This window comes from Taurulus bubalis (assembly GCF_910589615.1).
Source record: "Taurulus bubalis genome assembly, chromosome: 2".
In the NCBI taxonomy this organism is placed as follows: Eukaryota; Metazoa; Chordata; class Actinopteri; order Perciformes; family Cottidae; genus Taurulus; species Taurulus bubalis.
This window is the reverse complement of record NC_136590.1, coordinates 8,392,802-8,630,950: the sequence shown is the minus strand read 5'-3', so window position 1 is coordinate 8,630,950 and position 238,149 is coordinate 8,392,802. Positions and strand designations below refer to the sequence as shown.

The 238,149-nt window shown below is 43.1% G+C and overlaps 5 protein-coding genes across 17 annotated transcripts in view; 3 read left to right on the top strand and 2 right to left on the bottom strand.

Moving 5' to 3' along the window:
• The first annotated feature begins 10,262 nt into the window (after positions 1 to 10,262).
• On the top strand, positions 10,263 to 173,264 carry dock1 (dedicator of cytokinesis 1). Of its 13 annotated transcripts, none has more exons than XM_079213912.1 (52): positions 10,263 to 10,432; positions 28,650 to 28,733; positions 29,036 to 29,076; positions 29,186 to 29,241; positions 29,891 to 29,987; positions 30,691 to 30,839; positions 31,138 to 31,273; positions 32,721 to 32,878; positions 33,903 to 33,984; positions 34,533 to 34,668; positions 36,480 to 36,552; positions 38,546 to 38,625; positions 41,202 to 41,327; positions 41,638 to 41,762; positions 45,416 to 45,514; positions 46,320 to 46,392; positions 49,238 to 49,341; positions 49,805 to 49,988; positions 54,730 to 54,827; positions 56,425 to 56,514; positions 57,641 to 57,741; positions 57,837 to 57,965; positions 59,949 to 60,057; positions 62,858 to 62,928; positions 65,679 to 65,785; positions 73,817 to 73,944; positions 76,147 to 76,242; positions 118,828 to 118,929; positions 120,943 to 121,037; positions 132,503 to 132,581; positions 133,496 to 133,596; positions 139,167 to 139,225; positions 139,827 to 139,975; positions 141,056 to 141,141; positions 141,469 to 141,625; positions 142,377 to 142,417; positions 142,802 to 142,892; positions 145,014 to 145,133; positions 146,340 to 146,429; positions 146,928 to 147,032; positions 151,864 to 152,005; positions 152,404 to 152,485; positions 154,483 to 154,567; positions 155,747 to 155,833; positions 157,552 to 157,728; positions 158,992 to 159,075; positions 165,022 to 165,159; positions 166,958 to 167,100; positions 167,473 to 167,671; positions 169,906 to 170,086; positions 171,435 to 171,586; positions 172,418 to 173,264. In XM_079213912.1, the coding sequence occupies exons 1-52, from the start codon at positions 10,390 to 10,392 to the stop codon at positions 172,511 to 172,513; spliced, it is 5,616 nt and encodes a 1,871-aa protein (XP_079070038.1). In that variant the 5' UTR covers positions 10,263 to 10,389; the 3' UTR covers positions 172,514 to 173,264. The 13 variants fall into 13 exon arrangements, with proteins under 13 accessions (XP_079070038.1, XP_079070031.1, XP_079070036.1 ...); XM_079213905.1 differs by having other exon boundaries at positions 38,486 to 38,625; XM_079213910.1 differs by having other exon boundaries at positions 38,486 to 38,625; positions 165,022 to 165,175; positions 166,965 to 167,100.
• Positions 82,738 to 98,181, bottom strand: insyn2a (inhibitory synaptic factor 2A; the record flags this gene model as incomplete). Its single annotated transcript, XM_079213919.1, has 3 exons — positions 82,738 to 82,921; positions 90,997 to 91,068; positions 96,947 to 98,181. The coding sequence occupies 3 exons, from the start codon at positions 98,179 to 98,181 to the stop codon at positions 82,738 to 82,740; spliced, it is 1,491 nt and encodes a 496-aa protein (XP_079070045.1).
• A 12,289-nt stretch (positions 173,265 to 185,553) lies between the features above and the next one.
• Positions 185,554 to 187,299, top strand: foxi1 (forkhead box i1; the record flags this gene model as incomplete). Its single annotated transcript, XM_079214230.1, has 2 exons — positions 185,554 to 186,151; positions 186,436 to 187,299. The coding sequence occupies 2 exons, from the start codon at positions 185,554 to 185,556 to the stop codon at positions 186,972 to 186,974; spliced, it is 1,137 nt and encodes a 378-aa protein (XP_079070356.1). The 3' UTR covers positions 186,975 to 187,299.
• Positions 187,300 to 207,852: 20,553 nt separating this feature from the next.
• Positions 207,853 to 209,554, bottom strand: clrn3 (clarin 3; the record flags this gene model as incomplete). The annotated part of the gene is made up of 3 exons (XM_079238120.1): positions 207,853 to 208,130; positions 208,257 to 208,442; positions 209,323 to 209,554. The coding sequence occupies 3 exons, from the start codon at positions 209,552 to 209,554 to the stop codon at positions 207,853 to 207,855; spliced, it is 696 nt and encodes a 231-aa protein (XP_079094246.1).
• Positions 209,555 to 233,033: 23,479 nt separating this feature from the next.
• LOC306732910 (receptor-type tyrosine-protein phosphatase epsilon-like) overlaps positions 233,034 to 238,149 on the top strand; it is a 23,832-nt gene continuing 18,716 nt past the window's right edge. The window contains exon 1 of the mRNA XM_079214085.1: positions 233,034 to 233,169. The gene's annotated coding sequence lies outside the window, so the exon portion shown is untranslated. The remainder of the gene's footprint in view (positions 233,170 to 238,149) is intronic.

Below are 238,149 nucleotides of genomic sequence, written 5' to 3'. Positions count from 1 at the left end.
ATGAGGGCGTGAGACTTGACAGCCGAAAGACTCGACTTCAGACTTGAAGTTAAAACATTCAAGTGTTCCTCGCATGGCCCCATATAGTTATTTGATTATTTATCCAAAGCATTGTTGCATCTTGACGACATGAGATAAGACTGGAACATGCCCCAAAACACTTAAAAACAGCTCTGCATTCAAATCATGGAGGCTTCCCTCAACAGTAGATAAATAAGATTCCACATGTTGGGTAATATGTCCATTCACTTTCTTGCCAAGAGTTAGATCAATACCACTTTTGGATATGAGAGAGGTATTGATCCTCTAATCTAATTCTCGATAGCAAAGCAAATAAGTCTATTTACCAAAATGTTGAACCCAATTATTTAACCTTTATCTTTCTTTGCTATTTCAAACCATAACCAAAAACCAAGCAGGTGGTAGAAGTCGACCTATTAGGACGCTATCGGTCGACATCTAATAGGTCGATTTGGATCTTGGGCCCCAGGTACCTGAGGAGTCCCCACAATGGGACTTTGTGAACAGATCTCTGTCCACATAAGTTGATTACAACGAAAAAAGACAATGTAACAGCTACATTGCAGGATCTGGATGCCCAAATGTATTCTAACACATCGTAATACTTTATTTTCACCATGTTCAGCAGCTTGTGATTTCTCTTCCTCTAATGTGCTTTTGGTGAGAAGAGAGACGAGAATAGATTATACATGCAAAGAGGATGCGTGGAAAAATGAAGGAAGGGGAAAACAACAAAGCGTCTGTAGGTACCAACGGGCCGCTGAGTCCGGGCTATGCCATCAGACATCGGCACAGAGAGGCATGAATACAGTCTTATAGCGCCTATCAATAAGACATTTTAGTGGAAGGACATTATCAAACCTGAGAGTAACGCTGCTCTGTGTGTCATAACTTCAAGCTAGAACACGCAAATGGCACAAAGGAGGTGTATATTTAGACATCGCCATCCTTTGAAAACGAAGATCAGAGACAAAGAGAGCCTGTGTGCTGTCAGAGCGGGACAGAGAAACCTACCCGGGGCCTTGATGAGGGTGAGACAGGGGGACGCTCTCCTCGCTGCATTCTCTGGCGGCAACCTTTCCTGCTGGCCTCCGTTTGGCTTCAGGGTGTCTGCCGCTGGCTGACCTGCTTCTTTCGCCGCTGTTTGATGGCTGACGAAACTACTGTTGGAGTTCGCGGGGTTGATATTGGCCCCTTTCGGGAGCCCAAAGCTCCATTTCCTGGCCGCTGGTTGTGTCACATTCTCCCTGCTTGGCTCTGTGTGTCCAAACATATTGCCGTAGCAGCTCAGTGGTCTGTGCGGCCTGTCCGATCTCTGTCCAACCGCCCTCGGAGAAACCTCAGAGGGTTTGGGTGCTGCTATAGCGAGACTCAGCGTGGATCTGTGCAGCGTGCCCCCCTTCTCCCCTGGATCCAAAGGGGATGTATGTGGTGCTCCAGCAGAGTTTGGCCTCTTTGTGGAATCGTTGTGGTGGTGATGCGAAGGTGCTGCACTGTGTTGTGAATGTTTCCCCTGACTCCACGTGCTGTCTTCTTTGTACACCCCCTCTGTGTAGCTGTGTCTGTACTCCGAGGGCCTCGTCACAGACACGGCCTTGGCTGGACTGTAGCGTTCCGTGTGCTCTGTCACTTTGATGATGGTCGCCTTTCGTCTGTGGACTACTGTGTCCAAAGCGTGGCTGGCCGGCGGGGTCCCGGCGCTTTCGGTGCTCGAGAAAGGACTGGACATCGTCCTTTGCTCTGTCACTTTGACTATAGTGGCCTTCCTCTGCACCGTGACCTGCCTGGAGTTTGAGTCCATGGACGGAGAAGCAGATTCACTGGAGCGGTTGTAGGCGCCGGCGCCAGGCAAACTGGCCGACCTGCTCACTTTCCTGGAGGAGATGGTGATGGAGGAGAAGTGGGCTTTGTTCTGAGGGATGAGTGTCGTCACCGCGGAGTTCGTCTGTATGTGTGAAGGATGTGAGCTGCTGTTTGTCCTGCACAGCGGGACTGTTGCCCTTATAGGCTGCACACCGCCTGTCCTATGCAAAGGCGTGTGCGACTTGTCGGTATCTGTGCTGTTTGTCCCGCGCAGCAGAGCGTGTGGTTTGCAGGGATCAGCAAAGGTTGCTTGATGTGCAGGAGCTTGCTTGAGGCTCCCTGAGCTGGTTGTTTTCATCAGAAAGGACCTTTTGGGGACTGAGCTGGTCCCTGTGGGGAGCTCATTGGACTGACTGCCTCCAGGTAAAGCTGACACCCTGTTGGTATTCCATGCTCTCCTCAGAGCTTGAAAGCCTCCAGGTCTGTCCCCTTTGTTTGCGGGAAAGCTCCGCTTTTCTGTCACCTACAGCATGCGGATGAAAGAGATTCTCTGTGATAAAGAACCATAATTACGCATGGAAACCCCATCCCACCCTTCTGTTGTCACTAATGTCTCTTGCTAAATGTGTTGTCATTAATCAACACAATAAAACATATGCTGTCGGTTCATCTTGCCAATTTTGAGCCCCCTGTGTTCAAGTGGCAAATACAGAAGATGAAGCATAACACATATATTAACACTAGGACATCTCTCTAACACAATATTTCAACAGCGGGTCAGCTGTCTTGTATTTCTTCAGGGCTTTGCTGTTTTGTTATTTAGTCAGATGACTCTCTGCATGCTTTGACACAGGCCCAGCAGCAATGGAAGCCACAGCAGGAAGAGCCGGCACATAGCGTGACTTATCCCTCACAGAATCACAATGAGACTCTATCCTCAACAGAAACTGAGAGAGGCAAGAGTCTGGTCCTTGGCCCAGAGGAGTCTGATGGTGTTTTATGGAGCATAGAGGAACGCTGTTGTTGTACTCCCCAGCAGGGTTCATGATGGGACATAGCGCCCTGATCCCTCATTTGTTAATGTTGCATAAACTTAATTTCAAAACAAAATATGTGATATCTTTCTCATGGCGTGATACAATATACATGACACAACGTCAGATCATGGCAATTAGACAGGGTTAATTATGGCTGCAGACAATCTGGTCCACTTAAATCCTGAATCAGGCAAAAACATTTAGACATTTTGTCAATTTGGCAGTGCTTTGGATAAATGCTGCAGCAGCAGACAGCACACAGACACTGACAGCTGTGCTGATAATGCTCCATAAAGCAAAGAAGTCATCAGCAAGTTGCCTCTGTTTTGATCATAAGTCATTTTGTTTTTGTTTTTTCATTTCAGTGACTGTGCTGCATTCTGATGATGCTGCTATTTCTTTTGCGTGATACGTTGAGCCGCTTTTTAAACTTCCACGGAGGATCTTTGATTTTGTTTTCACAACTTAAATTCCACAAGAAGGTTTGCAATCTTTAAACCAATGAACTGCGCATGATTATCTTAAATGAGTTTTGTTTTCTCTCCGCTTTTAAAGCTCCACATTCATCATGTTTAGGAATAAGCGACAGCGGCCTTAGCACACATAACAGTAGCATAACTATATATATATAGCTTTATATATATATATAACTATATATAGCTATAGGAGACATAGTATTCACACAAAGACCCACTGATATCCATCATCTCCTAAGAAGAAGTGAAAAACAATGCCTCCAAGAGGTGTTATCAGTTACCTGTTTAAAATTGGTCGAGTCTTGATCAGGTGTCTGCCACGTCTTCACACACAAAGCATCCGGACTGGTGTGACCTTTCTCCACCTCTCTATCTATGTGTAAAGACAAAACAAATGATCCTCTGTTACACTCCTCCCAAGACATGCTCTCACTCTTTCTCTTTTACACACACACACACACACACAGACACACACACACACAACTCAGGCGTTCCTCTGACTGTGTGGCAATGTTGACACTTTCAATAATGGACGCTGGCACAGTAAAGTAAATCGAGCACCACCCCGGAGCCACTTCCTCAGGAGACGTAGAGCAGCTTGACTGGTCGGCCTCTCGGCCCTGACTGATACTCTACCGCCAACCCGACCGCCTGCCTGGCTGCATTTACACCTGCTGCTGTTACCATGGTGACTGGCTCACACGTTGGGATAACCCCTTGAATGCTGTGTGGATAATCCGTGGTGTTTTCTCTTTTTTGTCTCCTCCCTTTCAGGGAGAAAGCAAGAGACAAGGTGAAAATTGCACCACTTTTTAAATGTGATTACACCGGGGGAAAAAACGAAGAATTGTCTTTCGAGGTGCTATAAAGGCTGTTTATGACACCTGCTGCCATCACTATATGTGGCGTTTATTTCGCTGTAAAAGGCCCCACACCACCTTGAGGCCCCCGCTGAAAGAGCTTCTCTCATTACTACCTCCACTACCTCAGCTCAAATGACCATTTTGTTCTGATTCAACAGCAGCTTAATATCCCAGAGGAAAATAAAGAAGCGAGGCCATATGGCAAGTGCACTCTGAAGTCCCCCCCTTCTCCAATTCATTCCTCATCCTCATGAGTTTCATCTCAATAGTAGTAGTGTGAGCCGGCTGGAAAGTGGCCAGTCTGTCGAAAAAAAAAGGCCCTTGGAGCACAAGATCCAATTTTATTATCATTTGCTCGTTAACATCAGGCCATTTTAACTTTGCTAAATGTGACGTGTGTGGTGGGAGAAGGCACCAAGTGTCTGCAATGAGATTCAAAGGTCAGATTCAAAGTACTTCTGCGAGGCTTGTCAGCAACAACCAGAAACAGGAGAGAAAAGGAATGAGGAAGAGGCGGGATCGTTTGCCAGCCGAAGTGTAGCCGAGTCAGTTCTTGTTGGAATAATTGCAGATGGAATCTCTGATAGTTTCATTCGGTTTTGGATGTTGGAATCGTGGATTTAAACATGCTGACAGCTGAGCAAAAGCAACCGGCATCGAAACGAGACCCATTTGGACGCAGTCCTGCATAAAGATTCTTGTTTCTAGTTCATCTTTCTTCACCTCTTCTGCAGCCGTGGCCAATTTGTTGGTTACATGCACCTGCATAGAAATATTATTCACTGTGAAGTAACTGAAAATATTTATATTTATGGCCTATTTAATTGACTATTAACCTATTTATAATCAAAGAGCATCACTGGAAATATATTCCTCATGTCAACCCAGCCTGTGCATGTGGCTTTTAACTAACTGTGTGAGATGTTAATACGCTGTACGGTGCTTAAAACCCTTTCTGTCAAAGTTCCCTGCTGCCATGGATGGATTGCTTTGATATCTACGAGCAGCCCGAGCCGTGTCAATATAATCTATGTCTAAACAAGGACGGGGCTGAAAGATCAACCCTCAGATCAAACCCAGGGAGTGTGGGGCTGCCATGTTCAAAGATTACCAGAGCTGCTTCTCAAATCAGTCTGCATCTCTCCTTATCACTCTGCCTCCTCCTCGTCTTCTCTTTTCATCACTTTTTTTTTAAATAGAGCCTATTTCCTCTCCTTCCAATCCTGCCAGGGCACTGTGGCACAGCAGCCAGGACCAGTTGTACATGAAATTGACTTTGTTTTGGGGGGTCTGGAGTGTTCGTACAGACACTCGGTGCAGAGCGTTTGAAAGAGGACAAGGGCCACACTGCTGCAAGGAGCTGATTAGAGGCAGGTAAACTGTGTGGCAAGTCAGCCCTGAAATAAGCTTTTGTTCTCTTTCCGGCTAACCCGGCCCCTGCAGTTACCCCGTGGCCATATTTGTTCTGGCAGTGATCAGGCACTAAACATCACTTGAAACGGAACCTTTGTTTGTTTCAGGGAATTTTCGGATGTGCAAGAGAGTTACTTCTTGTTTTGAAATGTGGTTTGGTATTGCTTTAAGCTGAAACTCTCAGGTATTTTGAAGTTAGCGATGTTTGTGACGGGTTATTTTTTTTATGAGACAAAGCCCAGTTGAACACGTGTTGAAGGCTACATACCCTGGTGCCTGTTGACTGTTGCTCGAGTCATCTGAAATGTTGGAGTGATGGCTTGTTTCAATTTCACCTGTGAAAAAAAAAACTCATTATAGAAGACTTGAGTTGATGAATTACATTAACATTACATGTTTTCTTTCCACTCATCTGAAAGAACACATATTATGGAAGTTAATGCAGAAGTGCATGAAAAAGAAAAAATGTCTCCCCCTTAAACCTAGCATACTAGCCGTTTCCCTTGTTTACACTGTTTGGGCTAAACTAAGCTAACCTAGCGTACAGCCATGCGTGGTGTCTATCATCTACCTCTCGGTACAGAAAGCAAAAATATTCCTTTCGGCATAATCCCTCAGAACTAGGGCGCATTAAACATCCATAACATTTATTCAAGCTACTGTAGTGAAAATACAACAAAAAACTCAACACTGACACAAATATTCTAAGAGTCACAAGGGAAGGGATGTGCTTTGTGCATCAGTTCAGTCAAATCTCTGGTACAGCACAGCAACTTATCGATTTTGAAGTCAAATCATAAGTTCTGTTGGTAATACTCCCATTGAATTTTCTCTGCACATTGACTTGCATCCTCTCAGGGCACAATGCTCAATCTCTGCCGTCACAGCTCCAAATTAGTCGTAAACCTTTTGAGTATGCGTGGAGTTCCTGCTGAGTAAGCTATTTTCAAAGGATGCCGTAGCTCTGCCTTCTCCCTGAGTAACTGAGACTCGACTGCAAATGGCTCTCTGTGGCCCGATGCGTTTCAGTCTGCCTTGCCTTGCCTGGCACTACGCACCATCACCTCCATTACACAGCACTTTACCTTCAGACTCGCAGGGCTTACACTGTCTCACTAACGTGTCAGAATCACAGCCTGAGAGGCAGGCGGTGCTAAATCCAGGGTAAATCAGCCCAGCGTTTTTCCAAAGGCCTGTTTTCAAACGTAGGCACCCTAAAGCACAGACACGAATGCTTTTCTATGAGGTTTCTGTGAGAGGAGAATTCTCAACGCTCCAAAGTAAATCTCCTTTAAGTGTAGGGCGGCCTGCCTAAATGAACTGGGTAGCTTTGTTTCTGCAGGTAAAGAATATAACTCTTCAATGATTCTTCAAATCTTGCTCATCTAAATGGAGAGAAATCCAGAAATGTCTTAAGCATCAGAAAACTCTCTGTTGGAAAACTTTCTGTTTCAGGCTTTTTCGAGGTGTTATGTGCTTTACCTGGCCTGCAGCGTGGTCCAAAGATGGGTTTTGGTTACCAGCATCCCCCACCACCATCACTCTTCTTTGGATTGGCAGCCAGCCGATTTTGACTGGGGCAAGACGACTGAGTTGAGCCTGCTCCTTTCTTGGGGCCTGCATCACGTGAGCTCTCTCCCAGCTTCCTCTGCGCTCCGGCGGAGAAAAGAATCCCGTTTGGAGGGACTCCTGGCTGCCCAGCGAGCTCTCATACAGGCTGGGACTCCCACATGAAGACGAGGCCCTGCGGTAGGAGGAGATCTCCGGCTGTCTCCAGGCAGGTCCGGCTGGCTCTCTGTCGAGAGCAGGCATGGATGTTGTCCAATCACTGAAAGCCGGAGCCTGATCGTGAACTGGGGCAAGGAGAAGTTCACTCTCTATCCTCTGCAGGTGCTCCAGCCATCCGTCCAGCTGGCGGCCTCCTTCGATGGCACTCTGGGGCCGAGGTGCACGTTGAGGGCGAGAAACACGGGGCAAGACCTCACCTTCTGGTATCAAGCTCCCCCAGTGGGACTCATCTCCCGATCTCCTCCAGCTCGGAGCTCTTCGCAGGTGGGCAGCTGGCGTGCGGAGAGTCATCCCTCCGGAGCTCAGGTTACCGCTCGCTGCTCTCAGGTTACAGGCCACAATACAAGCGGTTTACAGTGGAGGTATTAATGAGACTCCCCCGGCTCATCTGGACTTCTCACCACGAGGCATGCCAGAAATGCGCTGCAAGGAATTAGTAGCTCCAAGAATGCTGGAGGCTGTTGATGTCACAGATCTGTTATGAGGAGGTATTTAGAATACAGACGAAAATGAGGAATAGGTGCAAATTATTCCAGATTATAAATACATCATTTAAATTCCCTGCTTTTATTACACCAATCCACAGAGCTGCTGGTACTATAGTACTTACCAAAACACCCCTTCTCACTTGCATCCAGCTCCTCACTCCTTGGAAGTAAACACTGTCTTGATAAAGGCCCTGGTGAGTGCCGTCTCCAGTAAGGCCTGTCGCAGTGTGAGGGATGCTTTGGCGTACAAAAGAGTTACTGAGCACAAGAGCTGAACATCCAATGCAGAGAGAGAGATGGAAAGAGACAGAGGGGTGGGTGGGCTGAAAGAGAAAAACTAAACAAACACTTGTTGATGCAATGCTTGACGTATCAGGATCCTCCTTTAAACAAAGAGAGCCATTAACAAGTAGCATCTTAATATAATAAAATGTCTAATTTCGGGTTCATGCGAGTCAGACACACCACCCGATGTTTAAAATGGCAAATGAAACTTCCTGACATTCAGACGTCCTCACAAATGATAGAGCATCACCAATGAGCAGATTATCCACGTTATTCCAAGAGTCACTTACTGCTTCAGAAATCCTCCTCTGTGAATTCCCCCTGAATTCTGCTCTTCCCTGTGATCTCGTGGTTGGCGGCTGATGATGAGGCGCCGCTGTCCTCAAGCCTCTAACCGAGCCATGTGACATTTGCAAGGCTGTCTTGAAAATGGGCCAGTGTCCTCTTGGATAAGTAGCCGCGACCAATGTGATGTCAATGCATGGGTGAAGGGTTTTTCCAAGGCGAGCTTTTATTTAGAGGCAGTTGAACACGGATGCTTTTTTTTTAGAATTGCCAGTTGCTTGGCTGTTTAATACATTTCAGGGTTTCTCAGTGGATTAGCGGTCCCCAAATGTCCTTCAAAGCAACTGTAGTCCCTCTAAGTGGTAGAACATTTTTCAATTGTCTTTCAAGAGAGAGATAAGACAGCGATATCTTACTACGACCTGCTTTAAGACACCTTTTCAAGCTGAGAAGCTAGACGCAGAAGGAATATGCAATGGTGTGAAGCAATTTGCACAGTTTTGTCTGATAACATCAAATCAAGAACCCAATTGAGTTAGGACAGATTTAAACAAGGTTCAAGAGATGTATGGTTATTGGACGTGAGCATAAGTTTGAAAGCGACACCGCCCTCTGCTGGCTATACTCCAACATGGCAAGTGGAGAAAGTGAGAGAGCGAAGGAGAGAGAGAGGTCATGGGTTTGAGAGACTTCTCTAAAAGATGGGACGCAACCAGAAAGGCTGCAATATATGTGCAAACAAGATGAAATAAGATGAGCGGCTTCAAGTGTGTGCACCTGTCTTTTATTTAGCACCTGCAGCTCTGAGGAAGCACTCGTATTAGTTCAACACATAAGCAGGCTCACATTGGCTGCTGTAGCTTCACCATTAAGCACAAAGAAGACAAATGATGGACAAAAGATGAATACATTCTCATTCTGTGGTTCAACCAATCAGAGGAACAATCTCTGTGTGTTTTATCATCATATCAAAGGTCACAGTAGGAATACTGTAATACGCTTTTTTAATGATAGGATTGAAATAAGTTAAAACTGCGTGTGAGTGGTTAGTTACTATTTATGTATTTATGAGTAAAGCAGAGAGATTATATCATTGACAACCCCAACAGTTGCCTTTGAATAAATACAAAGTAAAACAACTAATTAAAGGCGAACTCAATGCACCACATTCAAACACCACTTTGCTTTTTTACTCATTTTACTGTCTCTTATTTGTGTGTGTTTAGCATTGCTATAGTAGTAGTAGTAGTAGTAGTAGTAGTAGTGTGTATTTTTTTATTTTATTTCTTTTTTGATCATCAAATATATGAATCCCACACACTCTTACATCTGTGTTCTTTGTTTTGTGTGTATCTTCTTGCAAGGATTATATAGCAAAACAGATTAAAATCAAAGCAAACAATTAGTTTTTTCTTTTTCTTTTCAAAAGTAACCTAAAACCTTTAGTAAGCTTATTCTAAAAGTCACGTATATGAATAAAATAAAAAGCAACAACATATAAAAGCACAAACTATTCTCTGGGAATAGTGGATAAGGACACTAGCGAAGGTCTCAAAGTGTATCCACCGTTTCATTTTTCACCATTTACTATTTTATTTTATTTTTTACGAGGATATACCACTAATTTGAAACTTTCCAACAGTGATGTGGCAGCTTCCGCCTCCGCGCACACAGCAGGGAAAGTTCAGCGGGACGACGACGCACGCCTCCCGGGTGAACTAGTTGCGTTCCCCTTCCTCCCCCTTGCGGAGCGTCCTGTCACTGGTGGAAAATGGCTGCTCGGAGTGGCTCCCCAAACCTCAGAGCAAACTGAAGGGAGGCAGGAAAAAAAGAAAAAAAAGTCCGCGTTAACTACAAGAGGTCACAAGTGGACCCCCCGTTGTCCTCCACCCCCCACGCGACCACTCGGGGACGCGTCCACACGGAGAGAATGTCTCGCTGGGTGCCCACGAAACGGGAAAAGTACGCCGTCGGTACGTAAACAAGAAGAAGTTGCACGCTCCATCGCTAGCTCTTCCTAGCTCTCTCTCTCTCTCTCTGCTCTCACTCACTGCACAAGTTTGGGACGTGCTTGTGACTAGAAAAAGAAAAAGAACAAAGCTACCGCGCTGTGTTGTTTCTCGCGTGGTTACTTTTGTTGCTTCGAAGTCGCCTTGTTTGCTGCGCGAATGCAAAAATCTCACGCTAGTTTGTGTGTGTGTGTGCATGAAACGCCAAAACAAGGAATGTCTGTCTATTGTGAGGAGAAGGACACTGTGTGTGTGTGAGTGTGTGTGTGTGTGTGTGTGTGTGTGTGTGTGAATCGTCAGAGGCGCGCCTAGTTGCAGCGCTGCCTGTTTCCTGTGTTACGGGGCCTCCGCTGCTGCCTCTTTAAAGACTACTACTATGCTTAAAGTGTAACTGTTTAGTTGTTTGTTGTTTACTCCTCCATCTTTATTATTATTTTTTTTTATTATTGTAATTTATGTGTCACTTCCTGAACTGCTTTGAAACCAGGAACCGTGTCTCTGTGTGGCTTCCACTGTCTTGAGTAAACCATCACAGTATCTGTGGCGTTATGGCTTCAATTAGAAAGCATTACCTTCGGGGGCCAACGTTTGCTCCGTCTGCCACTGCTAAACAGACATGCATATTTATTATGTTTTAATCACTCATCTTGTTCAATACAGTTGTAAGCGTGCATCTTACGTTTCGGCAGATGCTGGCAAATCATTATATCCCGAGGACTTGATGTAAATTGACATCAAACCACAGGGTTTACTTTCTCTAAATCAAAGCCTGCGAAGTCTGTTGGTTCACTTGGTTGACATTTTTGAATACATTTCCATAACTGTTTAACACAGCAGATAACACACATGTCGGTGATTGAGGGAGTTGAGGATTGATGGATCGTCCATAAAGGAACTGCAAACTACCTCATAAACCACTCTGGTGAAAGCAAGATAGTTGAAAACCCTGTTTTGTTTTTTTTAAAGCATGGCATATTGGATGGAGAGCAAAGTTGATTTGCTTAACTTTACTGGATTGAAATGTGTCGTACGAAAATAGGAGAGTGCATGCGCTGTGCTGGAGTGCCTGAAATAATGGTCGGATGTTTTTTTTTTTCTTCTTTTTTTCGGGGATCCCCTAAAACAGTTCAGTCAGCACTTTAGCGAATCACACGTTTTTCCTTCTTCTGCTCTCTCCAGAAAAAATCTGGTTTTACTGCAGTGGATTGTTATTTTTATTGTGTGCAAAATGTACCCCGCTGCATACACACTGATCCCATTAGTGGCACCGACGGTTGCATCTGTATGACGGATGCTGATGCTGATTGATGGACGAGTTCAGCAGGTTACACCAAAGCCCCGATTTGTGTCATCCCAGACTATACAGCGTCCAAAATGAGCGCTGCTGTTTGCAGTCCAGTCCGCGCTCTATGAGCCGAGGGGGGTCTTTTGAGCAGATATGGTCGGCTGGAGTTTACATTAGTGTGTGGTGTGTGTGTGTGTGGGAGAAAAGTGTGCTGCTCTGATGCTAATGATTGTCTGGGTATATTCTCAAAAAATCCATGAGATTTTCAGAAAGTGGAAGGTTTTCAAGAATTCTGCAGAGGACTGATGGTGTGCACAGCCATTGCACTTTTAATACTGTATGTTTTGACCAAGTAGCACTAATGAGCACTCTGTGAGACCTCTTATGCTCACTGTGGACCAATTCCTGTTTCAGCAAAACCTTTGTCATACCATTTACTGCTCTCATAATGGCCCCATGGCTTTATTAGTATTTGTAAGAAAAGCATCTCCTTTAGTCTTTTCACAGCAGTGTTAATAATAAATGTCTTCTTACATTGAGCAAAGCCGTGATAATATAAGGCTTTGTTATCATACTGGCAATGGATGATTGTGGAAACAAGGGTTTGCACAGTATTGCTTGCTACAACAACCGATATTGGAAATTGAACCATATTAGATTTGTGTCGCAGTGATAACTGCAAAAAAACAACAACGCAAATCCATGAAATATTCATGGTTTTGTGTTGTCTCCTTTCTTTTTCTTTGCTGCTTTTTGTAGTTTTGCTGGCTGGTATGATGCCCTGTGTGGCAACCGAAGGCCTCACCAGCTCATTAGCTTCAGCGCTATCAGATGAGCTCTTCAGAGAACTTAAATGGCTTGCTGTAGTTCCAGCTGGGTAATGTTTTATATCAAAGTTGTGACATAAGACGATATTATCATCTTTGATTTCACCGTGACATCATGATTATGGCTGTAACTACAGATCATTTTGTATTATTGAATAACCAGTCTGTTTTTGTTGTTGTTATTACTTACTTATTTAGTCTATACCTTGTTGTAAAATAGCGTCAAAGGCATAGAAGTTTTGAACAATTATCAAAATGGTTGAAAATAGTAAATCTTTTGAGCACTAGTCATGATGTAACTGAAATGTAGATTTCCCTCTTCTTAAAAGCTGTACTACACTGTAGTTGTTTGGCACAATTTGACACAATTATTGAGCTCTTCTACCCGGGCGGAATGAACGCTGAAGACCTATGTTGCCATCGTATCCACGATGGAATTGATTTAGTTTTTAAAGGCACTAAATTCAAAATTGGAGCATTAAAATTATCGGCAAACAACTATTTGTTATGTAAAGATATCGAGAAGTAACGTCTTCCTGAGCTGTGTGTGTCTGTGTCTGTGTCTGTGTCACACACGGCGGTTGAAATCTCATAACACCAATAGTTAAATAAAAAAGCATTATGATGTTTGATTTCATCAATAGTGCAGCCTTGTGAGAGATGACGACCTGCACACTTGTACTCAGGACACTTTGCTGATACGTCTGCCCTTCTACTTAAACTAACTTCTCCTCTCAGTTGGTTTTATTGCTATTTTTACTTACGTAAAAAAGATTCTGAATAATTCTTCCACCACTGGTTTGCAAACATCAGTTGGTGTTATCAGACTTCTCCCCGCTGAACACGGTCTGGTATGTGAGCGAGCACCTTGACTTGATTTAGTAAACTCATGTTTCTAATGCATCTAGAATCCTCCTTATCCCACCAGGCAACACACTTTATTGCTTTTTTTTTGTTTACATTGTTTCTCAGGATGATTGTTACCCCGAGGCTGTAGCGCCACTTCCTTCTCCAAACAATGTCTTCACTTCCACTGGCATGTTCAGAATGCTGTCCATCAGCCCGGATTTAAATCTGCTGATCTGTTGGATTGACATTCAACGTCATTCAATGAGGCGGTCGCACACAGAAATAATTATTGACTAGCTTTGAATGGGAGTTCGAGGTTTGGGGCTCGGGGCACAACTTCATGCTTTGACACGTAGCATAAAAGAGCAAAGCGATCCATTTGTGTGTTGAATACTGAATAAATAAACCATATCTCTCTCGACCTTGAGTTAATTTTATCACACAGCTCTTCTACTTGTCAAATGCCAACAAGCGCGGCACGTTTGAAGCCCAGTTATTCTTGTGGCATCTGGAAAGTGATTTAACAGGGCCTCCGGGAAATGTTTCCTAGCTGTCTCTCGGTTCAGTGATGAATTAACCAGAAATACTTTTTGATGCAAATTTCAAGTGTTGTCTCATTAATTCTGTTTCATCAGGATGTTGCTGTTCCTTAAGAGAGACTTCAGAGGGTCGTGGTTCTGGAAAGAAAACCAGGGAACACTAAGCAACAGGACTATTTACTACTATCTACACGTCGCTGTTGAGACTTGACAATTACCCTCGTGAGCGTGTGCCGTCAGAAGATATGCGCTCCACCTCCTGAATGCGTTTCCCTTTTTGTAATTTAGCTTTTAAGTAATGCACCACCGCTGCAGTTTCAGTTTATGGAAATGCTGTTTCCTGTGGGTCAGATCACAGACTGGCAGCTTATCGAAGAGGACAATTGGACACGCAGGCATATACACACTGAGCCCTGAACATTACACGGCGGGGCTATGATTCATATTTCCTAAGCTGGTGTGTGGCAGACCCCAGACAGCTCTCATGTGGGATAGGTGAGCGGTGAGTGACACATTGGGAGCAGAAAATAGAGACGCGGTGACTTCGTCTCTTGACTGAAGCCGTCGGTACTTTGTGAAGCCCCCCGCCCTGCACCCGAGAAAACCATCTCCCACCATCAAGTGCAGCGAGCTCACATACATGGTTTTAATTAAAACACAGGCTTGGGTACTACATAAACTCCCTGTCTCGTATTTAACACTTCTTTACGCGGGGCTGAAGCTATTTGGTGTAAAATATGGGAGAGTGAAATTAATGTTTTTTTTTATCAGTTTACTTCTTGGGTTTAATACGCAGGGAGTTATTTTCATTACCTTTTCATTCAGCAAAAGCCGTGTGTGTGTGTGTGTGTGTGTATATGAAAAGCAGGGGAAAAAGTGTGTCTCTTGTCATCGCTGGCAGATATTGCAGCTATTAATTCTGACTTAACAAGACGTTCAATATTACCTACACAGTCGTAGAAGGAGCCACCTGATTTGTCTCTCCCGACACTTAAACTTTGTCCAAGGAAAGAAGAAGAAAAAAAAGCTGAGCTGACAGAAGTCAGACGGAGTGCTTTTGACTGGAGTGAAATAAAGCAGCTGATTAATAGGAAGGAGCCGGGAGAAGGGAGGAGATGCCACCGAGACAATCAGAAGGGGTGATTTTGTCTTGTCAGGAGGGAAACAAACCGTTTCATCTTTGTTTGGTGTGTGTTGCAAGCCAGGTGGTGTTTATGATCAGCAACCTTTGCTCATAAATAAAACTGCACAAACAGAAATTGCTTGTCTTTTGCAGCAGAGGGAGGCGATACAATTATAGGATGCCCAAAGCCACAATGTGATATTTTGTCTCGCACGTCCTTCGTTTTGGTGCGGCGACCAAAATGTTGCGTGTTTGGCAACGAGAACGTATCTTTATTAATATGTGTGCGAACCCCTTGAGCGATCTCCTGGAGCCTTAAAGCTAAGCTAACAACATTACTTTCCAATTTTCTGAGTTTGTGCATCATGGCGTTGGATTATTAGTTTTTGCCGGCGTGCAGAATGCTGCCCTCCACCTGGGAACTAGCCCTGCTCTACTTTTCCTCCCCCGTTTAATCCAACTGTGCTGCACTTATCGAGCTGATCTGTAAACAAAACATCTTCCTCTTTCTGTTTACCAACCCTGCATAAACATCTGTAAAACATGACTTGGTTATATGCACAGTCACATATCTGGTGCCAATTAGATCACAATTTGAGCTAGCTCAGTGCTAAAACCTTGTGATTCATATCTAGTTTGGGTAAAACATTTCCCTCGTGGGTTACGTTTGGTATTTAATGTGATGAGTATATAAAATACTAATCTGTCTTGGACCATTGGCCATCATCATCATCATCATACTCATCCTCCTCTTCTCTCTTTGGAGGTCGGTATGACTTTGCTATTATTCATTCTGAAAGGGAATCATATATTAGCTATGGGCCACACTGCGTGGTGAGGCACTTCTAATAGTACAGCTCCCAATGGCTTGCTGTGAGACGGTGGCTAAGACAAATGACAGCTGGCCTATTTAATCAGCGCATAGCTAAGTGGTTCCACACTTTTCCTTATTGGCTCACCACTCAGGCAAAGCAGGAACACTTCTACATCTTGTTTTTAGTGTCTTTTTTGAGGTGAGAGGGGAAAAAAAAGAGAATGAAGCGATTGTGAAGAATTTAACCTTGGATTTACACAGGTGACGATGTGATTTGTTTCTCTTGACACCTCATTATGAATGCAGTTCAACCAGTATTTGTAACCACAGCTTTTAAAAAGCGAGGCTGTTTAACCGTTTGACAACAAAATGTGCAGCTGCTTTGGTGACGAACAATTAAACCTGAAGAGTGTCGGAAATTCAATGCCATGAATTCGAAATGAGACCTTTCTGAGGACGTCTTGTCCTCGTTCGTGATCTCAGTTTTTTGTTTGTTTTTATTGTAACTTCTGGAAAGGCTGGTTGGTGCTGACAAATATCATCAGTATGTAGCTCAGATGTGTTTTAGAGGATGTTAGTGTACATCATAGGATGCAGAAATATGTTGTTGAGACTAGAGCTTTGATTCTCTGCCCTAACCCATTGGTCCCGACTCGTCAGGGTCGGGCTGTCATTTAAAAAAATTCCCCTTTTTAGACTTGAATCAGACCAACCGTGACGATGTCGGAGGTATTAACCGCTTCGACTGCTTTGTCAAACAAGGACAGGATGAAAGACATGTCCTGCTTCAACACGTGGTATCTTGCGGTGTCGTCCGAGGTCGGTTTCATAACGGTAACTCTGGCTTTATCTATTGGAGACATGTTTTTCAGCAACTTCTTAAAAGTGATTGTCAATTTGGTCAAGGGCTCAGTTGCGTTTGCATTATACAGCTCTTTCCTGAAAAGCCTTGGGTCCGGATTGGTGGTGCTAGCAGGTAAGGCAGTCATAACTACCTGGAAACCACCATCCACATATCCAAAGGTGTGACCAACTGCGGAGTGCCCTTTCACCAGCGTGGCTGTAAACGCTAAGATCCACATGTTTCTTCAAAAAGTGATAATGAGGCGATATCCCGTTTGGGAAAAGGCATAGGAGGGATAGGTAGTGGAGGCCCGCTAGCAATCCTTGCAGTTTGTGAAACTCTACTACCACACCGTCAATATCAAACAGACATTTCAGAAAATGATGTGGGTATGATGCATTCGGGCAGTGCACTTTAAGTGTTTTACGAGCCGACGTCAAATTGCTCATCCTCGACGTCTGCCATGTCTTTTTTAACAGGAGCCTTAAAACTATACTAAAGGAAGGAGCTAGAGGCACCAAACTTGCTACATAATAACATAAGACAAACACACTCAGGCAATTTTGTGATTCTAGCACTTACCTTTCAAAAGTTAGTAATTTCCTGAGGTTATTACACCTGAATAACATGGATCATGGCACGGATTTGCACTTCCCAAGGTCCTAGATCCTCAGGGATGGTACCATCGAACCGCATCTACGACTTCTAGGTGGAGTAGAGCGCTACGACCTTCATGAGGAAAGTTATTCAAGATTGACGTTTGGTTAATTACCTTGTAACAACATTATGGAGCATTGTGTGAAAAGTGCATAACTCCACTCTGCTTGGTCCAAATGACCTGCAATTCGGTGCGGGGACTTGTTGGCCTTCCCTCTACACACCCCGAAATGCCAATTGGGGTTAGGGGCAAAGTTCTGTGACTACACAAGTCTAGGAAAATGGGTCAATATTCATAACTTCGCCCCGCTTGCTCCAAATCCGCTCAAAATTAGTGTGGGTTAGGGTCAGGGTTAATTACAAGTATCTAACACCATCCCAGTGGAAGTTTACTAAAGATAACCAATTTGGAGGGCGCAAAAAAACAACATACAAGTTTTGCCACAAATTAGTATACACAGTATAGTATACATGTCTACAAGAGTCACAAATAAAGTTGTTCAATAAAAGGCCCATTTCAATGTGATTGCTATATACAGGTTTCAATCGCGTTTCTATGGGAACTATACCACAGGAATGAGCTAGAGGCACCCAACTTGGTACACATTTACACTGGCACAAGACAAACAACACAATACATTTAGTGATTCTGGCACTTTCCCTTCAAAGGGTTTTGAAGGTTTTTGTTCTTCATGCCGCCTTTGGTGACGGCGGCATGCAGCGACACAATTTGACCTAAAAGAGCAAACTGACTTTGCAGTAAAAGGTGACACATCGAAGGGAGGGGTGGGAAACCAAACCTCCTTGACAACTACAATGTACAGCGACGGTTCTTCTTGGCAATTTGTCAAAGTCGGCGAGTCACGAAGAAGAAAGGACACACAAACAAACACATCTGGGTGGATCATGAATGATGAGAGCGAGTGACTGGTGAGGGTCTTTCCTAGTGCTCGGCTCCACAGGCAGGCGGTCTCCCGTACTCCGGGTATTAATCGTGGACATGCCAAGCAGCTTGTGCATTGTCTGAAAAGAGTCCTGCTGTGCTGCTTTTGCTCGCTTGACAGATGGCTAATGGTGTGTAACACGTCAATGTGAAACAAAGGTCACCGATGTAGACTTTTGCTGTTGCATAATTTATTATTCTGCTGGATGAAATTAATATATAGGAACTGCCAACTGCCATATATTATATCAGGCAGCTACTTAACAGGGTTGTATAAAGTTGATGGTTCATATTCATGAACTTCAGCTTAGTTTAGCGTCTGAAGACATTCATCGAAAATAATAGCCAGTAGAACTTCCCTGTAGGTTATTAAGACAAAGCCCTTTTTCCTCTGACAAAGTTGGAAGAAAATATGGCATAGGAGCCATGACATATTTTTTAACCACAGTAATTTGAGTGTCTTTATTATAATCTAATATAAAGCAGTAAGTGGGGTGATCAGTCCATTAGGGTCGCCAACGGGTGTGAAAGGAGTTACCGGGACAAGTCTTCTGATAAGTTTAATTATTAGATGACCAATAGCCAATGCTAAAAATAATTGATTCTAATGTATTCTCCCTATTAAACTATTATACTGTGTTTGTCCCTTAGCGATCAATATCTATTTTTAAATGCGAGTGACTTTTAAGATATTTTTTTTCTTTTTATTTAGAAAATAAGCCAAAACAAAATACATCAAATGAACGGTAAGCAAATGACATACTCTTAATAGACAAATGATCATAAACAATAGATATGAGCAAAAGTAAATGAATATTACTTGTCACACATTTATTAAGCTACATTTTTTCCTTGTAGGACACTAAATCTTCAGAGAATTGCTTGACGGAGACAAAGTTTAATGTCTCGGAATAAAAAACGAGAGGAAAGAATTGGCAGTGAGTGCGAGGCTGTAAACTCCGCCTGCATTTAGTATTCTAAACACCGAGCCGACCGCTCTGGCCGAGGCTTTATTCGTCCAGAGCGATGAGCCTGCAGCTGAGCCGAGGCTGTGCCAGGCTGCCGGTGGGTGAGCCGACACCGGGCGACCTGTCCGCTTCTGCTGGTCAAGCGTGAGCTAAACGGGCCGACTCCCTGGGAAAACTCGCTTCACGAGTATCTCAGGAGTCGGAGTGTCGCCGACTCGGGGTGTATGCGTAGCGTAATGATGAGTGCAGGCGGCATCAACATGCAAGCTGTTGTTAAAGTCCCTTAAGCTGGAAGACGTTCTCATTTGAATGCATTTATTTTGCCTCAGTAAACTTCCCCGGAGTTGTGTTTTCCCGGTATTATACGAGATTGGTTTTGAGTCTCGTAAATCCCACAGGCTAAGACTGAAATTCAGGAATAGCAGAAATCATTGGGCTCAACAACTATGAGGCTATTCAGGTAATAACAAAACATGGAACATTCATATCAGCTGCTGTCCATATTAATGTTGCATTTGTCACCTTTAAAATGTCTCGTGTTTTTTTTTCTTTTTGGGGGACTTGTAAAGGAGATGTCAGTCATTGATTGTTGCTGCAGACTGGCCGGGGATTGCCACGTGCAGCTAGAGTCAGCCTTTCAGTTCGGTTGGCATTTGATGAAATGGCCTTTTGTGTGTGTGTGTGTGTGTGTGTGTCTGTGTGCTTGTGTGTCTGGCTAAATACTTGATAAAGTCAGAGCGCTGCAGCTCCGATGTTGCTGGGCCCATGGAGGCAGTTTTATATTTCATTGAGTGGCAGCGCTACTCTGTGATCAAGCTTTAGGGATTTAGATGAAGTCGTCTCACTGCGGTAGCTGACACCTCAGTCTGCCTTTTGTTAAAAAAGAAGAAGACAAAGACAAGATTCTGCAGACATGAAATGAATTTCCATCTGGCCATCACATTATCTCCGTGAACTTTAAAACTTAAACCCTCTTCTGTAGTTGCATAAAACTACGTAAATTAAAGTAATACACAAATCCAGCTAATTTTATTCTCTTTATCGATCAGTCAATCACTTTCTCGATTTTAATTTTGATCTGTAAAACATCTGAAAATAGTGCAAAATGGCCAGTCTGTGCACATTTAAGCATTTTTTGTTTCTACAGTCAAGTATACAGTTCATCTCATGAAGACCAATAAGTGTTCATTACAGTAGTAATGTTTGTGATTTGCAGACTTGCTTTGAGCTTCATGCAAATTGATGGTGATCAATATGTAAGGCTCTTCAAGTACACTTGAAGTACTTGACATGTTCTCAAAGGATGTTGAATGTGGAGCTGGCTGTAAATGATACGAGTGGGTCAGTAAAAATGTATTCGCAATGCTGTATTTCGGTGTATTCTCTATATTCCATGGATGACAATTAGTTTTTCTTTTTGTACATTATCATCATCCTTTACACATTTCAGAACAGTCATTTGTGAAGCCACAAGCGCCACATTGCCATGTAACCTATGAGACACTGAAAGTAAACAAATAAAGAAGGCTCTCTACAGAAGACCCGAGCCTATAAATACATCATTAGATGCATACTGGGTGGTTTTTCTGCAGGCTGCAAATTGTTTTCCAGAGCGCACGTCTGGTGCGAGTGCTCCTCTAATTAAGTTAGGCTATTAAATTAAACGATTGATGGGGGTAGTACTAATTTTTTATTTAATTAGCAAATTATTATTCCACAAATGCATGTCTGTGCTTCTGCAGATGTAACGACATCTAAACTGAGCAAACTGTTGCTTTGCTTGAGAAGTGATGTCGGCGGTTAGAGGCCATGCATGACTGCAGGCACCTATTGCTGATCGTCCCCCCGCCTTCTTTTATTTCTGCAGGACATTTTAAAGTTTTGGTGTCATCACTGCTTTTTTTTTCAAAGTGCCACCGTAGATGTTTCAAAGTAAACTTGCTTAGTCAATTGCAGAGTTTCTTTAAATTCTTGAAGGTAATTATGCTCTCATTAGGATGTAAGGCAGGGCAGGAAATAATTAGCTACTTCTTGCTGCGCAAAAGGCTAATCTGTGTGGATTCTGCCAAATTACTTCTCCGTGCTGTGTGTCGGGAACAGGAGGAATAAATACAACCTTGTGATCTGTTCCCATTGCTTACCAAAAGTAAAATATCTTGAATGCAATTTTCAAGATGATTTTTAAATGATTTGCCTGTTGAATGGATGAGTCTATGAAGGTGTTTCAAATACATCACAAAGTTAATGAGCTGTTTGTGCAAAGAGCCAGCGCAGACACTCGGGTACATAAATAACACCAGAGAATCTCTGTGTGAAAAATGCATCGTAATGAGCTATGTTCGTCTCTCTCTCTCTCTCTCTCTCTGTGTTGCATTCGGGGGGATGATTTTTTTGTTTTCAATTAAAGGCTCTGCAGAAGCGGAGTTATCGGCCCTGCGTTAGATTGTGTCCCGCCCGAGGCCGCTGTGTTGGAACTGGGCACATGGCGGCAAGTTCTGCCAAAAGGTATTAATGCTGTTGGAATCCAGATTTGGCACGTAGTTTTCTCCACCTGCTCCTCCCTGGATGCTATTATATTTTTTTACACCCTTCCGTTTCTCTGTGTACGCTATCCTCTTCTTCTTCTTCTAAACGCAGTATTGTTAATCTTCCTGTTGCCATAAAAAGCTTCAGGATTTCCTTCTGGCCTCCTGGAAAGGCCCCATCTATTGTGATACAGTAATCTCAAGTGGCATTTCGTGCTGGTTTCCAGGCAGAGGGAGGAGAAATCAGAGAGAGAGAGAGAGAGAGAGACCTGGGGCTTTCCTCTCTACCAGCTCAGCTGCCGTCGTATTCATTTCAGGTTAATTACAATAGCATTATATGTACTTTCCAACTGAAGATAACGCTAACAGGGTGTTGTATGTAATTAGTTTAAGAAGAAATGTGGTGATTTTGTTGGTATTTCACAATCTCGGGTTCACTGTCTGTATTTGCAACACGATTAGAACCATCAGGCTTCAGTCTGGACGCCTAAACCTCTTATTAAACCCTATTAGAGGGCAGGCTTGAAATTAATTATCATTTTTCCCTGCCTTGTAGGTCACTGAGAAAGCTCCTTCTTCATCTGAGAGCTTAATCGCTGACAGAGAATGTCTCTCAGCTGACCCCCAGTGGATCTACATCGCTTTGTATTTCAACAATATACTTGGAGGTTTTTATTTTTTACTGTATTTTGAGATGATCTCCTTAAGAAGTTAAGAAAATAATTTAACAATCCTTGTTACATCCTTATGCTGTGTTCACACCAAACGCGGCGCAATAATTCGTGCCGCGTTTGGTGTGAACGCAGCATACGACTCCATTAAACAATCAGATTGATATGAGGGGGGACAATGTTTTTTATAAAGCCTTTATTATAGTGTTGACAATAGGAAGAATGATGTTCTAACAAAAAGGCCACGGCTAGACTCGTACTGAAGGCCTTAAGGTTTCTGGCCGGTGCCTTGACCTTCAGGCCATCAGGTTGCCGCCTGCTTCCTTTTTTTACGAGTAATGTGCAAATGTTGTACGGTGTCCCTCCCGGTAGCCATAGCAAGCACTCGGCAGATCTCTGAAGAATACCTGTCAGCGCTGCAGCCGAGCTGCTCCGTCTCACCACCAGCAGGGCTCATCAGGGAAACACGCTTAACACCTGCAGCGGCACCTCACTCGGCTCCCATTTGTCCCACACAAATGACTTCACCAGGTTGATGTCAGACAAGGGTTATGTTTGTTTTCTTCTGCAGGCTCATTTAAAAAAAAAAAAATAACATCCTGCCTGTAAATGTTTTGACACAAAGCCAAACCCAGCCCCATAGAGAAAGTCATAACATCTAGATAATTGTGACATGAAAGAAAAAAAAAAAAAAAAAGGGTAAGTCCTCCATAATGTGCCGTCTGTATATTACCATCTTCCTGCTAGAAAGTCGAATTGAATCACCTTTTTCCTCCAGTGAGGGGATACTTTCAAATGAATGAGCTCTCTGTTGAATCCATTAAGACAGCTGCATTCGAGTCATATGGTCAGCTGTGTAATATAGTCATGTAGTCTCATTCTCTTGAGAGGGATGTCATTTTACATCTCTTCAGTCAGCCAGATATGTCCTTCAGAGAATACTGTGTGTGAGTGTGTGTGAAACCCCTCTCTGCTGACTCCTGTCTTGCCTCGGAGACCCTGAGTGCAGCTGGAGTGTAATGATCATCCTCTATTTAGTCGTGCTGCCAGGAGAAGCTCCTTCTCAGTCCGGTGTGTGCTGATCAAACTCCTCCTCGCTCAAGTTAAGCACTGTATTAAATTCATATTCCCCTGCTCTTCATTACTGCGTATTACTGTTTTTCTCACAGCCCTCCGTTCCCTCTCCCCGTCTCATACGTGATCGGGCTGCCTGGGCCGTTGTTCTGTCCACGGTCTCTTTGTGCCTTTGCTCAAAACGAGGCAGAACCAAGAGGCATGATCGGGACGCAGTTTCGCCGCCATAAACGCACAACGGACACAAGAAATGAAATAGGACAGAATCCGCTCCACTGTTTTCAATTTTGCTCACAGTATAGATAGGACAACAACATTTCCCCCCAAAAAACAGAATGTTGTTGAGCTGCAATTAACGATTACATTCTTTACAGATCAGAGGTATTTCTTCAAGTAATCAATTGTCTATATAATGACTTGTCGGACCAAACTTAAAATCTAAAATATTCAGTTTACTGATCACGAGACAAAAAAGCAGGAGTGCTTTTGGTATCCTGCATGCCGGCTCACCGCCTCTCTCTGGAACACTTGAACAGAAGTGGAGCCTTTTGTTAGTGTTTTTAGTAGTACATGTGCTTTTCCTACAACAACCAGTCAACATGTCAGTTGTAAAAGAAGGTCTGTTAAGGAGCTGCAAGGAGGGAATGTTTGGTATTTCCGCTTCATTGACTCGCGCTATCAAAATAGTTGCTGATGATTCTTGAAAAAGGGAGTAACGCTGTTCAGTGCCATAGACTAGTAGGACACTTTTTTTCAATGTGATGGAGACAACACATGTCAGTGTGTCACTCACCAGTTTGAGAACTCTGTTTTGGCCAACTAGCCACATTTTTTCCTGTTTCTTGTTGATGCTCGTCATGTAGCAATCCTGTCATTCATTCCGTATTTGCTCAGGCTGTTTCGAAATGAATGCACAAAACTGGGGATCTTGGAGAATCTTGTAGAGTCACTTCAGAGATGTGATGCCCCAACCCCGTCGTCATCTCAGCCCGTTCGGCTCTTCAAAAGGCCCGACCCGACGGAGAGTTGCTCCGCTCTGCCTTTTCCTCCTGGAGAATCCTCTTGTCTGGGATTTCCTGGCTGGCTCCCTCTGTGGGCTCACAGCCCCAGGGGACTCTTTTTACAAAACATCAAGAGGCTCAGTCTCTTTCCAAAGAGCATTTTCTACGCACTTCTCTTTCCTCCCTTTTTCCCACCCCTCCTTCATGAGAACTGTATTTTCATCTGAGTGTAATGATATGTTACACTCTGCATGAATTAGTGCAGGTTATTAGTGAGCACAAAGTGTAGAATTACAATCAGTCCGGTGTTTATGTGAGTCTTTTTATAATTGTGCAGAGGGCGTAGACGTGTGCTGGCTAAGTGGATAGGTCTGTAATCTGATTCCTCACTCGTTTCCTCTGATGATCATTTTTTGCACAACCTCATGCGATGGGTTATGTATGGTAATGAGTCCCCGGCAAATTATGCCGCTGTTTATCACGTACCAAAAAGAATCATTTGCATGGCGTACTCCGGGGACGAATATGGTCCACTTCCTCTTCCTTTTCGTCTTTTTCCTCTGATGGATTTTCTCTTCTTCACTGCCTCCAAATTGACATCAGTTTACTCTTGGGTATGCAAATACAGGTTTATGAGTAATCAGAGCTGTCATTCAACCCCCACGCGACAAGACTCACTTTGGTGCCTGCGTTAAAATGCACCGCCGCTGCCTCGCATGTCAGGATTGTGTTTGATGGTTGTCATTTACGCAGCATCTTCCCAGGGTGTCATTTGTGATCATTTTGTGATTGCACCTCTTGCCCACTGAGAATCTCCGGAGTTCTGTGAGCTCCCATTTGTTTGATACAAGAGCGCGTCTCATTTGCGGTGATCACAGTGGCAGTTTTTCATTCTCTGATGAAATATGACGCCTCGCGTCTCCATATCGGAGCTGTTTGTTTTCGGGCTGCTCCCTCTCTCGGCACAACATGCTGCATCAGCTGGACCCGTGACCCGCTTCCAAACAAATGCACACATGCAGCAGTTGATGGCTTTACAGGCTTTTCTGGCCACTCTTAATGCCAGTTTAAGTCACGAGGCCGCTCTCTGATGGCTGCTCACAGATTAATCCCACCTCTCTTTTGATTGTGTTGTTGCCCCGCCTCCCCTGGAGGTACCTTTTTGTATCCCAGCGTGGTGCCGCTGAATTCATTTCCTGCAGGTCTTTGTTCCATTGTCAGCCCACGGCTCGTGTTCTGGTGGATTCGCTGGGCTCGTTGGACTGTTGTGGACATACACGTGTATACGCACATACACTTTGATAACTGAACAACACAGCCGGGGCCGAATGAAACGGGCGTCACGTGGCATTTTATGCCCTCCACTTAACGGCTGCCTGACTGATGCTACAGACATCAGATATAAGCTGTCAGAGGTATTATGCAACCACACTTCTTTAATGTGTGAGGCAACATCAGGCTTAACTTAAAACATTGATTTCCGAACTTTCTAAAACAAAATGCTGCAAATAAATACATCGGTAAATATACTGACTTGTTATTTATTATTGAAATAATCAACATTGTATGCTAGTGTAAACCTTTTTAATACAAATAACACAAACGGGGATCAAAATTCCAGTATACAATGTATAGTATGTAAACATAGACTTTAATTGAATAGATCGGGGCCCGTCGTCACCGATTCACAAATCCAGCTCTGGGTCAGTATCATAGGATCAGTGACTATAACATGTAGCTCCGGACAAAAGGCAATATATTTGGACCAACATGTCAAATCAGTTGAGCCGACTTATCGTATACTTTCAGGCTATAGGGTGCAAATGAGGAGTCATCAGTGATTGTCCCTTAATTCATTCATTAACAATTTTGTATTACACATTCAAATATTAAACATGACCGTAGTACAACTTAGAATTTTTAACAACAACAAATTATGCATGATATAATTTTTATGATTTTGATTTTCTTTTTAAATTCTCTTGTGTGTGTGTTTCAGTGGGCCTAATAGACCCCGATTTAAAATAATAATAAAAAAAAAACGTCATTGTCATTGTTTGAGCCTCAACTATATTTGGAAGGGTCTTTTTCTCCCATCTCCCGTTGCAGCTTTAGGTGCTGTTCATTGATGATGTACGTCTGCTGCTCAAGGCCCCTCTGAGCGTTCTGCAGCTTGGTGTTGGTCTTTTCAAGATTTTACAAACTCTGTTACCTTGGATGGAGATTGGCTCTGTTTAGCTTCATACAGCTGGGCTTCAGGTCCACAAATCTCCTTCTGCATATCTCCTTCGTTCTTTTCTTGGAGATGTTCCAGGAAATACTGCAGCGAGTCCTCATAGATATCTACGAGGACTCTCCCCTTAGATTTAGTCGGGGTGAGCGTCGAGGTTCAACCTGTTGCTGCTGATTTGAGATGCAAACAAACACCTCTGACCCCTAACATAACTCCGCTAGCTGCCACAACCTACGAAGCTCACTGTTAACTGTTCATCCAAACCACATTGGCCTGGATAAAATGTATGTAAATACACCCAACTTCAGGATGAGTCATGAGCTACATTTTATTAATTAAAAGTGTTGTTATAGCTTACGTTTTCTCACCAGGAGTTAAAAGACAATTACAATTATTTACACTTATTTGCCACTCTGATATAGAAATGACTTGTAATCAGCTCTTCTGACCGGTCAATTCCCTTGATGTACCATTAGCAAGCTGGGAAGGCTCCAGTGCCTTCAGGGTGGGTCTCTTTTAATGAAGTCGTCGCTCACCTCTGGAAACCTCTGTTGACGTGGCCCTGCATGCGCTCCCTCAACAGGACATGTGCACACACTGTGTCATTACTCACTTCAGGTGTCCTCTCAAAAAGAGCACTGCCATGATCCGCACAGGCATCTGTCATGCTGGTGTGTGTGTGTGTGTGTGTGTGTGTGTGTGTGTGTCTGTGGGCGGCGAGCTTGTAGGATTTCACAAAGACATGTGTTGGTCATAGCCAGTTTGACAGCGACATGTTGTTAAGTACCAGTCAGGATCTTATCCTCAATATTACGCGACCTTGACATGTTGATGCAGCTCTGACCGTAGATGGAGAATAGCCTGCATTGTATTGATAAATGTATCCACAGAAGTCTTTATTGAGTGTGAAATAAATGCACTTTTTATGCGGCATTGACTACTGATTGAAGTTTTTTTTTTTTTTTTTTGCGTTTGCTAGGGAGATATTTTCTGCCCCATTTCTTTTTTTTTCAGTTTCTGTGTCAATAGAGTTTTATTACATTTAAAAATGAAGCACAAGGAATGAGAATTTGTTTTTGGTGCAGATCCAGGAATGCAAAAGAGAGATTTCTTTTAGCATTTTTCTCTTGGAGAAAAAAGATTTATCTCCAGGTATCCACATTTCTCCACTTATATTACGTATTATATAGACATACATCCTTTCAGGTGGGGCTCTGGTCTTGAGGTGAGTTGCATTCAATCATTACACTTAAATTAATTGGCATTCTGGAGATGTCGACACACTTTTCCTTTTGGCTACTTCGTTTAACTTTGCCAGAACATGTTGTCGATTTACCGACGTTAGGGAGCAGCCTGTGATGTGCTCTATTGATTCCTGTTCATTTAGCAAACAAACGGCACAGACAAAAATATGTGTTTTGTTGTGTTTACTAGAGAGCATCTTCATGTCACCTGTTTTTTCTTTTGTCTGTAAACACCAACGGCAATCAGGAACACTGCAGTATTTTATTATCCTCTTGTAATCCGGAGCGAAATCTGTTTTCCACCGGCATTATTGTTGTTTTGGCGCTCTCCATCATTATTGGTTTCTTTGCAGTGGGCGGTAGTAGTTTGTTGATATTGCAGCATTGATGGTGCCAGCCCCAGCCACCACTGTGTCAGAATGTGTGGGTGGACATCCTGTGGATGTGTGAGGCCTCTACTACACATTGAAATGGCACACAATTAACGCCACAAGGGAGCTGGGCGCTTTATTGCCTTTCTTTCCTCTTCCCTCCTCCTGTAATATCTCCTCCTCTTTATATTGTCCTCTCACATCTTTCTCCAGCAATCTATAACTACGATGCCCGGGGAGAAGAGGAGCTGTCGCTGCAGATCGGAGACACGGTGCACATACTTGAGACACATGAAGGTGAGAGCAGGCCTACTGATGATACGCGTGATCAGAACTGACACGCCAATGTCGGACATTATTTTCCTGTCATCTCCAGTACCTCTTTTGTTTTGTCCAAATGTTTCTACATGTGTTCAAAAAGGCAAATATATATGTATATATCAATGATTATGATGGTGTGCTCCTGTAAATGAACACAGCAACTGTAATGTCATTGTATAATTATAAATGGATTAATACGAGTTTACTTTAGTGCTGCTTTTATTGAGTTATTCCTCAATGAAGCAGCGTACATGTAACACAACTCTGTTCTCCATTAGACTGGTACAGAGGGCATAGGCTGAGGAGAAAATCCAAAAAGGTGAGTGGCCAGCAAACAAAGGTTTCACATCCGTTTGCACTTCCCAGCTTCCACTTCTGTCCCGGTTCTACTTTGACGCCGTTTGCGTTGCGATCTCTTCCTCTTCTAGGGCATATTTCCTGCTTGTTACGTCCACCTGAAAGAGGCCACAGTCGAGGGCAATGGGTTAGTGCTTCTACACTTTCACTTTTGAATGACATGGTTTCTTTTATTTTTTTTAAATGGATTGCTTCTACTTTTGTCGCATGGGCAATATGACCCAAGTCTTTAATCACATCATATGCAATTTCATATCAGGGTATAACGTTATACATCACAGCACAGTAGCTGTTCTCTAAGTTCAATAAAGAGATGGTAATAAAGTAACTGCTGCACGTCATCACATTTGATAATTGTTTCCTTTTAACGGAAGCTTCCATACAAACAAAACAACTGCCAATCACACGAGACAACGCTTAAATTAAAAACAAAAGACGGAAATTCTTTCAAAATTGCAGCTGTATTGTTCGCGAGAACAATTTAACGTGTTGCAGATTTGAAAGTTAACAGGTGAAAAGAAATAGCTGCCTGACTTCAATGTGATTTCAAAATCACAAACAGAATTGCCAAATCTCTACTGGCAGACACATTTGTAGCGTCTCACAGTGTAAACTGTCATAATGCCCGACCATATGTGTGAGGGTAACTAAACTAATTCTAATTGTTTTGGCTAAAGATGTATTGAGTTGAAGACGGAGAAGTTTGTTCTCCCAACTTATTCTGAAAACCTTATTCAGAAAGGTCACTGTTTGAAATGTATTCACTGCCACCGCAGGCACAAGGAGACGGTCATTCCCACCGAGCTGCCCCTGGTTCAGGAGGTCACCACCACACTGCGGGAGTGGGCGACAATATGGAGGGACTTGTATGTGGTGAGCATGGCTGTCCACGCCCAGGTGGAAACGCACACTCACTGTGATAAGGCAACGTAAAGATGGGAGAGGCTAAATAAACACTCTGGCTTTTAGGTGCTGCAGCTTACAAATATATCAGTATTTGCTTTTGTGTTTATGTGCTATTTAAAAAGAATACATGTACCTTTTAAAAAAAAAATAAAGGTGTATATTAATGCTTAGAGGATGAAGTGCTATTTATTTGAATCTTGTTTTTCCTAATTTTAGTTAATTGAATTATTTTATTTAAAGTGGTTATTTGTGAGGATATATTTTATTTAGAGTTATCTATAATGGTTTACTTTATTTAAAGTAGTTTTTTTGTGATAGAATTATTAGTATTTCAAAGTTTTTGGGGGATTATTTAGTTTGTCTTTTAAGCTTAATCTTAACACAACAACGCTAAAAATGATTGTGTAAGCGCTTTCACACATTAGATCGTAAAGTATTTGCCTTTAAAAATTGCAGTATTGGTCAGGTTCTGATCGGCAAATAATTTTGGTTGAATTTGACCCAAGGTAATTCCACCGGCTCTTAATAATTAAGACCTTTGATTGGCCTGTACCTGCTGCTCATGAGATGTCTGACTTACAGCGTGATCATGTCCTCTTACCCGTCAACAGTTCACACACAAGGATATTCAAAGCTGCGCACATGTTCATCCGTCTGTTTCCGCTTTCAGGGCGACAAACGGGAGATGTTCAACTCTGTCCGGGACATGATCTACCACCTCATCGAATGGCGTTCCCAGATCCTGTCCGGCACCCTGCCGCAGGACGAGCTCACCGAGCTCAAACAGAGAGTCACCTCCAAGATCGACTACGGCAACAAGTGAGCATCCAGTCCTCCCGTCCCCACAGCGTATATATATATATATATATATGTATATGTATATATATCCCCTTTATCCTCGCATCCATCCAGGAAAATTACTCTTGTTGGAATAGGTCAGCGGTGAATTATATTGACTGGGTGTTGGCAGCATGCTTTTGTCTGTGTTTACATCCTCCATAGAAGAAAGAGTTGAACAAAGCAAGCGACATTCGCCTTGTGTTTTACGCTATTCTACTGTATCTTTTCACATTGGCGGGTTCTGGCGCTCGTTAACCCTCCGCCATTTTTATGCTAGGTACTTGGATCTGGATCTGGTGGTCAGAGACGACGATGGAAACATACTGGACCCAGAGATCACCAGCACAGTCAGCCTGTTCAGAGCTCACGAGGCGGCCTCCAAACAAATCGAGGACCGGATTCAAGAAGAGCAGGTAACGACCTGGTCCTGCCTCTCGGGCGCCATTTGTACACCTATAACACCGGTCTTTATTCAGCTATGCAGTGGAATGAAGAGGAGTAAAAGCACATTTGCACAGAGTGTGAATGGACTTGATACGTGGTGTGATTCTAATGTGGTCACTCCTTAATCTTGTTCTTTCTGCCGCATTGAATCTGTCAGAATCAGACATGTAGTCACAATGTTTGCATTAGGAAAAAGAGCCGTTAGAAGGCGTGTTACTGCGCTTCGTAAAAGATGATTGTTTGAGATAACATGATTTCCTCTGCCGCCATCCCCATGCACAATGATGGCAAACATTTAGCCATGCTAGAGGTGTGGTGGCTCTAGGGATGTTAAAGTAGGTTGCTTGGTCCATCACTGTGTCTAGAATGAAACATCAGAAACTTTTGAATGGATTTCTGTAAAATGTAGTACAGACCCTCAGGGTCCCCAGTGGATAAATTCTACTAACTTTGGAGATCCCTTAAAGTGTCATTTAGAACCATCATCAGGTCAAACTTTGAATGTCTCCAAAATGACTAAACACCTGCAAAACCAGCACGACATTAGCTGTTACGTTCATTCAGATCGAGTTGCTCACATGTGACAATAATCCCACTGCTTCATAAACCGTGAATGAAGATCGTTTGCCTCAGCCAGTTCATGATTATTGAAGTATTGTGCTGCTTTGCTACTGTCAAGTAGCAACTGCACAGGCTAGTACAACATCAAACAAACGGACAAAGTTTGTTTCAAGGTGAGACGAATGCACAGAAAGTACCACTGCAGTTCAATCTAAAATGGAGTTTTGGCCCAACTTCAGTATGAAAGTGGGGAAATGGGGCCGCTGCTGTTACACAGAGACGCTTGACTGCTTCTTCAGAAAGTCCGGAGCTCAGCCAGACTCCCGGTCTATTTTCCTTGGCTTATCAGCGGCATCCCTCACCTTATTGTCAGTTGGCAGTATGTGGGAGTGTCAGACGCCAAGTGCCTTGCAGTTATGTGGTCTCATCTTATGTGACCTTCTCATTCAGAGGTCCTTATTGCATATGCATGAGCAATAAGAGAGTGTCCAGGTCAACGCGATAAATATTAATGATGAGGCCCCAGCTTATTTTTGAAGGGCGTCCGAGGAATCGCGCAACGAGTTCACCTTTTTTACAAGATCAAGATCAAACGTGTTTTTTTTATGCCAGCGACATAGTTAAATCGTTCTTTTTGAAATTTCGGGAAAGCACAGAGGCCGTGGCTGACGTTGAATTATTCGGTGTGCAGAATCTCCTTCTTTTATACGCTGATGTTGTCCCAGGGATCTTTGGATCTTTCCCCCTGGGCTCATTGTTTAAACGCCACAAGCCTGAAGTCTACCTGCATGTGACAGACCGCTATGGGAGAATGCCCGATATTGAATGCAATATTTTCGTTTTTACCCCCGACAGTCTCAGAAGCAGAATATTGATCTGACCAGGCAAGCAAAGTTTGCCTCCACACCATCGTTTGCCCTCTTCGTGACTCTAAAGAACGTGGTGTGTAAGATCGGCGAGGACGCAGAGGTGCTCATGTCACTCTACGACCCAGTGGACTCCAAGTTCATCAGGTAAACACATTATTCACTTACCGCTCTCTCTTTTTTTTCTCCTCTTTCACAAACAAAGTTCTTTCTAAGAATTTGGGTTTTTAGGGCACGTGCTATATTTCAGTTTGACCTTTTACCTCTAGTGTTGCACTAACAATTGATTTCCAGGTTTCTGTGTGTTGCCAGTGAAACGTTTGAAAGATGATGCCTTGTGCCTTGAACCGCTGTCTGAACTACACACCCATGTTCTGTATTCGACTGTTGTGGATCTATTCATAGCAATCGTGACAGTTGGTATTTTTAAATTGAGTGATGATGGGTTTAGATGTTCCCTTCAAGACAGAAACTAATGTCCTGTATGCACCAGATCATGTCTGGATTGTGTTTGATGTACTTACTCTATACAAACCAGGGCTGTATTTTTACATTCATAGCCTCTATTGAGATTTTTGTGAAGTCATTTTATGATCACCTCATCCGACAATACTGTGTTATTCATGGTGCTGTCTTAACAACTCCTTGAAGTTATTGAAAATGTTTGGATCACACAATCCTACCCAGCCTCCGCTGGATTGGAATCCTAAAATAGCATTCTATACTTATAATATATTATTGATAATATTAGTTGAACCTAATCTTTAACTGCAACTGTGCTGGGTTTAAAATTAATGAATAGACATGCAAAAAACAAAAAAGAAGAAGCTGTGAAGGATTCGATACAGCTCTAGTACACACACACACACACACACACACACACACACACACACACACACACACACACGCACACGCACGGCCAGCAGTCTGCTTCACAGGGATTTTCTATTGTTTATAGGATTGTGTCAGCAAATTATCACAAGTAGAGCAGCTCGGTTGCAGAATTTTTCTCTGTCCGGATTAAAATTCAAGCTTCTGCAGCTTTGAGGGAAATTATAGTTGTTAATGCAACCTAACTAATGCTCTAATTCACTGTATCATAGCTGTTTTCAATGCTGGGAGAGATTGTAATGATATTTCATGCTTCTCCCCTGTGATCTCTCCCTCACAGTGAAAACTACCTGGTGAAATGGTCAAGTTCGGGTCTGGTGAAAGACATAGACCAGCTTCATAACCTGCGGGCCGTCTTCACGGTATGTATGTGTGTGTGTGTGTGTGTGTGTGTGTGTGTGTGTGCACTCTCCTGTGGTAGTCCAATGTTTATTCAGCCATGTTGTGAGGCATGTGGGAGCCTGTTTGCAGAGCCTGTATTTGTTAAGCTCTCTCAGAAAGAGCTTGGCTCGCTGTATGTATTTACGAAAGCAGTCACCTCTATCTAATGGAAGGCCAAGGGCAGGAGGTTCAGCGTGCACCCACTGGGAGCACTTTACACATTTTTGAATGCATTGCCCACAGGAAATGAATCTATGGACACAATCCCAGATGTTTCTGAAGCAATTTCTAGTGAAAAGCTTCCTCATTTTATACAAACTCATCTTCACCCAAGAAGGTGCCATTGATCGATGAGTTTTAGTTGTGCACCCTAGCGTTGCTGTGGCCTGAAAAAAGGGGCAAATATACGGCCTGATTGTAATAGTTTTTGATTTGTCTTCCTCCTGTAAAAGTCAATGTTATTGACTCTTAAGGCGTTAACAGCATTCAGCAGTATTTTACTAACTTTTGTTCCGTTTCCCCTCTCCAGGACTTGGGCAGTGAGGATCTGAAGAGAGAGAAGATCAGCTTTGTGTGCCAGATTGTCAGAGTGGGGCGCATGGAGCTGAGAGACAACAACACCAAGAAGCTGACGGCAGGTCTGAGAAGACCCTTTGGCGTGGCAGGTAAAGCACACAGTGATTATTCCCCAAAAAAGCTGCAAAGTACAAGTTGCGTTGCTGTTGTCGGGGGTTACCTTTTAAAAACGCTGATTATCTCTGAACTTCGTAGCTTTGGCTCTGCACAAATATCCCTTCTGTGCATGAGATCAAATCAGAGAGATGCTTGGATACTTCAAAGCTTTGTAAGTCTTTTCCCAGATGAGTAAATGTATTTGGGCAAAAAAATCATAGATATCGAGCTCAAGTGGAAAGAAGAATTAGTTTGATTTATCTCCTGCTGGCAAGCTGCTAGGTGTAAACTAATTAGATTGGCGTCTTGCCCGCAGTGCTACAGCAAGGAAATGATACCCCTCTTTCAGTGTCTTTTTCCCACTGCCACTTGAAGAGAAGGTAAATGACAGCCTGAATTATGACGGCTTATCTTTAGACATCATCATCATTGCCGCGATACACACTACGACGGAAAGACAGATTTTTGAGATTTACTCTTTTTAAGACATCGCTATAACGGGCTTTTTATGGCTGACATGTGGCCTGTTGGGGAATAAAAAGAGTAAAGGTGCTGTCAAATTAGCTCCAGTCCCTGTGAGTATTTCCTCTGTCTCTCAGCCAATTCAGCTGGAGCCAATTCAAGAATGGGTTTCCTGTTGTGGTGTCCGGCTCCGCTGGTCGAAGTTCATTTTTGGTTAAATTCAACCCCCTTGAATTTGCATGCTCTGCAAACATCAAAAGTGTTCATGCATCTTGTGTTTAGAAACACTGGATTCATTTTCCCCAGAGGTGTTGCATCACCTCACTAAACTGGGAATAGCTGGTCCACTCTGAATGTCTGCTCACCTTAAATGAACCTGGGCCAAAGTTGTTGCGACACCTTTTTAGGGCTAAACTTGGTTTGGGCCTTGTGGATTTCTAGCATTTCATTCACAGACAAATAAACTGCACACACGCTGTACTGCTACAATCACCGCTATAACGTAACCCTTTATTTAATTTATGATTTATACTCCTGCATTCTGTGCGGGTTGGCGCCACACCAAGCATACATAGTACTGCGGTGGATTGCTTGTAGCATGTAATTTCTTTGCGATTCGGACTTGTGGTCTTTGATTTATTTGATAGGTGTGATTCAGTAGTTCCATGTGAATTTGTCTCAGCACAATTTCCATGGCTGGAAAATAAATTATGGAAGAGCTTGGTCAAGAGGAGGAGTTCATGTGCCCAGAATGAATAAGCCTGTTCTTGTTGTAACGGTATGTGAGGTACTCGTCTCTCGGCTTTCATGTCCAATCAAACCTCTGCGAGCTCTGCAAACCATCTCGCCGGCTCAGCGGGAGCTTTTCTGCAGAAGAATTAATAAATATATATATATATATATAAATTGCCATCCCTACTTATCACCAGACTGAAAAGAAGCGTTTGGCTGCCCTCTCCGGTTTAGCGTTTCAAGCCTGGTTCAGACAGCCAGCAGTGGTCGGGTGTGGTCACAAGTGTAACCACGCCCAACAGTGATGTCACCAGGTCCTGGAGTACGCATGTACTGCAGCGAGGTGAGATGTTAAAACACTTGCAGGTCAACAAAACAAGATTTTATGGGCGCTTTAAGTTGCTCTTTAAACTGTTATTCACATTTGCACATTAAGTGTCTCGTAGCCCTGCATCTGCCTTAATTAGTGCTCATGAAGAAGAGCCAGCATTGGCTGCTCTCACCCCCCCGATGCGTCCTTGCCGTGCAGTCATCTGAAGCGCTTTCACAGCCACGCTATACTCTGCAGCTCTGAAGAATGTTTTAACCCTCTCTCCTTGTCTTTCCACAGTAATGGATGTCACTGACATCATAACGGGCAAAATGGACGATGAAGACAAGCAGCACTTTATCCCATTTCAGCCGTAAGTGGATTGTTCAGCAGCAACACATAAATCACATTCACACTTCAGGGAGCATAAAGTTCCTTTTGAGCTTGGGATAATGTTGCATAAAGTAGCAAAGTGGATGTAGTTCTGCTTTTACACTTATTTACACTGTTTTGAGTGTCTACAGTATGTCAAGAGGTGCAGCAGTTGCAGTTAATTTCACTTTTTTTAAGTCTTTAATTCTTGACACCTGATTAGCAAAGGTTTTAAGTGCACGCTCCCCCTATTCCCCGCTGACTCAATTAAGGCAATCTCATTAACTGCTGCCATTCTCGTAGGACTGCGTACAGAGGCAGAGTAACCTTTTCCTTAACGTGATTTCCTGCATAATTGGAAAGGCTTCAGATTCAGGCAGTTTAGCTGGCAGATCACCTCACTTAACAGTTTTATCTTTGAGCATAAATCATGGAAATTAGAGCCTTCCAGCGTGAGAAGAACAGATTCTACAAGGCCACGTCCAAGTGTGAATATACGCCACGAAATCTTGACTAATGAAGTTTTGAAATGGCAGTTCCAACACCATTACTGTGTGTGTTTTCAGGGCCAGCAGAGCCATTTAGGGTTGGTATGACTTAGTGATGTAATTTGGATAGACTCCTGGCATCCAAACAGAAATGGAAATGGCTTCCGGGTATTAGATCCAAAATGTGCTGAAATAGTTTGTTGCTCTCATTTGTCCCAGACGCTCCTTCACATTAAGTTGGAGACTGAGTTGAGCTATTCTCTGGCCAAGCAACCTGCGTTTAGATAATGTATTTGTAGCAAAAGTTCTCATTGTGCTGAAATGATCAATTAGTTGATTGACAGAAATCAATTGCCTAACAATTGGCTAATCCATTCAGCCATTTAATGCAAACATTCTTTGATTAAAGCTTCTCAAATGTGAGGGATTTTCTCCGTCACCTTGCTTTATATCGTTTTTGTTAATTAGATATCTTCATCTTGGACTCTGGGAAAATCTAATGCACAGCTTTCTCTATTTTCTAAAATGTTTTAATCCAGTAAAAATAATCAAGACAGTTGAGTGATCACAAAACCCCATGCGAGTCCCCCACGCCCTGCATACCCCATCAATGTCCCACTGTGTCCAACTCTTTTGTTAACATCAGATCCAAATTCATTGTTGCAAATTTGAGGGAGAACCGGCCTTGTTCCCGCTGTCTTACGATGTTTCGTCCCGTGAAAACCTCTCCTGTCCGTCATCGGTTTAGGATTCAAGTTTGGAGGCACATAAAACAGCCGGATTGACTGCAATCCGTTACGGCTTCCTCCATGCTGCCGTCACCGCTGTCGTCTCCTCCATGCTCGGCTTCTGCTTGTTCAGAGTCCTCTCTACTGCAGATGGCCTCCCCGCCCACTGCACACAGTCCTCCCACAGCTGCCACACATGTGTTCCCAGATCACACCTGCTCCTTTCTTATGCTCTGTGCGTCACTCTGCTCAATCAGTCTGGCGTCGTCTACTCCTGAAGCCCCGTGGAGAACAAAACATGATGTTATATTTTACATTTGCTCTCTCGGTTAAGCCGAGTGGGAACGTTGTTTTCGGGTGACGTAAAGTCTGGAGCGGCTTTGGGTATTAAGTTTCCCTTATTTGAAAACATTTAAAGGTCAAGCGTCCCACTGCTTCAGTGGCACTATATATGCTGACGGGGCATCATTTCCTAAACGATGATTTCTCTGTGTGTTTCCTCCATTACCCATCCTGCCTCCCTGCTAACTGCTAACAAGCGGCTTTGTGTCTGTCACGGCATTCGCATCACTCTTCGGTGTGTCTCTCTCTCTCCGTCTCCCCGTCTCTCTTTCATCCCACTCCCTCTCCTCACAACCATCACTTTGTGGCTCCTCCTCCTCCTCTTTCTTCCTCTCCTTCTCCTCTGTGGTGTTTGCCTGTCGTGTGCATACTGCAGGCTAGCGTTGGATGACGCCATTCGCCACAAGCAGCTGAACATCTCCCGTTTTTCACCCAGGGTGGCCGGGGAGAACGACTTCCTCCAGACCGTCATCAACAAAGTCATCACCGCCAAGGAAGTCAATCACAAGGGCCAAGGTACAGTGCAAGGTTCAGACACAAGCGCCGGGGCCAAGGAGGAAACTGTTCCCACTATCAGACTTTTCTCAATAAAATGTGTGTCTTACTCATGCCTGATATTTATTATAGGTGTCTGACAACATTATGGGAAGAATCTGAGAATTAGTTTTTCCCTTTTCGCTGAATCCGGTCCGTTTCTGATTGTGTCCAAACAAGTCTTGCATCCACATTGTTAAAATCAGCTAAATATCAATCACAGCATTGGATATATTTTTAGATAAACTAAACTATGCTTTCTGTACTCAAACATAAGAAACTCTGACAACACCGATGCTCCTCCCCCCCCAACTCCCACTCACTTTTCCACTGTTGTCTTCCGGCAATAAGTCACATGACACAATAACCAACAGACCGGATCAAGCGAAAGTTAAAGAAAAAAATCTTGTTATCGTTGTAATAACAATCTGAGCTTGTCAGAGGCAGAAACACGCACTTTTAGTTGATGTATATTGATGGTGAAGAGTTGCCCAGAGTGATTATAATGCAGCCTGTTTAGCAGCCTTGAGTACTGGACCAATTTTGATAATTGTTGCCCCCATTAGTCACTTAGGGTCCAGGTTGAAGAATACCGAAGATTCCCTTTAAGAAGGAGGAAGCCATAACTGATGGAAGCTCCTTGTTTTTAATTCTATGAATCTGTATTTTGGCATATTTTGCCTTTTACAGGAAACTGAGCAATGTAACATTGACCAATTTGTTATTATTATAATTAGAAAACACTGTTGTAGTTGCAGAGTGCGCTCTCTTCCCTCCGGCTTTTCTCCGGTTACTTGACATTGGTTTTTAACGGCATTGCACCTATTGTGAAGTGCTATTATCTATGGAGAAAAAAAGTGAATTATTTATCTTTCATCTCTACTGAATGTTTAAATATATCCCTACAAGGAGGGATTCTAATTACAGTTAGAAGTTAATATTATATTTAATCTTAAAAACAGCTTACTTTGCTGCTGTCATCCTCTTTAATACTTCTCTTTTTAGATGTGTTCATAGAAAGTACCACTAACCCCAATCTACTGGCAGGGAGTTGAAACTGTTCGTCTCACTAATAAGAACATAGTTCTTTGTTGAGAGCCCGCACTATACATCACTGCTCCTCCTATAAATAGTTGCCCCCATCACCATGACTACAGGATGTAAGTAATCCAGCTGTTAATTAAGCTGGTGAGTCTTCTGCAATGACTGGATCTTATCAGTGATTTGACATCTGTGGTTAGAAGAACACCATTAGCCGTCTAAGGGATTTGAGCTGGGAGACAACGTGACGGCCTCCATGGTATTGTCATGCCCTATGAAGATGTACTTGGATAAATGTCAGATCTGCTCCGACCCACTCCGGGCGGAGCAGCTGTTTCGGTCACACTCGCATATCAAAAGGCTTCTAGCTCGGCTCGTGAGGGATGTGTCACTCATAACAATCCTGTGAAAGTGAATAAAGCCTCGGGGTTCACAGACCGCTCACTTTGGTGGCCTGTGAAGGGGCACGCTACAGGATGACTTCTTTAATTGGGACCCCCCACCCCCTCTTGTTTTGTGTGTGTGTGTGTGTGGTCATTTTCAGTCTTGTTAAGAGGTGTGTGCCTACGCCGCTTTTGTTTATCCTGGGAGAATATTTAGAGTGAGTGTGGTTACAGAGCTGAAGCTGGCACGCCGTGCAGTGTCTGCAGAAAAGAAGCTTTCCTCCCAACCGGGAGAAAGCGGCGCTGTCACTGGTGTTAAATTGTTAGGAAATATGACCCATGAAAGTCCCCCGAAGGCCCTTTGTTTCAGAATTATTCAGAGCCACAGAGGTTTCCTCTCCAGCTTCGCACGCTCAGGTCTTTCCAAGACCAATTATATAAGTCTGGGAATAACGGCACAATTTAAATATTCAGCAAGAAATGTCATTTATTCTCATATTAAAATATAAAGTGCCTAAAGTTATCAGGAATTTGGCAGTAGACCAGATTTTTTAAAATTCTTTTTAATTAGGGCACACGTCTCAGTTTGTTTGTTTTTGGAAAGACATTTCCCTTTTTTTTTTTTTTTTTTTTTTTTCTTTGAGTATTGGTGCTCATAATTTGATTTGAGCTCACAGATTTATTGTGTGACTTTTTGTGCGGCTATTTTTGCAATTAGTGTACCAATAAAAAAAAAAAAAAAAAGTCGAGACTGATGAGAACACAGAGAGTCCTCCACAAAGAGATCAAATGGGCTCTTATACATGTTGGTATTGTAGATGTCAAACCAGCATCAACCATCAAGGCTCAACACATGAATTAAATATTTTGTTGTGATTTCTTTTTATTTATACAAAACATACCTCCTTGATGTCACCAGGTATATATTCTGTAGTTGTGGCCATGCTTTCCTCAGCACATCCCTGAGGCTAGCTTTTATTTAGTGTCTTGCCTCGGAGCTGTTAGATGACACTGACGGTGGGAAGCACCAGAATAAATCTCTCCTCAGTGTTTTCCCGGGGCAGGTTGCTCTCACACTGTCTTCTCCTGACGTTATCTCGGTCCCTCACCGCTTTACCGTGAATCCATCACCAGGTCTGTGGGTGACTCTGAAGCTGCTTCCTGGAGACATCCACCAGATAAGGAAGGACTTCCCCCACCTGGTGGACCGATCGACGGCCGTGGCTCGCAAGATGGGCTTTCCTGAGATCATCATGCCAGGTGTTTTAAAAAGCTTTACCTGTCTCTGAACGTGTTGTATTACTTATTTGATTTGAATCAATTAGAATTAAGAGCGACTATTTTATAAAATGTGCGTTGGGTGAGTAAAGGACATATCACACTCAAGACATTAGTTATTTAATGGACTGAAGTCATCCAAGAAGTATATGGTGCCAGATATGCACTTATGCCACCGAAGATGTAATGAGTTATGCAGTAATGGTATTATCAGATATTCAGAAGGTCTGGAAAACCTTTTAAAAAGTGAGGATGTCCTCCCATCTGACCAGCTTGTTTCTGTTTCCTCAAGGCGATGTGCGAAACGACATCTACGTGACTCTGGCGTTCGGGGACTTTGACAAGGGGAGCAAGACCAAGCCCAAAAACGTTGAAGTGATCATGTCCGTTTACGACGAGGAAGGCAAGAAACTGGAGGTACGGCGGAGGAATGTTAGCTTCCCTTATTTGGTATTTCACACGGGTTCAGCTCATTCTCAGCATTCTGGACACAAAGCGCTGCAGCCGATCGGCATCTTAGACAGTCTGCGATATAGAGGGCTTTCTTTAATCTCACACAGCTCAACACGCCGCCTAACTGACCAGGACTCCTATAAAACAGTGTGATGCACGGGCCAGACTGGACGCCTTTGCCACCCGTTAAAAATGACAGAATGCAATATTGGTGCTTTGTGGTTGATTGACTGGCATTGCATTTGGCTCACCACCGCAGGAATCAACTTATTTCATTGAGTGGGTTACAGACTCAAGCATGTGGACAGGAGATATAGGCAGTATAGTTTTAAACTTTAAGGTGAGGAGAGAAGAGAAATCAGCTTTTTCCCTTCTGCTGAAATAACGACCATTGCTAATGAAGGTGGAAAGATCAATTTCTCCCCACGTCTATTTGTTTGTTACATAATTGTAATGTTGTTCCTAAAATAATGGCCTACGTCATTTTTTGACAGCAATTATTTTCTTGCCTAAATCATCACCTCATGATACTGTCCTACATCCTCAGTTGAACAGATCATGTGATTCTACCCCTGTAGTATAACGGCCTATGTCAAGGGTGTGACTTAGGCCGTTTTATTTTACCTAAGTCAAAAGACAATGTGACTTAGGCAATTTTACAAGCTTTTCAAGATGGCATTTTGAAGCTAGCATTTTTGTCAATGAAAATCTCACTCGAACATAATATTAGTAATCATAACATAATTTGACCGGTATTACAGTATGCCTGTTGTGCAGTGTCTAGAGGCAGCTTGTGCACCCCTATTACATTTGGCCAAGTTTTTTGTGTTTTCTGAAAAAATGACTTATTATTTTAGGAAGGTGACGATATTTATTTGGATGAAAGTCCGTAATTATTAAAATGTCAGTCACACCTTTTCTGCATTTATGGGAAAGTCGTGCGTCTAGTTTTGCATCTTAATGCCCATTAATTGCATTTAACTTTTCTAGAAAATCCACAAAACCTAACTCCTTTTTTAACTTTGAATCCCTTTGTGCCAACCCATCCGTGTCATAATGTACTAATAAAGCCTTTGTTTTATCAGTCTCGAACCAGTGACCCCTTCCTCTGATGTTTGATTCTAATCACCCCCTGCTTGACTTTCACTCTTGTTCTGCAGAGGCCATCAGTTAATGAGAGATATGAGAGGTTTAGAGTTGGACATGAGGATCGCGGGCGGGAGGCGTGTTTCTGTGGGAGTGGGTGCTCACGTGTCTGTGAATGACCTGTTTATGATTTAGAGACTTTTGAATGAACTCTTTCTTGATTTTTGGGGCCGCAGTTCTTGAAATAGTTTGCATTAAGTTAAAGTTACTGCGAGGAACTTTTTAAAATGAGAGGTTTCCTCAAGGGAGTCTGGCATCTTGGAAACGCTACTGCTTTTTCCTACAAAATTGACATGACATGAAAGCTCCTCGTAGTTGCTTTAAGGTATATCTGGTATTTTCTTGAAAGTCTACGGGTGTTATTGTTGTTCTGGGCTGTGTACGTGGAGTGAGAGTACGTTACAAGGGCTGATGATGGAGAGGTGAATTGAGATGAGACATTGGTGGTCCTGGGGAGACCTCCCCAATATAGCCAATTGGAAGAGAGGGCTATTACCCTTAGCTGCCTCAATTATACACATTAGTCTTAAATTGAGAGGCTGCGTCAGTGATTTGGCTCGGCAGGCATAGGAAGTGTAAGGATCAGTGGTGATTATACTGTAAATATAGTTCCCGAGTAGCAAATGGCAGTGATGATCCTGGCTTCTGTCAGACGGTACAGGAACCAAATGACAATACAGACATTGCCTGGTCACATAGGGTTTTTTTTTTGGATGTTAAATTTGTGGTATAATTTGTAATGCATTATTACATGGACAAATCTTTTAGACACAAATAGTGTTTCTTAATATTCAAGTGCACGTCTCCTGGGTGTTGTTACATGTATATACGCTGTACTGTGTTTATTATGGTAGACATGTTGTGTACGTTGCACTGACAGTACAGTAAACGGGTGTGACTTGCTCTCTCAGTCTGGTGCCAGCATGATACACAAGCTTTGGTACTGATATCAAAATGATGAGTCACCTACATGTCGTAAATCTCCAGAATAACAACATTTCCAAAGAGGACCATCTCAGCGCTACTGCAGTAGCTAAGATTTTAAACAAAATAGTATTTGATACTCAGGGGTTAACACAGTTCGGGTTCACTGCCCGGCTCTTTTCAGTCGGTGTCAATGGAACATTTAACTGCGTATTTAAAGACTGTTAAAGATTTGAGTTGGTGATCAGTGATCAAGGGACATTGATCACATCTACGGGTATCATGGCCATGTGTCCCAGCAGCTCCCTTCAGCATCTTGTCTTGCAGATGCTCAGTCTCATCGGATTTGTTCTCCAGGGATCAGGGCTGATTGGTCAAAGTCTTCCTCTTCCTTCCTGGATTGAATGTCTGAAACTGTTTCAGTCTGAACTTTGATAATATAAACCTTCTCTTGAATTCGACCTAACCTTCGGTCGGTTTTTGAGTTCATCGAGCCATTTATGTAATGTAAAAAAGACTCCTCCATGCACGAGGCATTTAAAAATAGCCAGATTAAATTGCTCACATTGATGCAAGGTTTATATTAGGTTAAACTGCTTGTGTATTTTTCTCTGGATGTTTCTGTCTCGGTCTCAGACGCCTTATCTCCTCCATTCTTCCGTGGTCTCTTTCTGCCTCTTTAGTCATCCTTCCTCGGTCTCAAAAAGGATTTGTGATGCTGGACAGGGACTTATCACCCCGACATATCAGCACCCCCCTACAAAACCTGCGGCTAGACCTCGACCACTTTTCCTGGCCTTTTAGTGAAGGGGGCCGGGTTACTAGAGCTAGCACCCGCCCCCCAGATCTGCTCAGCGGGGCTGGGAGAGACAGGGGCCTGTTATTCCTCATAATTGCTGGTTGTCAGTAGCCATTAGTGTTGGAGTATTTTAGCAGCACCGTGGCCACGGAGTCAGCTGGAATAGTGGGAGGAAAGAGGTAGGCTGGCTGAGTGCGGATTGATAGAAACTAAGGTGTGCGCGCCATCCGCTGTCACTGCAGCCCTCCTGCCAAATCCCCCAGGGGGGTGCGTAGTATTTTACATACACACCCTGACCCGTTGTCGAAACTCAGGGGACCCGCTAGGAAGAACACGGCTGGTTCCATCAGCACCAGCTGGTGTGCTTCCCTGCGCCTGGCTTCCCTCCACTTCTCACTGCGTGGGAGCCACAGCGCCTCCTTAAATAATGTATTTCTAATTCATTTCTTATTTCCACAATGCTGTCATGAGATTGGCAGCCAACCGGCAGGTGTGCATGCATTAACTGCATCCAGGCTTTTAAAGGCCAATACTAGATAAGCTTTGTGTCCCAGGGGACTACATTTGATGAAATAAATGCAAGTCAATTTTCCACATGCCGCAGGTGTGCTGATGGTTTGACAGTTCTAATAACCCAACCACCATCATTTTGCCATTTAGGACACGCTTGCTGCTATGCCAGTATAACCATATATCCAGTCGTATCGTTTGATAACTTGATTTGTGTATTTTCTTTCTCGTTATCTAGAATGTGATCTTCCCTGGAGCTGGAGACGAGGGGATCAATGAGTACAAGTCTGTCATCTACTATCAAGTGAAGCAGTCCCGCTGGTTTGAAACGATAAAGGTGTGTCCCTCTCCTTACCTCGGCAGTGGTGAATATTCATCGATTTGTGATGGCAAAAAGAAATGTATATGAGGCGTTTCATTTTTTAGCTAATTTACTACAAATCCCACATTCTTTACATCATAAGTAAGATTAACTTTAACTTTTTACCACAGACCCAGATGCGTCCTGAAAAACCATGTTAACCGTCCAAATCAGAATGTTGTTTCTTTACTTTGTCGTTTTCATCTATCTAAACAACATTAACATGTTGAGGAAAGAAATAATTAAATTTTTCTTTGCCAGTGCTAGATAAAAAAAAAGGCACGCTGAAAGATGCAGGATTAACAGGACGGGTTTAAAAATAATCCAAATGATATCTGAGTGAAATGCTGTTTTATCATTCTAGAGAGCACTTTGTAATCAATAACGGCCACATAAACCTTTTGTTACCAAAGTACAAATAGCTCAGCAGTGTATTTCATTACAGAACATAACATAACAGGAGTAAATGCTCCTCTGAACAGAAACTCTCGGCCCTGCTGTGTGTTTAGCTCCATTAGCGGTTAGCTCCCTTTTGTCCCAGAGGCGTCACAGGGGGGAAGATCTCAGTTTGTCCCGTATACATTTTCTATCAACGGGACGACGTTAGTCTCACTCTGTTGCAAACCATTCTACTTGTCATTAGTTTCAAATCATTTCTAGAGAGTATGAAAATCTTGAATTTGGGGCCTTTTCTGCTCCCGGCGTGGCCTGAAAAAAAATGTGCATTGCAAGTTCTGGTTCGCGGGTGTAGATGTCTCACACTTTCTGTCCTTCAACTCAGGTCGCTATCCCGATCGAGGACGTGAACCGGAGCCACTTGCGGTTCACCTTTCGCCACCGCTCATCGCAGGACTGTGAGTACAAATGCCTGCGCTTTGAATAATTAGATTTGCCGACGAACAGCTGCACAATTGGCTGCTAATCTATCCGCAGCAAAAATAATGGAAGATATCCAATCGGAGCAGATGTGCTGCTCAGTGATAAATACTTTGAAGCTCACCCTTTGTCACATTCATCAGAGGTATTAGCTCGCCCATGCACACAGCAGCATCACAAAGTGGCTTGTCAGAGATTATAGCTGGAACGTGAAACTTGCCTGAGGAGACCCAGTTGTTTATTGGGACCAGTGTCGGGCTGAATCTAGCCAGTGTTGTAGCTCCTTCTGTTTTTAACACCCTTTCTAGTTTTGATGGCGTAGAGGGCACGGAAGCCTGGTATTGGCAGCCCTGCCGTCCCATCTGCCCGCCACATGGCGAAGCCATCCCTCCAGCAGCAGGAGTGGTGCAGACTAAAATAATGTTGGTTGGGTACCGGGAGCCACGGCCGCTGTATACTACGACATACGCATTGAACAATCAGGTCATAGTGCATGGAAGGCGAAGCAGAATTGGGAGGATGTCAGCGGTGGGTAGTATACCGTTCCCTTAGTAAAGCAATCAGCAGCTGCCGTCATCCTCCGGTTCCAAAATCCTTCAGCTCCGTTTGCCTCGCAGGTGGTTTGGAGGGAACGGCCAGGTCTCCGAGCTCACTGCTGGTTTATAATCCACTTGGAGAGCCTTCTTGTCATGCTTGGCACCTTGCTTCTGCGGGGACTAATGCTGTTACGAGGCATGCCTTTGAAACTCTGTGACTTGCTGTTATCGTGCTGTAATGGTTGATTTAGAAACTGGCTCACCTCAAGTGACTCTGGGACTGCAGGGGCATGCTGATGCTGCCAAAACTTTGACTTGCAATTGACAATAGAGGGATATGTTGGAAACGCGTATTGGCTGGATTATATATATTTGTAGTTGGCGTATGCCTTTTATTTCCCTGTCAGTTACAGTTAGTGTGTTGTATCCCATCACAGAGACACCTGGACATTCATATCCCTGGACACATTAATCTAACTTCCAAGTTTCTGATTGGCTGCGTCTGTGCAGGCGTCAAGCCACTTGGTCTTTCCTGCACGGAATTGCCTTTTTGGATTTCTTGTTGCCTGTAAATACACTCAAATCTGTTGCATATACCACTTATATACTGCTGGATTTTAGCTTCTCCATTTTGATCACAAGTAATGGCAGACAGCTGATGCAATGCATCATCTCCATCACCATGTGTCAGACTTTCATATCGACGTGTAAAATGGTTCTTACCAAAACCAGAATAATAAGTTATATGTAGGTTTCTGAAACGAGGATGTTTACATGCCCCAAAACCCTGACTCATTACCTATTGTGGAATCAGTTCCTCCGCGATATTAATCTTTGAATGCAGATATCACAGTACCTCAAAGGATAATGTCTGCATTCTCCCAGAAAAGCTTTTGTTCCAGGAAATATGGAGAAGTTGGAGAAAGGCAGAGCAGAGACGGTCTGTCAAAGAAGAGTGACAGAGGTGCTCATCAAGGCCACAACTGGAGCTCATGTGCTCAGTTTTTTTAATTTTTACACCGTGCACAAGACTACGCTCCTGCATCAGACTGATTTCACAGATGCCGTCGTGGCTGTAAGAGATCGCCGCCATCGTCTCATTTCTGTTTCATTGTGCTACGACCTGGGGAGTCGGGTGGAGGGTAGTCTTTCAAATGTGGCACAGTACACACAACATGAATCTGAACTGACAGGCCACCTTAGAGGTGAAAGTCTGTGGAACTTCCAAACAAACTTGCTGGAAAAAAAGGCATTGTAAGAGAAATGCAGGGTTTCTTCTCTCTGTAGGAAGCCACTAATAAATAGTTCTCAACTGGGTGGCATGCATACAGTGTTTTCCCTCCACTGGTTCCTCTCAAGCCAGCCCAGCAATTATTCACCGGCGAGGCTGCAGGCAGCAAACCAATGAGGTGATTTATGCAGATAGAATGCGTGAGATACTTCGATGAATCACGTCTCCCTGCAAATAAATTTGAGCTTGTTGATCCATGATGATATATGTTGGCCTCTCCAGACGCTGCTTGGTTACAGGACAAAGTCATAACTCTCGTGTCTTGTTTATGCTGCGCTTCCCCCTCAACGAACCCAAACACCGTCGTGTGTGTGTGTGTGTGTGTGTGTGTGTGTGTGTCTGTGTGAGCGTGTGCAATGAGCATCCTTTCTTCGCCTAGAGGGACTACACAAACTGTTCACCGCTGCATCCCTGAGATCAAGTGCAAGTGTTTATTCATATGCTTACAGGAAGTGGACACGCGGGAGATGTTAATCCAAACCGTGTGGCTTCAATATGATTAATAGGCTATTTAGAGAGAAGTGTTCCTTTCTTTTAAAATAAGCAAATGTGATTTTTTTTTTTTTATCTCGTGTTTATGATCAAATCAATCGCTATTATAATCGCTCCAATGCTGCATTTACCGGCTTGTACTTTAACAATTTCTTTCATTCCACTTTTCCCACAATTCATTCACAGCCATGTTTATTTGCTCCTAATGCAGTCAACATAGTCACAGTGTTAAAAGAGACATCAGAAGGGAACAATAGTTTGCTGATCTGATTCAGAGCCTGTTATGATGAGATTGACATTTGTGATTATTTGTTTTTATTTGTCTGCTAGCTTGTTCATGATTTATTGTAAAGTCAGCCTCGCAGCATTGTTTACTGCAATAAGACGCACACTTTGCATGTGAACAAACATGACATGATTTGGACTATTAGTTTTGCAAATCTTCACAATTAATAAACAGGAAAGTAATGTATATGTCGCTGTTTTTACTTCTTCTTCCCACAGCCAAAGACAAATCGGAGAAGATATTCGCTCTGTCTTTCGTGAAGTTGATGAGGTACGATGGGACGACTCTGAGGGACGGCGAGCACGATCTCATCGTGTACAAGGTAAATGAGAAGTAGCCCATATTACAGTGTTCTGCTATGTCTGTTACTGGCTGCCTGCTGGCCACGTGACCACAGTCCAAGTTGAAGAATTGTCTCCTTAGTAGTTGCCGTAATAATAGCTTCTCTGCCTTCGATGGAGAATTACATGGTTGGTACGCATCCACCCCCGCAATGAAATTACTTTCCAATTAAAATCCCTTGTATAATGATGCCTTTATCTTAATTTAAAAGGTGATGTGGGAAAAATTCACCCAATTAGATTTTTCTTTATGTTTTGCATTGCCATTGTCAGTCAAAGTTACTGTTTGGCAAATAACTCTCACATGCAACAGCTAGCAGTACAACATAATTGAAAGCATATAAAAAAAAAACATTCAAAACATTCCACAGTAATAGAACATATCACTTCATGACAACATAAAGAGCAGCTATGGATTTCACTTGTCTTTTCCTGGAAAACCAGGCAGAAGCAAAGAAGTTGGAGGACTCTTCTCTGTACTTGAGCCTTCCGGCCACCAAGCTGGAGCTGGAGGAGAAGGGCTACTCCACCACGGGGAAAAACTCCCAGAACCTGGGCAACTGCTCCATCAGCAAGGACTCCTTCCAGATCTGCACCCTGGTCTGCTCCACCAAGCTCACACAGAACGGTAACAGCTTCCGCGCTTCACACTTGCTTTTGCGACATTTTCTCTCTATTGTCGTTGATTTCTGAATACAAACTCCTAATCTGTAGAGGTATGAAAGAAACACAAAAGAATAAGCTTTTTTTCAATATATGTTAGCCAAGTAGACCCTGGATTTTGAAAGCATATCTCTTAGAGTAGGACTAAGAGACCCCTGCCGTCTGTAGCTCCGTCCACCTGGTCTTTACACGTGTTGGACGGTTGTCCTTCATCTTTATCGTCTTCTGACCTACTTTCTCCTCCTCAACCTCCTTCTGCCAGTGGGTGTCAGTCAGTCCACCGATGCTCTGCTTACTGTTCTCAGTCTAGCAGAGTAATTTCCCAGGGTGCTGCGAAGATCTACGTTTAATAAGCTAAAGAAATCCCCATCTCTGCCCTGTGGCTAATGGATGAGGGGGTTTGGGCCTCTTTTGTTCCCCCCAGCCTTTACACATGTTTGTACATATATATGTTGGTATTTCCAAGCAGTGTTAACATTGTGGGAGGGAAAAGCTGGTCCGCGGCGTGTAAGCGGTCAAATGCTTCTCGCTCTGATTTCACAGTCACCCTAAACAGACCCATCCTAAATGTCTGCGTGGTTTTTCTCTGCGCTTGCTCCTTTGTTCTTGTTTCTGGTATGCAGGGCTGAGTCACCACTTTAATTAGAGCCTAAACGAAAGCTTCCTCATTCCTCTCGGTGTTGTTTGGCCACGGCCTGAAAGAGAAAGAGAGAACGAAGAAGGGGCCGATTCACCGCAGGCTAGCTTTGACTCAAATTGAAATTAATTGTTTTGCTACAACCTGTTTGAATATGGAGTTCATCGTGCCCTTATGTTTTTATTCATGGTAACACAAAGATCATTTTAAATAGTCAGACGAGGGTAACGTCAAAGGATACGCTCGGAGTGAGCTGTTGTTTTGTGTAGCCGAGCACTTTGTGTGTAATCCTTATGTATTCTTGTAAAAAAAAAAAAGAAGCACTACAAACCTGTTAATTTTATTCGTGTGCGAAATATGATATAATCCTTTTGAATATTTAAATCCTCCCTTCAGGAACAGGTGATATTGCAAAAGTAAAGTCAGGCCAGGGAAGATCAGCGACTTGTGGTCTATTAAATACAACAAAGTCCTCTCTTAAAGTTTTACATCTTATTAAAGGATAATTGCACCTCTTTACAACTTGCCGCCGCCCACCAAAGTGAACGAGGAACATGGAAACATGTCTTTGATGTTTAGCCAGACTGTCCAAACCACTTTATCTGAAAGCAAGCCCACCAACCCGAATTTTGGTGATAATCCCTCGCTGCGCGGAAAACTATGCATGCTCATTACGGGAAATACAACGGGTCAGGGTTAATCCAGTAGTTTAATCTGTTCGCCACAATGGATGTTTACAACAGTGTTCCAGATGAGTTTGGCTCACCTGCAGGCTTGTTTAAGAGCTCTGTGATCGTGTGTGACAGCTTGTGTTTCTTGCTCCTTTTTACTTTTAGCAATGCGTTAGCTGCTTTTCCATACATCTAAGCAATTAACTGCCATACATCCTCTTGTAATATTAAAATACTTAAGCGGTTGTTGGATCAGATATTCTGGAAACACTTGCTTTTCACCCGACTGGCTTTGAGCCAGAGGAACAGCTGTCTGCATCAATCTTCTTCAGTAAAAGATCGTGCTTCTACCAGCCACATACTAATGCGGAGCCCTCGTGTGACCTCGTGGAAAATGTTGTTGCCGTCCATTAGAGACTAGAATGGGAGAAAAAGTAGATTTTTCTTTGTTGCATTCCTAGATGTGGCCCAGATAACATGCACAACAAATACTCATAGAGCCACAGAAATGAGGTCACTGCAGAACCCAGAACGTGTTAGATCTACTTTAGTTGCTGCGTACATTATATTGTGTGAAAGAAGGGGGCATTGTGTGTGGTTACGGTTCCCTTTGAGTGTTGTTAAGTTTAGTCTGCGGTATAAGTCGTCATTTAAATACAGGGGTGTGTGTGTGTGTGTGTGTGTGTGTGTGTGTGTGTGTGTGTGTGTGTGTGTGTGTGTGTGCGCGCTCCTCCTTGGCTCGGTGGGTGAGGATGTCAGCAGCCTCAGTTTCAGAAGCAGAACCCGCCCACTCCGATTACAGTCGATAGGGAAGTCATGTCGGCAGCTCAAACCCTAGCCTCGACTGCAGATGTCCAGTATTTAACATGAAGATGAAGAAGAAGACATTCATCACCATTTCCTCTCTACACTTTTCCCCCTGGCAGCAGCGTGCGTCCTGGTGAGAAGATTCAGGCCGGTAGAGCGGCTCCTCTGCTCATATTTACCTGGCACTTTGTGGCACTAATTTGCAAGGCAGCAGTAGGTGCTTGGGGATCAGGACGCCTCGTCGGCACTGCACACTGAGTTTGATTAAACAGAGAGGCGTGTGTGTGTGTATCTCCCACGGGATGTCATCCCACGCCAAAACTCGAGGAAAAGGTTTGAGCTCTTTTAATAAATCAATGCAGAGCCAATTTCTCTCTCCGACTGTCTGCCTGCTTTATTAAAGCCCAGAGCTTCTTCTTTAAACTCCCACCATTTCCTTCTATTCTGATTCATCATCTTCAATTTTAGACGCCTCTTCTTGGCGATCGGAGCGCATATCGACGATCGAAGGGAGGATCGTCGTTTGATATAAAGGCACTTTTTTATAACTTTAACAGACTTGGGAATATAAAATCCTTAATTACAAGCCAGTTTGCTCTCTGTTCTTCATGAGCCTGTTGCTCAGAGCTGGTCGGAGTAGTTAATGTTACTATGGCTTTTGATTTGTGATATTAAAGACACGATAACAACCATAAAGGGAACATGATGCTGTGAGGAGTTTTAAATGCTGTTTAGAGGAGAATAGAATAGAGGAGACATTGCTTTTAATTATTTTTTTTACGTTTAGATATTTTGAATCGACTGTTCACACATTTATCTTTGATAACTCTATTGCTTGCAACCGGCACCTAGTTGGTAGTTAACAAATAGTTGATAGACACTTCTAAACCGACACATCCTTATTGTAATAGCCTAATTCATCAAGCAACAATGTTCAACAGTCATGTTATTGTGCAGTAAATGAAGCAAGATTTTTGAGGTGTTGACCAGACAATGATAAATGGACTGACGTTCTAGAGGCCCGACCAAAGCGCCTAGCTATTAGTTTGACAGCCCCGTCTTCCTCCTGAGGCCCTGCCGCCCGGGGACAGCACTTTGAATGCCCCTTGCAACAGACTGCTTGCTTCATACACATGACACCTCATCCCTGATCCCCACATCTGAGATGAAACACTCTTTTTTTAATTAAGCTAGATTTATGCATGCGGTCTCCCAGCGCTGGGAGCTCCTGTGAAGTGGCTGCTGGCTCGTCGCTGGGTGTTTGCAGTGCGGAGGAGAAGCAGAGATCTAATAGCAGCAGGGCTGGGACTGGACGGTGCCTGCTGAAAGACAAATTAGCATCCCGTTCCCACCTTAGCTGGAAGGAGAAAAATATTGAATTATGATTTAAGTTAAGTTTTAAGTAGTAGAAGTAATATGTATACAGCTTAAAGCTGCTCTTACATCACTGTGTTTAAAAACCCTGCACTTTTAAACTCATTACCAAATACAAGGCGATAACTGTTCATGTAAAAATGAACAAGCTATTAAGACTTCATGCTCTTGTCAGGCAAGTTGTATCGCAAACAAACATTTGAATGGCAAGTGGAAGTCATTTGCATTTCAGTTGTTCAGTGACAATGCAACCTATTCTCCCAGAATTGATTATTCCACCACTCTCCGTCTGCCACTTTTGCAGCTTTTATATTCGGCTGGCTACAAAGACATCCATTCTCAAGCAAGATATTGTTTGTGGCAGGCACTTCCATGCAAACCACATCTCCCACACACACACCCTGCCTCCCTGTCCCATGTGCTACAGACGCCGTGGACTCTACCAGCGATGATTTATTCTCATTTCATTACATGTGTCTCTCTGAGTGGCTGAACCTGTAGTTTTTAAACGTATAACTCCTTGGGGAGGGGGATCCCTGGTTATTGTAGATGGGGTGTTGTGACTGGATGCTAGTAGGTTGTCAGGTTTGCAGATGACGGGCATACATCACTTTCTCGCCATGTTTGATTGGCTCTCCCGGAGCCGATCGGGCATGGCGAGCAGAGGGAGGGAGAAGCTGCTGTTCTATGCAGGCGTGGCTAATAAAACATAATGAATCTGCTACATGGTGTTCCTGGACTATAACTGCGGCGATTAGTCATGATCATTTATGAATCCAATATCTTTTAACTTTAGAAAAGATCTGACTGGGTTTCACGGGCTGGCGCTTACTAACCCTTAACAAATGGACATTTTGAGGCTCCCAATTTGATAATCTGCCAAAGGTGGACTGAACGAGCGCTCCCTCGAGCGTGATTAATCGCATCATGACTCATCCTCTTGTGACTAAATTAATTTTCCATGATTAAAGTAAGAGATCTAATAGAATGACTTATGTCACGTTTAGGAAATTCACTAACTGACTTGTGTGAAGGGTGGGGGAAACATCTCAAACAAATGGCCCCACAACACTCATTACATTAAAATGTTCAACCTTAATTGTCATTTCTCGCTGCCTCTCTCTCCCTCTTCACGGCGCGTTACCGTTGGCAGGATGAACATCACGCTGCGCTTTGTGGTAATGGCTTTTTTGTTTGCTTGTTTGCTTTTGTTTCAGTGGACTTGCTCGGCCTGCTGAAGTGGCGCTCCAACACCAGCCTGCTGCAGCAGAACCTCCGTCAGCTGATGAAGGTGGACGGCGGCGAGGTCGTCAAGGTCAGACGGCGAAAGTCACTCTTGCAATGTGCTGACGACTTTGTTTTAACGATCTTAACGGTCTTAACTCACCGTCTTTGTTGCATCCTTGAAAATGTCGCTCCTCCGAGCAGATTGACAACAAATACAAATACAACAAATACAAAATATATACCTCAACAGCTGGCGACATAAACAAGGCAGTCCCAATCCTCGGCGTTCCTGAAGGTTACCGCTTCTTGGCAGCAGTTTCACAAAGGTTTTCACTGCCTGTCGGAGGGAGCAGGTTGCTAAGGAGGGAAGCGCACAGTGTAGCGAAGGGTGGGAGATGACCTGCTGTCAGAAGTATACGCAGGCCCTTAAAGTGCTCAGCGTGGGGCAGGAGAATAAATCAGTCTCTAGATAAAGTTTAGCTCGGGCTGGTAGGGGGGGGCTTGGCAGACTGCGGCGTATCTGAGGAAGTCCTTCACCCAGACAGTTTTGATCAGAGGTGTCAACCACAGCTGGACCAGTTCATTAAACCACAGGGGTGTGATTATTATTACCAGACAATTCATCATCAAGGTATCCACATTGCTACGGGCGTTTAAGGATACGACGCACAAAGAGTAGATCATAGATGGATCACGCGAGGTTAAGAGGGTGACCAGTTGTGGGGTTTTTTTAATCGTAATATCATTATTATTTTTATCACCCTGATGTGCTATTGAGTGAACAGGTCACTACTCCCTAGTCGTCTCTGTCTGGCCTTCATGAGATTACATCGTGCGTGTTTGGTTCTCGCTGACAGCGCGATGAATCTCATCCGGATGACGGAGCGTCTGTTTCTGACACTTTTACATCTGTTTTCACATTGCCTCAAAATTGGCTAAGTAAATGGAGCATGTTTCCCCCGGAGAAGGAGGGTGTGTGTGTTTTAGTTAGTAGTGCCGACAAGGGACATTATTACTGTCTTTGTAGAACTTATATTGGCTCATTTTAACAAATGTTCACCGGCCGTATAGTTATAGTTGGGTTGTATGGGCTTGTTTGCATTTATGATATTTGGGATTAGAATTTGAGATTAATTTAATGATTGTTTACCATCTTTCAAAGGTTAGATAAGAAAAAAAAAAAATAAATTAGTTAAGTTTTTGTTTTACAAACCAATTGATTGCACTGAACATCCGTTTTATTATACCTTTATGTGATTTAGCATATTTCTTGCCATGTACAGTGTATTTGAACTGAATGGCCCAGCTCTATAATTATGTATTTCCCCCCCAAAATAGCATAAAAGCCCCTGCTGCTGATTTTCTGCTTCAACTCTCTGTCTAAAATAGTGTAAACATCCCTCATAGGTCCTCGCTTTGACTGTTATCGTGTATTTCCGTGCCTCTTACTCTGTTATTTGGGTTCTTATGTTTTGTTCCTCTCGATACGACAGGTAATTCACCGGGCCTGAGGTCATTCATCACTTTAAATGTACTCCCTAAAAGAGAGAAGCGATTTTCAATTTGACTCTGTTTGATTCGTGAGAGCAGTGAAGGCAGCACTTTGCAGCGAGTCTGCGACTTCCATGGCCACGTCTTATTGTTTGCGGCTGCCATAACATGCTTTGTTCCTCTTGTCATTCTAGTTCCTGCAAGACACTCTGGATGCTCTCTTCAATATCATGATGGAGAACTCCGACAGTGACACTTTTGATACTTTGGTGTTCGATGCCTTGGTAAGCGAAGCAGCAGACAGAAATCATAGCATGAGAGGTTCTTGACAGTGGGAATAAACACGTCGACGCGTTCGCAGCTCAGATGCAAATATAATATGTTGTCAAATCTTTCATATGCTAAACTCCTCTCTTGACAGGCGCCTTTGCTCTGTGTGTGTTGGCCCTTTTTGATTTCCCAACGAACTTGTTTGCATGCAACTGTCTCTTTCCCGTTCTATGCTGTAGCTCCAAACGGGAGAGAACAGGAAAACAAAGTATGATCTGAACAATTTAATAAAGAATAAATCTTGTGTGGTCAAAGAGTCATCTTTGACCACACGAGATTTAAATGTGCAAAAAAACCTGCAGCTCTGTTTACACAACATGGCAGTGCAGTCTACAAGTATTTGTACATTCACATACTTTTGTTGTTCTGGCTCTTTACCTCACTACCCTCGGTTTGAAATAAAACAATGAATCTGGGATTTGATTGTTCAATTAAGTATAATGATATGCTGTAATATAGTTGCAGTTCCTACAGTTTTAAGTGAACTTTCTCTAACACCAAAATCGGTACTTTAACCTCAGCCATGGTCTCGTTTTACATCTCATGTGCGAGATTACAGAGCTAAAAAAAATATAGAAAAATGTGTATATTGTAGCTCATAAATTGTTCCCTATTAAATAAATGAGTGCCGGGCTGCACAGATGCACTGCATGTTATGTGGCTTCACTGCTCCATTAATCTGCATGACTTTGTAGGACCAGCGTCGCATTTTGTTCATGTTTGTCAAACATTGAAGGTCTCATTTTACTGCAGAATCAAGCACGAAATAAATTTGCCATGGCCATTTATGGAATCAAGTGTTTGTGGCCAAAGTCTCTGACAGAATTCCATCTGCAATGCTATCGTCTAACATTGTGCTTTACAGCTCAAACAGTTTAGTCTGTCCGAGAAAAGAGGTGGAGATTGTGTTTGGGGTCCTAGATTATCTGCAGGCTCATGAATTGAGAGAAAATGTCTTTCTGCTCAAACACAATCTTGTTTAATTTCCCAATCTCTGCATATTGAGTAAGACGGGCGGTTCCTCTCCATTAAGAGCGATGCGGTTTACATCCTAATGGATACGTCTCTGTTCTCTGACAGGTGTTCATAATTGGGCTCATAGCTGACAGAAAGTTCCAACACTTCAACCCGGTGCTGGAGACCTACATTCGAAAGCATTTCAGTGCCACGCTGGCATACACGTGAGTTCTTTACCCGCTGCAAGACATGCACAGTCATACATTCTGTCCCATCCTGTGAATAGCAGATTTAACGATCGCTTTTCTTGTGTTTGAAGGAAGTTGACCAAAGTTCTGAAGAACTATGTGGACAACGCTGAAAAGCTGACGGAGCAGCTCTTGAAGGCCATGAAGGCTCTGGAGTACATCTTCAAGTTTATCGTCCGCTCCAGAGTCCTCTTCAACCAGTACGTCCTGATGCACTGTGTGTGTGTGTGTGTGTGTGTGTGTGTGTGTGTTATGCACACATACATGCAGACATATTGTCTTTGGCCAGACCTTATGTTTTATAATAATAAACACATTTAAAATACAAAGAGAGTGAAATTAACCAAAAGCCTAAAACAAAGTAAAATATCATACATGTTTTTAAATAAAAACACAGAAAAGCAATTCTAAAAAAGTGGGTTGTTTTAAAAAAAGACTAAAAAGTGATTTAACGTTATTGTCAAGTGATGAAGACGTGGGTAATTTCCCGATGTTGGGGACGGGGGGAATGGTCTAAACAAATAATTATACGTATGACTTGTTGGCTTATTGCTAATACTTTTAATTGATATACTCCTGGAGTAGTTTCAGTGTTATTTCATATTACCTAATTCGTATTGTGTGCAGCATTGATTGTGCTCTGCAGAGTGCGTCACCGCAGTGGGATGAAGTTGCAACAGGTAAAAGTGAATGGTTGTAATGGCAAAGCGTTGGTTCATAATGGATGCGTTTATAATCGGCTGTGGAGATGTTAAATGGATGATAATGTTGTCGAGCCACTGAATGAGGCTGAGGGGCTGATGTATGATCCTGCTCTAATTGAGTGTGCAGAGTTTGATTGGTTTTTCTGTCTGATGTCTAGAGGACGCCTCGTCCTTTGCCTCACGTATCAGACTCCAGCAACGCCGCTCTCTCGTCTTGTCCATGCTCACAGCGTGTGGACTACCAACGGCAACCTCTGAGAGGACCTCCTGTCCGCGTGTTGCCGTCCAAGCGCCTCCTTTGGTGGGTTGCCAGTATCGGCTCTGTCGGGCCATTGTTATCAAGTTAGAAATTCTTCCTAAGTCCAAAGCTGTGTTTGTCAAGGCCCGTCGTGCAGCTCTGACATCGGCAGCTTTTCCCCCCGTTGATCATTTCTATGAAATGGCAGAGGAGAAACTCTAATCACACACTTTTCTCCCCCTGCGACTTGTGAGTGGTGTGGCTGTCAGGAGCTCAACTCTGCTCCTCGGTGCTGCAGGTGAGAGGCAGCTTCAAGTAATTGTTGTTGTGGGAGCCCAAGACGGATGCCTCTAATCCTATGATTTCTGTAAGCCCTCAACAGTGACTATCATGGGCCATGTAATACCTGCAGCCCCATGAGGGATTGTGGCTACACAAAACCCACCTCGCTGGACGCAAGCCAGGGAAATCCGGTGCTGTGGAGCAATCCAAACGCTTCACACCTCTTTGACCTGCCTCCCTCTGCTTCTGTGTGTGTGTGTGTGTGTTGAAAAGCATTTCAATTTCTCTCACAACGTTTTTAATTTATTAAATCTGAGCGGTTGATGCAGTAAATTACCTCGCAATGAGCACCACGTGGCTCATTTACAGTTAATACCCAGTTTGGGGAGATTTATGGGCTCTGCAAGTGGGATAAAAAAGCATTTGCATTTTTGGGGGGGATTATGGAGGAAGCCCTGCTTTGTGTCCCCATGCACTATTTTCCAGCAATTGTTCTGTCATCATTGGCTTTTTGGTGGCAATCTCTGGGCAGCGTTTGCTCCACATAACCAAACTAGCAGTCGATTTGCTCCACATGTTGAGACAGTAACGTCGCAGAAACCTCACATCGCATTTGCGTTCTGTTCCTCGAATAGTACTCGAGGAGAGTCATTAGCATAGGTCATTAATGTTTCCGATTTCAGTTTCCACATGACAGCAGGCAGGTGCTTCAGGGTCTTGTCATGTTGTTTTAAATGCTAATCTGCCCGGAAGAAAGAGTTATGTCTGTGGCTCTGATCCAATAATATTAGCATTGATGATACACACGGGCCATTCTGCTCGCTGCTTTTAATGATTTAACATTGAAGCGTGAAACTCTTGTTGTTTCCACTGCGGGCGGGGCTGTTTACACAGGGATGAAACAAACGACAGCCTTGTGATCATCTGCCAGTGTAATTCTCTACTTCGTCTCCTCCTAGGCTCTACGAGAACAAAGGAGAGGCCGACTTCACGGAGTCCTTGAGGAACCTTTTCACATCCTTCAATGACATGATGAACAGTAATTCAGAGAACACTGGCATGGTGAAGGTAGGCCCACTGTCACGTCCAACTGCACGCGATCGCTCCAACTGTTTGCCAAGAAATAGCTGCTGCTGCTGCGTGAATAGTAAATAACTGCTGCGGAGTGAATAATAATTATAATAATAAATCTGCTCTGATTTGCCTCGGATGGCATGCTCTGTAATTGGAGATGCATCTGTCTTGTTAGATATGAACTAATACAGCAGCTTATGAAACATTAATGTGAGGCTTCTGCTCATTGATGATTCTGCATTATCTGTTTTCTTCACCTTTTGTCATGTCTCTTTGTGCAGATTTTCCTGATCTTTACTCTAATTTTCTCTCTGTAACAATGTTAGGCCTGCACATAAAATAAAACAACATATATTAAAGAGCGTCTATAATATGTGCTGAAATGAATCATTCAATAATTTGGGAAATGCACTCATTCACCTCCGGGTTAGAGTAGACCGGCACCACTTCCATGAATGCAAGATATATAGATATATATAAAGATATATATATATATAAAGATGGAGCCAGCTCGCTTAGCTTACCTGTCCAAAGGTAGCACAATCTGTCCCCCAGCGACCCTGAAGCTCACTATTTTTTTCACATGATGTCCTTGGCCAGGAAAGCTGTTTCCAGTCTTTATGCTAAGCTAAGCTAACGGTCTACTTTTCTGTAGGTTCTTCCAATATTTACCTGTCGTAAGACGTGAGAGTGGTATTGATCTGCTCATCCTGTGTATTTCCCAAAATATTTAGCCACACCTAAACGATTAGGGGCTCAGTCTGCAACCTCAGTATGTTTTAAGGTATGGACCAAAATGCATCTGCTGCAAGAAAAATGAAAAGCTGATAAACTCGATGCTTTTTGATGCAGCCCTAATCGTTCACATGTTTCTTGCAGCCACACATTATATATGTTTGTTCTGTGTGTTTTTTCCTCTTCTCTTTCTGTACGTCTGTATGTGTGTGTGTTTGTCCTCCCTCTGACCTTCACTGTCCTGTGGTCTGGGGCTCCTCTGGCCTTCTGCTCTTTAGCTGCTCCTTAAGGTATTTATTTCACTGCCTTGCTCCTTGAGCCTTTCAGCTCTTTCCATTGTTCTGGGATCCCATTGTCTTTGACCTCAAACTCAGTGACTTCAGATTTGAAACAAACCTACAAGCGTCTACATTTTTAAAGGTGCACTTAAAAACTGCTCACACACACACACCTATGTGTTTAGAGATAACATAATCACAGTGTACATGCTTATTGGCACACCTACAGTAGATCCATGTGCACCTTCAACCATGGGCGAAGCTCAGGAGTCAATTAGGAGTCAGTTGCTGTGTAATTGGGTGAGATATTAGCTTTACTGTCAGTAAATTAAAAACTGATCTTGAGGAACGGGCACAAAAGCGAGGAATGCTGGTTTCTTCCCAAGTCCGCCCTTGTGAAAGCACTGTGACAGGTGGAAGCTAATGAGCAGTCCCATCATACCTCCAGTCTGAATCCTGATGAACATCTGGACAGAGCGACACACACTCAGGCGAAAACTTTGAGACACACACACACACACACACACACACACTAATGCGTGCTCACAGGGAGAGGAGCAGGAGACACACAACTCCTCTGAGAATTGCTGTGACACTTCACACAACACATCGCTGCACAACAGGTGGGAGTTAAGTTGTTGCTGAGAACAAAGTAAAAAAAAAAAAAAGAAGATAACAAAAGAGACTTTCCGTTGAAGTGGCTTCTTCAAGGTGTAAACAGATGCAGTTGAGCAGAGTCGGGGTTGTTAACGGAATCAAAGTTAAGCAGCACCGTTTGAAATCCCAAGTTTCAGACTCCCAAACTCTTTCCGTCTGCAGAGAGAGGTGGAGGTGTTGATGTGCACACGCACTAAAAATATCTATTTAGATGAGATTAGATTAAAGCGGCCTTTTTTCTTTTTTGGGGCGCGAGGTCGTGACTATATCCACGTTTTGAAAAATGTAGCATGAGATACTGCACAGTGTTGCTCTGCCCCTGCCTGCAGAAATGATCAGATATGCTCTTCAAAACAAACCTCTGCTAGGAATCCTGCCTGGAGTCAGTAACGAAGACTGTTTGCTCTCTTTTCCAACTTCCTTTGAACTTCGCTAATCACCTTTCACACATTTTCAGAAATAAGCCGTGCTCAATAACAGACGGGATTGTGTCGGGTGAAGTCCGGTGTGCTACGTCTGTGTAGCTAATCAACCTCTGCTGCTGCTCATTTGTCTAAAACACCCCAACCCACCTTGGCCGGCATTGAGCAGCCGGCCATTAGAGAAGGAAGTTTCAACTCGCTTAATCATTCCCATCATTAGTGGACGCTTGCGGGCACAGACTTGATGTTTTTATTGTGGTATTGATGGGAAAATGTAGATCATATCTGGCTGTATCTATCAAGGTATCATTGCAGAGATATTAGATATGAATCCCAGTTCATGTATTAGAAGTCATAACACCACCCACTGCTACTTTTTTTAATAAAGTAAGATGCAGTAGGAAGGAGCTGATGAACTCACAGCCGCTCATGGTTTTGTACAAACACCTGGTGGAAGTATTCCATTTTATTGCTCATTAAATCTAATATTATTCTTGGTCATCAACAAAGCAATTGTTCTAGTTTATGGCCGTCAGGAGGAGAAATGTGTACTACAGCATGCTACTGAGGGGCACACTGAGGACACAGAATCGTACTATGGATAATACTATATATCATAATGTAGCCGACAAAATGTAAATCTAAACTAATGACCTTACAGCTGGACATTATTGAAATGTTTCTTTTATTTTTCTGGCTCAGGGTGCTGCACTGAGGTACATTCCCACCATCGTCAATGACGTCAAGCTGGTCTTTGATCCAAAGGAACTCAGGTAATTTCATGTGATCCATCACATTTTCTAACAACCGCAGTACACCATTCTCCTTTTAAACTCGATGGGGAACGTAGGTATTCATTGGTAGCTGTGAACTGTGATATTTATGTGCTTTTTCTTTTGGTAATGCCTGGCTGTAATTTAAATCTTTCCATGTGTTTCTCAAACTGACGGGTTGTTGCACATAAAACGTTAAATGACTGAAATGTTATTTTGCTGGAGAATGGAAGGAGAAATCTTTATTGCTTGTGTTCTTGGAACTGCCCCGGGAATTAAAATTTCATGTTGAGATGAATCCCGAACGAGCTCATGGGAGGTTTTGTCGATGTAAAGCCTGAGCAGCACCATTTATTTTCTCTCTTTATTCAACGAGCCAGCCCTCTATTGCTGCACAGCATGGGCAGCGACGACAATGCTCAGGTTGACTTGGAAACCCACCGACAGCTCCACTGCGACATACAAAATATGAAATATGAAAAGCACTGTGATATTAAAAATAACGGATAAAAACTGAAAATAAAACAATCAATAATCCGTCAGTATCACCTGACCATTTTCTTACATTATTTAAATGAATGGACTGTACATTTAAAATGGCCAAACTCAAAAGTTTCATTTTATTTATTTATTTTCCAAAAATGAGAGGACGTTGCATTTGTGATGAACGCCTCATGGGTGTGTCCTCGATTTTCTACCCAATTTGAATGTCTTTGATCTGTTATGCTATAAGGACACAGCTCAAAGCCAAAATAGAATAGCCTCATTTATGGAGCGTCATATTTACAAATATTGTGAGGAAAGCTGTTCTAATAATGTATTCGGCGAAAACCTTCAACTGCAAATGAGTCTTTAATAACACATATTTCGGTTTGGTCAATTTGCTAATTGTAAATATTTAGTCAAGACTAATTTGTTCATATTTAGTTCTGATTGTCTCATTAGGAAGGACACGTTTGGAAAATCAGCAGGTTGCTTTTGACCAGACTGAGTCTGTCTGTGAAAACTAAACTACTCTTTTAAAGTTCTAGTTGCTCTGCTGGACGTAAGGACATAAGCTTCATTCATATGAAGGCACATTTTCTGTTCTTTCATTGAAATAATATCATCAAAAGTTGTAAATGTTAAATAAGAAGAGTAGGGAGCAAACAATAGGAGAAATTCACCATCTGAAACCATCTCTATTTTTTAAGTAGTGTCACACTGTATGTAGGTATTTTCCCAGACCTTGGGATGTGCTTTTGCCCGTTCATCTGCGAGCACTCAGCGAGGAGCCCCTTTCGTTCGCCCACATCCAGCAACCTGGACAGCGGCCATTCTCCCTGCAGACTCTGGGCCGCATAGGAGTGCCAATCCACTGCTATCACAGGCCACAGTGAAGCGGGGTCCTTTGTCAAAAGGTGGAAGATAGTCTTCCAGGCCAATCCATTCTGTCAAGCAAGCAACCGACCTCCATTCAGCTTTCACACAGTGAAATTCAGGATGTCCTTCTCAGAGTCTGACACTGATTTCAGGCCAACACATGGTGTTCACTCCTTATTGTGTCTTTTCATGATGAGGCACACACAGATTTGTACTGCAATCAGGAAATGTTGACGTTGAATTATTGGGTCACTCCTGTCCTGGTTGTACGGCTGCACAATTAATTGAATATTAATTGCGATCACGATTTTTGGCTCGATTTTTGGCATGCTCTGCCATCTTTTCTGTAGTTTTAGAGGAAATAACATGAATAAAGGTTTTCTGTGGCAACTAAATAGAAACCGTGGGGGCGTTTCATCTCCTGCCAGAACCTTTTCTTTCCTCCTTGAGCCTCAGCTTGCCGGCATCACAAGTACCTAGCCTCTTCATTGAAGAGAACATGTCAGCTTTATGTGTCTGCCTGAATACAGACTTATCGCTCAGGCTCTGAATAGTTGAATGCCCATCGTGTGTGATCTGGCTGAGCTACGCTGTTCATTGTCTTTTAAAAAAAAAATATTCAGTTGAATAAATATTGTTTACAAGGCTGTATCAAACTAGAAATCCTTCAGGACAGCAACTTAAAAAAAAGAAGAAGCACCTGCAAAATTCCAAAAAATACCTCCGGTAGCAAGCTGTTCTCAGGTCAGTTCCTCTGGGTCAGTTGATGAATCTCTATTGCAGGGGTGGCCGACCAGTCAGAGACTAAGAGCCACATTTTTTACTGTGTTACCGCAAATAGCCACATCATTTTCAACTTCTCAATTTGATTTAATGAAAATATGGCGCCGTTTGAAAGTGAGATAGTGTCACAGTATGTGGACAGAAGAATAGATGTCATGTGACCAGAATGAATAACGTAACATAGTTACAACACATTACATCAATATGACTGAAATTGAATAAATTGCACTCTGTCGCATTAAAAAATCCCTTCAAAATAAAAGCACAGGATTTTTTTTTTTTTTCATGTAAAATGACCGTACTGACAGACTGAAAACGGGTCCGCGAAAAATTCTACATGAACGCAGGAGCCGCATGACACCAGGCAAAGAGCCGCATGCGGCTCGGGAGCCACGGGTTGGCCAGGCCTGCTCTATTGTCTCACACTATATATTGTTCAAGCCTCCAACCCAAGCCAGAATATCTGAAAAGTACCTCTGTGGATGGGCAGGGCTTTTTTAATTGTGTTTTTTGGGTGATTGCTCGTGATGCGAAGCAGTCAGCCAGCTCAAGATGTCTGATCAGTCTGACCTTTTGTCTTCATTGTCCTCCTTCTGTCTCCGTAGCAAGCTGTTCACCGAATTCATCCTCAAGGTTCCTCTTGGTCGCCTGGTGAAACAGAAGCTAGACTGTCTGATTGACATTGTCCACAGCGATCTCTTTACCCATCACGGTGAGTGCGCACACACACACACACACACACACACACAGACTGTACTCACAGTTCTTCAGTGCATGCACCTTCGCTCACAGAGCAGTAATATAGGCAATCACAAACACCACCTGCCTCCTCTTGCCGGCTCTGTGTGAGCCCCGAGTAAAGATCATTGGTAAGGCGTTGTGGAAATCCCTCTTGTCATCAGAGAGAGCTGAGTGATCTCATTGCTAAAATCAACGGGACTTGTCTTTCTCAGAAAGTCAGCATTTACATCGACCTGGTCTCAGCCCCTCTCCTCTGTTTTACCATTTGATAAGAGATGTCCTGGTACCTTTTTTTCTCCTTCCCAATAACTTGATAACTGAACTTAAGGAAAACCGATCCGGTATTGTATTGGTGCATAGACTTGGGTACTCGCTGATATCCAATCCAGTGTTTTAGGCTTTACAGGAGGCATTTCTGATACTAATATATATATATAGCATCCCAACAACACGTACATCATACACATTCACACTTTTATAGCCCATGTGAGCGCCATACTATTCTGGCCATGTTGCGGTGATGTCAAATAAGACAGGCAGGGATGTAGAGATGGTTAATGAGCATCTCATCCGGTCTCTGCAGCCGGGCTAGCCTGCTGCGTCCTGCAGACTGGGTCCTCCTGCAGTGACGGTCGAGGGCCAATCATTTTGCTCCAGGCAGCGGTCCTCTGAGGCCATGTTAGGTCAGAGAGAGAGAGAGAGAGAGAGAGAGTTAAATGCAACGGTTTTAACCCAATGAAATAGCAACAGTGATTTAATGTGGCTGCCGGCCACTGCACGTGTCTCAGAGCGGTCGGCTAACGTAAAAGAAGAGAACAACAATTATCCACTTGCATCAGTTCAGCACGGATGTGCCGAAGAGAAGTTCTGAATCGGCATTTGGACCGGGTGTGATGGGGCATTTGTCCTTGTAAATAATCTAGTTTGATGTTGAATATAACAGTGTGAATGTCTCCACCTTAAAAACTCTGTTTTTTTTTCATATTGTCTGATTTGGTGATAAATTATTGAAGGGAAGTAATAATAATTTGTATTTTTTTTTTTAGCACTTTTCAAGCTGCTCAGTCTGTCACGCTCGGGTTATTACTATTGATCTGTTGCTGGTGTAACTGGAAAGGCAAGCCTCCCTGATGCTAGTGAACGGGTTAGGACTGCGCTGCCGCTCGGCTCTCACAGCAGCTTCACGCGCTCGTGCTTTTGAACATCTCCAGCAGTCTATTAAGCGTATACACGTTTTTAAAGCAGCGATTGAGAAGGCTTAACTGCCAAGTAAAATTGTCAAGCTGAGCTCCACTTTGGAGATGTTTTATTACCGATAAATGACCAGGGCGATGAGCAAATGGGTTAGCCAGACAGTTTTTTTTTTTTTTAAAAGTGGCCTAATCAGCGGTGGTTGTTGGATGCGTCCTGATCCCCTGAAAGGTTCCCTTGCCAGCCAATCCCCTCTCCCCCCTCGTTGGCTGCTCAGTGATTAACATATTAACTGTTTCTGAGTAAAAGCGCGTTCTAAATGAGTATTTTTCAGTCCCTGATGGCCCTTTCTCCAAGGGCTTTTCATGTATACGTTTTGAAATTGAAATGCTCTGTGTCGGATGTGATTGGTATTCATACGCAGCTCACTGCTGCAGATGCAAACTTAATGAACTCAGAAAAAAGAGGGACGTTTTTTTTTTTTTTTTTTTGGAGGCACAACGTCGTGTCACCTTCACCGTTTATGATGTAAAAGGGGAGAGCGGGACGGGCGCATAAATCACTCGCAAATGGGCTCATTGGAAGAGAACAAATATGTCGGCTGCTCGTCTGGTCTGTGTTGAAGGGGGAAATCACTGTAGCGTCTAAAATCTGTTTGCGCTGGAAGTTTGAGGAGTGCGCTCATGGCCTAGCTTGATAGTTCCACTCTGCTTGTCCCGCTCTCGCCCTGCTGCTAGTGTGTGTGTGTATTGTGTATGCTCACATGTGTCCATGTAGGTGTCTGTGTGAGTTACTACCTTTGCATTTTGAGTTTAAAGGAGGCCTAAAGGGAAGGAGAGTCCTGTTTAAAAACAAGGTATTAAACTCTACACAATGTCAGGACGTCCTCAGATTGGAAACTTGCTTTTGAGATTACGAAGCACACTACGCACACACGCATAGAAACACAGTGTTTTAGGAGAACAGCTCTGTTCCACAGCACCAACAATATGTCAGTGCAGAGTAGACGTAGGTTGTCACTTTGTGTCGGGGCGAGCTAGCGCTTGAAAGCTAAACATCCACAGCGTTCCTCTTCATGTATTTACCGGTGGAAGCTTTACGTGAATTATAGCAGCCTATCCAGTGCCGTAACGGAAACACATGAGGCCCCCCTGCAGAATAACCCTGAGAGGCTCCCCCCCATATGTAAGGGATAATGTATTGTCCTGCGGTCATTATCCAAAGATAAACAAACAGGACCCAAGCTTTTCTTTTGAGGGAAATTTATTCAATCAGAAAAACAGCTCAAACAGAGAACAAATGTATTCCAACAGAAAAAAAAAACATATGCTAGGGCCTATCGAACAGCTCAAAGTGAACATATGTTACAAAAACATAACAAATATGCGTACATATAGTCGATACACCGGTAGGCTACTTTGTACAGGTTTGCATTTGAATACACATGTGCGCGTCTTTTAGCAAATCTGTGTGCAAAGTCTTTAACCACGCTCTTTACATCTAAACTGCACGTTTTATTCTCTATGCGAAGGATGGCCAGACCTGACAGCCTCTCTCTTGTGACATGGAGCTTCCGAGATATGTTTTGATCAGTTTTAGCTTGGAAAATGACCTTTCAGCGCTTTCGACAGTCACGGGTATTGTCAGAAATAATTTGATGGCCGTGGCTACATCAGGCACACTTGATAGTATGGAGTTGTTTTATTATTAGCGTGTTTGCTAAACCATAAATTGAGCCATTTTTTATTTCCCTGATGGCGAACTCTAACGCCTGTCTTAAGGCGAGCACCTGGTCTGGGAAGTCCGCGGATACGTCGTCAGAGTATTCAGCAAGGGCACTCGCTGACTGGTGCATATCATTGTCTGACTTTGACAGGAGTTTTCGTGGGCGTAGGAACCCAAACCTCCTTCCCACCTTTTGCATTCCACTGAACCTACGGTGACCTGTGTAATGGCTACGTCTACAATCTGGTAAAACACTGACACTTTAAAGTGTTCCTCGGGATCCAGCAGCCTCTCATCCTCGCATAACTCATCGAAATGCCTCTTGGTGCGCCTGGCGCGTTTTTGAAGAAATGTGGGAGAAATGCCCCTGGACTGGGCAAGATCTTGGGCACTTTCTTTAAGGCTTTGAAACTCCCCTCTGAGTGCAGCAAGGCTCTGTGATACACCGGCTAGATATTCGCTTGCCTGCAAAATATCCACATTCTGTTTCTGGCGGCTCTGTGAAACAACATTTACAGTTTTGAGAAGTTTACCCTGTATAACTGTTTGGAGGACAAACTCGAAATTCTCCATGCTGTGTTTGAGTCCCTCGGCCTCAGCACACTCTTCCTTTTTGTTGGACAATAGACATATTTTTCGTCAGTGCTTTCATCACGTCTTTAAAGCGAAAGCGGAGAGAGCGCACAGCATCATGCCGGGATGCCCAACGCGTCGGGCATAGCCGTTTAAGTGTAGGCCCTGCTTTGAACTCTGTCTCCAGGAGTTCCCATCTTTTGATGCTACCACTGAAAAAAACATGTAGTTTTTGTACACAATCATAGAAATATTTTACCTTTGTTACATTTTGGCACGCATCGTTCAGGACAAGGTTTAAATTGTGAGAAGCGCAGTGAATATAGATGGCGTTACGTTCTCTGTCTGAGATGCGTTTTTGTAGCCCGTAGTACGCCCCACTCATTGTGGCTGCACCATCATATCCCTGTCCTTGACATTTATTGACAGAAATACCCTTCTTCTCTAAAAGGTCAACTATGTCTTTCTCCAAAACAGATACGCTTTGATCATGCACTGCATGGAAATTGTTGCATGCACCTGGCTGAGTTGATCTACTTTGGAAATCTTTCACTATCTCGTTTTGAACCTTCTGTGCCATAATATAAATAATTTCATTTTGAATTTGTGGGCTTAAGTATTTCGTTTTACTTTCGCTGGAAATTAACCTCTGTAATATAGGGTCATATCTGCCGAGAACTTCCATAACGGATAAAAAGTTTCAGTTATTGATTTCTCCTAGTTTCTCCTAGTATCAACAATTCTTGTTAATACCCCTGACCAAAAGTTTACTTTCTTTTGCAGCGGAAATCTGCTCATCAATACTTTGATGTCCTTGCCATGTGTCATACACTACACAAGCTGCCATATGTGAGCGAGTGTGTTCGTGCTCTTTTATTTTTCTAGACAGTCCTTGCCAATCATTTATTCCCGTAGTCCAGGCACTGTTATGGCATGCAGATCTTCTCTCACCAAAAAGCCAATAAATTTGATTTAAATGTCAACGGTGAATGGGACTTTTATTTTGACGGCCACAGAGATCGGGAAGCAGAGGAAGTTTGGAACGTACACAAACCAGGCATCGTTCACATAGCAACAGTCAACTGTCAAATAGCAAACTGTGAAGACCCATTCCCCCGGTACTGGGGGAGCGTCTCAAGATTAAGTTTTCAAATAGTCGTATGAACCACAAATGAGTTCTAATACTTGTATTATTTTATATCATTTTTTCAGAATTTTCTTGTGAAGAAAATGTATATTTAAAAAAAAAAAATGTCATAACATATTTTGATCATAACTATGAACATCCAGCATGATCTAATTAAGAATGGCAGAAAAATGCTTTTCGAGCGGTTTCCGACATGTTCAAAATGTGTGCTTCAGACCCTTACCAAGGTCTCACATACTAATAACACCTCTTGTTAGAAAGAACAGAGCCTAAAGAACACGAATATGCAATGAAAAACCACAGAAAAACAAAGTATTGGGGTCATTTGAAGGCTTTTCAGGGGGAAAACTGTGTAAATCGGTTCAAAAATGAAAAACGTCAAAGTTCTATAAGAAAACTACATTTCCCAGAAGCCAGCCCGGGTGCATTCTCTTCAGTAGACTGCGCATGTGCCGTCTGAGGTCCATTTGACAGGGGAAATGCTGGACCCAGAAATGTAAAATAAAACAATCTCCGACGGTTGACGGAATTTAAAGTTACTTATAGGTGGCTGGTAAGGATCTAGATGGCGCCGTTCGACTCCTACATGCCCGCACGGTCACGGAGATGTGTTTATTATTGAAATTTGATTTAGGTGTCGGCTCAACCCGTTCATCTTGTGCCACCCCTTTGCCATTGTGTAGACATGTAACTGGTGTATTGCTGCTTCATTGAGAGAGCAATTTAATCATCTTCAGTGGGAACACTTTATGTATTTTGGTCACTGCTGCCTTAATCATTGCACCAGCCTTTGGTTAAAAAATTACGAAACATTGCAAATGTTGGTCACTTTTAATGCTCATTGGAGGATAGAGGACTTTGCCCTGGTGCCACCTTCAGCTCAAACTTGACATGTTTTTCCACATTAAATTTAAAGGATTGACAAATTGCGGTTTTCTATAATTTTTTCCCGGCACGTTATGATCACCAAACCCTAGCTAGACTGCATCATAGCTGCTCCATAAACAATAACATTTCCGCTTGTTATTGAGGTCTTGTGAGTGCATTCTTTATTTTTCATTTTTTATAAAAACAAACTGATCAACTCACAAAGTTACGGTGTAGTTTTTTTTGCATAATTGCAAAATGATGGTTTATCATTTGGACCCCATATTTAGTTCACATAGTGTCTTCATGTAGCTTCCCTGTAATTATTTTTGAATAAGGATTATACAAAAGCATTCAGTGTGCAAGATTTCCGTTAGTGAGTTTGATTACTACAAGATAATCTTTTTGTAATGAATGCAATAATCAATTCCTGAGTCATTAAAGTGCAATTTTAACTTCTGCAGAATCTTTTATTTGTTAAATTGCTAATTACAACGTTATGCATTGTCACTGTGTGGAGCCTCTGAAGACATGAAGACATTCACCTCAGTCGAAGAAGCTGCTCTGCTTATCTTTTCTTTTCGTTTGTTCATTCTTTCTTCATCCATCTCTATTGAGTCAATCCATACTGTTACATTTGACATGCAGTTCCTTTAGAAAGGGGTCAGAGAATATAAAACACTGAATGGATTAATGTGTAATACCTCTGGGTATTGTTTATGAAGAGGCCGCCATGGTTCACGCTGTTTATTATGCGTTACACAGTGTGAGGATCGTTGTCCCTGTAGTCGGCCACTGCATGGGGGAGGATTTCACAACGTGTACTGCTTTTTAAAACCTTTCTCCTAGGTAATTTAAAGTTGTATTGAATTTTTATTAAAATAATATCCAACACCAAAAAACACTGGCAGGTAACCAAACAGACATTGATATAAAGGTAGTTATTTGGTTACAATAATGTGGGGGACAGTAGTCCCATTATTCTTTAACCATATAATTTTTCCAGTTTCATCTTTGTTTATGTAACAATTCCCCTATTTTGTCCAACATATTTTCAGTGGAGGAGTTTTAGGTTCTACAACACCCTCGTATAGGGCTCTGTTTATTAAACTGCATCGCGGCAGTTTTTTGTCCCCAGCTAAACATAACTTTAGGTGACCTGGGCAGTTCACATCCAAACCATTCACCCATGTGTCCCAGAACATTTCTCCACAAGGGAGAACCGTTTTATTGAGTCTAGCCGGGGTGAATTATTTGATTGAAAACATTTGCCTCTGGCTTATCGGGGTGTTTTTCCCATACCGTCCTACGGTTTTACTAGCATCGTTATTTACCCAACGCAGGTCTCATACCACTTTGATGCTTTATGAAACATTGTTCAAGGTAGTATTCTATTGGGTTTATTCCTTGATGTTTATTCCTCCCAACGTTTCATTTAAAATGTTCTTGCAGAGGGGTTATCAATTCATATTCTCTCCACGAATCCCAAAAACTGTTCACTTAACCCCCTGGTACTCTGAATATTCTTTCATTGAACCAACTTAGCTCCAGTATTTGTGCCAAGGCCCACACACATACACAAATGCCACTAAGATTGAAATCAGAAGGTTTAATAACAAATATGATAATTTTGTGGCTGACTGCCGTCGGTCCACGTCCCATGAGAATCCTCTATGGCTTATCTCTGCTGTCTTCCGTGCCAACCAAACACTTTTCACACTGATTAGGTTCAGAAGGTGTTTGTTTTTTTTAAACTTTTATTTTTATTTTGCAGTACCGACAAATTGCCTTTTAAGACTATTTTAGTCCACTGATTTTAATAATGTAATTGCATAATAATGCAAGCACATCCCTCCGAAGAGCAATGTACTTTTAGTTTTCACAAATATTCAGACAAATTGGAATGTGAGAAATAAATGAAGCTGAAATAATTTAAAACCACAAAACCAAAACAATAAATAAAATGGTCTCTCAAGCTCTGTTAAGAAACATGTGCAATGTCTATGCAAAGTCTCATTTTGGAAGTGACAACTCCTGTTTTTTCTGGCATCATGTTGGCCTAATTGTTGGTAAAATTGTTATGTCAATTATGTATAAACAATTGGCAATATTGTTTACATAAGTCAGCAAAAATTATCCCGTTAATGTCCGTTTATCGTACGATAAGTAAATAAAGTAATTATTGTGGCAAGACTAATTGGCTCTGCTCTGAAAATATTGCTGGCTCTGATTGCCGTTTATTCTGACGTTCATGCTGTTGCACTGCAACGATTCCAAAGAATTTTCTGAGATTTCTGCCACATTCAGTTTAATTAATAAATAAACTCTGGCCATCTTTTTAATTTAGGCCCCTGAGCTGCGAGGAAGCCATTAACAAGCTGCGTGCGTCTTCCTCGAGAGTGTGTCTACGGCATATGCCGCACTGCCTCGTGCGATCCATCAGCTGCTCCATGTGTCGAGCGGCGCTGTAAATGTGTGTGTTTGTTGGCGTCCCTGCAGATTGCCGAGAGATCCTCCTGCCGCTGATGACGGACCAGCTGAAGTTCCACCTGGAGAAGCGCGAGGAGCCGAAGGCTTGCTGCCAGCTGCTCAGTGACATCCTGGAGGTGCTCTGCAGGAAGGATGTGGTGAGGAACACCGCTTTCTAGTGTTACTTCCTCCTATCTCCCTCTGGGACAGATAGTAGCATATCAAGGGGTTTCAGGAGCTCCTCCATACACAAGAAGCACGTTTCGACTCTGGCTGTTTGAAAGAATAGCTACTAATCAATGTGCTGTTGCTTGCACATTTTACGGCGTTGTTGAATTTTTGATTTACTTACTTGTAGAGTTGGTGATGGGCTCTGCTGGCCAATCCATCACAGACCCAGTTATGTAGCCAGTCTAAGGCATTAAGGGTGAATCAATTAATTGTTCTTCCAGTTAATCATGTAATGGTTTATTGACATAAAATAACTTACCATTATACCATTACAAGCTTGTTATTGCTTGTTTGGTCCTAACCCCAGAACATTCAATTTGCAATTACTTACAACAGAGGAAAACACATCTGATTATGTCTTCAACTTTCTGAAGCTCAATTATTGGATTAATTAACTACTTGTTTGTTACTGAACTGTATCTTTCTTTGAAGTCCACATTCCTCACACTTGCACGCACTTTTTTGTAGGACGTAGGCCTGGGCGGGGATTCAATATGACAGTTTATCATCTTTCAATGGAATCGTATGGTGATGAAACACATGATACACAATCACGTAATCTTTATTTAAAATCTGTTGATGGAATAACTTGATAATTTTTCCGGTTTTGTTTTTTCGTCACACTTCACCACCTAGTTCAATGCGATTAACGAACTGGACTCAAACTGGCAACCTTCCAGTCACAAGCCTCTCCGACCTTTAAGCTCCATTAACCCCAGAATACAAGAGTGCATCCAGCTCAGGACCGGCTTCTCTCTGCTTAATAATGGTGGAGAATAACGTGGAAAGGTCCACAAAGAATTTTAAATGTTGGTGAAAATAAATTGTGAGAAGCTTTTTCCAACAGCAGTGTGCAACGTTTTCTTCAGTCAACCATTCATTCATTAATTGTTCAACTCCTGCCTACACCTAAGAATTTAACTTAAAATTGTTAATTTCTTTAATTCTGCACTTACGTTCTTGATTAAATCAGAACATATTCTATACTTCTTATTTGTCAAGTATTAAATTCACACCCTAGTATACAAAAGTAGGCTTTACCATGTGATTATTTCATGGAGACTTTTTATTTATTGATTCCAGAAAACGTTCATATTGAATAGCCCTAGATATCTGAAACTCCCCCCTCAGATAGTTCATTCTCCCCCATCGCTCCTCTGTGATTGTGTGAATGTTTGTGTGCACCGACCTGCGGACGAGCTGTGTAAATTATTGAAAGTGAAGGTTGACGCTGCACAGCTCGGTCTGCTTGGAAGATTCCCCCCAAAAGACGGTGAGAAGCCCTGTGCTCACTCAAACTCACTAACGAGCAAGTCCACGGAAAAACCATCCCACTTATGATAACGCTACAGCTGCTGCGTTTCCCTCTCCAAAAAGCCTGGGATTCAAAACATATACATCATTTTGGCTGCAAGCCAAGTTGAGCCATGGACCAAGAAACAGGCAGTTTGAGTTGTGAGCCCAGAAGTCAACGCTGATTTATTTGTTGTGTAACTTCCGTACTCAAAGGTCTTGTGTGTAAGGCGTGGCGCCATCTAGCTGTGAAGTTGCAGATAGCAAGCAATTGAAACTTTTCCCGCATCCCAAGCTTGAAGTAGATCTACGGCGTCCGATGCGAAAAGCTGGAAAAAAAAGCTGTGTGAAATAAACTGCTCAATCTAAGGTATTAAAAACGTAACGACTCTAAAGTAGTTTTGTTGCACAAAGTATTTGAAAAGTAGTTATTGTAACCCAAGCCATAATCTTAAAAAAAATAAATCGAATCAAGTACTTTCCCGTGAAGACAGAAGTATATTTTGAAAAAGACTGCATGCATTCAACAAAGAGAGATTGACTCGTGTGGCTGGACAGTCCTAAGAGATGATATCAAACGAACAGTTGTTTGAAGATACCTTGTCCGTTGCGACGTATTCTTCTGACAAATCTACAAGACAAGCTTCTCGTCCATCTGAATCCCCAACAGCCTCAGAATCAAGGTTTTGGGTTCTTCCAAGACTCGTAAATTTGCAGCAGCATTCAACATCTAATATAAGAAAAAGATGGAGCCACCAATTTGGAAATTAGAAGACATGTTTGTAGCCCTTGTGGCAAATGTAAGAAATTAATGACAATGGATATTTATTTTGCAGGGTCCCACCCAGTGGCACGTGCAGATCGTCATGGAGAAGCTGCTGAGGACGGTTAACAGGACGGTGATTTCGATGGGCCGCGAGTCCCCTCACATTGTAAGTTTGTCTGAATTATTTGTTGCTGTTACAACTATTAGCTGTGTACCTATCACTCGCTCTCTGTTTTCGTCTGGTTGTCACACACACACACACACACACACACACACATGCTCGCAGGTCCAATTTTGTTCGTGTGTGGCTTTGAACATATCTCATTCTCTGTGCCGAGCTGTAATCTAGAAACACCAACCGGGCTTCCCTCCCACCGCCGTGAGCATTATTCTCCCAATCACTCTCTCAGCTGGAGCTCGGAGGCAATTAAAGCACTTATCAGTCATGGTATAAATATGCTGTCTGCTTTATTTCCGTTGGCAAAGCCTTCATCCATTTTCATGAGTCCAAAGAGTCCAATGAATGTCAACTTCTGTATTCGTTGAGTCATGAATATCAAGTTAGGTATTCTCTGGCTCATTGTATTGCATCCTGTTGAGGCTTGTATTAATCAGAGCTGCATCTAGCTGGTGATGCGACTTTGCATGAGACTCAGGCAATAAACATATGTAGTTTTTATTTTTTTACTGCTCACTTAAATGCAACGGAGTGATGAGAGAGTCATTTTCTCCGGACTTCAAGCTTGTATTGGAAAATGGGGAGACGTACAATACCGACTCATTATATTAATGCTATTACTGGCTGGCGTAGCGTCCTTTCTTCCTCCTGTCTGGGTTATTTATCGTGTGTGTGGGCACAGCATCCTCTCCATATGGGGAGCAGCAGGAAACAGCATCACCTGTTTAAATGGAAGCTTATTTGCTTTTATTACCAGTTACTGAGCCACACCAGCAGAGAGTGATTTAAAAAAGAAAAGGTACCCATAGTTATCACACAATAATTATCCAGCGTGTGTTTGTGTGTTATGTCACCATTCTTCTCAGAGCAGGGATTCTCTAGCTGTTTTTTAATTCAATCTCTCCCTCCGTCCGAAGGTATCTCAGCAGTGCACCAAGCGAATCACGTGAACGTGCCCCTTCTCTCCCAGACAGCTGCCTGGAGGGGGTCCAGGACTCCCACGAACTCGCCTTTTCTCGCTCTCTAGTCTTTATCATTGCTGTGCCGGGGGTTACGGGCTCAGGTGGGATGGTGCCGAGAGTCAGAAAAGTAGGCATTTGGAAAAGAGGTTGCTTGCAGGTAGATGTTTTCCTTTTGATCGTGTACATTTCCAATATGGAACTTACCCACCGCACTTTGTGTTAAGGGCTATCAACGCTCATGAAGGCAGCGCACGCAGGCCTCCTCTCTGCTGTATTATACTAAGTGCATCCCCCACCCCCCCCACGTGGTGCAGATAAAATGGCATTCTGTGCTTCCAGCACCGCCTGCTGAATTGCACAAAAGCAGACCGGCCTCCTTTCTGGTTAATCAAACTGCTATACCCATGACCTCAAGTGGCCCTTATTGAAACTATCCACTGTGTACACCGCACTTGCGCTGCAGCTGCTCTCTCCCATACTTCTCTCATCTATTGACAGCATCTTTTATCGTCCCCGCTGAGCCCTCGCCTTTGTCAGCGCCTTTAGCCACTGAACTCAATTGCCTTGACATTTCTAAGTTACCTGCATAATATTTAGCATCAGTGTACAGAGTGTCCTTCTACCCGGTGGGAGTTTGAGGTCTCGTCAAAGTCTTGCCCTTTTGCTTTCGCTCAAACACTGTACATTATATAGTGCTTGGGGACGGAAGCTGCATTTTGAAGCAGCTCCCCACATCACTACTTCATGATCAATAAGGTTGCCGAGAATTTGAACAGCTTTGAGCGCCGGTTAGTGCTGCTGGAAGTGTCACAGCTTTCTAATCAGAGGACTTTTGCCGCCGCTGCCGAGTCTGCAGGCAGATTGCTCCGACAACACCGCAGCCGACTACCGACCTTGTTCCTCTTCGTGGCAGCCTCTCGCATTTAGATTTATGCATTAATGTTCTACTCCCGTCTCCCGCCTCTCTCGCTCCTTTCTCCTCTCTCCTGGGGGTGGTCGACGCAAGAATGTTGATGAGAATGATCACAATGACAGCTCGGGGGCGTCGGTTTTGTTGTGTGTTTGTCACCGTAGCGCTGCGCCTGTTAGCGGCTCACGCGGCATCGCCGCACATTTGCATCGTCGGACATCCCAGCAGGCAGCATCTTTTATATTCATGTCCACCCTCACACAGGAGATGAGTCCTTGTGAATACATTTACATTAGGATAGTAGCAGAAACAGTTTTGTCTGTCCCTGCTGAAATGACCGAGTTCTACCTTGTTAATGCCCTTGAATTACATTTCCCTCTGGATGAGCCATGCAGATACACATGGTGAGTAAGATGCTGCTGGGGAAATCCTCTGCTGTTAAAGTTCCAACCAAACCAATGAAACAAACCTTTGTGTTGTTCTTATTCTGTCATCTTAGCCTTATTGACCTTTTTAAAGTTTTCTTTTGTATGGTCAGCAAACACCTACATGTCCAAATGAATAATACATATACCGAACAGACCGTAGCGTTGCCTGAGTATTGTTTTTTTCATAGCTGCAGTTTTGATCGTTGTGGTGATAGTTGGCCGCAGTGCTTCATGGCTATCCTGCCGATTTACCTGCAGTGTGCAGAAGTAATGGAGAGGAAAGCTGCATGGGAAGGACCTGTGCGATTGATTGACAGTAAGGAACTCAAGGACCATCGGGGCCGGAGCGCGTTCTTCGCTGCATGCACTCGCTGACCAAATACCTTGCAACAAAGCCATCTCAATGACATCTATTCAGATCAGTATCCGGCTCCTTTATCCTTAGCTCTCTCTGTGTATCACTCACTCTCTTTATCTTTGTCTTTCATATCTGTTTCTGTCCACATATTTCTCTCTCTGTGCCTCCCTCCCTCCCTGCCTCTCTCACTCCTGCTGGCCCGACTGCTGCAGAGCTCTCACAGAAAAGAAGCGTAGTGAGATATGGCGCTGAATCATAATGCCTCAAACGTGCACTTATCACTCACTCTCTGCACCGCTCCTCTCCTCCTGCGCTCAAACCTTGACTGAGCGTCCTCTTGAGTATATCGACCCTGCAACAACTCATGCCAGGCGTGTGCTCACTGTCAAAGCCACGTGAAAGCCGCCGGGAGGATGCTCGTCACCTTTAAACCACGGAGGGCTGCGGTTAAAGGGTGTAAGAATGTAAGATGTGAAGCTGCACTGAGGTTCTTGTTTGTACCCTCAGTGCTGTGCGGTTAACATCCACTCGAGGGAAGACCCATGAAGGGGGGCGGGGCAGTGTTGCCCTCGAGCAATATCAGTTCCTGCAGCTTTATGCGTCCATGTGAGGGTGACTCTGCATCTCTGGGGCATTTACTCAGAGCTTTGTCCCCACTTTACCTCACAAGTTCACCTCACTGATGGTCTGCGGCAACATCTGGCAGTGGCATGCACGCACGTGAGCACTAGGACATGTCCGCAGGTCCACGGGCAGCGTTAAAGTTATAATGGTCCGGGGAAAAAATCCTGCTGTCAGTGTAAGCGTTGGATCAGAAGCAGGTCGACTGCCTGCACCAAAAGCCCTTCCTTGCTGATCCCTCTTTTGTATTCTGCTCCGCATTGTGCCACCCGACTACATCAAAGAGACGCAGGGCTGATTTTTAGGTGGGTTTTCAGCCGTATCTCCCGCTTTTCATTTCGTGATTGTCGTGTTGATTGTTTTGCACACTGAATTTTCAAACGAAGCCTAAACGAAATCATAAATTACAGGTTTGGATCACTGGAAATGCAAAATAACGTTCCCTCACTTGCCCTCACTTACCCCACCGTTTTAGTTTTGTTGGCACACGTTTTGAGATATTCGTTTCTGAGATTTCCGCTGACACCTTAATTGCTATTGAGGTGAATGACATTTCACTTGTAGTGCTCACAACATTGAAACATTTCAAAAGCATCTTACCTTTCCAGCAACACTTAATAATAATTCAGACGCCGCAATAATCCTAAACAAATGTAATTCAAGCAGATGCTAACTTTTAGACAACATCAAAGGAAAGTGCGAAGAAAAAAAATGTAATTTGGGTGAGCCGGCCCTTTTTTTTTTTTAAAGGTGCTTTTTACGAGATTGGGGGGATTTTGATTGCCTCTCAACGTGGTGACTCTTGCTGTTAACAGTTGACAGCGTCAACGGTGCTAACAATAGCAAAAGTGCTGACAGAGCTTGCAATGTTTACCAGATGGGAGATCAGAGGACGGTGTTATCTAGGTTTGAAACTGCTGTATAAGTGCAGTGCAGAGCGGCGGCCTTGAGTTAGCCTGTGAGGCACGCTCACGTGCACTAACGGCACGCTCACGTGCACTAACGGCACGACCCGGCTGTGCGAACAAAGCTCAGAGATGCTCGATTACAACACACACAGAGGGCGAGTGACTTCATTCTCTGCTCAGGTTACTCCACTTCTTTATATTACAAATAGTTACTTTAATGCTCTGAAATCTGTGTATTGTACCCTTTAACTGGTATTTGATGAAAGTAGCAACCTATCATGATGCTTCCTCTGCTCCTGCTGTCCTTTTGCTTCGCAAATGAGGTTCAGTCTTTTCCAGATGTTGAGCGCTCTGAAGGTGTCCGTTTTTACTTTTTATTTTGCATATTAAATATCTTTATTTAATTTTTTTATAAACAGTATAAAAACACAGTATTGCACATATTAAATCAATTGCACTTCTTTAAGATACAGATAAACACCTAGTTCTCTTTTGATGCTACAGCATAACTACTGAAAGAAACCTACCCGGCATGTACAAGAGTGGAGGTGTGAAATCACATGTAGCCAACAGAAAGCAGCATGGTGGAGCTTGTGGAGGTCAAACCAGTGGCGTCTAGTAGTTCGCAAGATATTGGTGTGACAGAAGATGCTTCTTTTATGCCCTTGAAACCACTTTGGTGCAGTTCCTATCTCTTGGGGCAGTGTTTTTGGCTTTGCTCCTGCAGGCGCTGTTAACATAATGTTTCCTTTTGGCTGCGTCCCCACTCATTAATATGGTAATAGCCCTATTTGATGCTATACAACATATACTAATATAGAGTAAACGCAATTATTATTTTGGCTGTACATAGTCTCTGTACACTATGTAGAGCTACAACAAGAGTTTTATTAACTTTACAATCAAATAGTTGGGAAGCGATGAGCAGGAGCTAGTAAATAAAGTGTGTGGGGCAGGACACCAAAAAAAAAATGATTTAGTCATTTTCTTTAAAAATTGTTACTTTAAAAGCTAGAAAATCTGCAAAATCCGAGGGTTGTAAAAAGCATGCAAGGCTACACGCCTGCCACCCTGCACTGTAGAAGCCCTGGTTGTGTTCAGAAGTGGCACATTCAGTCTCTGGTCGCTGATGCAGGACGCTGCAGCAATACAATCACAGCTATCCACAGTTACCCCTCACGTGTGCTCAGAAACCAACAGTATTTCTCGGACTTGGGTTTCGCGATGGAAACAATGAGGGATCTTTTAAACTTGATTTTCTCTTCTGAGCCAGAACACCAGTTTTATTCTGATGAGGTTTGATTGGACTTGAGCGTGTTGGGTTTCAATGACTATATGCACTTTGAGGTTAGTAGTTTGATGTATGTTTTTGTAATGCACAGCCCCTTTTACTGCAGCTTTTAATAAATATTTTCCACTAAACCGTAAGATGAATGTATATAGATATATTTAAATTAAAAAAAGTACATTGACGTCTAACTTTGCGAATGTTATTAAGAAAATAAGTGTTATTTATTCATTCTTTACTTCAAAGTCAGTTGATTCAAGGAGACATTTTAGAGATGGATAGAAAGTTGAGCATAGAACTCCAATAAACATCTTCTTCGTCCGTTAGGTCTCTTCTTTAGATATTATGAAAGTCTTCAATCTGTCATAGTTATTAGGTGATCTACATATGTGAGTTAATACTCAAAATAGTTCTTTTTAATTACTCTGGAGAAAATTGTATCCTGAACAGTGTTAATTGTGCTTTGCAGTACGGTGATATGCGGTTGACGTAGACCTCAGAGCATCGTGGTTGAGTTGCCAGCCTCTCCTGGAGGCTGGAAAGAAGAAGAGTCCCAACAGGTGAATAGAAATGTGACGGTCAGCGAACCATTATCATCGAGTAGGACCCCGTAAGACGTCTGCTAGAAAAATATATGCAAATAGACAGAGGGAAATCAAATTTGTCTTTTCACCTTGCTGATCTCCAAATATGTTGCCTCGGTGTAATTTCACACCCTGTTTGAAGAAATTAGTTCAAAAATAACTCTGAATCCATTTGTGGTAAGCATGACATTTTGAATTTTCCACTGAATCCACACTCGTGTCCCATTACGCATCCTGTCATCTCTGACGGGGGAGGAGGGGCACTCTCAGTATCCAGTGGCGGCGCTCTCCATTCGTCACCAGGTCTGCAAAAAGCGAGGGAGATGATGGGAGGATGGATAAACGAAAAAGCGGCTCGGGACGACCGGGCCGGACGCGTAAATCCTGTGCATCGGGAGTGGGGCGAGGAGACGCTTCTGTGTTCTCACAGGAACCAAAGTTTCCAGCGAGCGTGCTTCTTGGAGTCAGCTTTGGACTTGCGTTTCGGGGTGGAGGTGAAGGCCTCCTGGGGGTAAGGCAGGGAGGCGAAGGGGCCGTCCGGCGTAGGGCAAAGCCTCATCATCAGCGGCTGCAGCTTGTCCTCCTGCTGCTTGAAGTCCAGCTCCACACTGCGGCACAGAGACGGGGACACACAATCAGAATATGAAACACTGTTCTGCATGCAGCCATTAACCTCCACCTCATCCAGCTCTTACAATACATGCTGCATTGTGTTGTATTTCAGTAGAAGCTCCTCTGTTTTTCTCATAAATCTCACTCCTTGCTGTGTTAATACGACCCAAACACTTCATATGAGACGCATTAAAGCCCACCGTGCTGTAGTAATCCCTGGAAGACTTTCTTACTGTGAAAAGTTTTCATGATTGAGCACAAGGAATGAATTACTGAGAAATAACAGTATTGTCCTTATATTCACTGCAATAAAATACCGTATTTTCTTTTTTTCAACCAGCCTTTACTTCTCTGAAAAGGCTGCCAACCTGGCTTTTTATTTGAATGGTGGCTTTTATTTGATCAATTTAACCGTGTATATTCTTCCTTCATCGATACTGAAAACCACTGAGGTTTCTTTCCCCTTCACGCTTCTTTTAATCTTAACATGTTTGGACTGCCACACTCTAATCGTATTAAGCATCTACGTTTTGGCCTGATCTCATTGACCCCTGCACTGGCATCTGTCACTGCCCTGCTCAGCCTGGTATAGCGACCTACATTTCCCGCTCACGCCATCTTTATTTCCCAGTAAAACCTCCCAATTCCGACTGTATTTGATTGCATCTGGCGGCCCACTTTGGCTTCCTCCGCGGTTGTTCTTTGCTTTCTCACCGTGACTTCTGAAGCAAGTGTTGTTCCCAGTGAGAAGTGCTGGGTCAGTGAAGGGTGTTGAACCGAAGATCATTTCCTTGGCTTAAACTGAGATCAGGGACCTGGGATTTGATGTGAGCTTTTTAGTTTCGTAGTTTTCAGTTGCTTTGATCACTGCACATGATTACACCATCAGCAAAAGGTGCAAAATTAATTAATTTGTGGATTTATTTATTTATTTATTTTTTTTACACAATCACAAGTCTTTTCTTGTCCGGTGTCCCCAGGGTGCGAGGGGCTTTATCTGGACCAGCCATCATTGTAATCCAACGCCCGCGCACATCTGACTACTAGGTTCTGCTAAGTGAAACTCTGATTACAGCCTCAGCTGTGGGAAGTGTAGAGGGACTTTAATCTGCTGAAGCAGGCTGGTGGGGACTCTCCCGGACAGACTTACATAATAATGCTAGCAGGATCCAGAATGCTGCCGTTTGCCTGTCTGGATGTAGACTTTACCGATTGTGTAGTCGTCCGTCTGCTCTGATTGGAAGACAAAGCATCTGTAATGATTCCCCTTGCTACGTTAGACATCTTTTTTCTTTTCTTTTTTTTTACAGCGACTAGTTCTACATTGAATATAATTGTGTCTCAAAGTACTTCATGTCGGGTATGATTAGTATTACAGGTGAGCCGTTGCTTCTTAAAATATAATTTCTAGGTTATACACATGATGATTCGATGGTGAGACAATTTATAAAAGGGTGTTATCGTAAATGCCTCAGTTTTTATGACATGCGGCAATACCTTTGGGATTGACTAGAGCAGAACAGACGTAAATGTGTCTGACAGTGACTCAAGTGAATATCGAGTGCTGAACCAGACACTCAGCACTTTGCATTTGTTTGACTCAGACCTTTACAAAGGGCCAAGAACACTGCAGCTATTAGCAATAAATCACAGGCTGTTAATTCCACTGGTATCAATCCACTTCACTTTGTGTGAAGTGCGTTACTTTTTTTTGCTCGTGGAGACGGTTGCATGCATGTATCGGCAAATTAGGCCGGGTTGATGTCCAACCTGTAAAATGCAGAGTAACAAAGTGTGTAAACCTCGTGTGGCTCGGTTGATGTCGGGGAGATGAGCATGCGTTCCTTGGAACAACCAAACTAACGCACCTCCATCGAGCGGTTAATGAAACTGACCAATGAATAAGTTACTTGGATGAATTCCTGATTCATTATCTTATCTTATATTTACTGATTGCTTTTATTGTTGCTCTCTTTCTGTTGATTTTATCCGCCTCGCGATATCTATAAAAGCACCTTTTTTTTATTTTTCTTTGGTCCAAGGCCCTCAGCGTCATGATGTATAATAAGCTCATGATGTCCTCTAAAGTCAAACTCAAGCCGCAGCATCAAAGGATTCTGTGATCAATGACCGCGTGTTTAAGTCTAATGAGCGTGTGCAGGTGTCGCACTGTAGGTGTTGCACTATGTGGAATACTTATCTTTAAAAGAAAAAGAAATTATGAACGTGTAGACGCAGGAAGTGACGCAAACATCTCGACCAGGTTTTGGGCATCTTTTGGGGGAAGTGCTGTCGCTTCATGCTGGGTCAGTTTTGTGGGATGTTTCTCATGACTACTTCTCTATGGGCGTTCACCTGAATTCTTCTCCGTCTTAAATTTAGGGATTCTTGAAATCATGACATTAAGTATATCAAGGTGGTCATATAGATAGATAAACAAATACATAAAAACATCTACAACCACCTTTTTTTTTCCATTTATGAAGTAATACTTGTTTAAGATTAAGAAACATATATGAGATAATCCAACACGTTTGGTTCAATCCCGCAGCAGAGATGTGTTTTAAACATCAGCGGCAGCTACAGATCTTGAGTAAATGGCGGTGACCATGGATTATTGATCTGTTACAGATCGATTTATACAACACTGCACATCGCACGTTTTCAATATGCGCTTTGACCTTTGTTGCATGACAATCCCTCCTTCCCTCTCTTCCATGATTATTGTCATTGTTCCATGCTTCACTGCCCAGTCGAACACAAATGTCATGAATTTCAGAGGATTAAAGTTCACGTCTGAGCTCGCATGCAGAAACCCTGTTTGTTCGTCTGTGTCGAGCCTTTATGATCATGTTTGCTTCATCTGACGCTTGTTTACAGAGTGTTCACGCCATTCATCCCACTTAGTACCATGTATGTGTTGTCAGATTATGAGCTGCAATCATTTGAACACGCAACCAGTCTTTTCCAGGCTTGATAAAGCTTTGCAGCTGCATTGTAATCAGACTAAATCCCTAAACACTCTCTTTCTCTCAACGATCCTCAGTGTACATATTTGAACAACCTGTAGGTTCATGATGCTCTGAACGCAACAGTGGTCCCTGGTAGCTGTTTATTTTGTCTTGATTTATTTTGTGTGGCGCTGAATCTGCTCTTTCATTAAATTTGCTCCGTTTCAATCTGCCAGGAGAATCCCACAAAGAGGAAGTAAAGTGGTCTGTGGCTTTGGGACAGCATGGCCAGAAAATGTAATTGAGAAGAGGAAAAAAAAAGAAATCATAGCTTAATTTGGAGAAGAAGAAAAAAAGATAATAATCTCATCTTTGAAACACACTCCAAAGGCCTTTTAATGAAAAATGTATTAGTCTCTACACCCGGCCCAGTTATCAGCATTTCCCTATGAAACTGTCACGAGCCCTGCTGCGTCTCTCCACATTTAGATTATTTTGTTGTTGTTGCCGAAAGTGAATTTTGTTGGCATTTCCCCGTCCCCTCGCCGCCGCTCCCCTGAGCGTGCTGTCGGATCAGAGCAAATTGAAGAACGCACTTTGGACCTCGTCGGTCTTTAACCTCTCTCCCACACTTGTTCTGGCGCTTCCCTTTGTGTCTCCCTCGCTCATGCCCACTCTTTCCCCGTCATGTCACTGCTCTCCAAAAAAAGTGTATATACAGAAAGAAAAATAAAGTGATTCATTGACATACACACCCCTCACCTGCCCTTTACCCTCCTTTAAGCATCTGTGAGTCTTTATCGCTCCACGTCACCTCCATCCTCTCCCCCTCTGCCTTCCTTATCTTCCCCGGGTGCGAGTGTGCTTCTCCCGTCTGTCCCCGCCGTCCCTTCGCACCGTTTTACCAACCGAGGATCACTTTTGTAGCCATGGTAACCAGCTTGCCACCATGTTGGAAAACATCATTTTGATCGCACAGAAAGAGTCTCGTCAGGCGGCAGGACAGCCTCGGCGCTCAGTAATTTCCATATGTTGTAATATAATCGGCTCGTCAGCCTTCGGCGGCGCTTAATTGATTTTCACAGCCTCGTGCGATTTATTGGATATTTTTTTAAATATCTATTCCTTTTTTTTTTTTATATATATAGTATTTGCACTGCACACAACGTTATTCAAAGAGTGTTTTACCATCAGGATAGTGTGTTTAATGATCAGCTGTTGCTGAATTTATCGCAAGACCAAATTGGGTTTATGGGAAATGACTCTGGTCCATTGTGAACAATGACACCCGATGGTGCGGACCTCCGCCTTCCTTAATCACAACCACTTAAATCCATCTCCCTGTTTGATCAGCACATTAGCCCACATAAATGTAGTGTGAGGAAAATTAGATTACAGGGTTCCCGCGTCACGACTTTAACGCCTGTGGTTTTAAAATAAGCGGAATGCATTTCTAATCCCCGGCTCGTTTATCTCTCTCTCTTCCCATCCCGCCTCCCTCTGTGTTTGTCTGCGTTTCTGACTCCTCTCCTGTTTTTCATTCCTCACCACCTTTCTCAGTCAAAATATATATTACATCACCTGGCAAGATGGAATGAACTGCAATAATCTTTTCATCCCTTTCGCACCTATTCTGTTTCAATGTCACGCACGCTGTATTAAGCGGCAAATCCCCAAGTTCACTGCGAGGAGGAGATGACGTATGCCGGAGGAACCGCGAGACGGCGAGCGGAAAAGTGACGGAGGGAGGGATGAAAGAAAAGACAGACCGAGTTTGCGATGGTTCGAAATGAGGAAAGTGGGACCAGACAAGGACAAGAGGCGGTTTGTGTATTCTGTTCGAAGCTCCCGCCTATAGTCCACGGCAGTGTATCGATCCGGGGCTGTTGTTATGCTAAGGATGGGCTCTGTGATGATGCCATATACTCTGGGACAAATTGATTATGCCGAAGAGTGCATGGCTGGCTCCTCTCTGGGCGGCGTTCAAATTATTTATGGGCCCATATGTCCACTCGGGTCATGAAAGCAGCTACATCATAAATACAAGAGGTAGGGATTTAGCCGAGAGCGTTGATGCTCTGCCCGAACCCGATTGAGCCCTTTTTATTGTTTTTAGTTGAGCAAGAAGGCTTTGCACTATAATCATGAACCTAATAGTGATTAGATTTGTTTTCGTTGCTCCTCGAAAATCACGTCACTGACATTTGTTTTCACTGCTTTCACTTACTTTGAAAATTTGAGTTTTAGATCCGGCTAAGGGCCGAGGTCAGACTTTGACAAAAACTACGTGGGTTTGTGTCGGGTCAGTCCGGCTTTTTTGGGCCCCCCGACTATAAAGACATGAACATACAAGACAACCCTAATAGATATGATAGACAGCTATTCTTCCCACGTAAGTGTGTGTTCCTCCAGAGCTCTGCTTCCTATCCTGTGTTCCTCCACTTCCAGAGGTTGTTTTCATGGAGATCCAAGTAATTAGATTGCCATGTAATCCTCCTGCCTGCATGAATACAACTGCTATATTTGAGTCTGTGTCCAATCAACACAATTTACCATGCCGAGTGAGTCTCTTAAAGGAGAACCCGGGTCAATTAAACAGATTTCAAACATCTCATTTCTGCCCTTTTTTTATCGAGTTGAAATGTTGCCAGGCGCCGGCAAGGTTTGTCAAAAACGAGCATTCTGTTTGGTATCGAGTTTACTCTTCCTCCACAGATGAAGCGGTTCAATTGATTGTGGCACCAAATGTGTTTTGATGTTAATATAGCGCCTGCTTGAAGGCAGTTGTCAGTGCGTGTGCGTGATCAGCACCGACCGAGTCTGACCCGACTTCTTCTGTGACGTCATCATACGACATATCGGTTTCCCTCTGGGGATTTTCAAGCGCAGGTAAAAAAAAAACTAGATAAGAAGGATATGTCAGCCAACTCACTGGCACGTATTGTATGTATAATTGGCTCATTCAAATGGGCAGACTTAATCATAGCTTCTATTGCAGCCTATATTTTGCATATTTTAAACCCTTATTGGGAATTCATGTCATGGTGATTATATAAATCAGACACCTTTCCCAACACATCAGTGATGAGTGTAGGGTACACCCTGAGCTGCCAAGATGATCTTGACAAAAAGAACCGTAGAATGGATCGCTCATATGTTATGTTTTTATTTATTTTTAATTTAGAAGTGTTGTCATGCTGCGGTTTGTGCTCACGGATTCAGAAGGATGGTTAGCGAACGTCTCCAGAGTCCGGCACAGCCGGGCAAGCACAGTTGGTCTTTACTCAGGCAGGCAGAGCGGAGATGGGGATTGAGGATCGGTAGAGCAGAGAGAGAAGGGCTCTCTCTCTCTCTCTCTCTCTCTCTCTCCCAGGGCCAAATCACGCAGAGTTACCATTAAACATGCTGCTGACTCATTTATAACACCAGGCGCGCTCCCATCTCCGCAGTATGTCCTGGTGTCATCCATCCTTTTAACCCTGTCCTCAGCCCATTGCCCCTTAATTCACCCATGCCATGTCGTGCTCTTCCAGTGTCCTTCACATCATGTGCCGTAATTCAGCTCCCTTCACGTCATCTTGCTGTCATTGAATCATTGCGAAGGCGCCTGTGTTTTTGGGGGGCGCAGCTGCGATGTGAGCGGTTTGACGACGAGACCCAGCTTCCTCCGCTCATCGGAGGGAACAGAGCTGTGCACCGCTCCTTCATTTCATCAGGAGCTGATTGAAGTTTGGCCAGAGGCTTATCAGTTATTGAGAGCGGTAGATAGAAAAATTATTTTAAAATGCTCTTCAGAGGCGAAAAAGTCGACTGGGTGGAGCAGGAGTGTCCACTAAAACACGTTATATTATTTATCGCTTCTCACCTTCCCACTCTTTAAATATCTTTTCTTTCCCCCCCCCCTTCAACTTTTCTTGTTTGACTGAGCACTTAGAGCACACAAACACGCAAACATGCACATACTGGTTTGTCTCGTGCATTTTTCACTGTGAGCAAAGGGCCCTCATGGGGCCTGCAGACTGTCAGTCTCACTGTGTATCAAAGAGGAAGGCTCAGGCCTGACGGAGGTGTCGGAACCCGCAAGGCTCTATTGAGCGGTCAGGGCCGCCGACGGTGAACTTTGAGCTGATCCCACACAGCTTCATGTCAGGGCTTTAAATAGAGGTTATTTATGATACCATGGTTAAGAGTACACATGCTAAGCATCAGCATATTAGCACTGTCTGTCGCTGTGAGCATGTTATCATGCTGAGAGTAGCACTTAGCTGTGTTGGATTAATCCGTGATTTTCTTTCTTTTAATCTTTAAAATGTCAAAAGATATTGATGAATACCCATCACAAGCCTAAAACGACCACGAGTCACACATTTTACGGGATTACATTTGTAGCAAATCTTCACCTCCTGAGAAGCTGGAACCAGACATTTTTTTGTCAATTGTTTTCTGGATAAACTACTAAAATAATAAAAAAAAAATTGGAGCCAATTAATATTCTGCCGGCCGACTAATCGATGCATCAACTTCCTGTCTCGGCATCATTTCATGTACCTTAAAACATTGACACACAAAGAAACATTTCTAGCAAAGAATCGACACATGCTAACACACACGCGCATACCTTCATGAAGCGAGAACTGTGGACCCTGGTAGACTAATGACTCTGGTAGTCACGTCTATACTGGCTGTCAAATCGATTGAATTACATCTGAAAGTATGCAGAGGCTTATCTGGCTCGGCAACAGCGATGGCATTTCATGACGTGCGGATGGTAATTCATTTCACCTTTGCTCACTCCTTCTATAGCATGTATGCTCTCTGCTTTTCAACCTTGCGCCCTTTTGCCTCTACACACACACTCCAGTGATTGAAGGGGTGTGAGGGGACAATGGCAGAATCAGACAAAGATGTATGAATAGAGAGAGAGTGTGTGTAAGTGTGTGTGTAAATACCACACGCCCCATGTGCAGAGTAACAGCATCCACATTAGTCTTTCATCCCGTGGCCCTTCTCCTCCTCTCCACCGTCCCTCCCCCCCACCCCCCACCTGTTCACTTTCCCTCAAGGAGAAAGGACAGGGCACGTTTGGATCACCGTGTCTTTGAAGAGAAATGGCCACTAACCTGTAAATAATGCATGCGCTGTTCCGGCACGTGTCGCAGTTGGCCGTGTCCTGTCCTGTTCGATAGGTGAGTCTGCGGGGAAGATAAGAGTCGTGAATGAGTAATTACGGGACTTGTTAAGCTGCTCCCTCACACCTTCCTCTCTCATCTTGTTTGTCATCCCTCGTTAGCGGGGCCCAAGTAAATGGAGGTGTCGAGGAGTCACGCTGCCCCTCCTGAGTGGCCTGTGTCCGGCAGCCGGGGCGGAGAGAGCGCAGTGTCGGCCATTAGCCGCGGTTGACTGATTTTGAGGTCAGATAAGGCAACGTGGTACACTGGAGGAGCTTCTGGGCTGCGGTTTTGATCAAGAACTTGTGTCAGGGAGGAAGAGTTTCATAGAAACCTAATTGTTCATCTGTGCTTTGAGCACGGTGCATTAACAAAGCAGTGGCGGTAGATCTACAGCAGATATGCAACACTTATAGTTGTCATGCCACCCCCAGCCGGGTCCCGCCAACATTACCGGGTTGTATTTGAGACATTTTTGACAAGAAAAACGCATTAGCAGTGTTTCCGTTTAATTGCAAGTTTAAATGGTTCTTTCATGTCGGCTCATATTCACCGTGTTTCATTGTGTCTGGAGACGAAAAGACAAGCATTCCCAAGTTCTGTATCCAGGAGGACGCCGACAGCAGAACCAGCTGATTAGTTCCGGGAGTTAAATGTTTGCAGTGTCAGAATTGATTTGGCAAAGGCGTTTCCATAATCCATTTAGTGCATCAACTCCTTTTTCGACAAAGGCTAAAATCACCTCGAGCAAGAGTACAAACTATTCTCTTACAATTGATGATGTTTTATTGAATTTTGCCGTTTCCATGCATCTGATCTAATCCGATGAAAGAGAAAAGCGATGTCTATTAATCAGCCATACGGCTACTCTTTGTGTGGATGTTGACGACTAAAATGCAGCAATAGTTGTTACATTGCCCTTCAATTACATTAAATGTCCTTTTTAAATAATATCACAACTAGGTTAGGCTGCAGCTAATGATTATTTTCATTATTGATTAATCACTTCAAATTTCTTTTATATAAAATGTGAGCCCAGTATGACCTACTCAATCAACTTTTTTTAATATCAAGGCTCTTTACTCACAGCAGAGAAACTTTTGATGAATCCATGCTGGAAAATATAGTGTTGGAAAACACACAGTAACAGTTATTAGCTTTTCTATAACCTTTCATTATGGGAGAAAGATGAAATGGAAATGAGATGGCTCCTCTAAGCAGATACAGTTTGACAGTTTTTGCTTTAGACAGCCGCCCTTTGGCTTCATACAGCCAGCCCGTCTTAATTTTATTGTGATATCGATTCACCGAATTCACATCCAAACCCATCAATATCCTATTATATTATATCCTGTGTGTCCCTGTATCGTTCTATTATCAGTTTCCTCCGAGATAAAAGATGGTCATGAACCAAGTTGCCATTATAGATTCCTGTGTCTCAGGGGGCGACTAAAGACCAGTACTTGGTTACATGCTTCAAAGGCTCAATGGTTTTCTTTATTGGATTAGAGTGTGGAAATGTGCATATTGATTGACAGTGATAGTTTCCTCTTATAATTAATGACATATTACAATGTAAGTACTCTGGACTCACTTCTGCTGTGTTTTTTTTATGGTTATGACCTGCACCGCTGCATCAACAGAAGGCAGTCTTGTATTGCCAGGACAACTGTGCTGCTATTTATTTGTTATCGTCCTTCATCAACTACTTTCCTTGAGTCGCACATATTGATTACCAACATCTGTGAAAACTGACAGATCGATCAATGACAATTTAAATCAATTGATAGGCTAATCAACAACATTGTAGGTGTACTCGACAAAGAATTTATTTGTTCGAGGTCGGCCTTAAATTCAATTTCAGGCGCTCACAGGAAGGCAAAACTGCCGCAACGTGTCTCTCTAGAAACAATGTTCTTGTTGACTATTCTAGGTGGAAACGTCTGGTTTTTAGTGAAACATCTACATAGGTGTATAGAGGCCCATTTCCAGCAACTATCACTCCAGTGTTGTAATGGTACATTGTGTTTGCTCATCGCATAGAAGACTAACGGATGATTAGAAAACCCTTGTGCAATTATGTTAGCAGACCTGAAAACAGTTAGGCTGGTGAGAGAAGCTATACAACTGGCCTTCCTTTGAGCTAGTTGAGTATCTGGATCATCACATTTGTGGGTTTGATTATACTCTCAAAATGGCCAGAAAAAGAGAACTTTCATGTGAAGCTCTCCATTCTATTCTTGTTCTTAGAAATGAAGGCTATTCCATGCGAGAAATTGTGTAACTTTTGAATGGTAGTGTACCTTTCTGTGAGAACCACTGGATTCTTCCCATTGAAGTGAAGGAGCTAACCTGTACAGATAGTTCTGGTCATTCTCGCAGTAGCAGAGACATGTTTCAGTTGTCCCTCAAGGACTTGTGTCACTCTGCCCATGAGGCCAATACAAATTAAACAGCTATCATACGTTTCCTCTCCTCATCTACTCATTTCTGTGCTACATGCTCTGACAAGAATGCGTGAGGTGTTTATCATTATTGTTATTCAAGGCCCTCGCCTAATGAGCTAATGGAGAGAGTCTGAGAAGAGGACGAGTCCAGTGATACGGGGAAGTTTGCAGCTCGGATTAATTTTAATGAACGGACTTGCAATTTAAACGGTGGGTGAGAGTGCCGCAGGGGAGTTCAAGGCTGTCGATGGGATACACGGCCTTTGGAAAAACTCACCCTTATTCTCTTTATTGCTCGACGTCGTGCTGTCTAGATCTGTTTCAATGCCATCTTTGGTCCTTCGCCACCCCTCTCTCACACTTGAGTTGATAAGAGAAAATAAGGCAAGCCTCCCTGGAGAGAGCGAAGCCAGAAGTGCCATTAACAGTGTATTTATCAAGCCTACCCCCCCCTCCCTCTGTGCTACGAGGTGAGCTCTCCCAAAAGGTCACTGAGTGGGTGGGAGTCCAAAGGCATAACAACATGCACACACACACACACATACACACACTGTGTTAATAGACAACTAGCTAACAACAAGTCCCCATGAGTGTGATTAATTGGGTCTGGCCTGCCAACATGGGCTGATGATGCAGCACATTTATTCCTGAGCTCTGTGCTGTCGGACGCAGCCGACGGCGTGCTTTGTGAAGGATGCCACGCAGCTCTGGTGTGTTGTATGCCCCGGGCAGGGCCGCACCTGAGGGATGTATGCGATTGAGTACTCGCATGCATGGTGTGTGTGTGTGTGTGAGGCGAGTCAAATTCCTTTTGTTCCCGCAGAAGCTTGGTAAGAGCTGCTCAAACAATCTATAAAGTTCTAAATAATACAATAACCAGGTGCAGCCTCAGCCTTCTTTGTCACACTCGTATACTTCCTTTCACATGCTTGATTTCTCGCTGAGTAGCAAAGTGGGGGAAGTCTTTTTGGGGGTCCGTAGGCGCTGTTTGTTTACTGCATTGACGAAGTTGGGTGACTTGCATCCCAGGTGAATCATCCGCACAAAAGATACTATTGTAGAAAATATATATATCCTTCGTCAAATGTAAAAGATGCAAGTTTTGCACAAAGCCACGTCAGAGCAAAGATCAACTCTGAATATGTTGGAGTATTTCAGTCCGAAACCCTCAGTCGCAGACACTAAAATTCTGACTCAGCAGTTTCAGGGCGAATTGTGCTTTTTATTAGTCTCAGCACATTAGCCATTGGATTTATGTCTGAGGAGCATGTCGTGAGCACATGCGTAGTGATGAATGCGCACAGGGTTACATTTCCTTTCATGAAAAATGACTGTCGTATAACATAAGCAGTTATATATTGGATAATTTCGCTCAGTTCACCTATAGCCTGAGGGCGCTCCTATTTGTTGTGTCAGTGACATTTATGTAAGGGGAGCATGGAGCTAATGTAGTGTGACTAAAGCAGCATTAGGTGTCTTGCTTGGTTGCAAAAAAAAAAAAAAAGGAAACGTGTACAGGAAGAAGAAAAGTAGCTTTTCAGTTGGGCTCCGATGGATTACAGGAGGCTTACTCTGCTCACTGACTTAAACTCAATGTAGACTTTTGTAATTAAAGTATGGAAAGACAATGTGCTTTTTTCCTTTGTGTTTGTGACCAGACGGCACCATTAAACAGGAGTCACTCATTTTTATTTACGCGTTAAGTCTCTCCTCGCTCCCACCTGCCACTTTAGACACATCTGATGAACCAGATGTGCTTGGCAACACAGAAAAGATGGCTCCCCATGCGGCACCACATGTCCACCTTTTTTATACTCGCGACACAGTTTGGTGACGAGGTACAAGATTGAAATTAGTATTTTTTCTTCTCCTTTTTAGATGGCTTAAAGACCCACTGTTGTAGGATCTGCTCCTCGCTCAAGCCCCGTTGAGTCGGAGTCAAACGTTGTCGTTTGGTCACGTTGATATTGAGAGTTTTCTTTCATCTACTTTAAAGCGTTTGTGTTTGTGAGGATGTTCGCTTGGCAGGCGTGTCTGTGGTTAATTCCCACAGGTTTTTGGGACTCCAGGTTGGTGTAATGTCGATTTTATATGGATTTTCTCGCTCCGTACCTCTGCACAGTGCTGGTCAAACAGATTGGGATCTGAGTGCAGAGCCCCAGCAATTCACTCAACAAATTGGCCATTTTGTTTGCCTCATCCTTTTGGATAGACAATCCTCTTTTTCAGCGGTGTTGATGCTATCTACAGCCCTTTTTGTATATACTCAGTATCCATTGGAGAGTAAATTACTTTTTCACAGGCTATGGCTTTTTCAAAGGCCTTGGACTTACTAGATAAACATGGCGTGTCGCTGGATAAGGCCATTTGTAAAATGTCTAGCTCCGTATTTTGTGTACTTTTCGTAAAAGTCAGAATGATATAAATTTTTTCATCATCATACCAATACTATTCTCATATTTAGACATATTCAGTACCTATTTACTCTTAATGAAACCACTGGGTGCTACACGCCGCTTTAATGCAAATACTGATCACACGCACATGGTTACGGATTCGGTTCCGTTCACAAAATAGTGAGAACTTGTCGGTTTCACATGACTGGTCATCAAACCACCGGGGCCAAATTGGGTGAGATGAATCGTCTGTGAACAAGGTCTGCTGCAGCGCCGTCATATCTGGAGGGAAATCATCGCACAAGGACACCGTGCTGTACTCCCACTGCAGGGCATTCAGGTAAATGCCACATCATCCCGGCAAAAGAAAAAATAAGCTACATCCTTCTCAACTATCTATGTTCATCAGGCACGGTTTTGAGGGGCAGCTGTCCCATATGCAATCTTGTCCTTAAGATCCAGAAATAAAATGACACATCAAGAGGACACTTCTCTTGCTCTGCGCCTCTGATGTTTCCTTGGCTTTGCCCTGTGAACACCAGGCCTTTTTCCCCAAAATATATTTTAAAGATATGTGACGTTTCTTTCTCTTTTTTTGCCAATGTCTGCCTGATGGCACTGTGAAGTAGGGGGGCATTAATTTCAATTCACCGGATCAGTGGCGGCCCTGATGCTGACCTTATTAAGCATATTTGGTATCAACCATTAGCTGACTGATCCACGGTTTCTTAGTCAACGTTAGACAATTCTGTGATCAGTTTAGTCACAGTGGGCAGCCAACTCCAGTTTTTTACTGCTACAACAATCTCTGTTTCAAATGAGTTCTATGCAGTGAGCTGTGCAGATTTTAAAATGAGTAAAAAGAGAACATTGATGCTCGGTTTCGCAGGTACCCCGAGTGAAGTATTAGTAACGGTATCGGGAGAGGAAAAAGCCCAATTTGTGCATCTTTTTTGTGAAGCATTGGCTATGTATGCACCTTCCGCCTAGAAAAAAATCCTCGTTTGTGTAAACATTCCTGGCAAATAAACGTCTGATTCTATAAGTAAGATGTCTTACCCTTCTCTGTGGGCCTCCCCCTTCTCCAGTTCCTGGATGACCCCCAGCAGCACCTTGATGGTCTCTTGGCTGGAGCTGATGAGATTTTCCATGGCCTGGAGCTGTGCTTTAACTTCCCCGTCCTGTTTGATAGGCACTATTTGCTTGCAGGCCTCCTGTGTTTGGCCGGGCGCTGCCCCACGAGCCTCGCCACCTCTACAGGGTGTCAGAGGCTCATCCATGCCCCGTAGAGGCCGGGCAGATAGCTGTCCTGTGTGGCACTGTGCCTGCGTTGTACAGCCTCCGCTGGTACGTGGTAGCGTCTCACTCTGCACCCCGTTGAGCTGCAGGGCTTTCTTCCGCTTGCTACGCACAGACGGACTGTCCAGGCACTCCACCTGCGTGAGGGAGTTCCAGGAGATGGGGCCCGTAACCTTGGAGGCCCTGTCCGGCAGGGTCCGGGACGAGCCCTCCTCCAGATTGAGCAGCTGCCTCTTGGCCGAGCGGTCTGTATCGGCCTCCCTGTGTTGTAATCCTGTCCTGGCTTTGGCTGGGACACTGCAGAGCTGGTACTCAGCCTGTGCTCCGGCTCCGCTTCCTCTCTGTGTGTCTGCAAGGCAGTCTGTGTCTGCAGAGCAACTGAGCTGCAGAGCGTCAGAGCACAGGCCATCAGGTGCAGTGTGCTGCTCCACTGTGGCAATGCACTCATTAGTATGGAGCAGAGCCCTGGTCCTCCGGACTCCACTCCCCCCGCAGGCTCCCTCCTCCTCCTCCTCCTCATCTAAACCCTGCTCAGCAGCCTTGGACTGCTTCACCTCCATGACAAAACCGTTATTCTGACCTCTGTAGGTTTCCACGGCCGCCACGTGCTTAAATGTGTGGCTTTTCTTGCGCTCGAAGGGAAAGGTCTGATAGCGTTTCTTCAGATCGGGCGACGTCTGCACGCCTGTGCTCCTGGTGACGTTGGGGATGGACCGGCGGGCGGGGACGGTCATGTACTTGCGGTACGCCACTTTGTAGGAGATGGGCTTGCCGCCTTTCCCCGCTGCCTGCAACTCCGCCTCCCGTTGCTCGTTCTGTGCTTCGCAGATATCCTTGAAACGCACTTGCAGGGCCTTGTTCCTCTTCCTCACCTGTCGACTGGCTTCCAGGGAATACTTCACCTCCAGCGCCAACGAGGTGGAGGGCACGGGCGCTGCCTCCGAGTCAGTCTCTGAGTTGGTGAGCATGCATTTGCCACCCTCCTTGCTCACCATGTTTCCTGAGAGGCATGGAGAGAAACGCTGTGTTAATCATTGATAATGAATGGCTTACACAAATACCCAGCCTGGCTATTACATCCTACTTGACAGAACCCGCCCGCTCTCTAAGCTCAGGGAGGAGGGAGGAACCTGTGCAGTTATTTAATGAATATTATCAAAAAGTGCTTTTATTAAACATTTGTCATGAAACCTAAAAAAGCATCACAAATGGGAGTTTTAAAGGAGAAGATGTGTCATATATTTTCAGATACATCACCTGATAACTGAGTAAAACAGGGATAATGAATGAGTTAACATTTGAAACTGAAGGTGTGATGTCTTACGTTTACATATGCATGCACAATATATTTATCCTTGAAAGAAAACCATCATTTCCCTTTTAGTACCAGTTGGCAAGCGTCTGTTATGCTTGCCAATCCGTCTGTGTTTATTTACTGAAAGACTGCGAGCGATTTAAGCAAACCCTAAAAATATTCTTAGCAGATTTCCATGGCACATTTTAATCATCGCTGTGAAACCAAAAACTCAATATTAAGCATACTTTTCATTTGTTTATTATTGCCAGCTCTGACTCCCACTTTCTAAGTTGATGAGTGTTTGTGTCTCAGTTTGTAAGGGAGCTATCACACTTACTCTCACACACTCAAATACACTACAGGCTACAACAGTAGCTGTGGATTACTGTAGACGGCGCCTGAGGTCTGCTCTCGGTTTATCTCTGTGGCTCATTAGGTTCAGCAGGATTCTTCACTGTCTGACCTTCCCCTCTTAATTAAGTAAAAATAAGATTGTGGGCCTATTTGGGGGCACATTTTCACTCTATCATATGGAAGTATGGGTTGTGTTCATTTTCCATTTTCTAAATGAACGAAGACAAGAGAATATGCTAAACAATTGGTACTTGCAAACAGACAAACTTTTGACAGAACTATGCAACAATCCCCCGAGGAAAAGCATCACAAGCATAAGATGTGAATATGAGATATGAATTATCTTTCCCCACTACCACAGGTATGGTGGGGGCATCACAACTCTGATGCTCTGACGGAAATATAATTATCCTTCTGCCTGCTGATTTACAATAAGCAAACACTCCACACGCTCATGCAGATGCTGAATCAGATAGGATTATAATTATCAGTCTCAGCTTATCTGCCATCACTGCTCTCTGTCAACTTCCTGTTGCAAACCTTTCTGTTTACTCACACGGGAGCGATAGAATGGACATTTTGTCTCACCATCTTCCCCATCATTTTATCGCCCTGGCTCTGTGTTATTAAATTATTGTCTCGGTCCAGTTCTGCTCTGAGAGGGACAGCCACCTGTCTATTTTAGCGAAGATAACATGACAGTTTCATCATCCTACACATCAGCCTCCAGACATTGATAGCCTTGCTGTCACACAGTTTCATCTGTAAATTTAGCAATATTACATGTTGGCATAAGAATTCAGTCATTTTTACTCTGGCAATCTGCTTACTAAGGACATAGAAGCATTTTCTCAGAGTGAATATATGAATACAAGACCTCACATTTCCAGTGAAGGCATACCCAAGATTATGATGTTCCTGCTTCCAGTGTTCTTTCACACGTTCTCCAAAAGCATTGGCACTCTGTTTGTACAGGTCCTGTCAAAAGAAGCCCATGTTTGAAACTTTTGGGCCCAGCAATGTTGACTTTCTTCCCCTGAAACCGTCCAATCATTGTCCAGTAATGGCACTGGAAACTCTGCCTGAGAACAGCACAGCTTGCCTCACACAGACAAGTTTGAGATGGCAGCTTTCTGCTGTGCAGGCAGATGTTTGTTTGATTCTCAACAGACAGGTAATTAATTACCAATGTGTCTGTATGACCAAGGAGTACAGCGCTATGAAATGCATGTGGAACACGACTACACGTCCAACTCGGAGGAGGGCATTAGGAAAGATGTTCTGCCAACAGAAACTATCAAAGTACAGGCACCTCAGAAAATATAGCTCTTTAATTTGTTGTGATGTATGTATAATACCTCGCATCCTGCAGTACAATTTTTCAAGTTCCCTCAAAGTAGTGAGAAGTACCCACTCCAGGCACAATGAAATGCCGGAAGAATTTGAAGAAGAAAAAAAAAAGCACACTGTGTTATTATAAGTGGAAACAGTCTCAGCAACATCTCGACCTTGTATTGAATTAACATTTCTACGACGTAAAGAGGAAAGCATCAAGGCTGCATATAGCAAAATCCAATGCATTAATTTTCCATGTATCAACCCCAGCTGGGCAGCATTTGAATCATTTCAGACAAAGATAGTCTGACCCACCCCCCCCTCTTCTGAATGTTTGACCATGCGCTGCTTATTCCTCGATTATTATCTATTCACCAGCTTGGCTGTGCTTCCCTGGTCCATCACTGTCGGTGTCCTTTCCATGTTTGTTTAAAGGATGACATTTTGAATAAGAGATTAAACTGTAACCCTAGATCCCCTCTCCAAATAAGGTCAGTGAACACGCCTTTGTTATAAGCCGGGCCCAAATTAAACATTATATTCAATATGTGCAAAATGATATCTGTTTACGATTCAAGATGCCACCCGGCTCCGACCAATCAGATATTGAGACGTGAATGTATCTTGTCAGCACAAGCGGTCGACCATGTTTTCTCCGCTCTCCCTTCCTTACACACAGCCTCCACGATGCATACAGTTTCATGGTATTGTGTCATATCCTCATTTAAATGTGATCCCCTTTGACATGCCAGCACCGCGGGCTGAGTGATGTGTCCCCGGCTCCACTTATCTGATTTTGTTACCCATCGGGTTCGGGCCCAGGCGACTGCAGCATCACTCGTATCTCACCTCCGGCTGGAACGGCCCCCCCCCCCCAATGGCCTCTTGCATAAACAGCATGACTCATCACGCTAGGCTGTGACAACTGCCTCTTTTTTTAGGGTGGCCCTGATCCTTCTTTGTTTTAATTTAGGGGCAAGTAAGTGAAGTGAACTGACCCACTATTTTCTACCCACTAGGACAGACCAAAAACAGACCTCACAGGGTCATGTGCGCATGGCAAACCACATCAGACATGTTCACCACTGACCTTGTTTTAGCAGCACAGCTCACCAGGCTGTCATACTAGCACTAAAGGTATTATTTGGGTTATTTCTAGGGACAAAAGTGCATTTTGTCCATTTAGAGAGCCTGTTTCACACGGTTGGTTCTTGGGAAGATTTTCTCTTCTAATTCAGCCATTGTTTAAAGCTTTGGAGCGGTGCAAGGACCATCCACATTACTGTAGTAATGCAATTCATTATTCTTTAATGGAAATGGTCTTTATGCTCGGAGCACATGCTCGCACCTTGAATTTAAAATGGGTTCCCTATTTCTTGCGTTATTTTAAACTGCATATGAGTCGGCAGTTTTGTGAATGGCAGTCGCCTAATTGAACTTTTGGTGGCTGGGGGTGAAATCGTTGAGAGAGGGAAACGTCAGGGTTCTGCTTCAACCTGGGGTTTGAATGTTTACCATACGTTTGAGCTTGACTAACTTTGTTGTATCGCTCCTGCTCCATGGACAGGAAAATTCATTAATATAGTATGCATCACAAAGCCGGGGAATTGATTAAACGCTGGAAATATGGCTATACATGTCAATTAGCAACTGCAGCCTAAACAGCCTTTCAAGTTTAACGTATTTAACTTGGTGTTTTTTACATCAAACTTTTCCATTACTGTATTTTTTTTTTTACATTACCGTGATATTTCCACCACAATTCATGCACATTTGATGTTTAAGTTGTTTGATCGGAAGCTTAGAACAAATAATATAGCAGTGAAAGCGATTGGTGTGTCACTTTGTAGTGAAGTAAACGTCTTTTCCTGTTTCAACATGATAGAGCCAGATGCACACAGCAATGATTTCCTCAAGTATGAACCCGACGAGCCTGTACAGAGCCCTGACCTCATCCACATCCAACTACTTTGTGATGAACTGGAGCGTTGACCGTGAGCCAGATCTTATCACCCAACTTGGCTGAAGCATCGTCATCCCTTAACCTCTGCGGTCAACCTCCCTAATGCATACTAATAATCATAGAGTGGAAGCATTCTCGTGATCGTGATCTCTCAGGAGTGGCTGGTCAAGGTCATTGTGACCTCACGCTCGTCCTGTTCTCCTACGATACCTCGGGAACGCCTCGAGCAAATGGCTTGAAATGTGGCACCAAAGTCTACTTGAATGTAAGGTTGGACTGATTTAGAATTTGGTCGAAAACATGGCCATGGCTCAAGAAGTCATATGTTAAATGTGAGAATTTCACACAAATGTCAGATGGGATAAAACGATGTAAACTGCAACACGACTGGTTGGTGGTGGCAGTAATTCTAGTTCGCTGAATAAAACTCAGGGAAATACAAGCAGCCGGCATCAGGATTTTGAATTACTGACAAAGTGAGCTTGAAGTCCACCCCTGTGCTACATGATCACCCAAAAAAAACGCTCTCCTATCACTTCAGTTTGACATTATTCCAGCTCGGCAGTGTCGTCGCAATCACGGAAGTTCCAAACTCTACTTTCGTCCAGCTTTATCTACTGGTGTTTTGTTTTCCTCTTTTCTCTCCTCTGTCAGCCTCCGTTCATAATTACACGAGGCTTAGTAGTGTTTTGAGAAGTCTTTGATCTGTCTCTGAAGAGCACACTGATTATGCAGTAGAAAGATACCCAGGCTCGTGGTTTGCTTTTCGCTCGTGTCGGTGGGGTCATTTGACAGTGAAGGGGTTTGTTGTGGGGGTTTTCATTTTCTGTCCGTCTCTGTGCTGCAGCATGTGAGCAAGCTCGGGTGCACCCATGCTCTGAGGGTGTAATGTGAGGGTGTGTGTGTATATATATATATATATATATATATATATATATATATATATATATATATAGCCGAGTGATTGACTGTACAGGTCAGTGTTGAGGGATAACTGCAGTGCATTAGGCCGACACCAAACGCAGCAAATCCTTTGTCAGTTAATGGTAGCTTAATGCCCTAAGATGGAACGGCAATGGAAATCACAGGATTTTAAGGGGATTGTCTCCCTGGTATTTGTTGCTAAGTCATCATGGACCAGTGTGCTGTTGCCAAGCGCAATTTTAATGATTGCACTCAGAATAATTATGTAGTTTTGCAGAAACAACTACCGTATATAATACAGGACCATATTCTTAGCCAGAGAGGTATGAAAGTTGCTATTTATAAACCGAGGAGAAGGCAACGTTATTATCCAGGATGACTGACATTTTAATACCATCGTGATTCCACTGCAGAAGTGTCGCTATACAGTACTTCTGTGTATTGGGTCAGATATTTTTCCAATTAAATAAAGATGCAACATGGCTGTGAATGAAACCAGATATTCCTAAACTGGTTGACAAACCTCATGGATGATGAGGGCAAGTTATATTTTCGCAGAACTACTGCACAATAGTTGTTAAGCTTCACTGTTCTATTCGTGGTTTAGCATGGCACCATAGGAGTTATGTATGTATGTATATATATATATATATATATGAACTTAGTGTTCCTTTTAATGTCACAAGTCTGATACTGTGACACGATAAAACCAGATTTGCTGTTAATCCACTCTGTTAAAGCACTCAGAACATTCTCATACGTCTCCTCCTTATGCACAGCATTTATTGAAAAGCCATGTGTGCATTGCATATATTTCCACATTGCTATTTTATATTCACATTACATTTCAAGCACTTTCAGTTGTGCATAAAAAGAGTGATAGAGGAACTGCTAGATACTGCAGTTCCAGTACGAGACTTGATGCAGCCTAACGGCCGCTCATTGAGCCTCCTAAGCCTGAGAGTGTGTGCTGTACACGTCATTAGTATCCATCCCTGCTGTGTACGATGCTAGAAATTACCACCATGAAAGACTCCTGCTGCTGTGTGCATGGTGGACTTCTTATCCTTGCTCTCTAGCCTACGGACACTGTAGTCTTATTATTTTTCTTACTCTCTTTGTCCCCCACTGAATTGTACTTTTCTTCTGTCACGAACGCACTCGCCGTGGTCGGTATGCTTCTTTGTGATGAATGTACAGGAAGCCTGTAATTCATACGTCTGCTAACATGCAGGCCAGGTGGAGATAAGACCTGGAGGATGGATGCATGCTGCAGCGGCTGCTTGTTCTAATCAGAATGCATCGGCTCACTCTCTCCTTCCCTCTCCTCTTTGTCTTCCTGAAGAACATTATATATCTTCTTTCTGTTCCACTTTTTTTGGTTCTCATTCCCTTCCCCTTTGTCGCTTTCTCTCTCTGTGCCGTTCTGTCGCTCCCTCCTTTGTTGCCTTCTAGACACGCTGAGGTTTCAAAGCTGACGGGTAACTACAGAACTCCCCTGCTGTTCTCAGATTCCTCCCAGCCATCCCGAGCAAAGACAAAAAAAAAAAAGAAATGCACACATTACCACACACGGGGATAGACAACATGAAAATACTATAATAAACAGGTGCGTGGCTGTAGATGTAGAGTTTGGATGCAGCAGAATTGAATGTGAGAGAAAATAGACAGATAATGAAAAATGAAGCGAAGAGAAGGATCCATGCACAAGAATAGAGATGGGGTTTGTCGATGAGATGTATAATCAGGTAATAATAGATAATAAAGGTGGCTGTATGAAGCTACTTTACAATCAAAAATCTCATTTCAATATTTTCTATTTTTTCCGTTTCATAAAGATCTTCGTTAGTACACATGTTAGTCTTAACTGCACATAACATCAGAAAATCCAATCCAGGCTTTTTGCTAAGTCTTTCCCAGAAGGATTTGATGGTATGGAGCTTTTAAAGTGTCTCATTAGTGTCACACACCGGAACTATTCAAGGAACACGTCACCCACATAATGAGCATTTTTGAGACGGTAGTGGCGGAAGTGTTTTAAATAGTTTGTTTTGCGAGTAAAGTAAAGCAAGTCCAACTTCTTCGAGACTTCAAGGTCACGCGCGTGAGTAAAGGATATATCACATATTTCTTTTCACGTTATTATTCCGAACACAAGGGATAGCAACACAGATAGCAAGTTGGTAAATGATTCTCTGAGGACTTTTTGGACACATCGAACTGGAGCGGAGGATCTGGGGATCGAGCCGATCTTCTGGTTGAGGGACGACCCGCTTCCATCTTCTGAGCCCCATGCTAGTTTGCAAAGAAGAGGCGGCGGGCACCTTTTAATGGTTCAAATTCACATTAAGCCTCCCAGCATGCTCGGCGGCTGACCCCGCCCTCCAGCTGCTGAGATCAATCATTTCTATCAGTTTTAAGTCACAGTAATGTTTGTTCGGACCTCAAGCCACAAGTAATTAGTGCTGGAACGATAAGGCAATCTACAGACACTTATTTGACATCATTTTCGATAATCAATGGATTTGTTTGACATTTGTCAAGTAATTGGAAATGTAACGTCCGCATGGTTTGGACTGTTGGGAAGCAATTTCAAGATGCCGCTTTGGGCATTCACTATTATGTAAAAGACAAAAGCGTCCATTACATTTCTGAATCAAAAGAATTGTCAGTTGCGGCGCCAACAAGAAATATGTTGATGCCATAAATCTACTTCTTCCCTTTCGCAAAGTACTGGCAACAACACCCAGGTGGGGTCTTGTGCTAAGAGGGTCCTTCTGCATGCAGCACAAGCACAAAGTCACTCACACACTCACACCTTCCCCTCGTCAACAGCAGACGCACACGATTCACCTCAACTGCTTGGCGTTGTTGTGGCACTCGCGGGGAAAATCAGGCTCTTAATGAATAATCCTATTAGCACATGAAAGGTAACATCTGGCTTGTTCCAAGAGCAGTCATTCTTTCATACGAGAGCAATTTGTCTTCTGGATGAATGAATACCCCCTCCTGTCGAGGTAGGGCCACGGGAGGCGAATATCTACTTCCCCGCTGGTTTGGAAACCATGCACCCACACACACATGCCATATTTACTCGTTTCGGGCACGCATGGGTCGTGAAAACTGAAAAAGGTGTAAAGGAGAACTTTGACATTTCTCCCCGTCAGTGTCACATGTCTGTGTCAGAGCTCTGTCGTAGCTCCGTTCTACCTCTGCCTCTACATCTGGAGCGCTGGTTCACGGAGGGTGACTTGCGCGGCCTCCTTTTTATTGCGAGCACATAAGTGGCGGAGCAGTCGCTCTTCGCCTTCCTTCGCTGTCGCGCGGTGCAGACTGATGCCTAAAAATAAAGATTGGCTTTGAAACGCTGGGCCGTCACGCCCATCACTCCTGGACGGCCGTGCTCAGGTTGGAGGGAGCCAGGCAGTGACATCGTCCCCATCCTGTCATCTTGTATGGTTGTTTTTGCATTAGATGAATGAGCCGGTATGCACTTTTCATGTCACTCTTGGGTGCCGGCTCTTAATACCCTTCAATTGTAAAAAAAAAAAAAAAAAATCTAATATCATCCTCCTATTACTTCGCTCAGACAATGTCTATCTCTCCCTCTATCGCTCGCTCTCTTTTTGTCTATCTTCCCCCGGTCCTCTCCTCAGTGTCTGCGCAAAGTGAAATAGAGCAGAGGGGAGATTGTATCAGAGCGTTGATGTGAGATATGGTTGAAGGGGAGATGGAGAGCGATGGCGGGAGGTGAGTGGGAGTGACATGCGTTTCCCCCCCCCCCCCCCCCCCCCCCCCCCACACACACACACACACACACACACACACACACACACACACACACACACACTCCAGTAATCTGTACGGAGATGGTGACTTCCCCCCCCCCCCCAGTCCATTAATCTAGATTAATCTTAAATTAAGGTCTTTCATCAGATGCAGCCAACTGTCAGACGCCCAGCTCTCATTACGCATTCCTCTGTGCTGCCTCCGTACGTGGGACAGACGCTTTTCTCGCAAGAATTCTGCAATTGTGCTTTCGGTTCAGATGCCACTGTGGTTTATGTAACGCTCCCTCAGCTGCTCTAAGACTGAGAGGAAATGCAGCATCATGCAAGCCCTTGTACGCAAGCACTGTTTTAGCTATGCATGCGGAGCCAGTCGGGTTAAATCTGGATCGAAATCCTCTCGGAAACAGAGAACTGACCTGCCAGATGTGATTAATGTCGGCTCGCAGTGCGTTTCCCGCCCCGCTGTTTTTTTTTTTCTTCCCCAAAGATATGAAAATGTTTCATCTTTAAAGTTTTCTAAACTGACTGCACGGTCTCTTAAACTCGGCACCAACACGTTCCACAGCCGCTGCCTGAAATCTCCCTGAACCACTTCTCCCCAGCGAGGCAACTAAGCTGAACTAAAAAAATAAAAAAAAAAAATCAATCTGAGATTTACCTCCTTTCATCTGCCACACGCATTTGATGTTTGATCAGCCGACTAAAACGGGAAAATCTCCAGGCAACAAAACATTCCCTGTGGATAATCCCGGGCTCAGTCCCACAGAGCGAGCGGGTCCCTCGGATTCCCCTCCTCCCCAGAGGTTATTTGATCAGACTCCCAGTTGCAGACCGAGAGGTGAAACAGAGGAGAGGACAAGAGTGGAGAAGAGCGACTCACCTCAGACTGTGAATTACTGACGTAAAGGATGCGTTAGCCTAGATCCCTGGCGTTGCCCGTGCATGCCCGTTTCCTTAGTGGATTAGAGGCGAGCTGGAAGAGGAGGCTATGCCATGGCAGAAGTTAAGAGGACAGGCGGGCGGCGGCACGCATAGAGCGGCGGCGGCAGTAGTTGGAGGAGTTGTTGCACATCGGCGTCCTCTGATCCAGTGGCGCGAGGTTCCTCTCAGCCCCAGCCAGAGTCAACACTCCCCCTCTCTTTTCCTCCTCTCCACCCGTTCCCCTTTTTCCTTTCTCCGCGCGGCGTCGGCAGGGGCTCGCACTCACTCACTCACACACACACACACACACACACTCATACAGACACACACTCACACAGACACACACAGCGGCTGAACTCCGGACGCCTCAGCGACAGAGCCCACGCAGGCAGAATATCCCCATCGTGCCGCCGCAGTTCTCCTCTCTGGCTTGCTCCTTTTTTTTTCTGTGCGTGCATCTGAGTGTGTGTGTGTGTGTGTGTGTAGAGAGAGAGAGAGGGAGAGAGAGTAAGACGGACAGAGAGAGGTAGAGAGATAAACGGAGAGGGGGAGGGAACACGGGAGAGAGAGAGAGCAGAGGGAGGAGGGGAAGGTTGCAGGGGAGAAAGTACAGCTCCAGTTTGGGCTTCATCTGGCAGGTTCATGCATCATCCCTTTATCTCGTCATCAGTGAGAGCGGTGACCTCACTTCCTTGGAGACCACATGCTCGTCAAAACTTCCTCCGTCAAGTGGGTCCGCGAGAAAGACCCGGACGGGTCCGCATGCGTCCCCGTGTCTTTAACGCTGGTGCGTTGAGTGATGCTCGTTGCGTGTATCAGTCCTCGAGTGTTTCCTCACACGTTCCTTCACCTCTCTTCGTGTGGGAAGAAGATTCCATCTGCTTGTCCTCCCTCTCAAGAGTTTGTTTGCCTGATCTCATCTGAGCGTTTCATCCGTCAGTGGTGGGATAGTTGGCATTTAACACCGTTTGTGCAGAAGACCTTTTTGTGTGCGTTTCCCTCTTGGACTTAATATGGTGTATTATTGTAGTGCTCAGCGAATGTAATGAGGGAAGATATGAACCCTCTCGGTGGAACCTTGATCATGGTGTAGTGTTGTTGAAGTGGAGCTGTATTGTATGCCTGGCTGGATGTTTTCAGAGCCAGAGCTCGCCCTCAACCTCTCACTGGGAAACTCCTCGCACTGCTTTAAGCCTCCGGTACCATGGTAATGAGCTGCAGCTCTCCAGACAGCTGCTGCCTGCGACTGTGTGTGTGTGTGTGTGTGTGTGTGTGTGTTGTGGCATTAAAAATGTGTGTGTGAATTTCTTCTTATCCCCGATGAGAACCGGCGAACAGGCCTGTACACAACGCACAGCCAATAACACAGACGGTTAAGACTCGACACACATCATTCAACCTTCAGAGACCTTGTGGAGGCAATATGCAGTAACTTTTACTTAAACTCACTCTTCAAATTTGTCAATAGTAAAATTAATATAATATATAATATTTTTACCGTGTATGGAAATCGGCTTAAATCCACTTGGACCACTGTGCATTTATCCTTTTTTAGCAAAAGTATTTTCTTATAATAATTCTTTGCGATCTTATTCTTCATAATCGTTCACTTCTCATTATGAAAATATATTAATGCAACTTTATTGTTGTTATTGCTAATGTGTTTGTCTTTAGTTATATTTCCCTGTAGGTTCAAAGTTGTTACGATTTTATGATCGACTCATTCCTTATTATTGGATAATGTTTTGTCGTTAAAATATTTTTCTCATCATCATTAAAGCCTTTTATTGAGAGGTCACGTCTTGTTCATACATTTTTGTAATTCATACATTTTCAACTGGTGTTAAATGTATTTACCACACAGGATATCTGTCATATTTGTGAATTAAAATGATTGAATCCTGCATATAACATGAAAAATGTTCCAACAAGTGCGTAAGTAGGAGTTAGCTGTACATCTGAATGTGTATATATATTTACACACACCAAAGATATGCCTTTTGTAGTAGTGGTCATAAAATCAGGGTGTCAGTGTGTCCTGTGGAAGAAAGTGCAAACACATTTTTAGAGACTGAAAAGAGCGATGTTGCTGGTTTATTACAGCCGGGTTCACACTTTAAATCCATTAGACCGCCTTCCCTTGGTTATCACCTTCTCTCTCAGCTGAGCCCTTTATGACACGTGTGAATAACAGAAAGTTGCGCGTGCTTTGTTCCACCCTCTGACACAAGATACCCCTATTTTCTCACTGCACTCCCAACACCGTTCTAGAGACCAGGCTTCTTGTTCTGGGGGGGCGGGAAGACATCTGCTTCACAGCCAATGACGGGCTGGCGGTTTGACAAAGGAGAAAGCTGAATAATGTTTGTTAAGATTTTACCTTGGGACATTGCAATGCAAGTGTTTTGGATTTGAACCCAGGGTTAATGACATTTGTTTAATGGCTAGAACTCCCCTGGTAGGGGATGTCTACTGTTCGTGGGTCGGAATAGGCCTCGCTGTTTTCTTTTATTGGAATCTGTTCAGCTGTGTTGCTGTGTAAGCACACTGTTTCTCAGCTGGATACACCGATGGCATTGGGTAAGTCACTGGAGTGACTCTATTGATTTCATTACCTCAGAGCCAAGCCCTTGGGGGACTCCTATGTGATGCCCTTGTCCCCCTCTGTGTGTATGCTAAACACAGTGCTGTGTCTTTCGTTTTTTATTTTTACTGCCGTTCTGTTCCACAAATTTCTTGTCACGATCAAATACAGGCTAAACAGCGGAGAAGTCTTACAAAAAAATGACATTATTTGAAATGCAGCACCAAAAAAAAAAAAAGTATTCTGTCATCATTTGGTGATTGTTATACGCATATGTTACCCCCTCAATATCACCACAATATCACACATGTGGATCCTTTACAAAAACGCAAAGATTGTCAGATTAAATCTCGTCGCATCCTCTTCAATAACATTTTAATGGACCTTCTGTGATTTGAGTCTGAAGTGGTTCTTTTATATAGACTACAAATGTATTGAATTACCAGAAAACATTGTGAGATATATATTGTTATTAAGACATTAAATTACCTATGAGGTTAAGAATTTTGGCCAAATGGCCAGCCTTACAATAGGTTATCTAAAGCACCATTGTTACACAGTTGTTGCACTCCTGATTCCCAGATGACATACGTATGAAAACTTTCATTCATAGCCTCACTACCGATCTGTCCCCTGAGCTCCTGAGTGCATTCATCCACACAGAGTGAATTAGAGTGAGTGTCATCGGCGTATGGAGCCGAACTACGAGATGGTGAAGAGAGCTGTCAGTTTACGGTGGCTTTGATCTTTCAGCAATCATGAAAGAGAAAGAGAAGGGTGTGTGTGTGTGTGTGTGTGTGTGTGTGTGTGTCAGCTGACAGACTGATATGATGTGTCTGCCGCACTGCCCCAGCAAGTCTCCGAGTGAGACGTAACGCTGAAAGTGTGCCGAGCAGATACGTCGGTGAGTCTCTCCCCATCTGCTGCAGTCTTTTGGTCTTTTCATCTTTTCAGTCGGTCAAAAAAAAAAAAAAAGCATCTAGAGCAGGGGCGTCAAACATCCGGCCCATCAGGGGGTCCAGCTCGGCCCGCCGGATGACTGTTAAACTTACAGAAAAAATAAAATAAAAAACATTTACCTAACGAGGAATACTGTGGCGGTTAGGATTGCCGATCTTTCTGCAGATTTGGATAACCAAAAGAAGCATAAAGTCAAGTCATTTGTAGCATTTTCAGTTGCAATCGATGAGAGCACTGACATTTATAAAGATGTCGCTCAACTGGCCGTATTCATGAGACTTTGGCGGTCACCGAGGAGTTCCTTGAGTTGATACCTATGACAGACACCACTACTACAGCGAATTACAATGGACTGGAGTGGACTGGACCCGTGGTGTCAGTGAGGCTACAGACGGCGCACCATCAATGATCGGGAGCAAAATAGGCGTCGTGACGAAATTCAGGCAGAAAGTACGAGCTGCAAATGGAGGACAACGTTTTTGGACATTTCACTGTATTCTGCACCAGGAGGCATTGTGTTGCAAAAAAAAAATGGATCAGGTCATGAAAGTGGTTGTCAAACGCGTCACAAAGCGAGGGAATCTGCAGAGGAGAGCCCAGGCAGATCAACAGTGGGCTGATGTCTGAGTTTTTGGTCTTTTTGTTTCTAGTTTATTGTAGAAAGACTTTAAAATAGGGGTTATCATCCAAAAAACCTTCACCAATGATTTAAACATAGAGAAATATTGTCGTTATGTAAGCGTTATTATGCTATGATTTTACTGGTCCGGCCCACTTGAGATCAAAATGGGCAGCATGTGGCCCCTTAACTAAAATGGGTTTGACACCCCTGATCCAGAGTGTCAGGCGGGTTAAAACAACGTAAAGCTCAGAACAAGTGACAGAGAGCGAGATATAATGTTGACATTCGATGGATGCCGTTAAAGATGATATAAATATCGACTTTCAAGGTACCCCCAGTTTGTTTTGAGCAGATTTGATGTCGCCAACTCAACTCACAATATTTAAAGCTCCCCTCCCCCCCACAATCTGCCACGCCAAGCGTGCAATGGTCAGTGGCATCTATTTCCTTAACACAGAGCTTTCTTTTGAGAGAAAGTGGCTTCGGCTCAATGGGGTTTCCTGCGTAAATGTATTTGTCTGTTCAAGGAAGTATAATGCTTTGATGTATTAGAGTGTGAAAGTGCTTCCTCAAGCTTGTCTTAGTTGGACGCTGTGAATGAATGGCATGGCGGGTCACTTTCATGGCTGGCTGCCCAGGTTGTCCGTGGTTATTATTTATACCCATGTATTTATAAGTGTTTATCTGGACGTCACCACACTTTAGGCCAAATGCTGGCGCCGAGGAAAATTAAGTGTGAATGGTTTCATCTGGCCTCGAACAGGTTCTCCGCTCCTGTTGCCATTGGCTGACCCTCCTGCCTGACACCTTGTTGGCCTGATGTTTGAGCCAAGTGGACTCGCTGTTGAGTCCTGCAGCCGCGGCCAAGTACCGTGCATGTGTCGGCTCCGCCTCCCTTTGACAGGCCAGTGTGAAAAGTGCTCTACTGTGTGTGTGTGTGTGTGTGTGTGTCTGGGAGAGTGTGAGAGGGAGAAACTGAGGTGGGCAGATTGATTTTCCCCTCTGATATAGCAGTGAGACACTATATAGTGATTTTTAGAGCAACTGCATCAAGTCTTTATTGCTCCTATGAAACAACAGCACAGCATACAGTCTTTAAATCCAGTTACTTTTAAATAAATAATAGGTATATTGTAATTGATATTTCCATGTATTGAATTTCAGTGGAATCTTATCATTACAATCTGATTATATTGTTATTTTACTAAGATTATGTTTTCCAAATGAATGAGATTGAGATATTAAGGTTTTCTTTCTAATGTGTATGAAGAGTTTTGTCTTAGTTAATGCCTAAACGCAGAGCACAGTTTATTGCTTTGAACACACAAGTTATTCAATTTAAATTTGTACGTAATTTGTTTTATAAATAACTCCTGTAATGACTGAGTTTTAGTTCGAAAATATACAAATGAACTATACAAGAATAGGTTTATGTTTGTATGTGTATTTTGCACACGCTATTTCACTTTTCAATGTGAATTGTCCACAGAAAATCACCTCAGTGGGAATTTTATTCTGTTAGTTAGTTCTGTTATTGAGGAGGCAAATTGAAGAGATCTCACCGTGTGCTGTTAGCTGACCATCGCCCAATACATGATGAGTTTGCATTATGGGAAGCATGTCTTCATCCCTCTCGGATTAAACAGCACAGTGACGACGTGAGGTTTTCTGTGTGCTTGTGTAATTTCCGTTGTAATGGGCCAGCAAATTCATATTTCATCCGGCCTGAAGCTAATAGAGAGAAAGAGGGAGTCATTTTTGTCCCTTTAGGTCATACCCCTCCTCCTCCTCCTCATCCTCCTCCTCATCTTTCTCTATACGTCTGTGTTTTCTCTCCTCCAGAGACGGGACAAGGCTCTCCGTCTACATCTCTCCAGAGACCAGCGTTCCATTTCCCTACTGGCTTAATTAGAGGCTTAAAACAATGCTCTGTTTATGGGGCAGCCCTTCACTACGAGAGCAAACATCATTTTTTTGCTTCTCCGCTGTCAGCCACTAAAGTGAGATGAATTATCAGAGAGATGCGAGCTACAGAGCGGCGTATGATGGATCTGGCCCTCCCCTCTAATCACCGCTTTTTCATTTCCGCTAAGATTCTGCCTCATTTGCCCTCGAGCTTATGATGGATATAGAGGCAGGGTTTCGGAAATCTGCAATTTCTGGACTACTGTGATAGATATGAGAAGTAAAGTATCTGTTTATTGTTTAGCTTGAGCAATAGTTACGCTAGATAAATGCTTGAGATTGATGACGGCTCAAGTGGTGGCCATTAAATGATTTACTTCCTTAAACATATTGAGATTTTTGTGTCCGTTTCCTCAGGTGCTTCATCATCTCCAGTGTAAGCTCAGTGATCAATCTAAAAATGATGGTTTCTTGCTTTGTATCTGAGGTCATGAGCTTTGGCTCAAATTGCTCCCTTGGATCCTTCCATGACGCACACTAAATGGGACACTCTTATTTTCAGAGAATTGCAATTTCAGACACTTATTAATCATCATTTTTGCATTATCACTGACACGTGTAGTGTTTTATAACTGCAATCAATCTGTCTGTCATCTCAGGAGTGTCCATGCTCTGGACACTACCATGTTGTCTGTGCAAGATATCAGAATTGTTATCACATTATAAGGAACTCCTTTTTTTTTTTATGTGATTTTAATTCAAATAAATGTACCATTTTGAGCCAGAAAAAAAAAAAAATCAAACTGTGAGCAGGTTTGTAAATTTAAAGCAATAAAAGGAGTTCCGTCAAGATTTCTTAACTTTTCTGGTTCTTGTGTTCTTTTGTTTTGGTCATTACTTGTTAATGCTAGGCAGGCAGCTGAAGAAGTATTTTCTCATTCCCTCCCCGTATCGCATAACACCGCCGCCCCCACACCAAAATCAGAATTGATTGGCCTGCGTGTAACTAGTGAGGCAGAGACTGCTTCTTTTCCTCGCCTGCTTTATTTGATTTCCTACCTTCCTTTTCTCTCTGCTCGAAAAAAAACAAAAAAAAACTGGATAAACGCATTGTCATGGTAACGCCGCAGGTATTATCGCGGCAATAAAATTGGAGAGCTGAGCCATGAAAGGACTTGCTGGCCTTTGAGATCTTCTGGTTCACTCCAAACGCCGCTGGTCACTGTGATGGACCTGTGAAGTCAACTGTATGACAGCGACTTTGTACTTATCAACTTAGAGCTGCAGACCTGAGAGCAGCATACCTGAACCTTCCCACTTGCTGTCATGCCCCCACATCTCTATTTCTCACATTAGCCCTTAACAGCTGGTGTGGCATGTGTTCCTGTTCCGCATTTAGATCTTAATCGCTGCACAGTGAAACGTCTAAATCCCTCTTCTGGGAGGGTTTTTCTGTCTATCTTCCACTCTGAGAGCAAGTCAAGCTGGGAATATGGCCGCTAGATCCCTCACCTGTATTTCATGTTCCATCAGCCATCAAGGGCGACTGTGGCTCAGTGGTTAGCATGCCCGTCTTTCAATCAGAGGATCGGTGGTCGATGTGTCCTTGAGCAAGACCCTTAACCCCAAATTGCTCCTCGTTGCTGTGTCTACGGTGTATAGAGCAAACATGTAAGTCGCTTTGGATAAAAGCGTCAGCTAAATAAAATGTAATGTAATCAGCTGACCACACTGCTATTTGTTGGGAAGATGGAAGATGAAAGGATGGGGCCATTAAAATCCGAACATTCTAGTTTTGGTCAAAGTTACAAAGTACCTAATTTCTAAAAAGGCATTGGAATATGCTATATATGTACGTACATGTATCCTTATCTATAGCCATTGTGTATTACCTACAGATGTCCTGCTCTGGACGCCATGTTAGTTCGGATCCAAAAGTCATTCAAGAACACAAACATGACTAACCCATTAAAGCAGTGGTACACCAGCAACTCCCATGTTCTGCGAGGTAAAATGACAAAGGAGTCCTGGGGCTTTAAAGGGGGAGATGTAGGAGTTTTTGGTGTTATTGGGCAAACCTTTCATAGTAACCTTCCAGCATATTTTTATTTAAGTGGCACCCCAGGGTGGGTGGCATTTATCAACAACAAAAAAAAGGCAGGAAATACGAATTTGAAAATGCAAAAGCGTACTGGTGTCCGATTGTGGTCCGGGTAGTAGGGACCAATCAAGTTCATGCAGGTCCTGGTTGAATGCAGATAATCAGTTTGTGCAGTGAGCAAAAGAGGCGGAACGCATTGGCCGAAATGCAATCTCAAAACCCTCAGGCTATATTCCGACGAGGATTTCGCTTTTTATTGGTTTGAAATTAGCTTCTGCTGCTTGGGAAACAATCCGATTTGCGCCTGTTTGTCTCTCAACTCCACATTTCAGACTTCATCCCGATCCGATGCCATTGGCGGCATTCCATTCGTCGACCTGAACTATGAATGATTCATTCATGAGTAATACGTTACAGGGATGAAATCAATCGAGGCATTGGCGTGTGTAAGCCTGTGTTGTTGGCAGTCTTGAGGGGTATGTAAGCAGCGCCGGAGCCTGGTGGCAAAGCCCATTTTCTCTGAAGGCTCGTCCTCTTGGGGTTTCATTCACAGCTGAAGCGAGCATCATGGGATACCCTCCAGCTGATGTAGTCTGCGTGGTGAGGGGAGTTGCTGCACGAGGCACCAGTGACTTCTAAAGACTGCTGCCTGCTTTGAAGCCCTCGCTCCTTTTTATTAATAAAGTGACTGCCCAATGTTGGGGGAATTGCAGCAGCCAGTGCCCATCCCCTCACGCCAGTTAGACTTGGGGATCTGAGAAATTAGAGTTTGCATGGAGAAAGATGGCTTCAACATCTTCAAACAAGTCTTTGAATAATGCAGTCTTTGCCAGAGAACTATACATTTAATCTCCCCAACAAGACCAACATCACGAATCAACCTTTCAGTCAGAACCAGAGGTTATCCATACGCTTGTGATCAAGTTTCATCCTTTGCTCTCCACTTAAGACGTAACCAAAGTGTGACAGAAACGTCCTTTCACACACCTAATACACACTGTTTCTAATCAGGCTCTGTCTAAAGCCGTAATGCTATAGAAACCGAGGCTCGCATGCCTCCACGGATGAAAGAGTGCTGCCCTCTGTGCTTTAGCACAAACATATCCATATTAATATAGCATGAGTCACACTGGTTCCTCTGAAGCATCACTGAGAGGGAAGTGAAGCAGTCATCAGCCCCACGTAGCGTAACAACGAAAAAAGTGAGGGGAAACATGAATAATAGACGTCTGCATGAGTGATTGTGTTGGTGTCTTATGCATAATGATATTGTGTGGTAATTGCCATAGATATAAACAATTGTAATGACCTTTTGTCTGAAGATATTACATTGTGCTCGACTGAAAACTAAGCAAACACACAGGAACATCAGGGGGGGCTGGGGGAATCTGAATTGGAGCGAGGGGTCAGGTGAGGTGTGTGTGTGTGTGTGTGTGTGTGTTCAGCATTGTTTCTGCTCTGCTGTGTTTCGGTGGGTCAGGCCTAATTACAGCTCAAGGAGAGGTTGGTTGTCCAGCAGAAACCGAACGCCTTGCGAGGTTTAACTACCGTGAAGCAGCTGAGCGCTATCCGCCGCATGAGCCTCCACTTGGCCCAGGTTGTCCCCGTCCAGCTTAAGGTCCCAACTTGGGGTCTGTTCAGGTGTTTAGTTACGGGAAGAATTGGCGCTCTGCATTATTGTAATAACTCAAAATACACATCCTTTTTGCTCAAATTCACTCTGATCGATACGAACCTTCCACTTCTTAATAGAGTGCATTGAAGCTGACTTGTACATCTGTCTTTGTGTAAAGAAAGAGGCTTTCAGTCAAAGAGTGAAATAAATCAGTTGATAAGGAGTAAAACGTTCTTTTTGGCCTTACATTTCCTATCCTTTAAAAAAATATCAGTTGCTCATAGGTCATTGCTTTTGTTAGCTCCAGTTAAAGCGGTTTGTGTGTTTGTGGGAAAAAGTCAGTCTTAATCCTGTGATATGCTTACTTCAGTAGTTCTTAGATAGACAGTCACCTGTAACGCTCTTAATGCTCATCAGACCTTCGACTTATTAATCTGGATGTGCTGCCATGCGTTTTAATTACTTTCTCTTATCTTTGGTGCATTTTCTTTGATCAGCTAGTTGAGGTAAAGCTGCCTGGGAGTATTCCAATAATAATACTGCATGTTCTTCGTCTTTAAAAAGTATTCATGCAAATTCTGTAACGTATTTAGATTTGTTTTTAATTAGCGGTACGTCTTTTGTTAGCCCCAATATATGCATTTACAACATCATCTCTTCTTTTACTTTTCTTTTGTTCTACCATGAGTCTCTTGGTAGCTTATTATCATGATTCTCTGTATAAATCATGTGCTTGATTCATCTATTCCTGTGATATTCTCTGTCAACCTGAAACAGTCAATCCAGTCAGACATACAGTCAAGCAGGGCCCTGGTTCCCCTCACATTGTTTTTCATCCCTCAAGTATGTCTCTGCTTTCGTTCAGACACATAACAAGGCATTACACCTGATGCCAGCGGCAGGTCTCCGTCCGGCCTTCCACGCATTTGTCTTCCCTTATCTGCTCTGAGCAGCGCATGTACAGCTGGCTAGCCAGAGCCAGGCTAGCGGACTGTAAAGTAAACACGGCACTTTAGGGACCGCACAGGCATTATAATCAGTGGAGACAAAGAGATGGGGAGTGGAGGTCAGCTGGTTAATGAGATCAGCCACTGTGTAAGGCCGGCTATCTGTTCAAACCTGGGAGGCCGGGCCTGCCTCTGTATTCAGATCCAATCAACTCAGCCAGTCAGTATCCATCAAAATCAGCTGCACCGAGTCATCATTCTGTCCCCCTCCTTCAATTTGAACTTGATTGTGATTTGAACGCGCTTTCTTTTTGTTCTCCAGGGGAGCTTCGTGGCCAGCATGACCGCCACACTGAGGCAGATGGAGGACTATCATTACGCTCATCTGATCAGCACCTTTGGCAAGATACGGAGCGACGTGGTGGTGAGTACACCTTCCCAGTGCGTCCGCGTCGACGAGATGAGACACTTCAGGCGATATTTCAAGTAATGCCTTAAATTGCAGGTCCCATAAAGTTTAGTATCACTTGGCTGCATTTTCTAGAAATCAAAAGTTAGATTAGATCTGCTAGGAAAATGTTTTTCCTCCACAATAACCGGTGCAATTGAATCTGTGTTAGTCCCTGCCCTCAGGCTGCTACATGCGCAGCATGCTCTTGATGATAGAAGCTCCTATGGGAAGCAGATCACTCATTGCAACCAACAAGTTGTGGAGGAGGGATAAATCTCACTGACGCTATGGATTTCAGCTCTGAATAATTCCTCCCTCAGAGCTGTATTTCTCGAGGATGTACCGCCAGATTGGCGGCATGTTACTTTACTCTGACAAGGCGGGGAATCCCACTGTTGGTTATTCATCTCAACAAAGGACTTTTGAGCTTCATAGGAAAATCCTTGAAACTCATTTATATTACAGGTAAAGCTTTACGATCCAAGTAGAAAGAGATTCTGGTTTCATTTGCAGCGATTGCTGCTTTTATTTGGTATTAATATAATAAAGTCTTTGTGAGAATGTATTAACTTAGATTATCACTTGAGCTTGTGTTTGCTGACATCCTGTTCTGTCCCAAAAGCAGTATTTATAAAGCTGTGCGTTTTTTATTGGAGGCATTAATGGTATTTTCCAGGTGGCTGAAAAACTAAATCGGCATGAATGGAACTCTCTGACCTTCATGATTGTATACCGAGCTTGTTTGAGGCTGCCTGTCTAGTCCCAACGCAGGATAAACAATGATTGTAATAAAGCTGGATCTTCCCACAGATTTATTGTTCATGAAGCTGGCGTGGGCCATATCCACATTTCAGAACTGGGTGCAGCCCAAAGGACTTTGTTGTTTTGCAGTTGTTCTCTAAACACGCCCAGCACAGGGATTCATCCAGGAGTGAAACATCTACTGCCAGAAATAGTTATTTTCATGCATATTTATGCTTTTGGTTATTGGCTGCAACTCTTATTAAAAGAAAGCCATTGCAGGTGTGTCAGTAAATAACAAATATTCAAATTAGAAAAAAAGTTGACGACTGGTCAAAGGCACAATAAGTAGAATTTGACAGTTGCGGTTTGTAAACATAACATTCAAAATTGGCTCCTCCTCCCCGGCTCAACGAGGGTTACGGTGAAAGTTAACCCCAGATTCGCTCTCGTTTTGGAAGGAGCTTTGTCTGCTTGGCATTTTGCCAAATTATGTTTGCGTTTATTTATTTATTTTTTAAATTTTTTTTATATAGGTTTCTTTTGGATGTGTGTTTACAATTTGGCACCTTGGTCGTTACATTTTGAAAGAGGGCAGAGGGCCTCTGAACATACAGGAACCGCCACACACTTCTAATGGGTCCTCAGGGTATCAGTACTCAATATTTTGAAGGTACAGAGCGAAATAACCCAGTTCCAAGTAGTACTTCTAACCGGGTATTGGTATTAGCATCATCCTTTTTGAAAGGATACCAAGCCCTAGTCAGGTGATGATTGAGAGGGATTATGTTTGTATGAGATTATACAAGTTTTTCTTTTAGAAAAATCCTACTCATTGGGCCTTTTTATGAGGCAGGGTTTGAAGTCATGCTGCTGTAGAGAAGGAAGAGCTGAACATCTATTAGTAGTATAGATGAACCTACTTATCAAGTTGTCATGTTGTGTGTTAATAGCTGATAATTATGTATCCTGTTTGTTAATTTAATATCCCAAGAGCAGTTTTCCCACGAGAAGTAAAACAGCTGCAATCTCGTTGTACTACAACATTTAGGGATTAAGAACACGCTGGATTATTGGTGCCACCTGTGAAAAGTAAATATGGGTGTCACCTTGACCTTAAAAACTAATCTAAAAGCTGTTTCTGCCTGAAAGCCACAAACTACTAACAGTTCATTTCAGATTGCCCTTATCTCGGCGGTGGAAAGAATAACAGTTTTGATTTTGAAAACGTTCTCTCTCTTGCAGGATTTCCTAATGGAAACATTTATCATGTTTAAAGATCTCATCGGGAAAAACGTCTACCCCTCAGACTGGGTCATAATGAACATGATGCAAAACAAGTAAGTGCGACGCTACTGGACACATGCAAACAGACATAAAACATGCTGCGTTACACTGTTATTGCTATGTAACAATAGTCGGAGGTGGGTAAGTACATTTTCTAATTTGTTTCTCTCCATGCAAATATCGGCACAAGGCCTCAGCAGCGTAGCAATCAGACGAGCATTCAGCGCAGCCGCAAACAAACGCATGAATAATAGATGCTCGGGTGTATGCTGCCTTCTAATTTCCAAACTTAGTCTCAGCATCTCTTTACTTTGTTGCTTGTTGTGCTGCCACAGCCTTCTGTTTTATTAATGTGAACACTGCCTGATTCCATTTTTGTTGAAAATATAAAGAGTTGAAAATGTGCTTTGCCGTTTTCAGAGTTTAGTGACTTGTCAGATGAAGCTAGAAAAGTATTTAAAGGCGCTTTTGAGAGTTGTTCCTACTTCCATTTGTATCTTTACAGAACACTTGACCCAGAATGAGCTGTTATGCAATAGCACAAGAAAAGCTGTCAGATGAAAACGTTAAGTCAGTTTTTCGGTAACGATCAAAGTCTTATTTCTTCTTTCCCCTCTGTGCATTTCTGAAACTGCTAGATTTGTCACAGTGAACTGTGGTCAAAGATCCATGGTCACTGGGAAATGTACATATCTATATAAGAGTGCACCAATTAAGCATTACATTCTTATAACATTGTCAGACTCACAACTGACTGTTGAAAAGGATCAAAATCCATGCAGCAGAAACCGAGATGCCATCCATTTTATTTCATATATTTGTCCTCCTGGTCAATCCCTGGTGCCTACATTACCCACAGTGCAACTCAACTGCCAACAGACAAGTGTGTTGTGTTGTTAACGGCTAATGTAGCCTGCAGCCGCTATTCTCAAGCAGAGATGAGGAGCTGGCTGCAGAGGTGTGGTAAACCCCCTCATGTCTAACAACACACCTCCAGATTTTTTTCATTTCACTTTTAATCTTCATACCCAGACGACACTGACTCATGTAACAATTGAGGCAATTTAACAGATTTCATGCAGCTCCCTCTGGAGCCGCAAAAGACTTTATACAGCTGTATTCACGAATGCAGTAGTGCTCTACCCAAGATAGACTTTGATATGTAAAATCAGTGGAGTTATCCATCAATGGAACGTGCAGCAGACAAAAAAACAAGGTGAAAATAACAAGGCATTACACAATAAAACAGAGTACCTGGAGCAGCATCTGTTGGAGCTCAGCTATCAAAGTGGCCATTTGCTGCAGGTGCAGAGCTCACATAGGCCGCCCCACCGTGACTCCCTGCCCACTCCTTCCAAAACCATTTCAACATCATCACCAGCTAGCACATTTGACTAGAGATTGCATTGCTTCTCAATTTTGGTTCTATTGCTTCCATCAGCCCATTTGATTGCTACAAGCCAGCGTTCTTTTGGAATTCACACCGCGCCCCCTCCTAAAAACACCATCAGCCACCTGGGTCACAATGCAGAAGACATCGGCGTAGCGTGGTGCTGATGCAAATCTGTTCTGCTGTAGATTGTGTGTTAGTTTAGGGGTGTAAAAACATGCAGTCCTGACCCTCTAACGCCACACACAAACACACACACACACACCCACACGCATCAACAACGCATGACCAGACTAAAAAGCTCGTCAACAATGTGATCCTGTACTTTCTGAAGCTTCTTTAGGGATTTGATGCCAAATGTACTGTTGCAAAAAAAAGTTTTATTTTTGACTCTGGAGGCCAATGTTTCATTTCCAATGCCTGAATCTACCCTTGTTTCTCTTCGCGTCTTGTTTTTGACAGCCGTTAGATACATTTTGCATTCTAGTGAGTGCATTTAGCCACTTGCTGGAGTTAGATCATTTTTAAACTCAATGAAAAATAAGCCTGTCAAAGTATGACTCATCTTGCAGTCTTTACACTCGAGCCTGTTTGAATACTGCAGGTGTCGGCTTTGTGGCCAATTAGCAAAACTTCCATTTTTTGCCATCCGTCAGAGTGGGTTTGATGGCTTGTTTCCTGGAAACCCAAGGTGACACATTCATATGTCCCACGAGAAAGGTACAAGTGTTTTTGTATTGACTGTGTGTGTGTGTGTGTGTGTGTGTGTGTGTGTGTGTGTGTGTGTGTGTGTCATGCTCTGTTGCTGTGTACTCTGTGATTGCCAGGGCATTGGAGACTGATTTGAATTCACAGCAATCAAACTTGAAAGTGTCACGTCTCAGAGGCGGTAGCGTTACCACCACTTCATTCTGAAGTTCATTTAGTGTGTGTAATCTGTGTTTATTTTAGTTTTTAGAGCTGTAGCTCAGGGGGATGAGTGGTCGTCCCGCAACCACAACCACAAGGTAGCCGGCTCGATCCCCGGCTCGATCCCCAGTCCCCCACACAGCTCACATGTCGAAGTGTCCCTGAGCAAGACACCCAACCCCAAACTGCTCCCCGGGCGCCTCACAGGGCTGCCCACTGCTCCCCATCCAGGGAAGGGTCAAATGCAGAGAAGAATTTCCCCAAGGGGATTAATAAAGTGCATGTTTCTTTTCTTCTTTACTCTCCTTTTGGCCCCGTTTTGGTCCCCACCAACTCCTGAGAACAATGTCTGGCTCTTTTAGATGTTGGACTGTAGTCACCAGCTTGTTGTTAACTCCGTCCGTCCCATTAGTGCTGGACAGGTAGTGTGCAGCGGGTTTATCAGAGCTTGTTTGGTAACAACAGCTGCCTGCTTTAAGGGATTAATGAGAGCAGTGAGACTGAACCATGGAGGAGAACAATTAGCCAAAAGATGTTAAATAGCTGCAGGTAGCTGAAAAGTTGGGTGATATGTTTCTGTATTGTTCATCTTCTACTAAACATCTTGCTTAGTAGACTTTTAAAGTAAATGCTTGTTTTGCCTTAATTAAAGAAATGCACTACTTCTTCTTCGCGTCATCATCACTCAGTTGACACATTTCCAAACTTTTTGAAACTTTTCCTCCCTCGTGTTTCCGTGGCAATCCCACACTTGCCACATTCAGCACACAGATAGCCACCCACGGCACCAGCAGACCGTTCTTTCATGTCCACACATTATGACCGCAACGCTAATGAGATGGGCATCAGCAGCAGCAGAAGAAGTCCTTTCCTCCCACTCCTTCTTCTCCACCCATTGCCTCACACTTCCTCAAGGTTTTAAACTGATTTATGGGCGCTAATTGCCCCGGGGACAGGCGCGTCAGGCTGGTGCGCCATCGGCTGCCATGTTCCCCCCCATGTCAACTGACCACGGCTTAATAGTGACAGCTAACTGGCAGTAGCGATGGACTCACACTTTGTCCTCCGAAGTCACAAGTATTCTCACCGAGCTTACTCGGGTCTTAACACAAAATTGACATCTGAAGCGTTTCAGCCTCTGACGATCCGAACCTCGAGGTCCCGCTCTTTGCTTGTCTGGCTTTATCCAGGAGACCTAGATTGTGCTCGCATTTTAAAGCGTGTTAGCCATCTTTTGTTGCTGATTTGCAGTAAAATGAAACAACAGGATTCAACATGAGTGCTCCTTGTATACAATATTTAATGCTCCTCTTTAGACGTGGCAATATTGCAAAAGCTTCAGGGAAGATATGACACTGAATGGGAATTTATTCCTGGTACATGTGTCCTGAAGGTAAACCTTGATTTTTGTTAAAGAGCGCTCACTGAAGTTGGAATTTGCTTCAGTGCTATATTACTGTCGGTTTTCTCCCAGGGATGAAAAACCTTGCGTCATAGTTTCAACCAGACAACAGCAGCTGGCGGCTTTGTACAGTCAGCTAAATGAAATGTGTTTCCTTACAGATCTGCATAGTACACTTTTCAAGAACTCTGTGCTCCTCAACCTTATATCCCAAAATGTGCTGAATCACTGCATACTATGTGCTGTCATCATCATCATCATCATCATCCATCTGAACGGAGTTCACTGCCAATGCTGTTCTTCCTTCCAGTCGTAAGGCGAAGGATTTTGAACAGCTGTTGCTGTTGCAGCAAACAGAAGACTTCATTAACAGATTGAGTAAAAATTATGTATTTGAATTAGGGATATTTGAGTATTTAATCCTCCCGTTCTAAAGCTTAACTCTTTAACAAATTAAAATATTCAACAAATAACAAAAGGGCAGTTAACAGATCAAGTAAAATATTGTTTTATAATCATTGCAAAAAATAGATTGGTTTTAAACTTTAAAATCAACTTTAAAAAAGGTTTTAATTCACTGTTATTCAGACAATATTTGCAGATAGGTCATTGTTTTACTTTCGGCTTTGATCGGCATGCAGAAGAACACATAACACGTGTGTTTTCGTGCTTGCAAGATTATTAAGACTCTAAACTTCATTTATTAGACTTGAGTTATCAGATGACCTTCTCGAAATCCGTTCATTTCCCCAAATGACGCCAAGTTTCTTCCGGAGATGTTAATTATGTGTAAGAATGGTAGATTGAGAGATGAATAGGGAGTTCTCCGAGAGCCCAGCGTGTCAGATGAAAAGATGAAAGCCCAGACGAGCTGAAGAAGCAGCTCTTTAACTCGATAACCCATGCCATCGGTCCCTCACAGACTCATTAGGAGAGGCTTTCTGAGGCTGGCTGGCTGCCGTTTGGTGTTCTCTCCATCACTAATCCAGGACCTGGAGGGCAGCTCTGGAAGGCAGGAGGACTCGCGGAGAGTGAAAAGACTGCCAATGATGTTGTGATCCTGTTTGCCCCTGTCCAAGCCACCACCCACTGAGATTTTTTTTTTTTAAATAGCGCCTGTGGGCTTTGTGGGTATCTGTATTATACTGCTGTTGTTTGACATACTACTTACTGTGCTGTTTAGAAGGAATGCTAGTTGGGAGCCTCGCAACTCTACTTGTAGTCACTTTCACACAAGTTGCATTGGTCCCGAGGGTCCCAAAAAATTGCAAGATTCTTGAAATCCTTTCAAGCTCGATTAGCGAACTTCAACGAGACATCAAGTAAAAATAAACATGCTTAAGTCAGTAGCGTCCGATAAACTGCGGATTTGCCGCCGCTGCACGAAAAAGACAAAAAGAAAACGGGTAATTCTCAACGGAGGGCTTCCAGGCAAATAGCCTAAAGGTGCTCCTGTGGTAATTGCGCACATTTCAAATTGGTAAAATACTTAAATTTGCTGGGCGGGCAAAAATAGCCTAAATTCACAAAGATCGGCGCTAATAGCCACACGCAGTTACAGTAAGATTATTGGCATCAGAGAGTTGGAGGTAACTACAGCACATTGTGTCCGACCCAGATCAATGAATCTCTCTCTATCCATTCGTTAATTTGCCCCTCAGGTGTCAGTTTATTAGGTGCATCTAGTTCATTAAGGTAATCTCTGCTGGCCTGTTACGTTAGACTGTAGCTGAGTGTATATTTCTGTTTATTTCTGAACCCCCAGTAAAGATTAAAGAGGAGTATATTTAATGCACACTGCCAGTGTTTATCAAAAGCCTGTGTGAGCTGCAAAGAACTGCCTGACCTTTACACGGCTCTACTATGCTGTTTTGTTAATGCGGTGACAGTTGTCTACTCTCTCTCTCGGGTGTGTGGTTTGAGTGGTAATTTTGCAATAATGAGATTAAGACAGAGGAACCGCGGGAGAGCCATGAAATATGGTTTGGGACATATTGCTGCATGCTGCACTTCATCACCAGCTGCTGCTGTATGTATGTATATATGGTTATTGTTCACCAGCATGCCAGCTCGGATTTATATGCCCAACACACCACCTTTACAGACTACTCACAGTGGACTACCTGGAGCGTCTGTCCATGTCTGTCACCGTGTGCGTATCTGCTTGACGATAAGTAAGTAATATTGTTTCGCCCGTGGAGTGCAGTGCACTTGAGTGGCTGTGATCGTATCATGTCAGCTGGCCTTTGAATAGTTCCCCCCTGAGGAGGGATAACATCCAGTGTGATTTCTCTCAACGTGGTTTTATCAAAGTCATCAAGACGCAGCAGGGAGGCTCACTGTGTGGGGGAACTATCCGTCAAAGTAGCCAATAACTACAGACGAGAGAAGTAGATCCATAAAAGAGCTAAATGTAAGTTAAGTACCCTTTCCACCTCTCTTCTACCTTTTTTTTTTCTTTCTGGCAGACAAGTGAAATTACATGAAATAAGGATCACTTAATACATTGAGGCGGATGGTTCATTTGAGACCCAGTGAATATGCGTTAGCTCATATCTGTCTTTCCTCTCTGAACATAACTGACATGTTTGCTGTAAAAGTCACTGAATGCTCCTTTTCCCTTTGATAGCCCAATTACTTCTGTCTTTAGATCAACAGTTTGTCGAAACTGCGTTTCTGATGCGTTTCAATTGGAATTCAACTCATCCTTGATACACGCTTCAATGTATGACTGGATATGTTTGAGTTATGGCTGTGCATCCTCATTCAACTGTTCATATTAAGTTATTTTGTTGTTTTTTGTGCGTTTGGGACCCACACATCCACCACGACCTCCCTATGCACAGACCTTATTGCTCTTTATACTACATCGGTTGTCCAGGCTCACATTTACATTGATTACATAGAAATGTATTGCGTGGGATGCAAACACATTACAGTGCATTGCTTCTCATAGCAATAGCTACAGTGTAGCCTGAGCATGGCTGTGCCAAAAGAAAGTCAGAGACTGTGGACTAAATGTTTTGTGTGCAAAAAAAAAAAAAGTCCAAACGCTTTTATCCTTCTTTCTCGTTTTCTCCAAGCACATAATTTGTATTCAAGGAAATTGTGGAAAAAAGACTGTTAGAATCTGTTTTAATTGCTTTGTGATTCATCCGTTCCTCGATATGAACTTTGGCGACTCTGTGACTCCGGGCCAAAAAGTGGGAGTTTTCCTGCTCACTAGTATTTTGAGTTCTGTCTGAATCAGCCTGTGTTGTTCTCATTAGTAATCCGGTCACCTCTTCAGAAACTTTTGGCCGAGATGAAAAGCAGCCTTTTGCTGTCATTGTGTGTGTGTGTGTGTGTGTGTGTGTGTGTTGGCGGATGCTAGTGCTCTTCAGCTCTGACACTGGCATCACGCAGCCAGCCTGGTGCTGCCAAGTCAAAGCGACGGCGGCTTTTTTTCCTAGCGGTCTCATGACAGATGGGCCCTCACCGGCCTGGGGGGGTCGGTCAGAAATCATATCTTTCATACAGTCCCACGTACACATTCTGTGTGTACCAACCCACAAAAACATATCAGACGTTATCTTTTACTTTGCATCTATCATCAGTTCAGTTTTCTCCACTTAAATGCATCAACATTCTTCTGAGGTTATTCTGGTTGTCAGTAACTTCCAAGTGATAGGAATTTGCTAAATTTTATATGAAAATCTATGATTTGATGGATTGTTTCCACATAGCTCTCAACATGGCAACAGCTGGCAACTAACGGAAATCTTGAATATATTATCAGTATTTGAATTTTTTTTTAACCCAGCTCGATTTAAGAGACCTTTTTTGTTAAAGTGGTTTAAAATGTAAAGTCACACTGAGAGCAGTGCTGCCTCACCCAGTGGTGTCATTGAGTCATTAGAGCTGCACTGCTCAGTATAAATTCTTGCAGCCCAGTTTGTGATAATAAACTTTCGCAATAGTATTGAGTTGAAAATAGAGTATGTTGACAGATAAATCAATTAGATTTTAGACCAGGTGTCTGATATAAAGGTAATCTAATTCAATACATTGATCTGATAATGAAGGTTTTTGACCTTGGCTTATCTTTGAGCACAGGCTGATACGCCCGCTATTACAGCAATAGTATGCAAATAGATGGTGATCATTATCGGGGATGCTCTCTGAACTCAATTAGCAAGTATGATCCGCTGATAACTTCCTTATTAGCATATATGCTAGGTGTCTGCGGTGCACGTCATCCGGCAGAATTCTGTGTGCTTCAGCTGCAGGCAGTAAGTAAGTAAAATGTAAAAGCAACAAGGCTATGAAAAGCAAATCCTCTGTTGTCCGTGCCCAAATGTAAATGTGCAGCACACCCATCAATCAGCGGTAATGGGGGGATTTTTCTGACACTGACAGTTTGATGGGGCATATTCATCATAATGATGCCATATGTATACAGTACCGGAATGGCTCTAATGTGGAGGAGCTGCTCTTGCGCTGCCTAATTAAAAAGTTAAAGGATCTCCAAGTTGTGTTTTTGTCTCCTTTAGCGGGAAACAGGGAAAGCCTGTGATTTTCCAGAGATGATTAGAACTGCTTTGATTTCCCTGCTGAACTTGAGGTGAAAAAACTGAAGTAACAGGGCAGGCTGTTTTTAGGAATCACACATCTCTCGGCTGCGCTTGATGTCTTTGCTCAAGACGTAAAGCAAACACTCAGTCCGTCGGATACGTCTTTGATTACATTTCCAGTAGCAGCTCAAATTCCCCAGTCATTAGTGTTTTGCTTGTAGTTGTAATGGAGTTATCAAGAAGTGTTTTGTCATTGTCTCCCCCTCTGCATCTTATTTTCCCTCTCCCGTCCTCTGCAGCATAACGACCGGCCGGCACAGATGTTGCAAGGCAGCCAAGCTCTCTCCTCTTGGCATTTGGCTTTGTTAATAATGCAAGCCGCAAAGAGCAGTGGCACCGCAGACTGTTTCACATGCCGTTAATGTTAACTGTGCTGATTCACACTCCTCTCGCTCTCTGTGTGCAAAGAATATTCCCTGAAATCAATATGGCAATTAATTGTAGACTGTACAGTAATTACAAGTTTTTATGAATAATTCCTCCGAGAGTGGACTAACTCAAATACAGAGTAGAGCTTTTGTTAGTTCAATCGCGTTTATTTAAGGGCCACACTTTTTTTAATGTAATACTGTTTAAGCCCACACAGTAAAGATATATTCCAAAATTCAGAAAATAATCTCTGGATGCCTTTAATCATGTTTGAAATGGCCTTTTTGGAGTCTCTTTTTCGTTGGAGCCCACTGTGAGGGAGAGTATATTCTATTTCCATCCGCCTCATTAAGTTTTTCACTTTAATTAATGGCAGGATGTGCTCACAGAGGAACTGTCCTGTCTGTTCGTTAAAGCCCATTTTGTGTCGGAGCTCAGGCGGACTGCTGGCTTCAAATAGGCTTCCAGGTAACGTAGTTTGCATTGTTGTGGGAACTGCAACACAGAACACATGCTGATGGAAAAGCATCTCACCTCAGCGTAAAGATACCGCAGATCAGTAATCCACTGAACCTACAAAGTAGCCTCTGGCAGTGTCAACAATTTATCTAATTTTTGCATTTATTTTTATATATTTTGTATTTGTTTACTTTGTTTTATAGTTTATCTGACGGATGCAATGCACAATACTTGTATTTGCACCAGATATACAGGCGAGGAGAGCAACTTTGATCTGTGTCCCCATAGCAAAGGTTGTACAAGCAGTTAAAATCTAAACAAAAATGATAAGTCAGTTGCTGTCAACTTAAAATGATGTGCTTTAAAACAAACACATCATTAATACAACTTACCAATATTAATATACCAATCAATACCAAAACAAAAACCAGACCCAACTAGCTTTTTATAAAAGATTAAAGCTAAAATCTAAATTAAACAATTCACAAGAACCTGAATTTCCACTTGGTATCAATGCAGTCTTTAACGCGGGCCGATGTAACAGCGGTTCTGAGTATCCCGAAGCCAATAGTACCTAAAAGTACAATTTGTTCCAAACAAACTATTCATCGCCTTTTTTAAATTTTGTTTTCATTCCAAAAACGCAAAAATAATGAGCCCCACGTATTGAGCGGTAATATTTCTCAGCACACAGGTGCAGCAGATGGAGATTAGCATTAGTCCAGTGTTCGGCGTATCAACTTTATTGACATGTTCACAGCAGCAGAAAATTGAGTGAGGTGTGCGGAGGGGGAGCCTGTGCTCGTTGCAACAGGATGGTGGTAATAGGCTGTCTGAGTGCCGAGGAGACGGGAGGGAGGGGGTCTCCCATTCTGAGGCCAGAGAGCCAGAGAGAAATGTAACAAAGGTGTTTGATGACAGTTAACCTTTTCAGCTAATAATTAAGGTGACTCTTAATATGTATCACACATCGGCCCGGGTAGCATTTAGTCAGCAATGGAGCTAAACGTGCGACATGAATATTGCATAGCTTTAAAATACCGCAGATCCAACAGGTTATTCCTGCCCACGGTCAGTTAGATGTGGCGCTGAGGGAAACCCCCTCTCCTCCCAGAGAGCCCAGGTGGCTTATTGCCATGCTGAAACGTAAAAGTAAGAGACTCCAAGATGATGTGTGAGGATTTGCTGATTCCCACAGCGATGCCTAGATAGAGTGAGGGTTTACCTCGAGTCATGACAGAGGAGGCGGGGCAGATCTCTGCTCACCTGCCAGCGTCCATTACATGAGCACGACATCTTCATGCGGCTTTATTGCCCGCTCATGAAACCCTGATGCACTCCACTTAAGAGGCATACCAGATGTCCTTGTTTCACCTTGCCTTTTTGTTTATTGTGTATGGCACATCCTGATGTGTCTTAGTATGCTGCCTTGGTCAATCTGCCGTTGCAGTTTGTTTATTGATTAGCAGGATGGGAGTGACGACTGAGAAACCACAAGACCCCGGAGTGTTCCTTAAATAAAGTAAGCCAGGTGATTGATTACACCGGGCTTGACCTTTTTTATTCTCCTACAATCAGGATAAGGCGCTTTTTTTTCCTTTTTCTTTCTCCGTGGGTAATTTTTTGAGATAAGTACACACATTGTTGTACGGCTGGTGCCGCCAGGGAATGAAGTTAAATAGCGGATGGGCCTCTGACTCTGTAAGTAGCAATCATAATTCCCCTCTAAAAGCTTCATGCCACTTAAGTTATTAACATTTAATTCTGCAACATCAGAGTGGATTAACCCATCAGACAGTGTTCTCATTAGGATCTACTCATTGCATCTTTTTCGGGAGTGCCTCCAGCCCCTTCTGTACCTCCGTCTGTCAAACAGAGAGATTGAACCTGTGTTTCACCTCGGTTCTCTCGGCGCTGAAGCTCTCTCTTTGAGTCTGGCTACAGCTCTCAAACTAGTATGCAGTCTTCCAATGAATGAGTTCATATAGGGAGATTCTGAAGTATACAGTGGAAACACAATGCAGGAAGTAGTGTCATTTGTTTAGCGTTGTGTAGTGTGCAATCGTACTCTTTCCCCAACCTTAACCAAGTCGTTTTTGAAAAACATTTCCGTTTCTCTATGTATTTTGTCAAGAGCATTGGGTTCCACAGTGCTGAGAAATGATACATGAATACTGCCCCCCTCCCTGGATCAAAAACTCAATGAATAAAATTCACATTTAATTATTTCACAATGACTTTGAATGTACATTATTTGAGTAGGGAAGTATTAATTAGAAACTACAGAATGTAAATACCTTTACTTTAAGGTGGGAGAAAAATGTGTTTTTTTTATTATGAAGACTGGATCCAAACACTTTCCTCTTATCTTTCCAGAGTGTTCCTGCGGGCCATTAATCAGTATGCAGCAGTGTTGAACAAGAAATTTCTGGATCAAACCAACTTTGAGCTACAGGTAAGAGCTGAACCTTTTGAAAGTATTTTTCTTGTTCTGGAACAACCTTATTGCACACACACACACACACACACACCCTCCCTCCCTCCCTAACGATGCTCTTTTAGTCATGTTAAGTATTATTATTAGCAGCAGATTTGGAAAAGATCTTCATGGCATTGCTTCACTGCAGAGGCTGCTTTTAATGTTCCAGATGCAGCATTGTTGGGTCTTCTGAAAAGAGGAAAGATAGAAAAAATCTGAAGGGTGTAGCCATACAAAATTGTGGCTCAGGAACATCAATTACTGTGTAATGGCTGGCAATTTGATGTGCATTTCAGAATATTTGAACCTGCTCCCACTCGAAAAGATTAACTTTTTCTGCTTGCTTTTTACATTTCTGACACATGGAAGAAAGTTAATGTCGTCACCAACTACACACTGCTGTTTAAAGCATGTGTCTTTATTGATTATTAGTGGGATGTATAGTACTTTGATCTCTCTTTATGATGTATGAATAAAGAGTTACATCTCAGGAGAAGGTGGATTGATTCACATTCGGACAATTTTACTATTGTCGCTTAAACATGTATTTTCATGTATTTTGACTGATGTGAAAGCTTGCACTCTATATGCTCTGGAAGCTCATCATGAAGTCATTTATTTAATGTGGATGAATGGACTTTTTCCAGTAAAAAAAAAAGTGGCTATTAAGACACACATTTTTTTTACTGTGATTGTCCGATTGACCTCCATTAGCACACTAATGGAGGTCAGTAGCCTAAATATCCAGCCTCTCCAACCACTGGGACAGCTTTCCTACACACAAGTACACACAAAACCTTTTGATTTAGTAAAACTAAAAAGCTTTCCAGTCCGCATTGTGTGGTGTTGTACTGAATGATACTATTGTGAAACTGCTTTCTGACTTGCAGCTGTGGAACAACTACTTTCACCTGGCGGTCGCCTTCCTCACCCAGGAGTCGCTGCAGCTGGAGAACTTCTCGAGCGACAAAAGAGCCAAGATCTTCCAAAAGTGAGTACGAGTCCACAGGGCCTCCGCATCGCACACCGACGCACAGCCCCAGCTCCCTCCGCAGCGTGAGCGGGCTTTATATAACTCATCGCGCGGAGGCTCACAGGGATGCCCAACACACCACGGCGCCGGTGGAGGCTGCTCTAGTTGTTTGCCCCTTCTGAACAAAGCAGGACAGCCTCACAGTAACTCCAGGGGTTATCGAGAGCACATCTTGTACTCAAGTGCCAGGTGTCAGACAAAGTTGGGAATCCCTCGAAATGTAGGACACAGGTAAAAGCATCTCCTCCATGCTTTTTGTAACTCTGCTTTCAGTAAGTTCAGTGAGCAGTTTTGTTTCCCCGCTGCCTGTGTCCACAAAAAGCCATTCATCAGCATTAGTATTTCTCATAGAGTGTGGTAATGCAGCCAAACGTGGAAATGCTTTCTGGGCACACGTGGACCATATTGGCTCTCATCTTCATTTGGAGGAGCTTTCGTCGCTAAAGCATTCATCACACTGTGCCCGAGCCCGACAGTGAGGCTCCGAGTTGGTCAGTGCTTTATTATCGGACCTGATAAGCTCCCACACGGAGCAGCAAACAAGACGTTCCCCACCTTCCTCCCCTTGTCAGCCTTCCCCGGAAAGAAACAGCTCTTTGATTCGCATACACAAGCACTGCCATTCCTGGCGGAAGCACTGAAAGGGGATAATGTTGCTATTTGCTGTTTATTTGACTACATTCATATACAACCAGGTAGCTCCCAGAGAAACCCAAGAGGATATTATACAGGGTTTGGCAATTTTTCTTTCACCCTCTCTTTCTACCTCTACCCACCTACTCCACTCGCCTTCTCTGTGTCTGTCTCCCTCCACCTTCTACTCACCTTCTCTCTTTTACCTCTCCGTCGCTGCATCCCGTCTTCCTGTGTGCTGGTGCATGAACTGTCAGTCCTGCCTGCAATGCCAATTATTGTGCCTTGCTGTGGGAGAACAGAGGGGTGGAATCAGAGTTGTGTGGAGCGTGGCTCTTTAGCTCTAAAAGAATCGGCTTTTCTCCTGCGTCACACATGTCTCTCAGTGCCGTTTGTGATGTTCTGGTCCATTACTGGAGCCTCGTTTCCTTCTCACATTTGGATCGGGATACTGACATGCTAACGTGTGTCTACAGACATGTACTGCATGGCCTGACTAGATGGATACATGCATCTGTGTGGAGCCATGTTGCTGTGTTTCCTGTAGGGCTGTGTATCGTGATACAGCGGTTAGGAGTCTAATTTTTGGAAAACTGTCATAGTATAAAGAACACACAACTATATGCATACAAGATGTGTTATGCAATCATAAAAATGGCATCTGCGTTGGTCACAGCCCCTGTAGCATCCAACATCATAGCACTACTTTGAGAGGTCACGTACACCAGTGACATTGTGACACAATATTTCTGTTTTTTTTTTTTCTTTCACGCCTAGTTTCGACACCTCAGCAGCAACTCTGATGAATACAATGTTTCCAAAAAAAGTGGACAAAATCAATTGCAAAAATGTAATACACGTTTTGATAGACTGGTCATTTTTCTTTATTAGTTTGTGTACATAAAGGGGCTCTAGCCAGTGATTGTGGATATGCAGCCACACACACACACACACACACACACACATAAAGAGCTGGATAAATGAGCATGCAGCAATGTCATTGTCATGATGTGTGCAAATGAGTGATGAGTACAGGGAGTGTCACAGTGTCAGGTTCTGTGAATATAGCACACTAGCTTCGCTTCCGGCTTTGATCCCAATCATCTCGTCTGTTCTCACAGGCCACTGCTTGTCAATCACTTTTGTTCTCGCTTGCTCTACCTGCCACGTCTGTCTAGATCTCTGTCCTCCATCTCTTGTGTTTCCATCACGTCATGCACTCCATGAAAATGTCCTCTTTCTTCCTCATAATCTTGCTCTCGCCCCCTGACCCAGTGGCATCACGCTAGATCCACTCGCTGGCGCTCCTCACCTCCACTGTTTTTCCTAGTCGATCTCTCTGAGAGCTTTCCTTCCCCGTAGCTGACAGGGTACGCGTTGTAGGCCCTGACAGACGACAGTCATACCTGCCCGTCTCACTGCCTACAGGGGTGCGACTGACACTGCGCCTGCCTCGGCTCAGATGAGGACACGATGCCTCCTGAGCGTCTATGTAGAGACACGCAGCTGCGCGCTTCCACTGGCTCACATGCGCGTGATCAATCATATACACAGGTGTGCGCAGAAATAAATGAGAAGACACTCTCGACTTGCAAGGTGTGGATGAGAGGCAAAAACTGTCTAAGATGTGATGCATAATTCAGCTGTACAGTAATTTCGAGAGGTGGGCATCTTTTTTATACTTCATCATCTTGCAAATACTCTGCGTGAAGATCAATCCCTGGGCAACACTCTGACAGATAAATGCTGTAAAGTGTTTTGACTCAGCCAGACTACAAAAGAGGTGATGCAGCGTCTTCCTTAAAGATTATTTCAATGCTCTTCTCCTCTCTGTCAGAATACATTAGTGTGTCTTTGTACAGTATTGGCAAAAACAATCAATTGGGTTTCCAGAATTACATCAGAGAGAGTTTCACTTAAGTTTGATTTAACCATACTCTTGTATTGATGCACACCTTAATATGACAAAATTACCTTTTTGTCATATTTTCTCAAAAGGTCAGTAAATGGTGACGGTAGCACACGAGACAGATAACCTGTGATGAAGTCAGGTGCCTCCTCCCAGTGCCCCTAATGGGATTTGTAGGATTCCACCGTCTCTGACACAGCTGTCAATCACAGTTCATAAAGCTTGTAAACTCCTATAAAACTGTCAATTCATGCAGCGCTGATCAGACATGAATCAAGACTCTGTTACTGCATCGCCCCGTTTCAGAGGTTTTCAGGGACATATTTCAGTGTTCTGTAAAATGAGAACGTTTGACGATGGGCGGTGCTTAGTTTTAGTGCCCCGGTTTTCAACAGTGGGTTGCAAACTTTGCAAAATGCTAAATTCTCTAGATAGAATAACATAAAAAAAATCAAATCTTGTCTCGAACCAGTTGGCTGACTTTTGAGATAGTCTAAACCAACTAAAAACATCACTTGTTCCACATTTCCCAGCATTAAGGGGATCTGTAATTGTCTGCCAGGCTCTGTTTGACATTTTATTCTCAGCGTTTTAAACCTATTACAGAACAGTGGGAAACGCGGCACGGAGAGACGTATCCATCGACTTTGAGCCTAGCTTGTATTTCAGCTGTCTGATCATCCCCGCAGCCACATGGCTTGGTTGAGGACAGACACTGTGATGGTCGTGCACTGCTTCAAAACAGAATCACAATATTGCGGTTCAGTGCCGTTATTCCCCACGGTGAGCCAGCAGTGGAAATACATCTGATTACTTCTCAGCATGCGATGGTGCGGCTAAAGCGCGCCGCACCAACCCAGTGGAACCCCAGTATAACCAGTCAGAAGTAGCTCTCTCAGGACGGTTATCTCCATTGTGTCCTCTCTACTCCTCATCTTAAAACAATTTCAGGCTTCATCTTTCTCACTTTTCTTATCCATTGTCCAATCTGTTTTTCAGAGGACTAAATCCATTTCTTTAGCTTCACGCATGTGATCGTTTTCACACAACTGGTCTCACTTTCGGCCTCACTGCCCGTTGTTTCCACTCCTGTTCGTCTCCCCATCATTCACTGTCCGTCTGTCCTTTCCACTTCACTATTCGTCCTCTCTGTGACCCCGGGCCTGTGTGCGGCCGGCACGGAGACGGGCTCCGAGCTGCCATGGAGATCGGTTCATGACCTAGACATGGCAGAGCTGATCTCCTTTGCAACAGCTAGACAAGAAGTCAGGAGGGTAGCGATCCTTCCAGCTTCCTTTGCAAATCTTTGCTTTTATAAAAGCTCTTGACACCTTGGGTCGACCTAAAATAACTATTCAAACAAAGACTGTCTGATCAAACAGTTTGACCCATTTCCTCTGTCCTCTGTCTTCTTTCCTCTGTCCTCGGTCTTCTTTCCTCTGTCCTTTATCTTCTTTCCTCTGTCTTCTTTCCTCTGCCCTCTGTCATGTCTTCTGTCCTCATTCATCTGTCTTCTTTCCCTTGTCCTCTTTCCTCTGTCCTCTTTCCTCTGTCCTCTGTATTCTGTCTTATTTCCTCTGTCTTCTTTCCTCTGTCTTCTGTGAGCGGTCCTCTGTTTTCTTTCCTCTGTCCTCTGTCTTCTGTCTTCTTTCCTCTTTCCTCTGTCTTCTTTCTTCTGTCCTCGGTCCTCCGTTTTCTTTCCTCTGTCTTCTTTCCTCTGTCTTCTTTCCTCTGTCCTCTGTCTTCTTTCCTCTGTCTTCTGTCTTCTTTCCTCTGTCTTCTTTCCTCTGTCCTCTGTCTTCTTTCCTCTGTCTTCTGTCTTCTTTCCTCTGTCTTCTTTCCTCTGCCCTCTGTCCTCTGTCTTCTTTCCTCTGTCCTCTGTCCTCTGTCTTCTTTCCTCTGCCCTCTGTCCTCTGTCTTCTTTCCTCTGTCCTCTGCCCTCTGTCTTCTTTCCTCTGCCCTCTGTCCTCTGTCCTCTGTCTTCTTTCCTCTGTCCTCTGTCCTCTGTCTTCTTTCCTCTGCCCTCTGTCCTCTGTCTTCTTTCCTCTGTCCTCTGTCCTCTGTCTTCTTTCCTCTGTCCTCTGCCCTCTGTCCTCTATCTTCTTTCCTCTGTCTTCTTTCCTCTGCCCTCTGTCCTCTGTCTTCTTTCCTCTGTCTTCTGTCCTCTGTCCTCTATCTTCTTTCCTCTGTCTTCTTTCCTCTGCCCTCTGTCCTGTCTTCTGTCCTCTGTCTTCTGTCTTCTTTCCCTTGTCCTCTGTCTTCTTTCCTCTGTCTTCTGTCTTCTTTCCCTTGTCCTCTGTCTTCTTTCCTCTGCCCTCTGCCCTCTGCCTTCTGCCTTCTGTCCTCTGTCCTCTGTCCTCTGTCTTCCTCTAAGGGGCTATACAATGTATTTATTTTGGCCGGAGGCATTATGTTTTCGGGTTGTTTGTCCGTTCTCGTTAACGCCGTATCTAGGGAAGCAACGCCTTGAGCAAATTTAAAGAATACGATAATAATTTGGTGGTCAAATGTCACTGTGAACTCACCGAACACGTTTGGGCCATAACCCAAGAATGAATATGCTAATTGTGACGATTTAACAAATGGTAAAATGATGGGGTGAGGACATTTTGGGCGGACATGGATGTTACTACAACATGAGCAGTTGGCAGAGGCACACAAGCGCACTGTCTTTCAGATGTCCACTAGCAGCCTGGTTTTAATTCACTTTGTGTTGATCTCTGGGCTCTTCCTTTAATTTCGCCTCTTACTTCAACTGATATCTTCATATTATTAGCAACAACATTGACATTGACTTTGGTTCCTAGCAGCTGCAGCACAGATGAATCATGACGCAGACATCCATATATCATGTTATGTTAAACACTCCACTATTGGTATTGCATTCACGTCACGTACACAAACAGGAAGCCGTTCTCTAAGTCATTTTATCTTCTGTGCCGTGATTTGACCGTAGCATAACATGTGATCTCGTTTTGTCTTTCAGGTACCAGGACATGAGAAGACATATTGGCTTTGAAATCAGGGACATGTGGTACAATCTAGGTAACTTACCCAATATTCTGTCAATATTGTTCCATTACAGTTGTAACCAAAGACAATTGTGTTTTTTTTCACTGTTAAAGATGTTTATGCTTGTCTGCAAACCAAAGTACTTTTGCCGTCTTACGATTCAACTCGACAAAGAACATCAGCTAAATATAGACCAGCGTTTTAATGAGCTTTATGGTGTGTGATTAGAGGGACTCAGCAGTCGACTCTCAGTGGAATGAAATTGTGGTGTTAGATTTGGGCACCTGTGCCTCCCTTCAAGTCTGCTCATTGCAACCTCCACCATCTGATCCCTTTAATTAGAGCCTTACACCAGATTAGACTGACTCCTTCACTGGTTTTAATGAGCCTCTTGCTTGTGTTGAAGTTATTTACCTCATGATTGTCACGGAGCATTTTTTATGAGAGACTTGATTGACTTTCGGGAGCCAGTTATTTTGCATTCGTTTGGAACAGCAAATTTCAAAACGATAGCACACTGAGGATTACTCCTGTCCTGTTAGGATCTACAGGTTGTATTTTAAACCAAAATGGAACTCGGTTGTGTGTCCGACACTTTGCATTTAAATGTAAATGTTTTGTTTTCCTCTCTTAGGGCCCCACAAGATCAAATTCATTCCAGAGATGGTGGGTCCTATGCTGGAGATGACGCTGGTTCCTGAGATCGAGTTGCGAAAGGCCACCATCCCCATCTTCTTTGACATGATGCAGTGCGAGTTCCACTTCACATGCAGCTTCCAGCGGGTGCGTCCTTCTGAAGCTCGACAAAACAACAGGACTGTAACAAAATGACTTTATGATTATAAGTAGGGGGGGACTCTGAGGAGCAGCAAACACTAAAGTTCAATCGCCATAAGCGCATTTGTTATTCTGCAAATCTCATTTAGCTTTGCTCCGATTATCAACAGCCACGGCGAGTGGAACTTAATGTTGTGTTCCCGTTACACTGCAAAATTAAGCCTTTCTGCATGAGGAAATCCGTTTGGCTACAGCTGTTCAGCCATAAAATGTCTCAGGCAGTTTCCTGCTTTGTGGCGTTTATGTGGGCGCCCAAAGTATGTGATGCTTATTGTATTTGTACCACACTGTAAAACAGCACAATGGCTTCATGTCTCGGCTGCTCCTTGTACTGTAGTCCTGTGTAAGACCGAGGTGGTTTAAACAGAGAGCTGCTAATTTAGTCTGTGTGTCGGGATCTCGCTCATTGGAGGTGAATGCAACTTTTCATTCTTTACCTTTAGTGAAATGGGATCAATTTCTTCATTGGCCTGACCTCCTTTTAGGCTGTAAGTCAGTAATATTTCCTATCCTTGGTCTCTCTACTTGTCTGTGTTTGTTGTAAATCCGGGGCTTAACAGAGATCAGCATTTATATCTTTTCTTACTTGGATGCACTCTCCTCTTCTGTTCTGTAATTGTGTCTGGCCAACACACGAGCAAATAAAGAAGTCAGTGAAAATTGGTTTGTTTCAGCACAATAAAACCTTCTTTTTTTTTTATGAAGCTGCTACATTCAAATATCAGAGAAATAGGGTCCATGCATCACTGTCAGAGGCTACAGCAACAAACAGAGCAAAGGTAAAGGGGATGTGTCTCATGATGCAGCATAGTTCAGTCTTCTAACCAAATTTATACAGATAATTATAAGTTAAGAGAATAATGACCAGAAGATACCGGCTCACGGCCAGCTGGACGGTTAAAGTGGAAGCGCAGATCCCCTCAGCCGAGCCTCGAGGCAGAGAGAACGAGTGAGACGGGGAGATGGCGTTAATGAATTGAAAAATTAGCCACACTGATTATTTACGCCTGCTCTGTCTAATTGCAGTTCGAGAATGAGATCATCACCAAGCTGGATCACGAGGTGGAGGGGGGCCGCGGAGACGAGCAGTACAAAGTTCTCTTTCAGAAAATGTAAGTGCTGATTAATGGGTCGGATTACGCCTGAGCCTCTCGCAAGTTAGGTAATGCTAATTGCAACATGGCACTCCTCAAAATAATCACAGTGTGCTGATGATCACACGGCTGTCACAGCTTGCCTCTGTGATATTTGCTTCACAGTTGGACGTTAACTCCGCTTTAATGTGCACAAAAAGAAGAAGATCGTTTCTCCCCGAAAGCTGCAAAAAGTCTGTCAATTTCCAACTGTCAAAGAACATCTTGTACATGCTTCACATTTGTTTTTCTCTCTGCCCTTGGCTTCTCTTCCTCCACGACCCCAACCACAAAACCACACACCAGCTTACTGGAGCACTGCAGGAAGCACAAGTACTTGGCCAAGACGGGCGAGAACTTCGTCACTCTGGTGGTTCGTCTGCTGGAGAGGTTGCTGGACTACAGGACCATCATGCACGACGAGAACAAGGAGAACCGCATGAGCTGCACTGTCAACGTGCTCGTAAGATGGCTTATTTTTTCTCACGTCTCAGTAATGATGTGACATGTGTGAATATAAATCACATTGTTCATAGGGCATTAGGGTCAATAAAGTGTCCATAATGACGCGCCACACAAAAGAAACAATAACAAGCACATGTCACGGTGTGACATTTCATCTTCGAGCACTGAAATGTCAATTTTCGGTCTCATGTGATTACTGGCATTGAAAAGACGACTTTCTGTCAGTGCTCTGTGCTCTGTGACAGCAGAAAGTCTCTACATCTCACGCCGCAAACTAAAAACACATCTTTTCCGACTATGCCTTGAATAAAGAAAGTAGCACTTTAGTAGCACTTAAATGGCACTTACTGATAGCACTTTATAGTTTGGATTTCTTGAAGAAATTGTACTTTCTTGATTCTTGTTGTTCTGAGTTTGTACTCATGGTTGAATACACTTATTGTAAGTCGCTTTGGATGAAAGCGTCAGCTAAATGAAATGTAGTGTAGAGCGGCGGGACACTTAAGTCAGCCAATTTACTCGTCTTTAGTGAATACTTAGTGTTTTCCTGCTGTAACCGAGGACATTTGTTGTTTATCCATATTTTACTAAATTGAATTGTCACATTGCCAAATTGTTCTTTTAAAAATATTTATATACAAATATATCTATAGCACAGTGGTTTCAAGAGTTATGCAACGTAAGCATGATACGCTAATCCAGCATTGTTGTAACCAAATCCATTTGAATGCTCTCTTTCCTTCCTGCAGAACTTTTACAAGGAGATAGACAGAGAAGAGATGTACATCAGGTAAGTTCTGTCCAGTCGTGTGCCTGTTAAGCATGTTCATATTCCTTTTGAAGCATTTATACACACCGCTAGAGAACTTCACACATGCATTATGAGACTGACATTCAGTTAAGTTACATTTTTACTTGCCTAAGACTTATTTCTGTACATTTGGCCCTTTTCCACCACAGCCCTTAGTCCCCAGAGATCCAGAATACAATATTAGTTTTTGTTAAAATGCATTTCCCCCTGCTCACCCATCCCACCTTTCTGTCTAGCTTTATTTGAGGTAAATCAGGCTGTCGAAACACATCAAGTCCAGCGTAGTTAACTTTCTGTCTGTTGTGTAGGTGTGCGAGGCCCGCCCAGACATGACCCATAAATCATTTATTTTTTCCCTGCCAGGTACCTGTACAAGCTGTGTGACCTCCACAAAGAGTGCGACAACTACACCGAGGCGGCCTACACTCTGCTGCTGCACGCCAAACTGCTCAAGGTACACAGACACAATATCAACAGCAAATAATTGCAGAAGCACGCTCTCGTAAAAAAAAAAAAAACTTCAAACAGAACCCAAATACACTGCTAAGCTGTCAGGCATTTAACCTCGGGCATTACGCAAAGTGTGTATCTGTGAATTTGAATGTGTACAGGATTTCGAGAGATAAGGCCACATCCCTTTAATCCCACCGTGGCATGAGATGGCTACTAAGAGGGCAGACTTGCTGAGCAGCTTCTTTTTCACCTTGCGTAGTCGATGCAAATCACGGCCAGTATCTGATCTTTCGTGAAGGAAAAAAAAAGAAGCTCCGACATAGTTTAAAGCAGAGGATAAAGCAGCAGCAGCCACCGGAGGTACTCTGGGATAAAGATGTGTTTTTACTGTCCTCTTTGTCGTCTGAAAACGCAGCATCCTCAACTATAAATCACGTGGTTCAGTGCCAGGCACAGCTGGTTTAGGGTGGAAACAGGGGCAGGTTTCCACCACACTTCCTGCAATGATATCTCAAATTAGATACATAAATATGTACAAGCTACCACCAAGCGTATATTTTTAAGATCCCACCTTTTTGTTTATGTAGGCCTGCTCTCGAAAGTCTTTTTTTATCTTTCCCAAAAATATATCGCATCCGCACACCGAGCTCCACACACAAAGAGCAGCATTGTCTATTCCCAGTTGGGGTTTGGTATACCCTGAATTTGGAGTTGTTCCTCTCTGCCTTTTATCCAAAACGGTTGCACCCAACAACTCATCAGTATTTGCATAAATAGCTGGCTGCGTCAGCCTTTGTGCGCGTCCCGACAGGGGGAGAGCAGGCTGTGACTGAATCACATTTTCCTCGCTGAGCAGTCACAGTAGCATGCAGGAGTTGTTTTTGTGATTATCATTTTAATTCTGCCCATCTCTCAGCAGCTGTGGCATTCCTGATCATACCTTCAGAGAGGGACTCGCTATTATATTGTTGAAATTGGTTAATTTTGTTCCACCAGAGTCTGGATAAATCCTTTCTTCTCCAATAAGCTGTCCTGTGTCATCTTTGTCCTCCCTTTGTGTAAACGAGCTTGAATGAGAATGGATGACGGATGCATAATTCTGCGTCCACCAGCGGTTGTATAGTAAAACTGGCTCCTGGAGTAATAATTAGACCTCCAGTGGAGTCCCTGCAGCCGTATAATAATGGTTGATGAATTTACGGCCCTTTGTGTTCTGTCAGAGATGCATCAGCACTTTTCTTCTGTCGATGCAGGGTCACCAGCCGTCCATGAATAAACTGAGACCCTTTCTACCCTGTAAATGCCACAGTTCAGCTGTAAAGGAATCAATAACCTGATCCAAAGCCTGCAGGCATCCCTCTTCATGCCACAGCAACAATGTGCAGAGCAATTACTTTTTCACACATCTCCAGCCGCGGCTATGCAAATTCCTTGGCTTTGCTATTCAAATCTGGCCCGGCTTACAAAACTTTGGTCCGGTTTTTCACAGAGATCTTAACTCCTCAGGTTACTCACAACACCAATTAAAACTGTCTGGTAATGAATCGGTCCTGGCAGCACACACAGGATTACGGTTCCTCGACACGGAGGCCAATCAGATTGTCCATCGCCCTGTTAGCCAAGCTGTTCTAGCTTGTCAGAAAGCTCATTATTCTCCATGCTGATGCATGATGGAGTACACGGTCAGCACAAAAGGATACCCTGCAGTCTTGTTTCTTTTTTTCCCTGCATCACTCTTCCTTGTCTGCCATTCTTTACAAAAATCAAGCAAAATGTGTAATGAATAAGATTACGCTGCTGCGTGACTCCATTGTATCTGAAGTTTATTGTTAACAGAAGCATAAGTGATGCTTACTTGTGGACTATTCTGGGTTGTGCTAAATACTATAACAGCGAGTATTCGCCATGGGTTGCACTCATGCTCTCTCTGAGCCATCGACACATGTCTCAAATTTCCCTATTGCCCTGTCAGAGTGCAGGGCCGCTTTAAAAAGAATTACAAATCAATCTGGCCCATTTGCATTGGCTATAACTCAGTGATTGATTTCTTGTCCCCCGTTCCCCTTTTTGCTCTGAATTGTATTGCCCAGTGTTAACCCCGGCGCTAACTTGTCCTCTGCAGTGGTCCGACGAGCAATGCGCAGCCCACCTGAACCAGAGAGACGGATACCTGGCCACCACTCAAGGACAGCTTAAGGACCAGCTCTACCAGCAGATTATCAATTACTTTGACAAGGGCAAGGTGAGACACACACACATTGTGGAACACACACACACACACGCAAAAGAGTGGTCATAATCATGATAAATCGTGGACTCTGAGGATGCTATTTTTAGATGCTGTCATCTCTGTTAAATACCTCTTCTGGCATGAGGAGGCAGGTTTTGAAGAAGAGCCGCTGACTGGTGGTTTCATATTCCTTTTCTACAGAACGAGGATTGCAAATAATCCTCTTCTTTTAGCTGATGCTCTTCTGGACGAAGCCGCATATCAGACCACACAAGCATTAATGTGGCTCTTTTGTGTTGTCCCCTATTCTACCTTTCAGAAAACCCTTTTTTCCTTCTCTTCCTACTTGGGTATTATCTGTATGATACCCACGTAAAGAGAGCAGGCCGTTCACATGCACCTCAGTTTGAGAAGCTGTTCTACTTGTGGACTGTGCTACACTTCTGCACTCTTCATATTTGGTTCCAGAGCAGAGGAAAAGGGGTTTTCAGACTGTAAGCTAAGCCTGGAATGGGTCTGCAGGACTCGAGCCAAAGCTTCTCAGAGAGGGTGTCCCAAGACTGTGCATGTGTCATCAGTGCTGGGGTGCAGCCGCCACTCATGGTTCACTAGCCAACTGTCACTCAGCGGGATACTGCCAGGGGACGAGAAATTGAAAAAGCCTTTGCTAAACATAACACACACACACACAAACAAACCAACCAGAGTAATCAGGAAGTGTTACAATGGCTTTATCAACTGAGGACAGTTTCTTTGAGTGTCATCAGAGTCATCTCCCAGATGGTGTTGCCACCACCACTCTCGCTGATGGCAGGCTGATCTGAGCAGCAGTCTGGACTCGGTCTGCCTCCAGCCTGGCCCGGATCAGTTCAGCCTAATCTAGTCTGTCAGGAAGCCAGTTAGAAGCCCTTCAACATGTTTGGTATCTGTGACACCACTCCACTGCATTGGATGAGTCTCGGTGGGAAATCCATCACTGTGAGGATGTTGCTTCCCCAGAGAGGATGGCATTTGAGTTGTAATGTTTTAGATCAAAGAAGAAAACAAAAGTGAACAATATTGACTTGAAAATACAAAAATGCTTATATTGAATACCTTGGCCTGGAAAAGATAATTAGTTGTATTCAGCTGGCTGAATAAAAGACCAATTTATCTCCTCTTGAATCTTGATAATTCATTAATTTGCTACCTGTGTCTGTTTGTGTGTGTGCCCAATAGATGTGGGAGGAGGCCATCATTCTGGGAAAGGAGCTGGCTGAACAGTACGAGAATGAAATGTTTGACTTTGAGCAGCTCAGTGCATCCTTGGTAAGAAGTATACATTTTTGTTTAACTTTAATGCCATTTATCACAGTTCAGTATGCAGACTATTACTACTCTAAAATTAGACATTTTGAGCACTTTGACCTGTGTTTTTAAGAGGGAGAAAATGATGTTGTGACTTTCAACCAAGATTAACTTTTCAGAAGTGAAATTTTTAACGACAACTTAAAAAAAACATAGTCACATTATAATTCTTAAACGGTCAAAAGTCAGTGAGTGACCGGCAATTATGATACTTATAAAATGCTTTGAAATGTGTTATGATTATTGTTATAAAGCATTCTGAATATTTCTGAGTGCTCACAACTAAAATCATAGTGTTATATGGTGATTGATGATTACAAACATAAGTATGTTTATAATGCATTATAGACATGGGGCGTCATAGAAAGTGCACCGTGAGAATCACCAATAAGGACCAAAGAAAGGAATCAGTGTCAGTGTTTCCATGCCAGTGAATCTTTCCATTGTTTCTCCCAATAGCGGAAGCAAGCCCAGTTCTATGAGAACATCGTGAAGGTCATCCGGCCCAAACCGGAACACTTCGCTGTCGGCTATTACGGGATGGGCTTCCCCTCCTTCCTACGCGTGAGTACACCCCCGCACACGGCTCACAGCACAGCGAGAGTGAGCCGCTTGTAAAACATATGATCAATAGGTTTACCAGCGCTTGCTTGGTTCTCAGCCTCAGCCGTCAATGCGTTTGTGCTTCACACGTCTCGCTCCCTCAGGTTTTTGGTTTGGTTTTGTCGAGGACTCACTTGTTAGACATCCCACCTCGTCTGGTTTTCACTCACGGTTCACTCGCTCGCTCACAGAAAAGAAACGTGAATCGTAAGCAGCTGTTGCTTGTGTGGGCGATAGAGAGGATCCAGAAATAATGTGCAGGCCGGATGGCTGGCGGAGGACTGAGAGCTGTGAATTAAGAGTTAAGAATCTGTTTCTCTCTCCTGGTCTCGTCCTTTTCTCGTTCGTGGTCTGTGGCCACCTCTTTTTGGCCGTCTCCTTCATATCGATGGCCAAAGTGCAAAACCTCCTATCTGCAAAATAATCCAGGAAAAGTGGGGGGAAAACCGCCTATCTACACTTTGTGTATTTATTATATTTTGTATTGTATATTGGGTTTGCTTAACAAATAGCATTCTGCAAGAAATCAACAGGTTTCTTTTGTATTCTCAAAAAAGTTATTTTTGCTCTTCGGCCATCGATATGTATCTAATATCTACCTGTTTTTAGCACGTACGATAGCAGTCACTCTGTTTCTTGGTCAGTTGGTCATTCCTACAAATCCCCCCATCATCCACCACTGCAGGACATTAAGCCATAAAGACCGTTGAGGTCAGACCCCGAGAAGCACCCCTGCCTTCGATGGTCCGATCAAAATGCCGATCACGCGGCAGACGCTGCCTTTAATTCCGTCACCTGAACACCCTTTTCTCCACGCCGTGAGCGTGGCTTGCATCACAAGGTTCTCCCGTCGCGGCCTGCACAACAAAGCCTGCTGCAAAGTGAAAGGAAGTGAAATGGTCACATTGTAAATTGCTTTAGGGGGGCCGCTGCTGCATCATGGGTTATAATTCCAAATCATTCAGACCGGTGCTAGTTGGAGCTTTACTTTTGAAAGTTCTTGCAAGTGGTGGGGCTGTTCATTGGAAGCCACCCTGATCTCTGAAATGACCACTATTAGTTGGCCATTAATCATTAGGAATATGGGCACGGAAACTGAATAATCACCCCGAAGTCTATTTAGAACTCCTAAGTATACTGATGTGTATTTCCTCTTTAAACATCCTGGCTGGCCTTGCACCAATCTGATCACGGCTTATAGCAAATTTAGCATGCGGTCAACAGATGTTTAATATCTGCTTCCTGGCTCATTCAGTGTCTTCGGTTTGACTGTGTACATATCAGCCCTCTTGGCTCTCTGTCGGTGAAGGGTGTCCTGCTCTGTCCACATATCCGTTTTTATTTAAACAGTAAATTAAATTGATAAAATGTTTCTTTGTGGAGCTGCGTTTGATAGGCTTTCTCCCCCACCCCCCACGTCTATATGAAATAAATGTCAGTGCTGAGGGTTTGTTTGCTTTGAATATATCCCGTATACATCATCTGCCATGCCACTGAGTGCGTTGTCTAAAGGTGTGTTGTATTTTACACAAAAGCGGCACAAAAAGTCCTCACAGAATGAGATGTCGTTAAAGTCAAGTCTGGAGAAGGACCGTTATCATTTGCCCTTTTCATTCTATTACGAACAACAGCGGCCGCTCGCTGCTCTCCGATCTCTAACCCCTTTCATCTGGCGGGGCAGAACCTCCATTACAGACGGGGCGAGCCACACTCGTCTAATCTAACTGGCCATTTAGACGACCGTCAAAGGACCGCTTTGAGCTCTCTTTTCTTTCTGCTTTTCATTATTTATTCTGGAAGCTGTTGGATCTTACCTGAAATAACCAGGGGCGATATTTGTAGCGTTTCCTTAAGCTACAGTGGAATCAAGGTTGTGTACAAGCTGGTCTCAAATACCCAAGCTGGTAAATATTACACACAACATGTTATCCTTATGGAGAGCAAGTCTGTGCTTTTGCATTACGGCCTTCCCATCGTCCTGCTGTAAGGGCTCTATGTGTGCATGCATGTTGATATATTTCATAATCATGTTGAATGATTTCTGCGTGAGTACACAGGGAAGTGTTCAAGTGTGGGTTTGCTTATGGAGAGGAATATAGTTGGGTGGGTTGTTGTTTTCACGCCCCGTATTGGTGTTTGTGTTGCAGCATCGGTGCGGTGTCCTCAGGGAAAAGTCAATTATGTGAGAAAATCAATACTCTGATAAAGGCATTTTGTATCCACCGCTCTTAAGAATTGATTATGTGCTTGATTCAGCGGCTTATGATTTATTAGTTGTTAATGTGGTTCGACACAAGGGTACTCGCTAATTATAAAACGCTCGAGAATAGATCACGTCATTTGTTTAGATCTGCAGAAGCAACTAAGCCATTGGTCCCATTTATCTACTTTCTTCTTCTGTAGTTCTGTTTGTTTTGTTTCCATTGGACGGTATGATTAAATTACAATTTATATTCTTCTGTTACTGACAAAACAAACATTGAAAAGACATGCACTTATCTTTTCTTATTCATCTTAAATCATCATTTCAACCTTGAAAGGATCGTAAAGCTTTGACGCACGACTGAAAGCTTCTGTTGTCTAAAAAACATGTTTCTGTCAACTTTTAGATGCATTAAAGGTATTCTCAGTACTTCAAAGACTCGACAATTAATTCTCTCATTGTACATCCAGTCTGCGTATTTCCCTTCTCCTCCCATCAATCCTAAACTTTACTTAATCCCCGTGTTTAGTTTCCTGTGAGCACTCTGCTTAAAAAGCAGTTGAGAGTGTGTGAAAGTTGGTTTGAAATATGTATCCTAACGCACAGCATTCAGAGCAACTCGGTTATGAGCTGTCGCGCTGTATCATTCAAAATGCTCCTCAGACGGACCCCTGAGCCCACTCGGGGAGATGAAGGAACATTCCTGGCTCGTACATCAGCGGCTCTCTGGGCATCCTTTTCAAAAGACTTGTATTCATTTTGGAGGAAAGCAAGATTGCCTTTTTTTAATCAGCCTTTGTCTGTTAGATTCTGCAATCGATTGAAAGAAAGCGTTCGCTTATGTTTTTCTGGGAGCGATCTTGTTGTTTTCCTCGTGGTCGTTCTCCACAAATGTTCAGGATAAGTATATCCAAGGAGTTTAAATCCTCAGTGCATACTTGATAACAGTGCAGCTATATGAACTAGCACTGCTTCGTCACTCGACTTTATGAAATTGCCTTTCTTCCCACTAGCCAAGACATAAAAGACCATTTGAGCATGAATTATTATCTCAATGACAGTGATGTTCCTTGCCAGAAGTAGCCGGTGTAGATTTGAGGGTAATGAAAATGAGAGTTGTGACATTGAGATTACTGTACGCACGCCTGGAATGCTCAACAACACCGTGAAAATCCTGCTGTCCTCCTTCTGAATAAGCATACAATCCACAGTGTTGCGAAAAGATTGGATGTCCTTGAACGGATTTAAGTGATTAAGAGAAAAATATTGAAAGGAAATCCTGCCAGAAAGTTTCAGCAGTGTCTAGTCGGGCAGATTTGTCGGATTCTTCTGCAGCGAGAAGGAATGAATTTGGAAATCAGCCGGCTTTTGTCAACTTATTTGTCAAAAACAAATTTGAAAACGGCTCCCCGGGCATGTTTCACAGCTGCAGTTCCTTTCATTCGTTTGGGAGTCGAGTGTGCCGAGCATGAGCGTAGGGCTCGCAGTGAAGAAAGAAGGGAGTTTCAAGAGAGGAGATGGTCAGATCCACCAGAGATCAAGCTGTTGGGACGTGAAGAGGGCCCGTCCTCGAGTGCCAAGATCTTACCACACTGGTTTTAAATATCAACACTCCGGTGGTTTGAAGGCAAACTTCATCAATAGCTAGTTAGCAGCCATTGTAGCAGCCATTTGCAGTCTGTCAGTGTCCTGAAACTGAAGTCCCCCCAAAGCGAGCCCACTCAGCTGGGGTTGACTAATCACGGAATCAATGCCAAGAACTTTCTGTCACCCTCATTTCCAAGTATTTAATATGATAATGTATTTTCACCCAGCCACAGCATCGGGCCGAGTAGGTTTACAAATGAAAGCCGCCCGCTCTCATCCATGTGACTTTCTTTAAATATTTCAGTTTTCTCATTGTCCCTGAATGCCATCATTGAATGAATGCTTCTGGGTCTAATCTTTTGTGAAATGGTCTATGAAATGACCCTGAGTGAGTGCTGCCATATTGCTTTATTCATAAAATGGGGACAATGTATCTTTTGTGTGCATCAGCATAATGTCTTAAAATGTTCACCTGCTTTTATTTTAGATTTTGTGTTTTTTTTAGGTTTTGTTTTTTTAAGCCACATGCATTGAAATTCAGGGATCTGGTGGACTTTACGACTGCACAAACAATGTGCAAAGCAAGAAACATTCACATTTTTGGCAATATACAGAAAATATTCGTGGACAGAGAGAGGAGGGTTATAACTAAAGAGGAAATGTGTGTGAGCTTTTGGAATGAACTGCAGAAAGAAATTAAACAAAGTAAAAAAAGACAGCTTAAGAAGATGTACAACATATGTAATGCAAGGTACAGAAATGAGGATTTGTAGCTTAGACTAGAGAAGATTTGTGACCTGAAATATTGAATTTTACTGATTGAAAGTCTATTTTCACCATTATTTCTCAGTTATTACGTTTTTTTTTTTTTTTTTAAATGTACATATTATATTTCTATCGATAAAGACATGTTCAGAATCAAGTATATTCAATTCAAATGAAGAAATGTCTCTCGGCCTTCATGTCCAAAGTCTCACTCTTGTCCGTCTTGTCCTTCATCAGCACAAGATGTTCATCTACCGAGGGAAGGAGTACGAGCGCAGAGAGGACATCGTAGCCCGTCTTCTCACACAGTTCCCCAACGCGAAAGAGATGACGACGACCACGCCGCCCAGCGAGAACACAAAGTGTTCTTCTGGACAATGTATCCTCACCACCAATCATTAATTCAACTTTAACTGTTGATGTTTTTTTTGTTTTTCTTGCTTTTTATTTCACTTTCATGAAGAGTACATACTTTAACTGCCTTTGCCTGTTATTTATTACGTCAGACAAAATGCCTCGCATGTATAAATCAAAGCTTTATTAACTTATTTAGTATAAGTTACCGCAAGGAACCTTTAACTGGTTATGAAACTGTCTCCATAAGAGCTGGACCTCCATAAGCAAACTGGAGCGTCAGTGAGAATGCACAACATGAGTTATTTATAGTAGCTTTAGTTTTGTAAATTACAACTTATTTTTGTGATTTGGCAACAATTTTCTGAAACAATCTCAATGTAAATGTAAAAAAAGCTGATTTCCTTGATGTTCCCGCTGAAGACATCCAGTGTTTTACGGTTAAACCCATCCTCGACCTGCCTGCCAAGTTCCAAAACAAGCCCGTCTCTGAACAAATAGTGAGGTAAGCGGGATATCTCTCCTCATTCAGTCCACTACATTTGACAGAGTGTGTTATTCAAAGCCACACAGCACGCATAACATTTTTCCCGCGTGCTGTGTTGAGGGCCCTGACGGTGAAAGCCCTTAAATCCCGATGTAAATAAATGTGCGTCCATGTGGAACAAACAGCGGTTGACCTTCTTGTCGTTCTCCTGGTTATTGACTTGCACCAGCCATCTGCTGCTGGCCGCCGCCGCCAAGTACAACATTGTTCCTCTGACATCATTAATACCTTTTGTGTCGCGCACCGGGGCCACAGCAAACAAGCGGGGCCCTTACCCGCTCGCTTGTTTGCCCAATCTGTACGCCGGCCGTGCGCCGCGTCAGTCGGCTGTGCAAATTCACTTTAATATGCTACCCGCCGCATCAATGGACGTAATTAAAAGAAGACATTTACTTTAAAAAACCTTGAGGCAAAAAGTACCTGCGCACTGATCGTGATCCTGCGCCGCTGATCACATCCCCCTGCAGCGGCCTGTTGGCTTGTTTGGAGCTGTGTCTGAATGGAATATGTAACTCTGTTAATAGCCCAGACTAGACAACCGCGTTTCCGTCTCTGTTCTCTGGGTTTCTTTCTCCAGCTCTCCCCGGTTGTCTCTCTCCGTTTTCTCTCATTTATTTCTTTCATTTATTCAGTGGAAAGGATCGGCAGTGCATAGCAATGAGTCTGAGCTGTTTGAGCCAAAGGGTCACAGCAGCAGGCAGAGGACCCCCTTCTGACCTTGGTTTGACCTGACCGTGCTCCTGCATCCTCTCTAGCCCGCCAGCTAACAACATGTAAAAGGCTTAATTGGGGTAACTCGGCTGATTTAAAGCTGCTTGATGAATCAGTTTAATACATCTGAATCTCAGAGGCTCCTTTTTCATGTTAATGCTTTGCTTTCTCCGCTAATCTGGGACTGGCTCTCATCATGTTTATCATTAAATAGCGTGTTGCCCTTTGTGACCAAGGATAAACGGCTCAAGTACCTGTAAGACCTGAGCTAGCGCGCTCTCTCTCTCTCTCTCTCTCTTTCTCTCTCTCTCTCTCTTGTCACAAAGGCTTTGTGTGGTCTGTTCATTGGCTATACATAGACAGTCCTGAGTAGAACAACTTCAAACATTGCAGCATCGCATATTGCTGACACTACAAACATGAAAGGGCAGAGGTTTTGGATCGGCACTGATTTATTTTATGTTAGATTCATATTTGTTTGCTAATAAAGGCAAAGCATGCTCTTTGAAACACATGATGTATTGTTGAAGGCAGTGGTTCTTAAGCTTTTTTCAGTGATACCCCCTAACCAGTGCAAAGCATTGTTGGATAAACAAAAATATGTAATACACAACGCTGTTGTTCCAGTATTTACAATTCAGTTTATGAACTAACACTTATATTGTATTGAATATGTATTAAATAACTATTTTTAAAGGATTTTTGAATGGATGCTTATTTTAAATATAAATCTCTTATACCCCCTGGAATGCCTTCATTTGAGAACCACTGGTTTAAGGGATGCAATGCAATATGTGGATATGTCTGTATAGAGAGAGTGAGTATGTGGGACCATGTATCCATATGTATGTGCTCAGACGGCTGCGCCCACAGCCGCCAAGCGATGCCATCGTTTTCCTCGTGTGAAATGTCTATTAACCTGATTTGGAAAAGTTCATCCCCACGAGACGCGCGCCTCTGTCACGTACGCCGGAGCTCCTCCAAGTGTCCGACATGTCGGACACTTGGAGGAGCTGCCGCTGACGTGTGTGACCCCAAAATTAATTTATTAACATGGATATGAGGCCGTGTCGTAGACGACTAGTCAAAAGCAGCATGCTTTATGCCACAGCTTCTGGCAGAGCCCGCCTGGAGGGGGCCTGTCTTGTGTTTGACCTGAAGCAAAGCAATCAACCTTTGAATCAGGCCGTAGATTGCCCATAACAGTTTTAATTTACTCAGGCGCTGATGTTCTCCCTCCCCAGCTTCTACACAGTAAATGAAGTCCATAAATTCCAGTATTCCAGGCCAGTGAGGAAGGGGGAGAATGACCCCGACAACGAGTTTGCGGTAATTGTTTTTTTACTATGACTTGGCTTCCCTGTTTCTTTTTCGAAAGGGATTCATGAATTATTTGTCAATATTAAATCATCATGAGCATACTTTTCATGCTCTTTTAAATTGAATAATAAGTGTGATGTCAGTTTGTATTTCTAAAAATAACATTGCAGGCTACTTAGCATTGAACTTTAATATAGAACGTTTTAGCTACTTTTGTTTGCCGAAGTTGAACGAATAGTCGTTCAATTTGAATCATTTATGGTTTGAGTGATAATAGTCCTGTGTATTTATAGCCCATATTTTTGTTTTGAAAAAATATACTTAACATAACGTGGATTTCTTTATTTCTTGTTTGTCTATCACTCACGTTATTTGGCTCAAAATATTTGGCTAGAAACAAGTGCCTCAGCTCCACTAACAGGGCAAAATATTGTAAGTAAGTATGCAGAGTAATGATATCTAAGCCTAAACAAAATGTTATCAGTCTTCTCTGATGCTGAGATGTAGCAAACGGAGTGAAACTGAAAGAGGTTTCCCATTTTTGTTTTTGTAGCATGACTGCTGTTTTGGACTTTATTTATTTATTTATTCACTGCTCGATTATTGTTTGAGATTTGTGTTTGAGGTTATAACCCATCTTTTGTATCGTTTCCAGCAGAGTAAATCAATATCAAAGCAGGACTCTCATTAAACACAGGGAAACTGGCTGCCAACAAGAAGACTCAGACAAAATCAAATTGTTGATAATGAATCAAATCCATTTGCCCTGTGCAGCTATTACTGTCAATTCCTGAGTGTTGGTACATCTTAGGAATTATGTTTTTAGCACACATTTAATATCCAGGTGGCAAATAACAAATGAATCCCATTCACACTGTTCTCTCTGTGCATCACTTCATCTGAGCAGGGTGATGTATTTAACTCCTCTCAGGCTCACTCTGACTGATAGGACTGACAGTGTATGGACCTGTATAAGATTTACAGACATTAGTTGAGCTCCCAGTGCACACTTCCATCTGACCACCTTCCCCTACTTTCAATTGAACAACCTTTACACCATCTTCCTCTCATTCATGAGACAGTCTAAAAGCTTGTTTCAATGCAGTTTGCCACAAAAAACCCGCCTCGTTACATCGGTCGATTTCCGCGCCGTGATCTGATTGTGTGTCTTTGTCGTTCTTTCAACAGAATATGTGGATTGAGAGGACCACGTACTCGACGGCGTACAAACTCCCTGGCATCCTGCGCTGGTTCGAAGTCAAGTCGGTCTCCACAGTGAGTATGAAGGGCCTGTGTGCCAGGCAGGCCTCCTAATCAGACAAGGATCCGCAGCCCTGCTCGGAGGCAATCGATACGATTTGTCCACTTAATCTGTATAGGCAGCCGCGTGGACGCAGGCATGCCATTCCCCGGACTAACGACGGGGCACGTTCCCTCTCTACCAGCGGGCCCACATTGATCCACCGAGCATTCCTCAAAGGCTGTCTCCACCGACAACAGCTGCACAGCACAAATACAACGAGAGGACAGTTCGGAGCTCACTCACTGTTGATTTTCCTGTAATGGAAATACCTGGATTGCTGTATTGAAAACCCGTTGATGGGAGGATGGTCTCACAGCTGCAGCGAACGCCTTCAAGTGTTTATTGTAGCACTTAGAATGGGCACAGTTCCCCTCCATCCGGCTGAAACTGCATGAAACTTTCATTATTTTTAGCTCTGTTGTTTTGACTAATTAAAATGCTGGTCTGGCGTCCCCATTTTGGGCTGGGGGCGTTGTCTGGTGGAAGAGGGAGGGTGGCGAAAAGAAGTTGGAGCATAAGAGCCGGTTACAGTTTCACTTGGAGCCAAAACACCCACCTCATCCTTGTTAATGTGTCATTAGTTTGTCCCAAAACAAATGTGCTCCTTATAGTAATTAGCCCGGCTAAGTATTATGCAATCAATTACTCTTTTATTTGTCGCTTTGACTCGTCACTGTCATATCTGTGCCGGGGAAAGCACTCCTCAGACGTTTTTCCTGAGCCGAGGCGTTAAAGTACCTGCAGTGTACTCAGCATTTCAAGCCGTCACCTGACACCCACACACCGGGCAGCTCGGACATTTAGCTCACCCCGGTGATCCTTCTGGTCGCTGCATCCTGAGCACTGGTCATTCCTTCACAAAGATTCGATCCCTGCCTAACTCCTGAGTCCGTGTAGTGAAGTGGTCCACTGCCACATTAATTCAAAGCAGAGGCCTCCTCCTCCTCCACCTCCTCCTCCAGGCTGCGTTGGAACATACTGTCAGGAGCAGCTTGCCCTCCAGATGAGCCGGGGAGAGACCAGCTCCCCGAGGTTACACTTCTATTTAAAGCTTAATGACTGGGCTGAGATTCACCAAGCTAAAGCCTTCCATCTGACAATGCTTTTTATCAAGCTGGCCTGTGATCGCTGCACAGATTGGAGATTTGTCTCCTTGGCACAATGTCTTTATTCTTTTAGGCTGGGATCTAATTCTGACATTCATACAACAACCTACTCGTGTTTCCCCCTAAATGCTTACTAGCAAGGAGGCTGCAAGTAGGTAAATATATATATTTGTTTCATACAAAGTAATTAGATTGCCTCCACTTGGAGTTTCACATATTGAGTTGTATTTTTTTTTTTTCACACTGTGGTGGAATTAATCCAAGCATTTTATTCATTTTTTTCTCAGAATAGCCAATCATGTTTTGTTGACATGGGAACTGAAATTCCCCCACACCAAAGTGCTATCCATCTTCATTTGACAGTTGCAGGTTCATGTATGAGCGCAGTGGAAAATGATTCATTGCTCCTCTATCCTTCCTGATTTATGTGCGTAGTTAAGGGTTCCTCAGCCTATCCTCTAATAACCTATCCCTAGTCGGGGAACACAAAATGTTTCCGCTTGATTGTTGGGATTACAGGTGTGTGTGTGTGTGTGTGTGTGTACTGAATATTTGCCGACACCTTCCCTTACTGTGCTGCACAGGAGGAGATCAGTCCACTGGAGAACGCCATGGAAACGATGCAGCTGACCAATGAGAAGATCAGCAGCATGGTGCAGCGGCATCTCAACGATCCCAACCTTCCCATCAACCCCCTCTCCATGCTGCTGAATGGGATTGTGGACCCAGCTGTTATGGGAGGTTTTACCAACTATGAGAAGGTAGTCAACATGACAATAGTTCTGCATGTGTTCCTTTCTGACATTTTTTTTGTTTGAGTAAAATGAGAAGATTAATGAAACTCTTGTGTCTTGTCCACTGAATATGAAGCTAAACATTAGCTTAGCATACAGGCTGGAAACAAAATACGGTCACAAGATGTGGCTCCCAGCACCTCTAAAGCTCATTACACGCCTGACACAACTTCCTGGAGTCTTGTTGTCACAGTGAGGTTGCCAGGCAGGACTTCAGGTAGTCCGGCACATGAAGCCTGTAACACACAACTGCATTTTTACACTGTGGTCCTTAGTGAGCTTTAGAGGTCCTGACGGGCAGATGTTGTTCCCCTTGGAAAGAGATAATCTAGCTGGTTTCTCCTGTTTCTACTCTTTATGCTAAGCTAAACTAAGCTAAGCGCCTGCTGCTCCAGCTTCATATCCAGCATATGGACATGCAAGTAGTATTAATCTCCTCATCTAACTCTCAAAGAGAAAGTGAATAAGCGAACACCAGATCTTCTCACAAATGTTATGTTCCTGAAAATGATGGTCAATTTCTAATATATCGAGCTATATTCAGAGCAAATTAAACAGGTTTGATATCATGCTGTGAAAAAAAAAATCCTATTCCTGTGCATATTTGAAGTCCTAGAAGCTCTCATTCCACCAGCCTGAACATTCCTATCATCACACTACATTTTTTTGTCACAAATCACTTTTTGTTCGGGGTCTTTTTTTTTTTCTTCTCATGAAAAACTCGAAGAATTCATGCATCCTATTTTTTCATCACGTCTAGTGTTCTCTCTGGTTTGTGAGCCACACACTCTATTCACCAAAACACAATAGCGACTCTTGTGGAAAAGAAAACAGTTTTTTGATGATGTAAAAAAAGAAGTGATAGCTAGTTGGTTCCCAGTTCATATCACAACCTGGAATAGATTCATATTGGTCTTGTGAAGCGATGCAGTATGAGTCAGAGGAGGAACGACGTGAATTCTTTGCCCTCGGGTCGCTCCTTCATCTCAGGGAAATGGTGCAGGTGATGGAGGGGAGACTGATGTCTCGACAAAATGTATCTCATCTTAACAGTCCCTCCCAATGCAGTCCCCTTTTGACTTGTCAGTACTTTTCTCCCCCGTTTCTCATTTTATTTATATTGCAAACTTCTCCACATTTCAGATTGCTCCTTCAGTCTTCCCCTGCTGCTCCTTTTTCTCCCTTCATATAAACAGACTCACTCCGGTAACTCCTCTCCCTCTTCCCCAGGCCTTCTTCAATGATAAGTACATCCAGGAACACCCAGAGGACCTTGAGAAGATAGAGAAACTAAAGGACTTCATCGCCTGGCAGGTGAGCTCAAACGGGATCACGCTGATCTGCGTCTATGTCGAGCGCAAGTGATCATGGGAAAGCATTAAGAATCCGTCTGTCCAGCTTCAAGGGAAAGTGTCATGGTCCGCTCATCACAAATAACAATCTGGTTAACTTTAAAAGATGACGTTTGCGCATTACACAGCGTTTCTTTTTCCGTGGCCCACGACAAAAGCAGAGGAAAGCCTACAGGCAAAGAAAATGATTGGATGGTATGAAGTGGATGAAAAATGGGAATTCATGCCACTTTGCATTGGATTGGCTTTGGGCTATTCACTTGGCTTTTTCAGGTGCTGAAAACATATCGGCTTTAGTCGTAACTTACCGTGGATTAATTAAACAACGATTTGCCACGTAAAGTTAGGTGGAGAATGTCTAGCTGAGCTTTATTCACGTAGCCGGTCCAGCAGTGCATGTGCCATGTGGAGTTATTTATTAATGGAATCAGCACCAGAAGTATGAGACTCATTCGCCACCCCACCCAGGGGCCCTGTAGACACCGAGCAGTGGAGAGTTTGAACGCTGACGGATACTTTTGTTCTGTTGTGTGTATTATGACATTTATAGCTGAAATGTTGTCCCCCCCACCCCCTTACTAAAGCACTGCTGCCGCTGCGAAAAAGTCTTGAAAGGTTACAGCTGGAAATATGACATCGTTTGAAGAAAAGGCGAGTGCACTGCCAGGACTGTCCAACGGCGGTAACTGAAGTGAGCTGGGGAAAAGTGTGTTAAAGTGCTCATTGGAGATGATAGCGAGGGCGAGAGTGCTGAAGCAAGCATTCTGGAGTTCAGGAGGGATGCTCTACAGTGTGAGGAGACGGAGAGAGAGATCGGCATCGGTGTGTTTTTTTTTTTTTTCGAGAGCTCTGCAGCCTCAACGAGCCGGCAGGAAGTGCACACGCAGCGGACAAGAAACGCACATACACACTTATTGTTGAAATGCATCACGGCACGTGCTGTTTAACAGCCTACTGTGAAACGCCACACATCTTTAGCTCATTTGTGGCTCATCTTTTGATTAATAAACTCCTGCTTTCTAGTGGAATAACAAAGACTTCCTCCCTTCGGGATTTTAGAAAGCTGTACTTTCTGTTTTTTATTACTCACTCTCGACTTTTTAGCTCTGAACTAAGGGTCACTTTAATAATCGTGTTTCCTGCCTCATGGTTCACTGGAAATGAGCACAGACACAATACGTTTCTCTGCCTGCTTCCTATAGCAAGTTGCAAGGAAAAAGGAACTAATTCAATTTGCAATAGTTGTTCCCCTCTCCGTTGTTGGAAAATAGGTCAACTTTGTGCTCTGCATCTCTGGCGGAACTTTTTTGTGTGTGTGTGTGTGTTTGTGAAACCTTTGGTCTCATAAGACACGATGACTCACACAGGAATATATTGACTTCTCATTTGATGCCACGTGTGATGCTGCTCGCATATTTATTTTTCCTTAGAGACCGTTGTAAGCCTGTTTTTTTTTTTTTTTTTTTTGCATGATTACTATTTCCGTGTTAGTTGTCCGTCTACTTTTTCCACATTAATTTTTTTGAAGACATTTATATTGCGTAAACATGTGGGATATCGTTGACTGACGTCGAAGATGACAAAGCAGCTGAGAGAAACCTAAAAATAAACATGCCGCTACTTCATTACTCCTGGAAAGAAGTGAATAACACGAGTACATTATATTTGACAAGATTGGAGAATACAACTAGATCTTAGCTTTCAAGACCTGTCAGTTATTTTTACATCCATCACGAAGCAAAGGCACTGAACAATAGTGTCTGTGGTTCAAAGCCTTGTGTTGGTTCCAGGGCTGAGATGTGAAAGAGACAAAACTTTCAGCATCAATTTGAGATTCCAGCTCGACTAGAATAGTGTTCAAAATCTCACTGCAATTTAGAAACGATCCTCCGAAAACAATCCACAGGACTAATTAGCAGGAGCTCTGTTGTACGTCCCAGTTATTCCAGTGCGAGAGTGTACTGGCCGCTGTGCCCAGTTAAAAATGTCCTTCACGCCGAGCGAACCGAGTGTTTGAATTCACGGTGGAATGCATCTTCCATGCGCACAAAAACACAGGATTGAAGTCGTTTGGTGTGATGATCACAGAGACGTCGTCTTGGAGGAAGCAGAAATATACGCCAACAACACGCACACAAGGAAACCTTTCAAGAGATGACGAAGGCAGAGTTGTTGATTTAGAAAATGGTATCAGCTGTCTCCTCGCCAGCTCCAGCATCTTGTTTATCTCCTGTCTCCAATCTTTCTAAATGAGACAAATGGCGAGCCTGGTCCAATGAACAAACTAAACGGTTCAAAATGAGACGGTGGGCGCTGTTGTTCTGCAGCATCCATTGTCTTCGCCGAGTAATTAGGGAGGAAATGAGCAACTGGAAATCAGGAAATTAGGTATTGTAAAAAGCTCCCTGGCAAATACAAAGTACGTGTTTTCTGTGATGTTACTGGTTATAATTAGCCAACGCTCTCGACAGATGTCTAAATTAGCGCCTTAAACTTCTCACTGCAGCGTGATCCATTCTATTTCTAATTGTTGCGGGTAGCTGGCGGATCAATACGTGGAATCACAGACCAGAGAAGGCAAATTTCATTATCAACGTAAACAGAATATTTCAGTGAAAATTCTGTTTTGGTTAGTGTGTCTTTAGTTTTTGCTGCTCCCTTCATCTCATATACTGTATATATAGTCGGGTCCGCCTGACTCACCACTGGCTGTGTGTGTGTGTGTGTGTGTGTGTGTGTGTGTGTGTGTGTGTGTGTGTGTGTGTGTGTGTGTGTGTGTGTGTGTGTGTGTGTGTGTGTCTCAGACCTATGTGACCTTCAGGAGAGGTCTTAATATGTTATCATAGCCTTAATACCCAGCATCTCAGAGGAAATGTGGCTGTCCCAGCACCCAAGGGTATGGCTCAGAACGCTACTGCTCACTGTGCAATAGAAAAGGACCCGGGGTCAAGAGGTCAGCTGGCAACACTGGGCTCTGAGAGACACTGATATTAGGCAGCAATGCCATTTCTTTCTTTCCTTCCTTTTTTCAGCTGATAATACTGGCCTTCGCCTGTTCATAGATGGGGTTGAGGGATTCATTTGTAGTGCAGATTTAAAGGTGAACGTTTAGTTCAAAAGATGGGGTTACATGGAAATATGGGAGACTGTGAATATACACACTGAGACGTCCACCCTGCATTTATGTATTCTGGAAGTACAGAAAAAGACAACAGTACTGATCATATTGCAGAGTAACCTCCTTTTAAACTGTTTGCTCCCTATTTAGAATACACTTTCATGGGTTCACGATATCCCAATTATTTACGCCACATTTAAAGCTGCAGTACATTCTGTTGACCACCAGGGGGCACAACATATCTGAAACAAACTCTGTTACTAGCTGTTAAATGTTTTGTTTTTTAAAGATTTTTAGAAAGAGTCCTGTTTTTTAAACTATCGCTGTAACTGTTGTTGAGACATGTGGCCTTCATGCCTGCGAAGACGACCAAACCAAATCTCTGGCCTCTCATTTTGCCAGCTAGCATTTCAGCACCACATGCAGAAATGTGTTTATGGCGCTCCCTCTTTGTCCTTTTACTATCAAAAGAACTCTTTGTAACCTTTCGAGTGGAATATATATGCTGCTATTTTAATAAATGCAGCCACAGGTCTCCAGTGCCTAATTATCTGATATTGACATTGGCCTTACAGGAGTTATTGTCGTTTACTGATATCCCAAATCATAAACCGCCTGTCTCTATTAGAGTGCTGGAGCAGAATGTGATGAAGAAGAAAGAAAAAAAAAAGTGATGTATGTAATTAAACTACTGAATGTGTTTATGTCTGCGTTCACAACCTTGAGCCTAAGTGTCTTCCACATTGAGCTTTTCTCTGGGCCGCCACCAAGCAGATTTCTGTTGCCATGCCGCCACTCAGTCGCACTCAATCATCCTAAGGTCTATAAAAAGATGTGGGTATCCTGAGAGACATGAATCTTGCCTCAGCGTTCACTCTCGCTGTTTTTTCTTTCTCCCCATTTCATCTCCCAACACTTGGTCCTTCCGGACTCCCCTCAATCCCTTCTGCCTCTCTTTGCTTTCACCTTTTCCTCTCTCTCAGCCTCCTTCTCTCCTTTCCTTTCCTCTCCTCTCCTCTCCTCTCTCCTCCAAGAGGTCCCAGCGGTGATCAAGAAGGTGCTCGATATCAGGGGGAATCCTCGCAGGGTGTCTGTAGCTTTCTCTCATTGATCTTTCTGTGCCAGAGCTTTGGTTTTGTGGAGCACAGAAACATTCTCGAGAGTAAAATACCCTGGATTTTATATAATTTATTTATGTCCGTACTTCTTTTCAAGCCAATCAGCTCACTATGTGCTCCTCCTATCATTGGCTGCTGTTTAATGTATTAATGAAGTGTATTACATGGTTGAGAACCTGGAGATAACATTATAGATGTGTTTCCCTGCATTAGTCATTATTTTGTCTCCGTTAATAAGCCCACCATGTGTTGAAGCGTGTGTAAATAAAACATGCACCGTTTGAGATTATTACAAAAGGTTGCATCACCAAACTGAATTGGTGTTGTGTGCCAGCTGAGTGAAGTCGGTACTTGCTGCAGCCTGCTGTGAAGGGGCAGCTTGCTCCCACAGGAAGGGAAGAAAGGCGAGCAGCCTCAGAGGAATCACAGGTTAACACACACACACACACACACACACACACACAGTCCTTCTCTTTACTGGCCCACCTATTCCAGATACTTCACACACTTCTTAGTGCCTTGAGCAGATGATTTTGTTCTATTTGCTCAAGGCGTAGGTGAATTTGTTAGCAGTAAAAGCGACTGTACTCTGCAGACGCACTCTAAGATGCACTCTGCAGTTAAGTGTTGCCTTGTTTTTTAAATGTGCAAATACACCACTCTGACTGAGGACCAATTAATATAAACGTTTGAATTAAATCCCCTCTGATGTGTTTTTTTTCCTATTACTTATTCATGAGCATAAAAGCATAAGCTGCGTTCCCTTTTCACCTCTAACTGAATTTCTCACTTACGGCAGTGAGACAGCCAGGGAATATTTTGTCACAGTTGCCATGGGAAAGAAAGAGTCTGCTGTTACCGCAGCTGGTTGTAACATCTTCGCTGGCTTTCTGTTGAGTTATTGTGCAATCCTCCACTGCCTCACCATAGACAAAGATGGCGTGTACTACTTACTATAATACCAGGTTCTATAAAATAAAAATGTAACCTGTGATTTCAACCAGAAGAGAGATGAAGAAAAAAATCACTCAAAAGATCGCTTCCCAAGGGATGACGCTTCCTCCTCTTGCCAGATTTAGTCAGCAGAGCTTGCTGACTCTGACTGTGGAACTGGGGTTTCCTAATTACTAGTTCTCCGCAGTTTCAGTCTCTCCCTCGCTCTAGCGCTCTCCGTCCCCCCTCCTCTCTCTCTCTCTCTTCTTCTACCTGAGATGCTTCTCTTATGTGTTTGCTATTCACCACCTGCCTCTTACAATCATGGGAGAAGCAGCGGCGTGCTGGAAACGGGCCATTGTTTCTTTATTTGCGCCAGAGGTTTCGGAGGAAAACATCCATCACATGCAGTTCATGCCTATACACATAGTCTGTTCATGCTTTCTCCTCGCCTTGTTTCATATACTTGTGTTATGTGGGGATGTGGGAGGCAGGGGGAGGGAGTGTCATGGCAACAGCCTTTTGCTTGTCGTGACACTTCCTCTGATGCACATTCACTGCCTGTGCCGAGTATGCACAGCCAAGGGGGCAAAAGGTCGCGTGACTTAAATTGGATGTGCGGGACGGGAATTTATTCCCCCCCCCCCGATGAATAAAGAACCCGCATGTCGCTAACCTCTCCTCTCTCCAGGGTTCGTTCAGGATAAATGTTTCTTACTCGACCGTTTCGCCCCGGCAGATCCCGCACCTCTCCGAAGGCGTTCGCATCCACGGAGAGAAGGTCACGGAGGCGCTGAGGCCTTTCCACGACCGCTTGGAGGCCTGCTTCAAGCAGCTGCGGGAGAAGGTGGAGAAACAGTACGGGGTAAAAACACTGGTAAGAGCTTTTGCTTGTTTTTGGAGCTCTCTGTTCCATGATAAGTGCTTTGTAGCTCAGTGTGGTCCTCTCTAGCGGGAGCTAATGGGGTCGAAAGCTGTTGCTTTTTCTTTCTTCCGCCGTGTTTGGCTGAGGATTTCGAGGAAATTAATGATTTTGTTATCCAGACATCCATTATGTAGGATTCTCTTCCTCCTGTTTCTTTTGTTGTTTCCACATGTCATTTTTTTTTCCTTTTTCCAGATACAAGATGCGATTGCTTTGTTCACGGTTCCAACGGGCCCACATGGTCTGCCATCACTGTAACACCGCACAGCTGAGACGCGGTCACACCTTCAAGTGTCTCTCTGTTTAATTGTTGCCTGTGAGCTTCTGTAAAGCCGGCTCGTTCTCATTATAAAAGTTCTCAGTGGTGTAACACTAATTAACCTTGATCCGTGTCTCAAACTTTGCCTTGCTCTCACTTTGCTTTGAGAGAATTGGGCCTGAAAAGTCCTTGGATGTGATGCTGAAGGGGGTGTGGAAGCCCTGTTTGTTATCTGAAAATGTTGAATTCTTTCTATTTCATATGGTTGAAAATAATGGAAACAAGCTGCAGAAAAACATAATTCCACATTTTTTTCACGAGGATTTAAAGGCTTGGTTTGTTTTGCCTGCTTTGCTTTAACGTTAATAATTATTATAAAAGCCATAGCATGTGATATGAGTTAAGATACTGGGAAAAAATAAATAAAGATCATTACCATTTATTCTGAGAAATTCCAGGATGTTCTGGTTGCTGTGAATTAATTGCAAATACATTACATTTCGTTTAGCTGACGCTTTTATCCAAAGCAACTTACAATAAGTGCAATTCAACCATGAGTACAAACTCAGAACATCAAGAATCAAGAAAGTACAATTTCTTCAATAAAGTTAAACCACAAAGTGCTATCAGTAAGTGCTACTAAAGTGCTACTATGGCGCTACCTTCCTTATTCAAGGTGTAGTCGAAATTAAATGAATATAACCACCAAAACATACAAAACATGGCACAAGGTGTAAAAGTTACCAAGGAGGAGTGTGTTTCCTATTTGGATCACACTGATGGTTTCAAAATCTGTTGATGATAATCAAATATAAAGTAAATAATCAGTAAAAAGATGAATCAACAGCATTTGATGCCATTTCAAAGATGGTGGTCAAGACCAGACTCGTGATTAACACATACTTTATGAAGCTACTAATTCATTCCTGTACATCCTCCAAATGAACTGAGAACATGTATGTCGTGCGTGCTTTAAGGTTGGGCTGGAGTCAGCTTGTTTGCAGTGGGATGCTGCCGGGGACGACCTCCAATCTCTCTCCTCCTCTACAGATTTAATTGTTGCTGGGCCAAGCTTTTCCTGTAATCTCGCCCGGGGTAAAGTCGCCCTCGCTCAATTTAAAGGGAGCGGCGATGACCTTTCAAACGAGAGAAAAGCCATCCCTCTCTAGGGTGTGATAATAAAGTCGTCCCATCAGATGAGCGATGGACCCTTTCTCCACTCAAACAGACTCTTTAAAATACAGATGTGTTCATTGTAGAAGCTCAGTTTAAGTACAGAATAAATAGTTGCACCATCTTTTCCCCATGAAATGATGTGGTTGTGTTGCTGCTTTTTAGAGGAATAGAAATGACCTTCACCCTCATAGTTCCCCTGCCCTTCCCTATATCTCCAGTACTATAGACAAAAAAAGCACAGATGACTTCAAAGCAGCCAGTCGGTACATTTTAAGCTGAATTGTTTCCTGTTTTTCTTTTCCTCTGTGGTGTCAGCCGGCAGCAGACGAACGGAGGGGCTCTCGTCCTCACTCCATGGTGCGCTCCTTCACCATGCCCTCCTCCCAGAGGCCGCTGTCGGTGGCTTCAGTCACCTCCATCTCCTCTGACAACTCCCCCTCCAGGCCCGGCTCAGATGGGTAACACCTAGTTTACAGTTCTTCAGGGCTTTAAAATACCACACATCCTCCTTGGCTTTTGGTCATCCCATTTGAGGAGTTTAAAAATTGTTTTGGGATTACGGTTTTATGATAATCCCTGTCGTCGTTATCTCGATAAGTCTCAAGCTCCATATTTAACACTGTAGATGGATTTATTTCAAACCTAAGAGGATTCCTGAGGATCTGCTTATGCAGGTTTTCATTAATTAACTATCCCTTTTTGTTGCGTTCATGTAGACTGTGAACCTGACACATGCAACACACATCTTTACCAACTTCATGAATCAAACTAACATTTATGCTCCGAACTATTTCAGTTATTCCTGTTTGGCTGTTTGATGTTTATTTCAGCTTCGCCCTGGAGCCTCTCCTGCCAAAGAAGCTGCACACCAAGTCTCAGGACAAGCTGGACCGCGACGAGTCCGAGCGGGAGCGCAAAGAGAAAAAGAAGGAGAAGAGGAACAGTAAGCACCAGGAGATCTTTGACAAAGAGATGAAGACCACCGAGATCCCTATGCAGCACGCCGAAGCTGTCATACTGTCAGAGACGGTACGGGAACATGTACAAGGAATTCACCAATGTGTTACTTTCTCTCTCTTCCTTTCCTTTTTGTATTCTCCTGCTCCTCTCTTGTTCTCTATCCTACGCAAGTGCAATGACAATTTGCTGTGCGTGTTCATGGTCCACAAAAAAATGAAGCAGGGGTGAGAAGTGACAGAATTTGATACGTGCACGTATTGGCACCATGAACACAAAGTGGTTTGGACTCGCAGCCGCTCTGCATTGCAATGTGTTTCCAGCTTTGTGCAGCACAATGATGCTCCTCCTCCTTCTTATTGGTGTCATTGTGTATTGGTTTGTGATGCCCCGTTCACACTGTTTCTGCTTGATTCCTGTATATTTGTGGTTTCTACGCGCCAGGAAAGGTGAAACCTGTCTTTTCATTTCAACCCGTTCTCACTCCCAACTCGTCAAATCCCAACGCTTGGTCACTGCCTCTCGGTGTCTGATATTGACACATCTAGGCACCCTTCAGCGTCTGTAGCCGGCTTTACACTAACTTCAATGTAAACCCATCTGCGACACTGTTAGACGGTCAGAGCATCTGACATAGGATGTGCAGTGCGTGTTGGAGTGGAAGGTTGTTGGGTCAAAAAAACTCAGGACCTTCACCCAGGAGGCTGCGGTCATTGTCCCGTGTCAAACCAAGTATATGTGGACTTATGTTATTGTGCTTTAGTTATTGTAACCCAAACAACAATCTTTTCCTCAGCCTTACCAAGTAGTTCTGTGGCGTAAGTAAACCTAAAAGCTAAGTAAATCTAAAAACTAAGTAAACCTCAGTTGGAATTTTATTTTGAAAAGACAGCATCTAATGAATGGAAAGCTGGCCCTAGAGGGGTAAATAGAGCGTCACAGTTTGGAACATAAGGGCCCCTGACCAAGCGTCTGTAATTGACGAGTTTGTTTAGTGCCATCAGGCCACGGCCATTCTTGCACACAGGAATAATCCAAATCTAATAGTCAGTTTACCATGACATTTGCTGAGCACATTCATGCTGCCAAAGGCTGAATCATTTCCATTTTGGACTCTCCGAGAGCGTCTCTACAGCACCATTGTCTTGTTGTGAGGATTGCACACAACATAAATAAGTAGTAGATCACCGTAACATTTGATGTGCATATCATGGTCTACAGAGGATGAATCCTGTTGATTTTTTAGCAATCCTGAGACTTCTCTTCTAGTGTAACCATATTGTCCACTGGCACACAGGACATCACACAGTAAACATGCATTAATGTGCCACAGAGCGGGCCTCAGTTGTATTTGGTGTTTTGAAGTAGTAGGTTTGGCTTTCTCCTCTCACGCCCCTGTTCTCTTTGCACTCTACATATCACTATCTCCCCCCTCTCTCTCTACTGTGCTGTGCTCATGTTCCTCATGTCCCTCTTCACCTCCGCTGTGTCCATTACAGCAGAGAGGGTATAACGGTGCTCTGCATGGCCAGTGGGAGTTCTCACCGGCTAACGGCGTTAAGATAAGGGTGCGAATGGGATCCACAAAAAAGGCCCCTGGCAGTCGTGGAGCCGTCTGCCTTGTGATAGGAGCCTCTTGCCTCGGGGGTCAAGGGTACAGCACCGAGGGATCTATGGTGGTTAAAAAGCAGTTGTAGCATATATAGTAGTTTTCTGGAACACACAAATCAAGAAAATTGCTTTTTCACCATCAGTGTCAGTTTTGTGTTTTATTTTTCAGGGAGAGAGGAAAAAAAGCATTGCTTCACTGAATGAAGTGCGCTGATATTTCCAGTGTCTCTCTTGTGGCTGACTATTTGGGTTTGGCCAATTACAAAGATGCTTTTTAATGTAGCCCACAGTGTGGAATAGCCCTGAGGACACATCTTTTCGTATTCAAATTCCTGCCATAATAAAGCGGGGAGAATGCAGTCTTGCATGCAGACAATGATTTGTAACCACAAATAAGATATCGCAACCCAATGAGCACATTTATCCAAATGGTTTCTCCTTTAGGAACACCAATAGTCGACTCAATATGCACGTGGATTCACTCACAACAGCCCAGAGGAGGTGTGAAAATGTTCTCCTTAAAAAGATATTTTATTGATCTTTCAACACGGACTCGACTCATTTGCTCGATAATACATTATGTTCCCAGCTCATTTTTTATTGACTTTAGCTTGTTTTACTTTGGGCACTATGTTACGACTCGTTCCCTGATAGTGTCTGATACTTCTTGTTTTTCTTTGTGCATGATCACACAGATCAGTCCTCTGCGCCCTCAGAGACCGAGGAGTCAAGTTCTCAGCCAGATCGGTGGAGACCGCCGCCTCTCCGTGTCCCCTGGACCCCCTTCTTTGTCCTCCTCAAACTCCTCCTCCTCGCCGGGACCCCCGCCCATCACACCCAGGAGCAAACTCTCCTTTAGCCTGCACACGGTTTCCAGTATGGGCAATCCTACTTTATTCTCACTCACACACACACATACACACACTAAACAAGAGGTTGTATCATCTCTGCAGGTCCTTTCTGCCTCCCTCTGACTTTGTTTTGTATTTTGCATCACTGTTACCACATGGCACGGTTCACACAATGAGGCTCAGTTTGATCTAAATCATGGCACTGTGGCACATGTTAGCCACTCTTGTTTAAATGCTCATGCAAATCATAGCTGTCAGCTCCACATAGTTCTCTCTAAGTGTGTCTTTTTGTCACAGCGCTGGCTGCCAACACTAGAATCCCTCATTAGGGCGACTGTGGCTAAGTGTCTTTCAATCAGAGGGTTGGTGGTTCGCGCCCCGGCTCTGCTAGTCCATGTCGTTGTGTCCTTTAGCAAAAGCATCTTTGGATAAAAGCGTCAGCTAAATATAATGTAATGAGCTCAATGTATGAACTCGCTTATTAGGGATATTCATTGCAGCGTCAAAATTCAAAATAATTTGCATTGTGAGACACGCTGCTTCAAATTCACACGCGGTGCTGAGAGGCTTAAAATGAAACATCTTACCTGATCAGTGACGCTGTGATGTCATTTATTACCTGATGGATCAGTTTCCTCGCAGCATCACAAGTCACAGGATTTGTGTATAATCTGCAGTTTGTAACAACTGAAAAGAAGAACTTTATTAGTGTTGGGCTTCTGTAAAAGTCGGGGGGAATTTGCGATAGATGCACATTTTGATAAAAAGGAATAAGCAAAATGAATGCAACAGGGCCGCAACATCCTGAATTTGACTCGAGGAGTATGGGTAAAGCTAAAAAAAACAGTTTATGCTACACTTCCCAGAATGCAACTCTCTTTGATCCTCCACGCCCTCAGTTTAAAACACTTTCCATTATACAATGGTGGTGACACTTGACTTAAAACCCTTATCATTATATTATAATAAAACATGTATTAAATGTTTATATTGTGCTTATAAATGTATGTAAATACTGTTTTGACAAAACAAAGTTCTACATGAAAACTGTCTAGCTTTGTTGAGCCCCTAAAGACGTTACACACCTGAGTAGTACTCCCCATGACTACTGCACTGATCTTGGTGTAAAGTCAGTGAAGTTCCTCTTTAATTAAGTGTGTGCAAGAATTTGGTTTGCGTGAATTTCATTTTCTCAAATTCTTTCTTGTTTCTTTAAAAGTTGCAATTAGTCCGAACGATGAGGGAATTCCCCAGTAGAAGAAGAAAAAAAAAGTCCATGTGATGTATTTTGCGTCGCAGCTGAAGTGTTTCCGTGAATCCCCTGCACTGTGCTTCCCTGATGAATGTGAGCTGATGAGCGCCCTCTCGCACAGGTCTGGAGCTGAATGGGATGGGCTGCTCTGACAAAGGTGAAACCCCTCCTCCGCTGCCGGTGAAAGGCAGCAATGCTGATTACGGCAACCTGCTAGATAATCAAGACTTGACGAGTCCCTCGACGCCTCCTCCTCCCCCGCCACATCAAAGGGTAGGTGTTTTAATTAGCGCCGTGGCAAGCTCCTTAATGATGCATGGCACTTCTAATGAAGCAAGAGGCCGCTACACGCACTTGACATCCGGGTCAACCTCCTCCACGATCCCCTGCGCCGGCACGTCCTGTGCCATTTTGTGTGTGTGTGTGTGTGTTTCTCACTCACATTTGTGCGTCTTTGTGTGTCACAGCAGAGTGTAGGCATCAGTCAGTTAGCGGCAACCGCCTGCGCCCGCCCGTCCACCCCGCTGTTATTTATACTTGCCCCGCCCCCCTCCGGGCCGGTCCGGTGCTCAGCAGAGATTGATTGGATGATTACTTTACCTCTCGCATCCATCAGGAGCTCGTCTCTTTGCGTTTACCGACGTCTACGCCAGCCGTCCTCTCGCCTCGCCACCGCGTTAACCGGTCTTATTTATCCGCTGTCACGGCCCCGTGGACGGGTAGTAAAACAGAGCCTCTGCAGACGGTGTAGTGTAGGGAGAGCAGCTGTTCAGAGGCTGAGTGACAGCCGCTCTTCATTTACAGTCCTCGATGGACGCGGAGGCGAGGTCATTGGCGAGTTACCCCTTGTCTGTTGTTTCTGTCGTGAAGTCGGGTGTCTTAGGATGGGCATATACAGTGCAATCTGTAATTTGACTACATAAATATGGGGTATATTCATGGATATATTCTAATAATTTGACTTATGGATGAAACGTATACCTTTTGTGTCGCTAAACTAAGACGGCCTCTTTTCCTGTGTATTTTAGCTGAACTGAACTTGTGGAGATTGTCTTTTATATGAGAAAATGGTAGATTCAAGATGACTGTTTTGTCTATTTGCAGCACATTCCACCTCCTCTGCCCAGCAAGACCCCTCCTCCACCTCCTCCCAAGACCACCAGGAAACAGGCCTCCATCGATTCAGGAATAGTACAGTGAACAAAGACGCTGACAGTAGGACCAAACAACACATTGACAACACAACAAAAACGACAGTTACCGCTCCCACCGAAAAGCAGCTGTTTTTACCCACACATTCCTCGCTCCCTGTCCCAGCTTGACAAGATGAATACCTCACTGCAGCACGCCCCTTCTCATCATGTTTTTTTTTCCGTTTTTTATTTCTTCCTATCTTGTTTTGCCAACAGTTTGACGATTATGCAGTCTGCGACAGGGAGCATGCATAGATGAGTAGTCACTGAATTCATTGATGCCGTCTATGCCCGACACCAAGCCACTTCCAGACTTTATCGGGACTCTGTGTTTAGACAGATAAGCTTCCAATGCTAACCCGCTCTCAAGTCTACGGGACCACATAGCTCATTAAGAAATCTCTTTTACTCATATCCCCACTATGTACAGAGGTTTGTATATATGATTTTATTCTATTTCCGTTTTTTTTTTTTTTTATGTGATTTGATCATGCATATTTTGTATTAACGTATCACTATATTAAGTGGCATTTATATGAAACAAAAAAAAAAGGGCTTTTAGGTTTTGAATTGACAGGGACTTTACCGAGTTGGTATGTGAGAACCTATCATGGATTTTATTGGTTACATTTTGGAGTGCACATACAACTAACTCCTATCGCATTATCATTGTTCTGACCTTGTCCTAGATTGCTGTAACCTTGGTTTTCAATAATATTGACTGTTCTCAATTCACTACTGACATGACTTCTGAATAAACTCTCAAATGTATGTATTTTTAAAAGAAATACGTCTGCCTCATTATTTTTGTCTATAGCGAAAGATGCTGGAAATAGATTGCGAGTGTTTCTATATTTCTCAAATGCAAGACAAACTGGCAATCTGTACACGTTTCCTCCCTTCTGCTCTCGGTAACGGAGCTTTCTGCCCGCTTGATTGACAGCCGTCACCAGAGCTGCATCATTATCAACACAGGCGTTTTTTATTGCGGGGACGTGTTGCGCCACGGAATGACTTCTATCTAGGCTAATGCAATCTCATCTCCATAATGTGTCCGCTCACCATGCGATCGTTTCTCTTTCTCAAAGCTGGAAGTGAGAATCTGGAATGTGGCCCATATTTGAAATATAGTTTAGTCGCGTATGAGCCAATACAAATCGTAGGTGCCAGCTTTGTCCTTTTTCTCGCCTTTTTTCTTTTAATTCTTTTATTATAGAAACTGCTGAAGGTCATACTTACATTTCTCTATTAATAATGGTGGTTTCTTAATAGCAGCATAATAACACGTCGTGTGAATAAGTTAATCTTTTTTTTATGGTTTTGTTTAATTTCGTTATTTGAAAATTATAGATTGGGGTGTCATGGTGCTCCCTTCCAAGACGCACAGGCTGACAAGGTTATTCTCAGTGTTCTATGCTTCCATCCATCCATCCATTATCAGCCGCTTATCCGGGGTCGGGTCGCGGTGGCAGCAGGTTCAGGTTCTTTATCACCGGTCCTGTTCGTGACCTTCATGGACAGGATATCTAGGCGCAGCCAGGGGGCGGAGAGGATCCGGTTCGGGAGTCTCGGGATCGCCTCTCTGCTGTTCGCGGATGATGTGGTCCTGTTTGCCTCCTCGGACTGTGACCTCCAGCATTCACTGGGGCGTTTTGCAGCCGAGTGTGAAGCGGCAGGGATGAGAGTTAGCACCTCCAAATCTGAGGCCATGGTGCTCTGCCGGAAACCGGTGGATTGCTCCCTCCTGGTGGGGACAAACTGCCTACCCCAAGCGAAGAAGTTCAAGTATCTCGGGGTCTTGTTCACGAGTGAGGGTAAGGTGGAGCGGGAGATCGACAGACGGATCGGTGCGGCTGCAGCTGTAAAACAGGCGCTGTACCGGTCCGTCCTGGTGAAGAGGGAGCTGAGCCGGAAGGCGAAGCTCTCCATTTACTGGTCGGTCTATGTTCCAACCCTCACCTATGGTCACGAACTCTGGGTCGTGACCGAAAGAACGCGATCTCGAATACAAGCGGCCGAAATGAGCTTCCTCCGCAGGGTGGCCGGGCTCAGCCTTAGAGATAGGGTAAGGAGCTCGGACATCAGGGGGGAGCTTGGAGTCGAGTCGCTGCTCCTTCGTGTCGAAAGGAGTCGGCTGAGGTGGTTCGGGCATCTAGTCAGGATGCCTCCTGGACGCCTCCCATTAGAGGTTTTCCAGGCACGCCCAACTGGTAGGAGTGTTCTATGCTTGATGGGATTAATGTATTTTGACTCCAAATTAATGATTGGAGTTTGAACCATTAAGTCAGTGCATAATTATCTGTTGTTCAGCAGCTTTAAATTGAATTACACTTTAATTAGTTGAGTAATATGTGTGGGTGTCGGTGGAATAACTAACTAATATAAAGTGTAATGACGGTGATCATATTGGCAATATGTTTTTTTTGGGAGATATTGCATATATACCAAGTTTTGAGTTTTATTAGTTTTTTCTGGGGCGGTCATGGATGATGTCAGGACTATGGCAGGTGCATGATGCAACATTAATGCCAGTGTTGGTAAGTCACAAACTCTTTTTGCTGCAATACAAATGTAGGTGAGACTTGATCTTATTGGATGAAATATATGTTGACAGACAGTAAAATATTTAAAATGGCAATAAAACATAATTGTGGCTTAAGTATTGTGATAATATCTTATTGTGGGGCCTCTGGTGATTCCCATCCCTGAATACTTATCCAGCTGTTATTCATGCTCCAGTGGCTGAAAACTGTTGTCACATTATTCTGTTGAACCTTACATTTCTGAATCCTCATTTGCACTTGTTGTTAATATATCTTTCAGCCCTGTTGTGTGCTTCGTAAAAGCAGTTTGTGGGACTTTTTTTGAAGGTGGTTCATATTCCTTTACTCTCTTATTCTGCTGACACTTAGTGAGTGGGTGTTCGCCTGAGGAGAAATGCTCAAACTGTAGCATCTGTCTTTTTGACGGTGTTTTTTTTGTTTTAACCTTTTGAAAAAGTTGGGTTTATAAAGTTCTCTTGTTCTAATTGCACTGAATGCCATCTTTTCCCTTGGAGTTATATTTGGTAAAAGCAGTCATAGGAGACCACTTGTGATACTGTAGCTCGTGGGTGGTATTTTGTGAGATTATAAAATATCTCATTGCTATGTTAGTTAATCAAGGACATAAGGTTTCTTAATTGTTCATCAATAAACCAAATAATGTAACTACTTTGTATAATTCTCCACAGAACCAATCTTCTAGGAGGCTAGAATGAATAAGGAAAGTGGCAAAGCTTTAAAAAATAAATAAAACGATTCTGATACTCTATTCTGTTTAGGGTCACGCTTCAGGTACAGATCACCCGAGCTCCCCTTTCCTCATGTGTGTACAATAAAATCCATTTAATCCTGATGAGGCCGCATCATTGTTGTGCAGATGAGACTGCTGCTGAATGCAAGGTACAGTATGTGCTCCATAGGTCCTCCATCTGACCATGCACTATCTGTCTAGATGATAAATTGCTCTGCAAACACAGAAAGAAATTGAGTAAGTAATATTCAATAAAAATGCAAGTTTTACGATCATACCGATGTTATTTCCTCTCGTGGTTTCCCTCCTTCGTTTTCGACTACCTGACTCTCTCGGGACCATTACCCTTGCTTCAGTGCAGTACCATACTCTGGTTACAATAACAAAAACATGATGGTGTTCATTAAAGCCTTTTTCCTCGACGCTAATGCGCTGTCGACCCTCTACATGGCAACTTGATCGTCAAACTATTGGGATTCACGGTTTCAATTGATTCCATGTAAAAAGATACGGGAGTGTAAAACGTGCCACGTGAGAAGAATGAATGACCATTAACGGCCACTAACTTAACAACCACTCCTAATCGGCAATCAATGGAGACAAGGCAAAGCATAAGAGGTTGACCACTGCACTGCTAAACAACGGTCATACGGTTTAGACACTGATGATGAAAGCAAACATTGTCTACACACAGTGCCTATAAAAAAAAATGTCCCTTCTCCTTTGACTTTTTTGGACACATTGAATGTAAATAGGATTTTTTTTGGCACTGGTTAAATGAAAAAGACATAAATATACGCCCCACACTAATGGATATAAAACATACTGGTGTTAGGAATAATTAACAATGGCTCAGTTCTACTCGTGCACAACACCAGGACCCTGAAACTGGATCCAGCCATCATTAATTGTCTTATGTACACTGTGCGTTTTCCTATTGTAACATGTCAAATGTCTTCTGTGAAAAAGGCCGATGGGCTCGTTTCACCAGCTGCTCAGTCAACGTCCTGGCAAAAACTACACCATGAATACAAAGTCAAGAAATCTGTAACAAGATTACTGAAATGCAACAAAGCCCAGTGAGGTCAGCCACAGCTGTAACTCTGCCTTGAGAAGGCCGGTGGACGCTCTGGAGGAGCTACAGGGTTCTTTGGCTGATGTTTGAGACACTGCATACAAAAACTGTTTCCGCGATGATTTCACCAAGAGCAGTTTTATAAAACGGTAACAAAGAGAAGAAAAAGACATGGCGCATGGGGATGCCTGCAGTAGCACGCTCTTGCAGTGGGGATATTTCTGAAGGTAAAGGGAACATAAATATACAGAAATCCTGGGGGAAACCCACTGCGACCTGCGAGAGAAGTATGATTTGGAAGATTTATTTTCCAGCAAGAAAATGTCCACAAACGTAAAGACAAAGCTACGACTGCAGGACAACAATACTAATGTCCCGAAGTAACAAAGGCAAAGCCCACACCTCCATCAAAAATATTTGTGGCAATAATAAACCTTATAGATTGTAACTTAACAGTTTGACAGTTTTGCAAAGAATATTGGAGGAAAAGTGCAGGTGTACAAAGCTGATACATATCTTTCTAGAATACAGGATGCAGTTGCTGCCAAAAGCAGTACCTCTACTAAACATTGATTTGAGGTGGGTGAATCCATATGCAATCAGTCCCTTTAATATTTATGATTGTATATAATTTAGATCAACGGATTTGTTTTCACTCATGCATTAAAAAGTTTTAGGCTGATGAGTGCCAAACAGTTACATCCACAGTGATGTAAAGTTGTAAAACAATAAAACTTGGGGGTCCCAATCTTTTCTTTTGTTTTTATAGTCACTATTACCTTCTTATTGTATCTCAATGATAAGCACATGCGGTGAGGTGGGAATAAAAAGTTCCACCAGTGGCATAATTCACTTATCAAGAATACCCAGTGCACACTCCAATATCGTACCTTGCAATTGAAAAGGGATAAAGGGTGAGGCATTTCAGCAGTGGTAATATTACATAGTTAACTAGCAGCTATTTCAATGGGCTCTCTGTGATTTGTGCTCAGGCATTATGCTTCAGCCTCTCTCTCCTCAAAGCGGAGGGAAATGCATTGCTTAATTGAGAGGATTTCCAGAGGCTTTGTGGGGGGGAAGCTGTGAGCAAGCTCCTTCTCTCTAGGAGAAATGTATTTACAGCGCGTTCCATCCCCATCTCATTTGTCATTCCAGCCTGGAATAATGTGTGTGTTTTCCTTCCCTCGTGACACATTTTCATTTGCTGGGAGGCTGCAAATGTCTCTTTCGCATAATGAAAGGGGAAAATATTACCATAAATCAGCGGTCGTGCATATATCCAATCACAGCTGTCTGTGGGATTTCCGTTGGCTATTTTTCCAAAATCCGACTACTACTAGTAATGGACACAGTTAGTGGTTGCTGTAGTACTGTTAATGTATCCGACATTCCTAGAATATATATAAATATATGTATTTTAGGAGTTAGCAGTTCTGCTAACTGTGTTATCGGCTATTGCTTAAATACCAACAGAAATGTATGAAAAAGACTAATATAGGTTATTTGAGTTTAATTTGAGTTCATCTCCAAAAACGTTGGCAATGAACATTTTCAGGCAAGACATACTTTCAGCTGAACGTCCACACGCTGACATGCCGATGTTAGGCAGGTATAACCATTTCCATCTTAGTTTATCGTGTTAGCATGTTAGCATGCGAACATGTGTCAATTAGCAGTCAACACGAAGTTTAGCTGAGGCTGAAGAAAATGTGAAAAGTATTTAGTCATGAATCAAATTGCAGGTAATGTCTGCACATTAAACTGCATATGGAGGAATATATATCTGCAGGAAACCTAAAGCCCAGAAATGAGTTGTCATGTTTGCACCTCGGGTTCCCTCGTCTCGGAGTCAGTGGGTTGTTTTGTCTGGGTTTTTGTTAGAAGCCTGAAAAAAAAAAAAAAAATATATATATATATATATATATATATATATATATATATATATACATATATATATATATATATATATATATATATATATATATATATATATACGGTCTGTGGGGAACACAAGCTGAAGAGACTTTAATGTTTTGTTCTCTGGTATAAAATACGTCAGTAAATAACCACGTCTTAAGCTTTTACGTGTTAAAAACGGCGCTTGCTAACAAGTGGCTAAATGAGAAGAGAAAACATCACTTCATCGCTGTTGTTTTTATCTGGTGGCTTAAGTTACATTCTGTAAATGTGTAAAAAATTATAAATCTTTAACTTGAGATTTGAGCAACTTGTGATCCTTACCGTTAAATGTATTTATATTTTTGGCATGTTCTATATTTTAGATATTTTGAATATCTGTTTATTGATATTTTTATACTTGCACATTTTATTGATGTATATGTGCAATACTCTTTCCTACTGATCCTGCTGCACAGCACTCTCCCTCGGGATACATACAGTTCCTTCTCATTATCATCTGCCATCCCCCTCTTTCTCCCTGAATTTACTGATGCTATTTACTGTCTAATAAAGAAGAACATGCCATCAAATTAATCTTAAAAAGAAACGTGTTAGTTGCCATTCTAAATGTCACCCTGGATGGAAATGAAAAAAAGATTTGCATTAAATCCCGAGCTGCCTGTTGCCTCCTTGTAAACAAACATGTAGCTTCACCATCAGTCAATCGATGTCACGGTGACAGTGTGCTGTTGTGGGTAGCTGTCACAGATTGTGTCGTGCAGAAAGCATAAGGCCTCTTTCTGTCTCGCTGGAGTTGTCAAAGCGGTTCTGTAAACTGGCTGAATGGATTGTGTTCAATGACGAGTGCAAACATCGCTTGGGTGTCGGCAACAAGCCTCGTGTTGTCGTCCTCTATTGTGAGAGCGTCTGCGCTGCTCTCCAGAAACATGGACTGAACACGGTCATTGAGTCCATGTTTACTGAAGATTGATGTTTTTATAACAGACGTAATAAGAGATGAGGACATCATACCGTGGAATAATTTATATCGTGGTCCTCTTGTTCAAGCGAGACAGGCTTCGGGGATTTGATGGGACAGTTTACATTGCTATAAATTAGAGCTCCAGCAGTTTGAAAAGTTATATTTGCAGTTTTTGCTTTTTAAATAATACTATACAAAATAATAGTTAATGGATTCTCTTTGGATTTGAGGCTGTTTGTTTGTCAAAACAAGACGTTGGATCCGCCTGCTCTGCTCCCTGATGCACAGATCTGTTGTTGGACCCCAGTGGAGACGGGCTCTCTAAAACTCAAATGATTGATTTGATAATTGGGCCCCTGGATCGTTGGCGACCCAGCCTCGCATTTGCACTTTTCTGCTGAAAATAAACATTCAATGCAGCCCTCCTCTAAAAAAGCGGCAGTAATTACTGATAGAAACAGATTTGAGCTACTTTTAGTGGAGTTTTTAAATGTCTTTATGTGTGAGATTTTGCAGATAGCAAACGGTCCTCTGAGCACGTCTCTTGGAGGAGCTTGAAGTAAACACCTGCACTGGTAGCAGTGATCCGAGCCTTTGATTGAACACTTTAATGCGTTTTTTTCTGTACTGCCTCCAACTTTATCCACTCCAGACAGACACTCCATCACTGTCTTATCAGGAGCTGCTGTCACAAGCAGCTCCTTACAAGCACAGAGAGACCAGTGGACATGCGGACGAGAACGCTCAGGAGAACCGTTGTCGTTTTAAATGTGAGCTCGTTACTTTGCGCTGCATTCAGCATTAAATACAAAATGTACATTTTGTACACAGGCTTATTATCTTGGGTTGAGGGAGAGAGCCAAGTGGTGGTGATCTATATTAGCTGAGGCTATTATGAAGCAGTGGGTTTTCCCAGGCAGTCGGTTCGACGTGTTGCTAGGAGACATACCTAGACATCGGGGGTGGAGAGCTGGTTTGATGAGGAGGCAGAGTTCCCAGCGAGTGTCGGCTTCACGCGGAAATAACTGAGAAGTGCCACAGGCATGCTGTCCCAATAGCAGGATATTGATTTGAGCCGGTTAATAAAATATTTGTATTTTTTCTCTGTTTCACGTCTCATGTCTACATTTTTAAGCTGGTTCAGAAATATGGGCATGATGGCTGTTTTTCATAGATTGGTGGCAAACTCATGTCTAAGACTTCAGGAAGAAAGAAAGGGACTATTGCCATTTTAGTTTGGACTGTTAGATGTTAAAATGTGAATTATGATTATACATGTTTGCTTACATCTGACATTATAATAAACTGGCATGTCTACCTCTTCAGAGTTTGTAAAACTTGTACGTAGGTAAATAAAGGGCAGAATTAGAATCAGGGAACTTGTAAAAAAAAAATCCTGACTGTGGAGCACATTTCATCACTTTCACTTTGAGCTCTGAACTCATTTGAGCTCATCAATTCTGTGTGATTAAAATCAATACACTGATCAGATTCTGGATTCTGATATATGTTGCCTCCCAGGAAGCTGTGCACCATGGCTGATAGATGGGCGTTGTAAAGTTTTTGGTTTATTGAGGCCCCTCGAAGGGAATCATGTTTGAAGCAATGCTGCCCTCATCAGGACGACACTGTCAGCGCATCCTTCCGCATCACGTTGCCTAAATGAGTAATTACCAACGTGACGAAAACCTCTGGCTTGTGGCGATATCATTTTAAGGTCAAATAAATACGCTTGACCCCCCCACCAGCACCATACTATACATAAAATCATGTCCACAGTATCTTTGCACCGGTGACTTGAAGCAGCAGTAATTTAATGGGTGGAGGAATTTAGAGTTGAAATATCTCTGCTTACTAAATCTAATTTCACGGCTCTTCCTGTGCTAACCAAGTGTCTGTATTTGAAAGACCACGCTAGGAGACTGTGGGTAGGGTATATTTAACCTCGCTGCAACTGATGGTGAGACCAGCAGAGTGTTTTTTGGCTCTAACAGACCAGTAGCATCTGATCTCCAAGGATGTAATCAGGAGCTGAGGTGTAAATCTGCCCAGTGGAGGAGAGCATTAAGCTAATACAACCAGCAGCGGGCCGAGCTGCTTGTATTTCTCCCTCAGTCAGCGTGCTGTCTGCAGGGCGGCCTCCTTAGCTGCAGGAGACGGACTGTCAGGGCCAAACAGTAATTGGTCAGAGGGGACTACAGGGAGGAACGTCTAATTACTAAGAAACATATTCCCTCCCTTGTGCCCTGGCAGGTAGAAGAATACCTTGAGATATGTATGTGCTAACGAGAGTTAAAAATGTAGTTGATTCTGTTGACCCAAATGCCTTCGAGGCAAACTCCCCCTCCACTCAAAAAATAAGTTGTGCTTTTTGTTACTTCACTCGGATGTTTCATTACGCAGAGCGATGGCTGTGCCTCCGTCCGCTGAAGATATGTTCAATATGTGAACTTGAAGCCTCCAGTGCGATCGACTTTTCAGGGAAGTAGCATCTTCTCTCTAACAGTGGGACATTTTTATATTTATAGGATTTCTTTCCATGAGGGAGAAAGAGTAGATGTCATTTTTAGAATGTTTAATTGTTGTTGTTGTTTTTGTCGAAAACACTGACATAAATTGTCATTCCAAGCTAAATGTATGTGCTTGTATTATTGTTACTCTGTTACTTTTTCAGAAGTATATTTCTGGCCGTAACAGCTACACGTGGGTTTAAAATGCTCCCATATAAGAAGCAAAAATGACATTATGCAACATTTGAAACATTGCATAAGTGACGTAATGATTGTTCTTTAAAAAAATAACTGTATATAACCCCTTGAGACTCTTGAAATGGGTTGAGGAAAAATGCTAAGCTCAGCTAGAGATCCCATTATAAATGTGTCTTGCAGTGGACGTGTCTGCGCTATCTTGAAGAATAAAGACCCTCGAGTGTAGAAATGAAGGATGCTCTGAGGCCAGACAGCCTCTCCATCTGCCAAGTCCTTCACCACAACACTCCACGGGTCTTTAATCTCCAGCACAGTCAGAACCGCTGAGGAGTGAACTTTCTGCAAAGTATTCAGCAGGACCGGTTCTTATTGTCACGCGTCACTCTGCATACAGGCTGCAGCTGCATTAGTTAGCACTCAAACTGTCTGTTTTGCTTTGTTCCTCCACTGGGGGGAGACTCTGAGCAGGACCTGGCTCCATAAAGGGATCGTTTTGTTTACACGGTCAGAATGAATGACTTTATCTGGGCCTCTTGTGATTCCATTGGCCTTAAGTGCATCTAATGGTCTTGTAATTACTCCAAAGCAATAAGCAGTTAGCAGATGTCAAACTCGTATGGCCACATGGTTACAGCCAAGGTTGGACGCAGAAAACAAACCTTATTAACCCTGAGGGTCTTTGTTGATTCCAGCGAGGGTTTCGCTGTCATCCCAGCAGTGAAACGTGGTGAGACATTCTAAATGGAGTAGTAGCAGACATGTTGGGTGATTTACCCATCACCTGCAGCAGTGGGCTTCTCTAGTCTCAGCCTGAAGGGGCCTGTGGTGATCAGCGCTGCCTCTCTGACCCCGCCGTGATTGACTTGATCTCCCAGAGAAAAGCTCCCATGACCTTAAGAAAGCTTGAGGAAACAGGGGATGAAGACAGACATGGCAGAGCAACAATACTGCTCACACACACACACACACACACACACACAGTCAGCGTGTTTGGATTATTACTTTACAGTGACAGGGGGGGCTTGAGGTTGCCATGTCGAGCCACATTTGACATCTTTGAACTTAATCTGAGAGGAAAGGTGGAAAAACTGTGATTGACGGCTGTTTAATCAACCGTAATACAAAATAATTAAAGTCGTTTTAGTGCTTAAACAAAAAGAAAATTGGGCTGCCGTTAATAAATCGTATATTAGATTTAAAAGTCAAAAGGTCTCATGATACCGCAGCAACACAAAGTCCCTTGATGCACATTCACGGGCTGAGAAGGCTCATCATTTTAGATGCAGGTGTCCAGTCAGCAGTAATTAGCTGTACTGGGTGTGACACCTAACAGGTTGTGCTGTTTTTATATGGAGGTTAAATGCCACATCTCCCCCGTGGAGTCCACTGCCTGCCTCTGCTGTAAAGCCTGTGGTCGGGACAACACCTTGGAGCCAAACAATTACATCAAGGTCATGGAGAGGAGGAATGTTCTGCCGATTAGTGCCGGAGTCCGGCAGCAACCTGCAGAGCCCACCACTCTTCACAGGGATGACCACCGAGGCTACTGGTCATCTTACATTCCAAATGGACTCTGTGAGTTCACTTGTGAGTGTAAACTTGTGAGGGTCCTAAACGAAGCAGAGCGATGGCCTGTTATAGAGGAGAATATATCAAGGCCTTTTTAACAGCAGCATATTTCAAAAATAATCTAGTTGGTCACATCAATGCTGTGATAAATTCCAGACGTGTAATAATAATTATCTCATGGGAGGCAACATGTTAAAGGATTAGAAGTAAAATGTTTATAAGGTGACTGAAGTATGTGATTATCATTCTACTTTCCTCGTAATCTAAACTTGGACCATTTGTCTTCCAGAAGTCGGCCATCAGAGCTGCTGCTGCTCCTCTCAGAGTAAGTCTTTGGGAGCAGTGTATGTATATCTCACTGTATGTGGAACACATATTGGCCTGGCGTTTATTTAATTTTAATTCAAAAATTGAAGCAACACGTGGGATGCAGTATATTTGTCTTTTTTAAATTTATTTTATCTTATAACTTTACATAGTTGTTAAAGGTTTCCCGTTTTACTTCCAATTGTAATAATCTGGACAATTACATTAGCCTTTATTAGCAGCTAAAATAAAAAAAATATATATATTTTTTTTTCCTAATTGTAATGAAATATGAAGTAAAATGTGTGACGACGAGGCTCATATATCTGTTGTCTTTGGGAGTTTTCCGGGGTGTTTTTCCCCAACGAGTCACTTGTTGACACTAAACTTTTGGCGCGTGTGAAGTGTTCATTGCAAACGCATTTCTTTCAAGAGAAGGTGGCGTATTACAAACACACACACGCGGGTCTTCCCTGTTTACGTTTGACGCTGCTCTGCTGAAAAGTTAACACGTTCAGACATGCGGACGACCAGTGCGCAACCACTTGTGATTCATAGTTGATTATAAATTTGTATCAAGCTGTTAAACCGCTTTGTTCATTATTCATCAGCTGGTGAAATGTATTATAGGCAAGTATTTATAGTAGATAGATGGTGATCTGCATGTGCCAGATATAGCTGAAGTTTGTAAAAACAATTCATAAACGGACCTTATATTGTTTTATTATTATATCCTAACAACTAAAATCTCGCAAAAACAATCATCCAAAATATATATATAAACCATACGAGTTATGGATGAATATTTACTCGGTTAACTCAAACTTTTCATACTTACTAAATCAGATAGTCTCTCCACTTTGTACTTTGGATTTGTTTAAAACCAATTCTAAATATATAGACGTTGCCATATTCAACCCAAGCTCCAGTGCGTATTTACGCACGGTCAATAGTTTTAAGTTCCTAACGCGCCTTAATGCGATAAGTAAAATAACATGAAGCGCAGCATGGCAGTTAAAAGGAGTATCGGTCTCATTGATAGGGAGATCTGGGTCAATACAGACAGAAAAGAGGGGTGTGACCAGCCCAGAAGTTTTCAATGGGCTACCTGTAGCGCTGCGCATAAATACTCCTCCCTCTGAGGATGAGTTCAGTCCTGAGGGAGAGACACACAGACGAAATTAGGTTTTTGGGAATACTGGTTAGGGCGGATTATGAACGCTTTTGGACACCAACCATCTACCCAGCAGACCAGCCCCATTCAGCACCACAGCGCGCAGGAGCTCCTGGACATGGCCGTGTACTGCGATAACTACGGGGTGTACCAACAGAACCTCCACCACCACCACCCGCAGAGGCCGCCGACGCACCCCACCAGCTACGGCCTCGGGGACTACACCTCCCCGGCCGCGAACCCGTACCTATGGCTGAACGGACCCGGCATCAACTCCTCTCCTTACCTCGCCGGGAACAACAGCTCGTCCTACATTCAGTCGGGATACGGGTCGAACCAGAGGCAGTTCCTGCCGCCTCCCACCGGGTTCGGTGGGGCAGATCTGGGGTGGCTGTCCATCTCCAGCCAGCAGGAACTCTTCAAGATGGTCAGGCCGCCGTACTCCTACTCGGCTCTGATAGCGATGGCCATCCAGAACGCCCTGGACAAAAAGTTGACTCTCAGCCAGATCTATCAGTATGTCGCGGAGAACTTCCCGTTCTACAAGAAGAGCAAAGCTGGATGGCAGAATTCAATCCGCCACAACTTGTCACTCAACGACTGTTTCAAAAAAATGGCACGGGACGAGGATGACCCCGGTGAGTCACAACGAAGTGTTTCTGTGTGAGATGTTTCCATTGCACCGGCTTTAAATAGAGTGTGACATGTTGACTGCGGATTTTTTTTTTTGTGATACAACTCTTAAAAAGTTTTTAAAATAAAAAATATATTGCAACTAATAAAGAAATTCCAGATAATTGACAGTTAAAGTCGATTTAAGAGATGGAAACTCAGATGAACAATTTACTCGTGTGCACGTAAATGTGGCCTAAACGTGTTGTCATCCATATTTAACCCTCTGTGTTTTTTTTTAACATTCAAGGTAAAGGAAACTACTGGACGCTGGACCCCAACTGCGAGAAGATGTTCGACAACGGGAACTTCCGGAGGAAGAGAAAAAGGAGAGCCGACATAACCGGGGCTGACTCCGCCGCTCTTCCCGTCAAGTCAGAAGACGGCCCGCACAAGCTCTCCGACACCGGCAGCCTCCTGAGCTCCTCCCCGCCCAGCCTGCACGGGTCCCCGGCCTCCACGGAGCCCAAGTCGTCCCCGTCTCCGTCCGCGGAGCACAGCCCGTGTTACAGCAATTTCGTGTCCAGCGTGAACTCGCTGCTGGCGGGCAGCGGCGGCACCGAGGGCTCGCGGGGCGCGGAGCGGGACTACAGCTCCGGGTATCCCGGGGGACTGCCTCAGGCCAGAGAGGGCATGTCCGGACCGGGCTCCTACTCGCCCACTTTAATCTCCTCTCCCCTGAACTCAACAGACAGCAACAGGATGAACTATTACACATCAGTACAGAGCCTCTCCAACCATTTTAGTGTTAATAACCTCATATACAGCCGGGAAGGAACAGAGGTGTAGACTGTCTATCTTTGTCAGCTGCTTTGCCGAGAAGTCATTTATCACTCATAGTTATAGCCTTCACATTTCTTTAGTAGCCTACTGTTATTAATTATTACTCATTTTGTGGTTTAGTAGGCCTACTTGTAAAACTAGCACTGAAAATTAACTGGTATTTAACAACCTTTCCAAACTTGGGAAAATGTATTTCAGTGTATTGAAAGGGAATAAGGAACTGCCACTTCTCCATTATGGTTTGTGCAACAAACATGTTTATTTGTAGAAGAATATTAAATTCATGAATCGGCCCACGGGAAATCTATTCTAGAACTGATGGATGCCTATCTTTTTTTAAATACCGTCTTTAAGAAGAAGAAGACACCTATGTACAGAAATTATTTTCATAAGAAGATGTGACGTGTATTTTAGACTGAATTTTGTTCTGTGTTTTTTTTTTAAACACGCATCGATGTTTGAATAAAAGTCATTTATTTTAACTCCCGGCTTATGTGTCATTTTCCTACTTACGTGTTAGATGAAAAAAATATCAGAGAGATAAAAGTCAAGGCCCGTTTGAAACTGCGTAATATGCACTGACATCTACTTTAAATAGTCAAAAGACATTATATTTATCTCCAACATGGGCCATTTAAGGCATTTTTGTGATTTTCCTGTATAAAATCACTTTCTTGTTCCTATAATATTACTGAGTTGATTGTGGAGATTCTATTATACAGTTATTTTATCATCACTGAATGATAACCGTGTAACTAACCCATGACTGGTAATTATTTATATATTATTAACATTTATTTACAATTTTTTGGAGACGATGCTGTGCTTTCTGTCTCATAGAGCCGCAGTCAGACCTAAACAAATGTAAATATCTAGATTAAGTTCTCAATATTTGTCAAGAAAGGGCAAAACAAAATGTATAAATCTGAAGTCAAGTGGCTGTAAGCTGTAAAGTGTGTGAGACAGAGACATTTTCCGCTTGTCACTTCCAATAGCCCCGTTTCATCAAGCAATCAGACCTTTAACTTACTTCCACAAGGTTCAAAAGTTCAGCTTTCTGTCTGGGGCTGGATTTGATCACTGTGCCTGTTTGATGTGAACCTGTTTGCTGCATATTCCACCTATCTCCATCTATTCCCAAAGTCTTGTCACGCAAAACGCTGGCGGTTCCGTGTGTGTGTCTGTGTGAATCCTGTTAATGGGTTTTGTGGGGTCTTTTTTTTCATGTTTTGTTGTATTGGGAACCACTTTTGGAAGAGCATCTGCTGAACAATTGTCGAGAGAGTTCAATAATGCTCTTTTGTTGTGCGTGCGACCCCGGGGGACACAACAGAAAGCCTGCTATTGGGGAGAAAATATTAAGCGGTCCATGCAGAGGAAATGTTCAAGTGATTTAACACCCCGCTCCCCTCTTATTTTCAGACAATATGGATACGCACGGAATCAAAGTCTGTAAATAAAAGGAAACACCTCTTAATTGGTTGATAATTGAATTCACTCAGGCGCTCTGTGGTCTGGAATAAAAGAGAAATTAATTGACAAGACTTTCGTGCCCCTTGTTGGAACACAATGGAAGCTGGCAATTGAAGAGATCCCCTCCTGGGCTCAAATGAAAATATTGCCATCTGAAGATCTGGGAACAAATTATCTCCCTCAGGCCACATTTTGCTCTATTATCTGTGGAGCAGGGCCACGGATCAGACAAAGAGGATTTTTGTCATACAGCAGCAGGTTCTCACAGTAACAAGTTTTCTGTTGAAATCCTCATCACGTCCACTGAATGGAGTTTAAAGCCTTTCACATTCGGAGCCCTTTTAGTTCTTATTACTGTCAATTCTTGATCCTTCAATTCCACTCTTTTTTTTCACTTAATGTGGAATTGTCAGGACAATTCAGTATTATATAAAAATGAAGTACATTTACTCACTTATTGGGGTACTGCTTTATACTTTATACATTTTAGTGGCAACTTTTTGCTTCATTTATTTGAGCTTTACTACTACTTTGCCGATTCAGATTACTAATTCAAAATATAATCAACTAATACATTATCATGTATTATTATATGTTAAGTGGCCCTGCATCATATAAAGTAGTTAAAATAAGGCCTACCTTTACCAACTGCAACGTTAGTGATACTTCTAATAATGCATCTAATTATAAACCATAATATATATATAATTCTGTCATGGTCCATGCTATACAAAGTGTACTTTTACTCTTAAGTGTAGTTTGATTATGTACTTTTGCTTTAGTAAAAATGTGAATGCTCATACTTGTGTGAGTATTATTGCTACTTTTACTTAAGTAAAATATATGGATACTTCATCAACTCGAAGCCTGCATGCAGAGCAAATAGTTCAGAGCATCCACTTGCTTTCCAAGTTCGATTCGGCCCTCTCAGCTCTCAGAAACGTAACGCTCCAGTGCCCTGTGCCTGCAGGGCACATTTAGCCGGCCCTCATGAATATCAGTCAGGCCACCATGTCTCTGCTCCACCTGCTCCAGGGCCCCTGGCTCCAGGGCTGAAGGCCCAGGCCCAGCAGAATACCTCAGCATAAGGGTGGCCCCGGTCCCCACACACGCCTAGTGGGCTAAACCCATAATGATGGGTTTCAGTCTCAAAGGGTCATCCCATCCAAAGGTGAGGTTGGCTCATAATAGAAGGAGTTGGTGTTTCAAAACTGGATTATTTCAATCCTCTTTCTCTTTACGGGGACTAGATACACCAGCAAGTCATCCGATGCCAACTCTGGAGAGCAGAGATGGCTATTGCCTTCACCTGCAGTGAGTTTTAGTGAGAGGGAACAAAACAAATAGGACTGATGCTTTGTTTAGATCAAGGTATATTTTTAATTGAGGATAAGACGGTTTAGTGTAGATTTCACCACCGGAGAGACGATTGAAGAGGAATTGTCTGCAGCGTGGGACCCGGAGGCTCGTCCACGTTATCTCGTGAGTGACACGAGCTGGAGTGATGAATCACTGCTGGATAAAGTTGCACTCAGCAAAGTGTGAAACTTAACTCCCATTAGCTGTTAAGCGAGATCTCCTGAACTGATAGATGAGGAACTAGAACAAGACTTGCAACCGTCCTTTGCTCCAAAAACCTGCTTCTGAATATTCACTGTCCAGGCTTTTTTTTTTCTAATGATGTGCAGTGACTTTAAAATGAGCTTTGTGAGGCAATTTGTGGACGTGTAAAGCATTCAGGATTTCAAATACAAAGATGTGTCCAGGGCCTAATAATTCTCCACAGCCCATATAACACTACCTTACAGACAAATCTGAGCGGTAATATGAAAAGGGAGACTGTGCGTCTGACCCCGGAGAAGAACATGATATCTTGACCATGGGGGGGCTGATTACAGTCTGGGCCGACCCTGAAATTTCACATCTGTTTGTAGCAGTCAGTGGGCATTATAGGGATAATTTCTTATATTACATCTCTTGAGGAAGTTAAATATTTTAGGGAACAATATGATGACAGCTTCTGAGGAAGCCACTGTACGGTTGTCACCTCTCTTCACTGCACTTTAAAAGGATCGTGTGTGCAATTGATAGCTGAGGAGAATGTCTATCAATTGGCATGGCCTGATTCGGTTTCATCACTACTGTCACCCAAAGGCCCATAAAAAGCCTAACGTATGGGCCGGTAGCGGCATGGGATCCCCGCTCCGGACCAGCAGCCATATGGATTATTTTATACAGAACAAGAGCCATTTAAGCGCAAACTGCTCGGTTGTTGAAAGCATGTGAAAAATGGGGAGACACCCTCTCACATATGCATCTTCACTCAGCTTTAAATGGTGTTAAATTCGGATGAAGATTCAGATTTGTGTTATTAACTGTCGGTTGCTCCGCATTAAATAATCAAAACGGAATCTAGAGAATAAAAACATAAAAAACGTTCACAGTTGATCATGAAGTTTCCCACCATGCAATTTGTTGTTTTAGTCGTGCACGTTTGCCTCCATTCTAGCAGTGGAAGCTGGTTTGGATACCGAGACCTAGAATTATTGGTGAGCACAGGAAGGGCAGCCACTTCAGAGCCAGCAGAGGAACCTGCTGAAAGAGTCAAAGAGATACAAGGATTAACGGACTATAACGAGTCCCAGTAAATCCACAGCCAGGGCCTGTCTTCACATCGCTCTGTCTGGAAAACCTATCCCCAAAGCAATGTAACTTATCCCCCGGCTCACTCTATTGCAGGAATATATTTTGACAAAGTCTTTGTTCTCACATTAGGGAACTGTAGGCAGATCATCCGTTATCCGTGACCTTTGTCATAACAAACCATGGCAGTGGTTTTACACACCGCTGAGAAGCCAGAAAATAGAGTTCACATCAACCAGGCTGATGTTTCAAACAAGTTACGGGTCATTCTGACTCACTTGAAGCCCCCAAAAAAAATCTAATACGTAAAGAAAAAACTTCATCATGTTCTTTATCATGTATTATTTTAACTATATTGTCTGGTAATCTCAATACAGTGAACGTCCTTCTCATAAACTCCTCAATAAATCAGCAGCCATTCATCACCGACATGAAATTCCAAACCATGACCTTATGAGAACAATATCCAGGGTTCATGGAACATCAATTTCTATGTGCAGCGCAGCAGAACAAATATCTGAGTAACGGCCGATATGTAATCATTTTAGCTCGGTTCAGGGACCACTTTAAGTTTTGCACATGATGATGGTGCAGTTGACCTGTCTGCACACAGAAAAACTCAGTATGAGTTGAAATAAAACCCCAATTTGTTTTTTTAAATAATTAAAGCAACTGATCCAAACAATGTTAATGTTTCTGGGGGAAATAGCAAGCTTTGTGCTGCTGTCGCCTTGCAGTGATACCACCTGGTTTGCAACACCTGCGTGCTGTCATTACCTTCTCTTCACAGACAGGAAGTGGTGACAGATGACTGAGGAAGTAGCTACCCAGAGGGAATCCATTTTACCCCTCGCAGCTTGGACTTTTGGTGACAAGACGGAAGTGAGGAGATCATTTGGTACTCAGGGGATCCTCAAAATAGCTACCTCTGTACCGCTTGTCAGTCATTGTCAGTAGTAAAGGAAGCTATCTCTCAGTGTGAATGTAACATCGGATGAAGTTCCCGTTGTCAAAAGACACGGTCCACCTGGAGCACTTTTGAACTTTGATGCACGTCATTCGGAGACGGATATATGGTGAACAACTGACCTCATGTGTTTCACCTGCTGCCATGATGCATTATTCAGCTTCAATCCTGTGTGATGCTGGTGCATCTGCCCCAAGGAATTCATTGCCTGCTCCCCCTCCCCCCAAACAACACTCCCCCCGGCCCCTAATGAGACCCCCTACCTCCCGACCTCTATTATGAGGGATGCATACCAATAGAGAGACAGGAGAAGGGAGACAGACTGAGCCTCAGAGACCTCTGGAGCCCTCCCTGGCCTAAACCATCAAACGCACCCCTCACAGAGAGTCAAATAATGGGCCCGATCGATATTCAACCAAGTTTTCCTCATGTAAGCCGCAGATGATCTATGGCTGACGGCTTTAAATGATAGCCTTTCAAAAGGGACAGACATGCCCCCTCCAAATGCTCCTTTTGTGTTGGCCACTAATCCCGGCCTGCACTTCAAGGGCCAGGCTCACTTCTGAGGCAGCTGCTATCATCTTAAAGAGGAGGGAAAGAAAATCAGCACTTTTAAACTGCTTTAATCAAGGAGATGCAATGCCGTGATAACTTGATCACCCCCTGAGGCATGTAATTACACCACAATCAACTATTAATGTTATTACCACACACGTTCACTCATTTATTGCCTCCAATAATTAACATACAAAAATTGACAGTGTATAAAAATATAATCCTTGTTGTTATAATACTTATTTAAAAAAAACAGTGTTTATTTCACGCGTTTAAGTGACTACGTTAGGAATACAGACAGCCAGTCTGGCTTGTGCGGCAGCATCCCAGGAAACAGAGAGGGGAGGCCAATTTGCCAGACAAGTATTCAAACAAACTCAGTGCACAGCAAGTGCTATGTGTTGACTCTGGTATTGGAGTCTATCAACCCCAAACAGCTTGTGTGTCAACTATAAACACAAGACGTGCACCCTGTCTGGGGAAGCAGGCTTCCAGGCTCACTGCTGCTGCACAAGCTGCTCTGTTAACACTGAGAGCTGCGCTCACTCGCTCTGCCATTGTTAGCCGTGTTAGCGTTCCCTGATAGAAACAACCGTGTGTTGTGTCGCTCAAACTCGTTTTAACGCAGCCTGCTCCCCATGTCATGTGATGCCATTCCAGTGCCGTGACATAATCCAGGATGCACACGCACACGTGCGGCCATGCGTGTTTTCATATGTGCGCGTGGATCCACTCCACACCGATGCTGACAGCACCGCTGAGAGGCCGACATCACCCACAAGAAGTGTGTTGACGTGCCCCCACTTGACAAAGAGGCCTTTATTTTATTCACCGTGAGGGAAAATAGGTTTTTACAGGCCCCGGATAATCGGAGGCACACAAAGGCATAATTAAAACAGAGGGAAGGACTGTATTTAGCCTGTGAAATAGAGATGGTGCTGATTACTGTGTGAATCACTGGGTCACCCTCATGTCCCTGTGTTGATTTAGGCTACATTTAAAGGAGAAGCAGAAGGAAGATAAAGAAGCAGAACAGTGCATGTTTGCATTTAGCATATTTCTGAATTACATGAGTCAAGAGTCATTGTATGCATCCTAATTATGACGTGACCTGCTAGTCTAGATAGCTAAATAAGTATATTCAAATGTATGGCAGTGAAGAGTGGTGGTTCTGATGATACACTGTATCACAGTGTCCCTCCCATCTGTCTTTGTTGCAAACCAGGCTGTGATTGAAAGAGCCTTTTTTTCTGACCCCTACTGTTCTCAGCATGGAGCATCCTTTTAAACCCTCGTCACTACGACCAGAACGCAGTGAATACCTTCTGTAAAAAGTCGGATTCAGGTTTCTTTTTTTTAATAAAACCTTTCTACATCCATCCACACTATGAGCCCAAATGGGCCACTAAAATAAGTGTTGGAAGACACACGTTTTTATTTACTTTAAACTGTCGGGGACAAACTCACTGACAGGGACATCAAGATTGATGGGACACTGTCTTAATTAGGTGGGTCCGGCTATGACCAGATAGCTTTGTGCAACTGTCAGTGCCCCTCCCTATATAAATTGTGTAATTATCCCTTTCATTACACTCAGCTCTCAGGCTACCTGGTAGAATTCAATGGGAGGTGTCCCTATCTCTTATCATTATGCAAATGGAGCTTGTGACCAGCAGTTAAATCACAATGGAGGGGTGGTGAACAGTAGCTATCAAGCTAGTCTGCCAGTCTAGCGGACGACCCCAGTCAGGGACCTGTCTGTCTGCAGGGTGATGGGCCGTGACATGTCTGCAGGCCCACAGGGTATTCAAACCAGGAGGGGAGAGCCGCCTTGGGACAAGTCCTGGAGGGCACGCCCCCCTGACCCCTATCTGCATACTGGTGGGCTGCTCAGACACCGCCTCAAGAGACATTTGAATATGATTAGACATTAATGACCTTCACAAATGTGGAGACAGAAGACGCTTTGTTTGGGTCTGTCTCAGGGCTCTGGTGTCTGGGCAGAGTTGTAGGGTCTTACAAATCCCCCGCCCTTTTTGTCTCGTACCTGTGCTAAGAGGCTGTTTGCATTTGACGATGCCAAATGTGGACCCGTAGCACTGTAGAAAGAATTTGATGAAGGGGGAGTGACAAGTAGTTAATTTCCATTCTGTTAAATAAGCCAGGCACACTGCCCTCTGCGTACATGTCAACACTGGGGGCTTGAATGGGTCACACACTAATGGCCGAGTTTACAGTTTAGCACTTTTTCTCTCATTGAACGAACAGAAGCGAGAGTGTAAAACATCTTGTATCAATACTTTTTACTCATGAGTAAGTTAAAATACTAAAAAAAAACCTCGTAAATGACATGTGGCTTCATTTCAGATATACTGAATTCACCAGTCCCTCGTTAATACGTCCATAAAGGAGAGTGCCTGCAGAGTGGATGTAAAATGATGACACATGTTGCACTATGCAAGGCTTGGACTGCTTCTACAATTAGATCAGGCCATCTATCCAATAAATATAATGAGGATGAATCATACAGTTGTGCTGGTTTTAATGGTGTGTAATGGTACGAACGCTGACAGCATAATGGCCCCGGCTCTATCGTCTTTTCTCATTACGGGGCGGTAGAGGTCCTGTCCAATCACTATATTTAACCACCGCAGGGGCAATCTTCTCATGCCCATATTACTATACAGCCTTTAATGAAGAGCACAATTATCAGACGTTTAGGTTTAATGAAAAGAGCCACCTGCTAAAGTGCACAGACAGACCTCGGAGACAAGCGACCGTTTACAACGATCTTCTGATGAATCATGCTAGTCATGCAGGTTGCGTGACTATAGACAGTGTAGCTGCACCGGCGTTCATACGGGTGGAGGGCATCGATAGAGCAGGCCTTCCAATAATGTGTTAATTGAAAGATATTTTAAATTGTCACCCCAGAGCCTATGTTAAAATAACAGCTCAATACACAATTGTGCAATTTGGTAAAAATTCTCCCGTGAAGGTAAAACAATCTCTGTCAATGCATCTTTTTTCTTTTCTTTTAAAATAGTCAGAAGCGATTATTATAAAATGATATGCATACTCAACATTAAAACTCTAGATAAACTATTAAAAAATAATTCAATTCAATTAATAACTTCTTATTTTCTTTGGTATTATTGTCACAGATATGCAATGATGCATAGCACTAGGGCCCGTCATAATAATATTTTTTTTAACTGTGAAAATCCCATCGCTCATTCACAGATTTACGGTCACAAATCAATCAAATGTCTGCAGACCAGAATCAAAGCAGCGTTGATGTATTTCATGTAAGAAATAGATGTTCCTGAGATAATGATGCCATTGTCACCGCACAAAGCTGCTCTGGCTCTGGTGTGAACGCACTGATCAGGTATACAGTGTTGTTTCTGATTTAAAGCCAAGCTCATGCCAGAGCTGGGGAAGCTGTCAGCAGGTTTGTACGGCTGCTCTCACAGACAATGCATCCTTCATTAGACCACTCTGCCAAAGTCCATATCATATAACCCAAGTTTTTCCAACAAAGCCCAATCGACTCACAGATTCTATAGCGATAATCTGCTTAATAAACTGATATGAAAGAGGAAACAAATCCTTAGGATGAATTGAAGTGTTGGCACTGGATTGACTAGCTTTGTGCATTAACTTAATATTTACATTTACCCAAAAATCTGCATATAGCTATATATATATATATATATATATATAGCTATATCTTGAAGTATGAACACTTCCCACTGTCTGTCAAGTTGTTCTTGTCTCACTTCTCCTCAGGTTGGACTATTTATTTACAGTCAACAGCGCTGGAGATCCACATGTGGGATGGATCAGGAGTTCCCTGCCGTACATGTGAAACACACATAGGGAAGTTCTTCTACTGAGTCCCAGAACGGTTCACTTATCTCAGTCGTCTCAAGGATTATAAACACACTGTAAACCTCCCTCCTTTTGTATTGGCACGTATATTATAAATATAATGAGTTCCCTGATAGTTTGTACAATTAGGGACAGTGCTGGTTACACTATGACTGCTCTTTGAGAAGTTAAAAAATAATAAATAAATACTAATAAAGTATTCCTTTAATTTTCTTTCTTTGCCTTTCTTGTTTCTTGTGTCTTTTATCAACACACACAATATTAAATAGCATATTATTATTGAATGTTATTATAAAAAGATGCATACAAAGTTGACAAAAAAGAATAATACAATTATTGATAAAGTGTAAATGTGAGGGGATAAAAAAAGTAAACCATTTATGTAAAGATGATTAATTTCTCTCAATAAATTTGGTCTATAAAATGTCGCAATATAGAAACTCGAACAATAAAGAACCTTTTTTTGTCAGTTTTACTTGAAAAAACGTATTTACGATAGATTGATTATCAAAATAATTGCAGATTATTTTTCTGACGATACACTAATTGATTTATTGTTTCAACTCAAATCATGGTGATGTAAGCAGAGGGAAGGGTTGTCAGATTCTATCCTCGTTTATTTCATATTTCAGCCTTCCTCGGTCTCGCCAGTCCTTCTGTATCAACTCAATGGAGAAAGCTCAAAGTCAAAATGAATATGATTGTATCTGGTGTGAGTTGGGATGCTGAGGATTGCCAACAACAGGTCAGAGCCCACTAACCTTTACATTTAAAGCTACTGAATATCACTGCCGGTCCACTGCACTCACAGACACAGTGTTGTTTTCCTCTGTGTCCCCCTGGTTGCAGACTCTGGCTTTGTCATGAATGATGGCCGGCCCTTTGAGGCCTTGCCAGCTCCTGAAAACTCTGAGCTGATTATTTTGACATCTTATGGCAAGTAGAACTCTCCTCTCAGCGGGTCGTTCTTAAGCACAGCGAAGAAGCATTCCTTTGTTAAGTGTTTGTGTCACACTTAAAGGATTAGAAAGCGTTTGAAAAGCACAAGGAATAATGTTTGGAATCACCTACTGAATAGTGTTGCCGCTCAGAGCATCCAGGCAATGAAGCGCACATGTATTGAAGCAACTTGGCCAGAATAGTGTGAACAAGTATAGAAATCAGGTCTGGGCTCTGTTCCAAGAGCTGGCAGGGGTTCGCTGTATGGAAGAGTTTGTGTTACCCCTATGATATTTTATCCATTTGACAGAATGTACATTTATGTTCCCATATTTCATAGTTTCTGCCAGGGTCATTTAAAATCCCCTCACCTGTATCTCACATTTAAATCTTCACATGTAGGCATGTCTGAGGCTAAACTGGGAAAGGCGTGCTGGGATAAATCACGGCCGACATTTCTACCTAGATGGTTCCCATACATCTCAGATTTTATTGTGTCTTCGGATCCTCTGTCTTGATACGGCTTCGCTTTGGTGACAGAGGTTTTTGGTTTCTGACCGCAGCAAGGAGAGGGAATGAGGGCCTCTGCTGGGCCGGTCGTGGCACTGGTTACACGCCAGTTACACACACTATAAGGATGGAAGATAGAATAGAGTAAAATATTTAAATCGGAACTTTTTTCTAGATTATTTTCATGACGCTTTCTAGATTTACAGATAATGCTCATGTGATAGGGAATTCTTTAAAGTTTGGTTTATTCATTTACTACCATTGAGCATTAAAGATAATCTCACGTGCCACTGACATAAAAAAAAAAGAAACATGTCAACAATAGGATACTATATATATATATATATATACTGTCATCTTTTTCTCGGTCTGGTTTGTCTTTCTTTTTTCTTATTAACTCATGGATCATAGTTGAGATATCAGATTTCCTCTCCACGATTATAGTGGCCAAAATAATTCATATTCACGATATTATTGCTATGTCTACAGAGAATTTGAAAGAATAAAATGACAATAATGCTATCAGTCAAATTCATCTTTAACTTTGTTTATTGTATATTTTTTGGCCAAATTGATTACACTCAAAATACGAGCGCAGAGAAGAGGACAGAGCGTATGTAACCATTACATATACAATTATTTAAGATGCGCTGGGTTATTACATTATTTTTTTAATTATGTATTTATGTAATTATGTATCCTCAATACCATTATATCAAAAGGCGCAGCACCCCTAATAGTCTTCGGCATTATTCATTGTTGGATGTATACTTCACTGTTTTGTGCATGTTTATTAAATTGTCTATATGAAATTATAAGATATGCATTTGTATTTCATTTTTAGGGTGCCTTTTTAACATCTGGCCATGGACAGCAGGTTGGAAATGATCAAACCAGCAAACTTTTGTTATTTTTTTTTTAAAATTTTCTCACTTCTTTCACACCTCACTTAATTTTTATCTATTTGGTTTTATTTGCTTACATTTTTTATATAACTGCCTCACCTTTTACATTTCTGTCATCCCAGCAAAATGGAGGTGAGATTCAATTTGAAAAGCTTACTTTTTTTTAAAGCAACTTGATAGAAATAATCCGAATTGAAACATTTACGAAATTTGAGATTGTTGCTGTTTACATTTTTTAAATGTAATTTTTCAATACTTTGAGAACCATAAAAGGAAATTAAATAAAAAATAAACCTCTGTTTTATTGGCAGAAAACTCAAAACCCAGGCCAATAAAACCACTATAAAACTATCCGCATGGCTAAATACAGCTACGGGAAAGGGACGTTCTGTGTGGGTGAACCAACCCTTTAACTTACTCCTGATTCAGATAAATAGATCGCTTAAAAGATCCCGAGTGAGAGAACTCAAAGTGTCAGTCACGTTCTCCAGTTTCAGCTGTCTGATTGACTGAGGGGAGATGGACATCACTTAGGGATCCCCAGGGGAAGAAATTCCTCCAAGACTTAGTGTTTCTCTCGCTGCTCCTCACAAATGAGTTCCCAAGCCATTTCCATTAAGAGACTTCACAAAATGCATAACCAGCCATAGGGCAGGTTTTTGTCAGACAAACCTCTGAAGGTGTAATCCATAGTGTTAGAAGGCGAGTGGCTGACCTTTGGTTTGAACTATCTGATGTTTATCTTCTTCCTTCTGAACTATACGTTCATATAAAAAAATTAAAACAAATGTTGACCTCTGCTGGAGCGGTTGAGTCAGATTTTGCACACATGGCTGCAGGCAGGCAAAGTGTCCAGTTTGGTGATAAATGACTGGAGGAGAAATGAGTGACACGTCTCAAATGTTTACATGCGGCCCCTATTCTTCTGCTCAGGATCTGAGAGGCTGTTTGGCAGCGCAGAATTCCCCCCCTTATGCCTTCTCAGAGGTTGTGTTACGGTGTCCATACATCACCCTGACATGGGTGCACTCATTGAAACGGCCCGGCTAGACCCTGTCTCTGGATGATGACATATTTGTCATTCCACTCAGTGAGGTGTGTGAGCATCTTATCACTTATCACTGTCAGAAATCCACCGGCTCAAGCTCTGTCCGACTTAATTCAAAATATATATGAGTTGATTAAACCGCTTCATGTCTTATAGTGTTTTATGGATGAGCTAATTAGTGGCAAGACCCCAACATTTAGGCTCCGACATTGATACTGCCTGGGAGTCCCCTCCGACACAGCTTCCCCTGCTCCTCCTGGGGGTAATGGAGGGAGGAAGAATGTGCAGGGAGGAAGTAAGTTTCCTCCAGGCAGATTGCTGGATGGAGCGGCTGAGAGACGGACAGATGACAATGGCAGGGAGGCCGGGGCCTGAGTGTCGCCTCAGGGAGACCTCGGCCTCGCTACGTGTTGGCTCCGGCCGCTACGCTAAGTGCACCGAGCTGAGGTCTTCACAGCGGATTTGGCAAGGTGATCCCTTCACCCACCCCCATCCATCTCCTGCCAGCCGCTCCCCTTCTCCCTCCTTCCCGCCTCACCCCTCTCTCTTCTTCCTCCCCTCATTGACACCCAACCGGGAGGTGATGAGTTGACACAGAGGGTGAAGACGGGTGTGGAAGTGTTATCTCCACCATTATTGCTTTTGTGTCCTGTTTTTTTCGTGGTCATCTAATTATGTATGCATTTTTGTTTTTTTGTGACAGCACAATTGAAAATCTGATTTTGATTTGTTTTGTCCATGTCTGTTTTTTTTCCTTCATTCTTTTCGTTGTATGTGTGTGTGTGTGTGTGTGTGTGTGTGTGTGTGTGTGTGTGTGTGTGTGTGTGTGTGTGTGTGTGTGTGTGTGTGTGTGTACTGCTTTTGATATAAAACAAATATCGATAAATAGGATTGGTTTCTTTTTAAATTGATACATATCTAACTACCTATATATATTTTTTATTTTTTATTTCATGAATTGTGACCAAGATACATTCTGAGTGGAACATTTTATAGTTGAAAATTCTGCGTGTCAGTGCTCTCTGGTGGACAAACTAAAGAGAAACAGTTTATAAATTACCTCAAAGCTAATTGGCCCCTCTACTGCAATGTCTTGTTACTTATCGGACGACATATACATGCCAATATATCTGCAATAAGATCATATTGGTCTTTAAAAGGATAATTTTGGTTTACTGCTGTAATCGGGTTAAACTGTCCAATCGACTTGTGATGGTGCTTCATGCCCTATTGAACTTTGCTGTGACTCCCAAATCTCAACAATTGCTATTGTGAGAATAATTCTACCACAATTCATAGAAATGATGGCCAAACTACAAAATAAGAACAAAGTTTTAGTAAATCCCACTTTTCCTTTGATGGAAGGAGGCCAGGCTTGTGGTGAGCGAGGGGTCAGCTGGTTATTCAGGCTGACAAATTGTTTCATCCACATGCAAACAGGCCTGAGGCTCTTCTGATCCCTCCAGCAGTCAGACACCGTGTCTCCACCTCTGAGGTAAAGGACACTGAACATTGCCTCCCGTAGAGAGGCTGCATTGTTTCTTACAAAAGCCGATATCAAATTCTGCTCGATTCAAAGAACCTCTGTTTTATCAGGAAGACAGACGGGGGATTGCAGCTTTTAAGACTTTACGTCACAGGCTGACATGCCTCAGCTCAGAGGAGAGGTGGAAAACGTGACGATGAAAGATGTGGAGGTGTACAAGTATTGAATTGCAACAACATTCCTTTAAGTAAACTTCGGGTATTGAGATGCTGTGGTAATTTGTAGTGTCTTGTGTCATGGTTCTTGTCTCTTTCTTTTTTATTTCCCATTGCTCAGGGTGTTGATGTTGAGCCCGAAGGACTTGACAGATGAAGTTATACTCTTAATGTCAACGGCCCCAAGGTTTTTTCTGCGGTCAGCGCCATAAATTTGAAGGCGGGTGTGACAATGATTGACGGCCTTATGACAGAGCTTTGCAAATCCCCTAATCCGTTCATGAAGCTCAATAGGGGGGCACTTGATGCACTTTATCCTAGCACCTCTCCCCATCTGGCTTCTGTAAAAGACACTGAGCGCCGTCAGGTGCTTGACGGGAGCCGATGACATGCAAGCTTTTGTGAGACACAACTTCTCATCACAGATATTCTCAGTATTAAGGAAGCATGTAGATAGAAGGAGGCACTTGATACACACGTGTTTTCTTAATACGCCTCCATCCTTTGCCAAGACAAGGGCAAACAAGGGTAAGGAAATACTGTACAAGCCAGACTAGAATTTATATGTGCTGTCCATGGGGTGCAGATTGCTGGAATCTCTGTAGTTTTATGGCCATATGGATCGGAGAAGTGCTCGCGGTCTGTGACTGAGTGTCTTGGTTACAGTCTGTGATCTATGGATGTGTGTCCCGCTCCAGTGACAGACTGAGCGCCTCCTTCTCACAGAAGCCTTTAATCTCACGGAGACACAGAGGAACCTGAAAACTGCTAAGAGAGAATACACTCACATAATATAATAAGATAATAAAGTCATATTTTACTTAATCTGAGGGTGATTTTATGTTGACAACACATATCCAGAGGAAATTCAGCCCTGACTTGTAGCAAAAAGTACATTCAGATTCATTCCCAGGAAGTGTGTTCCAGTAAATGCAACTTTTTACTGTCGTACTTAAGTTTCAGGCAGGGGTTTGTTTGATTCAGTTGATTCAGTTATTGAACGCTGCCACCTGGTGCAAAGCTTGAGTCACTAGCTCTGCAGGTGGGAAATTGATTTGAATGCAGGTTTGATGCAGTTGGTGTTGCAGAGGATGTTGTGAATGTTTTCATATGAAAAAAGATAACACCCTCGTGTGCAGTGCTTTATAGACTAGTTTTGTACTGAACTGAACGTGCAACTGACTGAACGCTTTACTGAGCTGAAGACAGTCAGACTCGAGGCCATATGAACAGTGATGCGTTCAAGTCCTCTCAGACAGTGCACACAGCCGAGGAACATTAGTCTCAATACATCGGGATGAATCACCGTGTGCTTCATTTACCAGCATGTCACACTGTTCTCGACAATCTTAAAGCCTGAAAGGCAAAAATAAAAGTATATCTTTTTGATTATTTTGGATTTTCACTGTTGAGACACCTGAACCAATTACAGCATGAGTATGTAGAAATTAAAAAAGCTGAAGAAAAGACAGATTTATCCGCAGGAAATCACAGAGCATCTTAGTGAAAGTTTGTTTATGTGTACTCGAGGATAACCCTTCTGCATGCCCCAATTTACAAATCATAAAGGATGACTTCCTATAGGCATCGTGTCTGAAATGGGTCACAGACAGCTCTGCGATTTGAAATGATATTGAATTATCTGCAGTATTGCTTTTTTACTGTTGTTAATGTGAACTGTTAATGTTAACTGTCCCGGTCAGGTGGCACTGCTTCAGCTGAACCGTGTGCTGTATCAGTAGGTTGACTGTGTGTCCCTTCGCGTTGCACCCACTGGTGTCTATCACACCTGCTAATCAGAGGCACATTAATCAACAATGGTGTTAAGCGAAGTAGGGCAGAGAAAGTTATCGCTCTCGCCTGCACATCCATCACTCTGGCTCTAAAACGTCACCTGACAGGAGATTTATTTTTTTCAACCACACATACAGATTGTTGAGAAAGATTCTGCACAGATTGATTAGTTCAGTTTGTTTCCATCATGGCCTGTGAGACCAGGTTGGATTTCTTCTCTGTCTTTCTCCGTCCCTCTGTCCCAGCCAGGTAAAGTGGAGAATCGGCTTCAGGTGATTTGGAGAAGATCTTATCTTCTGTTAACAGTGAAATGACACCATAATGGAGCAGCAGGGGTGCTATTACCTTTTAGCCCTCCTCCTCCTCCACCACCTTCACCTCAGCCTTCACTGACAAATTAAGATTAATGACAGAGATAAGTAAGGAACCTGCCTGCCTTCCAATATCGCACAGTCAGGTTAAGTGGAAGAGCACGAGTACAGCGAGGTATACAGCTCATCACTCGCTGTTATTCTCTCATACCTGTTGCCCTAAACTCCTCCCTTTCCCTTGTTTCATTTTCATTGGACATATACACAATCATACCAATACAATGTGCAGTGAAATAGAGGGCTGCCTTCATTAAAATAGATGTATTAAAATATGACATATAAAGGAACACATACTAAATTTGAAGGTACATCAAACAATCAGCATTAGACTTAATTATCTTCTTTTTTTTTAAATAACACTGCAATCGTTCACGTGTGGCGTTTGCCAATATTGTGTTTGCACTAACTGGTTTTCTGGTCTCCTGGTCACTTGGTCTCCTGATCTCCTAGTCACTTGGTCACTTGGTCTCCTGATCTCCTAGTCACTTGGTCTCCTAATCTCTTGGGGGTGGCGAGGACGAAAGGGGAATACGAGTCGCTTCTGCTTCTTTTTAATCCAATAAAAGAAAAACACTGACCCTCTGCCTTCAACGAGCTTGCCTTTTGGGCAGCTTATTTTAGTAGATATCTCTCCAACACACACAAACATCAACACTGTATTTCTTTTTAATGTTTTCAACAAAAATTCAGACCATATCTTACAGATTGCATGTTTAAGTGTGTAAGATGTGCACAAACTTTAAGAAGTCACTAAAAACCGTGTTGAGAAGAAATAAGTCTTGTATTGAATATATCCAACCCATAGCAAAGTAGGAAATATACAGTACAGAGGAGTAAGTGTGTAGTGTATTACATGTGTAATGTACTTTATCGCAGCTGTTGCTAAATCGGGACCATAAATGTTCAATACCTAAAAGGCAACAGGGACACCTTGAGAGACACTGGCATTGTGGAGGGAGCAGGTCACTCAGTAGTGATAAGGACATCAAATAAAAGGGCTTTGGGGCATGATTGAGGTTGATAGGCTCCATAATATATACTCTGAGGAATGTATCTATTGTCCTGGCGCCTGTGTACTCTGCCCTATTTATTTGATTTATAAACTCTATCTATGTATTTGCAGGTGAGGAGCCTTTCAAGGTGGTTGTGAAAGTGGTAGTACAAGTGTTGAAGACCCCCCCTCACCCAGATCCCCAAACACACACATATACGCTTACACCTATACCTCTTAACTCCAAAGGCTGAAGACCAGAAGAGCAGACCCCTCCCCCCATGTGCCCCACCAGAGTGGACTCGACGTGGCTGAATGTGTGCCCCCTCCCCTGCCCTGCAGCTGGAGGTGTCTGTTTCACAGGCCTCTGTAATGCGGGACCGAGGAGGATAAGGTTTCACAGGTACAAAAATTCCCGCTTTAATCCCATCACACAGAGTGTATGGTCAGGGCTCAGGGCTTCTGCATAATCCCAGGTTTACCCATTCTGGTGAGCCAAGAGACAGAGAGTATATGCAGAGAGGAAGAGATTACTGCCCATCTCTTATTTTATTCGACCAATGTTTGCACAGCAAACGGCGAGAGGGATCGCTCAATAGCAATTCAGCTATTCCACACCTCAGTGCACACGGGTGAAGATCAGTAATAGATATAGTTAAATATCTCCTCCAGCAGCTGTTAAACAGGTTGACGTTCAGAATCGAGGACATACATCAATTTAAAATGCCTTCAATCATGTCTATGAGGAGCCTTTTATTTCTTCTCAAGAGGGGTGGCTAAAGATACGTAGTGCATATATGTGACCACTGTCAATTATTGACATTAAGTCAAGTTTTAAGTGTCTTTTAGTTTAGCTGCAGTCTGTCAGATTGGGTCAATGGTGACTTTCAAGGGGTGAACAATAAAACAAGAGGGTCTCTAATGGCTGACAGTTCTGAGCTGTGTTGTGAAGAGCTTATCAATCTCACAGCAGGCGCTTTTGCACTGAAACCGGCTTCGACGTGGCATCCTCTGGAGAACACAACCTGCCCCGGCTTCACACTGAGTCACAGTCACAGCTGAAGGGTTACATCAGGCTGCATCATGAATATTCTGGGAGGAGTAGTTTGATGACAGGTGGGCAAATAAATGTACATTTTTTTATATTGATCACTGTAACGCAATGCCTTTAGTAGCCTAAAAAAAACAGACGTTAGACTAATAAATACAACTGTGAATAGCAGATAGTTCTCCTAACCTGAAAAAAAAAACATTTGCACCTCACAAGGCATGGTGGATTTTCTACTCAGCCTGCATTGCTTTTTGATTTATTGTAGAAAGCATGCATCCTCAGAAATCTAATACATATTCACGCTGAGGACCACAAAGGAGATTGCTGCATCCTTCCACACGTCCCTTGAAGTGTGAGACTTAAAGGAAGAGTAGTTCTTTTGAAGGCAGGTAGAAGGCGTTGCGGAGCTGAGAGGTGCTGGAAAGGGCATGTCCAAACAGACTTTAGGCCCTGAGTGATGGGACTCGGGAAACGGTAAGAGGACACCTCGCCCCTGCTCGCATGTCAACACAGTCATGTGAATCACAGCTGTGAGAGCGTCTGAAGATCCAGGAGACAATAGACGCCCACTCTCAGCGAGATCGGTCTCAGCTTCTCCAGATTCAGCAAGCTTTGTCAGCATTGCTTGTTTTTCTGTAGTTTAGTATTTAAAATCTTTTGAAATGAATTAAACATATCTGTAATAATAATGTATTTCTCATCAAGGCTTTTGCAAAGTAATCCCAAAAGGAAGTGGATACAGTTCAAATGCAATGCATCACTGGCGTGAAGCATGGCTTCTACCATGAGCCATGCATTAATGAAGGTAAGAAAAGTAATCAATTCACTCCATTGATTCAGAGGGTACTAGACCCGGAAGCATGCAGGCTACTTCTGCAGTTGCCAGGGGATACAGGTATGTGGGTAGGTGGATCAACTAATTATTTGATTAAAAAAATAAATTCACATATTAAGTCAGGACAGCTGCTGTAACACTTGAACACTATGTGTTGTGATTGAGAGCAAATGAAAACGAGTGTGAAAGTGTTTCCTCGACAGCTAGCTAAAGGTAATGGATACATGGTTAAAAATGCTAGCTAGCTAAAGGTAAAAAAGAATGCATAATGTGTTGAAATAGTTCTAGTCAATGGATACAGTCAACTAAAAAGTAATCGCTAACATCGTTGCAAATGTCAGTCAAAATAGTTAAAGCTAAGTAGCTAATGGACAAATGGTTGAAAAATATGTAAGAATAATGAATAAACAGTCAAAATCAATAGCTAAAGGTAAATGATAAGCAGTTTAAATAGCGTAGGCTTAATCTTCAGGTATTCTAAACAATTATTCATTATGATTAGCCTAAATATACTGCTAAAAGTAACAAGTTGAATAGTTAGCTAAAGGTAGTGGCGATAGGCCTAATAAAGATACAAACTTGACCTAAACACTGACATTACAATTTTATAATAACATCTGCCAAATCCTTTTCTCTTCCGGTTTCAGGGAGAGGTGGTTGACTTTTTGGTCTTTTTACATGAATGTCCCCTCAGAGATAGAGGGCAGCAGAGATCAATGAATCCCCATGTGCCTCTTCACACTATACTCCTCAACCTGTCTCACCTTTAATTTAACCTTACATTTTCCCCAAACAATTTGATTCACTCATCAACTACACATATTTTGCACTTGTTCCATCCTTTCAATAGACCTGGAACATTAATTGACCAAAAATAAAATAAAAGTTGTCTGCAATGTTTTTGAAAGATTCTTCCTTTAATCAGAATACAATAGGGGTTTTACTGCCGTACTTATTTAACAATAGAAATAACATACATAGTAATACACAAAAAATACAAAAGAAGGAGAACAACCTCATCTTAATTGTTTATTTACATTCACTTATTTTATTCAAACTGTTGTTTCAGTCACATAACACACACAAACAAATGTTATTGGGGTTCATGTTGATTTCTGTCTGTAATTCTCCATTATAATAACTTACTCCAGAAAGTTATGATGAGCAATTTATGAATGTCACTGATACCCTGCTCTGTTGCAGGCCACTAATACATCATTATCTCCTTGGGTGCGTCCTCTGTAGGCCTCTCCTGTTCCCGCCTATGTGTGTAGGCAGCATGGTCATAAAAGTAGATCAACCCAACGGCAAAGAGAGAGAGCCCCGTGTAGAGGAGGACCAGGTAGTATCCTAGGTACATCTGCGAAGACTTGTTCCTCAGGTCTGCTACAATGAGCTCGGCGAAGTTCTGTACCAAATCCTCTGCCATGCTGGTCATGGTGATGTTCAGCGCAAATATTAAGAGGGCCACTACGGACAAACATGCTGCAGGAGAAAGAGAGAACTTAAATATCTTTATCAGAGCAATGCAAAAGACGTGCTGATTTGTTTCTGGCAATTCCGCTTCAATCACTCACAGATGCTTAGTGCTCTAACGTTTATTTCTCTTACCGCTGAGCGAGCTGCAGACGTAGATGCCAATAGGCCCCATGTAGGTCTCATAAGGGTTGCTGACACTGTTGTAGAGGGAGATAAGGATGCTGCAGGCGGAAAACAGCAGACACAGGACCAACAGGACCACGACCAAACAGTGCAGCACGGCAGGGGTACCTCCTATTTCTACCAACTTAGGAATCACTACAACACACACACACACACACACACACACACACACACACACACACACACACACACAGTATAAAAGCAATATGAGTGTTTACATGCATTATACTGGTGAAACCGTGTGAGCAGACCTGTCCTTTACAAACAATAATATCTGAAGATGATATCCAATTGTAACAATAATGTAAATTATATAAATGACATGCTGTATTTTTGTATAGTCACAGTAATATGTCTCGTTCCTCATTTTACAACACTTTTGACAGAAGAAAATTGACCTATACAAAAACGATGATTGAAGGTGTGTTCTTTTGGTTATCAAGAGTAACAGGATATCGATAAAGACATTAACTGAAATGTTGATTCTCAAATTAATAGATTATACACCACCAATTTGGTTAGTTTTCAAAATGAACAGGGATTACAATGTAAGAGTAATCCTAATAAATGCAACAACAAATCACATATATATATATATATATATATATATATATATATATATATATATATATATGCGTATATATATATATATGTATATATATATACACATATATATACATATATATACATATATATACATATATATATATATATATATATATATATACATATATACATATATACATATATACACATATATATACATATACATATACATATATATATATATATATATATATATATATATATATATATATATATATACATATACACACACTGCAAAGACATGCTGCAGTTGTAATTGTTTCAATACAATTTTTCAGTAATATTGTTTGAAGGCAGGAGACTTTATGACCTGCAGGAATCTCAGAGATGGGAAGAGCCGGGGGAAATGAAACCCAAACTATCAGCATGGCTATAGATTCTCGAGGTATATAAGTGAGAAAATATTTACCATTAAATGTGTCCTGACTTCCAAACAAGGGGCAAAAGATTCTGTTCATATTCCCATCAAAAAGTTTAAAAGTGATCATAGCAGATCCATTGGAGAAGCTAGTTCCATTTCTTGTGCACTCCATGGTCGTCTCCGCCCAATTTGTTGACATACAGAACCCCAACACCCAAAGAGAATTGGCAGTAGCCAGCGCACTGGACAGGAAAAGCAGAACCTTCTGACGGGATGGCATTATCGCTGTATTCCAGTTGCGCTAGTTCAATCTAAATCCCAGCGTCTCTTCTCTAAAGCTCAGATGAAGCCTCAGAAGCAGTATAGGGCCCTCTGATCCTCTAAAGATTCTGTGTATGAGTTACCTTCCTGGGTGGAGCGGACTGCTGGTCATAAAGTCTCTAGATTATGGTAGTGACCTTTGGTTTGAATGGAAAACACAGAGCTGGTTGTCATGGTAGGACACCAGTTTTCTCAACAGGTGAAGCACCATAACTGTGTCGTGTCTGGTCTCAGACGGCGAAGGAAAATCTCATCTTTCCTGAATGTACTGTGAAGGTTGGGAAATATTTTCTTTAGGAAGAAGACACTTTAGTTCCCATTTGTTGAGCACAAAAACCTGTGGCGCACTGTAAGAGAACCACATTCACAGGCCACCATTCAAAGTCCTGTTCTTGACATAATTGGGTCATAAAACATAATGCAGATTAATTATTTACCTGTCTGACTGAAACTAAAATTACTGGAAGAGGAATGATGATCTGATCACATGCATGTGTCATCAATGACGCACTAAAGCCACGATGACAAGAGACGTGTGGATATGTGTGGCTAATTGATTCAATAATATAATGAATAAAGATATTTTAAAAACAGATAAAACTGACCTCTGGCATCTATAATTATGTCATTTTACACAGTAAGTCACCTGGTTAGTGCCACTGATTTATGGCACAACATTTAAGAAGAGAACACTCTTTTTCCAGCATTAGTGGAGCTATAAAGCTCAAGGACTTCCTGCTTCATAGTCATCATAGAGAACCTCTTTATGCTTTTGCAGAATGTTTCTAACAATTTACACCTGGGTGTAATTACAATGTGTAAATTTAGCAACAGTGTAGTATTAACTTTTCTCATACATGTTTGTCATACAGATTTGGATGTCCCTTTCTTATCAAACTAATTTGGTTGGAACGACATCTTCCTCAACGTCCTACAGAAAAGGTTTAAAATGTATATTAATCATTATATATGTATACCTACATCCATTATGTAATGAAGAAGCAGTGTTACATAACACTTAACTATACATTAATATTATAATGCACTCGGCAACTTATTAAAATCATTAATATCGGTGTGTGTTTTTTGACCAACAATAACCCAAAGTTGTATCAAACAACACAGTGGACAAACCCCACGAGGAAGCCCCCCCCCCCCCACACACACACACACACACACACACACACACGTTGTAATAAAACAAGCGGCCAGACCGTGGCTCCCTTTCCTCGCCGGAGCGGGAGAGGAGGACCGTGTGTTCGCTGACAGCCAGTTGTGTTTTGTTGGAGTAAACACAAACTCCTCCTTCCCGGTGACAGGCGGCAACACCGAAGCGTCGCCTCGCCTTTTCCCAACACGATTCAGGACTTATTGTCGGTGCCTTCAAGGTGAGTGGCGCGATTACTTTCTGTCGCCAAGCCGTCTTTTGGCGTTTCATTCGGCGGCACCTTTTATTTCTTTTATTTCTTTTTTTTTTTCCCTGTCGTTTTTCAGTCACACAAAAACGCCGTGTTACCTGTCCGTTACGCGCAGCAGCGGCGGCGGCGGCACACGGTTTGATTTGTTTGCACACGAGCCGTCCATTTCAGGTGCGCGTGCAGCTTTACGATGTGGCATTGAACGCATTCCTGCAAACCGGCGATGTGTATCGTGTGATTTAAATACTGGGAGCGCTCGGTTTGACACCCTGCAGCGACTTAAGTCAAACCTGTGTGTCAATGTGGGTCAATGGAACACGCGTTTGGAGTTTCTGTCCTCAACTCGTGGTGTTTTTTTCTTTCCTCTTGTGTATTGTCTTTTTGGAATTCTTCGCAGTGAAGATTAATACTCCTGTTTTCCTAGTCGGTGGGTCTGTGTGGGCTGCAGTTGAGCCAGTTTCAACATGTCGGTGATCAGAGGCTATTGGTACTTCAGATATCATGGATGGATCTGCTAAGACTTGTTACTGGAGGAGGACTCTTCAAGGTTTTGGAGTTATGTCTTCAGATGTTGTCTTTGGATGCAAAATGTGGAGATGGCTGCACAGATTTAGATTTTGAAGTGGTTCGTGACCCAATAATCATTGGACGGGCATGGTATTAATCTCAGTAGGGAAGGTCTCTCCCCTGGGGAGGTCAGAGGTCACGGTCAGCAACAGATCAGCATCCCTGGAGCAGATCGTAACGGTGTCGGTTAAAGAGAAGGGGAGATGAACCGAGTCTGACATTTGTCTTATCAGATCATGGAAATGAAAAGTTAAATGAACCAAGACACCATCAAGACTTTGACCGTCTATATTCCTGAAAAGACTTTCATCATGATGGGACGTAAAACAAACAAACTACTACTCATTTTGCATACTTTTGTCATGTCTTTACGATTTGTGGCTCATAATACCTGTATGGACAGATTGTGTGGGTTAAAAGCTGTGCTGTAACTGTATTTTGGGCCATAACATGACAGCATGGCTGGACAATAAGCTGAGTTCATCAACGTCAGAGAGACGTCGCTAAATTCCTTCTAATACATCTTGTAGTCTATCTGACAGGGACGGGTACTGCAGACTGAACAAGAGAAAAAGATGGAACATTTGAACGTGGGAAGTTTAACTTTTGTCCCATGTGACAAAAAGAAATGTCTCTCAGACAAGGGTTTGCCAGGTCAGCCCCTCGCCGTCCATCTGGTACCACTCGATGAAATGTGACTTCCGTTTTTTTTGCTTAACAATGATCAATTCTGCTGCGTTCCATTCATAAGGCAACGTACTCAGAGACATCTGACTTCTCTGAAATCTAAAAATCAAGATAAACATGTCGAACATGCCCGAATGAGCTCAGGCCGACCACTCAGAGCTTCGACTCAATGGAACCAGCCACCAGACGTTAGCTGACAATCAGCTGTACTTTCTGTCAGCTACTGTTTTGATAAACATTACAACAGAAAATACAAAGGGACCCTTAAAGAATGTTTATGCTTTAAACTAGTCATTTAGTTTCATATTCATGTCATTCACCTTCATTTTTACGGTTTAGTCTCATACATAAACATTGTGTCTGCCTGTGATATTTCAGCGTGCATCTATTGAGTTATACAGTATAGGCCCTGGGAAGAATGGTAATTATTGTTGCAGAAGCTAATGAGGATGCATTGAAATAAACAAATAGTCACGCCGAGACAAATGAGACTGTGTAAGCACGCCGGAAGGAATAACATTAAACTGCTGAGTGCTGTCGGCAGATTGATTCGGCTTTCATCTCGTTACAATTCATATTTGATTCCAGTGAAATCCTATTCTCTTTGTGGGGTCTCGGGAGTGAGAATATCAAATGCGTATCATGTGCAGTGATGCATCTCACTGGGACGAGGTAGGTTTTGTATAGTGTGTCTAAGTCTCTAAATTAAATGGTGCAAAAACTCGACAGGATTGTAATTGCAGTAGCTATTTTCAACCTGCGTTTAATTGCAGTTTAACACGCTGCCAAGATGTTCTCCTCAAGTTTTTTTCCCCAGCTATATATACAGATGTAAGAAGGCCTTTTGTAATGCTTGTGAAGTGCATGTTATTTAAACGTGGGTGCACTGTGCGAAAGGAACATATGTGATGATTAATGAAATCCACAGCGAAGTGGAGAGGAGCGCACACCTGGAGTTTCTAACAGCTTGCTAGGTATAAACCTCAAATTGCCAGCCCCGAGTAAATCCCGAAGCTCGCCCACCCTCCATCTATCCGTCACCTCTCTCTAAGTCGTGGAAACACTCCGATTCTAACTTTTAGCTGCCAGACTACACGCTGTGGCGCTCTCTGAGGCTGCAGCCACATTAACTACACTCTGCTTGGAGGTGCACTTCCCCCCCTCAAATAGGCAGAGAAGGAACTAATTGGTATAAAGTCCTGACAATTAGGGATGAGCCTGATCTGACCCAGAACTTGTCAGATATTTGCCGGCATTAAACGGTTTCAGCCAGCCTCGCTCAGGGGCTCATAATTTATGCATTATGGAGTAGTCATACGATGGCACTTTTGATACAAACAGCATCTGTATCCAACCTGCTATTTTCCTACCTGTATTAGTAGAAGCTTGCTAAAGCACATTACGCTGCAGCATGTTGCAATTGTAGGCTTGTTTGTGCTTGCGGCGAGTGCTACAGAATGCAAACCCTGCAGTCATCCTTTTGGATTTGGCATCATGCTTAAATTATTTAGTAATAATAAAACATATCCATGCAGAGTGGGGAGAGTTTAACCCACATTTAACCAGGCGAAGCAAAGTCATGATTATTGGGAAAGGTTGAAAAGTTTGTATTGGATGTGACTATGTGACTTACCAGAAACAATGAAATATGATCGTAAACGGTGCCGGAATAGCAAACAGTGACAGCAAAACCAGGGACATTAGAAACGGAGCATGTGAGCGGTGTATTGCTTCCTGTTTGGAGGATGGGATCCGGAAAGCCCCGCAGCCTAACGGAGAGCTGGGACCTCACTGACGCGGAGAGGGTGTGTCTCCGTCAGAGGAGGCCCAACTAAACTCTTTGCACAGTCTATGGCTGTTCAAGCAGCTACCTGCAGCCCACACACATCTGATCTGGGGCCAGCACTGCTGTTGCTGCACGGCTGCCGGGGAAGGCCAAGTGAGACACCGCTGTAGCTCGTGATTGATACATGTATAGACTCCAGCTGTGCATATTTGTGTTTGTTTACTATCGGCTGCGTCTAAAACTCTGCTGGGCCAGTGCAGCACTGAAACAGCTGGACTGAGATCAAGATTTCTCTCTTTTTCAGATGCGTCAGAACTCACCCACCATCTGCTCAAAGGAGGCATTGTAAGTGAGGCCGCGCACACGAGACCCAAAAGAGAGATAATCTTTCGAGGGGATGCTAAATTAAACCCATCTGTTATTCCAAATGAGTGTAATAAACCAGAATAACCCTTTCTGTATTGACGAGGAGTTAGTTATTGTTGTTGTTATTGTTAGGACAATTAGTAGATGCATTGATGAGTCGATGGAAAGAACTGTATTCAAACTATTTTGATGATAGAGGAAAGTCACTTTTCAAGCTAAACGGCTCAGACGAGACATTTGACTGCAGCATTGGAATTGAAAATGGAGTGTTCTCTGTTGTACTCATTGTTAGCCAATGTGGTTTAAATTTGGGGGTTGACAAGGAAAGGAAACGCCTGTGACCGTGTTGTGGCCCTGGATTGTGAGCAGATCGATCAGAGATAGACTTTCGTCTCCACCTGTTTCAATACAGGCCTGAAGAGGTGAAGGTGTTCCAGTATTTTGCATAAGTGCAGAACCAGAGGGGAGTCGGCACCATTAAACACAATTCAATGAAACGGAAATATGTCTTAATCCTCTTGGGACCCCTCAGATTTAATTTATGAACTCAGGGGATCCTGAACCCCATGTTGAGAACCACTAGGTCAAGCCCTTCTGGTTTGAATAAGAGAATAGGGCCCAGGGAAGTACTGCATGATGTCACTCCACCCCAGCTGCCCATAGTAATATGGGTGTATTCTCGCCTCCAGGCAACACATAGTTTCTCTATTGTGTTTCTGTCAGTTGCTACATGAGCAAATTACAAAGCACACCACAAAGATCGCTTTGGGAGATTGAGCTGGTGACCTTGCAGTTGTTTTAGGAGTCTCCAGAGGGGAAGAAATACATTGAAAACCTGTGTGATCTGTAGGTTTTTGTTTGCATTTGCTAGCTTGTAGAAATGGAGAAAAAAAAGGCGGCAGCCTGCCAAAAGTTATTTGTTGTAATCACACACAGTCTCATAATCCCATAACATCCGCTGCTGGTGGGGGAAGCACATTGGCAGATGGGATTTTAACTTAATAACTCTTATTCACTTGAGCCCCGACATTCTTTTTTTCATTTTTTTTTCAGGCCAAAATATGGCAGCCTAATTTGGTGACCTGCTCAGGGAAAGCAGGGTGGAGCCCATAAGAGATTAACTCCCTGCGCTATGTGGCCTGATTTCTACTGAACTGAAAGCAAACATCTCCAGCTCTGGCTCAAAACATGTCAGTCCACTTTATTTTATCTGAATAAACCACTTGGAAAAACAAATATTACATTTTCTGTGGAAAACAAAGGGCGTCCCACAGGCTGAAAACATACTCAATATAATATATATTCAGCTATTGTGGATTTGCCTTGAAGGCAGTTTGTTTGATCTTGAATGTGAGATGCATCCATCTTATATGCACATAGGAAGCCACACCCACACATTCTCCAATAGCCTGATGTTTATCATAATGTCTCTGGGGTTAACAGATGATGCAAATTGTGTGAAACTGAGGCTGTCTGTTGTACATGTGTTCAGGCATGGAATCATTGATGTTTTTTAATAATCTTTCTGTTGATTTTGTCGTTAATGTGCCTCTAAAATGTCCCCCTCTAACATTATAGAACTTTTGTTCTTGCTCGGACGCAAACGCACTAAAGTGTCTTTTCGATTGTTTCCTAAAGCAGCAGGCGTGAGGCCGCGTCTCACATGGCGATGGGGAATAAAGAGTGATTATTTCCCCTCGTTTCTGAAGCACCATAAACTATAAGGCTCAGCTGGAGATGCATCAAGGTCCCACCCTGTCTTGTGACTTATGTTATCAGTCTCTGCATGTAATGTCAGTTTTTTTGTTGTGTGCAATATATCAGCACATGCAATCATTTCTTCTCTTGCACCTCCATAAAATGCTACGAGGAGCAGCTGCAAAAGTCACTAACATTTGGATTATACCGTGTCTTTTTAAAATGTTTTTGGAGTTTACAGGCTCTTAAAGGACTGGCAGCCGATCATACACGAGATGGGAAAAAAAAGGGTGTGATTGGATGATACAGAAAGAGAGAAGTATGGAGAGTGAAGGAGGAAATAATGGTTTGGCTGTATCACTACAGAGGTTGTTGACATGGAGGAGTGCAGTGTTTAATGAATAATGGATGCTTACTAAAGCAGCATTCTTTTAAGGCTGCTACACAGGGAGTTGTGTGTGTGTGTGTGTGTGTGTGTGTGGGTGGGGGTGTGTGTGTGTGTGTGTGTCTGTGTTGGTGGGGTTGTGTGTGTGTGTGTGTGTGTGTGATCGTCATGTCAGCCCTTCAATATTTTCATTGTGTTTTCAGTAACATGACGCAGCTTGAAGGCCCTGGAGTAACTCCAATAAACACACCAGCACAATAGGCTTATTCAAAACGACGGCTTATTTTATTTGATCGTAGCGTCAAATATATTCAGAGCAACAGTTTCAACCCACCGCACAGAGGGAGTAGTCAGTTCTACTCCTATTTTATTCATCCACAGTCTTATCTGCGCCGAGGTTCCCCTTTTAACATCAGTATTCCTGAGGCGCGTGATAATTAAAAGAGTGCTGATCGCATCGCAAAGACCCGCAGTGACTGGGACAAGCGTTAATTCAATGTGTGAGTTGTCACTTTTTGTGTTGAGCTGAAAAGGACGTGGCGTGGCGAGTGAGTTAAGATCTATTAAATCTCTTGGAGCGCCTTTTAACTTTTGACTCTTTTGGGAGCTCCATAGTGTCGAGGCCTTTTTTTGTGACCGTGATGAATGGGTCTAAATGAGGGTAGTTGGATGCGGCAGCGAGTCGGGGGTTAGCCGACACGCCCTGCATGCTGATGGGCACGTAAGGCTCCGTGGAGCACCAGAGAAAGCGTTAATATATGGGATGATCATCAGAGCTGTCCCGGGTGATATAAACGACCAAGGTTAATGGCAGCCCGGGTCATGCAGCATGTTGGAATGAAACGAAGGGATGGACCTTGAACATGCCTCATCTTATTGAATTCCTGTCTGTGTTTAAGGATGTAGCTTCAGCTGCTGTGATGTGATGGTATCTGCCTCTGTGTGGAGGAAGAGAGATGATACGGTTTCAGATAAAACAAAACAGAAACACCGAGAGACGGAAGGACGTGACTGCGAGCCCACAGTGATGCAAGCCGCGTCAACTTTTACGTAGTCGTATTTAGCTTCCTCAGATTTGGAAAGAATTAATATGTTGATGGCCAAAAGACTAAAAAGAGATTGGATAGGAGAGTCCAGCAGATCCGAGCCAAGTCTGGTATTGATATAAGAGAGAGAAATCTGATGATAATAATAGTCCCAATATTAGTTTTTATGAGCCACATTAGCTTTAAGGATGTTGATTTGTTCGTCAGTTTCTAACTTTTCTAACTTTGATACGTTCTCAAATGTCACATCTTTACTCATGAAGACTTTAAGTGGCTGACATTACTCATTAATTTTGTAGAGGGTACATTTTCACGTCTGCTGTAATGACTGTTTGATTAACAGTGTGTTACATTTTTATAATACTGATCAAAGATGCTCCAGATGTCAACTCTCTCAATATAATCCTCAAATCTCATAACTGAGAAGTGCTTGGCATTTGATTAACATCATTATGCTCTCCAAACAAATTACGCGGCCGCTTCTGCCTTGTTTATAGTGTCATCACGTAAGATTGTTTCCAACAGAAAATAAATCACCCATAGTTAGCACTAATAAGTTTGAGTAGATAATAAGCCCGGTCCTCTTGGGGAGATTAGATTGATTCATCTAAATAAGAAAACACGGGCCACACTATGACTTTGTCGCACTGACCTTCAGGTCTGGAGACGTAATCTATCAGTGCTGTGACATGTTCACGGTGCAGCAACATCTTTCTTTTTTTTACATGCTGATTCCCAAAACTGGAATCGTTGCAGCATTTGGTCATACAATATGTTTTCCCACCGGGAGAGCCCACTGTTGACGATCACACCCATCCAAACCCTGCCAAAGCCGGCCAGAGACGCTGCCAGATCCACACAATGATGGGATATGTGTTTATCATAATTGAGTCTGCTTTGGTGCCAGCAGAGATTCAACCACGAGGAGCTATTTCATGTTTTTTACAGACGTGGGAGATATTAATTGGATGACAATGCCATATATGTAGGGCTTGTTTTCAGCTTGCATTACCCCCCCAAGCATGTTAATTGAGTGTTAAAAAGTTACATTTCTGTGTAGTTTGATGGTTCTTGGGTTTCTCAGAGGGTGCATAATCTGCAGTTTATGTGCATTTTCCTTAAGTGAGACGTGCCAGCAACTTTTGGCTCTTTGGGCAGATTAGGTTTTGGGGAAAATCGGGTCAAAGTTGGGCTGCAACAAAAATATTTGTTGGAAATGTTTTCTCAACTAATGGATTAGTTGCCTTGTTTATAAAAAGCTTGTCTAACTAAAATTAACTAAAATGACCGGTTCATCTTCAGAGACCTTGTTTTATCCGACCAATATTTCAAAACTCAAAGATATTCAGTTTACAATGACATAAAACTGAAAAACGCAGCAAATCCTCACATTGGAGGAGCTAGATCAAGCACATGTTTGACATTTTTGCTCAGAAATAAATGACTCAAATGATTCATATTATTTAAACGGTTGCCATTGATTGACTTCTCTACTAATAGAGTACTCTGCTCAACCAATCTCCTTTTAACAAATCCAGGTTTTTCAGACTGGAAATTGCTAAGCAATGAAACAATGAGGCTTATGGAGCTTTACGAGCTGTTGATGTGACATTTCTTTTTGTGTATAGTGTATTACAGTAAAGCTCACACAGACCGCAGTATTAATACCCAAGTAATCTCAATGGCTAGTTTACATCTGCAGTCTTTTCGCCAATGTGCAATTGGCACAATTAGCAATGTGTGCTCTCAGCCTAGTTCCTCCTGTATCCGCCCACTCCTCCTCTGGGCCTCCTCTGTTTCGGGGCACCTTGTGAGACGGTTGTGTTCTGGCTAAGACGGAGCAGGGATCCCAGCCAGCCGACGACTAGAGTGTTTTCTCTGCCGCTCCTAGGGAACCAAGGCATGGAGGCAAATGAGGTTAGAGATCACGGTAATCCTAAAAATGATGTGTCCCAGGGCTGAATATCACACAGTGCGTCTCTTTGTAGGCCCACGCTAGTCGGTGGGTGGCTCTTCACACAAGCGTCTATTTTACTGCTGGTGAACTACGAATTGTTCAAAACCCTCTTCTGCCCCGCTTCCACTCCCTCCGCATCTGGAGCTTAAACAGAAGACTCATATACATTATGGGATATGTATTTTTAAAAGCTGGAGTCTGAGTCCCCCGTGGGCTTCCTCCATGTGCCGTGTCTTTGCACAAGGACTGGTTTGTTATCCTGCTAGCAATTACACGGACACTTTAGAAAACAACCACGCTGTTCTCATCTGTGTTGTTTTTATTTATGAGACACTTCCTGCTGTGCTGTCTTTGTGGTGTAAAGTAGGTGTTCAAAGTGCGTTTATTATAATGTATTGACCATTACTGGGTATACTACTGCATCCCTTGAATGGCATTGCTGCACAGAATGTGTGGCAGGGATGTATACATAATGGAGCTAGTCTGTAATTAGTTCCAGATTTCCTTGTTTACCTCTTGCAAGTGCAATCTTACTTACATATTTAGTCCTTTTATCAAAATTGGTGGGCAGCGGAGTGCGACACATGAGAGGACCTCTGTTTGCTGCGGAGAGGGTCTCAACAAGGAGACAGGAAAGGATTTGATGATCAGATCTGTCCTCCCCGGAGAGGGAGAGAGCCTCGCTTTCTGAAGACACTCCCTCATTTGCAGTCTTTTACGACAGCCTCGGATGAGCCTGTGTTAGATGTGGAGGCAGGCAGCACGACTGCTGGCTTTGGTGGAAGCATGCACAGCATGCTGGGATTTAGTTCCCAAACAGGGACCTGTTTAGTTGCTGTGTTGTATTTGATTTGAGAGGAACGTTGAGTCTGTTGTGCAGCATTTTAAACCAAATCCGACATGTGGACACAGCTCTAAACCATCCTGTCTACAACAGGAAATGAGTAAAGGCCTTTGCTTTCAGTTCATTACTGTACTATCACATCCAGCAGCTGGGCCCCAGCAGGGGACTAGTTAGCTGCCTAGTTAGCCAGAGAGATGCTTTTAGTCTCATGGTAAAAAGTCTTTAGTACAGACTGGTTTGAGTTAATTTTCATTATTTTCTGTGTGGCTGCACCAGCGAGCAGTTGGTCCTTCAGCGCTGTGCACTTTGTCCTGAAAACAGCCGGAACTCCCGCGGCTCTGCGTGATTGTTTTCATTAGTCTGCCGGCGGTAGCTTGGTATACCAGCCGCCACTATAGCTGTCATTTTCCACAAGCTCCAAAAATATGAGAAGGTGAAGCAGAGGGTTGTTTTTATAGTGTCCCCACCCATGTTGTTACTATCATATCAGTGGGGAGTCGGATATAAAACCTACATGCTCCAGGGCACACGTTTCGCCCTGCATTCCTGTGACTGTAATTGGTTATTGTCGAAATATGTAAGGTGGGGGTGGGGGCTGGGTGTGAGCTGTGGAGGGGAAATGAAAGGAAGGAGGGCGAGAAAATTGCGGGTGGGGGTGGGTGTGATTTCTACTTCAAACTACAAGCACAACTGGGGAAGATGACACACGGGGGGCTGTGGTTGCCGGTGCCAAAATGCAACCCCCTCCACGATGAAGAGGAATTTTTAACACATCTTTCATTAGCATGCGTTCAATTAGGTTTCCTTCAGATCCTGCCGGGGTGATGGTGGCACGGGCTGCTTCTGGGACGGGATCTGCTCTCTTAAAGCACACAGTGGCTGCCAGATTGGACATGGGTGTGCCAGTATTTGCATTCTGTGTGGAGGGATGAATGTATGTTTTTCTGTGCAAGGTTTACCCTTGAGCTGAGAAATAGTGTAATGCTGAAATAATGAGTTAATTGAAAGAAACTTAACTGAGAACAATTTTAATAGTCAATAAATCCATTGTCATTTATTATGCTTCTAGCTTCCCCAATGTGAGGATTTTTTTGTGGAAATGTGAATGAAAACATTGCAGAACACGAAGCAGATCACGACACCAGAAACAATGCAGCATCTAATGATTTTTTTTTTTTAATCTTGCTGCCTCACAGATAGACCTGGAATTCTCCAAAAGTGATCCAGTGTCCTACAATGATGCACATGTGTGTGTGTGTGTGTGTGTGTGTGTGTGTGTGTGTTCCTGGTTTGTTATGTGGCGTAGCATTTTATTGTGTGGGCCCTATTTCCAAGGATTCTGTCTGGCACAGATCTCTACAGCTGGTAATCTAATATAAAAAGTATCTTTCTCAAACTCACTGGCCGTCATTAGAAAACGCTACTCACTCACCGTCCAGGTCTGGCGAAAAAAACTGCTGATTTGACAGTAAAAATAGAGGTGCTTTGCATTGAAACAGATGGTGTCCACTGCTGTGTTGTTTCAGACTGAACTCAGATGTAATAAATCAGAGAATATAATGTTGTAATGGAACATTTTATTTCTAGTGCAGGACTTTTGTTTATATAATGACGAAATACAGAGAAAGGCACCTTTTTAACAGCCTATTTAGGACAGTATCACTGAAGATCCGTGTCAAAATGTTGAGCATTAAAATCTGTCTACTTTGCTTCATAAATATGCATAATTAGATAAGGTGTTCAAATTGTGATTTTTGGAACAGCAGGTGGGTTGATTAGCTCTGCTTTTGACCTTTGGATGAGCACCAGATTTGAAATGATTTTCTGTCAACACTCTCCAGTGTATGGAGCCCTGAGAAGAAGATCCTCTCATATTTTCTGAAACTCTCATTCTGAGGTGTCTTTTTATTGTTTAATGAAGAATAACAGGCGTCTTTACTCGCTCAAACCATCGGCATTAGTCACCACTGACGGTAACAAGGAAGTCTATTCTTTAATAAAACGTGAGATTTTGGTAATCCACGGAGCAGTTCCTCTACTTTTTGAAAAAGTCACGGCAGACTACAATGTCAGAAAAGAGCCTCTCTCTGAGCCACATCAGCTGATTGGCAGATACTCTGATGTCATTTGTTTTTGTGGGGCAAGGACAGGTCACGCTGATGTGTATTCCCTCTCTCTCTCTCTCTCTCTCTCTCTCTCTCTCTCTCTCTCTCCTTTACTCTCTCGCCCCTCCCTGCCACCCCCTCAGTCTTCAGATGTTCCTGTCTTCACTTCTTGTTTAATTCCCGCTGATCCCCTCTCTCCACTTTGTGTTTTTTCTTTTGAGTTTCTTCGTTTGAAAAATCGATAACGCGTTGAATTGTGAATAAAGGAATGCTAAGGAGACCAAAGATATTAGAATATCTGTTTCTTTAATGTCATGATATGACTGGCAATGCCTGAAATAATACTACCCCCTATTGTTCAGATTTCAGTTTAAAGCCACAAGAAAGGAACATTAATACTGTTTGTTTCACATTAACGTAATGTTGCATTTTTTTCTCTGAATTACTGCATTCGATCTCCTTAAAATTCGCTGTGACAGCCAGAAACAATCATTTAGTATATTTCTGAGCTTCGGCTTGAAGTTGCAGCATAATACATTGTGATGTTTTAAATGCCACTGAAACCCATACAACTATAGTCTGCTTTATATGATTTGAAGGTTTATATACAACTGACTAATAAATTATGCATCAAAAACCCAACAGCGCTCGCATCATCTGTAATGGATTGGATGCCATCACAGGATGTTAAGATGTCTAGACAGACAGTTGGGTGCCATTTGTTTATCGCAGTAAAGTGCTGCTCGTAAAGTCTGATTTATCCACAAACAATCTATATAATGTTTATGTCGAGTCTGGTCTTTTTCTACGAGGCCACGTAGTAATGAAACATCGTCGCAGCCTCCAAACTAAATAGCCATTTTACCCCGTTTTACAACATCTAACTTAACTAATGGGCTAATTGAAGTTGGGAGTCGTAATCCGGCAAATCCAGTCTGATTCTGGGGGATTCTGGGAGATCTTGTACCTCCTATATGAGCGGCCGGGCCTGCCGCTTGTCTAATCACTCCTGACCCTATTAGAAATGAGTCCTCCTTTGTTACTGTGCGGTACTGTCACTTCTGGGGGAACAAAAAGTGGCATTGTCTTTCAATGCTGCGGCGCTGGGATAGAAGTAATCTGTAGCGGTAGAGCAGCCTCAGGATTGCCATAATCCAGATTCAGTATTAATGACAGTCTAATCCGCACATTTCTGACCCTCTGGAGAGGCTGACATGGCATCTCTGTTGTTAGTTGCTTGTGTAATGTCACAGATTATAAAACTGAAGGGGGCTGCTCACAGTTTATGTCACGAGGGATGCAATATCCTGTTCAGATTTTGTCTGCTGTGTACGCCAAGATGCTGCACTTTTCTGATACCAGAACAGACAATGCAGCTCTGTCATGTTGCTGGATTTGTCCGATATATCCACGGATTCATTTTGAAAATCAACCAGCTTTCCTGACTGCAAACTGATTTTGTGTGCATTTGTGTTCCTTCTGGGATCAGCGTGGCTGACGAAGACAATAATTGCACGCCACAAGACCATGGGGGTGTGTTTGCTCACCCATGCGCGACATGCAGCGAGGGCAATGACATGAATGGTGAACCGCTACCGCGTGCACTCCGAAGGGGCTGATTTGCTCTTTGTTTGACACAAAGTGATGCAGCGGTAGACGAGTAGATGTGTGTGAGATCCATCACACAGCTGCTAGCTTGGCACAATGATCAGTAACAACCCCCTCCCTCCACGCAAACCCCTCCTACACCTCCTTATCTCCACTCCTCAGAGCTGTGCACGTTGGCCTTTTGTTTACAGCGCCTTCCAATGATCCACACCAGTAATCCCCATGACAGGTAGCATGACTCTCTGACGAGCCCCCAACCTTTCATCCCTTTGGTGATGGCCAAGGCGGATACTAGCTGGAGTAGAGCTAGCACTGAGACTGTGTTCTCGCTAAGTCGGCTGTGAAAACGCTTTCGACAGTTGTGTTTTCAAGTTGATTTCATTTTAATTTAAGATTAGGATCTCCTCTTACACTTAACCACGAAAACAGGACAATAAATTACTAAATCAGTTCTTCTGTCTCCTCTTTTACTCAACAAATACCCCACAAAAAAATCTACTTCACCCTCAATATGACCATTTGGACATCAATTGCTCATCTTGGGAAACCTTGAATTTGCTCAAATCAGACTATTTAAAATGCCTCCTCACGTACATGGACTTTCATGGACTTTCAGTGTGTGCAAGTCATCACAGTGGAGGTATGCAAGAAAGACGTTTTTCTTTAAGAATTCAAGGTAGCACCATGCTAGCAGTTAACCGAGATGCACTGAGTCGTTTAGTGACAGCATCTGTGCTGTGTGATCGGCTATATTGACATTTAAAATGAGTGACAGAAATATCTGTCTTCTTAAAGGCATTAGTATGCTTCAAACGAACAGCATCTGAAACCTCCTCAGACGACAGCTCTGGGAACTGCCAGGCATTAAAAAAAAACAATTCAAGTTTTGTGAAAAGTTGCGATTTATTGTGGATTGACTGCCAAAACAGAGAGAAAAAGATGTGTCTCTAGCTGACTTGGTGGGAGCTTGGTTCAGAGTAATGTGGATATTTAAAAGATAAAGGGTTACAGAATATCACTTGAGCTGAGCACAGGGATATTTACTGTAACTCTAGTCTGATTTACAGACAATAGTAAGAAGGGCATTGATGTTTCGGATCAATGGAGGCTAACAACAAAATCACTAAGTCCCCAGTTTATATCATCGTGATAAAGTGTGGTGTGGTAAATAACGTGAAATGCCACTAAATGACACTGTGGTTCACTGGATGTAAAGTATTTGACAGTTCTGGATATGTTTATTACAACAGAGGACAGCCTTTTTAATTTCCTGCACAGGAAAACCAGTCTTGACGGTTGAAGTTTTGCAGCCCTCTCAATAATCTATTTGTCTCTAAAAGCACCAGAATGGGAGGCACAAGTTTAACGATAAATTATAAATATTGTGCATCATCCAGCCGTATAAATCAATGACCTGGGAGTAAATCTCACCTATCAATGTTTCCTGAACTCATTTATCAGTTTCATGGGCTGAATTTATCACCACAGTATCACAGCAAAGCCTTTTTAAAAATGTAACATTATCTTGAATCAGCAGTCTGGGGTTGTATGCGGAGAAAATCAATGGTGTCACAGCTTGAGTGTGACTTGCCATCCATCAGACTGTTGGCTGACTGGAGCAGTGACTGTAGATGATGTGCTGAATGGCCAATTTCTTGTTACCTGTAATAGATAGAGCAGGGCTTTTTCAGCAGCTCACTAAATTGTGATTTCCCTCTGGTTTGGTTGAACTGCTAGGAAATAGATAAAAGTAACAGACCTGTGTATTTGCATCTGTAATCTGAGCCCCTGGATCGTTTGCGATCCAAGAAGAAATCCTGTTTTGAAGTGCAGCACGCAGGAACACGATGCTCTGAAGAGCCGGACTCTATTCTCTTAGGCCTGTTAGTGAAATGCACCGCATGTCTGCGGCAGGAGATGTAATTCCATTGTGACTTGGAATTATTTTTTTATATCGAAATTGTGGTCAATTTATCTGCCATCAGCCCTGCAAATTCGATCGTTTTGCCCTCCCCGCTGCCGCCAGTGGCCTTCAGCGTGTTTTACGTTACATGTCAGCAGTGCATTTACAGAGTATTTACATGACTACTTCCTGGAAGGAGGGTCTAGTGGGGGGTGGGCAAGTTCCACTCTGTCTGATGACCAGATTACTGTATTTACTCGAGCCCGTGGCCCTGCCTGTAGATCAGCTGAAGTGATGCCTTTGAAGAGAAAGATACAAAGAGGTTTGAGAACCTTATTTCAGCCGGGTTTGGTTACCGCTCCTGCAGAGCAGTGGATGTTACCCTGTAAATTATCCATATCCTGTTGATTTAAGTTTACAGGGCGTTCTTCCTATGAGCTCCTACTTCCTGTGGCAGGCATACTTTCTTCAGGACAGTATGGGATAGGCCAGCTAGTTCACTTGACTTTTGTGATACGTCAGTTTAAGTAAATTCTAATTATTACAACTGACCGTTACTGTCTTTCGACGCATTTCCACTCGACTTTGAACATGACTATCTCTTTTATCCCTGACTGTAATAACATAAAAGATGATAATATGTCAATGCTGTTTTCGGCTTGTTTCTGCTGCACCCCAGGTGGCCACAAATATCAACATAGAAAGTATAAAGGTTTTAACACTGGCAAACATTACAAAATGTTTATCCATGAGATGAGAATGTGTTATCAACAATGTAAGTACTAATTCCCAAACTAATCAGCAGTCTATTACAATTATTTAAACACTCATACCATTGTACATGTTATAAGCATATGCTTTTTTCCTTGCGGGGTAGATCAAAGGATGACAGTGTCAGTGTCACTTTGATCCTCAGTGAAATATCTCAACAATCAATTGTTACCGCTTCCTTTGACCATACTTCTCGATTCTGATCAGCCTCAGATGTAAATTGAGATGAATGCTAATATGCTAATGCCGTGCCTCCCATAGATCAAGTTGTATATATTTATGCCCCACTAAGGAACTAAGAAAAGTTGTCTCTCCATATCTCATCCATCTAATGTTTTTCTTCAGTGTCATGGCTATCTTTTTCTTTTTGTCACTAAGCCATTGGGTCAGCTGTGGTCTGGTATTTTTCCATATTTATTACAGAATGAGTCACTTTAGCCAAATACTAGTGGGCTCGTGAGTGTCAGACACACCCACAATAAATGTTCTAGGTCATAGCTCACAAATGTCCAGTTTTAGTGTTCGGTTTCCTTCTCTAATCTGGCTTAGAGTTGGGGGCTGATTCGGTCCTATCGCTCTTTATCTCTGCTGTCTCTCTTTTCTAATTCTCGCAGCCCAGCTAATTTTGTCCCCACCATGTTTGGTTGTAAACCACAGTCCACACACAGGATATGATCTAAACTGTGTCTCTTCCTGCTTGTGTAGAGTGAGGCTTCTGAGTCACCTTCATACAATCACTAAACTGTGAAGCAGAGAGAAAGAGTTCCTCTGACCAGTAGCCAACGATGTTAGATTCATGGACAGGAGGCCCATTGGGGTTAGGGTTGCCTAGAGCAAGAGAGTCTCCCATTGCCAAGCTAAAAACAATTCTCATCTATTTCTTTTTTTTTATATGTATGTGTTAATCATCCGATAGGCAGCCTGACCTTTCCGTCGGAGTGATCTCAAGCGGATAAGTAAACCAATTCCTGAGAAAGAGCATTGTTTCATATTACTTCACAGCTAGATTTGTGTTTTTGATTTATCATTCCGGTTCCGACCTTTGGCAGATCTGTGAAAGAAGTGGAGGCGTTCATGGCTCTCTCACCAATGTGCGAAACATCTCCGTTCCCAGACAAGGTTGTGCAGACAGACAAGACATGCAGCCTTGGGCTGTTGCCATATACACACACGCACACGCACATGCACACGCACATGCACACGCACACACAGCTTGAGAAATCTCCACAAGTTTTTTTTCCCCTCCCTTTGTGTGGGTGTACATGTTTCTTACATGCCCATTAATGTCAGTCCATACGTGTGTGTGTGTGTGTGTGTGTGTGTGTGTGTGTGTGTGTGTGTGTGTGTGTGTGTGTATTAGAGAAGAGGTTGGAGCTGTTAAACCACCATTTCTCTGTAATGAATATTCACACGGTCGGGTACATGGAGTTTAAGTGTTGCAGGGAATCTTGGGTTGGGGACTTGTTTAATCCTAACCCCATTCTGTCTGAGCTGCTCCCAGGTGCCCGGGAGAATAGGCTTTGGGAGAGGATGTGAGTGGAAGAGAGACACCACCACTGAGGGGATGCATATCAGATTGTGCGATGGAAAGCTGAATCATTTCTGTTTTTACATGCTGCAATTAAAATGAACTCAGGATTTGTTTTTAAGGCCTGCTGTAAGTCATGTCTGGGTCTAGTGAGTTAGAGTATAATGAAAACCTGGTGGAATCTCACAAGCGGTATTTTTATTCTTCCCCAAGAGGGTTCTGCTTAGTAATGCCATGAGGGCTTTCTGCCTCAAAGGTTGTATTTTTACTCAAATCATAGTCTTTTCCTAAACCTAAACAAGTAGGTGTGTTGCCTAAACCTGAGGAGATCTTTGGCAGGAAGCGTCTCCCATGTACACTCAATTTCTGTAACCAGTGTAGCATGAAAGCATGGTGGTAATCAGCAAGATAGCTAGTTAAATAATCATCCTAATATTAGCATGCCAACATGCTCACAATGACAATACTAGCATATTTTATATGTGATGTTTAGCAGGTATAATGTTCACCATTATTAGCATGTTAGCATAAGGAAACAAGTTAAAACTATCTTCCAGTTATTCTATTAGCAGTGGTGTATTATATGCTTCATGGTCTTTGGACATGTCATACATTTCCAGAGGGTCATTTCATCACTTTATTGCTTATTGATCTGAGAGAGCCACGGGTTAGTATTAAATCAGGGTTTTCATTGAGCTGCCTACTAAATGAATGACACTATTGATGTCGCCTGTCCCACACGCAGTCTGTCAATAAATGATCCAAGTCCTGCCTGGGCTCTTGAGGAAATTTCCAGATATTTGATTATAACAGCGATTGCCAAGTTTAGAAGAGCTGCTATATGATATTATCACATTCACATCCTGCTTGCTTTGGCGCAGGGCCACTCGGTGGCGCTCGGCAAACCACCTGGATGCCAAGCTACTCCGGTGAGGCAGACCGGCGAATGAAATCGCAGCTCCTTGTTTGCAGTCTGTCCTCTCGCTCTGGACCATTAAGCCCACAATGTGTGGAAAAGCTCATCGAGGACGCCGCTCTATTCAAATCTGATCATAGAGGCACATAGTCCACGCGCAGCATTTCTCTCCTGCAGTACCATCTATTATAATTTCCTGCTGCAGCAGTTTTCATGTTGGGGCTGATTTTGTCCCTTTCAGGTTTTCCTGTAAACACCATAAATCACAATGAGCCTCGCCACTCTCCTGTCACTTTTACATCTCTAGTACTGACTCGATAAAGCTAGTGCTAGACTGCTGCCGCTGCTCAATTATAATTAAAGCCCTATAATGAACAATTGAACACCTCCTTATTAATGTAGAGCTTGGATAATTTTTTTCCCATCACGCAGCATTTTGAAAATAGTCGTGCTCTCATATTTTATATTGCCTACAAAACAATTTCTCTATTAGTGGTTCCCAACCTTTCTCCTTAAAACAGTTTACATTTAAGTGCAGCATCTGAACACAGATTGTATTATACATTTCCCCCTTTTAGATTTATTTATTTAAGTAATGGTTAGGAAAATGAAATGTAATTTATACAAAGAAAAGATTGTATTGGGAACATAAATTGTGTCTGGTCTCCTATCCTGGTAATCATCTCATGACCTTTCGAGCTTTATCTTGTGCTCCATGGGGGTTGTGTGATGTTGGAAGTGACACACAACGGCGGGTCAGAGAGGACTTCTGTAAACACAGTCTTGTGCTGGACTGATGCCGGAGCCCGATAGCGACTCGGACGGCTCCTCAGTGAGCGGAGCAACATCTCTCTGCCTCTCTTCCTCTGGCTGTGTGTTTGGCAGCAGTTGCCCCTCGAAGCTTATCTCTATAAATGGATTTGTGTTGGTGCACTCGGAGATCTCAGTGTGATGTTCTAATCGGATTGACCACAACCCCAGAGAGGCGGACGAGTCGAAGAGCCAAGTGTGTGTTTCTGTGTGTATGCATATAGGTGTGTGAGCTGTCCGCCTGTCGTTGAGCTGGTTTTTTTGTCACCTCGGCTCTACGTTTTTTTCAACTGAGCGTAAGGTCTTGGTCGGGGAAATAACAGCTCCGTGAAAGTTTTGGCAAAACTTTTGTTTTTTGAATCCGCAGCTGTAAATCTTCCACATGCAGAAGTCCACATTGGACATGGCCATTAAATCCTCAGAGGAAGCACAGAGAGGTGATATACAGGAAATGCACCACGCACACACACACACACACACACACACAAATGTTCACCTCATGTTCTTAATGCTAATGTGAATGCGAGAAGTGTTTTCGCACAACCACGAACAGCGAGTGCTCTGACTACAGATATTAGTAGCTGTTATGGACTTCATCTTAAGGAACGCTCTCTTGCCTTTTGTAGGCGCATGGAGTCATACAACTTTAAGATAAGCACAAATGAGTTACGCAGTACTGAACACAAGTGGCTGCCATTTGTCATTGCACATGCATCTTCTTGGATGAGTAGCACTCATTTTTATATGGTGTGTATCACTTGCACTGTGGTAATCGGTGTTTGACTGTGAGGAAGTGATGCACTGATGGCTGTAGATAGTAACCACATTCTGTCAGTGACTGCGCTCCTGCTTTCACATGAACTCTGAAATGAACACGATTGTGTTATTGTAGCTCCGAAAAGATAAGGAAATGTCATTATTTATAAGACAATATGTAAGAAAACAGTGTTAAGGTGGGCATTAGTGTTTGAATGAATCAGTTCACCTACACCTCAACCTGGTGACGCTCTGTATAAAACACGCTTCATACCGGTTTCATTTTTCTGACTCTCGGCTGTCTTTTCCCATCAAAGGGTCCTACAAATGGTGACCCTTAGATGGACTACAGCATCTTCCACACACAGTATATACAGTCCATATAAAGTCACAGTCTTTAGGCTTTATACATACAAATGGTGGTCTGCATTCGGCAGCTTTTATGTATTGCTCTGTTTTTCCTAGAGCCTGGTGCTCCGCATCCAATTGCATTACGGGAAGGGTCTTCTATTATTCAGCAGTTTGCTTGATCTGATTCCACACTGTCAGACCTTGGATTATTTATTCATGAATTTTGAGATGATATGTGATTTGCAATACTCCCTCACACTGCTTTCCAGAAATTGGAAGGTGTAAATTGAAAACTAAAATTACACGCAGGATTAGAGATATGATCTGTTTTTTCTTTTCTTTCTCTATTCCACTCTATTCGGACTTCTGAGCACAGACTCTTTCGTTTCACTGGTGCCATTATTTGGCTGTCATGGCAATCCTCGAGCATGACAACTCATTTTCCAAAATGTCAGAGAGCAAATGTTGACTGCCTGTTTTCATCGAGCTCCAGAAGGAATAGAGGTGTATAAGGGGAGGGCTAAAGGAGATGTGTCCATTCATTTGTCAATACAGCTTAAAAAGAAAGAGAAACGGAGAGAGACCCCCGTCCTCCTCCTCCTCCTCCTCCTCCTCCACACCTCCCATTTGCTCAGCTAGACAAGAAGGTCGCCATAGCAACCACTCATGCAGGTGAAAGCCTCGTATCTCCAAAATGTCAAAGTTGCAAGAGCAGAGAAGAAGAACACTTGTGAGCATTTTAGTTGTGGTTATGGGAAATGGTGGTTAGGGGAAATGGTTTTATAGTTTCAAGAATATAATTGAGCCATTTAAGTTTGCACCTTGTTTTTTTGAAGGTGACTCTGTGTTTACGAGGTTTCCACATGAAAATGCTGCCTCTGGTTTCTTTGGCAGCGCAGCATTTCTAGGTAGATAAATTGTGCTCCTAGTCCCCTTTTTATTTCCTCCCTCCTTACAGGACCCCCGCCGGTAATAGCAGGGATTATATATCCGATGGCACCAACCTGCAGTCTCTACTACAGCTTATGCACAGTATGTATTAGTGTAAAAAAAAAAGAGAGATAGATTGAAATAGTAAAAAAAACAAAACATCCAGTGACATATAATCTAACACTCTCTGGGATCAAAATAAATATGTTTGAAATGAGACAGAAAGAGGCTTTATGTAAAACTCTGCTCCAAATCTTGGCTGCATATGCAAATTTTTGCCGCCAGTAGATTTAGAAATCAGGGGATCCTTTTTGTTTTCCAACGAGGTTGCCCTGGATAAAACGTGATGCGCACTAGGAGATGGCGTCTGCTGGATATGGAAGACTAATTTGCGTTGTAGGCGCTCTGTGAAATGTTAGCCTCCCAAAAAAGGAACTAATTTGACTCACCTGACTAATTTAAGAGTATTTTCTTCCCGGTGGTTTTATTTTGTGACCATCTGCATATCACCCTTGGGCACCTTCTGAGACTTTGTGCCATCTAGACGATTCCTTTGCCGATGAGGATGCAACGTTCATACTTTTTTCTGCATTTCCATCAAAGCCTAATGGCATCAGGAGGGTTTGAAGGGTACTTTATAGAGGATATATTTGCTGTTTCACGATGCTCTAGTCTAGGTTATCCTTACTACTTCACATCCTCCTCCTTTGAGGAAGCGGTCCTTTAATCGTCACTGCTGTCTTGTCCTCTTGCTACATACTGCTTCTGCACAAGACAGGAACTTACCCCCCTTCTCCAGCTGCTTATCAGCCGCGCTGTGTGTTGTTAGTGATCTAACTCTGTCTTTCTTGTGTTCAAATAAAGGTGGTGACCAGCATCCCGGCATCCGAGGCTGGCTGCTGCTCGGTAAGCCCCTGGAGGTGACGGGCCGAGACCCGCAACTCGCCACCGCTTGGAGCCAAGGACGGTGTAACCTCACTGGGCTGGAGCGCAGAGCTCACTCCCACCCACCCTCCAGCTTCAGTTCACCTTCTCACTGAGGACGACGACGATGTCACTACTGGACTCTGTGGGAAGCATGTGACCCGCCACGCCAATTATGGATCTGAGAATCAGTATACATTGAATCAACACTCATCCAGGTAATTTAGCACTCTGCGGCCTGCATACACAACACTGCGTCCATGTATTTAGCTGTGGATATGAGCTTCTTAGGAGTTCCCTCTTGAGTCTCTGGGGTGCATTTTGCAGGTTTCATTTGGACGCATAACTACCTTTTGATTTGCACAGAGCTGTTTATTTTCTTTGTAAATCGTGGGACAAGTTCCTGGCATTTTTGTGGCCATTCTGTCACTTCCTCAATCTGGTGATTTAAGGGTAGCGCTTGTTGCCTGTGTCACCTGGTAATGAGGACCAAGAAACAGGAAGTTGGACAGTAGTTTGAAACGGTAGTGAGAACGGAGGACTGCACAGTATTGTACAGTAGCAACACCACCATTAGTTAGACCAAGCATGCTGCAGCCGTTTGGGATATTAAACAGTTGTTACAACACATTCTCAGGGAGCTAATACGAGATTGTATAACTGCGTAAGCCTCTCAACACTCATGCTTTTGACTTTTCTTCTATTTAACAATCCCCTTCATTGTTGTGCAAATCAAATATTTTGGTCCCCGCCAAGCGGTTTAATGACCATGAAAATATAAAGAGAAAAGGAACATACAGTGGATAGGAGAATGGAAAACAAAGCCTGAAGAATAAGACGGAAGGAAAGAGAAAGGAGAGGAGACTGTGTTTGTGTTAAAATGTGTGTCCAAGTCATTGTCTGTCCACATCTGTCTGCATGTGTACGTATCTTATCCAGGGTTTTTGTCAGGAGTGTGTGGCAGTCTTGTTCCCATTTCCGCTCTGGAGCAGAGCGGTGCAGGAAGGCTGGCTGGTTGGCTGGCTGCACAGGAAAGGAAACAGTCTCTATCAAACAGCAGATGGAGGACAGCATGTGCTTACACTGCAGAAACACACATACACACACGCACACACACACGCGCAATATACACACAGGCACGCATGAACTATGTGCAAGTAGCTTTTATCAAGAGTGTGACCCAGATCACACGTCGCAATTGTTAGCTGAGGAGAAATTTTAAAGAGTTATAGTTGAATGAGGAATATAGAGGACACTCTGACGTTTCAAATGCACTTTTGAAATATAGCAAAGGATTTTTTTTTCTTCTTCCGGGAAGGTTGTTTTGCCCTCAACTTTTCTTAAAGCTTCTTTCCCGCCTCACTGTATTTACGGGGCTCACAGCTTCCCTTGCAAAAAACCTGATAATATAAGATATAAAAAGTCAGTCAGCTCCTCGGGGCAAACATTGTGATACATTTCAGTTCTCCAGTTTAGTTTAGTTTTCTGGTATCAGTAGAGCTGAGCTTTTGACCCTCTTGGCCTGCAGGTCAAACATATTTGTCTGAAGATTTAGTGATACCCAAAATCTCATCTCCTCCTCCTCCACTTCATTCTTCCCTCTGACCTCCGAGCGGTGTGTATGCCCGTGATTTCAGATCGCCTGTCATGCCTCGGTCAGGAGTTGTTAGTGGTGGGTCAAGCCTCTCCCTGCATGCCTGCCCGTCTCGCAGAGCTTTTGTCAGTGAGGACTGGATGTTGCACTTCCTTTTTCTCAAGAGGGCAGCGAGTTCCCGACATAGTCATTTGCTCTCCATATGGTGTGTGTGTGTGTGTGTGTGTGTGTGTGTGTGTGTGTGTGTGTGTGTGTGTGTGTGTCCTTTCTCATTTGTGTAACAGGGCTGCTTAGGAGGAAGGACAATGCTGCGGACTATGGTTCCCAAGGCCCCACTGAATGACTCATATTCCTATAGAATAGGCCAAACAACAGGGTTACACAATCTTAATCAACAGTACTGCTCAGAATGTGCCCTGCTGGGGCCGTGAGGATTGGGAAAAATGTGTTGGGGTTTGAGTTTGTGTAGCATAATTACTGTGCTAAAATGTCTAGTTCCTCCTATAGGAGGCAGGCTGCTGTGGACTATGATAATAATAATGATTATAAACAACTACTATTTTCCTACTTGTTTGTCAAACCTGCTGTCGTTGGGTTTGTGATAAGGGAGCATTAAATGGGCTCGTTCCTATTCTGGGAAATGAAGTGCGATACTGTGGTTTTGCTATGGAAACCGCAGCTGTTTGACAGTAAATCCTTGCTTCCCGTGCAGACAGTCTGTGGACGTGTCAGAAACCAGTCCTCACATCCCCTTAGAAAGAGTCACAGGAGGGTTTTATAGTCTGCGTCTGCACGGAGCAGACAGGTCTGCTCTATCTCTGCAGAGCAGCAGCGTGGGCCGTTCGCTTATCCCTGCTGGTCTTACGTCTCCTCTCCTCTTTTCCTCCCTTCAGAATCAAGTGGCTTTTTGTTCTCCCACAGCTGTGCTTATCACTTGTTTCTCCACCGCTGCCCTCCCCATCCTTCTTTCAGGGAATGAACGGATTTTTTTTGGGGCTGGATCTGGTGGTTATCTCCGTCTCTCTGTGTTTAAAAAAAAAAAATAGGGGGTTATAATCAAGAATCCCCTCTCGGTCTCCCTGGGGTGGTTTTTCTACGAGAGCCAGATCTGTTTCAGGCTCTGCGTCAGCACTGATGTTGAATAAATCTCACGGCAGTCAAAAAAATGTGTGGATTGTCATCATTACAGCCACTGACACTGCAATTAATTCAGATTAATTTGAGTGAAGTAGGTTTCTTTATCCCGCAGGATTTCTCAGTTACCTGTTATTTCTACACTGGAATAAAATGACATGTACAATGAGCCATACATTCTCAGGGGGAGGCAGTGTTGTTGGTTGTAGTGCGCTTTAAAACCAGGCTCCCAGACGCCATCTGAATCAGCTGTTATGATTCTACGCAGAACTACATTCTAATCTGTTTAATCCTTTTTATTGACCATTAAAACTTTCTAAAAAGACCTCTGATGGAATTATGGTCAGTTAAAAGAGGTGATTTACCCACAGTGTGACCACCAGTCTTCATTTTGTTTATTGTTTCAGATGTATTCTGATGCGTATGCTTATTATCAGGAAGGATGTGGTTCCTGAATGGCTTATTTTTCTGCATTGGAGGAACCACAAAGTCTAATCAAACTCGTATCCATAAAATGTTATGAATTATAAGTCATGATGAAAACCTGGTACTTTAAAGGGAAATTACAGTATTTGTGCCTCATTTTCATGTTTTTTTTTATATAGAATGGTGACAATGACTGTTGGTGAGCCTCAAACATGACGTTTTAACAGTATTCTGGTATCACGCTATACAGTCACGGTATGAAGATGGGCGGTTATTGTACCGTGTACATTTACTTATCTATGATATTGAAGAAAAACACTGACATACGTGAGTGTTTAAGTGAGCTAAAGGTACAGACAGTAGCAGTCCGCCTGCATTGTCACGTTTCTACAGTTTATGTTAGTAATTGATAATCATAGTTTATGATTTTCAATGCCCACAGTTGATGCTATTTTTCATTTAGTAGTACATTCTATAGCTCGTGCGTGCATGCTTGAGAAGAAGTTGCAAACGTGGGAGGATATTTTGTGTCTCCAAATTGCACACATGAAATGAGACGTTTTTTATTTATTTTATTGACTGCTTCTAAAAGGACAATTTGGGCAGTTGGCTCCATGGATTTCCAGGGGACAACTCTCGGTGTTCGTTAGTGGGAATTTATAGCCTCAAAGACACGTATTTGAGATGATGATTTCTGTTAAATTAAAGTTTTTTGGGGCTTCTTTTTAAGCTGTATGCCTCCTTGCCTCAATCAAATGTATTCATGTTGCTCTAAAATTCTAATTCTAATTACTAGGCTTAATAAAAAAAACATGACAGTAACCTTGATTCAACATGTACTTAGACCAACCTAAAGGACCCTCCTCTCATATTCAAGAGCCTAAAAACGCATTAGTTTACCACCGTACAGTATGTTACACTTTTGTCCTCCTTAATGGTCCTACAAGTTAAGACATTTCACATCCATCACCACGCTCTCAGGCTCCCAGCTTTATGCACAACCCCTTCTTCTTCTTCTTCTTCTTCACACTAATACCTGCTCACAGCACAGTGCCGGTAATCACAGAGCCCTTAGTGATAATGAGAAGTGTCACAACGGTGGTTTAGTCATTTCCAGCACAGCTGCCGCGCATTTCTCCGGCCATCGACGGCGCTGGTTCCAGGCCATAATTGCTCTGCCTCTGAATAATTGACAGATGGGAGGAGGTAAATCCCAGAGGTGTCAAGGTGGGAGAAAGATGGATGCCTCTGTGTTCAATGCTGTCAGGTCTGGAGGTGTAAGGGGACTGGAGGACATGATGAGACCCTCAAAGGGGGAGATTGTCCCCACACACATGATGGACCACTAGTGGAATGGTTTCTGGCACGGTGGTCTGGCTCCTTTACAGTGACTGTGTGTGTGCACTTGTGAGAGAAGCTCTCTCTCTAATTCTCACTCAGTCTCTCACACACACACAAACACACACACACACAACAAAATGACACTCAGACAAAACGACCAAGTCCAAGCTTTGATGTGGCGTTTGCGAGTGCAGACGACAGGCTAGAGTAAATATTTACTACCAATTAGGCTCTTGGTTTCCAGGCCCCACCAGAATGTGACAGTAGCTTTGAAATGCTTTAACCGCTAAAGGCATTAACTTCTACACTAAATGAGAGCTGCTCGCAAATGTTGCGGCTGGAATGTTTTTAAGAGGATTATCAATAATCGCTTCTCATCTAGCAGCGTGTTATTTTTAACTAATATGCAGCAGCTAAAAGCTGTTATTTACAGTGAGGACTACTCTAATGGCTGTGTTTCCGGCGCGGACACAGTGGCCGCGCCGCCATATCCATACCAACAGGATGTTATGGCCTGAACCTGGCAGCAACAACCACAGCTTCTTTTTTTCTTTTCTTTCAAGCAGTGGCGAAAAACTGTTTTTCACTCTGTTCTTTTATTCAGTTTTTCTCCTGCATGCAAAAACACCGGCAGTATTCATACACACATGCATTTTCTCCCACGTTCAGCCTAGATCTCGGTGTTGAGTTGCCCCGTTTGTTC

What these genes read in the sequence shown, in the direction of transcription:
- dock1 (XM_079213910.1), top strand. Translation starts at nt 10,390, where the DNA reads ATGTCTCGCTGGGTGCCCACGAAACGGGAAAAGTACGCCGTCG. An exon ending in AGAGAAGAGATGTACATCAG is followed by an intron (nt 142,418 to 142,801) that starts GTAAGTTCTGTC and finishes TTTCCCTGCCAG; the next exon opens with GTACCTGTACAAGCTGTGTG. An exon ending in AGGACTTCATCGCCTGGCAG is followed by an intron (nt 159,076 to 165,021) that starts GTGAGCTCAAAC and finishes TCGCCCCGGCAG; the next exon opens with ATCCCGCACCTCTCCGAAGG.